The 237347-nt window shown below is 33.3% G+C and overlaps 3 protein-coding genes across 5 annotated transcripts; 1 reads left to right on the forward strand and 2 right to left on the reverse strand.

The window, feature by feature from the left end:
- Positions 1 to 77993: 77993 nt before the first annotated feature.
- Positions 77994 to 79984, reverse strand: LOC143251460 (uncharacterized). The gene is made up of 2 exons (XM_076502755.1): positions 79720 to 79984; positions 77994 to 78306 (listed from the first exon to the last, which is right to left on the reverse strand). The coding sequence occupies exons 1-2, from the start codon at positions 79864 to 79866 to the stop codon at positions 78073 to 78075; spliced, it is 381 nt and encodes a 126-aa protein (XP_076358870.1). The 5' UTR covers positions 79867 to 79984; the 3' UTR covers positions 77994 to 78072.
- A 554-nt stretch (positions 79985 to 80538) lies between these two features.
- LOC143251461 (uncharacterized) lies at positions 80539 to 87439 on the reverse strand. The gene is made up of 4 exons (XM_076502756.1): positions 87182 to 87439; positions 83157 to 83219; positions 82811 to 82972; positions 80539 to 80697 (listed from the first exon to the last, which is right to left on the reverse strand). Exons 1-4 carry the CDS (start codon positions 87288 to 87290, stop codon positions 80585 to 80587), a joined length of 447 nt encoding a protein of 148 aa, XP_076358871.1. The 5' UTR covers positions 87291 to 87439; the 3' UTR covers positions 80539 to 80584.
- Positions 87440 to 98423: 10984 nt separating this feature from the next.
- Positions 98424 to 217675, forward strand: LOC143253666 (ionotropic receptor 25a-like). 3 transcript variants are annotated; one of them, XM_076507869.1, is made up of 19 exons: positions 98424 to 98442; positions 113054 to 113138; positions 145512 to 145614; positions 153298 to 153438; positions 162536 to 162835; positions 165101 to 165279; positions 168398 to 168451; positions 169921 to 170037; positions 173194 to 173367; positions 175664 to 175789; positions 184213 to 184326; positions 189508 to 189714; positions 201833 to 202032; positions 205179 to 205318; positions 206859 to 207108; positions 208748 to 208959; positions 209613 to 209745; positions 211709 to 211836; positions 215240 to 217675. In XM_076507869.1, exons 3-19 carry the CDS (start codon positions 145515 to 145517, stop codon positions 215359 to 215361), a joined length of 2697 nt encoding a protein of 898 aa, XP_076363984.1. In that variant the 5' UTR covers positions 98424 to 98442; positions 113054 to 113138; positions 145512 to 145514; the 3' UTR covers positions 215362 to 217675. The 3 variants fall into 3 exon arrangements, with proteins under 3 accessions (XP_076363984.1, XP_076363983.1, XP_076363985.1); XM_076507868.1 differs by lacking the exon at positions 98424 to 98442 and having other exon boundaries at positions 112948 to 113138; XM_076507870.1 differs by lacking the exons at positions 98424 to 98442; positions 113054 to 113138 and adding an exon at positions 126963 to 127311.
- Positions 217676 to 237347: the final 19672 nt, after the last annotated feature.

Raw genomic sequence — 237347 nt, forward strand, 5'->3', positions numbered from 1 at the left:
AGTACAAAAAGGATGATGTATCAACACTATCAGTTTCTTTAAAAATCTTATCCTCCTTCCCAGTTCTCATTTTTTCATGAGAAAATTTCATAAATATTAAAATGTCCTTATATGACAGCCTTTACATCCCATGTATCATCCAAGTGGTCCTCCTCTGAGCCTTTTCAAAGATTTCAATGTCCTTCCCTCAGGTAAGAACTCCAAGGCTAAACATAATACTCCAAAAATGGTCTATCCAATGACCTCTACAATAAAGCTAAAACTTCATTAGACTTATATTCAATTTTTGTAGATAAAACCTAGAATTAATATTATCCTTACCAAAAATTATTGCACGTTCTTAGGTGAATAGAATGGTATATTGCTCAACAAACCATAATCAAATGGATGGACAGTTAAGAATAAGTGTGTATGCACAGACAGTACTATAAGTCAGACCATTCTATATTGGAATACTACTTACACAAGATCCACATCATAAAAATCCAGTACAAAAAGTAGCATCCCAGACTTATGGAAACAGACCCACCAGGAATGTACATCCTGAGAATGGTAGAAAGAAGGAATACTATGGTATCAAAATAGAATTGGTCAAATATATAGACAGGAATATAGCATGGTGCTACAGCCAAAACCAGGAGGTGTTTGGAATGGTACATCAAGTCCACAGTAGGAAATAATATAAGCCAGTGACACTCGCAGAATGTCACTGCCCTACTCTCAAGCTTAGTGATATGATTTATCATTCAGCAGGACAGGATTCCCTTATCCACCACCCCACTGGCTAGGAACTGGTAAGTGGTAAGGAATTCTATATTCCACAAGAAGAAATGGGATGAAAAATACATTGGAAAATCCAGAAGACAACATCACTTGAGACATTATAACAAGTGACCACAATGCCTTGTTTCAAAAAACACAGCTAACTTTTCAATAGAATTGATCAACAAAAACCAGAAATCACTTGGAATTGCACATCAGATTCATGGTAAGAAGTCTCAACACCACAGAGAAGCAGAGATGGGCAGTAATCTCTGTGTGCATTACTCACGTGCATTAATGACACAAGGAAAAGGCCATCAAAGAGATCTACAAGCAGTCACATGGAACATCTCATCTCTAGAATGTGTATAACCCAAAACTGCAACATCATTTTGTTTAGGCAAATAAAACAGACACAACAGACACATGGCAACATCTGAAATCAACATCAAGTCCACAGTAGGAAGGGCTACAATGTACTTGACATTGAAGATGGTTACAGGATGGATAGCGCTGTTTAAAAAACATATACTTAGTAAGTTAACACTTGTCACAGAGTGGTATCCACAATACAATAGCTAAAAGACCCCAAGACAGATGTGAAAAGAAAAAAAAATATTTTCACAGCACCAAAATATGAACATTTAAATAAAAAGTAAAGAAAAACTAAAACATACTGCAATGGAAAACATCAACAAATTCATGAGCAAAAGTCAGCATGCCTGTACAATACTACTGCCAATTGAAAAGTGATTAATGAAAGCAGATGTGAAGTGGGCTCTGGTCATGATAAAAGCAATATCACACTCCTACTGGTAAAGAGCTGCTGCATGATCATTTATACATGGATATGCAGACCTAGGAGATAGAAGGCTAGTGGAATACATTGAAAATTTTTTGCCAGTAGAGAGCAGAGCTAGATGAGAAAAGTTATTTTGTGGGAAAAGGTAAGATATTGTATCAAACATCATACCAAAGAAATACAAGCAGTGAAGAATAAAAGTTAGACAACCTGATCCACAATCAGAATAGAGAAAGTGAGATACTGTGAAAAGAAGGTTAGGGATTCTGAAAGGTTGAAATGAAAATACTCATTCCTCTAAACAAGGGTGAGGAACTCCATGGCCACATGTTGCCAGTGGATAGGACAATTGTGGCCAGCTCGAGTTTAGGAATAAACTTTTACCATCATTTATTTTTTATCACAAATTTGGTAATCAGCAACTGCACTGCCTCATGTCATTGCTAATGTCACACACTTCATCATTGCCACAGACTCTGCCCATTTTGTAACAACAGTCTGGTTTAGATGTTTGTTATCGAGTGTATGTTGTTTTGCATATGCTTGCAAACATTTTATTGTACAACTTTCAACTGTTTAAATATATTTTGTTTGTAATCCCATAATATGGATAAGTGGATAATTCGAAAACAAAAGAATCCAGATGATGGTGAACACGCAGAAAATAAAGACAACTTAATTGATTCTGGCATTACTGCCAAGAATTTAATGAAAGTTAGGAGTTGAAATTTGCAGCAATTAAAGCAAATAATAAGCCAGTGTGTCTTTTGTGTAACAAAGGTTTTATGAATAATAAACTATACAACCTTAAGCAACAGTTTAACAATGTTCACAACAAATTTGATGTAAAATTTCCAGTTGATAGCAAAAATTGTATGAATAAAATTAAATGTCTGAAAGCACAACTTCATGAACAAAAGGGAGGCCTAAAAAGATTTTTATCATCGATAGAACTAGTTACATTAGCTAGTTATAAAGTAGCTTGAATTCTAGCTCAAAAATCATTTTTTCATGCTGAACTAGTAAAAGAAATATTGATTATAGTCATTGAAACTCTGTTGGAGAATTATGATTCAAAAATAAAAGACGATATTCTTTAAAAGATAAATAATTTGCAATTAAGTCGAAGAACAATTGTCTGCAAAATGCTAGAGTTAGCAAAATACATGGAAAATCAATTGCTTGAACAACTAAAAGACAGTTTGTATTTTCCTTTAGCACTAGGCGAGTCAACAGATGTTAGTGACACTGCACAGTTGATATTTTGGGTTTGATATGTAACTTCAGATCTCCAAGTGAGGGAAGAAATGTTTGGCCTTTATGGATTACGAGATCAAACACGGAAGAAACGTCTTTAAACAATTTCTTGAAGTGTCAAAAAACTTCAATTTGGATTTCAAAAAATTGGTTTCTGTCACAACAGATGGTGATCACACCATGACTGGAGTAAAATTAGGGTTTCTCTTTTGAAGCAGCATTTAACTGAAAATAATGTGAAGTCCATGATGCTATCTTTCCATTGCATTTTGCATCAAAAACATTTATGAGCTCAGAAGTCTAAATGTTATGAATTGAAAAATTTGATGGACATAGTTGTACAAATTGTGAATTATATTAGAAGTGGAAGCTCTCTTATCCATTGACAGTTTTTTGGGTCTTTAAAGAAAAGTAGAGACTGTACTTTTGATGATACTGATTTTGCATATGTAAGATAGTTAAGTAGAGAAAAAGTCTTGAAATGATTTACTTTCTTATTTCCTCAAATAAAAGAGTATTTTGTTGAAAAATATAAGATTGAAAATTTCCCTGAAATTAAAACTTTGTCATGGCAGTGTGATTTGCACTTTTTGTGCAACATTACAGCTCACTTGAATAATTTGAATGCAAAGCTTCAGGGAAGAGGTAAAATAATAAACAAGCAATCACAGCCTATTCATGAATTTCAATTAAACCTAAACCTCCTGGCAGAATAATTACAAAAGAATGATTTAACACATTTTGCAAAGTTGAATAGTTTTTTAGAAAATAATGACTGATTTCTCTAATGCTAAAGATGATCTCTATGTAAAGTAGATCAAAAATCTAACTCAAAAACTTGAATCACATTTCTCCAAATTTAAAAATATGAAATTGATATTTGAATTTTTACATTATTCATTTCAATTTGACTTTGAAAATTTCAGTAAGGAAATTACATCTTTTTGTCTTTGGATAAGTGAGAATTTAAAGATGAGATACTTACCTTGCAAAGTGTAGAACACATAAAAGGTAAACAAAAATGTTCTGTCAGAGAGATGTGGCTCACTCTTCTGATAAATAAGTCTTCCAAATTTAAAAATAGCAATTTCAAAATTATTTTCCAGGTTTAGATCCACATGGGTGTGCGAGTTAACAGTTTTTATGCTAGATTTTCTCAAGTCTAAATATATATCTAGCCTTATTGACATAAATTTAAAGGCAGAGCTAAGATGCTCATTGAACACAGATATTAAGCCAAATTTCATGAAACTTGTTGGTGAGAACTCCCATCAATTTTGCATTGAAGATTAGTTGAAATGCAATTATTTTGATTAATCTAACATCTTTCTTTCTTTTTTTTTTTGAATAGTGTGGCCAATGTTGTTTTCATTAGCCACAGTTGTGGCCATTGTGAAGAATAAGTTGCTCACCCCTGCTATAAACACTCTAGCAGAAAAAGCTACAAGAGTAGAGCATAAACCTTCAAATGAAGAGACTGCCAGAACAAGAAAATAATGTGAGATAAAGGTATTGGAGGGAGGTCCACATACCAGTCTGAATACTGTGCACAGTGACCTCCACTGAGCAAATTGACAGGTCTGTCAAGGACATAGAAAAGTGACAAACTCACAGAAAATATCTCACTTTCAAAGAGTACCTCAAATAAAGTGTTGTCTAGTGTCTCTCAGAGGTATAAATGCAAAAACAAAACCTTCAAGACCCTCACACAACAAGACCAAGATTGAAATTTCATTGGACCATGACAGAGAAAGAATGAGCAGGTGAAATGGACAAAAGAACCGAATCTCACATTGTTGAAAGAATGGAAGGTAAAAGTATTGGAAGAAGACCACATTCCACAGGATGCCCTCAAGCATGTAATTCAAACATGTAGTGAAAGACTTAGAAATGTTATTAATCTGATGAGATGCAACTCTCAAAAGTTACCAAAAACAAAATTGCACTCAAAACCAATTCCCAATTAGATGCAACTAATGGTAAAGAAAAATAACTTGCAAACTAAATAACATTAGTAATGAATAAAAGTAAAAATTGTAAAATATTGAGGAATAAGCAAATCCCAAATGCAATTTTAAAGTAACCTAGATGGTAAAATAAGTATAAAAATGTAACTTACAATGAGTAAAAAAAGACATGAATAACAATTTATCTAGTGCAGAAATTAGATTTATCCACACAAGCTCACACAAGTTCATTGAACATGAGTAAAACCTACAGGAAGTGAGAAATACACACTAAAAAAACGTACATTTCCTAATAAAAAAAATAATACCAAATGCAGCAGATTACAAGGAGGCATGGTAGCAGGTAGAAAGTGCCATACAAAAACAAATTGCAGAGTAGTTCCATCACTATGCACAAAAACTGTACCTCAGGAGGAAAAAAATTGTTGGTCAAATGTAAGAACTAAAATTGTGCTTCCCCAACAGATATCATTGACCCTGAGATTTGAGAACTAGTGTTGGAATTATTGTCTACTTATGGCAGAAATTTTATCATTTGTTACACTAAATCTCAAATTCATAAGAACAAAGAAGATAGTGCAGCTTCTCCAGTTGCAGCCTTTATTGCTTGAGAAAAAAGTTCGCTTCAAATAGTAAGCTATAAGCGTCGCAATGACGCCTTGATCCACTGGTTGCAGTGGAGATGTTGTATTTGGTTTAAGAAAGTGAATTTTGGCATTTTCGTTAAAGTTACGAAGTCCCGTTGGATGGCTTTAAAGTCCAAGTTGTTTTCTTTTGCAATAATGTCCAATTGCACGACAAAAATAACTTTTTAACCTGTCTTCAAACAAAGGTTTCATAACCCATGTTTTTTATTTGATCGCCAAACAACTGGAAAAAGTCTTCTTTGCACAGATGATAAGTGTTCGGGTGGTTTCCGCACAATACACAAGCACAGCTTTTAATTTGAAATCGCCAGATCCATTTCCGCCTAACATGTGTCAAACTATCTTTTGCCGCCTTGTAAAGTGACTGAGTTTTTTCATTTTCTTATGGAAAAGTTCAAGAAGGCATTTTTTCCAAAATAAACCCGTTTCATCAACATTAAAAATTAGATTATATTTGTACCGACCTTTTTTAATAATTTCTATAGATTGGGAAAATTTTCAGCAGCATCTTTGTCTACACTTGAACTTTCGCTTGCAATACGAACATTATGAACACCAGAGTATTTTTTAAAACGAAAGAACCAATCACGGCTTGCCGAAAATGTTTCATTAGTTCCCCCATTCTTCATCGTTTTCTTTTAAGGCGTTTAAAAGACTCGTAGCTTTCGTTTAAATTTCCATTTGATTTAAAGGAATTCGCTTCTGATTGCAATCTTCTAATCATATTGATAGCAGACGTTACATATTCACCATTAGAGAGCTCCTTCTCTTTACGATTGTTTTCGAAGCAAAACAGGTGGTAGCTATTCAATACTGTTTGTACTGGTTCTTTTATTTTAGTCTTACAGACTGCGGGTTACGTTTCTTTGGCTCGGTATCATCACACATTCTTTTCTCACGCATATTAAAGGGATCTCTGTAAAAGGATACACCCATTCTTAAGAATAAAAAGCTGAAGTTAAACTGCCGGTAGAAGTAATTGATGCTCAGATTTATACTGTACAGTATATAAATGCGCATGCGCATTGTATAGGCTTGCAGAAAGATCTAGAAAAAACGAGTGACATAAATTTGCAGATATCTTTCCATAAGCGGCCCCGCTAGTACAGCGGTATGTCTTCTTATTTATAATGCCAAAATCAGATGTTCGATTCCCCTCAGTGGGCTCAGCAGATAGCCCGTTGTCGTTTTGTCATAAGAAAACACACACACACACACTCTTTCTAGAAATATTTATTAAAATGTCAGCCATAATAAAAAGAACCCAAGGACTTATACGTATATAAATATAGTCCCACTATAATGAATCCCGTACTGATTAAACTGCACTGTGCGAGGTATTGCCATATATTAAATTAAATAAATTTGAAAATGTAAAATAATGTAGGGGGTAGTAGGGACAAACAGAACACAACAAGTATATCCTTAAGGATGTTATGATGTGACAGCCATTCCTACTATTTGTTGGCTAAGAGTAGCTGGTGTGTAAAGTTTCCCAGTTGAATTTCATCATATTCTATCACTTCACTTACGCAGGCAGCTTTCATGTAACTTTTCGTGAAATTCAACAAACAAACTTTATTTGAACCTCCTTTAATATCCAAGAACACTTCAAAGACGAAAAGAAATACGTAAGAAGATTTGTTTTGGAATTTCGCACAAAGCTACTCGAGGGCTATCTGTGCTAGCCGTCCCTAATTTAGCAGTGTAAGACTAGAGGGAAGGCAGCTAGTCATCACCCCCCACCGCCAACTCTTAGGCTACTCTTTTACCAACGAATAGTGGGATTGACCGTCACATTATAACGCCCCCACGGCTGGGAGAGCGAGCATGTTTGGCGCGACGCGGGCGCGAACCCGCGAATTACGAATGGCACGCCTTACGCGCTTGGCCATGCCAGGCCACGTAAGAAGATATCTATGAAATTGAACATTTAAAGAAACATAAATTTACGTTTCAAAAACCGAAGTGTTACAGTAACAAAAATTACATTTAACAAAGGATTTCATTAATGTACTACCTTGATTTATACGTTAGTTTTGGATGCTATTCTTTTCAGTTTATAGAACTTTAACTGAGAAATGAACAATTTAAAAAGCTAGAATCAAACGTATCTTAACATCAAATTAAGAGATAAGTTTGTTTTTGAATCTCGCGCAAAGCTACACGAGAGCTACCTACGCTAGCTGTCCCTAATTTAACAGTGTAAGACTAACGGAAACAACTATTCATCACCACCTACCGCCAACTCTTAGGTTACTCTTTTACCAATGAATAGTGGAATTGACCGTCACATTATAACGGGGATTTGAAACCGCGACTTTCCGATGATGAGTCGAGTGCCTTAACCACCTGGCCATGCCAGGCCTGAGGGGAAAGTGGCATTTGCAATTTACATAATATTTATTATAAATGTTAGGCCTATTTGTTTCAGGGTATTAATTTTATTGTAACATTATAGCAAAACTATGATAGTATTTTACCTGGCAACTATGAATAGCGTAATGAACCAAATACCGTTATTAGTACGAAAGATCTTTTGAAATCTTATTAGTTTTGAACAAAATGTTTGATACAGGTAATTGTAGTCATTAATATCTATATGCCACCATGGAATGCAGTATTTGTCACATAAGTTATATATTTGAATAATCTTTAACTGATGCGCCCCCGTGGCTCAGCAGTATGTCTGCGCATTGTTTAACAAATTCATTAACTAATTTTATCACACAGTTATATAAGGGGATTTTTACTACTGATTATATGGAAAATATTCAATAAACTTAGTTTAATATATAAGCTTTCCCCTTAGAACGGTTTGAATGTGACTGGATGAATAATAAAATTACAAACTACTCTTGATGAAGACTTCTAATGATGTTGTTGTTAATATTACATGTTTTTATTTGTAATATGACGAGCCAACCTTAACAACAACGTTATTCTAAAGAAAAAGGTTTTAAGCCTAAGATGGTTTTTGTCGATTCCGATCAGAAAACGGTTTGTTTTGAATTTCGCGAAAAGCTACACGAGGGTTATCTGCGCTACAGTCCTTAATTTAGCAGTGTAAGACCAGAGGGAGGGCAACTAGTCATCACCACCCATAGACAATGCTTGGGCTTTTATCAACGAATAGTGGGATTAACTGTAACGTTATAACGCACCCACGGCTTGTTTGGTGTGACAAGAATGCGAGTCCGCGACCCTCGTATTACGAGTCCAGTACCTTAACCACCCTTCCATGCCTAGCCCCTATCAGAAAACGATGCGTTATTTTTCATATAATTTAGTTCTAGTAACATGAACTATCACATCTTGATTTGATAGTTTTTAACAACTTTAGTACAATTTCCTATTAATACTTTCTGCATTTCTCTTACTACTCTCAAGATATTTATTCTCTGATTCGTTAAAGTTACTTTTACCTGATTTCAACATCCTTCAGTGGTCTTTTTTATAAAAATGATTGTTTGAATGTTATTAACTAATCTCAAAACCGAATTAACAATATGAAATATTGAAGAAATGAAATATCGTCAGGAATTATTATTTATCGCCTGATTAAAGGAAATTTCCGTCTTCAATAAACACAGATCTACCTTATTGTCTTCATGTCCAGCCAAAACTGTTATTATCAGCATGAAAGGATCCTGACATACCTAAAATTATGTCTAGTACTAACTTCTAATATTCAAATTATGTAATGTATTGAGGTCTCCCGCTTGTACAGTTGTAAGTTTACCGAATTACCCACACATATATACAGTATTGCGTAAAAGTGTCCGATTTCCTTGTTTAGAATAAAGCAAAAAGACACACTATGAGATATCTGTGTTCTGTCCACAACGAGAATCGAAACCAGATTAATCATTTTCATCTCATAAAATCTCATAAATTAAGTATTATCTTCAAGTTGTAGTACGCAAAACAGTATGTAGTGAAATTTATTAGAGGTACAAAAGAATTTACCTTGGTATTGGTTTAACGTAGTTTTGTATTAGGTTTATTGCCTAATGATGTTGGATTCCCTTTTTGGAGCGTAAATGTTTCCTATGATATACTTATTTGAGGTGTAGTTTCTAAAAACGTGAGGATTTATTTTTTGTATTACACGAATATTGTTTTAGGTTTTGAGATTGCTTCTCCGACTTAAAATACAAGGGTTACCACAATGTATTTTATATATGATATTAGTATTGTGTTTACTTTTTTTTCACCAGAATTATAGTAATTTATTGTTGACTGTTTGTTGAATCTGATGTTATTGGGCGCGGTATGACCAGGTGGGTTAAGGAGTTGGACTCGTAATCTTAGGGTCGCAGGTTCGAATTCCCGTCGCACCAAACATGCTCGCCCTTTCAGCAGTGTGGGCGTTATAATGTGACGCACAATCCCACTATTCGTTGGAAAAAAAGTAGACCAAGTATTGGTGGTGGATAGGGATGACTAGCTGCCTTCCCTCTATTCTTAAACTGCTAAATTAGGAATGGCTAGCGCAGATAACCCTCGTGTAGCTTTGCGCGAGATTAAAAAAAACAAATAAACTGTGATTATTGCCTGGATGAGGATGGCGTTGTTGATTGAGGTATCTCTATTTATTCGTCAACTCAAATTTTGATTAGTAGAGTGACGTCCTAACAACGTTAGTTTGTTTGTTGAATTTAGCAAAAATCTACTTGAGACTTCTCTGTGTAAGTGAAGTGATAGTGTAAGAAAAAATACAACAAGTAAACTCTACACGTCAGCAAGAATTAGCCAACAAATAGTGGAAATGTCTGTAAGATTATAACGCCCGTAAAACAATACTTATTGACATGAGTGTATGTTTTTTTTGCAGCAAGAGCCACATCGGGCTACCTGCTGAGTCCACCCAGAGGAATCGAACTACTAATTTTAGCGTTAGAAATCCTTAGACTTACCGCTGTACCAGCAAGGGACAATGCATTTTTATTCCTTCTATTTGAATTTAGTTGTTCAGCGCCTTATGTATTGTTTTACTTTAATTATCTGTTTGATGAAAGTAGCATCATTTCGAATGCGAGTTTGGTTGTTAAATATCCAGCTTCTCTAATCGCTTCAAACTTCATAGAGTAAAAATTTGACCAAGCTACTATTACTGCCATCAGACTGTTATATAAAGTTAAAGTTTCTTCTTTGGCGTCTTCAACAGAATGTACTTCATGATCACGAGAAACCTACTTGAAGTAACACTGTATTTCATTACGGCTAGTATGGGTATTAAAAGTTTTATTAAAATCAACGTTTCAAACTTCTAAGGTCACCTTTAGGTAAACAAAGAGAGTTTGCACACTTGTGCACTTTCTTTAGATGACACTTTACAACTCTGTTTTTGAAGGCGACTTAATATCTTTTTGTGTCCCCTTCTTTATACACATACATTTCATAATAATATTTCACCACAAGAAACAAAATAATAAAGCTGCACAAGTTGCTAGTTCTATCACCTTCTATAAATACATGATATTTAGACATCACCAAGGACATTCCCTGTTTTCAGACTTCTTTTTGTACTTTTCTGTTTGTCGAACCTGTCGATTCTTTCATTCAACAAAAAACATCACTCTGATAAGTTGTACCTGAGAATTTGAGACTGGACTTTAAACAGCTGTAAATTTCGTCATAACAATGAAGCTGAGTGTATATACTTTTAATTATTGAATTCATATTGTTATTTGAGGATACACGACTTTCGAATCATTCAATTCACTCAAACACCTAAGATTTTGTGGGATTGGAAATTCGCGCAAAGATAGTCCAGAGCTATCTGTCCCAGATATATAATATAATACTAATATAATAGTGACACATCACTGGAAAGCAACTAGTCAACATCATCCACTGACAAATTTTGGGGTTTATCGTTTACAAAAGAACTGTTGGATTGGCCGTTAATTTTCAAGCTTCCATGGCTAAAAGGGTAATCATGTTCGGTGATGTGGATCCAAATCCACTATTCACAGATTACGAGTCAAATGTACTGATTCCCAGGCTATGCAAGGCCCTAAAAACGCAATAATTAATATCACAGTCTATTGTCAGTAACGACGGTACGGTCAAGTTGTTGCTCTTGTGAAGTTTGTAGCGGTTAGAGGAGTTGATTGTTTAACTCAATTAAAAATTGTCATATATAGTAGGAATGAAATGATTATTAAAACAATACACGTTTTATAAGTTTTTTTTGTACAATTAAGTGACATATTATGCGCATAATGCGATAAGTTGCCATGTCGGAGATACCTAGTGATTCAGGCTTAACAGACCGTAATTTTGAACCCAAAACCATTGGAAAAATAATCAGTCCATACCATTTACCGTCTGAAGAGTTTTCTTAAAGAAAAAGTGGGATTGGCTGTTACTATTATGACGCACACACAGCTGAAAGAACGAAGCATTGTTAGGAGTACCACTTCTCAAACTCAAGTCCCAAACAGAATAAGAACATGGTCATAAGGATGTAAGAATCTAACATTTTGTTCGTTACGAATAGTCCAAATGTTGGCGGTGTTTGGTGTTGATTGATTGTTTTCCCTCTACTCTATTACTTCAAAGTCAGGGACTGCTGGCACAGATAGTCGTCACAAAATTAAAAAGAACCAATCAATCTCTCAATCTTTTCCACGTCATAGCTCTTCAATTGGCCAGTGATGCCATCCTGGTGGGCCTCTTCAAAGAACCAACCTCTGTGTCATCCATACAAAAAGAGTGAGAATCATGACGAAAAACAACTAGCTTACCCCACGAATCCGAGGAAGACGGCCCTAAACAACGAAAGCATTTGCGGCCTATTGCTCACTTCTAGCGAACTTCTACTTTTACGGCCACAAAAGAGGAAGAAAATAACCGTTACAAAACTATGGGACTGAGGGTCCTTGCCTAAATCCAGTTATTACTGAACGAAATAATGCCCTGCACGTTGGTGTTGTGATGGCATGCTATAAGAGTGACAGTCAAACAATAGTAGTTCAAGAGTCAAACATATATATCAATGATGATTAGATTGCAGGAATTCATGCTTAATTTACGTTACCTTAAAATTGAAAATTCCCACGAGGGAAGGCAGACAGTCGGTATATAGCTTCCTCCACTATCAATTCGGTTATCCCAAGTGGTCCTGGTCTGGCTAGGTGGTTAATGCGATCGACTCGTAATCTAAGTATCGCGGGTTTGAATCCCCGTCCCACCAAACATACCTGCCCTTTCAGCCTTGGGGGCGTTATAATGTGTAGCCAATCCCACTATTTGTTGTCGGTGGGAGGTGATGAGTAACCGCCTTCCATGCAGTCTTATACAGCTAAATTAGGGACAGCTAGAGCAGATAGCCCCCATGTACTTTTGCGCGAAATTAAAAAAAAGAAAAAAAAATCACGACTATAATACACTCGTAGCTCTTTAATGCGATGTGTAATAAGTTGTTTGTTTGTCATCAGATGCCAACATCGACCCTCTAATCCAAAATATAACATGCTAATCATTAAATCACACCGAACCCAACATTGCACTTCATTTTCCTCATTACTGTTGAGATTTTTGCGTAGTTTTAAACGTAAACATAAAAATGTGCACTAAAAACTGTTCGATGAAGTTGGGTTTTCAATCATAGACCACAATAAAAGAAGAAACTCATTTTAAGAACTTATAAGGTTTGTCAAGGAAAACTGGACATTCAAGTGTACACTTTGAATCTTTATTGTTTTTATCTGATCCTAAATTCAACCAATGATTGTTGTCCCTTTCTAAAGGTTCAAAGTCCAATCACTAGCTTCAGTCAATGATGTCTAATTTTAATATTCACTGACATAATAAAGTAATGAAACAGTACTTGTAATATATATGTCCTCATAAACAAACTTATAACAAATGAAAGTTTAATATTAAGAGCACAATTTTGATATTAATGGATACATACCTATCCTGAAAAATACTTAGTACTAAAAAAAAAGAACAGGTTTATACGTTCACGAACAATTATCCATGAATCAGATTTTAATGTCCCTTGAGGTTTGTCATCACTCGCAATTATCGCAACACATTTTTTTATATATATTTTCACCATAAGGAGAAGCAATCTTGCTAATGTTTCCCGTCTTTCTTGCCTTCTTTACTTCTCGGTTGTTTTCACTTATCGTCGACAGATTGGTAAGTTCTGTCTGTTTTTCCTTTAACAGGATATAAGTTTCTCTGTTATTTCTATGTCGAGGCCTTTCTCTCACATTATTACATAAGCAAGGGATAATGGGTTGCGCCTTTATTTATTTAAACTGAATCTAGCTACAGATATAATTTTAACAGTACTCTCATGCTTAAGCAATAAATAATTGCCTCGATTCCTTAGCCAAGTGTATTCAGTTATAATATTTCATTATTTCACACCATCAAATATTGTATCTCACATGAAGGCGGATGTATCAACATAGTACCTCATATAAAGTCGGAGGTCTTAAATTAATACCTATCCTGAAATCAGATGTATCAATATTATATCTCGTATGAAAGAAGATACATGAATATAGTATCTCACATGAAGGAAGATATTTCTAACAGCAGTTTGGACACACAAACCAAATTTTACTGAAGCATTTAGGTAAGTAATATAAATAACACTGCTGTTCAACAAAATGAGAAACAAAAAAGTGTTTTTCCTTTTCGTTTATTATATATTAAATCTAAAACAATGTATTATGTATCATTTTATTTACTTACGAGAAATACTTGAAAAATCATTACACAAAAATTCAGTAAACAATAGAAACAATGAGGAAAAACATGTTTAATTATTATGTAGAATTTCGGTAAGTAGTGCTAGCTATAACTGAAAACTTTTTTTTTTGTTTTATTCGTAAGGTTAATTAAACGTACCGACTTTTTAACTTTTAAAAGGAGCATTGAACACACTTGGCATTTTGAAATGTGGGAGAGATATAATTGAACACCTAACCCTACTATTCAATTAAAAGAGTCGGTATTGAGGTCAGATACTCTCCCACAACTGTATGATAAAATGATTAATTCTTGTGTTCCACATACTTTAAATATCAAGAACTTGAACATGACATGTATCTTTCCACAAAGCAATAAAACATCGAAACAAGAGCTAGCTTGTCCACCAAGGATACCTTACTGCTTCAGGCAGGCCCAGCATGGCCAAGCGCGTAAGGCGTGCGACTCGTAATCCGAGGGTCGCGAGTTTGTGCCCGCGTCGCGCCAAACATGCTCACCCTCCCAGCTGTGGGGGCGTTATAATGTTACGGTCAATCCCACTATTCGTTGGTAAAAGAGTAGCCCAAGAGTTGGCGGTGGGTGGTGATGACTAGCTGCCTTCCCTCTAGTCTTACACTGCTAAATTAGGGACGGCTAGCACAGATAGCCCTCGAGTAACTTTGTGCGAAATTCAAAAACAAACAAACAAGCTTCAGGCTTTGAAGCCCAGAGGAATGGTGCTTAAAAACAATTTCAGTTGAATCTTAAGAGAGAGATTTGTATTTAAAACCGATTTACGTACTGTATCGATTACGTGAAGCCAAGAAAAAACTGAAAATGTAAGTTATTAATAACAAAAAAATGTGTAATTCTTTACGCCTAACTATATCTTGATTTAATATCTTAAAATTTTTAATTAAATAAGTACGATATTTCTTGCATTTATAATACATTTTCATATTAGACATTAACAATAAAGTATAAAATCTGACTTATTCCACTTAAGGAAATTAAATTATTTTATTTAGTCCGAAAGTTACTTACTTTAAATGATTGTTACTCACTTTTTTAAACTACAAAACAAGAATCAAACTAGTTAATTCAACCTATACAAATCTTTATAAACTATACAGAAGTAAACCAGCTGGTATTTTTAACTCCTATTTACTCGCTTTAACAACACACTTTACTAATTAAATTAATCACCTAGACACAGTTAGTTTCATAAGGTATATCTCAGTTATATAACATAAGTATTTTGTTTTGTAATAACTATAGCTATATAGTATGCAAGAGGGTTTCAGCTAGGTTTTCCTAAGGATACACCTCACGAGACTACATAACAAGAATATAACTGGTTTTATTATTCGAAGGTAGTTTTCACAATTAAAATTGCTTTCGTCACCGCTATTGCAGAAGATCAAAACAGTATTTCAATTTAGTATTTACTTTTAATATTGCAGACTAAGGGAAAATGTGGGTTGTTATAAATACATATTGCCACGCATATATTACTTAGTAATTTATAAATTTACATGTTTAATAATTTAAAATATTGTTTTAAAAAATTGAAATTCAAAGAAACACATGACTTAAAGAACTAATGTGCAGTTGACAACATGCCACTGCACTATGGTTTTGAATATTTTTTAAAGTTTAACTTAAGTTGAAGATGAAATAAATAAGCGATACAAATTGGGTAGCTCGAGCAGACCCCTCTGTGACACAGCGGTATGCATTCGGGATTTACAACTCTAGTGAGCGGGGTTTAATATCCATGGTGGGCTGAGAACAAATACCGAATTTTGTAGCTTTGCGATTAATTAAAAACACAATATATAGATCAGAAAACTTCTCCAAACAATATAAAAACAACAACACAAACTCTACAAAATTCTTCACAGTCAATAAATTCCTCGTCTAAATTGGTTTCATCATTTTTTTAAATATCTCAGATTTGACATAATAAAAACAGTAAATATGATATAAATTAGCAGGTATTATTAATAAACTTTTTATTCTCGCTCTAAGACGAATTCCTTATTTCTACTTGTATCAGATAACACTTCAATCATAGTTATGTGTTTTCATGAACATCTGTTGATTGTTCTTAATTAAATTAATTAACAAAGCTATCAGTCACCATCGTTTTACTGACAAATGAATGTACATGATTTGTAATCTTGTCTTTCACAAAATACAGATTATATCTTTTTCCAACTTCTCGGTTAATTTAAAGATAATCCAAACAGTTTTATCATGATAATAACTAAATTATGTTTTCCTTATTTGTAGATATTATTGGGAGATCAGCTTCACATGAAACTTGTTCTACTGTATTTCTTATACTTATTTTAGCCTACACAAAAATCAACCAAGGGTATTTAAGTTAAGAGTGTTTTGGTTTGTGAAACAAGGAATCCCACTGTACTTACATGCAACAATCCTTGACAGACTCAAAATTATCTTAAATAGAGCATAATATATACAGAGCTATTCAGTGTTTAATTCTGCACGCGTGTGAATAACTTATTTAGAAAATAAAATTACTTTGATTCTCTACGTTCTCAGATTCTAAATATACTGCAGTATTCAGCATGCGAGAAGAAGATGGAGTATGACAGACATCAGAATTTTTAACGTTTCATCTAAAGTTGTCATAGCAACTGTGTAACACAAAACAAACCGAAACTTCATCTGTTTCCGGCGATGTCGATTATATAAAAATTAAAATAATCCACTTAACAAAGAAAACACACAGTAATAACTACAACGTTAAAAAACCATAGTAAGGCAAATTCGAAGGTCATCACAACCTAAACGGGTAAAATTCAACACAAACAAAGCTCAGCCTTAGTATGTAACTACTGGCATGTGCCTTCTTTGAGACAGTTAAAATATGAAAAACAAAATGTGCAGATAAAAAATACAGTTGCCTTTTATGCTAAAATTCGAATCAAACTATATACTACGTTATTCCCCCCACCAGCACTACTGATACTGAATGGTATTCTCGAAACGGTAACTTTTAAAATGTGAACTTCAGATATCGTATTGAATCAGAATATGTTTCCCATACAGTTGCAACAGTCTGCAGTAATATGCAAATAGGTTGAGCTTAATTCATACTCGTAAGATAACTTATGATATGTATAAAATTAATACATTTAGTCTCACTTCCTATAGTTTGTTTAGAACATTCGAGCAAAGCTACAAAGTGCTATTTTCGCTAGACGTTCTTAATTTTTAACACATATATTAGAATTGAATAACATTCGCCGATTAATCTTGGGCTATTCTGATTGAATATTTTGATGTGACCATCAAAATTTGATCGGCTCTAAGGTTTGAAGCACGATTTTTGCGGCAACCGAACACAAGCCAAGAACTTTCATGTCAGCAGGTGGAAAGCTAATCACGAAGACAGTAGTGGTGAACTTCTTTATATCGTGGATTTGTTTCTTACCCAGACTGTGGTCTGGGGTCCGAAATTATATGGCCGTTTAACATACTTTCAGAATGCTAGACAAATTGAAATTTTCAGTTATAGACTATTAACTGATGATATGGTTTCAAATAAAGAACTGAATTAGCATTTTAAGACAATTCTTAAAAATATCACAGAATTGGTTTGTTCGATCACGTTTTCGTTTTGCCAATTTGAAATTCCCACCTGTGAAATCTTTAGGCCCTCCACGACTCAACCACAATCGGAAACTTGATTTTATTTTAAGTGTGCTATTTCCCCGAAAAGAAACCGAAGGCAATCTGGAGGACTCATGTATTTTAACCACTCAATCAACGGTACAGTAGAGTTGACTGGCAGGTAATCATTAGACACTAAAATAACGTCACATAAGAGAAGCTTTCACGTTGCAATTTGTACTGTCATGACGTCATTAAAACTTACGAGAAGTACTATACACTCTTCGCTTCAACACAGAGTGACATATGGATTTCAAGAAATAAAGATATTTCATACCCTTAATTTTGGTTATATTTACTCATGAAGAACACTTTCGGGGACCTCACAGAAGTACGTGTAGTAATTTTGAATGTTATTTTAATTACGGAAAGCAAAATATTGTTCTTTAAAGGTCTTCATAGTCCTTTGGATCATTATCACCATCTTCTGCTTAAATTAGATTTTTCATAAAAACATAGACTGAAATGTAGCAGTTAATTAACTGAGAAACCCATCACGGAATACCCCCGAGGGGTTTCATAAAGAACCCACTTTTTAGAAAATATAAGTTTATTATAAAGTTTTGTCATTTCCTAGTAAAGTCGTCGGAAATATTTCACTGTCTTGAGACATTTGCAATAATTTCATAAATATTTTACGAAACAAATTAAATTGTCAATGTGTTGTTAATAATGTGTACAGTAAGATATGTGACGCTACACAATTAACGGCCTTTAGAAACAACTACACTTGATTTTGAAAATCATTGTTATTTAAATTATCATTATTTTTACCATCAGACACATAAGTCGGATTAGAAGTAAGAAACAGTAAACTAATTAATAAAGAAGTGAGTATATCCAATATTTTTCCCTCAATACAGACAATACATGTACTTTGATAAACTGTACAGATGTTAGTACTTCTTGGTGAAAGGAAAAAAGTGCATTCGAGTCCTTGCCAGTGAAATGATAGAGACAAAATCCGAATGTACACTACAGCAAGAAGAGATATAATTATAGAAACTTATACTTTGGTGATTGAAGTTATAAAAATAAAGAGTACAAGTCAATTAAAGTTAGTAAAGATAAAACTGATTTACATTTAATTAGAGGATATGTAAGAGAAAACTTAATCACACTATTAAATAAAATAAAAGAAAACCCTGTAAAAGGCTGAAAACACAAATGAACGTGAAAGCTTCACGATATTTTTAAAGTAGTTATTCGTTTTACAATAGAAAAGGTCCGGCATGGCCAGGTGGGTTAAGGAGTTCGACTCGTAACCTAAAGTTCGAATCCTGGTCGCACCAAACATGCTCAACCTTTCAGCTGTGGGAGCGTTATAATGTGACGGTCAATCTCACTATTCGTTGGTAAAAGAGTAGCCCAAGAGTTGGCGGTGAGCGGTGATGACTAGCTGCTTTCCTTTTTGTCTTACACTGCTAAAATAGGGACGTTTAGCGCAGATACCAATCGAGTAGTTTGAGGGAAATTAAAAAAAAAATTCAATAGAAAACAAAGTGCATTACAAAACCCACGCTACTGTTTTCTTCCAGAAATCTCTAGGTGTCTGCCAGATCGTATCTGTTTTAAAAAGATGTATAAATACTTTATCTGTCGATTTTATGTTTACCACAATTATAAGAGCCATATAAATATATACATGACTCTAGCATACGAATCTGAACACCTGCGGAAACAGTAATATTATTTAAGACACCCACAGGTCTTACATCTCTTGCTTCACATAGCTTTGTAGGATATCAGCTCTTTCGAAAGGTAAATCCATAAGATGCCAAAAGATATCTGCCCTGTTCACCTGTGTGAATGCGTTATATTGCAAACAGACACCATCAATGTCAACTCTTTGACAAAATTGTCTATTTTATTAATCCATTACTCTGTATTTTTCCTGCCAGGTGATTTAGGCTGCCGTGGTTATAACAAGGCAACAGTTTTTTTTTCTATTAAGATGGATACAACTTTTTTAGTATGAAAGATCTAAAAATATTTGTTGCTAACAGGTGTTTTTAAAGTCGTAAATGTTGTTAATTTTCGAAGTCACACAAACAGTCCACCTACAGAAAGCGATTATCATAATGGAAAACTTTACCAATCCCTTTTTTCGTATCTTAATCACAAATATGAGGTTAAGAAACTGCTGTACAAACATATAAAACACATTGAACACACAAATATCTGTGTAATGGATGATAAGATCAGTTTTGTTTTTAAAAATCACCAAATAATTGGTACTATAATTTTTAAGAATCACAGATGAAATGATTAACAAAAGAAGGCCTGAAGAAATGTGAAATGGTAATGGAATTCTAACAGTACGCCCACACTTCACTTATAGCTGAAAATCGACTTTGCATTAAATAGAAGAAAAAAAAACACATAAAATTATATGTTCATGAAATTGTGTCAGTGGAGTCATTCTTAAAAATATCTATGATCTTATTTATTTTGGTCGTAATGGTAGCAAAAGTAGAAACTTCGTCTCTATTTTGAAACTATTTTAACATGACCAATCATAAAATAGTGAGAACTATGAAATTTTAAAAGCAAAACTACTTTAATTTGATTGGTATTTGCTATTTTTCTCATCCAGTCTTTTCTCGAAATTTGTAGAAGTTTCTTGAGAGTAGTACACAACAATATTTCTTTTACGAAAACGCATTAGAACATTCTTGAAACTTCGAACGACGCGCTTGATTCATATAAAAACCGAGAGACAGTGATACAAGTAGAATATTATTAGTCACCTACAGTCAGAATGCTATGTTACAACTGTGATTAACTGTAACTAATCGGAAAATTACACAATTTGACTAGCAACATTTATAGATTTTTATCATTACAAACCGTTCAACTTCAGTTAAACAACTTTTACGTTATTATTACTTTGAAAATATTAAATATATTCGGCGGAAAAATTCGGCTTGTAAGGATGTACAGCCTATCAAACTAGCTAGCTTAAACAAAGAGGGGCAGTGTTAACGTCTGTAAGTTTATAAAACTGTTGTATATAATCCATCATTTGTAATAACTGTAAGTGGTAACGGTTTTCATACATTTTAATCTTTGTATTAAAATATATTTGTGTTAAAAAATATTGTTTATTTCAATCTTGTTGCAAAATATCATAAATTTAATACTATTAACATTTATTTAGCTTTTATTTTCAAGTTCATATTTCTACTGATTTGAATCAGTGATGCGTAAAGAAAGTAACATAATAAAGAGGAGATTCGTCAAGAATAAAGAATAATACGTAACAAGTTGAATTTTATACACGCCATGTTCCAGAGATCTGATAGAAAAACGTATATATTTAAAAACTGCTTGTATGTGTTAAGAAAAAAATTTTTATGAAGTGGAGCGAACAACGTTTCGACCTTCTTCGGTCATCGTCTGGTTCACAAAGAAAGAAAGAAGTAAGTGATTGATAGCTGACCACATGTTTGAAGAGGGTTGTGTAATTGAGTGTAGGAATGTAGAGGGCGTGCTTAAATGTTTGATATTTATTTTGGGTTTGAGTTGTTGTACAAGTAAGGCTTCTTTAATTTTGAGTTTGTTTATATTGGTTTCTTTATTTAATAATTGATTGTTTTTTATAGTTATGTTGTTTTTATTTGATTTGCAGAGTTCGAAAACGTGTGAAGGTGACTTTTGTGTTTTTTTAAATACACTGCTGGCCAAAATCTTATGGCCAATGAATATAAAAAAAATATGCATTTTGCGTTGTTAGGCTCAACCACTTATTTGAAAAGAGCTTCAAAAGATGAAAATAAGAAGAGGGAAAATAAAAATAAAAAACCTTTTAGCATTTAATAGGAAAATTGTGAACACTATGAAATTTCCTTAAATACTAGCTGCTCAAAAGTTTAAGACCATACTGTAACGAAGCGTTAATCGGTAAACACGTAATGATATTTAGTCATTTGTGTTCAAGCATTAGCGTTGTCAACATCTCCTACTGACATCTCCTGTGTTACATTGGGTAAAAACATGGCAAAAGCTGAGAAATTGACACAGTTTGAAAGTGGCAGAATTGTCGAGCTGCAAAAGCAAGGTCTCTCTCAACGTGCCATTGCTGGTGAGATTGAGCGTAGTAAAACTGCTGTTGCAAATTTCTTAAAGGACCTTGAGGGATACGGAACGAGAATTTCAAGCGGTCGGCCAAAGAAAATTTTGCCAACGTTGAGCAGGAGGATTCGACGGGTTGTCCGGCAAGACACCAGCCGATTGTTGAACTAGATTAAGGCCCTCACGGACGCAGAATGCAGCTCAAAAACAATAAGACGGCGTTTACGAGAGAAACGCTTTAAAAACCGTAAACGTTTTTAAAGGCCACACCACAAAACAGCTCGGTTAAATTTTGCTGAGAAGCACCAAACATGGAACGAAGAAGGTTTCGTTCTCTGATGAGAAAAAAATTTAACCTGGATGGTCCAGATGGCTTCCAACGTTACTAGCACGATGAGGATATCCCGCCGGAGACATTTTCTACACGACACAGTGGAGGAGGTTCCATCATGATCTGGAGTGCTTTCTCCTTCCATGGAACAATAGAGCTTCAGGTTATACAGGGGCGTCAAATAGCAGCTGGCCACATTTGCTTGTTGGAAAGAGCATCCTTATTAACTGAAGGCCCTCTCTTGTGTGGAAATGACTGGATCTTTCAGCATGACAACGTTAAAATCCACGATACCCGCAGGACAAAGAACTTTTTCATGGCGAATAACGCGATTCTTTTGGACCATCCAGCGTGTTCGCCTGACTGAACCTCATTGAAAATGTCTGGGAGTAGATGGCAAGGAAAGTTTATAGAAATAGACGTCAATTTGAAACAGTGCATGATTTTCGTAAAGTCATCTTCACCGCTTGGAATAACATTCCAGTCAGCCTTTTGCAAATGCTTCTATCGATCATGCCAAAGCGAATGTTTGAAGTTATTCGCAATGACGTATCGTGCAACTCACCACTGAGACCTCTTTTGGGCATTTCCTACCCTATTTAGGACTTATTTTAAGTGTGATCTTAAACATTTGACCAGCTAGTATTTAGGCTAATTTCATAGTGTTCACATTTTCCCTATTAAATGTCCGGCATGGCCAAGCTTGTTAAGGCGTACGACTCGTAATCTGAGGGTCGCGGGTTCGCATCCCCGTCGAGCCAAACATGCTCGCATTTTCAGCCGTAGGGGTGTTATAATGTGACCGTCAATCCCACTATTCGTTGGTAAAAGAGTAGCCCAACATTTACCGGTGGGTGGTGATGACTATCTGCCTTCCCTCTAGTCTTACACTTGTAAATTAGGGACAGCTAGCACAGATAGCCCTCGAGTAGCTTTGTGCGAAATTCAAAAACAAACAAACCCTATTAAACGCTAAAAATGTTTTTCTTCCTTTTCTTATTTTCATCTTTCGAAGCTCTACACAAATAAGTGGTTGAGTCTAACAACGCAAAATGCATATTTTTTCTTTATGTTCATTGGTCTTAAGATTTTGGCCAGCAGTGTATATATATATATGTTTCTCTACAAGTGGGTTTTCTCGTCATTAAGAAGATAGAAAAACGATTGACTTTGGTTACACATTGTACAAAATAAAGGTGGTGAAGAAGTTAAGGAAAATAGATACTTATTGTTATTTACGTTTATGAGTATATTAATTACAGTTAGATTAGAGCTTAATGTGCAGAATCGATTGTTAGACACAGTTTTTTACATGGATTATCATGTTTATAAGACCCCAAAAACACTTCTTAATTATAACACCGTCATAATTTAGTTTATGAAAACCGTGCTTAATGAAAAGAGAAGCTCTCTTATAAATGAAGTGAAATAACCTCGAATGTTTCCTTTTGTAAAGCCAAGGTTACAATGAAGTGGTTCATAAAACATAAAATACGAAGGTGTCATCACGAAAAGTGTAATAAATAATCTTGGTGTGTGTTTGAAGGCTCATAAAAACGTAGTAAAGGTATTTTTGTTTGTTTCGTAATTTTAACATCAAGCTAAGCAAGGACTTTGTGAGCTCAGCAGTCTTTTATTTCGAACTAGAGAAAAGACAGCAAGAAAAAGGTATTCTTTGCCAACTGTTTGACAAATACTGGAATTTTTCTGTTCCTCTTGTAGCGGATCCATTTTCCTAAAATGTGATAGAAATTTTTTGACCACGGGACGCGAATAATGAACTCTCCAGGTACGATAACACCAGGACGTGCTCTCTCAGTAAAGAAAAAAACGATAACTTAAATAATCGAACTCCGGTTTTTTATTAGTCAGCTGAAAGAATGCACTTTACGAAAGCTCGAGAACATTCTGTTAGCCTTGATTTTTTGTCTACTGTGAATTATACATTTGTGGTGAAATTTTGAAAAGCATCTAAAGTAAAGAAAAATAAAATGGAAAAAAATTCATTTCTAGGTTCTTGTTGTTTGATTAGTTTTCACTCTAAAAAACGATTTTTTTCTACAATATGTTGTATAATTTACATAAATACCTAGGTACATTTATAGCATGTACAAAAATTCAATATATAAAATACAATTCACATTTTGAAGCATAATAGGAAGATAATTTTGTTCAAGAAAAGTGGAATACGTCATTATTTGAATATGATTATGTTTTGACTGAAGATAAGGGAGCAACCTAATTATTTAAGTATAAATGATAAACGTTTCTAGGAAAGTGGATTACATGATTTTTTCTTGTAAATACAATAATATATTTTGTATTATCAAATTGGACGATATTTTTCAAAATTTTCATTAATTCATTAATTGGCTATGTAGTTAGAATGCTCGTCCCATATTCTGAGGGTCGCATGGTCGAATCAACGTCACACATACTCGCCCTTTCGTCGGTAGGGGGTGTTATAAAGTCGTGGTAAATCCCACTATTTATTCTTAAAATAGTAACCCTACAATCATCGGTGAGTCTTTAACTACTATATTAAGGATGGTTAGCGGAAATAGCCCTCGTAAAGCTTAGCGCGAAATTCAAACAAAATATTATTTATCAACTGATATTTTCTGATCAGGCAGTTGATCAATAAAATAGAAGCTTCCTTTTTTACAGTTATTAGATTTGTCCAATATTCCTAACAATTTTCTTAAAAATAGTGAACTTAATAATTACTCAAATATAAAAATTATTAGAAATAACCACTTTATAATGAAGCATCTGATTTTCTGAATCTATCCTCCCCTGTTTTATAGCACGATGGCAATCTTTGGTAGTTAAAATATTTGAATTATTCTGCACTATGTATCAGTACTGCTGTGAGTTGAAAATTGTTTTTCTGAAAAATGTAGTTCATGAGAGAGAAAAAATCTGAAGTTTTCCTGATTGGGGATCTTCTGCATCGGATTTAAAAGGACGGTTTAGTTTTAACATTTCTTTCTTAAACTAATAAAATATTCGTTTTATCGTGTGATGAATTGTATTAAGTTCTTGGCCTACATTTTCTGTCAGAACGAATGAATTAAAAACAAACAACCACGAAAAAGAGAATATCTTCGACTCCAGCCACTAGAACAACAACCACGTTACAGACAGAGCACGTGTATTGAATATGATGATAGTAAAACTGTTGATAAGAAAGGTCTAGTTGATTATTAACTTACACTCCAAGAATTTTGCCCAGTCGTAAAATGCTGCATTAAGTTGTATGTAGTCCGACAAGAACAGATTTAAAGCATAGTTGCCTGTTTGCACTTTGATCGACTTTCTAGATGCGCCCAAGCTACAATAATCTAACGGAAACTCTTAATTTTGAAAACACGAACTCCCAATAGAAGACTGGCGTCCTTTTCTAGAAAACAAAACATGCCTCCATGTTATCAGATGATGGAAAGAGTCTTGTTCTTCATGCAAAGGATACGCTATACGTGTACGTGAACTATTTAACCATGGTTGATAGTAAGTTTAGCTATCTTTATTCAAAGTTCTAGCACATCTGATGGATACAAAGTAATAAGTGTATTTCAACTTTTAGTTTATTGAACTCAGGCATAAACTGTAACAATCAGTGTGACACAACCTCTAATAGCTACACGTCACTATGAAAGATGACACATGTCAATAATACTTTAATAACCGAAAATGGGGCATGTAAATTATATCTTAACAGTGATACACGTTAATCACAGAGTACCATTTGAAAACAATAAAAAGAAACTGTAGGCATATCACAACAATCCTACTGATAATGTTATATAATTAATACGTAATCCAACATGTAGACAAAGCACAAGGAAACTATAAATGTCACAAGCTGATAACAATGTAATAATTGAAGAACCAATACGTGACTTAAGCGTAGTAATAAACGATGTGAAACACATTAAACGTAGGAATTGAAGAAGCTCATGTTGATTCTGCGTTTCAGTAAAAAATGTCGCATGTAAATCTTAGTGTAACAACTGTGAATTGTTGGACGTATATTGTGACAGTTAATATACTTATAGCTATATTACAAACAATATAAACAAACACACAATTATTACTGAAATGTGAATTTGATGTATAATAGCTGTTACATTTAAATTGGCAAAAAATATGTAAACAAACATTTCATTACTTTTGATTTAATATTTTACACAAGTTTTAACATTATATGTCGTAATAAGTAAATACTGCAAAAAAGGAAATCATAAAAACAAGAAAAAACGCTTGTGAATTGTTGAACTAAAGCCACAGTCTCTTAAATTTAAATAATAGTTATGAATGTTCCGATAAAATGTTAAAACTTTAAGTTTCAAAGTTTATATTTAATTTGCTTGTACATAAACATAAATAGTTAAATTACTATGTAAGTTTCTGCGAACCCAATAATATCAATGATAGTGAATTTAAATATTTTGTGCAATTTTGTAAGTATCAATCCCATTCTTGTAACTGTAGAGTGTGGAGATAAAATCCATCTTGATTTCTCTTTACTCTGGAGAGAACATATTAACAATGGCGGTTTTTAAATTCGTTTATTAATTCTATTTCGCTGTTTTGAAGAAACATCGGGTTGGTTTCCGAGCTTTTCCAATGATAAACGTATCTTGGCTGTCAGAATTTTCAATAAGAATAACAACGTTTTCCTTGTGATGTCCTTGTTTACTGTTTGGTTTAATGATAATAAGTTCATCATAATTTTTCACATGTCCATCAGACAGAGGTCGCTGTATATATTCTTCAATAGCTTTTGTTTGTTTCGATCCTGGTGTTCCTCTCTGAAGATGAAGAAAATTGTTATGTTTAGTAGCGCAACACTCAAAATTTGAATAATAATTTTACTATAACATGCATAAAAACAAATAAATGTTTCTATGAAACCCATAAATTATGAAATTGGTTTCAGTTATCTCATAAATGTTTTCTGGAATCTGGGAAAACTATCTCAAACATTGTTTCATGTAGTAAATAAAGAATGATATACAACAGACAAATACACGTTCACAAAGGATAACTAGATTGTTTATATTGTTGCCTAGAAAAGATGAAAGTACAGTTATAATTAAATGTTAAGTGTTCTACTCAATTTATTGTAATATAACAAGACAAGATGAAAGTACGGTTATAACTAAATGTCAAGTGTTCTACTCAATTTATTGTAATATAACAAGACAAGATGAAAGTACGGTTATAATTAAATGTCAAGTGTTCTACTCAATTTATTGTAATATAACAAGACAAGACGAAAGTACGGTTATAATTAAATGTCAATTGTTCCACTCAATTCATTGTTATATAAATTACACATGAAAAGTTATGTTATCTGAATTACTAATGACTTGTTATTTACTTTATGTTACAAAGAGAAATAGTATTCAAACTGTCTTATTTTTTTTTTGGCAACTTTGGAGTAAATCACGCACCTAATGGTGCTTTAAAATATTCAATAATTCATTATCAGTAGTGGTAGTATGTATATGAATGAAAAATTACGAAAGGACATTCTGATCTTTATGTTTTCCAGATGTTATTAATGCTATGAACATAAGTAAAGGTAATCAGACCTCAATGGTATCGAACACGTGTAGGTCTACTTTGGAAAAAAAATCGCATGCATTTAAACGACTCTAAACATTAAAAATTCTCTGAACGCACCTTTCTCAGTAGTTGTGGATAACCCAAGGTATTAACAACATTGATTTTAAACATGCAACATCTGTTTGATATTGTACACGTAGTTTGACGTAGTATACATTATATTAAAATGGAATGTTTTTAACTGTAAAATTTAAATTTACTTGTATCAAATATTAATTATAACGTAAGATGAATAAGAACTTAATTGAATTTCGAACCAAAGTATTCCTTTCTTCCAGGTCGTTTTCATATATCGTCTCCAGGGTTGTTCGTTTGGCCACTTTTTGCTTTCTTAATATATTAGATTTTGTCTTCTTAACATTCTTTGTAGGGACCTTCTTCCCACTTTCAGTGATCAGTGGCATAGCCTCCAATATATCCAATTCATAAGTGGATATCTTTTCATCACCAAGCTGTTTGTGTTCGACACGGTTTTTTAAAACATTCCGTTCTTTCCGAGTTTTTTCTTTCCAGTTGTAGAAACAACAAAGAACGCTGCACGATCATTACAGAAAGTAAATAAATAAGAATCACGTGTTTCAAGACCATTAAAATACATATTATTATTAAATAAGCTGTGGATAATAGGTTACAGTTATAACTATAAATGTGTTTCATGCTTAACCAACAAATAATTGAAATGGATTCTTTATGTATTCAGTTATAATGTTTCGAACCATGGAACATAGTACTTCACATGAAGCCACATGAACCAACATGATACGTCATATAAAGGTGGAGATCTCAACGTATGGAACGTAGTACTTCACATGAAGCCACATGAACCAACATGATACGTCATATAAAGGTGGAGATCTCAACGTATGGAACGTAGTACTTCACATGAAGCCACATGTACCAACATGATACGTCATATAAAGGTGGAGATCTCAACGTATGGAACGTAGTACTTCACATGAAGCCACATGTACCAACATAATACGTCATATAAAGGTGGAGGTCTCAACGTATGGAACGTAGTACTTCACATGAAGCCACATGAACCAACATGATACGTCATATAAAGGTGGAGATCTCAACGTATGGAACGTAGTACTTCACATGAAGCCACATGAACCAACATGATACGTCATATAAAGGTGGAGATCTCAACGTATGGAACGTAGTACTTCACATGAAGCCACATGTACCAACATAATACGTCATATAAAGGTGGAGGTCTCAACGTATGGAACGTAGTACTTCACATGAAGCCACATGAACCAACATAATACGTCATATAAAGGTGGAGATCTCAACTTAATACCTTGCTTGAAATCAGATCTATCAACATAGTGTCTCGTAAGAAGGCAGATACATGAATATAGTACCTCACGTGAAAGCAGATGTTTCTAATAGCAGTGTGAGTACAGAAACCAATATCTTCAAATGATTACTTCCTGTGTTCCATATACTTTAATTATAAAGAAATTGAAGATAACATGTAACTTACCACAAAGCAATAAGACATATCAAAATGAGTGCTGTCCACCAAGCGTATCTTGTAACTGTAGATTTTAAAACTGAGGGAAGCGTAGCTTTCGGAACCACTTCAGTTGGATCTTAAGACAGAGAGTCGTATTTAAAATCAGTTTACTTACTTTACCGATTTCATAAAACAGAGAAAAAAGCTTCAAATGTAAGTTAACAATAATAGTAATGTGTATAATTCTTTAAGCACAACAATAATCTTAATTTAACATATTTAAAATTTTAATTCAATAAATACAATATTTCTTCACGACGAGAAATTCACTTGAAATAAAAATGTATCTCAGAATGGCTGGTATGGGTATTAACACTTTTATTGATAACCACAGAATAACGTTTCAAAACGTTACGGTATGGCCAAATCCTATCATAATGGTCATAACGCACATACGTTTGCTATGAACGAAGTGGCCCGGCATGGCCAAGCGTGTTAAGGCGTGCGACTCGAAATCTGAAGGTTGCGGGTTCGCATCCCCATCACGCTATACATGCTCGCCCTTTCAGCCGTGGGGGCGTTATAAAGTTACGGTCAATCCCAATATTCGTTGGTAAAAGAGTAGCCCAAGAGTTGGCGGTGGGTGGTGATGATTAGCTGCCTTCCCTCTAGTCTTACACTGCTAAATTAGGTACGGCTAGCACAGATAGTCCTCGAGTAGTTTTGTGCGGTGGCCCGGCATGGCCTAGCGCGTAAGGCGGGCGACTCGTAATCCGAGGGTCGCGGGTTCGCGCCCCCGTCGCGCTAAACATGCTCGCCCTCCCAGCCGTGGGGGTGTATAATGTGACGGTCAATCCCACTATTCGTTGGTAAAAGAGTAGCCCAAGAGTTGGCGGTGGGTGGTGATGACTAGCTGCCTTCCCTCTAGTCTTACACTGCTAAATTAGGGACGGCTAGCACAGATAGCCCTCGAGTAGCTTTGTGCGAAATTCCAAAACAAACAAACAAACAGTTTTGTGCGAAATTTCAAAAACAAACAAACATTAAAACGTTAATACACGTACAAGTCGTTATGAGATACAAATACGATATTTCTTGCAGTTATAATGCATTTTCATATTACACAGCGCCCGGAATGGCCAGGAAGGTTAATATATTCGACTCGTAATGTGAGGGTCGCGGGTTCGTATCTCCGTCGCACCAAACATGCTCGCTCTTTCAACTGAGGGGGCGTTATTATTTGACGGTCAAATCCAGTATTCGTTGGTAAAAGAGTAGCCCAAGAGTTGGCGATGGATGGTGATAACTAGCTACCTTCTCTCTAGTCTTACACTGCTAAATTAGAGACAGCTAGTGAAGATAGCCTCGTGTAGCTGTACTCGCGGAAAGCTGTTTTCATAGACAGAGCGTTTTAATTAAAGATCTTTAGATCTTCTTAGTAATGACGTGAAGCACACGGGTGTGTGGTAGAGATACCAGTATGTTTGTTTGTTATTTAATTTCGCGGAAAGCTACGAGATGGCTTCCAGCGCTTGCTGTTCCTAATTTTGAAATCATATACTTCAGGAAACACAGTTATTCAGTTCTATTTGTCTGAATGTTTTAGCCCATCTTAAACCCGTGTAAGGGGTTGACCGTTATATCAAAATCTCTAACTTGTACCACTATTTTTCTTCTTACGAGAAACCCATAATACACTACTAGTAACGTTTGTTTGTTTCTTTGTGTTTTAATTTAAAGGAAAACTACATGAGGACTATATGCGCTCGTCATCCCTAATTTAGCAGTTTAAGACCAGAGAGAAGGCAACTAGTTATGACCGCCAAAGGCCAACATTTGGGCTACTCTTTTACAAAGAAATAGAGGGATTGACTGTCACTTTATAACGCTATCACTGAAAGAGCGATCATGTTTGGTGTAACGGGGTTCGATCCCGTGACCTATGATGGATTAGGAGTCGAGCGACTTACCAGTAAAGAAAGATTTGTATAGAATTATTATAACTCTCATTATAAGATAATGTTAAATAAACTACTGATTAATACCTCATTATGTACTAAAATCATCAAGCAGACACTTTAAGATATATTTGAAATTTCAATGGTATCTTAATATGAAAATAGTGTTGCCAAGTAACATTGAGTCATATAACTTAATGCAATTATGTAAACATAGAATTTCTGAGTAAACGTTTTCTTCATAGTGTTTGTTTGTTTGTTTTGGAATTTCGCACAAAGCTACTCGAGGGCTATCTGTGCTAGCCGTTCCTAATTTAGCAGTGTAAGACTAGAGGGAAGGCAGCTAATCATCACCACCCACCGCCAACTCTTGGGCTACTCTTTTACCAACGAATAGTGGGATTGACCGTCACATTATAACGCCCCCACGGCTAGGAGGGCGAGCATGTTTGGCGCGACTCGGGCGCGAACCCGCGACCCTCAGATTACGAAGCGCACGCCTTAACGCGCTAGGCCATGCCAGGCCCTCTTCATAGTGTTAGGAGTCTTTCTCTTGAAACCAAACTTTGGAAAATCTCTGTTTAGAGGCCCAGCATGGCCAGGTGGGTTAAGGCGTTTGACTTGCAATCCGAAGATCGCGGGTTCGAATCTCTCGCACCAAACATGCTCGTCCTTTCAGCCTTAGAGGCGTTATAATGTGACAGTCAATCCCTCTATTCGTTGGTAAAAGAGTAGCCCAAAAGTTTGCGGTAGGTCTCTTATCTCTAAACTTACACTGCTAAATTATGTATGGCTAGCGCAGATAGCCCTCGTGTAGCTTTGCGCAAAATTCAAAAACAAACAAGCTCTATTTATATATGTTTCAATAGGAACTTTTACTTTAGTTATAATATTAGGTACATAGAATGACTACGTGATGTTATCATTCAAAGAAGAGGGAAAAACACGTAATAGTAAATATATATATATATATGTAATTGTTAAGTATTTTACCAAAACAATACCACTCTGTCATATATGTGTTTTCATATAAATATAAGATTTTGACAAAGAAATATTAACATACTAAATCGTCACAACAATTGTTCCCACTTCCTGGAAAAGCTTTTCCGAAAAATGCAAAGCTGTTTAATACACTAAAAAACATGGAAGTTATGAAGTGTCTTATTATAACAATGTGTTTTAACAAAAATAAACATTTTTTAACTTTTAGAGAAACAATAAAAGAAAACCATTACTTCTACAAAGATCTTTATTATCAGCTCCTTCTTCATTAGTAATTTTATCTTCAGGACAAGGCATACAGGCGTCTGCAGCATAAGATGTCATGTAAGTCCCTCCTGGACACGGTAGGCAGTGAGTTTGTAATCCATTGTCATAGTGACCAGGAGGACATGGATCTAAAACCGTTAAAAGTACATAGCTAAGCATTTATTTACTCAGTGTTAATTTTTATAGTCATTTCAATAAGTTTATTATCAAAAAACAAATTTATTGTATCAAAACTACATGATATTAAAAGTTTTTCATCTTTTTGTGTTTACTGGAAACTATTAACGTTATTATGTGTAATATATACTTACAACACCTGTCAGCATCTCTTCGGTATCCTCGAGTACAAGTGAGGTTTTCTGCTGGAACATAAACTGAGGAAAACAAGAGAAAGTTAAATCTTTTTTAGCTCATTTACTGTCACCGATAGGAATATAAAGTTTTACACAGTGCGAGATTCGTGAGAAAAATAAACGCGTTCTTGAAAACGGTTTCTTAACAGCAAACTTTTATTTCTTTATATAATTAATAACTGAATCAACTCATTAAACTGATCACAGAAACTTGGAATTTAATGAAAGCGCACAGAATTTGTCTCTTTATCAATTATGTTATACCTTGAGGTACGCTTCATTTACTTCGGAATTTCCCTTGCAAAATTTGTATTTGGCAAAGTTTAATGTAAAACTGGTATCACTGTTTATTTTAATGTCATTTATGAAAATACAGGTTATTTTGGGAATATTACGCTGGTAAAATGTGTCAGTATATGATTTGAAGGTGTCTTGCAAACAAGAGTTGAAAGTCGGTGGTGATGACTAGCTGCCTTCTCTCTATTCTTACGCTGCTAAATTAGGGACGGCTAGCCATCGTGTAGCTTTGCGCGAAATTCAAAAACAAACAAACAGGTGTACCAGGATCCGTTAAAACTGAATATAATAATTTTACTAGGACATGAAGACATCAAGGTAGAACTGGTGTTTATTGAAGACGTAAATTTATTTTATCATGTGATAAATACAGTTGTCGAGAATATTCCATTTCTTGAATATTTCATATTGTAAATTCTAATTTTAGGTGAATTAATAACTTTCGAATAATCATTTACTAAAACAGATCAGTGAAAATTCTAAAACCAGATAAAAGTGATGGAATAATAACCTTAACGAATCAGAGAATTAAAGTACTAAGAAATAGACAGATAGAAGTAATAAGAAATTTTATTAAAGTTGTTAAACCCTATCATATCAAAATGTGATAGTTCATATTTTATTAGAATTACATGATATATAACAAAACGTATCATTTTCTGATAGGTATCAACATTACCGTTCAAGCCATAAAAACTATTTTCTTTTTTCTTTAGAATGACGTTTTTAATTTCTGTGAGATGAAAGAAACGATTACTGAAATACTTTATACTGTCTGTAAATTCCTAATAAAGTGTATTACTTCAACACTTTTTATCCAAATTTGGAAGTCTTGAAATTTTTATATTTTGAAATTAATTCATATACTTTGCACTTATTGAAAAACATTGAACTTATATTACATACATTTGTCTGTTGAATTTCGCGGAAAGTTACACAAGGGCTATCTGCGCTAACTCTCATTAATTTAGCAGTGTAAGACTAAAGAAAGGCAGCTGGTTATCACCACCCACCGCCAAATCTTTAGCTATTCACGAATACTGGGATTATCTGTCACTTTACAACGTCCCAACGACTGAATGGGCGAACATGTTTGTGTGATGGGGATTCGAAGTCTTTCTTTGGATTATAACGAATTATGGTAATTCTTACCAAATCAGTCTTGTCTTAATAATACCAGTAAAAAATAACATGATTTACCATAAACTACAGTCATCAATGAATCGCTTTAAAAAATGTATCTTTCACTTGTTATTGAATATTCTATTAAATGATATTTACGTTACTAAATCGCTCAGGAAAAAATGTTAGAAACAAAATGTTAAGCAGATTATTATTTAATTCTTCTGGTGTTTGTGGCAGTTAAATGTACACAATATTCTCCAGTCTGAACTAAAGCAAATTTAACTTTTAAGAAAGTTTTGAAGGATTTGTACGAAAAGAAAATAGAGAAAACCACAAATTATTATTTACAATGTACGAGTGAGGGTTTGAGAACTGTATTTGAAATATAAAAGTTTAAGCGTGCCAATAATAAATGAATTGAAATACCATTCATGAACAGATGTAGTAAATAACCAGCTTATTTGTTTATAGAGGGTTTTTACTTCATGTAAATGTAATGTAAAATGAATGAAAGGGGATGTTGTGACCAGAGTCGTATTCATATTCAATAACGCAAGGTTGATGATTGTGCTCGTTTATGTGGGTGCTTTTCTTCCTGTTTCTCTAACGTAGCTTTATGTACTGTTGTTTGTTTTTACACAGCTACTCGAAGGCTATCTGCGCTAGCCGTCCCTAATTTTGCAGTGTAAGACAAGAGGTAAGGCAGCTAGTCATCACCACCCACCGCCAACTCTTGGGCTACTCTTTTGCCAACGAATAGTGAGATTGACCGTCACATTATAACGCTCCCATGCCTAAAAGGGGCGAGCATGTTTAGCGCGACGGGGATGCGAACCCGCGAACCTCAGATTACCTCAGAGTCCCACGCCTTAACCCACCTGGTCATGCCGGACCTTAAAATGTAAACGTAGAGGTGTCGGGGATCGAATCCGGGACCTTCCACGTGCAACGCTTTACCACTAAGTTACACCCACTCACTGTTATTTATATTCATAAATAACATTAGGAATCTTGTTGTCTTTACGATGTCTAGTGATAACAAGAGGCCTCATCAGTAATATGGTCGATATTGTGTTGTTTTTACAAATGAAATTACAATTAAAAGTTTTAATTAAACTCCCTATAAATTAATGTTTTTTGTGGTATTTAGTCCAATTCATACACTTCTAACATTGTTAACTGCTAAAACAGAAGAATCACATTTTGCATAACTCTAACCAACGCATTCAAATGAGCTTAAACAAAAATATCGCAAACATATGGTTACATTAATAATCAATATTGTCTGTTAAACTATAATTCAAATGCTTTCCGAACAGTAAATATGGAGGGAATTCATTTTTAATCAATACACGTGGTAGGTGAAATCTCAAATTCAAAGGTAATGGCTGAAGTACATTCAAAAGCGAGAAAATCGGGTGTTTTCGATTTAGATGTTATTTCTGTTAAATTAATATGATTTAATAACGAAAATAAGACCTAAAATAATAAAAAAAACTTTTAATTTACCAATGACATTATGCTTGTAATCGCTTTCACCATTTCCACATGTGTAAACTCCCGCGTCTTCAAACTGTACATCAGTCAACAATAATTCGCCGCCATCTTTCCTTTGCATTCTCTCCCTTCTTGTCACTACTTCATTCAGAGGTGTGTACCAATTTATTAATTTTCTTTCTTTATTATGAATATCTTTCGAACAGATTATTGTAACAGTAGAACCATGTATAACTTCGTGGTCTACTGTAGAACATGAAGCAAGCAGTAAACTAATGTAAATATACATTAATTCACTTAAAATAGCCATGGATAATTATTCTTGTTTTCACTGTACGCCTTATATTTAACTTTCTTTACTGTTTCTAAGTGAAGTATCGCTGTTACTATGCGTATAAAATATTCTTGTTTGAATGACGTCATGAACTGATGCAACATTGTTAAGTGAAAAGCTTGATTAACAATAGTCGCAAAGGTATTGTTTGTTGGTTTTATTAATTTAATGCAAAGCTACACGAGAGGTATCTATGCTAGCCGAACCTAATTTAGCAGTGTAAAGGGGAGGCAGCTAGTCATCACCACCCGCCGCCAACTGTTGGGCTATAATTTACTAAAGAATAGTGGGATTGACCATCTCATTATAACGCTCCCAAGGGCGAAAAGGTGAGCATGTTTTGAAGGACGGGGAGTCGATCCCATGACCCTCCGATTACAAGTCGAACGTATTAACTCTCTGACCATGCCGCACCTGAAAAAAGTATTGTTGTCTCAATCAGTCTGAAGCAGCTTACTTTGTTGTTTTGATAAAAATCACGTAAACTACATATAGTATCAGGCTGGACATAGAAATGGCGTTTTGGGAAATATTTTGTCTATCATTATTATTGGTATATAACAGTTGATGTACTTCGTTAACATGAAAAAGTTCTTATTGCTGTTAATCACACCAGTGTTTTAATTTTACTAATACTACTTATTGTTAATACGTTTTAGACGTACTCTTTAGACTATGTAATAATAGCTGGATTTCATTACCAAAAGAGCTGTTCTCAATTGTATTCTCGCCGAGGTCAAAGCGCAGATAGCCTACTGTATATAATTGTACTTAATTCAGAAATCTACACTACAAAATAAAAATAATTGTGAAAAATTAATTAATTACCAGAGTTATTCAAGTTTTTAAATACTTATTACAAAAAATCCAAATCTGTTTCTAAAAAAAACGTATAGTTATTTTAGTTTCTTAATTCTTTTTGTCCGGTCATACGTTATATTGTTACATTTCTAGCATTTACTCTGTAGTTTTTACATGTCTGTGGACCTCAACATCAATACAGAACATAAAAAAAAATATCCAAGACTTTAGCATTTCATTCTTTGAGGGCTAGGCTACTCATACCATCAGCATAAAGAATTATATAAAAAAGTACTGTTACATTGGATAAGTATATTGTGATATGTTTGTTTTGTTTTCAGTTTTTTCGTAAAGTTACACAAGGGCTACTTGTGATAGCCGTCCCTTCTTCAACAATATAAGAGTGGAGGGAGGGTAGTTAGGCATCACCTCCCAGTGCCAACTTGCACTTTTAACGTTCTTTTATATTTCTATAAATGTTTAATTTAATAAACATCATCATAGACAGTTCTCTTCGTCTTTGGAGCTTGTTATGGGTTAGTAGAGTGAAGTCCAAATAACTTGAGAGCTTTATGCATAAGTGAAGTTACAGAGTAAGAGGAAATACAACTAGTAAAATTTACACACTAGCAACTATTAGCCAATAAATAGTGGAAATGTCTGTCAGATTATAACGTAAAACAATAGTTATTGAGATGAGTATGTTTTCTTATAGCAAGAGCCACATCGGGCTACCTGCTGAGTCCACCGAGGGGAATCGAACCACTGATTTTAGCGTTACAAATCCTTAGACTTATCGCTGTATCAGCAAGGGACAATACATTTTTATTTCTTCTATTTAAATTTAGTTGTTCAGCGCCTTACGTATTGTTTTACTTTAATTATCTGTTTGATGAAAAAGCACCATTTTGAATGAGAGTTTAGTTGTTAGATATCCAGCTTCTCTAATCGCTTCTAACTTCATAGAGCACCAATTTGGCCAAGCTACTACTACTGCCATCAGACTGTTATATAAATTTAAGGTTTTTTTTACACGAATATTGTTTTAGGTTTTGAGATTGCTTCTCCGACTTAAAATACAAGGGTTAGCACAATGTATTTTATATATGATATTAGTATTGTGTTTACTTTTTTTTTTCACCAGAATTATAGTAATTTATTGTTGACTGTTTGTTGAATCTGATGTTATTGGGCGCGGTATGACCAGGTGGGTTAAGGAGTTGGACTCGTAATCTTAGGGTCGCAGGTTCGAATTCCCGTCGCACCAAACATGTTCGCCCTTTCAGCAGTGTGGGAGTTATAATGTGACGCACATTCCTACTATTCGTTGGAAAAACGTAGACCAAGTATTGGTGGTGGATAGTGATGACTAGCTGCCTTCCCTCTATTCTTAAACTGCTAAATTAGGAATGGCTAGCGCAGATAACCCTCGTGTAGCTTTGCGCGAGAGTAAAAAAACAAATAAACTGTGGTTATTGCCTGGACGAGGATGGCGTTGTTGATTGAGGTATCTCTATTTATTCGTCAACTCAAATCTTGATTAGTAGAGTGACGTCCTAACAACGTTACTTTGTTTGTTGAATTTAGCGAAAATCTACTTGAGACTTCTCTGTGTAAGTGAAGTGATAGTGTAAGAAAAAATACAACAAGTAAACTCTACACGTCAGCAAGTATTAGCCAACAAATAGTGGAAATGTCTGTAAGATTATAACGCCCGTAAAACAATACTTATTGACGTGAGTGTATGTTTTTTTGCAGCAAGAGCCACATCAGGCTACCTGCTGAGTCCACCCAGAGGAATCGAACTACTAATTTTAGCGTTACAAATCCTTAGACTTATCGCTGTACCAGCAAGGGACAATGCATTTTTATTTCTTCTATTTAGATTTAGTTGTTCAGCGCCTTATGTATTGTTTTACTTTAATTATCTGTTTGATGAAAGAAGCATCATTTCGAATGCGAGTTTGGTTGTTAAATATCCAGCTTCTCTAATCGCTTCAAACTTCATAGAGTAAAAATTTGACCAAGCTACTATTACTGCCATCAGACTGTTATATAAAGTTAAGGTTTCTTCTTTGGCGTCTTCAACAGAATGTACTTTATGATCACGAGAAACCTACTTGAAGTAACACTGTATTTCATTACGGCTAGTATGGGTATTAAAAGTTTTATTAAAATCAACGTTTCAAACTTCTAAGGTCACCTTTAGGTAAACAAAGAGAGTTTGCACACTTGTGCACTTTCTTTAGATGACACTTTACAACTCTGTTTTTGAAGGCGACTTAATATCTTTTTGTGTCCCCTTCTTTATACACATACATTTCATAATAATATTTCACCACAAGAAACAAAATAATAAAGCTGCACAAGTTGCTAGTTCTATCACCTTCTATAAATACATGATATTTAGACATCACCAAGGTTTTGACATTCCCTGTTTTCAGACTTCTTTTTGTACTTTTCTGTTTGTCGAACCTGTCGATTGTTTCATTCAACAAAAAACATCACTCTGATAAATTGTACCTGAGAATTTGAGACTGGACTTTAAATTGGTGTAAATTTTGTCATAACAATGAAGCTGAGTGTATATACTTTTGATTATTGAATTCATATTGTTATTTGAGCATACACGACTTTAGAATCATGCCCTGAGTCCACAGATTACAAGTTCAATGTACTAATTCCCTGGCAATGTAAGGCCTTAAAAATGCAATAATTAACATCACAGTCTGTTGGTAGTAACGACAGTAGGTCAAGTTGTTGTTCATGTGATATTTGTAGCGGTTAGAGAAGTCGACTGTTTAACTCAATTAAAGATTTTCATATACAGTAACAATGAAATTATTATTAAAATAATAAACGTTTCATCAGTTTCTTTGTACAATTGAGCGATACATTATGTTCGTAATGTGATAGGTTGCCATGTCGGAGATACCTACTGATTCAGGTTAAAGAGACGATAAATTTCAATCAGAAACTAATAGAAAGGCAATCAGTTCATACCACTTACCGTGTGAAGAGTGTTCTTAAAGAAAAAGTGGGATTGACTGTTACTGTTATAACATACACATAGCTGAAAGAACGAAGCATGGTTTGTAGCACCGCTTCTCAAACACAAGATCCAAACTAAATAAGAACATGGTGGCCATTTCGGTCATAAATGCGTTATAATCTAACTTTCAGTTCGTTACGAATAGCCCAAACGTTGGTTGTGATTATTGTTAACTAGTTGTTTTCCCTCTAATATATCACTTCAAAATCAGGGTCTCCTGACACAGAGTCATCACAGAATTAAAAACAACCAAATAATCTCACAGGTCTTAGTACCAGGTATGGATTATGTCGCTTCCTTATAGACCCTTCATATCGAAAACGTAATCCTCTAGAAAACAAAATGCAAGAAAACCCAGGGGGTAAATTACCCATGATAAAACTAGCTATTTAATATGCTCCAAAAAGTGCTCCAGTTGGTGAAAAGAAACCTCTTCCATATGATCTGCCTTTACCAGAAGTCAGTTGAGCAGCTCTTCCGCAAACTACCTTTCAACAGGCTGATAATAAGAATAGCTCAGGACTTCAAGACTGACCTGCGATTCCAAAACTCCACCGTCACAGTTCTTCAAGTGGCCAGTGTAGCCAACTTGGTAGGCCTCTTCGAAGACACCAACCAATGTGTTGTCCATACCAAAATCGTGAGAATCATGCTTTGCGCGAAATTCAAAACAAACTTCTACAAAACATCTCTACCTTTCATATTTCATCTCGTACCCTAAACTGTCCTAAAGTGAAAGATATCAGTGTTCAATTGTTTTTGTTTAAAGTAGACCAAGTTTTACTGTATCGCCATCTTGTGGTTTAGATAGGCAAGAGATTATTTAAATTCTACACAATTTGGTGAAAGGACTGTTTTGTTTTGGGATTTCGCACAAAGCTACTCGAGGGCTATCTGTGCTAGCCGTCCCTAATTTAGCAGTGTAAGACTAGAGGGAAGGCAGCTAGTCATCACCACCCACCGCCAACTCTTCGGCAACTCTTTTACCAACGAATAGTGGGATTGACCGTCACATTATACGCCCCCACGGCTGGGAGGGCGAGCATGTTTCAGCGCGACGCGGGCGCGAACCCGCGACCCTCGGATTACGAGTCGCACGCCTTACGCGCTTGGCCATGCCAGGCCGGTGAACAGACGATCACAGATATAAGACGAATATAGATTTTTGAGCAAATTAAGCGTCTTTCTTTGAAGTTCGGTGTATGGAACAACCGCTATGTCAAGCAAGTCTAGGATGTGACGTTTGTAAAGAAATTATTTGAAGATATGTTTGACTGTCCAATCTGCGCTTGGGAAAATGAATGCAACCACAAGTGTGAGTTTTATGCTCTTCAAACGCTACAGACGACTCAATGCGGCATAACTTAAGACACAAACATGTAATAAAGAACATTACAAAGTTTTAATTACAGTATAACTTATATTACAAAAATACTAAGTTTTAAGATATAGTGCTCTATTTTAGAAACATAGTTACAAAACAAGTGTACCTTAGAGACACTAATTTGTTTTATATAATATTAGCAATATTTTAATATGACGGATGAGATCAATACATTTCAAGTTTAAAGTATCTCGATTAGTTGTAACAAGCATATGAGATTAACTTCTAGTTATGAAGATTCGAGACAAATGATAAATTACAAATAAGTTATTGAAACGCAGTAGTGGCACTATGTCAACGCAAAAAGTAAGAAAAACAATATAGTTTTGGTTATATATGTTGGTAACCGGATAGATAACAACGTTTTGTTGCTCAAAATATTTATTTATACAGTATGGTAACCTCTGTTTGAGGGTCATATTTGTCTATAGCGTCGTTAGGCTCATAATAGGTATTTAATCCTACAAAATATTTCATTAAGCTTACATTACCCTTTAAAAACAGACAAATGACATGTATATGCTCTTCCCCGTAAAGAAGAAAGTTACGGTTAGCAATTTGTGTGAGAGAGAAATTCTGTTATCGCACGAGCGATTTTCTAAATTTCGAGTAGCTTCATGAAGTATGCGGTTAAAGAATAATAAAACTACAAATGCAAATAGTACTTAAAAATACTGTTTACTTTTTTAAGCAGGATAAAAAGCAAATACGTTTAAGACACATGTTGAGACGATGGTCTTATATTTTGCCTTGATCAAACAAGTTAAATTGTTTTAGCTATATCACACGAAAATATTTCAAACTCACCTAGAATGGCGGATGTAATGACGTACAGAGGTTTGAGTTCCCATCACCTTTTGGTAAACGTTTAAAACTTTCAGGCTCAATCCTGGTTCGAGATTTTCAGCTTACTGCAAAGCTTCTATGAGCAATTATCATGTGATATGAAAGGATAAAAGTATATGAAGGTAAACACTCATACAAATTATCTTTAAATTTCTTGTTAACTTAAAAGTAGTTTCCCAGCTTTAGAGAATATGTAAACTGTGTCAAACTTAAAATTTCAACGGTAGTGCTGAAAGAAAACTATCATTTAAACTTTTATTAACAGAATATTATTATTTTTCGTCTTACCTTTCGCCATTGGTTCTCCTTCCATGAACATTTAGTTCATTATTAAATACGAAGCTTTCAATTTTACGATTTCCAGTTCACTGTGCGACTGATTAGTCCACGCCACATGAACGAGCGACATTCATAACAACATATTTATCATCCACTAAAGATCAAAACTCGTGTATTTTACAGATTCTGGTAATGGAGCGTGTTGGTTGAGTTGAACGTAAGCATATTTTCCTTTCAAAATAAAAAGAACAAGTAAAATTTTTGATAAAAATTGTGATAAATCCTAAGAGCTTCTTTTTAGTTAATGAATATATTGGTAATCTCAATTAAGAAGTTAACTGTCTCAATCTATATACGAACATGTTACGGTATGTACGGCGGAGTTGTAGAGGTGGCGTATAAGCTTCGGACTGGGGAAAGTCCTGGTGCAGAACTGAAGTCCCTGATAATGAACAGGGCACAGCATCTTTAATGCCGAGGTCCTGGCAGAGTCATAGATTAGAGACATAAAGTCTAGATTCGATCGAATAAGAGCACGATATATCTTTAGCGTAGTATATCTATCTGCTCCCCAAATGGAGGAAGAGAGGATACAGAGGACGTTCGGTGCTTTTGTACATTTAACTCGTAGCTACTTGATATGTAGTATAAAGGTCAGTTTACGGTCAAAGATGAGCCCCAAAAACTTTGTCTTAAGAACCACGGGAAGCACAACTTCACCAACACGGAGTTCAGGATCGGGGTGAGTACCCCGTTGGCGGCAAAAGTACATGAATATCGTTTGAAAAAGAGAGAGAAATTAAACTGTTTGCTGTGTTCCACTTCAGTAAACTATTGAGGGAAATCTGTAGTTGCCACTCAATAAACGTCATGTTCGACGACTGACATGAGATGTGAAAGTCGTCGACATAGAGCCCGTTTGTAACAATAAAAGGGAGTTGTTCAGTGGTGGCATTAATCTTTATACTGAAAAGTGTGACACTCAAAACACAAATCTGAGGGACTCCAAGTTCCTTTAAAAAAGAACGGGAAAGTGTCGAACCCACACATTCTTGGAATCGCCGACCCATAATGTTTTTAATAAAAATGGACAAATTGTTACATAATACATATACGTAGAGGTCTCGCAAAATGCTATACCTCCACGTTGCATCATAAGCCTTCTCAAGGTCTAAGAATATTGATACAAGATGTTTTCATTTGAAAAAAGCTTCTTTGATCGACGTTGCTGAAGCGATGTCGTCAGAACTCACGCTGAGTGGGAGAGATCAAGATTTTTTATTAGAGGAACCAAACACGATGAGTATCAATCATTCTCTCTATGGTCTTACAGAGACAGTTCGTCAAAGCAATTAGATTGGAGTTTTAAGTGATCTTAGGTTGGACAATAGCCTGGCACCATGCACCAGGAAAAACATTCTACTGCCATATCCGGTGAAAAACAACCAGAAAAATAGGAAAAGAAGCAGGATATATACGGCGAAGCATCTCGTAGAGTATATCATCAGATCGGACCTATGTACTGCCAGACCAAATAAGAGCCAATGTAAGTTCCACCAGTGTAATAGGACGATTATGGTCACAGAGACGATTAGCCCAAAAGGAAAGAAGTGATCACTCAGCCTAACTCTTGATGGCTAAGAAGGTGGAGGATGAAGCAGAAGTCCTAGATACCTGGCAAAAGCTCTCACCGGAAGTATCAGTGATGCTCTGGGCATCAGCTGTTTCCTAGCCATCACAGAGCAATATCGAAAGAAAGACAGCATTATACTGCTCACTGACCTTTCAACTCTTGTCCCTTATGAGACATCTTACCTGCCGAGCATGTGCACGGGTCCGCTTGAAACGATGTGGTTCGAAAATGTGCAGTACCTACAAAAGTTATTCCAAGCCACATTTTTGAGCTTTCGTACTATATGACACTCAGAATTCCATTATGAACAAAGATATTGTGGGAAACGTGTCAAGGATTTGGGAATACAGTCAGACACTGCTGTCACGCAGTCGTCTATCGATGGCAGGATCAAATTCCACGAGAGCAGTGAAAGAGGTCCAGCTGGCTTGATCCAGCTTTTATTGGGGAACGCAGAACGGGGGATATCGACCACGGCCAGTCTCTCTCAAAATGATAGGAAAATTATCAATGCATCTTGAGTTACTCTCAAACTGAGAGATCAATAATAGTAAAAGACTGAGTGGGTGCATGAAAATATTTATAAAAAACCAGTATACGAGCAAAATAAATATAAGACCCCTTCCATCAATATCGGTTTATCTCCAGAAAGAATTATGGTTAATTAAAGTCTCCCAGGATTTAATAGGGAGACGGCAACTGTTAAAAGAGAGCATCAAGGTCTGACTGATTATATATTTCTTCAAGAGAACAAACAGTGATGGTAATCCAAGAAAACACAGATGGCTACGACTTTCAAGAGTGTGTCGAGTGGCAACATGCTGAACGACCAACACTGCTACTCCTCCATGCACTCGTACGTCACGCAACCTGTCATTTCTGTATAAAGAAAACTGCCTAAAGGAGACTGTATCGGCAGGTTTCAGATCTGTTTCCTGTAAGAAAAGACATACAGAATTGTAAGAAGCATCAGTGCTTTGATGTCATCCAGATTAGAACGAAAACTCGATAGTTCCACTGTGGCAGTGGTCATTCTTATTTATGTGTAGGCGCATTGGGTGGAGAGCTCTTTTGTTTTCGATAAGGTTTTTTTTTTCTTTTTATTCGAGGAAAATCTATCGGCCTCCATGGATCCTGTTCTGGATCGATTAGGAGGACGTAGTAGAGCCAGTAAGTCCTTCTAGTTCCTTCTGAATAAACTGGGAGACATTTGTCCTAAATGTTTGTCTGAACGAGAATGTAATATAACAAAATGAGGTACAGGTTTACAGAGTTTGAATATTGCTGCACAGAATCTTCAAGACGTGGTCCTTTACCTGTAGACTGTTTCTTTTACTATTTTATTTAAATTTTTATTTGTGAGATCCATAATAAAGAAAGAATATTTTGGTGCCTACTGACCCTACCCACCATGAAGCTCTACGAGAGAACGCCTTACAGTGCCAAACAAGGACACTGTAGTAATGCCAGGGTTTCGTGACCACAATACCTGAACACCAGCATCAGGTACAATGTCCACAACACTTTTTGAGAACATCCAACACTGGTACCTGGATAACACTAGCCAAAGTAAACTATCCGATTGACCCTGCGGGGCTACCCACAGGCTTCCCGTCTGCAGTAATACAAGCCCACAGGCTTCCCGTCTACAGGAATACAAGACCAAAGTGGTGTGCTAGGGTTGGAGACGCCTTAACCACCAACAGCTTCTCTTCCTCTTCACAGATTGTCACGCACGGCAAACACGTGAGTGGATGTTTAGATTCCAGAGTAGGTAAACTGAAAGAATGGAACCTTCTCTGGAAGGTCCCTTCACCACGTACAGGAATCCACACCGAGGGTACTTAATCTTTATTTATATATAAATTTCTGTGCAGGGTTTCCGCATTTAGTTCGTTAAAGTGCTTGCAAACAGAATGTGGAATGTATTACATTACATTTTAGATACTACAGAGTCACTTATACTCACGTGACTTGTAAGGATTCAAATTGTCCTTACGTTGAGTGTTAGTAAAGATGTTTACAAGATAGAATATTTTGGAGGTTTCTCTTCCTCAAAATGGCATAAAAAATTGTCGTTTTCATACGTAAATCTCTAATCATGGGATACCGCACCAAATACGGTCTGACTTAGCAATACTTATGATAAGCTTAATGTCTGCCTTTGTGATATCAAGACATGATTCCTACCTGCTCTGGCAGGTAGAAAGTTTAATAAAAACACGGTCATACATAGTGTGAATAAATATCGTGCTTAAAATTGTTTACTGGGTTTGCTTCTGTTTTTCTTGTGTCAGTTCCTTTTACATTCTTGTAAAACATTTTATCACGCTAATTTACAGCTTATTGAGGTTGCTTATAAAATAATTATAGAAACCCACAGTAACAGAAAACAAATCATGTACATGTATGACTTACTTTGGACCTTAGTCCCACTGACGAGTATAATTCGTATATGTAAGATCTCACAGTCAAAATTCCTTATCGTTATTTTTGTTGATTCTGTGTTTCTGTAATACGTTTATTATAAAATATGTAAATAATTTTGCTAGCATTTAAAGGAGAGATGTGGGTACTTTTGATAATAGCCAAGTATACTCTAACGGTCAATTAAAAACTAAATAACAATATAACAAAGCTCCAAATTTTTATTTGCAACTGATCAAGACAGATACTTTTAGAATTCAGGCATATTTTCTGTAATTTTAAATTACTAACTAGATCCGTCCCTGACTGTGAAAAGTGTGCGAACTTTACGTAACTGGACAATAATCATAGAAAACAATAGAAAGAGTATATTGCATTTCGACTAATTAGAATACTACAATCCCTGGCTGTTCATACATCCGTAAGTGATGACAGGATAAACCTCTGTCGATCCTGAGAAGGCCTATATCTGCTCACAGTTACCGCCCAACGTGTACAAAAGGTTAGTTTTGAAACTTAAAGTCGCTGATTGTGTAACTTCACACACAACAACTAGCTTACTTTCTACACTGCTGTGAAACAACTGAATTTACTGCGAAACTGATAAGGTGTCAGTCACTAATAGTTTTAGATATGTCGTATCGAACGATGTCTGCAGTATGACATACCTTAGGTACACCGTTTTACTCTTCTGAAACTGACCACTTGCAAAGCCGATTCAGCTCGAGAACTGGACTGACGATGAATCGAAGTTGTGTTCATCCAGTTAGACAGCCAGAACCTCATATTTAGCTAGTGTTGGAGATTCCCATAGTAGTGTATTCTGTAACCGAAAAGCTAGAATGTTCTTGTGAACGTTGCAGTACTCTTTAAAGAATCTGATTACAGGTGTACAGACACTTCTGATGAACACTGGTCAAACACTAACTGAAACACATGATAGATGATGCTTTAAGTTTTTAATTATAAGAATCAAAGTTAATAACGTTGAAGTTTATTAACTTTGCTCAAAAATACTTTTCAACATTTACATCTTTCTATAACTGAATAGATCACTTAGGACTCTGAATCCACTTCTAACTATATAATAAAACACAAAAGCTTCTTCAGTATAACTCCTATTTATCCGTAATTGAATCATAAGGTTATAACTTCTTCAACATACCATACATTTTCTATACAATATATAAAAAAATTGTTTAAAACATAAAGTAGGTTTATTCTTTAGTTATTAAAATTAACTCATACACTTAATTTATATACAATTAGCATAAAACATCTACGGAGTTTCAAGGACCCCTCATGATTCATAGTTGACCCAATTTATTACTTAAACTCCATCATTACATCAAATCACTTTTATATCTACCATTAAGAGAGATACAGTACATAAGAAAACAAAACCGTTTGGACAGCCATCTGTGTTATCTGTGCATGTAAGTCAAGTTTGGTCTCGCTAACTTCTGAGTGGGTGTATAAGCACTCAGGATCCAGGAAGGACAAATAAACAGATACATGCCAGATCTGGGTAGAGTGACCCTCGAAACCTACTCTTAAATCTATTCAGTTGGTGTTGTATCCCTCTCACTCCCCTAAGTATTAATATATGTTTGGTAACTATTTTATAGTTAATTTGCCAAGAGAAAAATCCATACGTGATCATATAAAACATATCGTTGGAAACAGTTAGAGACTTTAGTTTGTAATTAAGATGACAAAACAATGACATTTTACATGTTTTGTTTCTCTTTTGTTTGTAGTAAGTAAAAATCTACTCAACAGCTAAAAGTGCTGTGCCCACAACATATGTCGAAAACCGGATTTTCAGCGTTTTAATGTTTCAGATTTATCGCTGAGCCACTAGAAGGGCATAAAATATATTAGTTGTGGTTAGCCAAGCATACCTTGAACATGTTGCTGAAACTAAAGTTTGAAAACCTTTTTTTGGTTAAAGAATAACCCGATGTAGATCTGTAGTTTCCGACACTATGTAACAGGTTTCAAGTTTTTACCTTCAACCAGTCAAGAAAGAATGCCAAATCACGTGACAGAAGCATTCTTCTTGTTACAATATGGCCAACACAAGTAGTAAAACATTTCATTAGTAAACATTAAGAATATTTCATTATTAACAAACAATTAAGCTTTATTTTGCAATAAAAATAAATCAAACTTTAGCTGGCAGGTTTAACTGTCAATTTATTTTTCGTCTAAGACGTTATCTTACGGATGTTAAAGAAGACTCTACTAATAAGATGAATAATGTTAAATAGGCAAAACAGATGATTGATCACTTAATATGTTATTGTGAATTAAAACCTTTATTAAACTATAATATAGATTTTATAGGTAGACCCACTGAACGTGGTGGTGAAATTGTTGTATATACAAGCTCTGACTTAAAGTATAAATATAATTTTAATTCTATTATTATCACTTATCACATTCAATTATGTAGATTTACTATAGAATGATTTCATACTGTTTACATTTATTATCCATCTTCTGATAAATAAAATGATTTTGTCGTTGCTTTGAAATCACTTGTTGATAAATCAATTATGATAACTGAATTCTGTTTAGGTGATTAAAGTGTGATTTTTCAGTTTACTCAATCCCTTACTAATCATAGCTTGAAACTGACAGTTTCATATCTGTCATTTATTTACATTCTTGTATTCACCAATCCACTGGGTAAGTAGGGGCTGCTGTATCAACACTTGATAATGCTTTTACAAATTGGTGAGATTTTTCAGATAATTATGTGTTAATACTGTCATTTTCTCTATAATTAATTCCATCAACATTTATAACAAGACAACTAAATATTTGTTAATGGTAAAAGTGAAAAATTTTAACCTTGCTTTAAGTTACGCTAATTATAAGTGGAGAACCAATTGTTGATTCAGATTTTTCCTTTTTGTAGAGCGTCATGGTGAACTTCGTAATACGTTTTACACTTGTTGAAACTATTAAATTGGATGAACCTAACTTTATTACTTATGATTAGAAGTAAGCAAAGACCGTCATCCCTTTGAAATATACAGGTAGTCTTTAGAGATACAATTAATAGTTAGAACTAAGGTGCGTCTTCAGAATCAAGTACTTACTTGAACAGACACTTTCAGGATAATAACTTCTGAGATGTGAGAAACCATAAATAAAAAAACACTTGTAAATAAACACGGTAATGTTGAGATAATACGTATTTATAAAACAGCCTCTTGTATTACTGATCCTGTTGGTGTTGTTAATATTTTAATGATTGTTTTACCAGGCAGGGTGTTACTTCTACTAAACAAATTTAAGGAATACGGACCTTTAACTATTTATCAGGCCTATGTTCACCAATTCATTTGTATCACAAGAGATATTATAAGACTTAACATTGAAATAAATATGTTAATCTCTTCTAAGGATAGATCATATTGGTTTCGTTTTAGAACACCATAGGTTACTGAAGGTTCAACGACGTGCGTGAATTTACTCCAAAGTAGAAAATATAACGACTTATCTGAACTGATTATGAAATTTATAAATAAGGATATTGTAGAGATATATAATGTGCAACGTGTAAAATTATCTTATAAAAATAAGAGTTTAACTACTCAGTCTTTGTCTTTGTTTGTTGTGAAACACATAACTAGAGAATTTTAGTGACACCTTCCGCTGAGCCAGTAGGAAGCACATTTGTCATTAAAGCTATACATTTACATTTCCTGGTACATATTGAAGGATTGAAGGTAAAATAAACATATGACAAACTGTAAAAACTTGTGTTACTAACAAAACTTGACGGTGTATAAAACCTTTGCAAGTTTTTGTTCTTTAGGTTCTAGAAGAATTAAGAACAAAGACACTCAAGCGATGATTAATGTTTATAATAACGACAGGTTATGTAAGTCTGTACTCTTTTAGACTTACACTATTATTATAATAGTAAATAACATCACAGTTGTGTCTTATAATATTTAATTTATCAGTTTGCAGCCATAACATCTACCTATACAAATACATTTAAAAAGTTTTAAGTTGCTTTGACTTAATTAATCGTTTTGTTTACCGAAAAGCTACAGAAAGGTCTATCCGGCGTTGTATCCGCCAAAGTACTGCACCTATGTTGAAAACATATGGACGAGTATACGGAGATACGGTGCTTTGATTTGTTTATTTTGAATTTCGTGGAAAGCTACATGAGGACTATCTGTGCTAGCCGTTCTTAATTTAGCATTGTAAGACCAGAGGGAAGGTAACTAGGCATCACCACCTACCGCTAACTCTCTGACTACTCTTTTACCAATAGGATTGCTTGTTACATTATAATATCTCACGGCTGAGAGAGCGAGAATGTTTGGTGTAACGGGGATTCGAACCTCCGACTCTCACATTACGTGTCAAGTGACCTAACCACTGGTCTATGCCGGGGCTACCCTGGTTTGACGGTGTGAAAAGCAATATTGAACTAGCAAAGTTTTAAATACGGAAAATCAATATATGCATTAATTATGTCGTATATAATTTTATTTAGGTAACTCAAGAAACTGTTATGAACTGTAATCAAATTTCTGTAGTAAGTGCAAAGCCCAGACGTTTATGCATTTGTTAGAAGTGATAGCTAATGTTCACTGCCGTGGTCATGGTCGGAGTTATGGTAAAGCTTGGTCTGCCCCTACCGTTCACAATTCAATAGGTGGGGGGAGGGCTCTACCGATATGTGAGCAAGTTTATCCTACTAAATTCTTTGACATCTAGTTTGAGGTTATTCGATGTGTTTACTTGCCCAACGGTGTAAGGTGCTCTACATCTATTTATAACAAAAGTAAATCGATATGGCTGTACTAAGTGTCGACTATCCTATTTATAACTTAAATTATCTTGTTTTAGATGTGTTTAGTTGATTTAATTTACATTGTGTTCACTTTGTCGTGTGTCACTTTCCAATACCTGAAAAAAGTGTGTTCGTACATCACTCACAAGTGTTTAGTATTTCTATATCAATATAATTAATACCTGGTGGGTGGCAATACATTATCTGGTAAACAAATGCTTACCACAATGTATGTTTGATCTAACTCACCAGTTCACGAACAAAAGAAACGATTACTGCTCTAATCCTTGAAAAAAGAATATAAGTACCGACCCCACAGTTCAAATATCAGTGGAGAACACTACTCTTCAATAAACAAAACTGATATCAGTGGCTATGAACATTTTCACTATCACAGCTAGTGAAATATATGGCGCCACCGTATCTGTACAGAAAAAAATTAAAAACGAGAAAATAGACATAAATAATAAGATAGCCATTGAACTACACTGGTAAGTTAAATACATATACGACACCTTAAAACTTCCCTTGCATAATGAAGTTTGTGGCTGTTACAAAGTTACTACAGGAAGGTAAATTAAATACACATTAATATGTGACTAAATGCTTATTTTTAAATTAACACTCGTTTGAAATGCTTGTTGTTGCTTTAGTTTGTTACACGCAACATGTAGTTGAAAACATTAAAACTCTGGTAACAATAATAATTTATGATTTTCATAAAAACAAATGATTTTCAACAAATTTTACACAAACGTTCCTGAACAACAATTACCAGAACACAGGAAGCACAAGTAACAACGAAAGATACAATAAATATCGAAGATCAAGTCGCAGTATAGAAAGGATATTAAGAAACAAGATATCAAAAAATATGTACATAAGTAGTAAAAATATTTTGTTAATAAAACAATTATTACACTTCCTTTAGTTATCACCGAAGATCGTGTAAAACATGTTTGCGTGTTATTTGATGACGTATAAACACCGGTTCTCAATTTATGTTTTTTTTTTTGGTGGGAGTTAGTTACACTCTTTATCCAAAATATACACATACGTACAAAAAGATATTTACTGATTTGACATATAATTAATGTATTTTTTAAAATTTCTCCAACCAATTTTGTATGTTAAATAAACGTACAAAATTGAGCTGACAAGTGTATTTTAAGCAAAGCAACATTGGAATATCTGCTCTGTCTACCGTGGGATTCTAACTCCCAATTTTAGTTTTGTAAATGAATAGATTTACAGATGTCCCACCAGCCGTAGGAGCGTTATAATGTATCGATGAATCACACTATTCGTTGGTCAAAGGAGTAGTCTATTAGTTGACAGTGAGTGGTGAAGACTAGTTGCCTTCCGTCTGGTGTTACACTGCTAAATTAAGGATGGCTAGTGCAGATAACCCTAGCTTTGCACGAAATTGAAAAAAAAAACACACACACAGAGTAGAAGACACTGAATTCAGGGAAGAATTAATATTTAAGACAAAGAGAGCCTAAATTCTGACAATAAATATTTACAATACCTCTCTCATTTGTTAGATTTATAAGGTGTTAAAATTATTTTTAGATACAATAAAAACAAACATCTAGAATATTAGATATATTACTTACTGCAGAAACATAATCCGGAAATAAAAATGAAAAAAACTCTTCCTAGAAAAACAAACACCCGCGTTTAACATGCCGGTTACAACCATCGCTGAACAAAACCAAGTGATGTAAAAAAAATGACAACTTCGTAACAGCTGCGCCAGGAAACTCAGCCCACAAAAAATTGTTGCTGTCAGTAGATTCATTAGAATATTCATAAAGAATAGAAATTCTAGTTAACTGTGTAAGATAAGGTCACCTCAAACATCACGGAACAGCAATGTGGACTTGAACTCATGCTGTTGAAATAATCCTATGATCACGATGCAGGACGTTGAACTATGTGAATGTTTCGTGTATTATCCTACATCTGTATTTTTTATTTTATCCAGCTTGTTTAAGAGCTAGAAAACACTCCACTAACAATCGAGAGAAAACGCTTGTAATGGAATTCATGGTATATGATACAGTTGATAAAAATTGATTATGATGCATCTTAAAGAGAGATGAGAACAATTCCATTCTTTAAGGTCAGTTGTATTATTTATTTATTTATGTCATACAATTCATAACAAATCCCCATAGATCAATGACATTGTAGTTTCACTGCTAAAGTTTTCTTTAAGGATTGAACATCCGAAGACTCATTGACACGCCCTGTGACTGGATGAAGTTAACATAACATCACACGAAAAATACATCAGCTGATAACTGTCCACAATATTATATTTATAGTGAACTGTGCTTTATCTTATATTCACCATCCAATAATAATATTGCTTACATAGGCTTTCCAACATTTTCCTCTCACCTCAATCCTGCTGTTCATTAGTTACGAGCATATTAAGATACACGTCTAGGATCATATCCTTTCATCCGTTGCTTTCCTTAGAAATATAACTGAAACAGAAATTTGAGTGCTTCCTGGACAGATATTTCGTGCTGTAACATCAAATCTTGTTGTCGTGACGAGCATGGACAGTGAAAACAATGATGAGAACATTGAATGGTTGATTCAATGGCGGCTCTAACATATTTTTCATAAACTAGTACAGAGGTATCCAAACCTTTTTGGACAAGAGCAGGGAGATAGATCTCATTAGGCTTCGCGGACCGGAGGTGTCGTGTTAAAATTAAGTAAGGATGTAAACACGACCAGAATACACCATCACTAGTTTATTTCTCACAAGAGCACATATTGGAAATACTTACGATGTGTAATCGTTTTTCTTTATCTTTGGTAATAAGTATGAAACTACTGTTTTCCTGACAAACTTACACTTAACTGAGGTTAAAAATTAGTGTTCCCTATCATCAAGAGTGACTACAAACGCTCGTCAGACAAGGTTCATCTGTAACTAGATTTCACGTAATTCATCTTTGACAATGTATTATCACAAAAATAGGTTGTGTCAAAAACTGAAATGAATCCAACAGCAAAGATTTTAAGTGAACATTGATCACTTGGAAAGCATTTATAGAACTCTGTCAGTTTCTCTTCTTTGTATTTGTCCTTCATCATGTCGTTAGATTGTTGATCAGTCACTTCCATTTGAACTACAGGTGGCAGGTCAGAAAAACGCTCCTTGAACTGTAGTTTCAGGTTACAAAGGATATCTGGGGCAAACTTGCATGGGAATGGGGATCCTGCTTCTTGTTTGGACTTTTACAACATAGCAATTCCTCATCAACCTGGACTCAACAATAATTAGTTTTTGTCGAAATGCTTTCATCTGGGTGTATATACCACAGACAAGCGCGGTTTCGCCTTGTAATTTAGGATGGAATTCATTCAGATACATGGTCAAGCCTTCAGAGAAAGCTGATTTACAAAGCCATTTATAGTTTGTGAGTAACGACTGAGTGCTGTTCTTTTCAATTAAGAAAATTTCAATCTCATTTCTCAGCTAAAAAATCACAACATAACTTTCCAACAGCTAAGTGTGGTGGGGCAATCGGGATAAGGTGTTTCTATTTCCACCAGAAATTCACGGAATTGACTAAAGTTGAGTCCATGAAAGAGAATGAAGTTCACCGTTGAAACTACTTGTTCCATGACACGTAACAGATTCAAATGTTTTACATACAGTGTCTGCTGATGAATAGTGCAGTAAAGTACTATGGACTTGGAACAATCCACACTTTCAACAGTGTCGGACACATCTGTTGACTTTTCTGGGCATATTTCTTCAACTATTTCAGTCATACATAATTTAGTTAGCTACCCATCGGTAAATGGTTTTCCTTGCTTTATTCTCGGCTTTCTTCCTCTTAATTAAAATTTAATGATAAGTTGTGATGATAAGTTACGTTTAAAGGTTTCGAATTTGTCTGAATGTAGCTTTTCCGTGAAGTGAAAATAGTTTGATGAGTGCTTGGTTTTGTAACGTCCATGAATGTTTTATTATTTTATCACTGTGATAATATCGTTGCATATAACGCACGGTCCGGCATGGCCAGGTATATTAAGGCGTTCGACTAGTAATTTGATGGTTGTGAATTCGAATCCTTGTAACACCAAACATACGCGCCCTTTCAGTTGTGGGGGTATTATAATGTAACGGTCAATCCCACTATTCGTTGATAAAAAAGTAGCCCAAGAATCGGCGGTGGATGGTGATGACTAGTTGCCTTCCCTCTAGTCTTACACTGTTAAATTAGGGGCGGCTAGTGCAGATAGCCGTTGTGTAGATTTGCGCAAATTTCAAACCAAACCCAATCAAAAAGACTAGGGTGACCTAATTAAATATCTTACTAAACTCGATTGAAAGTAAAATGTAATTACACAGTAACTGTATAAGTTGCTGGGGGGGATTATATCATTATGTAGCATATACGTACTATTATTTATGTTTGCACAAGTACAAATTTTATGACGTGTAATTTTCGTGCTCAGTTTTATTGACGTAGCAATAGTGTGTGTGTTTTTTATAACAAAACCACATCGGGTTATCTGCTGAGTCCACCACGTAGTAATGGTGACTTTTATAATATTCCAATAATATAATTTCTGTTCATGCAGAAAAACTGTAAGTGAAATAATTAATGGTGCATCCCTTTGTCGACAGCAAAGTCTCGTAGAACCATTCATTGTTTACCTGGCACCATTTTAACATAAAAATGAATATAATTACACATATAATCATGGACAGTAAGATGTATTTCTACCCATTAGATTCTAGCTATGTTCAGGTAAACTGTACAAACTAATTATATTATTATAAAAACTTTCGAAATACCAAATGTGTGGAAGATCTTTTCTCAAAAATAATCCTCTTTTAAAATGTCGGAATATTAAAGTATTCTAAAGATGACTGGTATGGGTATTAAAGCTTCAATTAAAATAAAGTACACAACAACATTTCCACATTCTAAGGTTATCAGAAAGTCGAAAAGTTGTTCTGTACTTTATTTTAATTAAACTTCTGATGCCCATACCAGTCATCTGTAGAGAACATTTTTACTTCAAGTGAGTTTCTTGTCATCATAAATGACAGAATATAAGTTTCGTCTGAGTATTTGTTGTTAAGCGCATGTTTTATCTGTGATTTGTCTACAACACATATGTAAACCATGTTTCTCGCGTTATGTTTGAGACTCTTCGATGTGACACAAGGGTAGAAAGAGAATTAGACCTAAATTAATGTTGAAGATAATTTAGATTTTGAAAAACTCGTATGCTCAAAGTTAACGGAACATTTGTTTGTTGGGTTTTTAAAACACCATAATATTTACAGCTTATTGTAAAGTATGCTTGGAAATTTCATAGAAAACTAATATTTGAAAAGAAAAAAGCGGTTTCTTTAACCCCTTTAAAAACCGGTTTCTATTTTGATTCTGGCACTGGCCGAATTCGTGCTTGGTTGTATCAAACAGTATGGAGACATTCTTCCACTAGGTAACTGGTGTGGTTTGGCATACCAGTCGTCAGTATCGGGTGCCAGAAATGGTAAGGCCAAAATCTTCCATGCCGTGAGTGTTCCTCGGTTTTGTGAACTAGTAATATTATTATATAAGTAACACTAAAGACGTCCTAAATTACCTATGACCTCAGTGATTTCCATGTTTTATTTCGTTTGTTGTTTCTTGATAAATTTCTTTCTTCTTCAAACACACTATACGCTTTCGATTTTGATTGGACACAATTGGTTAAATAAATATCCCGCAATTTGACGAATAATATTTAAGAAAAAATTTAAAAAACGGAATAGTCAGTTAAGAAACAGTTTTTAAATAATTTGATATTTAATAAAAGAAACTTTTACAAAATTTAGTAACAAAACATAAATCAGATCTTAACTTATTTTTATATTTTACAGCTACAAACATTTAGAACAAGCTTTATCTCCATTTGTAAATCTATTGAGATTTTATAAAGAAATTTACACAATGGCATGTAGCAATTAAATAGTGTTAATAAATTTTGGACACTGCTCTATGTAAAACTGCAGAGTAAAGAATGTCCGGTGTTATATTTAGTTATATAAATTGGTAACATCAAACGCATTTTTCACTGTTGTATAAACAACAGACAGACATAATTAATACTACATTGCACATTGTATTTTACTGTAATCATGTCATTGTAAACTGATGCAGCTCAGAAACTGCATATCTACTTTTCTTCTGAATAGAAGGATTTGCTGCCAATATTATAGCTCAGCTACAGCTCAAAATACAAAATGGTATCACAACATTAATTTTCAGACTTCCCATCCGTAATTCTGTATACTTATGATTGTTCTCCTCCGGCCCAACTCAGTCTGTAGTTATTTCGTTGTCCTGGTGTTAATTTGATTTTCTAATTTGTGTTACTATTTTTTTCTTATCCTTAGCCAGCCTCACTGATGGAAATTCTATGTTTCTTCAACTCTCCCACGGACCGATCTCGTAACCATTTAGTGCTTGGTATAGATTTGTAGATAATTAGTAATCATTACAAAGATATCGTATGCAAATTGTCATATTTTTTAATTTGAGTTTTATAATGTTTTTTTAATGATTTGCTCATTCACTTTTTTCTCTTTGCGTCTTGACAATACATTGTGTAAAGTAATTGTCATTTTAAGATAAAAAGTAATTTTATACATCAGAAAATTGTAAAATTTAACAAGCAAAATATTTATAACTTCCAAATAATTATCAGAAAGTTTTTAGAGAAAACTATTTTATCTGAGACTGACATTTTCACTACCTCTGTACGGGTTTGTTCGATTTGATTGACTTCGTAATCACTATAATTAGTTTGGAAATATATGCAAGCTAAGCTTTTTTCTTTCTAAAATTACTATAAATTACAAAACAAAATTCAAACTTTAGCCTGATCCGCTTAAATCTCATCACATTAAACATATATATGTATATTATTTTATTTATCTTTCATCTGTACTCGACTATAATAACAAAGCTACAAAAATTGCAATTAGTTGACGCACGTGAACTCTTGTTACTGTACCCAAGAATATAAATATGTCTTTGCAAAGTGACCTGTCTTGTTTTTTTTTCTAAAATACAGTAAAATTTCGGTTACAACAGTGTTTACAAATGAGTTCTTCAGATTCAATCATTTTTCTTAAAACAAAGAACAGTAAATAAAGAAAGACAGAAAGCAATTACCTTTTTTAATTACAAACTGTGTACAAGTTTGCTCATTGCCTTAACTTGCTAAGCCTTACCAGATTTCGAATATGGAGGACGTAATATTAAATAACGTTTAAGATTTTATATCTGCATTTTGAAATAACAAAAAAAATCACAGATTAGTTTATCATTACCATGGAATTCCACTATTATTTATCAAGCTCAGTAACTAAGCTGCACTTTGTGATAAAGAAATACGACTTTTCACGCTCACAAATATTTTACATCACAGCTTAGAACCTACCATGAAAAGGAATATTTCTCAGAGGTTGTGAAAGCCGGTATGGGATATTCTGAGCATTCGATTGGTTATACATATGTCACTGAGTGAAGTAGGTGTAATAAGAAAGTTCTTTAAAAAAAAGAAGTGGACGGGAATACTTGTTAATTCACAGATAATAAAAGGAAAGAAGGTTCTTATCTTATATTCTATCTTTTCAATATCGGTGCATTAAGTTTATAAACTATAGATTTGTATTTGAACATCAGAAACATCTAATTTGAATCAATACAGCACTCAACATACTACCTAACACATTCCTTTTTTAACGTTTAATTTCAAATTAATGTATAATACTAAAATTGGGCATAAAATCTACAATATGATAACAAGTAGTTTATTGTGTTACTTTCATAAAACAGTAATTAAATAAGATTTTGAATGTGAGTCTACAACCACAATGACGTGGCCTTTGATCCGTGACTACAGGAAGACCTGTAGTAATAAGAATAACAGATCTGTTAACTGTTACACTTTTTCTTATTAATACCAGAAGTAAACATGAAATAAGTTGTAGTAAAATATGAGAAACCTTAATTTAAAATAAAGAATTATATAGTCCATTTGCTCAAGACCCTGGAATTTCTTTGCCCCACCCCTACCCTTTTGGGCGGTTTGCTATCAGCACCTGCAGTGTTCTCTAAATAAAGCATAATTTTGTAATTAAATTATGAAACGCTTAATTCTAACAACTGATATGAGTTATCAACAAGAGATAGGTTAATACTTTTTGTAACAATAGAACTTTAAAGAACTTACGAAGGGGCCTGCAAATGAATGAATGGGAAAAACAATTTAATTTGCAAGTTAGGTGATACTTTAAAATTAATCTAAGTCCTACATTTTAGTTCAACAACCAAATCAACAAAAGACATACGTGTATTAAATAATTAACGATAACTAACCTTAATAATCAGTATCAGATCACTAGTTTACTGCACAGATGATATAGGGATGACTCTGGTTGTTTATCGAAATGGAATTTTAAGTATCTCTTTAACAGGTCATCAATACTATAATTAGCAACCTATGTGTGAATAAAGTCTTTTTTTGTACGTTGGCACGGAATTCTAAAAACAAGTAATTATTAGTGTAAGGAAATGCTATCGCCCATTTGATGAATCATAAACAATAAAAGTAAAGTACAGACCAGCTACACACAAAGAAAAACGTTCATCACATTAATGATTTTGTTAAAGGTCAAGTTTCGACAAATACGACACATAACACGCGCTGTTTAATTCGTTACATGTTGTTTTCCTTGAATATTACGACCCCCAGTAATATAGCGGTATGCCTGCAGTCTCATAACGCTAGAAACCGGGTTCTCATACTTCTGATGGGCAGAGCACAGATAGCCCAATGTATAGCTTTGTGCTTAACTACAAACAAACAAATACTTGAATATTCCACAACATTCCTATTTTACGGTGACTTTGCATCCTCAACACTGAAGAACCTACAAGGCTTGTGGAGAGATATGGAGACCCTGACACAGTGATTGACCTTCCTCTGATAAATGAAGATGCCAGGGATTTGGCTATTTAGATAAAGAACTAATGAGTTGGGAGTGATCACTTCCTGTGTGAGGTAAGCTTCTTTTACCAGCTCCATCATGTCACTCCTTCAATGAAGAAGGCGTTATACAATCAGAGGGACAAAATCGGGGTTTGGGCTACTATCAAGAAGAGGATCAGGAAAGAGAAACCTCCAAGGATCATAATCACATGAAAGAATGCTCAAAACTGGTAGAATCCTGACATGGATGCATCCTAGAAAGAAAAGAACAGAAAAGAGTTTGAGCAGTGCAGGGCCACCGCTAACTTGGAGGTTCTCACAAAGCTAAGAGTTGAACGTAACCATGCCACCTCAGGGTTCAAGAGAACTGCAACTGGAGCCATCAGAGCACAATGGAATAGGTTATGTGATAAGTTCAACCTCAATACCAGGAAGTTTTGGAAGTTCCATAACAAGGTGAAAGCTCGGAGGTCTTCTGGAAGAACCACTTTGTACAGCGACGTTGGACAAGTACTACTCCCCGATGAGGACCAAGGTAAAGCCATTTTTGCTAGATTCATTAGTCACAATAATCAGGATCACCGGACAGTGGTCAGGCATGAAGTTGACGAGATGGTTAAGGTGAGTAAGCCCATGCAGTGGTTCAACACGGAAAGTGTGATGGATGCCATCAGAACCATCAAAGAAGGAGCACCCGGAACAGATGGTATCACTGTCAAGAATGTAAAAACCTGCCAAAAGAGGTAATCCAGAGCTTAGCAAAGGCTTATGAACAGAGCTGAAACTTCAGGAGTCGTCTGAAGAGTCTGGACAGATGCTTTCATAAATGATGTGTCAAAAGCTTCAAGGGATATCGTATCATTGTGGTACAGAATTTTATTGGAAAGATCCCCAAAAGAGTTGTTGCTCGCTACATCCCCAAACAGGTTTGAGAACCTGCTTCCTGATTTTTTGTAAAATACAGGCATCAACATGAAACTTGAATCAATTGCCGCTAGCCTCACAGCAGAAACGTGGTTTGGTTTTGAATAGAAGGAGAACAATCTATCAGTTGCCCTTGATCTGAAGATTCCTACAATAGAGTGCGACTTCCTCTCCTCGCTGACAAGATTTATCGCTTGGGACTCTCAACTTTGTGTATCAGATGGGTGACAGCCAGAACAAAGGCCCAGATAGATGTCACCGGAATCAGTTGATCACCGGCAACATTAGCAGAAGTGCACTCGACCTCCTGTTAACCGGAAGAGTCAAGGAGAAGATTTGGGATCCGCTGGACACACCCTCTTGGAAGCCCACTGGCCAACCCAAGTAATTAAAGTAACAGTCACTTTCATATAGTAATCGTATTAAATTGGTTATACCGTTTTGTTCATGCTCTTAATTTAGTCAGCTGCAGTTTTATAAAATACGCTATTTTTAAAATTATTTTCATATATTATATTACTGTCCGTCAAAGAGCAAGACCAAACAGCACTTACAGTTTTATTCTATGATGTTAAACACGTGCTGAGATCCCGTTTTAAGGTTGTATAAAATGAATAATTTGTGTTATGATTAGAACAGGAAAAAAATCCCACATTTATTACTAAGGTAAGAAGTGAATAACAGTAATGTTTTAAAAGAAAGTTAAAAAGTTTGACTATAATATTTCATACAGTAAAATGTGTAGACCTTTCAGGAAATTACAAATATCACTAATTCGGCAATCGCTTATTAAATGGCTCTGGCTTTTTGTTTTTTATAAGTACAAACTTTTAGCTCAATTTGAGATCTAATAACTGTTTTAGACACAGAAGGCTTTACCTTTTAGATTGGTATTTTTTACTGAGCTTAATATCTCAAGATCAATTTACTCTAATCCTGCCTAAAATAACTTCAATTTGTGGTAGAGATCCTAATGAGTAATAAAATCGAATTACCTTTACTCGATCTCTATGCTTTGTATTTCTAGCGCATAAAAATTAATGTACGTATATAATAAAGATAAGTTGGTTACGCACGTTTTCTCCGAATTTCGTGAGTTACACGAATTTAATTTCTCTTTTAATTGCCTATTATCATTTTATTTGAATTTAATTACCACGAGCGTAAATAGTTCCTATATTTCGGCACTTTCCTTACGTAAAAACCTGTGAAGGAGAGATTGGTTTGGTTTGGTTTTGAATTTCGCGCAAAGCTACACGAGAATTATCTGCGCTAGTCGTCCCTTATTTAAAAGTGTAAGACTAGAGGGAAAATAGCTAGTCATCACCACCCACAGCCAACTCTTGGACTACCAACGAATAATGGGATTGAATGTCACGTTATAACGCCTCCACGACTGAAAGGACGAGCCCGCGACCCTCAGATGAAATATGATGTTATGAGTGTGACAACACATCATTATGGCATCAAGCTACATGAGATCCGAATGAGAAAACCGAAACGAATCCCACAACAGAAAATATGGAATTGCATTCGCATCCTATCGACGCATTAGCGCAAATCTGTGCTTGGGAATTATTACTCAAAAGCCTGTTAAAACAGACTGAATATATCAATTGTATCTGTAGAATAGAGGACGGCTTCTTCTTAGAAGAAGAACAGATATGTATGTAATCACATGGTCATTATATGCTCTTCTCCTTTATCCAAAGACACCAATATGTATCATGTTAGCTCAGTTATAAGTAGTGCATTCAAGAAAAACATGTAACATGTTCTTGGAAAAGGAAATTTTATATATTTGCTATTCATTCTTCTGTGCATCGCCAGTTTGAAAGAAAATAGATTTGGTTTTCAGTGCCTTTTAAAGTTCCGCGGCTATTGAGGATTCCCTCTTGTTGTTGGTGTACAGCATTATTTAGTTTTGAAACACGTTTTATGTTCAGACCAGTGATGTAATTAAAGTAATTTAATTAAAGAACTAAACTGTAATTTGTTCTACTTATCAATAAAAGTGTTAACACCCATATCAGCCGTTCTGAAATAATTTTTTTCAAGTGGGTTTCTCGCCATCATGAACAAAAATGAAACTGTTTCTTTCGTCTCATTCTTGAATGAGGGTCTTTGTGGTTTCTCCAATAAACGCTTTTCTTCGAGTATTGTATCTTAATTAAGTTTAAAACAAATGTTCCTTAGTAATAAAGATATACAATTATGGTTTTAAGCCAGTAAAAATTGCGTTTTGATAATCGTGGCGGGCAGAGCACAGAGAGCCCATTTTGTACTCAACCAGAAACAAATCAATGTGGTAAAAGTTTCGTGTATATATATAAATAAATTTTACGTTGTGATATATTTTCCTGGTTTAAGTTAAAATTAAACAATATTACAATCTAATTTTTAAAAAATCCCTTTTACGATTTTGATGAAAGAATGAATTAATTTATAAATATTTCAAGATTCCAGAACACACTGTCTGTGGGTAACGCAAACTACGTGTTTCATTTTTGGATCAATTTATTACACTGAAGTTCACAAAGAGGGATTTTATAAATGCGATGATTGATAAAATATATGTTAAGGTTGGGTCGTTACCAGCACATTGATAAAAAAACAATTTTTATTTAAGACTTTAATAAGTGATGGGTGCAAGTCATACATCAAAGTTTAGAACGACAAACACTTTTAATTTATAATTATAATTTAGAATTAGTCTTCACAATCACACGGTTCATCGTGTTATACGTAATATAAAAGAACAAATTAAACACATCAAGCTTAAGATGTAGCCATGACTAACTTTAGCTGTTTAATATAGAAAGGGCAACCAATAAGTAGCACCCAACGCTCACAAAAGTTTAAATATGTATAGGGGTTGATTATCACTGTGATAAAGCCTTCCAGGTGCAAATGCTGGTTGGCGAAAATCAAACCTTAGACTTTCTGATCCAGACGTAAATAAGAAAAACAACCAAAGGATAAACTTATAAACATCAAATGAACAAATATATAAATAACAAGAACGTTTTTTTTTTAACCTAATCTAATTCAGAACTAACATATTTTATACAATCAGGTTATGTTTTAGCATTGTATATATGAACTGTTTTTCTCTTGCTGTACAGCTAACGTTCATTGTAAAATATATTTCGAATGGTGTACGAATGGGTTAGTCAGACATTTGTTAAGCTGAAAATGAATATAAGAGTATTTGGTAAGTTATTTGTTCCAATACAAACTTAAATAGGCTAGCGTCATAAAATTTCAGTCATTCTAGGCCTCCTTCCGGCGTAAACCAGAAGTCTTTGGTTTAATACACGAGGACCATCTGCGCTAGCATACCGTAATTTAGCAGCAATATACGTGCTATACAACTTATTTTAGTTTTATATTCTTCGAGTTTCACCCTAGCAAATACAGAGACAGAAGACCTTACTACGTTAAGAAGTAGCCCGAGACCGAAAGTTTCACTCAGTTAAACAGCGAGGCGTCATGCCGGCCGGGGAGTCGGAGCGGTCAGACACCGTGGAAAACGCTATAGCGTCTGATATAGAGGGAACAAGTACGTGTACAACAGGGACCAAAAGTAAGTCTAGTGACGGTGGCCATATAGTAGACGATAATGTAAAATTAAAATCACTAATGTTTATAGCCGAAAAAGAACTAAAAGCCAAATTAACTCTGGCTAAAGATACTAATGTAAGAACTAGAAAAAAAAGAAAACTTGTTAAGGATATTGTACTTAAAACTTCTGATGATAGTGTAGCTAATAAGCCTACAGTATTAGATAACGACAATCCAACAACTAGTAGTTCAAGTATCTCAAACCCCACCCTGGATATTCCACAACATACAAATTCAGAACAAGAAGAAGTTCTTTCTGACGACGAAGGCTTTACGCTTGTGCAGACTCGTAGTCAGAAAAAACAACTTAAACAAAAGACAACCAATCCCGACACACGTACAACTCGCACCGAAATTACCGAAACACGCCATTATAATCCAAGGAGTCCCTGGTAGTTTCAACCAACCACAACAGGCAAAAGGAATATACAGGTGCAAACCTACGACAACGATTATTAACATTAAGCGTCTGCCTAGTGGCGGTGTTCTGGTTCAAGGAAAGGAACCCGCTGACTTGAACAGTTTATTGAAAGCTTGGCCTTCAGACGCATTTAAAACAGGACATATTACAATCCACTTACCTGGAGCTAAGCTAACACCTAAATCATTTGTGATACGGGGTGTGCATTATTCAATAGACACAGAAGACATAAAGGATGCGTTAAGTACACTAAACATCAAACATATTTCAGTGGACAGAATAATCTCAAATATCACTAAAAAACCCACTAACTTAATCAAAGTAGTCACAGATAATAGCCAGGACATAACACAGTTCATTAATAATGGCATCACTATGTGGTACCAAAGGTACACGGTTGAACAAACAAAAACACCAGCAGTGGTTGTCACACAGTGTTACCAATGCCAAAGGTTTGGACATGTAGCAGCAGCATGTCAAGCACTAAACAAAACCCCAAACCCAAATGCTGCAATTGTGGGGAGGAACATACGGCTAACTATAAAGGATGCCAAAAATATAAATCCATTAAAACACACTTGTATGAAATTAAAAATCCCAACACGAACAAGCCGCCACCACCACGAACAATTAACAAACCCATACCTACCACTCCAGCACCACAAAACACAACTACACAAACAAACACTTATGCTGCAGTGGTCAAAACTTCATCATTCCGACAGGAAAAACCATCGCCATGTGAAGACGAATTACCCAAACCACCTCAAGACACACAACCAACCACGCCAACAACAATTGAAACCACACTGACATCTGCCATAACTTCCACCTTCTCGGAAATAATGGCAGAATATACAAACCCTACAAACACCAACAGTCTTACAGACATTATAGTTAAAATCATTTTGAAAAACATACATAAATTCCTGCCGCAAATTTTAACCTCCATCATAAACTCCACTAAACATGGATAACTTTACAGTACTACACATCAATATCTAGGGTGCTCTTGCTTCCAAGAAACATGAGATTAAAGATACAACAAACTCCATAAAACCAGATGTTATTATAATTAGTGAAATTCTCCTCTACAACTACCATCGGTTCAAATTAAACGGCTACTACATTATTAGACATGACAGGAAGGATAACAGAGATCCAAACAGAGGTATTTTATTACTGTACAGGACTGAACTTATAGTTCAGGAACTTAGCATTCCTTCCCGTAACGAATCAATAGTCATCAATATAAAAACGCATAATCATACTGACGTTACTGTGGCGGGCATCTACTGTTCGCCTGGTACAGTGTTAGATGCAAATCTTTTGCATTCATTGTATAACAACAATCCTAACCTAATTATTACAGGCGATCCAAATAGTGAACATTTAGCATTCAACTGCCGAAGTACAAACGCAAACGGCAATATACTTTTTCAATTTCTGGATGAATCTAACATGATTTTATTTAATGATGCAACACTGACACATATCTCGTACGCACACGGCACCAGTGAAATACTGGTGTTTCTGTGTTCTATGCCTGTGTTCGTCTAATATGAGTCGCAAATTTGTTAACTTTCATGTTGGTCACGATTTGGACAGTGACCACCTCCCAGTTTGGTGTATCTTCAATCTCACCCCCCACTTAAATAAAATTAAAGTTAAAGATCAACTGAATTACAACAAAGCTAATTGGCCATTTTTTCAAACTATCTTAAATCAAACCTTACCTCCCGAAGTACTACATATTGCCGCGGACGCGTCAGATATAGATGCGTATTGTCATATCATCTCTGAGTGTCTAAAACATGCAGCCAACAGCTGTATACCGAAACAAAAACACTTCACAACAATTCACTCATGGCAACCACATAAAAACATAATACACTTAATAAAAGACAGACGTATACTCCGCAGACAGTACATACAAAATCGCAACCCCACACTTAAAACACAGATCAATACTATAAGGAATAAGATACAACATTTAATCCGACAACAAAACAAGAAAACTGGGACACCTTCTGTTCCGAACTAAATCACAAAACTGATCCAAAACAATTCTGGACACACTTAAAACGATTTACGAATACAGAAACAACAAACACAGTATATCCACCACTGGAACTGGATGGAGAACCAGCATACACCAACATAGAAAAAGCTAAGATATTTAAAAAACACCTAGAAAACACGTTCAAGACACATCATGAACCAGACATGAACAGATACTTCTATAATACAGTTAATAACTTTATTGATCACAACAGAAGCATTAACACACCTATATTTCCAGTCAACACTATTATACACCAAGAGAAAACAAAAGACTGGAGCACTCATCAACTGATTAAAGATATCACTGTAACGGAAGTCGTAACTGCTACTAACAACACAAAAAACAAAGCTCCTGGAGAAGATGGTATTCAAGCTATCCTCCTAGAACACAGCACTCAGAGAGTATATGAACACCTAACAGCTTTATTTAATCTATCATTATCAGCAGGATATATCCCCGTTTCTTGGAAGGAAGCAATAATATTAATGTTTCAGAAAGAAGGAAAGCCAGCGAATAAACCAAACAACTACCGCCCAATTAGCTTAACCAGTTGTATTGGCAAAGTATTAGAGAGGATAATTAGTAATCGTCTCTCAGCATACTTAAAAGAAAATTCAAAATTACCAGAAATTTAAAATTATCAGAAATTCAAAACGGATTTCGAAAATACCGCCAAACCTCAGACCACCTGATTCGACTTACAGAATCAATTACCGACAGCTTCAACAAAAAACGAATGCACTGTAGCTTGCTTTCTCGATTTTGAGAAAGCTTTTGACACAGTGTGGCATAATGGTTTGCGTCACAGGTTACATGAAATGGCCTTACCCCAGGAAACTATTCGCTGGCTGTCCAACTTCCTGGAAAACCGAAAGTGCAACGTAAATGTGAACGGGGCCCACTCAGGGTCCTTTTCACCCGAAGCAGGAGTCCCGCAGGGAGGGGTTGTTAGCGCTATATTATTTATCATGTATGTGAGTAATATGCCTCTGTCGGACCTAAATTTAGGTTATGCATCACAGTTTGTTGACGATGTAGCAGTCTGGAAAAGTGCCCCCACTCCTTCAATTGCAGCAACGAACCTACAACCAGTTCTAAATAACATCGAAGAATACTGCCAGAAATACAGAATTAAAATCAATATTCCGAAAACCCAAGTGATATTATTCAGCAGACTAAATAAGCTGAAAAAAATCCACCAAAGCTCTATATGAATGGATCACTTTTACTGACTGCTACTTCTGCTGAATTTCTAGGTCTAACCTATGATTCAAAATTAACGTGGTTACCGCATATTAAAAATACACTGAAACGAATCTGGAAAAGAGCAAACTATGCAAGAAGTCTTTCAGGTAAAAACCAAGGTACATCACCAGACAATATACTTAAAATCTACAAAACGTACATTAGACCCATAATAGAATATGCATCACCTGCCTGGATTAACATAGCACCCACACATTTACAGAAACTTCAACGAATACAAAATTCAGTTCTAACTTCGGCATATAAAGTACCACGTAGCACCTCAACCACATTCATGCACAAGTATGCAAACATAGACACATTATCTGAAAGACTTTTGCATATATCTCTAAAATATTTCAATAAGAATTTGCATAAGAATGACTTAATGTGTGATCTCGACAGATACCACGTACATGATGTAAATAGTCCTAAATATCTCTCCCCTTTTAACATGTATTTAAGGAATGTTGCACAAGCTGGCCACCTTGCACTAGACACTTAATCCTTGTTTTACTTTCAATGATCCTAAATTTTCTCATTATTATTATTATTATTCTTTATTGTATTGTATTTTATTTTATTATTTTATTTTATGGTTACTACTAGTAGTAGTAGCATTTTCTCCATGGAGAAAAGCAACAAAAGAAGGAAAAGGAGAAAAATATATATATATATATATATATATAAAATGAAAATAAAAGAAAAAGAAAAGAAATATATATATATGAAAAATACAAAAAAATCAAACTGAAAATCAAAAAGAAGAAAAAAATACATAAAATGTATTAAAATAAAAAAAAGAAGGAAGAAATAACTAAAGGAAAAAAAAACTTTTCTTGTGCGTCCATGCATGGACTGTGCCCTGAAATGGGCCTGAATATAGTGTTATACTTTTACTCTGGCCCAAAGCTATTATAAAACAAATCCCTGAAAGACAGACGCTATCAACGTTCGGGAGGGAGGAAGAGGTCTAATGTACCTGACCCTCCTGGGTAGTTAACATCAATACCCAAATACCTACTTAGCGAGACTCGAACACTAGGTCCTCTACCACAATCGGAAACTTGATTTTATTTGAAGTATGCTATTTCCCCGAAAAGAAACCGAAGGCAATCTGGAGGACTCTTGTATTTTAACCACTCGCACCACGATACAGTAAAGTTGTCTAGCAGGTAATCATTAGACACTAAAATAACGTCACATAAGAGAAGCTTTCACGTTGCAATTTGTACTGTCGTGACGTCATTAAAACTTACGAGAAGTACTATACACTCTCTACACTTCAACCCAGAGTGACATGGATTTCAAGAAATAAAGATATTTCATACCCTTAATTTTGGTTATATTTACTCATGAAGAATACTTTTGGGGACCTCACAGAAGTACGTGTAGTAATTTTGAATGCTATTTTAATTACGGAAAGCAAAATATTCTTCTTTTAAGGTCTTCATAGTCCTTTGGATCATTATCACCATCTTCTGCTTAAATTAGATTTTTCATAAAAACATAGACTGAAATGTAGCAGTTAATTAACTGACAAACCCATCACGGAATACCCCCGAGGGGTTTCATAAAGAACCCACTTTTTAAAAAATATAAGTTTATTATAAAGTTTTGTCATTTCCTAGTAAAGTCGTCGGAAATATTTCACTGTCTTGAGACATTTGCAATAATTTTATAAATATTTTACGAAACAAATTAAATTGTCAATGTGTTGTTAATAACGTGTACAGTAAGATATGTGACGCTACACAATCAACGGCCTTTAGAAACAACTACACTTGATTTTGAAAATCATTGTTATTTAAATTATCTTTATTTTTACCATCAGACACATAAGTCGGATTAGAAGTAAGAAACAGTAAACTAATCAATAAATAAGTGAGTATGTCCAATATTTTTACCCTCAATACAGACAAAACATGTACTTTGATAAACTGTACAGATGTTAGTACTTCTTGGTGAAAGGATAAAAGTTAATTCGAGTCCTTGCCAGTGAGATGATAGAGACAAAATTCGAATGTACACAACAGCAAGAAGAGATATAATTATAGAAACTTATACTTTGGTGATTGAAGTTATAAAAATAAAGAGTACAAGTCAATTAAAGTTAGTAAAGATAAAACTGATTTACATTTAATTAGAGGATATGTAAGAGAAAACTTAATCACACTATTAAAGAAAATAAAAGAAAACCCTGTAAAAGGTTTAAAACACAAATGAACGTGAAAGCTTCACGATATTTTTAAAGTAGTTATTCGTTTTACAACAGAAAAGGTGCGGCATGGCCAGGTGGGTTAAGGAGTTCGACTCGTAATCTAAGGTTCGAATCCTGGTCACACCAAACATGCTCAACCTTTCAGCTGTGGGAGCGTTATAATGTGACGGTCAATCTCACTATTCGTTGGTAAAAGAGTAGCCCAAGAGTTGGCGGTGAGCGGTGATGACTAGCTGCTTTCCTTTTTGTCTTACACTGCTAAAATAGGGACGTTTAGCGCAGATACCAATCGAGTAGTTTGAGCGAAATAAATAAAAATATTCAATAGAAAACAAAGTGCATTACAAAACCCACGCTACTGTTTTCTTCCAGAAATCTCTAGGTGTCTGCCAGATCGTATCTGTTTTAAAAAGATGTATAAATACTTTATCTGTGGATATAAAGTTTACCACAATTATAAGAGCCATATAAATATATACATGACTCTAGCATACGAATCTGAACATCTGCGGAAACAGTAATATTATTTAAGACACCCACAGGTCTTACATCTCTTGCTTCACATAGCTTTGTAGGATATAAGCTCTTTCGAAAATAGTAAAGGTAAATCCATAAGATGCCAAAGGATATTTGCCCTGTTCACCTGTGTGAATGCGTTATATTGCAAACAGACACCATCAATGTCAACTCTTTGACAAAATTGTCTGTTTTATTAGTCCATTACTCTGTATTTTTTCTGCCAGGTGACTTAGGCTGCCGTGGTTATAACAAGGCAAGAAAACTGTTTTTTTTTTATTAAGATGGATACAACTTTTTTTTAGTATGGAAGATCTAAAAATATTTGTTGCTAACAGGTGTTTTTAAACTCGTAAATGTTGTTAATTTTAGAAGTCACACAAACAGTCCACCTACAGAAAGCGATTATCATTATGGAAAACTATACCAATCCTTTTTTTCGTATCTTAATCACAAATATGAAGTTAAGAAACTGCTGTACAAACATATAAAACACATTGAACACACAAATATCTGTGTAATGGATGATAAGATCAGTTTTGTTTTTAAAAAGCACCAAATAATTGGTACTATAGTTTTTAAGAATCACAGATGAAATGATTAACAAAAGAAGGCCTGAAGGAATGTGAAATGGTAATGGAATTCTAACAGTACGCCCACATTTCACTTATAGCTGAAAATCGACTTTGCATTAAATAGAAGAAAAAAAAACACATAAAATTATATGTTCATGAAATTGTGTCAGTGGAGTCATTCTTAAAAATATCTATGATCTTATTTATTTTGGTCGTAGTGGTAGCAAAAGTAGAAACTTCGTGTCTATTTTGATACTATTTTAACATGACCAATCATAAAATAGTGAGAACTATGAAATTTTAAAAGCAAAACTACTTTAATTTGATAGGTATTTGCATTTTTTTCTGGTCCAGCCTTTTCTCGAAATTTCTTAAGAGTGGTACACAACAATATTTCTTCTACGAAAACGCATTAGAACATTCTTGAAACTTCGAACGACGCGCTTGATTCATATAAAAACCGAGAGACAATAATACATGAAGAATATTGTTTGTCACCTACAATCAGAATGCTATGTTACAACTGTGATTAGCTCAAACTAATCGGAAAATTACACAATTTGACTAGCAACATTTATAGATTTTTAACATTACAAACCTTTCAACTTCAGTTAAACAACTTTTACGTTATTACTACTCCGAAAATATTAAATATATTCGGCGGAAAAATTCAGCTCGAAGGATGTGCAGCCTATCAAACTAGCTAGCTAACACGAGGAGGGGCAATACAAACGTATGTAAGTTTATAAAACTGTTGTATATAATCCATCATTTGTAATAACTGTCAGTGGTAACGGTTTTCATAAATTGTAATCTTTGTATTAAAATATATTTGTGTTAAAAAAATATTGTTTATTTCAATCTTGTTGCAAAATATCATAAATTTAATACGTATTAACATTTATTTAGCTTTTATTTTCAAGTTCATATTTCTACTGATTTGAATCAGTGATGCGTAAAGTAAGTGACGTAATAAAGAGAAGACTCGTCAAGGATAAAGAATAATACGTAACAAGTTGAATTTTATACACGTCATGTTCTAGAGATCTGATAGAAAAACGTATATATTTAAAAACTGCTTGTATGTGTTGGTCAAAAATTTAAGACCATACTGTAATGAAGCGTTAATCGGTAAACACGTAATGATATTTAGTCATTTGTGTTCAAGTATTAGCGTTGTCAACATCTCCCACTGATATCTCCTGTGTTACATTGGGTAAAAACATGACAAAAGCTGAGAAATTGACACAGTTTGAAAGTGGCATAATTGTCGAGCTGCAAAAGCAAGATCTCTCTCAAAGTGCTATCGCTGGTGAGATTGAGCGTAGTAAAATTGCTGTTGCAAATTTCTTAAAGGACCTTGAGGGATACGGAACGAGAATTTCAAGCGGTCGGCCAAAGAAAATTTCGCCAACGTTGAGCAGGAGGATTCGACGGGTTGTCCGGCAAGACACCAGCCGATTGTTGAACTAGATTAAGGCCCTCACGGACGCAGAATAAGACGGCATTTACGAGAGAAAGGCTTTAAAAACCGTAAACGTCTTCAAAGGCCACACCACAAAACAGCTCGGTTAAATTTTGCTGAGAAGTACTAAACATGGGTCATAGAAAAGTGGACAAAGGTTTTGTTCTCTGATGAGAAAAGAAATTTAACCTGGATGGTTCAGATGGCTTCAAACGTTACTGGCACGATGAGGATATCCCGCCGAAGACATTTTCTACACGACACAGTGGAGGAGGTTCCATCATGATCTGCAGTGCTTTCTCCTTCCATGGAACAACAAAGCTTCAGGTTGTACAGGGGCGTCAAACAGCAGCTAACCACATGTTAGAGAGAACATCCTTATTGACTGAAGACCCTCGCTTGTGTGGAAATGACTGGATCTTTCAGCATGACAACGTTAAAATCCACAATACCCGCAGGACAAAGGACTTTTTCATGGCGAATAACGCGATTCTTTTGGACCATCCAGCGTGTTCGCCCGACTGAACCCAATTGAAATGTCTGTGGGTAGATGGCAAGGGAAGTCTATAGAAATGGACGTCAATTTGAAACAGTACATGATCTTTGTGAAGCCATCTTCATCGCTTGGAATAACATTCCAGTCAGCCTTCTGCAAATGCTTCTATCGATCATGCCAAATAGATTGTTTGAAGTTATTCGCAATGACGTTTGTGCAACTCACTACTGAGACCTCTTTTGGGCATTTCCTACCCTGTTTAGGACTTATTTTAAGTGTGATCTTAAACATTTGACCAGCTAGTATTTAGGCTAATTTCATAGTGTTCACATTTTCCCTATTAAATGCCCGACATGGCCAAGCTTGTTAAGGCGTACGACTCGTAATCTGAGGGTCGCGGGTTCGCATTCTCGTCAAGCCAAACATGCTCGCCCTTTCAGCCGTGGGGGCGTTATAAAGTGACGGTCAATCCTACTATTCGTTGGTAAAAGAGTAGCCCAAGAGTTAGCGGTGGGTGGTGATGACTAGCTGCCTTCCCTCTAGTCTTTCACTTCAAAATTAGGGACGGCTAGCACAGATAGCCCTCGAATAGCTTTGTGCGAAATTCAAAAACCCTATTAAATGCTAAAAATGTTGTTTTTTTCCTTTTCTTATTTCTATCTTTCGAAGCTCTACTCAAATAAGTGGTTGAGTCTAACAACACAAAATGCATATTTTTTCTTTATGTTCACTGGCCTTAAAATTTTGGCCAGCAGTGTATATATATATGTTTCTCTACAAATGGGTTTTCTCGTCATTAAGAAGATAGAAAAATGATTGACTTTGGTTACACGTTGTACAAAATAAAGGTGGTGAAGAAGTTAAGGAAAATAGATACTTATTGTTATTTACGTTTATGAGTATATTAATTACAGTTAGATTAGAGCTTAATGTGCAGAATCGATTGTTAGACACAGTTTTTAACATGGATTATCATGTTTATAAGACCTCAAAGACACTTCTTAGTTACAACACCGTCATAATTTGGTTTATGAAAACCGTGCTTAATGAAAAGAGAAGCTCTCTTATAAATAAGGTGAAATAACCTCGAATGTTTCCTTTTGTAAAGCCAAGGTTACAATGAAGTGGTTCATAAAACATAAAATACAAAGGTGTCATCACGAAAAGTGTAATAAATAATCTTGGTGTGTGTTTGAAGGCTCATAAAAACGTAGTAAAGGTATTTTTGTTTGTTTCGTAATTTTAACGTCAAGCTAAGCAAGGACTTTGTGAGCTCAGCAGTCTTTCATTTCGAACTAGAGAAAAGACAGCAAGAAAAAGGTATTCTTTGCCAACTGTTTGACAAATACTGGAATTTTACAGTTCCTCTTGTAGCGGATCCATTTTCCTAAAATGTGATAGAAATTTTTTGACAGCGGGACGCGAATAATTAACTCTCCAGGTACGATAACACCAGGACGTGCTCTCTCAGTGAAGAAAGAAACGATAAATTAAATAAACGAACTCCGGTTTTTTATTAGTCAGCTGAAAGTATGCACTTTACGGAAGCTCGAGAACATTCTGTTAGCCTTGATTTTTTGTCTACTGTGAATTATACATTTGTGGTGAAATTTTGAAAAGCATCTAAAGTAAAGAAAAATAAAATGGAAAAAAATTCATTTCTAGGTTCTTGTTGTTTGATTAGTTTTTCACCCTGAAAAACGATTTTTTTCTACAATATGTTGTATAATTTACATAAATACCTAGATACATTTATAGCATGTACAAAAATTCAATATATAAAATACAATTCAAATTTTGAAGCATAATAGGAAGATAATTTTGTTCAAGAAAAGTGGAATACGTCATTATTTGAATATGATTATGTTTTGACTGAAGGTAAGGGAGCAACCTAATTATTTAAGTATAAGTGATAAACGATTCTTAGAAAGTGGATCACATGATTTTTTTGTTGTAAATACAATAATATATTTCTGTATTATCAAATTGGACGATATTTTTAAAAAATTTTTGCATTCATTAATTGGCCAGGTGGTTAGGACGCTGGTCCCATAATCTGAGGGTCGCATGGTCGAATCAACGTCACACATACTCGCCCTTTCGTCGGTAGGGGGTGTTATAAAGTCATGGTAAATCCCACTATTTATTCTTAAAATGGTAGCCAAACAATCATCGGTGGGTCTTTAACTGCTATATGAAGCACGGTTTATTTTGTTTTTTGGAATTTCGCACAAAGCTACTCGAGGGCTATTTGTGCTAGCCGTCCCTAATTTAGCAGTGTAAGACTCGAGGGAAGGCAGTGAGTCATCACCTCCCACCGCCAACTCTTTGGCTACTCCTTTACCAACGAATAGTGGGATTGAACGTCACTTTATAACGTCCTCACGGCTGAAAGGGCGAGCATGTTTGGCCCGACAGGGATGCGAACCCGCGACTCTCAGATTACGAGTCGCACGCCTGAACACGCTTGGCCATGCCGGGCCTCATATTAAGGACGGCTAGCGAAAATAGCCCTCGTATAGCTTAGCGCGAAATTCAAACAAAAAAAAATATCAACTGACATTAGAAGCTTTCTCTTTTACAGTTAGTAGATCTGTTTAATATTTCTAAGAATTATCTTAAAAATAGCGAAATCAATATTTAATCAAATATAAAAATTATTAGAAATATCCACTTTATAATGAAGCATCTGATTTTCTGAATCTATCCTCCCCTGTTTTATTGCACGATGGCAGTCTTTGGTAGTTATAATATTTGAATTATTCTGCACTATGCATCAGTACTACTATAAGTTGAAAATTGTTTTTTCGAAAAATGTAGTTCATGAGAGAGAAAAAATCTAAATTTTTCGTGATTGTGGATATTCTGCATGGGATTTAAAAGGACGGTTTAGTTTTAACAATTATTTCTTAAACTAACAAAATATTCTTTTTATCGTGTACTGAATTGTATTAAGTTCTTCGCCTACATTTTCTGTCAGAACGAATTAATTAAAAACAAACAACCACGAAAAAGAGAATATCTTCGACTCCAGCCACTAGAACAACAACCACGTTACAGACAGAGTACGTATATTGAATATGATGATAGCAAAACTGTTGATAAGAAAGGTCTAGTTGATTATTAACTTAATAACTTTAATAACTGAAAATGGTGCATGTAAATTATATCTTAACAGTGATACACGTTAATCACTGAGTACCATTTGAAAACAATAAAAATAAACTGTAGGCATATCACAACAATTCTACTAATAATGTTATATAATTAATATGTAGTTCAACATGTAGACAAAGCACAAGAAAACTATAAATGTCACAAGCTGATAACAATGTAATAATTGAAGAACCAATACGTGACTTAAGTGTAGTAATAAACGATGTCAAACACATTAAACGTAGGAATTGAAGAAGCTCATGTTGATCCTGCGTTTCAGTAAAAAATGTCGCATGTAAATCTTAGTGTAACAACTGTGAATTGTTGGACGTATATTGTGACAGTTAATACACTTACAGCTATATTACAAACAATATAAACAAACACACAATTATTACTGAAATGTGAATTTGATGTATAATAGCTGTTACATTTAAATGGACGAAATATATGTAAACAAACATTTCATTACTTTTAGTTTAATATTTTATTCAAGTTTTAACATTATATGTCGTAATAAGTAAATACTGCAAAAAAGGAAATCATAAAAACATGAAAAAAACGCTTGTGAATTGTTGAACTAAAACCTCAGTTTCTTAAATTTCAATAATAGTTATGAATGTTCCGATATGTTAAAACTTTAAGTTTCAAAGTTTATATTTAATTTGCTTGTACATAAACATAAATAGTTAAATTACTATGTAAGTTTCTGCTAACCCAATAATATCAATGATAGTGAATTTAAATATTTTGTGCAATTTTGTAAGTATAAATCACATTCATGTAATTGTACAGTGTGGAGATAAAATCCATCTTTATTTCTCTTAACTCTAGAGAGAACATATTATCAATGGCGGTTTTATAAATTCGTTTATTAATCCTATTTCGCTGTTTTGAAGAAACATCGGGTTGGTTTCCGAGCTTTTCCAATGATAAACGTATCTTGGTTGTCAGAATTTTCAATAAGAATAACAACGTTTTCCTTGTGATGTCTTTGTTTACTGTTAGGTTTAATGATAATAAGTTCATCATAATTTTTCACATGTCCATCAGACAGAGGTCGCTGTATATATTCTTCAATAGCTTTTGTTTGTTTCGATCCTGGTGTTCCTCTCTGAAGATGTAGAATATAGTTATGTTTAGTAGCGCAACACTAAAAATTTTAGTGATAATTTTACTATAACAAGCATAAAAACAAATAAATGTTTCTATGAAAACTATAAATTATGAAATTGGATTCAGTTATCTCATAAATGTTTTCTGGAAACTAGGAAAACTATCTCAAACATTGTTTAATGTAGTTAATAAAGAATGATATACAGCAGACAATAGCTTAAATACCGTTTTCCATTTATATTTTACACGTTCACAAAGGATAACTAGATATTATTATATTATTACCTGGACAAGATGAACGTACGGTTATAATTAAATGTTAAGTGTTCCACTCAATTTATTGTTTTATAACAAGACAAGATGAAAGTACGATTATAATTAAATGTCAAGTGTTCTACTCAATTTATTGTTACCGTGTTTCTCCGATAATAAGACCTACCCATAAAATAAGACCTAGTGTGATTTTTGGGGATAGTTTTAATATAAGCCCTACCCTTAAAATAAGCCCTAGTTAAGAGTGGCAGGAAGAGGAAAGAAATTAAAAAAAATAATTTATTAATTAGTTTAATAGTTAGTTAATTAGTTTGTTTAAGTATTAATCAGTTAGTTTAATAGTTTAATAATAGTTTATTTTAAATGGTTAGTTTAATAGTTTTCCTTTGTAACTTCATTTTTTTAATATATCAAAATAAGACATCCCCCGAAAATAAGCCCTAGTGTCACATTTTGGAGTGAAAATTAATATAAGCCCTGTCTTATTTTCGGAGAAACACGGAATATAACTAGACAAGATGAAAGTACGTTTATAATTAAATTTAAGTGTTCTACTCAATTTGTTGTTATATAAATTACACATGAAAAGTTATGTTATCTGAACTACAAATGACTTGTTATTTACTTTATGTTACAAATAGAAATAGTTTTCAAACTGTCTTTTTTTTTTTTGGCAACTTTGGAGTAAATCACGCACCTTATGGTGCTTTAAAATATTCAATAATTCATTATCAGTAGTGGTAGTATGTATGTGAATGAAAAATTACGAAAGAACATTCTGATCTTTATGTTTTCCAGATGTTATTAATGCTATGAACATTAGTAAAGGTAATCAGACTTATCAGACCTCAATGGTATCGAACACGTGTAGGTCTACTTTGGAAAAAAAATCGCAAGCATTCACACAACTCCAACATTAAAAATTCTCTGAACGCATCTTTCTCAGTAGTTGTGGATAACCCAAGGTATTAACAACACTGATTTTAAACATGCAACATCTGTTTGATATTGCACACGTAGTTTGACGTGGTGTACATTATATTAAAATGGAATGTTTTTAACTGTAAAAATGTAAATTTACTTGTACCAAATATTAATTATAACGTAAGATGAATAAGAACTTAATTGAATTTCGAACCAAAGTATTCCTTTCTTCTAGGTCGTTTTCATATATCGTCTCCAGGGTTGTTCGTTTGGCCACTTTTTGTTTTCTTAATATATTAGTTCTTGTCTTCTTAACATTCTTTGTAGGGACCTTCTTCCCACTTTCAGTGATCAGTGGCATAGCCTCCAATATATCCAATTCATAAGTGGATATCTTTTCATCACCAAGCTGTTTGTGTTCGACACGGTTTTTTGAAACATTCCGTTCTTTCCGAGTTTTTTCTTTCCAGTTGTAGAAACAACAAAGAACGCTGCACGATCATTACAGAAAGTAAATAAATAAGAATCACGTGTTTCAAGACCATTAAAATACATATTATTATTAAATAAGCTATGGATAATAGGTTACAGTTATAACTATAAATGTGTTTCATGCTTAACCAAGAAATAGTTGTATGGATTCTTTATGTATTCAGTTATAATGTTTCAAACCATGGAACGTAGTACTTCACATGAAGCCACATGTACCAACATAATACGTCATATAAAGGTGGAGGTCTCAACGTATGGAACGTAGTACTTCACATGAAGCCACATGTACCAACATAATACGTCATATAAAGGTGGAGGTCTCAACGTATGGAACGTAGTACTTCACATGAAGCCACATGTAACAACATAATACGTCATATAAAGGTGGAGGTCTGATATTAATACCTTGCTTGAAATCAGATCTATCAACATAGTGTCTCGTAAGAAGACAGATACATCAATATAGTACCTCACGTGAAAACAGATGTTTCTAACAGCAGTGTGAGTACAGAAACCAATATCTTCAAATGATTACTTCCTGTGTTCCACATACTTTAATTATAAAGAAATTGAAGATAACATGTAACTTACCACAAAGCAATAAGACATATCAAAATGAGTGCTGTCCACCAAGCGTATCTTGTAACTGTAGATTTTAAAACTGATGGGAGCGTAGCGTTCGGAACCACTTCAGTTGGATCTTAAGACAAGAGTCGTATTTAAAATCAGTTTACTTACTTTATCGATTTCGTAAAACAGAGAAAAAAAACTTCAAATGTAAGTTAACAATAATAGTAATGTGTATAATTCTTTAAGCCCAACAATAATCTTCATTTAACATATTTAAAATTTTAATTCAATAAATACGATTATCTTCACGATGAGAAATCCACTGGAAATAAAAATATATCTCAGAATGGCTGGTATGGGTATTAACACTTTTATTGATAAGCAGAGAATAATGTTTTAAAACGTTATTACACGTATGAGTCGTTGTGAGATACAAATACGATATTTCTTGCATGTATAATGCATTTAACATTAAACAGCGCTCGGAATGGCCAGGAAGGTTAATGCATTCGACTCGTAATGTGAGAGTCGCGGGTTCGTATCCCCGTCGCACCAAACATGCTCGCTCTTTCACTGAGTGGGCGTTATTATTTGACAGTCAAACCAAGTTTTCGTTCGTAAAAGAGTAGCCCAAGAGTTGGCAATGGATGGTGATGACTAGCTACCTTCCCTCTAGTCTTACACTGCTAAATCAGGGACAGCTAGTGCAGATAGCCCTCGTGTAGCTGTACTCGCGGAAAGCTGTTTTCACAGACAGAGCGTTTTAATTAAAGATCTTTAGATCATCTTAGTAATGACGTGAAGCATACAGGTGTGTGGTAGAGATACCAGTATGTTTCTTTATTATTTAATTTCGCGGAAAGCTAAGAGATAGCTTCAAGCGCTTGCTGTTTCTAATTTTGAAATCGTATACTTGAGGAAACACAATTGTTCAATACTATTTGTCTGAATGTTTTAGCCCATCATAAAACCGTGTAAGGGGATTGACCGTTATATTAAAATCCCTAACTTGTACCACTATTTTTCTTCTTACGAGAAACCCATAATACACTACTAGTAACGTTTGTTTGTTTTTCAATTTAAAGGAAAGCTACACGAGGACTATATGCGCTCACCATCTCTACTTTAGCAGTTTAAGACCAGAGAGAAGGCAACTTGTTATGACCCCCAAGCCCAACATTTGGGCTACTCTATTAAAAAGGAATAGAGGGATTGACTGTTACTTTATAACGCTATCACTGAAAGATCGAGCATGTTTGGTGTGACGGGGTTCGATCCCGTGACCTACAGATTAGGAGTCGAGCGTCCTACCAGTAAAGAAAGATTTGTATAAAATTATTATAACTCTCATTATAAGATAATGTTAAACAAACTACTGATTTATACCTCACTGTGTACTAGAATCACCAAGTAGACATTTTAAAATATATTTGAAATTTCAATGGTATCTTAATATGAAAATAGTGGCGCCAAGTAACATTGAGTCGTATAACTTAATACAATTATGTAAACATAGAATTTCTGAGTAAACGTTTTCTTCATAGTGTTAGGAGTTTTTCTCTTGAAACCAAACTTTGGAAAATCTCTGTTAAGAGGGCTGGCATGGCCAGGTGGGTTAAGGCGTTTGACTCGTAATCCGAGGATCGCGGGTTCGAATCTCTGTCGCCCTTTCAACCGTGAGGGCGTTAATGATGTGACGGTCAATCCCACTATTCGTTGGTAAAAGAGTAGCCCAAGAGTTGGCGGTAGGTGTCTTACCTCTAATCTTACACTGCTAAATTATGTATGGCTAGCGCAGATAGCCGTCGCGTAACTTTGCGCAAAATTCAAAAACAAACAAGCTCTATTTACATATGTTTCAATAAGAACTTTTACTTTAGTTATAATATTAGGTACATAGAATGTCTACGTGATGTTATCATTCAAAGAAGAGGGAAAAACACGTAATACTAAATATATATATATATATATATATATGTAATTGTTAAGTATTTTACCAAAACAATACCACTCTGTCATATATGTGTTTTTATATAAATATAAGATGTTGACAAAGAAATATTAATATACTAAGTCGTTACAACAATTGTTCCCACTTCCTGGAAAAGCTTTTCCGAAAAATGCAAAGCTGTTTAATACACTAAAAAACATGGAAGTTATGAAGTGTCTTATTATAACAATGTGTTTTAACAAAAATAAACATTGTTTTAACTTTTAAAGAAACAATAAAAGAAAACCACTACTTCTACAAAGATCTTTATTATCAGCTCCTTCTTCATTAGTAATTTTATCTCCAGGACAAGGCATACAGGCGTCAGCAGCATAAGATGTCATATAAGTCCCTCCTGGGCACGGTAGGCAGTGAGTTTGTAATCCATTGTCATAGTGACCAGGAGGACATGGATCTAAAACCGTTAAAAGTACATAGTTAAGCATTTATTTACTCAGTGTTAATTTTTTATAGTCTTAACAACGAGTTTATTATCAAAAAACAAATTTATTGTATCAAAACTATATGATATTAAAAGTTTTTCATCTTTTTGTGTTTACTGGAAACTATTAACATTATTGTGTGTAATATATACTTACAACACTTGTCAGCATCTCTTCGGTATCCTCGAGTACAAGTGAGGTTTTCTGCTGGAACATACACTGAAGAAAAGAAGAGAGAGTTAAATCTTTTTCAGCTCATAGGATAGGAATAGAAAGTTTTACACAGTGCGAGATTCGTGAGAAAAATAAACGCGTTCTTCAAAACGGTTTTTTAACAGCAAACTTTTATTTCTTTATATAATTAATAACTGAATCAACTCATTAAACTGATCACAAAAACTTGGAATTTTATGAAAGCGCACAGAATTTGTCTTTTTATCAATTATGTTATACCTTGAGGTACGTTTCATTTACTTTGGTATTTCCCTTACAAAATTTGTATTTGGCAAAGTTTAATGTAAAACTGGTTTCACTATTTATTCTAAAGTCAGTTATGCAAATATAAGCTGTTTTGGGAATATTATGATGGTAAAATGTGTCAGTATATGATTTTAAGATGTCTTGCAAACAAGAGTTGGAGGTTGGTGGTAATGACTAGCTGCCTTCTCTCTATTCTTACACTGCTGAATTGGTAAGGACGGCGAGCCATCGTGCAGCTTTGCGCGAAATTCAAAAACAAACAAACAGGTGTACCAGATACATCCCAGTTTCTTGAAAGCTTGCTAATATATTTATGTTCCATAGAGGAAAGAAAGCCAGCAAATAAACCTAATAGCTACCGACCAATCAGCCTGATCAGCCGTTTAGCAAAATTCTCGGAATAATAATCAGTAATAGACTCTCCACATTCTTGGAGATAACATCAAAATTACTAAAAGAACAAAATGAATTCAGGACATTTAGACAAACGATAGACCACCTAATCAGATTAACCGAAACCATAATAGATAGCTTCAATAAAAAAGAATGTACAGTCGCTTGCTTCCTTGATATCGAGAAAGCATTCGACACTGTATTGCACGATGGTCTAATGTTCCGAATGAATGAAATGGAACTACCGCGAGGAATTATTCGCTGGCTATCTAACTTTTTGGAAAATAGAAAATGTAGAGTAAATGTTGAAGGAACATTTTCTGAGTACTTTACTCCAGAAGCTGGTGTCCCTCAGGGAGGGGTGGTTAGCCCTATACTCTTCATCATGTATGTAAACAATATACCACTGAGGATCCGAATCATGGATGTTCTTCACAGTTCGCAGATGATGTGGCAGTCTGGAAAAGTGCCGCAACACCCACAATAGCAGCCACTAACATACAACCGCAACTAAATAGAATAAGTGAATACTGTCAAAAATATAGAATAAAAATAAACACAGCAAAAACACAACTCGTAGTCTTTACGAAATTGACAAAACACAAAAAAACAACAGCCAGAAATATATATGAATGGCGCACTACTTCATACTGCCCCATCGGCAAAATTTTTGGATCAATCATGTTAACGAAATTAAAAATAAAGCCTGGCGAAGAACTAACTATGCTAGGACTCTAACTAGTAAAAACAGTGGAGCATCTACAGATAACATACTAAAAATCTACAAAACATATATTAGACCTGTAATAGATTATGCAGCTCCAGCATGGGTGACTGAAAGCAATAAAATAATTAAAACCAAACTACAAACAATCCAAAACACACTCCTCACAACTGCATACAGAGTTCCAAGAACTATATCATCTCAATTCATTCACAAATATTCGAACATACCAACAGTACCAGATAGATTCCTACATATTACAATAATGTACTTTAATAAGAATTGGATGAAAAACGAATTACTATGCGAACTAGACAGGTACTTCATACATGATGAAGCTAGTCCTAAATATCTCTCCCGATTTAATTTATATTTTAAACATAAGAATAAATAAATACATAAAAATTAATTAATTAATTAATAATAAAATAATAATAATAAATAATATATATATATGTATTAAATAATAATAATAAAAATGCCACCAACAAACTTGACATTTTGCTGATAGAATAAAATAATCACTATATACGAGCCACAATACATGGACATTGCCCTGAAAAGGATCAAAATAATATTCAGTTCTACAATTACAAATACCAATCCGGCAAGAACATAAGTACGGGGAGGAGGAAGAGGTCATAGAGAACCTGACCCTCCAGGGTATGAAATTTCTTACCCAAACACCGAGAGAGATAAAAGAATCCGTTAAAACAGAATATAATAATTTTGCTAGGACGTGAAGACAACAAAGTAGAACTGGTGTTTATTGTAGACGGAAATTTATTTTCTTGATATTCCATTTCTTGAACATTTCATATTGTAAATTCTATTTTTATTTTATTTTATTTTCTTTTTATTTTATTTCTTTATATACTTAGTAACTGTTAGAAAGTTAAATCTTTTTTAGCTCATTTACTGTCACCGATAGGAATAGAAAGTTTTACACAGTGCAAGATTCCTGAGAAAAATAAACGCGTTCTTCAAAACGGTTTCTTAACAGCAAATTTTATTTCTTTATATACTTAGTAACTGAATCAACTCATTCAACTAATCACGGACACTTGGAATTTTTTGAAAGCGCACAGAATTTGTCTCTTTATCAATTATGTTATACCTTGAGGTACGTTTTATTTACTTTGGTATTTCCCTTCCAAAATTTGTACTTGGCAAAGTTTAATGTAAAACTAGTTTCACTGTTTATTTTAATGTCAGTTATGAAAATATAGGCTCTTTTGGGAATATTACGCTGGTAAAATGTGTCAGTATATGATTTGAAGGTGTCTTGCAAACAAGAGTTGAAAGTCGGTGGTAATGACTAGCTGCCTTCTCTCTATTCTTACACTGCTAAATTAGGGACGACTAGCCATCGTGTAGCTTTGCGCGAAATTCAAAAACAAACAAACAGGTGTACCAGGATCCGTTAAAACTGAATATAATAATTTTGCTTGGACATAAAGACAACAAGGTAGAACTGGTGTTTATTGAAGACGTAAATTTATTTTATCATGTGATAAATACAGTTGTCGAGAATATTCCATTTCTTGAATATTTCATATTGTAAATTCTATTTTTAGGTGAATTAATAACTTTCGAATAATCATTTACTAAAACAGATCAGTGAAAATTCTAAAACCAGATAAAAGTGATGGAATAATAACCTTAACGAATCAGAGAATTAAAGTACTAAGAGATAGACAGATAGAAGTAATAAGAAATTTTATTAAAGTTGTTAAACCCTATCATATCAAAATGTGGTAGTTCATATCTTACTAGAATTACATGATATAAAACAAAACGTATCGTTTCCTGATAGGTTTCTCTTTTGCCAACGAATAGTGAGATTGACCGTCACATTATAACGCTCCCACGCCTAAAAGGGGCGAGCATGTTTAGCGCGACGGGGATGCGAACCCGCGAACCTCAGATTACGAGTCCCATGCCTTAACCCACCTGGTCATGCCGGGCCTTAAAATGTAAACGTAGAGGTGTCGGGGATCGAATCCGGGACCTTTCACGTGCAACGCTTTACCACTAAGTTACACCCACTCACTGTTATTTATATTCATAAATAACATTAGGAATCTTGTTGTCTTTACGATGTCTAGTGATAACAAGAGGCCTCATCAGTAATATGGTCGATATTGTGTTGTTTTTACAAATGAAATTACAATTAAAAGTTTTAATTAAACTCCCTATAAACTAATGTTTTTTGTTGTATTTAGTCCAATTCAGACACTTCTAACATTGTTAACTGCTAAAACAGAAGAATCACATTTTGCATAACTCTAACCAACGCATTCCAATGAGCTTAAACAAAAATATCGCAAACATATGGTTACATTAATAATCAATATTGCCAGTTAAACTATAATTCAAATGCTTTCCGAACAGTAAATATGGAGGGAATTCATTTTTAATCAATACACGTGGTAGGTGAAATCTCAAATTCAAAGGTAATGGCTGAAGTCCATTCAAAAGCGAGAAAATCGGGTGTTTTCGATTTAGATGTTATTTCTGTTAAATTAATATGATTTAATAACGAAAATAAGACCTAAAATAATAAAAAAAACTTTTAATTTACCAATGACATTATGCTTGTAATCGCTTTCACCATTTTCACATGTGTAAACTCCCGCGTCTTCAAATTGCACATCAGTCAACAATAATTCGCCGCCATCTTTCCTTTGCATTCTCTCCCTTCTTGTCACTACTTCATTCAGAGGTGTGTACCAATTTATTAATTTTCTTTCTTTATTATGAATATCTTTCGAACAGATTATTGTAACAGTAGAACCATGTATAATTTCGTGGTCTACTGTAGAACATGAAGCAAGCAGTAAACTAATGTAAATATACATTAATTCACTTAAAATAGCCATGGATAATTATTCTTGTTTTCACTGTACGCCTTATATTTAACTTTCTTTTCCGTTTCTAAGTGAAGTATCGCTGTTACTATGCGCATAAAATATTCTTGTTTGAATGACGTCATGAAATGATGCAACATTGTTAAGTGAAAAGCTTGATTAATAATAGTGACAAAGGTATTGTATGTTGGTTTTATTAATTTAATGCAAAGCTACACGAGAGGTATCTATTCTAGCCGAACCTAATTTAGCAGTGTAAGAGTAGAGGGGAGGCAGCTAGTCATCACCACCCGCCGCCAACTGTTGGGCTATAATTTTACCAAAGAATAGTGGGATTCACGGTTTCATTATAACGCTCCCAAGGGCGAAAAGGCGAGCATGTTTGGAGGGACGGAGATTCGATCCCATGACCCTCCGATTACGATTCGAACGTCTTAACTAGCTGGCCATGCCGGACCTGAAAAAAATATTGTTGTCTCAATCAGTCTGAAGCAATTTACTTTGTTGTTTTGATAAAAATCACGTAAACTACATATAGTATCAGACATACAAATGGCGTTTTGGGAAATATTTTGTCTCTCATTATTATTGGTATATAGCAGTTGATGCGATTCGTTAACATGAAAAAGTTCTTATTGCTGTTAATCACACCAGTGTTTTAATTTTACTAATACTACTTATTGTTAAAACGTTTTAGACGTACTCTTTAGACTATGTAATAATAGCTGGATTTCATTACCAAAAGAGCTGTTCTCAACTGTATTCTCGCCGACGGCAAAGCACAGACAGCCCACTGTATAAAATTGTACTTAATTCAGAAATCTACACTACAAAATAAAATATAATTGTGAAAAATTAATTAATTACCATAGATATTTAAGTTTTTAAATACTTATTACAAAAATTCCAAATCGGTTTAAAAAAACGTGTAGTTATTTTAGTTTCTTAATTCTTTTTGTCCAGTCATACGCTATATTGTTATATTTCTAGCATTTACTCTGTAGTTACTACATGTGTGTGGATCTTAACATCAATACAGAATATATATATATATATATATAAATTATCCAATACTTTAGAATCTCATACTTTGAGGGCTATGCTACTCATACCATCAGCATAATTAAACAATTATATAAAAAAGTACTGTTACACTGGATAAGTATATCGTGATATATTTGTTTTGTTTTCAGTTTTTCGTAAAGTTACACAAGGCCTACTTGCGATAGCCGTCCCTTCTTCAACAATATAAGAGTGGAGGGAGGGTAGTTAGTCATCACTTCCCAGTGCCAACTTGCTAACGAATAGTGGTATTGCACGCCACAATTTAATTCCATCATCTCTGAAAGGGCTAGCATGTTTGGTGTGATGGATATTCGAACCCAAACCGACTACGTGTTCCGACTTTACGCTTGTCTATCTCTTTATTTGTTGTTAAGGTACTTTTGCACCCAGCATCTTAACATGTCCATTTATTAGTTAAACTACCAATAAACCGAGAAGAATAGCATCCAAAACTTAAGCATAAATCGTTTGACAAACTAGTAATACAAGTAATGTAAGCTTTCATTAATGTATTTTTTGTTACTGTGACATTTCAGTTTTTGAAACGTTCTTTTATATTTCTATAAATGTTTAATTTAATAAATATGATCATAGATACTTCTCTTCGTCTTTGAAATGTGTTCTTGGTTCGTAGAGTGACGTCCTCGTAACTTATGTATTGTTTTACTTTAATTATCGATTTGATGAAAGAAGCATCATTTCGAATGAGAGTTTGGTTGTTAGATATCCAGCTCCTCTAATTGCTACAAACTTCATAGAGCAACAATTTGGCCAAGCTACTACTACTGCCATATAAAGTTACAATTTTTCTTTGGAGTCTTCAACAGAATGTACTTCATGATCACGAGAAATTTACTTAAAGTAACAATGTATTTCAATACGGCTAGTATTGGTATTAAAACTTTTATTAAAAGGTTTCAAACTTCTTAGGTTAACTTTCAGGTTAACAAAGAGAATTTGCATATTTCTGTATTTTCTTTAGATGACACTTTATAACTATGTTTTTGAAGGCGACTTAATTTCTTTGTGTGTCTCCTTCTTTATACACATACATTTCATAATAATATTTCACCATAAAAAACAAAATATCTTTCTCTCTTTGAAGTTTGATATTTCTGATGACCATCAGAGAAATAAATATTTAATCTTCTGTTTTATGTATAATGCCATTTCATTCACAGGATGGCTTTTAAGTTTTTCGGAACATAGATTCAAATCTGCTATTACTATGTTTAGTTTAACCAGCTAAGGAAAGTGTTTTGATGCACAATGTTTGGTTAGAAAACCAGTTAAATTGTAATAATTATAAGACATTGAATGCTTTGTGTTTATTATTGTTTGTGCTCTAAATTGTGTTAGTTATCACCATTAGATTCCATCAAGTTATTTTATGTGGCATTATAATTGAAATTGATAGTTGTATATTATGATTGATTTAAATGTTCAGCTGTACTGTGTTTATTCTATAAACTTAAAACAAAACTGCATTTTTTTATTTTTTTCTACAGTAAGGACATTTGTGAAGACTACAATGACACCATTTTATGTCCTCAGTGTGACGTAGAAGGATGCAAATGTGGAAGATTAGGCCAGACATGTACTTTTGCAAGAATAACATCTTTTGACAATGGTGCTGCTGTATTTTTTGCTGTTTTTATGTCACTCTGGGGTAAGTATTATATAGATTTACATGTTAAAGCTGAATAGGAATAAATAACATTTTCTTCTTCAGACTCTGTTAGAGCTTTCATACACAAAATATCAAAATTTTTGTTACTTAGTTTTAATCCTTTTTTAAGTAATGCTTTTCTTGTGCCTGTTTTCTTTTTGCATGTTGACTATCCAGCATGCATAGTAATTTTGATTTTAAGATTAAAAATACTTGTATGCATCAGAAAATGTTCAAATTTTACATACAAATATTTTATAACCTCCAGATAATTATCAAACATTTTTGTACAGTAAACAAACTTAATGTTTTGTCTGTTATTTTTGCTAATGAAACTCTGTATGGGCTTGATAGATTTAACCACTATAAACAATTAGGAAATTAATATAAATAATGCTTTTTTTCATCCTGGAATAACTACAAACTATAACTCATATAAAATAGCTTAAATTTGATAACATTATACATTTATATACAAGGGGAGGACAAAAAGTTGCCCCTCCCTTGAAAATGTTGTTAATTTATTTGATATCATATATAACAAATTAACAGAATTTTCAAGGGGGTGACTTTTCTTGTCCACCCCCTGTATATATATATATATATAACAGTATAGAAGTTACAATGACATGGTGCATGTATGCTCATGCTACCATATACAGTAATATAAAACTCACCTTCATAAAGGACCTGAATTTTGGAAAGTAACTCACTAAGAAATTCCTCATGAGATGTGTAGTGATGGATGCCCATAGCAAAAGGGTTACTTCAACATAAAAATGTTCAACATTGTATATCTGCAATACTTGAAATGGTCTTAATTTCAAACCAACATAAAGCACATCAAATTTGCTACACATCCAAGACTTCAAACTTCTATAACTGAAATCTCGCATCAAACACTTTAACTAATTTCAAAAGCATGTTATTACTTTGAGATTTCTTTGTCTGTAATTTGGGACTTTTCAAGGAAAAAAGAACACACTTTACAAAGTATTTTTTATTACTAACACTTTGGTGAACAAAAATAGTTGAATTAATTATCAAAAGTCATATCAGTTTAAAGAGTGATTTGTATTCTGTTGCAAATTCTGTCTTTAGTGATGATAAACTTTATCACTTTGTTTTTATTTACTTTCAGCTGTAATATTTCTTGAATTGTGGAAAAGGTATTCAGAAAAAATTACCCACCTCTGGAATATGACTAGTTTTGCCACCTTAGAGGTAATGTGTGCTTTTATTTCAGTTATTAATTTATCACAATGGACTTGTGTATTTGACATGAACTTTTAATCATGGTAGTATACCTACTGTGATTCTGAAGGTACTAGTTGTGTCATCACAACCTTTGACATTAATCATAAAAATATTTTAATTGTATGTTGTCAGAGTGTTGACTGTTCTGATTGCAAAGTGATTTTTCATGTTAAAATTAAAAATACTTTTTATTTGAAAATTTTCAAGTTTCACTTATGTTGCTCTTTAAACCTCCTTAATAAATATCAGATGTTGTTTGCTCTCAGTAAAAAGTTTATTTTATCTGTTATATTACAAACTATAACTCTTTGAATGATCAGCCAATTTAAACACCCTCATAACCACCATAAAAATAATGAAATAATTGTAACTTACTTTTTTATTGTGCTGGAATAACAGCAAATTGTGACCCTAAACTGTGATAGTTTATCCTAAATAACTAAAAACTTGTGACAATATGCATCTGTTTATTCTTAATCTTATAGTTTTATCAACTTTTGAACCACGTGTAACTATTAATCCTTCCTCAAGTTTTAAATCACTTGGTGAATATTCAACTCATATTACCCTGTTGAATTACATTAAAAAATATGAAGAATATTTACTATTGCTATTCTTTATTTTAGCTAATCTAACTTAACAACTTTCTTGTTTTTTTCATTTTAGTTACTTTTATAGTAATAAATAAAGATTACTCATGAAAAACAAAAAATATGTACTATTTACCATTATTTGTTTTTGTTCTTTACTAATGGCACTACCACACTATATGCCCCCTGCTAGTACAGCGGTAAGTCTATGGATATACAACATCAGAGAGAACTATTGGTAACTTGTAAAAGAGAAGCTGTGTACATGCCAAATGACTCTAATTTCCTAGTGTATGACATCACAAATGAATAAAATAGAAAGCTGTAAAATTTTTGCCTTGCATGAGTAATAACTATTGTAGTTATTATAATAATTACAGTGGAACCCCTCTAAGCAGCCATCCCCCGATTCGGTCACCCCTTGAAAGCAGTCATTCAATCACAGTCCCTTTTTTGTTTACATAATCCCTAATTATGTACAGTGGAACCCCTCTAATCAGGCCAGTTTGTCTCAGTCCCAAAGGTAGCTGCTTTAGAGGAGTTCCACTGTAATTTACATAAAATTATTCAATTCTTGGAGGGGTGATAAGTAAATTATAGAAGAAGGAAGAATCTAGGAACTTAAATACTATTAAAATTTGATTCAGTAATTACATTGTGATACAAAGTTTACTTATATTCATTGATAATAAACTAGTGTAATTAAATTTTGAATTTAACCCTGCAAAAGGTTGTGACATTCACAGTTTGACCTACTTGATATGAAAGGGTTAAAGTTATGTGAACATTTAAGATTTCAGATTTAAAGAAGAACCAATTTTGAGAACAATGAAGTTTAGAAACAGATTCAATAGGTAATGAAGACTTTATTTAATACAGTAACAGTGTTTGGTTTTCAGTGGGAATGATAAATTTATCTATATACAGGAATATGTATGTATGTGTATGTGTACCTCATTATTAAAAATTATTAATTTGAGAAGGGATGTAGGGATCATCAGAAAAGTTGAATCAAAATATAAAAATTGTATTTTCAAGCTGACATCTCGGGACTCTTAAAAAGTAAACAAATATTTTGATAAGTACTGTAGGCATGGAGTTAAAAGAGGGATTCATAGCTTAAGAAAATAATACAGACATAACTTGCAGCTGTATTTATTTACTTTTTTAGAGTCTTTAGCTGTAGGCTTGACAATACAGCCTGAATTTTGATTCATGTTGTTTCTTTATTTTTCTGACAGTCTAGAATGAGTTTTAATTATATTGTTACTTAAGTTGTTGTTTTTTATATTCATTTATAGAGAATACATTCTGAACTTCACAAGTGCATGTGAAATTAGTTGAATGATACATATTTTTTAACAGTTTACTGTTGCTTCTGTTGTATGTTCCACTCATCCACCACATATTAAAAATAAATAACAAATGTGCAAGAGAGAATAAACATATTTACTGGTATACACCTGTAACAAACAAACTGTAAAGTTGTTCTCAAAGGACCATTGTGAAGGCAAAGATTGTATGATCACAAATTTAATGAGTAGCTTCCATTAGCTTGTACTATTATATAACAAAAGATGAACAGTAACAAAGGAATCTCATCAGAATGGGATAATGTTTCTTTTAATATTATACAACAAAGGTTAGTGCAACATAAACAGACACAGTCACATGTTTACTTTGATAGGTTTGCATAACAAATATGTTTGTTTTTTAACAGCCTGCTGTGTACGAGTGTTTGTTAGAATAAGTCAACACAAATAATTCATTCAGTGGCACACTTTGCTTAATTGCCAGTTATCAACAACATTTACTACCACTACCTATTTAAAATTGCAATAGCAATATGAAAGAGTGATATATGCAGTGGTAATAACTACTGAATATGTACTTGTGACTTCTGCTAAGTACAAAAAACAGTAGAAAGAATCACCATTGTGATATTGAATAGTGACATCTGTTATGGTAATCATACAGTGTCAAAAACCTGTTGAAATATTGTCAGGGAAATAAACTTGAGTAATGATGAACAACAGTGGCTTGAATAACAATATGCAACATCAGAATCCCCTAATTTTGTTGTGTCTGTTTCCAATAAAAATACTAGAAAATGCACAAGCTGTAGTTTCCAACAAATGCACATACTAGTAAAACACTGGATTTTTTGATGGCTAAAAATGAAAGACTCAGAAAATTTCACAGCATGACATAATTAAGGATAGGGAAGTAAGTTTAAAAGTACTGTCAGTTTCTTGCAGAAATCTCAGTGGAGTCCTGTAATGCAATAAATATCATTTTAAATAATTTTATAGTGGAATCAAAATCGTGATTTGTTGTGTGATTAAGCTGTCAGCAACAGATCTACAGTTTTGTTTGCTTACATTTTTTTGTGATCTCTATTTGTGGATTTTAAATATCTAGTTTTTAATTATCTGCTATGCTGACTTTTTTAATGCACAGCAATGAAAAAATATGTGTCTAGAGTGAAACACGACCCCCACTAGGCATGTATAAAATTATTCCAGTAGAAAAACAGCCCTTTCAAATAAAGCAAGTGTGTTTAAAACATCTCTTTAAATAAATATTTGTGTCTTTTGAAGTAATTATTTATCAAGGTTTTGTGTAAACATGTTTAACGTGAGTCCAATATAAAAGCAGCCATTTGGAACAATGTTGCATCTGTTATGTACTTATAACCACATAAAGCATCTTTCACTGAAAAATAATTAAGTTTTAAGTAAGTCATGGACATTTACAGCATTCCATATAGCATATCTGTCTATGTTGTGGTTCAAAATGCTCAGTCGATTTTGCTGTAGTTTTGTGTAACAATAACATGAATAAAAATAATACAATTAAGTAGGCAAATTTTAATTTTGTCTCAACAATCATGAAATCATGTATTTTGCTTATTATTAATCTTTTGGTGATCCAATCTATTTACAAGAAAGGTTTTCAGTGGTGTTTCAAGAATGAGTCTACTTTTAAAGGTTTTTTTTTGCCCAAATGATTAGAGATTACTCAAAGGCTTAATAGAGATATCCTAGTACCACAGGTGGTACTGTTTTAGAGTAAGTCTGCATTCTTAAATTAAGATAGCTTTTATAACTTCATGGTCATTGATTTTTGGTTCTATGTTTAAAGTAAAATTGTTTTTAAAAGATGCACTTAGTAACTTGGGAGGATGTTTTATTATTTTCAGTTAATCCAGTTTCCAATTTTCTGCAGTATAGCATTCGAGACAGTTATTTCTCATAATTATGTCTCCACAGAGAGGTGTACTGTATTTCAAGATGCCTGGTATGGGTATTAAATCTTTTATTAAAATAAATTAGAGAACAATGTTTCAACCTTCTTAAGTCTTCAGGTTAACAAAAAGAGTTTTAATACCCATACCAGCCATCTTGAGATACATTTTTACTTCATGTGGGTTCCTCATCATCATGAGAGAGATATAGTTTTTCTGTTGTTTCATTTTCTTCCAAACCCTTTTCAGTCGACTGCCACATCTACATATCTTGGCAGATTATCTTGAAACTTGGTAGGGTCATACTTTGATCCAATATGTCCAGTCAGTATTTTCATTTTTTTTATTTAGGCTTTTTTAAGGGGTCAGATGCCAAACAACCCAAAAGTATATATTTTGGGCTTTTGTGTGGTTATATTTACAGCAGTCTAGAAGACAACTGGCACAAATGTAAATATTCATGAGCTCAATACAATGACAAACAAAAATAGCTAGATTTGCCCATTTTGAATCGTTTTTTTTTACTTTTTTTTGGGGGGGGGCGGGAAGAGATCTGAAAAAAGCATAATTTAGAGGTATTTGTTGATCATTTACTCAGCCATGTTTTGACCATCTTACATGGTGTCTGGTACAAAGATATTTTTGTTCAGGTTCCAAACATGGAGAAACAAAAAATTGTCAAATTGCCCATGTTTAGTAATTATAAAATGGGTTAAGATGCCACAAAAAAGCATAACTTTAGAGTTGTTTGATCAGTTACAAGTTTCATGGTTTTTGTTTTATCATATCCCACAAAACAATTTGCTGCCTAGAAAATCTAGGTAAAGACTTAGTGAACCACTCCGTAAAAGGACAAACAACTTCCAACTGTGTGAAGAAATCTGGACTTTAACTGCCAGACTCCAGTTATAGTTTGCTACAGCAAAGTGTGTTTTTTTTTTAAGTTCCCTAAAACTATTTTAAATTTGTGTATATATTCTCTGTTACAGTAGTTCTTGATGCAGTGATTCTTTATAGACTTAAAGGATAATGTTTTTATTCTTCATCTTACAGTAGCTCTTTCTGTATAGATTTAACACACAGTTTTTATTCTTCAGGTTACAGTAGCTCTTTCTTTACAGACCTAATATGTGATTTTATTCTTTAGGTTACAGTAGCTCTTTCTGTACAGACCTAACATATGTTTTTATTCTTTAGGTTACAGTAGCTCTTTCTGTATAGATTTAGCAGACAGTTTTTATTCTTCAGGTTACAGTAGCTCTTTCTTTACAGACCTAATATGTGATTTTATTCTTTAGGTTACAGCAGCTCTTTCTGTACAGACCTGACATATGTTTTTATTCTTTAGGTTACAGTAGCTCTTTCTGTATAGATTTAACAGTCAGTTTTTATTCTTCAGGTTACAGTAGCTCTTTCTTTACAGACCTAATATGTGATTTTATTCTTTAGGTTACAGCAGCTCTTTCTGTACAGACCTAACATATATTTTTATTCTTTAGGGTACAGTAGCTCTTTCTGTATAGACCTGACATATGTTTTTATTCTTTAGGTTACAGTAGCTCTGTCTGTATAAACTTAACAGACTTTTTTATTCTTCAGGTTACAGTAGCTATTTCTTTACAGGCTGAACAAATTATGTTTTGTTCTTTAGGTTACAGTAGCTCTTGTTGCTGTGGTTGGTGTGATTGTTTACAGAATATCCATTCAAACTGTTCTGTACTTCACATTGATTGGAAATCAGACACTTACCAGCATGGTATTTCTCACTATCTCAGTCACAGCTGCACTGTTGAATCTTGTGTGCATCATGACCTTAAACCTGGTAGGTCACTTAAGTAAGAAAAATTAGGGATATGAAATTAACCTATTTCTAGTTGTGTAAAATGTACTTTTTATGGCTTTATTCAAGATGATATGGATCAAATATCTGCTTATAGTGGAATGTGTATATAAGCATGTGTGTATGTATATATCAAGTACCTGTTTATAGTGTATATAAGTGTATGTATGTGTGTGTGTGTATATATATATATATATTTATAGTTGTAGGTAAGCATATTAGATTTGTTGTTTATTTATTTATTTTTTACTTTGATTTCCTAATGACAAAGGAAATGTTATATGTAATTACTTGTAATTTTTTAAGGTTGTTTCTTGTTTTCTGTTCATCTATAAATAATGTAATGGTTTTTTTCATATTTGTATTTTCAAGAATGAAATTAATATACCTTGGAATTTTTTCATGAATGCACCAAAATAATCATAAGAAAATTTTTATACTTTGCATGCCAGAGAAATTATTAAAATAATGACAAAACCTCAGTATTTAAGTTCAGATGCAAGTAACACTACTATATATTTGTTTTGTAAGACCTTCAGTAGTACTTTTCAGTTTTGGCCATTTCAGCCATGGAGGCATTATAATATGACAGTCAATCCCCACTATTCATTGGTAAAAGAGTAACCTCAGGTGTGGCTGTGGGTGGTGGTGACTAACTGCCTTCCCTCTAGTCATACACTACTAAATTAAGGACTTCTAGTGCAGATAGCTTTTGTGTAGCTTTGTGCAAACTTCAAAACAAACCAAACCAAATAATTTTCAATTTTTTTATAAACACACCCATCATCTTTGAATAATCAAATACTAGGCACAGGAATTAGTGTATGCTAATTATGTATTTGTTCTTTTACCTTTGGGCTGGGCATGTATGTAAATTTGGATTAGAAACTCTTGATTTAAACACCAAAAATTACAAGCCAGAGTAAAAAATCAAAAGAGAATGAACACTGAACCAGGGATAAAATTACCATATTCATATCACACTGATATCTGACACATTTTGGTATTGTTTCATTATTTGTATGTTTGGCCTAGTGGTCAGTGTGCTGAACTCTGAACCTGGGGGTTTTAATCCTGTTGCAGCAAAAATGTCCTTTAACCTTGGGATTATGGGAATGTTGTAAAAGTGATTGTCAAATCCTGCTATTTGGTTAGAGTAACCCAAGAATTGGTAATAGGTGCCATTTCATAGTCTTATCAGTTTAAAGCTAGGGATGGCTAGTGTAGATGTTCTTTCTGAAACAACTGACTAACTATTAACCTTTTCTAGATTTATAGAAGAATAGCCACCTTCCTTACTGAATTGGGTAAGTTTTACCTGTTTCTAATTTTGGCAATTCCAAATGAACATAGGTTATTTTATATGTTTGTTTATCATTTTGAATAACAAAATTTAACCAGAATCTGACTGCAAAAGTCCTTATCCATATTTATTTTAGTGCCAGATAAATACTGTTAGTCATACAAAGTTTATTAGAATAATTTATACATCTTGAAAAAACATATACATTTTACTGGTGAGTGAATCCAAATTATGCACACTTTTCAAAACATAACTTATTTCTTTAAAAAATTAATTTATGCCACATTATGAATGTTATCTAAATTTTTAATTAACTTTTCTGTTTGTACAGAATGTAATAAAATAACATTAGAAAGTAACTGTATATAAGTATATTGAACATCACTAACAGCACACTTTCTGATCACTTTACCAGTCTTAGTTTTATTATTGATCAAGTCTGAGTGTTTTGTTACATAAACTAGTAGATCAGTGTGAAACCCAGTAAAGTATATTTAGTTGTAATACCATATAGTCTTATGATCGATGTAGTGAAAACTGTTCACATTTCTAACAGATATATACAGAAATACATGAAAAATTGTATAGTATTTAAATAAATATACTTATAATAGTTTTAAGGTTAGATGGTTATTTGTAACTTTTAATTTGGTATTATGTATTTGATTTAGTGACAGTTCATAGTGATAAGAGTAAATATCATTTACAGTGTACAGGGATATTGAAAAGGAAAACTTGTAAATATGCATTTCAGAGACTCTAAAGGCAATGCAAGCACAATATGCAAACAGTACCGTGGATATAGTATTTTTAGTCTTTATATAAACATTAACATGTTAATATGTAACTCAGATTGCCATCCTCAATTTTACCACCTTTCTTGATTAGAAATACTTTTCCAGTATATTTGGTATTTAGCATACAACAGACTTGTACATTCTACTAACAGCTTGGAACATCTTGTGTAGATATGCATAATAAACTCAGAAATATAGTGAACATTCAATCTGTAATATGGCATTCGTCCAATAAACCGACCCCATGCATTTTATGTTAAGGATATATGTGTGTTTCAAAATAATTTTTTATAACTTCAAGACTTGTGTATGAAGGCTACTCATGAAATAAATTTTAAAATATGGAATTCCATTTTGAAATAAAAATATGAGATAAGATAAAATCATGTTAAAATTAATAATAAAACAGCTTTTATTAATGCAGCCAGTTTTTGTAAAAGTATTACAAAAATTGGCTTCAGTACTGCATGTTATATATTTTAAAATTGTCAAAGATTACTAAAAATGTGTATAAAAACTACCATAAAAAGATATTTCCACTGTAAAACTAGAATGTAAAGCTCTTTTTTTATGTCGCAATATGGAATGAAGTTAATCATTTTGATTTAAAATTAACTTGTGTTTCCTAATGATTTGGCTTGAGAAGTACTTAGTGTTTGCTAATTTCATGGAAACTAGTGTATCTAGACCACAAGTGTCTTGATCAACAGTCATTGTTATCCTACTTCTGACAACAACAACAAAAAAATGGTGGAAGCTAAGATAAAGCTTAACATTTATTTAGATCATGGACAAATTAAGAAGAATATGAAAAATTTGTCTTCAATTCCTATGAATTGTATTTTATTATGACTTCCTCTCCCTCAATACAAAAATATTTGGCCATAGTATTTCTAATTGTGCAAAACTACATTGCGGAAATATCTCTGCTCAGTGTGACAGCAGCAGAGTCACCTAAAAGCTGGACCTGAACCAGACTTAGAAAGTTTGATATTTATAACTAGGGAAAATAATGAATTTTGTAAATAAGAAATAATACACTTTCAGACAGCAAGATATTTATACTCTAAAGATTTGATTTGTAGAATAGAACTTAATGTTTCACCTAAGAGCTCTAAAAACCTCTGACATGATGGATGTTAAATGACAAGTTTAATAGTATTATCAATTGGTTGTCATTAGTGTTAAGGTAGTTTATCAAACATTTTTTATTTATGTCAACCTTTTTCTGTATGTTAATATTCTTTTTGTAAAATAGTTAATACTATTCTGAAATATTGTATATAGAAATACATTGCACTCAGACTGAATATGAAAATAGTTTGATTTTGAAGATGTACCTCATGAACAAAGGAAGGTGAATAATTTGTTATCTTCTGTTACAATATGAAATGAAGTAGTTTACAAAGTAAAAAAGATCCATAGTGAAAAGTACTCAAAATAAATGGTACAAAAGGACAGCTAATGATACATAGTTATAAAAACTAATATTTCAAGTTGTTTTGTAGACTAACTTATCACTGTTGATAGAAGTGCTTAAAAATCACGTGTAACATGATTTTTGAAACATTTTAATATCTGTATGTTTAGGTTGAAGTAGATTTTTCAAGTTGTTGAAGCAATGTGCTAAACTTGTATTTACCTTTATGTGTTCATTTTTTTCTGCTTTTGTTGGTTTTTAGTTTTTAATACAAAGATATTATTACAATTCATATGTAAGAAAAATATGTCTTAAGCAATAAAAAAACAAACTTGTAACAGCATAAAAAAGGGTATTCCCTTTCAAATTCAGATTCTAGATAAATAATCAAATATTGAAGCACATTATATTTTGTTCATTTATATATAAACTTAGCATTATGAGGGTTCTTTATTTATAAATATTGCAGATAATATTAATGTCATAGCTGAATATAATGACTTATTGATGTACCAGTTTTAATATAACAAGTTTTCACTTTAAATAAAAAAATAGAGTCTGTACAGGTTCTGTATGTGTCATGAAATTTGTGTAAAGTCAAGAAAAAATGTTTTATAGAACTTGAAAAATCAGAGAATTTTCATGAATTTTAGTTATGGTCATGGAAATTCAAATAGCAGACAAGCTTCTTTCAGAAAGTGCATGTAGTATAATTATAGAATATGATCGTGTAACATTTTCTCCCCCCATTTTCGTGTTTTGTGACATTTTCTTAAGTCTGAATGTTATTCTTAACACCCAGTGTTTTGCAGTTATGTAGTAGTGGGTAGTTCAGACAGTGGTAGTGTGGAAATTAGTTTCTTATAGATGTTTTTTGTTATTGTTGTTGTTATTCTTTTAATCATAATTGCAAAATAGAATGTGAAATGATTTTGTGTTGTTTTCCAAGTTATTTAATCAGCTGATCAAAACAGGCTACTTTTATACAGTTGAAATATTGTGTAACAAGGCTTATTTTACAAATTATAATTATCCAACCACTTCACAGTTTTGGTCGAAGGTAGTCCCAGCATTTAGATGGTAATCAGTTGTTTTGATGAAACATTTTCATAAATGGCACATATTTACTTGGTGAACTGTGCTGATTGGTACTTAAAGTCTGGTGCAGCATAACAGAAGATGCTGGAAATGAATTTTGAGGTGACTCCTTAAATTCTAATATATTGGTTAGCACATAATATGTAGGTGAGAAAAAACAAACTTGCATGTTATTTTGACAAAGCTAAAATGTTTTTTCCATTGATTGTGTTTACGGTGAATTAAATTGTCATGGAAATTTTAATAATAACTTTTTGAAATGCCACAGAATTCTTTATTGTTTCAAAATGTTCTAAACTTGTACTTCTTCCCCCAATGACATAACAATATGTCTGCAAATTTACACTGCTAGAAACTAGGTTTTGATACTGGTGGTGGGCAGAGCACAGATAACCCATTGTGTAGCTTTATGCTCAATTATCCACAAACTTGTGATTTTACCTTTGAGATTTTGGGAGACTTAAAAATGAAAAAGGACAATCAAGTAAGTGTCAATAGTTCATCAATACAGAATTGACTTTTTTAGATTTTATTTTTATCTTTAAGTTACATGTGAAGACAGTTGTTTATGTTAAAATTTATCTTTTGATGCAACAGGTTTGTTGGGTATCTAGGACATTGCAATTCATTGTTTGGATATCGACAAGAGGAAGTATGTATAACATTGTCAGTTTTTTGTTATATAAAAGTTCAGTTGTTAAACTGTTTAAAAAATTTTTTTTTACACAGTTTATTCATAGTACTGTATAATAATTCCAAAACATACTTAACATCTGTTGACACTGTAGCTATTTCTCAATCTCCAGTGTCATTAGCTGCCCAGTTCAGTGGTTCTTTTTAAACATTGTGTCGGCTGGCATGTGGAATACTTTTATTACTCTCCTATCTTGTTGCTTACATAATCTGACCGATTCATCTTCTGATGGTTTTCCACTACTTCCTCTAGACTTTTACCACATCTGCTAGGCTTTTACCAGAAATGAGTATTTTCCTCAGTCATATACTTTTTTATTTCCAGGGTTCTTCTATTTTTAATGGTATCCCATTCTGGGGTGAGTGCTTCTGAGGCAGGTATGCTTTCTTTTTTCAACTTCATAGTAGCAACTACTTTTATTATAATTACTACCACCAGTATGCAACAGGTTCTGTCAAAATGAGGTGCCCTGTAAGATCATTTAGGGACCTACCAAATAATATTATCTTGTTATGAATTTCCACTCATGGACATTCATGAATACAGCTAAAGAGAATCTTGCTAATCATCATGTTGAATAAATTGTGATCGGTTTGCTTTGAAAAACTGTAGGGAACTTGATTCACCTATTGCACAGTTTCCAGAGTTCTGTTTTGCAGGACTCCCCAGTGCATTTTAGCACCTGGGCTGTATTAGTGGAGCTTGAGAATCTGTGGCAAACAAGAAGCTCTTCCACCAAATTTTTTGAGTGTGTTCAACCACTCTTGGAGAAAAGGGCAAAGTCAGGGGTCCTCCTACTATGGTTCCTGGATGTTTTTTTCATATTTCAGTAAGAGTGGCTCCGGCCTTCCTTGGAACCTAGTCATAATTTGGGTTCATATTTTGCATACAATAATCTAGTTGGGGAGTGCAAAACCCTTCTCTTTGATCAGTTCCAGTTTCAGTTATCATTCATGGAAGTTGGTTCACTATATCGTAATTCTGAAACCAAAGCAGTTCCATACTAAGTCCTTGGTTGAGTGCAGGTTCCACATAATTCCAGGATAAAGTAGAATACACCTTACCCACTTGGTTAGGGACTGAGAATGAATGTTCATAATTCCAAACCAGATGAGTTCTGTTCCTTTGTTGAGTATGGCATACGGGATCCTATCATTCCGAGCCTCAGGTGTTACCTTTTGGACTCGTTCATGTGGAGAAGAAAATCTGTCCACTTAAGTGTTGCTTACTTTCTTGTCGTTATTCTGATGGTGCCAAATGAAATATTCTGTGGTTACAGTATATATATATACATATAACATTGTGGTCTAATAGCCATAGCCAGGAACATGGGATATAGGTACTACAACCCCTTAATTCCAACCCTGAGTCATAGAATCTTGGCTATCTGGTCAGGAGTGGCCTACCTGATGATTACTCATATTCTGTTCTGCCTTTGATGTAGGAACTAAGCTCCAAGTGAAGAGCATATCTGTTCTGGAGGTAGGGTGTAATTTCCACACTCTTGTACCATTTTTTCTCTTGGAACATTTTTGTTCTATACAAATGCTTTGTTCTTTATAATGTGACGGTCAATCCAACTATTCTTTGGTAAAAGAGATGGCAGTGGATGGTGATGACTAGCTGTCTTCCCTCTAGTCTTGCACTGCTAAATTAGGGACAGCTAGTGCAGATAACCGTTATGTAGCTTTGTACAAAATTAAAAAAAAAACAAAAAACACACAAACAAAGAAAAAACTAATAATGAAATATTTTAAAAAATGTTCATGAGTGGCTCATGCATAAAGAAATTCAAAAGCATAACGTGAGCTGCATATTTGTCAATTGATTTAAAACTTATTAAGGCATGAATAGTAATTAGTCAGGGGTTATAAAAGCAATAAAACAATAAAATTTAACAATGTATATACATACACACACTATTATGATCATAAAACTATTTAGTATAAACATAAGTAGTTTAATAACAAAATTTAAAGTCATTCCAGACAGTCATTCTTCACTGCTTCATGGGTTACATCAGTAACAAGGCTTTAGGTTTAGATATTACAGAAAAAAAAGTTTGAAATTTTTGAGACTAAGAAAAGTAATTTTAATCTAAACATGGAAATCAACACTCAGACTAGTTTTCAGAAATTTCCTATTTATATATCTATATATATGTAAGTATTCACAGGTATATTTTTAGTAAAAATACTCCATTAAAAAATATAATCTTTGGTGTGCATAAAACTTTTTATGTTTACTTAAAGCCTGCCAAATGATGTGAATACATTGTAATACTATAACAAGCACAGAATAATTATTAGGTCAGTTCCTGGGATTAAACCTGTCATGAGAAAGTTAAACAAGTTATTTTTTCAGACCATTTGGTCCTGGGCAAGTTATTAGTGCTGTCGCTCACTAACTTATAGCTTATTGTACTTTTCAGTCTTGTGTCCTTTCTGAAATATTTTTTTAAAGTGGTATTGCCACAGTAATTTTGAAACTGTTTTTCTACATTTCCTTCTAATGTGGAACAGGAGGATGTTTGTTTGAACTCTCTTTGCAGTTAGCTATAATTGTGGTATGGAAGCAGTTTGTTAATGCCGTGGTGAAAATGGGTATTCCTTAAGTTTTTTAGTTAAACTAGATATTTATTGTAATAATTTCATGTAAGAACATTTTCTGTGACAGTTGGCTTATTTTCAGACTTAAGAACTGTGTTGTAGTTTTTTTTCCAAAAGTGATTTTGTTGTTTTCAAGATTCGTAGTTTATTAATGTTCAGTCAAACGTGTAGTAAGTCAGATTGTATGTAAAATTAAACTATTTATACATTCATGTCAGCAACAAAAACTATTTTTATTTTAAAACTAGGTAAAAATATTTTCGTATTCATCTAGATGGCTGTTACGGGTTTACAAGAAGTGGTCAGTGCATTAAAAGGGTGAGTGTGCTCATGAAAACCATGCACCCACTCAGTGGTGCAGTTTACTTAGTTGTTTGGATAAATATCATCTAAACAGCATATATTCTCCTTTGTCTTCCTTTTTCAAAACTTGTCTCTTTCAAATACAGATGCCCGGCATGTCCAAGCGTGTTAAGGCGTGCGACTCATAATCTGAGAGTCGCAGGTTCGCATCCCCGTCGCGCTAAACATGCTCGCCCTCCCAGCCGTGGGGGTGTATAATGTGACGGTCAATCCCACTATTCGTTGGTAAAAGAGTAGCCCAAGAGTTGGCGGTGGGTGGTGATGACTAGCTGCCTTTCCTCTAGTCTTACACTGCTAAATTAGGGACGACTAGCCCAGATAGCCCTCGAGTAGCTTTGTGCGAAAGATAAAGACGTCAAATACAAAATCAGAGGTGTGTAAAAATAACATTTCAGCTGTACGTTTTGCTTCACAAGAGACCTTATTCAATACCTGTTGATATCTAATGCTCTTCAGCCTTTGGCATTTCAGTCTAACTTTTAAACTATTATACTGGACACATAAATGGCGTTTCGGAAAATCTTTTGCCTTTCATCATAATTGGAATATAACGGCTGATGCGTTTCGTTAACAAAAAATTCTTATTTATATACTCTTCAAAAAAAGAAACGCAAAAGGCAAAATTTGAGACATATTGTTAACAAGTTTATTCCGGGTAGTTCTGTATGACATGTGTGAAACTTTTCACATTCACTGCTGAACATCCAAAGTCTGCAAAGGCGAAGTCCACGCTCACTAGGTGAAGTTAACGTCACTCAACGTCAATAATGACTATGCCCCCCGTGAGCATCAATAACTGCTTGGCATCTCCTGCCCATGGAAGCGATGAGATGACAAATCACATCCTGTGGAATGGCTGTCCACTCAGCCTGCAAAGCTGCTGCAAGCTGAGGTAGAGTCTGCGGTTGAGGTTGTCGCCGTCGCAGACGTCAGTCCAACTCGTCCCAAAGATGTTCGATGGGGTTTAAATCTGGTGATTTGGAGGGCCAGGGAAGAACGTTGATGTTATGGTGTCTGAAGAAGACAGTGGTGAGTCGGGCTGTGTGAGGGCGGGCGTTGTCATGTTGAAAAACGTCGTTGACGTTCACCGTGATGGGTTGCACATGGGACCTAAGAATCTCGTCGACGGTTGCGTACGGTCCGATCGGAAATCCTACGTAGCCCTGGTATGGTTGAGGCAGTAGACGTCACAGTGGTAGTCCTGTCCCATAGGTGACGTAACTGGATGTAACTATTTTGTGCGGGCGTGGTCACACGAGGTCTGCCAGATCGTGGACGGTCATGAGTTGATTCATGATGTTGGTGACGATTCCATAGCCTTGTGATGGTGCTTGGGTGGACATTCACAGCTATGGCAACATCTGATCGAGATTCGCCTGCTTCCAAGCGACCAATGGCGTTGTTGCGTTGTGCTTCAGTCAATCTTAGCGTAACTGTATTGCGTGTCGGTGGCTTAACACTGAGCTATGGAAACCGAGAACCCGTCACTTTTATAGGGATTTTGCACATGTTGCACTTGCAGAACATGCAGATCTCTCAAACAAATTAATTGGACACGAATGCGTTTTGGCGAAAAATCCGTTGTTTTCCTCCGTTTTCAAAGTGCACAACTTTTATTGTCATTTTGGTCTGACAATCAGTGTCTTAACACGTGTAACATCACATACTCTGAGCTTGTAACGTTATTACATATATTTCTCTTTAAAATAACAAAAATATCCCTTTTGCGTTTCTTTTTTGAAAAGTATATTAATCACACTTGTGTTTTAATTTTCTAACACTACGTTTTAAACGTACTCTTAGAGTATGTAATAACTGGTGGATTTCTTTACAAAACGAGATATTCTGGGCTCTGTTCTCCACTGTGGGTAAAGCGAAAAGAGCCCACTGTATAACTTTATGCTTGAACTGACAAATCTACACGACAAAATAAAAAGCCCGTCATGGCCTGGTGGGTTGAAGCGTTCGACTGCTAATCTGAGGGTCGCGGGTTCGAATCCCCGTCACACCAAACATGCTCAATCTTTCAGCCGTGGGAGCGTTACAATGTTGCTGTCAATCTTACTATTCGTTGGTAAAAGAGTAGCCCAAGAGTTGGCGGTGGATGGTGATGACTAGTTCCCTTCCCTCTAGTTTTTCACTACTAAATTAGGGACGGTTAGCACAGATAGCCCTTGAGTAGCTTTGCGCGAAATTCAAAAACAAACAAACATATGATAAACAGGGAGAAAACTCAGTACCCACATGAACGAGCACAATCATCTTGCGTTGTTGAATATGTATACAACTCTGGTCACAACATCCCCTTTCATTCATTTTATATCACACTTACAAGAAGTAAAGACACTCTGTCAACAAATAAACTGGTTCTTTACTACATCTGTTCATGAATGGTATTTTAGCTCATTTATTATTGGCACGCTTAGAATTTTATATTTCAAATGCAGTTCTCAAACCCTCACTCGTACATTGTAAATAATAATTTGTGGTTTTCTCTATTTTCTTTTCGTACAAATCTTTCGAAACTTTTAAGAAAGTTTTAATTTGCTTTGGTTCAGACTGGATAATATTACGTACATTTAAACAAAACAAACATCAGAAGGTCTGGACATTATAATGTGTTGGTCGGTCCTACTATCTCTTTGTGAGGAGGTGGGTGGTAAGGCTGCCTTCCATTTGCTCTTACGCTGTTGTAGTAGGGACGATTATAGTAGTTAGCTCTCGTGTGGCTTTGCGTAAAATTGAAGAAAAAACATACCTAACTTAGCACGATGTATTTCTCAAGTATAAAACTACTTTTTATGTAATTGTTTAATTCAGCTTGTTATAGGCACAAACACAATGTATTTACATGCATTTAATAGGAGGTGAAATATTATTGTAACAATCCACATTATACATTTCTAGATCACGTGATGTTCGGGAAGAGCGACATAGAGATCACCCATTTTGGAAGTAAAGCCATACAATGTTTTGTGACTACAGTAACACTAAAACTGAGTGAATATGCTCTAAATCTTGAAAACAATGAAAAAAATAGCTTATGAAAATAAACAAAGATACATTTGTATGGATAACTCTGTTTCTTACCCACATATAATTCCACGAATTGTTTGAACAGTTATTTATGCCAGTGATATATCTGATCATAATAAAAAATCAAAACATAATAAGCTCTCACATATTGTGTTATTCATGTGTATTTTGTTGATTCTATCAGTAACCTAACCCACAAAGTTTGAGTTATTACAGTTTAGGGTAAAATGTTTGTTTAATATTCAATATTTATGCTGTTGTCTACATGCATGGACTAACTATTTAGCAGATACCCGAGCTTTAACAGAGAAGGTAACGTATGACCGGACAAACAAATTAAATGTTCTTATAAAACAATTTTGTATTTTTCGTAATAAGTATTTAAAAATTTGAAAACTATGGTAATTAAACTATTTGACGCTATTAATTTTTATTTTGTTTGTTTTTTAGTTTCGCACAAAGTTATGTGAGGGCTATCTCTGCTAGCCGTCCCTAGTTTAGCTGTGTAAGACTAGAGGGAAGACAGCTAGTCATCACCACCCACCGCCAACTCTTGGGCTACTCTTTATCAACGAATAATGGGAGTGACTGTCGCATTAAAACGCTCCCACAGATGAAAGGGTGGACATGTTTGGGACGACGGGGAATTGAACCCGCGACCCTTGGATTACGAGTTGAGTGCCGTTAGGCAGAATAAAATATTAACCTGCTCAATATGCGATAAACGTGTTATATTAATTATTTATTTTACCTTTTTGTACAGCATATTTTGACTCATTTTTTTATAGTTTTAGGGAAAAAAATATTAAAATTCTAAAATTTCCTCGCGGACCCCAAGGGCTCCACGGAGAATAGTTTGTAAAACCATGCTCTTGTCCAAACAAAAAAAAATATTCAAAGTACAAACAACTGTCAACATTACGGACACGTCGCTACTGTTTGTGAACGTTGTGTAGGCTGCAGTGGAAATCATCACCATCTCCCAATGTAAATATAAAAATTCTGTAAACAAACAAATAAATATATAACAAATTACTGAGTTTGTCCCAAATACTAGAACATCAAACAACGAACATCATAATATCAAGCCCACATAAGAAAGCATACAATTTATAAAGCAAATCAAACACAAAAGATAGAAGCGACAACTCCACACAAATATCAAAACTGACAACTTCAACTACTTAGAACACAGCTGCGCACTCATCAAACAGAAAACAAATAAAAGGAACAAGCAAGCAGGGAAAAATAAGAAAAAACGACATAACAACACTCAAATAAAAACATAAATTTAGCAAATAAACAACAATCGGCCTCTTTGATTATCTATACCTATTGATTATCTATACCTATTGATTATCTATTGTAATAAATGATAATTTACCAGTGGTCTATTTGAAGTGTCATGCAAGACTAAATGCAGCAAAGTAGTAATGAAACACTAAATGTATTATATTCATAATCGTGGTCCTGATGATAGAAATAGAAACAAGTTTAAAATCTTTCATTTCCCGTCATGTTTTTGTGACTTTTTTCCTAGTGTTTTTCAGTTTAAAATACAGTACAGGAAGAAGTAAGAGGTCCAAATCGCACCTGACCCTTCCAGACTGCAACTTAATTAATAGCACTATGGACACATCACTGCAGCCTGTAAATCTGACCCTTCCAGACTGCAACTTAATTAACAGCACTACGGACACATCACAGCAGCCCGTAAATCTCACGCACGTTGTGTGGGGGTTGTGGTAAAAACCATCATAATACCTACTATCTAAGGAAACATAAAGATTTGTATTGTTGTAATTTGAAGTAAATACATCAGGTGAACTACAAAGTATGTGGTAAATATAAGGAAATTAAAACCACAATATACAACGTACATCACAACATTACCAAAACAGCAGCAGAAATAACAGACAGAAACAAAACACAAACAATAATAAAAACACCACTACTACTGACAGCAGGTAATAGTGTTATATAATAACCAAAATTAACTATTTTATTGCAATCGGTATTCCATACCTACAGTTTGCATAGCACGGACAGACTATTGTGTATCTCCGTCTTCATAACATACAAACAAAGAAAAGTATTTGTTCCCTACTAATACGGTGATATGTCTAGGGATTTACAACGCTAAAATAAGAGGATCGATTACCCTCGGTGAGCTCAAAGGCTAAAAGTATTTAGTTATACATATATCTATGTATTTATTACGTACTGTTCAATTTTCTTTTCATATAGTTTTCAATGTCCATATTGATATTGTTTTAGTAATTTTCAACCATACGGTGTATAGTGATAAGCTTGAGGCCTAATAAAGTACACGGTTGGATTCTTACGGTCTAATAAAGTACAGTGTTGGATTCTTACGGTCTAATAAAGTACAGTGTTGGATTCTTACGGTCTAATAAAGTACAGTGTTGGATTCTTACGGTCTAATAAAGTACAGTGTTGGATTCTTACGGTCTAATAAAGTACACGGTTGGATTCTTACGGTAAGAACAGTTCAGATAACCCACTGTAAAACTTTGCGCCTGAAACAAACATATTACAATAGGATTAGGCCCTCAGTAGCTCAGCGGTACGTCTTCTGCGGACTCACAACGCTAGAAACCGGGTTTCGATACCCGTGGTGGGCAGAGCACAGATAGCCCATTGTGTAGCTTTTTGCTTAATTCAAAACAATAACAACAATAGGATTAGTTCATAAAGCTGAAAAATGCGATATTGTACTTAAAATATTAAAATGTTTCATACTTACTAATATTTTAAGTGTACTTTTATCATTTACTGACGGGCAATCCCACTATTCTTTGGTAAAAGAGTAGCCCAAGAGTTGGCGGTGGGTGGTGATGACTAGCTGCCTTCCCTCTAGTCTTACACTGCTAAATTAGGGACGGCTAACACAGATAGCCCTCGAGTAGCTTTGTGAGAAATTAAAAAACAAACAAACAAACATTTACTGACGTGGTTTCATGTGTATGATTAGGTATATATTTTCTTATTATCCTTATAGATATATTAATATTTCAAATATACAGTAAAATAGAACTGTCTCGGTGTGGGGTAACGTATGTATGTTCATTTTCAGAAAATGTATCAATTACTTTTTTATTTTGCAGTATAAATAGGTCACTGCTATTAATTTTTCAAACTCCGGAAAACAGATCCACGCATGAGTGGTGGTTTACAGACGTATCAAAATGAGCATACAACAATTTCCTTAACAAATGTATAAGGTTTCAGCAATTAGAGATATTTCCATGACAACATTTCCCCTAGGTTACCTTGGAAATTTTAACTTGGGTTTCATCTTTCTGCAGTGTTTTCATGATAACGCTATTAGGTTGTCGTGAGATATTCAATTTAGGTTTACGTTTTAGCGAAACATAAACACTACCAGCAATTTCATTGTTACATACAATGTTTTATTTCATTCAGAAAAAAAAACAATAATCAACTGATGGAATTCAGTGTTATTATACATGTAGTACAGTGAAGAAAAAGCTTACTCAAATCAATCACAAGGTAAAATATTATTATAATATTTTCCATGTGGTTTCGACGAATACTGAGATGTTTGTTTGCAAGCTGAGCTACATGCTTATTGCATTGTTTCCGACGGTAGATTGCAGCCAAATTATTTATATATGTGAGTAAAGACGAATCAGTTTGAAATCAAACGTCTCAGTATTTGTCGAAACCACATGGAAAATATTATAATAATATTTTACCTTGCGATTGATTTGAGTAAGCATTTTCTTCATTTAAATATCGTAAAATGTCTTATTTTCTTATTTTTAAGTAGTGCATTTAGAAAATGTGGCAAGTCTGTCTGTCTGTGGGATCGTAAAAATCTAAATGCCTGATCTACAGTACCAAAAGTCATAAATAAAACTTTTCGAATGTTAAAACCACAAGATGTTCTTCCTGTGGACTTTGTAATTAATTAAATAAACTAATGTTGATATAAAACCGTAAACCTAATTCTGGGTGAAATGACTTTAATAAAATTGATCAAAATATACAGTTCACAACCTTTATTTCGTATTTTAAACCTGAGCAGTAATTTATGTGATACATGGATTTAAAAACTTAGGTCAGAGATCCCACAGTTCAAGTATAACCAACCATCCTTAATCTCTAACTGCTGAACTATCTTGTGTGATATGTGGGTTTAAAAAGTCAGGTAGAAAATGACAAGGCTCTGGCATAATTATCCCTAATTTCAAACTACTAGTTACTTTTAATCGAATTGCAGGATTGCTTGTAACGGTTGTAACTTCGCCACAGGTAATAGCGCGAAAAGTGTCTTGCAGCCTATTTCTACATGAAATTTGAACTTCAGAACCACAGTATATAACACTAATCACGAGTCCACACACGGTCCTGATTCATCACTTCGTTATTTGTATATGTAGATGGGTGACCTAGGGGCGGTTCCCCAGGGTTAATCGGCTGGTCCACTTGGGCTAGGATCAACCGAGTACCAGTGTTGTCAAGTCAACATCTCCTCCGTTCTCTTAGAACTATTACTAGATCTACATATGTGTTTCTTATATCTTACTTAAAAATTACATCTTTGCTTTCAGGTATTCCTGTCAGAAGTTTGATGGTTCTTGATGACGATTCTCGACCTGTAGAGCTCAGGGTTTGCTATCCAATAGGAGAAACTAGGTGAGATGATACAGTTTACCCTTGTCTTTTTTCTGAAATTATCGAACGAACCCTTCGATCAATATTTCTTTTAATTCAAATTTAATATCCGCAGAGAGTTACCGTAAATCGATTAAGAACAGACATAGCTAATGATAACTTTCGTACAGGTACCTTAACTAATCTATTTTCATTAAATCAATCTTAAACGATAATTAGTTTTAGATTTCCTGTGTAGTGGCGTTCATAGAGTTTGCGAACGTGTTTTTTAATTTAAAAAAATCATTTTGTCGAACCAAAATGGTGGCATATCATTGCGTTTATTCATGATTGACTACAATACAAAATATTTGTTTGTTTTGAATTTCGCGCAAAACTACTTGAGGGCTATTTGCGCTAGCCGTCCCTAATTTTGCAGCGTAAGACAAGAGAGAAAACAACTAGTCATCACCACGCATCACCGAATAGTAAGATTGACCGTTACATATAACGCCCCCATGGCTGAAAGGACGAGCATGTTTGGTGAGACGGGATTTCAAACCCGCGACCCTCGAATTATGAGTCGAGTGCCTTAACAATCTGGCCATGCCGGGCCACTGTAGAAAATTGCGCACGGCTCTTAAAATTCTGTAACAGTGGAGTTAAAAAAGAATAGATGTATTTGCCAAGTTTTTCTAAATTACACTTTTTATACAGAAGTATTCGTAAAGTGTTTTGATTGCAGTATCCTTACTTTGAAACATAACTTATTTCAATTATAATTAATCAAATTAAAACGCGCATGATCATAAAATCATCTTATTTATTCCTGTGATAAGCGATTTCTTTTGAAATATAATTATTAATATGTAAGTTTTGAGAAACTTATATTATTACTTTCTATAGACAATGTATTTCGTTACGTTCGTTGTGTCGGCTCATTTTGCAGATGAGAAGAGGAGGGCTGGTTAAAATACACGATGGTTGTTTAATGACACAGGTAAATTGTCCGTGTTACTTTCTCAGCTTTGGTGCAAAGGTTATTTGAAGGTAAAACATTAAATATAGGACAAAGAAATCTAAAATGTTTTGAGTGTTTAGTAACGTTGGTAAAAGAGTAGTCCAAGAGTTAGCGGTGGGTGGTGATGACTAGTTGCCTTCCCTCTAGTCTTACACTACTACATTAGGGACGGCTAGCACAGATAGCCCTCGAGTAGCTTTGTGCGAAATTCCAAAAAAAAACCCAAACCAAACCAGTGTTTAATAAACAAAAACTGTACAATTGTTTGGTAAGAGCATTGAAACTTAAACAATGGGATCTAGAAGAAACAGTTAAAATTTGCTCATTTGGAGAACAATATAAATTCAGTCCATAAATTAGCAGCACGAAAGAACAACAATCAACGAAAGTGTTGATATAGAGTTAGAAAAATCACCATTATTGACATACCAAAGAAACTGTTTTTAAGATGTTTCTAAGCAAATATGACTTCAATATTATGACAGCTTGGGTATCAACTGTCAACTGGCAATATTCTAAAGTTTTACACAGTTCATTTGTACCTTTATTTGATTTTCTTATCATGACTTATATAGATATTTTGTGAAAATAATATCTGTAAAGTTTGTACTGTAATATTTTTGATCAATGGTTCATTAGCATATTTGAGCCATTCGTTTGTCGAGTGTCTCGAATGTTAGATTATTTCGTTATTCATATTAATTGCCAATCACAAATATTTTAGTTCCATGTGGCAAAAACAAATGATGTTAACAGTGAGTCCAATATTAACACATCTGCTTTACAAAGGTTTAACACCAAATACATACACTCGTAAATATTGATAATGAACACAGAACAATGTAATCTGTTGTATCAATACTTAACACCAGTAACATACACATACCAATTGCCAATTAGAGTTTAGTTCTTTAATTAAGCCACTGGTCAGATTAGAAAACGTCTTTCAAAACTAAATAACGATGTATACCAAAAACAAGAAGGAATCCTCAACAACTGCCAAATTTTAACTTCTTTCAGGAAAGGGTAGAGTAAATTTATCTTTGAACCTTTTTCTTTTCGTTTTTATATTATTTATACTATGCCCGGCTTAGCCAAGCGTGTTAAGGCGTGCGACTCGTAATCTGAGGGTCGCGGGTTCGCATTCCCGTCGCGCCAAACATGCTCGCCCTTTCAGCCGTGGGGGCGTTATAATGTGACATTCAATCCCACTCTTCGTTGGTAAAAGAGTATCCCACGAGATAGCGGTGGGTGGTGATGACTAGCTGCCTTCCACTACTGAATTAGGGACGGTAACGCAGCTGGCCCTCATGTAGCTTTGCGCGAAATTAAAAAACAACAACATATTATTGCCTTTAGATAAAGGATTCAAACACACGATGATATGATTACATACACATCTCTTTTTCTTCTCGAGAGAAGTCGTCCTCTTTCCTACAGATAATTGATAATTACAGTCTGTTCTAATAAAGGCTTTTTTGGTAATAATTCTCAAACACAGATTTTCCTTAATTTCTTACTTATTTTTAACATGCGTCGATAGAGTGGAAATGAAGTTAAATACTTTCTTTCATAGGAGTCTTTTGGGCTTTTCTATTCGGATCTTACGTATCTTCACGCCACACTGTTACGCTGTCACACGCATAACGCCATATTTGATCTGGCCATGGGAATACCTCCTTGACAGGCTTTTATGTAGGAGACAAAGTACCGAAATGTAGGAGATATTTACGTTCCTGTTAGTAATTAAATACAACTAAAATGGTAACAAGCAATTAAAAGAGGAATTAGACTCGTCTGACTCACGAAAGCCAGAGAAACCAAGCTAACCATCTGATCCTTGGCTTTTACATATATTCATTTTTATGCGTCAGAAATAGTAAGCATGGAACTCGCGTATACACGATTCGATTTTATTTCTTATTAGGATTTCTACCAGCCTACCTTCAAATTGAAATTATTATAGGAAGGAATAGAGTAAGTTGATATAGAAATCTTGAGTTTGGTAAAATGCATAAATTTTATAAGTTGGTCTTGATCTTCGACGAACAGTAACATAATACATGAATATGATTTTAAAAACAGCCTATTTTATAAAACTGTAGCTCACTAAATTAAAAGCATGAATAAAACGGTATGACCACTTTAACACGATTACTGTATGAAAGTGACCGTAAAATAAGGATATTGTGGAATATTCAAGTATTTGTTTGTAGTTAAGCACAAAGCTATACAGTGGGCTATCTCTTGATGACGAAAAACTCACTTGAAATAAAAATGTATCTCAGAATGGCTGGTATGGGTATTAACACTTTTATTGATAAAGAGAAAAAAACGTTTCGACCCTCCCAGGTCATCTTCAGGTTAAGCTAGAGAGAGTTTGCGCTATCTATAGTCTGCCCATCAGAGGTATGGGAACTCGGTTTCAAGCGTTATAAGACCGCAGACATACCGCTGTGCCACTTGGCGTAATACTGAAGGAAAACAACAGGTAACGAACTAAATAGCACTTATTCTGTGTCGCTTTTGTCTGTACTTGACTTTTAACAAAATCGCTAATGTGAAGAACTTTGTTTTCTTTGCCCGTAGCTTCTCTGTACTTTACTTTTATTATTTATGACTCATTGGGTGGGCGACAGCATTGCCTTTGTAGGGATCGTTCGGGTTGTTAACATAAATGGTGTTTTAAATATCTCTTTAACAGGTCGTCAATACCATATAGTGTTTCCTTTTATAACAATATGTATGTACCGACTGAGTCACAAACTATGCAATGTCTGTAAATATTCTAGTAAACACTTTGTATTTCCTATTATTCTACCTTCTTCTTTTTATGACACTTCACTGAGGTTTGTTTTCAAGATTAATGATTTCCTTTATAATTACTACAAGTCAGTAATACTTATAAAAGCGGATACTCCGTTTGAAACTAGCTTAGTATGGTTTCGTGGTTAGGGCATTCGATTCACAACTTGAGGGTCGCGGGTTCGAATATCCTTCACAAACACGCTCGCCCTTTCAGCCGTGGAGGCGTAATAATGTGACTGTCACTCCCACTATTATTTGTTAGTAAAATAGTAGCCTAACACTTGGCAGTGTACAGTGATGACAAGCTGCCTTCCACTGTTAATTTAGGGACGGCTAGCACAGATAACCCACGTGTAGTTGTGCACGAAATTCAAAACAAACAAACAAATAAAAACTTATTAATTGCGTTCACCTTCTGAGGAATTTATAGTCCTTCCTTGGTGAGACAACACGTTTATCTAAAATCCAGGTTCATTTTGCTACAGTAGACAAAGTAAAATGGCCCAATGTGGTCTTTGTTCTAAAACAAACAAAACCTCTGATTTGTTTGATAACATACTCATACGTTATTAAGATTTTAATCCTAAAAAATTCAAATCCAAGTAGCAAGTTGATTTTAAACAGTTTCATCATTAAATGAGTTATTAGTAGACTTTACTTGAAAACCATTAGCTGGTTTTATCTACCTATCTATCGACGAGACTGGCTAAAGATAAGAAAAAATACATGGTGTTCGGAAAGTCACTGTGCACTTATATATTTATTAACAGACATGTTTCAATATAGAATACAGGAGGTAAGTATGAATGACAATTATAAACAATGTTGAAAGTGACCCCCGTTGGCATTAATACAGACCTGGATCCTTCTTATTTTGTTTCTAAACACCGCTATCAGTTGTTGGCTTGAAATAGACTGAATAAAATATGATTACAAAACTGCACAGTGACTTTCGGAACACCCTGTAGTACCAAAAATTAGGAAATCAAATTAACACCAGGAAAACGAAATGATTACAGATTGAGTTTGGCCGGGAGAGAACAATCGTAGATATATAGGTTGTGGATGGATACTAAACACTTACATTTTAATGCAGGCTTTGGTTTAAACAGTAATCATTTACCTATCTTGTGTGTTTTGGATCACGAACCTCTATTAGAATATAAACAACATCTGTTTAAAACTGAATTTAAAAAAGCACATTGGAAAGGAAATGCAAATATCCGAACCCTGTAAGAAATAGAACACAGAAAGACCATCGGTTATACATGAATATTTTCAAATAACTTCTGTCTTACCAAATCTGCAGACTAAACCAAAACACAATTAATATATAAGTCGCAATATATGGCAAAACAATGGACAAATAATAAATATTATGAAAGAACGATGACAACCAAAAGGAATGTACATGAATAACTATTATAGTTTAAAAGAGATACATAATAGACCTAATAGTGGATAGAAAATACTACGAACTAGCTTATGATAAGTATAGCATGATGTATTAGCTATAATAATATAGCTAAAAGGCCTAAAAGAGTCAGGTGAAAACACATAACTTTACCAAAGTCTTCTTTTGATCTTTATGTAACTGTTCACCTTGTCGTCTTTTCTTATTCCTGTTGTTTGTTTCTAATAGAGATTTAATATAATTCTCATTTAATGATTCCATCTAGCTTTAATTATTTGAGTATATGCAGCTATTCTTCATGCTTTGTTTTCTTGACTGCTTTTGTGTAATTTATGAAACATAGGTCACAATCATTCTGTACCTCAACGGTTCATTCAGAAAACATTCTCAGGATGAAAATTGCATTTCATGTTTCAGTATACTCTACAAATCCACACTTTTCTTTGCCAGTTTCAGGTTTTAAACTTCTTCAGTCTCTTAACAATCAGCATAATGGCTTTTATTATGTGATTCCTCTTCAGTTGCTCCAGCTGTCTGCATGAACACAATAAAAATTGATCTCCTTATATATTATGGATGCCAAACTCATTTTATGCTTGTATTATTTCTATTGCAATACTATTTGGTCTTTTTACCAGGTCCGGCATGGCCAAGCGTGTTAAGGCGTGCGACTCGTAATCTGAGGGTCGCGGGTTCGCGCCCGCGTCGCGCTAAAACATGCTCACCCTCCCAGCCGTGGGGGTATATAATGTGACGGTCAATCCCACTATTCGTTGGTAAAAGAGTAGCCCAAGAGTTGGCGGTGGGTGGTGATGACTAGCTGCCTTTCCTCTAGTCTTACACTGCTAAATTAGAGACGGCAAGGGCAGATAGCCCTCGAGTAGCTATGCGCGAAATTCAAAACAAACAAACAAACAGACACATACCAAAGCCATAAATACTTAACAACGAAGATTACTTAAGAAGGTCGAAACGTTGTTCTGTAATTTATTTTAATTGAAGTTTTAACACTTATACCAGTCGTCTTCAGTTTACATAAATCTTATAGAATTATCAGTGCTATTAATGTAATTAGCGAAATTAACTATTTCATCCATACCATGCCACCTAACCAGAAACGTGTCATCCACATACAGTAACCATATTTCAACTTTTTTATCTGCTTTTTCTCGCGCTTACTTTCAAAACTGTTCATATATAAATTACATAATAACGGAGATAATGGAAACCCCATAGCTAAAGCTTCATTTTGTTTATAAACTTTGTTATTAATTCGAAAAAAAAGTTTTCAACACATACTTCTACCAAGCTAATCATATCGATCATTTCTAAAACGGGGTTATTATTTTATTTCACTTGAGGCTGTGTGGGGTAAATAATTTTTCTGTCATTTAGGTCATCTAATGTTAAGGATTCGTCTGTCCATAACACCCTTTTCCAATCATCAGCAGTCCAGGAATTTTACTTTTTATAATATTTCAGTCTCTCAACAATCTTTGGAGATCGAATTAAATATTTTTTTTACTGTTACACGACCAAATATTCCATTCTTGTTGATTCTTCTTCATACTGTAAGTCTGGACAATTTTCTGTCATTTGTCGTTTATCTCATGCTTGAGATCAGTAGCAGTCTTCCTTCCGTCCTGAAGTCTGCATAAACGAAGATATTTAACATCAGTGTCATTGAGTTTAGGTGTTCTGTCTCTTCCTTTTATGTTTTCAAATATACCTGTCGTGGCCTCACGATCTAGGGCGTACTTGGCAGTGTTTGGGGAGCGCTTCAAGTCTGCAACAATTTCATAATGACGAGAAACCCACTTAAAGTAAAAATATATTCTAAAGACAGCTGGTATGGGTATTAAAAGTTTGATTAAAATAAAGTACCGAACAACGTTTCTACCTTCTTAGGTCATAAAATTAAGATGACCTAAGTAGGACGAAACGTTGTTCTGTACTTTATTTTAATTAATCTTTTAACACCCATACCTGCAGCCATTTGTTGCATAGTCTAACCAGCATCACGTAAAGTTTCATGTGACTCTCTGCTCTTCTTAAAATTCTCTATGCTTTTCGGGCCGTGGTATGACAACAAAACTCAATATAGTGTTAAATACTTTTTATCAAGTGTTATTTGTGGAGTGCTATTAAATTGATTTTTTTACGTATTACTATTTATTTTGAACGAGTCTTTGGTTTATTATGTTACATATTGCTATTCAAATAGCATGAAATCGACTTAAATTTTAATATAAATATAGAAGTTAAGTAAATGTACAGATATAAACTAATAGTGTACCAACAAGATTGATGTACAGATTTTCTTCCTTAATATAAATATATTTTAATACACAAACAATGATACAATTTACAATAATGGTTATTACAGAGAATGATTTATATACAAAAATAATATAATCTTACAAACAATAGTGATACTCTATCCGATCTATAACCAATCACGACGAGCGAACTAATTCCGAGTTTGTACAGGTAAAATTCACTTAAAGGGGAGCTAGTTAGCTTTTCACTTATCACACTTCCGAAGGTAATCCATTGAAGTCAAATAGTTTGTAATATTCAAAATCTCTGAACGTTTCTGGCCAAATATTTGTAGTTTCCTGATTAATAAGCGTCAATCACAGTTATAACTTCCGAGGTTTATAGTATACTAAATGCAGCAAACCAACAATATAAAACTGTTTCTTCGCGTTGACTACCTTTCATAAGCTCGAGAGGAGAGTTTCTAGAAATTTCAGCTAAGGCAACAATACTGGCAATTACTATCATTTACACACAGAATACATTACTGATTCTTACACTCGAGAATCTTCTACATTTTAGTAAATATATGGAATTTTTCAATACAGATATAACAATATAAGTTTCATGTTTCTAAATGTATATTTAACTGACACAAGCATGGATATAAAAATAAATACGTAATAGTAAATCCCTCATAATTTATTTTAACCTATAGTGGTACCATATGCTAGTTTCTTTCTATTTTGTTAAGACACTGCATGGGGGTACCATGAAAGTTATTTCGTACCATAAATTTGATCAGTATGTTCATTCAAGCAGAACCCTTATGACATACCCTTGGTACAAGTATACTGTAATTCTAAAGAATGATAAGTATTCTTACCATGGCTTATTCAGTTGTAAACAGATGAAGTATTGCCATGGTGTTGCAATTTACATTCTTTAATGACATGGAAGAATTAGCCCCATCAAATGGAAAAAAAATGACAAAATATTCTTTTGTACAGTTTTGTATGGCGCAAATAGTTTTTCCATATGTCACCTGTAGGAGGCACCAATATTGAACAGTATAAAAAGATATGTTGGCCAAAACTGTACTATAAGCTCTCCTCAGTGGCTCAGCGATATGTCTAAAGGTTTATAACACTAAAAACTGGGTTTTGATATTCCAGATGAGCATAAAACAGACAGTTCATTGTGTAGATATGTGTTTAACAACAAAACAAAAGATCAAACACAGTATGTATTTCAAAGGATGTTTAGCTGTTTCTTTGGAAAATGTTTTAGCATGTGCTAGAATGACAGATGGGCTGATTTTGACCTTTCTAGCAGAGTTTAGAATATATAATTGTGTTGGATTTAAATATTCATCCTTCGAACCCGATATAGAAAATCAGATGGATCACTTGTCAGTCACTGAATCTAAAGGATAATATTTGGTTCACTGATCCTTCTAGATTATGGTCTTCTTGGAGGGAGAAGAAAAAGTGGCATAGCTTAGAATTTGTTTACTGACGGGTCCTTTCCTGTGGAAGGATGGTCTTTATTACTTGCTGAAAAAATCTGAAATCGAAGTTCTTTGTCTCTTTGTTTTAGGTATACCAAACACTGGACCATTAGGTCACTTCGTCCTATTTGGTGGAAAGGTTTATTTGACAAACAGATTTGCCTTCTGATCCAAGTTCATTGTTCATTATTTTCCAGTCTCGATAAAAGATCTTCCTTGTATGATACGTAATGCTAAGTTTGTATCAGATCAAAGAGGTTGATTTTTACTGCTAAAGTTCTTGTTTTTTTCAAAATGGGATAGCTAAACGAAACAAATTACTTTATACATCCCTCAGTCTATGATTTCATTGCCATTAACCTTCAGCATAATATGGTAAACCATATCCCATTTGATAATCGTAACGTGTGTCATGGATGGATGGATCAAGATAATAAGACGCTCTCGTGATGTTACAGATACTGATGACGACCTAATGATAGGTTCTTTTTAGGTCTTAGGGAGTGATGCTTTTACGCGATTTAATATTATAATAAAACCACCAGGTTCATTGCAATGACCTGGTCTAATAAAATTGATCAAATCGGTAAACTAAAGGCTAAAAAGTAGGAAATCCATCTTATACAATCAAGTATTTTATGTCAACTATGAAAATACTGCATTTCTACCAGAGCCACGTCCCATAAACCTTTAAAATTAATAAATCTAGCTTGATAAGTGACATAATTCGTTAGTGTTGGTGTTGAATTATGTTGAATAATAAATACCAGAATGATACTTAACATTTCCAGGCGGCAGGCGATTTAGATCTGCTTCAAGGATTTAACTGTTAAATTTGTCAGAATTTTGTTTCATTGTGTGAAATACTGTTTGTTTTTACCATTTCTTTATTTTCATAATATTTCTTTGATGGCGTAGATGCTATTGGGAGACTTGGTTACTTGTTGTACTTCAAGTTTATAAAATGTTCCACTTTATTTATTCTAAAATAGTGTCACAGTTTGCACACTGGAGGAGTTTTCTCCAATCTCTAGTTACAGTCTTTCACAAAGTGGAAAAGTATGAAAGTAACTGAATGTGTAGACAAAACTCGAAATATTCTACACAATTGTTCAACTTAATTCTGTAATAGATTACAATGAAAACGAAGAAACGTGTAGGATATCGGGTATTTATACTTGTCGTTGTTGTATAGAAACTTGTACTGGTATTCTACCAACAATATACCTTACAGTATTACTTGTCATTGCCAAATAAAGATGACGAACGATTTGTTCTGAAGATTTTACAGAGCGATTGATTTGATAAAAATAAACAAAGAAAAACAAATATAATTATATGGGAAGACTGGTGTTTAGTTTGTAGAGTTACAGACGCTCTGGCGATTGTGTTTTCAAAGAGGATTCTATTATATTCATTTTAAAATTTTCTAAATCTCTGTCTATACAAGAACTGTGTAATTATGTTTCATCCATTGTCAACGACAAGAGAAAGGAGGAATTGATCTGAAAATCCATAAAAGTCCCGTTTTCAGGCATGATTACCAGTTTAGTTGGGTGTAACATGAGAACTAGAACACGTGGAGAAGCTGATAATGAACGGTGTTTACGATACCGAGTCTATTATTCTAAAGAATGTATGCTACTTAATATTGTCTTCAATGATTTTCTCTGATGTAATTTTAACAACAAAATGCAAAAATCTATGCCAGAATAAAAAAATATTGAAAATTAAAGAACATTTTCCTGCAAAAAAAAAAAAAAAGATGTTATCTTGTAGTGATATATGAGAAATATTTTATAAAGATAAAAAAATATAACACATAAAAATAGGTAACTTAAACGTTTTTTTTAGCTTCATTATTTGTTAACTACATAATTTCATAAGGTAAAACATAACAATACGGAGTGACTCATTCTATCCTTAAAGGATTAAATATGAAGTTAGACGAACTCAGATATATTTTGTAACCATAACCTTTACATGAATCTTTACATTGCTTTTTTTACAGTCCTTTGAACAACTGGCAACTGCTTGCAATACTTGTTGTACCAGAGACCTCATTTCTCTGTCGAATGTTCTGAAGTTTATTTTAATATCATTTCGAAGTGTTTCGACATTGCGAATTATCTCTTTACAGACCTTTATGTATAATGTAATGAAATCTTTATTTATTTCGTTTTCCCTTCTTTTTGTACATTTTTGAGCCTAAAACATTAATGAAAACAAATCTTATGACTCACTTTCTGCAGTTTAATTTCAAATTTGTGTTTGAAACTCAAGATGTAATATATAAAAACTTTAACAAAATAAATGCAACATAAGATCCGCATATAATGGGTTTTATATTTTCTTGACGTTAATTTTCAGGTTTGTTTTTGTTGGTTTTTGTGAAAATTATTTCCAAATATGTCCATACATCATAATAAAGCAGTTATTATAGTACTGTACAAAAGTGTTAAATCAAAATCAAAAACTAGAGCTCAGGCTACTTTCAAACAACAAAAGAAGGTAAATCACAGTTGAAACGTCAATTTTTTTTTCATCTTCACATTTATTACAGATACTCTGTGGTAGTGCTTGATTTTAACAAATAATTAATGTTTTTGTGCCCCCTTTTGCTTTAATAACTGCAGACAGTCTTTCAGGCATTGTTGCAACATATTTAATCACATTGTCCTTTGGGATTTTACTTCAAATGTTTCTAATACACTCTCATGAAGTCCCTTTAGAACTAACTTTAAGATTTGTCAAGTTCTCGATTTATCATATCACAGATATGCTCATTTTGGATGAGACTGGTGCTTTGTGGGAGACATTGCATCATTTGAATGACTTCAGTTGCTTCTTTCTTAGTTATGTGATTTCTGCATAGGTTGGATGAGTTTTTAGGGTCATTATTTTCTTGACAGTAGAATCATTTACCAATAATACACAAACCACTGGGCATACCATGACGGATCAATATCTTATAGTACTCGTTCTGGCCCATTATTCCATCTATTTTGCAAATATCTTTTCTCACCTCAACATACAAACACTTTCATAACATAAACTTCTTCCCCCAAGCGTCATGGTAAGTGCTATGCATTGAGTTAAGTATCTTTCACCTTTCTTTAGCAGGAAATACAACCTACGCTTTGAATAAGATATTTCAAAGTTAGGATCATCTGTCCACAACACCCTTTTTCAATCATCAACAGTCCAATTTTTGTACCCTTTATCAAATTTCGTTCTCTTCCTTTCTTATTTTCAAATTTATCAGTCTCATGGATATAGAGTGTACCTGATAGTGTTTGGGGATTTTTTTATCAAATTGCATCACTTTATTGGAGAGTTCAACCAACATCACGAGAAGCTTTCATACGAACTCACTGTTCTACTGCGAATTCTCTACGATCTTTAGGCTGTGGCATGTCAACAAAACTTTATATATAGTGTTAAACCCTGTTTATATCAAAGTTTATTTGTGGAGTGCTATTAAATTAATTTCTTATAGCATATACCGGTGCCATATGCTAGCTTCTTTCTATATAGTTAAGACATTGCATGGGGTACCATGACATTTATTTCAAACTCAAATTTGATCAGTATGTTTATTCAAACAGAACCATTATGACATACCCTTGGTACAAGTATATGAGAATTGCAAAGAATAATAAGTATTCTCACCCTGGTTCATTCAGTTGTCAATAGGGATCAGTGAAACATTACAGTAGTGTAGGAATTTACATTCTTTAGCGACATGGAAGAATGATTCCCATAAAACAGAAAGAATAACAAAATATTTCTTGTTCTAATACTTTTGTGCAATACTGTATGTTCTAAAATGTGTCTAGGTATGACCAAGTGGTTAGCAAGAGATAGTGCTACCGCTCAAGTTCCACACTTTTAGATATGATCGCGTTGTAAAAGCAGGAAGATACCTCGTTATTACAAACGGTCAGACAGATTTCTTGCAACTGTCTGTCTTCCATCTGCCTCGTCAGTAGGTCAAAATCAAATATGGCTGTACCTTTAACCGTTGGAGTTTCTGGTCGTTTAACCCAGGTGCACGTGAGATTAAAAATTATCATTTCTATTTCCTTCAAAGCGACCTCGTACTCACAGCCTTGAAACTGTTGATATTATCAACACATATAAAGTAAAATAATGTTTAAGAACAACTTAGGGGAATTTTAAACGTGTATGTAAACTTTACATATAGATTATAACTTTCATAAGTGCTTTAGATTATTGTTGGGAAAAAAATCAAATTAAAGTGGAAAGAAAACAGTTTTACTTTATCTTTGTTTTATTTTTCACACGAAGTGACAAACCACGTTCAAAATTTCAACGAGTAACAGATAAAAGACACTAGGCGTACAAGATAAATGGCATAGTTAATCATTTTCTCTTAAAATTCCATATGTGAATAATCTTGGTTGTTCATTAGAAAATGTAATTCATTCAGTGCCCAGTAAATAATAGGAGAACAAATTAGGTATTGTACTTGAAAACACTGAGAAAAATACTCTATTCGTGCTTGTTTTAGGTATTTTTGTTACCAGTCTGAACTTTTATCACTTGGTATTAAATAAATAAGACTTTTTACATGCACATCGTAAGAAGTTGTTTGAATCGATTAAACAATTGAGAACATTTAGGTGGTAAATTCAAGAATTTTGCTATTAAATTCAGATGAGACAAGTGTAACATTAAATAATATTGATTTTGAATTAAGCTATGAAAACGAACTAGATGACTGAGCTTAACATGAAAAACAACAACATTTATTTCTATGTTTCGTACATGCGTCATATAATTTTGCAGAAAACACTATTCTTATGGTACATAATATCTTCTAATTTCGGTCATATCTCAGCAGTTGGCTTAAATCAATATGAAATTATCAACTGTAGTGTACATAGTTTATTTTCTCACGCTGAGATGTATGCTTAGAGTCATTGTTTGCCACTATGTAATCAAACTTTCAGTATTCAGAACTGCATTCACAGTAAGAGTAACCATTTCACGTAACTAACTAAAGCATAAGTTAGGGCAAAATTTTTCACTCTGGAGAATTCAATGTATTCAGGCTTAGTGTATACATAAAAGAAGAATTTAATACTACGTGAAACTAAACAATTCAACCCAAGAGAAGATATTTAGTTTGAATCCAGCTTTCGTGATCTACGCTGCTTAAGAAATAATTCAAATTCAGGTAATTAGCATAATTTTAGAAGGTCTTACTACTATTAAAATTCAACATCAGGAACGTGTACTACCGAAGTAACAAGAATACCTAGAACAAAATTCTCATGATGTATAAATCAATCTACCTGAATCAATGTTTATACTTCTAATATCTCGATATAATTACTGAAAACTAATGTTTCAAGCAAGATCTCTATACATATACAGATGTTATTGAAAGAAATAAAACTTTTACTTGTTAGATTTTTAGAATTATGGTTCATAACGAAAAGTCTTTTATCGTAATAAAAACCGCGGATTCTTGAAAATGTCAGGTTTAACTATAACAGGTCAATGACTAAGAGATTTAAGGCTTTTCGTGCTTCTCTGAGTTGATTATACACAAGTTTAAAAGTATACAGCTAGATCTATATATAGAGTGGTTCATCTCTCAGAGAAAAATTGATTTTATTCGCAAAGCTTCCTTTATAAGCTTACATCAGGTAGTAAATAGAATAAAAAAAAATGAACATGAACAGAAGTTTCAAATATCTTATCTACAGTAACCAGCCAGTGTTGTATTGGACCACATTTTACCATGATAATGTACTGGAAAGTGGACTAATCAGATAAGCAATTGTTTATTAAAAATAATTAGACAACGATTGTTATAAATTATGCATAATTTGTAAACACTGACTTAGTGTGTGTTTGTTTTATTGCTCGTGAAAATCCGCACACACAAACATATATCAGGCAGGCTGCCCATGTAGAGATGGCTCGGATTGCTAATCAAAAGAGTATTTTCAATATCTCCTTAACAGGTCATCTGAACTTTACAATACTATACAGTGTTTCTTTTTATAACAATATTCATGTCGTCACTGAATCACAAGTTCTGGCAATGTCTGTAAATATAATACAAAAACGTTTACAGGTCAATGACTAAGGTGACAATATAATATATATGAATAATCATATATATTATATATAGTTGGAAAAGAACGCCAATAAAAACTGAAAAACACAAAATGTAAAATCGTCAAATTTGGTGAAGATCTATCAATAAGGGGTGAAGAAGTGGCAAAAGATGAAAAAACGGCCATAAAGACCGCAAAACGCAAAATTGAAAATTTATATGTATTCCTGTATAAACATAATAAACTTCGAAACTAATTTTGGCAAAAATCAATCCGCACCCTGCGAGGTAACTACACAAACATACAACAGACAATGATATTTTGTTATATTTATACAGATAACTTAAAAACCAAAACAATGGTTCCAACAAATTTCTCTGATATGACATAGTTTAAAAAAGAGCACCTATTTTTTAAGTATTATTCAATATTAGTACTTTAAAAATCATAGTTCTAGTGTAAACGATATCATTACTTCTAAATAGTAGTTTGATTTATGTTTACAGAATTGTGGTGTTCCTTTGAATAGCTTAAGTAGAGGGTTAAACGGAAATTACCAACCAGTAACAGATAAACGATGCAAATTAGAGTTCGAACCTCGTTGTATATGGAACTTAGTTATATATAGCCTTCTTAAGTGTATTGAAACATTGCAATAAAAATCAAGTGAAGAAAACTTTTCAAAAACGAAGTAAATGTAGAGTAACATCGCCTCTATATAATAGGTTTATTTAGAATAAAACAGAAAGCTACCCAAATAACTATCTGTGCCCTGCTCACCACGGGTATCGAAACCTCATCTTTAATGGTGCAAGTCCGCATACATACCATTGTACCACTGGGGTATATGTTATAATGGGGCAAGTAAGAATTAAAACATAATAATATATATTAGTGTAAATAACTACGTTTTAATGAAGTTAAATAGTAAAATAAGTAAAATCTTAAGGAAGGACTGCATTAAAAACAGCAAATACAAACCTCTGACTAATTATATAACTTGTTATTTTAACTCAAAAACAAGCAAAATAAAAACAAATTAAACAAAAAACGCTGCATCAACTTAAAAGATTCAAGAGTACAAGCTACAATACGGGATTACAAAATGTACCATAAGTTTTGGAGGTGACTACGGAAATAGGACCTACATAGCTGTGGGGATACTCTGTCTATCAGTTTTGTCCTCCATTTGTTAGTCTCAAATAACAAATAAAGAATATCAATAGATATAGAATTAGAAATATAAATTAGTAGAGCGAGATGCGGGTGCTCAAGGCCACAACGTCTCATTTTTATCACCCTTCACTGTCTGCAGACAGTTGTGGGAAGGTGACTGCTCTCTCAAGTGAATAATTAATTGAAATAAAAAATAAAGAAATAAGGTACTACCATTTGGGGTAGATAAGATACAAACTTACCTCTTGATGTTAGCATTCCAGCCCCAAATATGGTAGAAAAGCACTAATTGACAGCACAGCAAACGAACTATACTAGCATGAAGTGTCCCATCTAGCTGTCCAAACTAGTATAGCTCCCAATCACCACCCATTCATAAAGTGTATGTAACTCTCATGCTCTAAACAAGACTTTATATGCGGCGAAGTGTACATCCACATAAAATAGTGCCAAACTGTTAAATGACCTTATTCTTAACTAAAAATAGTCATTAGAAATTGTTAGTAAAATTTTTATTTATTTATATTTATTTAATACTTTCTCGTATTTTCTAAAGAGTAATTCAATAATTTTATTTAATGTTTCTTTATTAAATCCATTAACTATTAATTTTTGTATCAGTATTTCAACATTACTGATAAAATATTGTAATTTATTGCAAATTTTACAATATCTAAATAACTGAGAAGTTATAATGCTTATAACAGAAGCATATGGTACATTACTATTAAAAGAGGGTAAACCAGAAATTGGAAAAGTAAAAATATTTCCTTTTATCAAAAATATTTATATTGATATTCTTATCAATTATTCTAATTTCTAAATGTAAATATTATACTTGTGTATTAGATAGAGAAGTATTTTCTTTTTCTAATTCTGTTGGATAAATAGTATTAATAACATTTCAGGATTATTTATACTGATTAGATAATTTATATATCTGTAACTTAAGGTAAAAATATTTGGATTTGTGTAGTTTTGAATAAATATATTTTCATAATAGTAGAAAACATAAATTAGTCATACAAGTGGAAGAGTTCGCTCCCATTGGAACTCCTATTACTTGTTTAGAAACATGTTTATTGAAAAATAAATACAGAAACTTAATATATATATTTTATATTTTTGGAACTAAATTTTCTTTTTTCAGTTTAATAAAAGCATAACAAAACTGTTCTATTAATAAATTTAAATCAAAAATTAAATCTGCTAACGAAATTATGGTGTACCATGTGATAAAATCAAATTATTTATTTGTTCAAACCTTTATAGATATTTCAAAATAGGTTTATTATTTTTTATTATCCAAAATGTATATTTTTATTATTAACACTTACATTTTTTTTTTTATCAAGTAAAATACTGAGTAATTTATTTAATAATATAGCCTGTTGTTTGATAATTATTCTTATTGAATTGTAAATAAATCTAAATTTAATAAGAGATTTATGTAGTTTGGGAATAGCATAAAGAAACGGTAGATCTAAATAAAGGCCTGGCATGGCCAAACGCGTAAGGCGTGCGACTCGTAATCCGAAGGTCGCGGGCTCGCGTCGCGCTAAAACATGCTCGCCCTCCCAGCCGTTGGGGTATATAATGTGACGGTCAATCCCACTATTCGTTGGTAAAAAAGTAGCCCAAGAATTGGCGGTGGGTGGTGACGACTAGCTGCCTTCCCTCTAGTCTTACACTGCTAATTTAGGGACGGCTAGCACAGATAGCCCTCGAGTAGCTTTGTGCGAAATTCCAAAACAAACAAAGATCCAAATAATAATTTTGTTTATGAGATTTAACGAAATTATTAATTACTATATCTTTGGATTGGGTAACAAGTGTAAATGTTTATGTACTTGATTTCTTTTATTATAATTAATGCATAAAACTTTTTTACAAATTACACCATGCTACAGGGGCCTGGCATGGCCTAGCGCGTTAAGGTGTGCGCATCGTAATCTGAGGATCGCGGGTTCGCGCCCGAGTTGCGCCAAGCATGCTCGCTCTCCCAGCTGTGGGGGTATATAATTTGACGGTCAATCCCACTATTCATTGGTAAAAGAGAAGCCCAAGAGTTGGCGGTGGGTGGTGATGACTAGCTGCCTTCCCTCTAGTCTTACACTACTAAATTAGGGACGGCTAGCACAGATAGCCCTCGAGTAGCTTTGTGCGAAATTCCAAAACAAACAAACCATGCTACAGTTAGCTTTATCAATGGAAACTATAACATATTATTGTTGCAGTTATTTAAACTTTTTTTAACTGACGAAATGATAAATATGTATGGTATTTCTTTAATTTTATATAGGATAACTTTAGTTTTATTTTTTCTGTACATATCACTTCTATTCCAGAAACCATCTCGATGGATAAGCTGCAATATAGTTAAGTTTTGAAATATATTCATTTACATTATTTTCAATAGATTTTAGAATATCATTCTTATTACATTTTGTGGTTATTCTGTATTTAGATCCTTTTTTGAGTATTTCACGTAATATTTTATCTTTTATAATATCCAACTTACCAGTAACAATATGCTCATGAAAAGTACCAATAAATAAACTATTTTTACACTAAAAATGTAAGTTATTAACTTCATCTACATTTAGATTACTTAAAAAATCTTCTATAATTATACAGTAATAGATCAATTGGAACTTCGTATTTATAACTTACGGTAGGCCTTAAGTTTTTACAAGAAATTATATTATTTTTATAGATTCATGAATAATTTTAGAAATCTGCATATCATTGAATATTTTATGTTTAAAAAATTAATTACCAAATATGAAGGCTTGAAGTGTCTTTTTTTTTTCAAATCTTAATGAATCATTGACTTTTGATCAATATTTATATATCTACAAGTAAGTGTTTTGCATGATCATTTCGAAAGTAAAATGTATTATTACATTAATTAATGCTTTTATTTTGAGAAGATTAAGTTCATAAATCTTTTTAAATATAGTTTATATACTAATACTACTATGAAAACTATTATCCAAATAATTACAAAATTCTGAAAAATTAACCTATTTTGGTTTATTTTTCCTTTACCTTTAGTTTCCTATTTTTATGAAAAGTTATCTATAAGGAAAACTTTAGCAATACAATAATTATTACTCAAATTCAAAGCAGTAGAATTATTAAAATTTTTGTTAAATCCATAAGAATATAATGTTCTTAGTTTCAAAATGTAGAAGTTTTCTCGTTGAATTCTATTGGTGTCTTCTAATATAGTTATCTTAACAGAGATAAATGGTGAATTCTGAAAAGTTTTAATTTTATAGAATTCATTAAATTGTTTTTAACTTGAGATCTATTTAAATTTATACGCATATGAAATGGATTTGAAGTTTGGCCCACAAATTCCATATTACATTTAGTACGTGTTAATAGATAAATTGTATTTTTTATTTTACAAAACGAATTTGTGAATGTAACAGGATGAAAAGTATTTAGAATAGGAGATGTGAGACATCATTTGCTATTGGCGAATAGAGGTTAAGACTGATAGATGGTGTATCCCCACCATTATGTGGGTCCTACTGCCAAAACCAAGGGTAAATTTTATAATACTGGGGTCATTTTAGTTGATGCAGCGTTTTTGTTTAATTTGTTTTTGAGTTAAAATAACAAATTATATATATATATATATATAGGTATTCCATCACAGTTGAGATTAATATATCCTTTTATATTTCTGTTAACATTCTACAACACTGTGTGCCTGTCTATTAAGTAAGAAAGATGGAAAATCCATCTCTTCTATCATTTTTGTATTGTTTTTTGAAAGACTGATATCAGCCATTCCTACATTTACATCCGTTTTTGAAAATGTTTTCTTTATTTGCGTATTATAATATGAATAAGAGATAGGATTACATTCAAACATTAAATATTGGTAAATGAGGCAAGAGCTAAATATCAACTCACCAATGTTATAATTCCAGGAGATTTGAATGCTGCAACAAAAACAGACAAAGATTTTGAACGTTTGAAACAAATTTCACATAATAAAAATTATCTTTGTTTCCTGTTAAGTATACATCTTTAGATTGGGTTATCTGTGCTCTTCCTACCGCGGGTTTCGAAATCTGATTTTTTGTGCTATAAGCCTTCAGACGTATCATTGAACTTAATTATAGATCCTTTTTATAAGATTAGAAAAATCTCAAGATGAAGTAATAAAAATGTTAGAATTCTGCTAAAACAATAATATATATATATCTTTAATGGGTAGAAGGACACAATTAAAATCAACTTATGTTTTTAAATATAAATTACTAAAGGACTGTACAATAAAGCTCATGACATTGATAAACAACCTATGTGTCGTAGAAAATAATGAATCGTCTTATTTTTCCTTATACTACGGTTTTGATTTGAATTATTAGTATAGAAAAAAAAACAGTTTAAAAACAGACTATTATAAATGAAAAGATTTTCAGCATTTGCTCCTAAAATGTAAAATAAATTATGCAGCTAATGATCAGTACATAAATCAAGTCTTATAGAAATGAAAATATAAAATTATTTTTATAAAACAAAGTAATGCACTTAAAGAAATGGTAAAAACTGTTCCAGGTGTATTTATGTGAAGGGAATAGACACTTAAAAGTGTAAAGACGAAAATCAACACAACTGGTAAGATAATAAAGAAAAGAAAAGAAACCTTAAATATATGCATAAATCAAGTGGAAAATAATTTTATTGGATCATACAGAGGATGAGAATTTGTTTTGAATAAATGTATGCAAAACAGCTGTTTGCGGAATCTCACCCAAAGCCGCATGATGGCCATCCCTAATTTGGAAGTGATAGACTAGAGGTTAGGTATCTAGTCAAAACCATCCATAAGTAATTAGTAAACTACTTTTAGTTAAACAGTGGGAGTTGTGTGTCACTTTTGTAATACATCTACAGCTTCAAAGTAGTTTTTTTTTTTTTCAATTTTGCACAAAGCTACTCAAGGGCTATCTGTGCTAGCCGTCCCTAATTTAGCAGTGTAAGACTAGAGGGAAGGGAGCTAGTCATCACCACCCACCGCCAAATCTTGGGCTACTCTTTTACCAACGAATAGTGGGATTGACAGAAACATTGTAACGCCCCCACGGCTGAAAGTTTGAGCATGTTTGTGTGACGGGGATTCGAACCCTCAACCCTCAGATTAGGAGTCGAACGCTTCAACCCACCTGGCCATGACGGGCCTTCAAAGTACAAGGCAAAAACCTCGGATCCACAGTCCAGTACACTAACCGATCGAGCCAGCACCAAGTAAACTTCAGCCTACATTGCAGATAAATTCTCCAAAATGTGTTTGTGTGTGTTGGTTGTGAAATAATCAAAATATACTGTTTTAAAATAACTCAACATAAAACCAAGATGCTCAAAAATTCTATTCTTTTGTCTCTCCTGCCACGCGCAACTTATTACCCAAATGCGCATATGCACACACTTCATTTCAACGATTTGTTTGTTTGTTTGTTTTGAATTTCGCGCAAAGCTATTCGAGGGCTATCTGTACTTGCCGTCCCTAATTTAGCAGTGTAAGACTAGAGGGAAGGCAGCTAGTCATCACTACCCACCACCAACTCTTGGGCTACTCTTTTACCGAATAGTGGGTTTGACCGTCACATTACAATGCCCCCACGGCTGAAAGGGCGAAGATGTTTGGTGCAACCGAGATCCGAACCCGCGACCCTCGGATTACGAGTCGAAAGCCTTAACACAATTGGCCATGCCGGGCCTTCATTTCAACGGATATAAATATACTGTAGCAAACATTTTATACAATAACATATTTAGAGCTTATAAAAGTTTTTAAGAAGGTCTTATGTTATGTCGAAGAATAACATTATGGCTTTAATTATTGATAGAATTAAGTAAGTCAAAGTTTAATCCTCACTAAACTAAGGCAAAAATGTACACAAGTTGCAATGTTAATTTATTTCTTCATCAAATGTGGGCCGTACTCAACAAAGACTTAGCTAATATTAGGGCTAAGGCAAGTGAGCTTACAGATTTTGATGTCTGCAAGTATATTTATTTTGTATTATTCGAGGAATCCTGTTGCAATAAAGATAATGATTTAATCGCAAATGTTTTACGGGTCTCTGATAGTGTATAAAGCACATATCAGCAGAAAAGGCTTATTCTGTGACGAAATTGCATATGAAACGTTAAAGATAGAATGTGATTTTATTTTTAAAATAGAATAAATATATCATTTAATAATGAACAGTGAACAACTACCCAGATATTTAGCGCAAAGGTTACTTGAGAAATATTTGCCTCATAGGTTCATAATTTAGAAGTGATAGACTAGAAGAAAGTCAGCTAGTTATCATTACCCAACGCCATCTCTTGGTCTACTCTTTAACAACGAAACACTAGACTGATCATACGTTGCATTGACCAAACAGCTGAAAGAACGAGCATGTTTGGCGAAGGGATTCTAGGCCGAGGCTCACAGACTACGCCCTTTTCACCAAGACATGGAAGATCTTTCCAGCCTATGGAGTGAGACAGCTGTTTGTACATTACAAAAGAAAGTTGATTTAAACAACATGTTCACCTACATTCTCGCTTCATAAGGACGAGTTGCATATGTAATTTAATGGGCGTATTGCCACAGTTACAAACCATAATGCTATGGCGATATGTTTAGTAGCTATGTAACTGGTTCGCGACGGATTTCCGATTATTCAATAGTGAAATGAAATTGTGAAATAGAAATATTTATACAGCTAGATTTTTAAATGATGTACAGTCAAATAACAAAATGATTGGGGAAATTATTCCCCAGTCTTGCATAACAATAAACTCCAGAATCACACTTAATCTAAGTTTAGAGAAACACCCTCATCTTAAAACTGGAGGTTATAGTTGAGAAAGAAAGGGAGTTTAGTTGAAGTAACCAACTATTTTCATATGGAACTACAGTAAAGTAATTTCCTTGTAACCAACTATTTTCATGTGGAACTACAGTAATCTCCTTGTAACCAACTATTTTCATGTGCAATTACAGTAAAGTAATCTCTTTGTAACCAACTATTTTCATGTGGAACTATAGTAAAGTAATCTCTTTGTAACCAACTATTTTCATGTGGAACTACAGTAAAGTAATTTCCTTGTAACCAACTATTTTCATGTGGAACTACAGTAATCTCCTTGTAACCAACTATTTTCATGTGCAATTACAGTAAAGTAATCTCTTTGTAACCAACTATTTTCATGTGGAACTATAGTAAAGTAATCTCTTTGTAACCAACTATTTTCATGTGGAACTACAGTAAAGTAATCTCCTTGTAACCAACTATTTTCATGTGGAACTACAGTAAAGTAATTTCCTTGTAACCAACTATTTTCATGTGGAACTACAGTAATCTCCTTGTTACCAACTATTTTCATGTGCAATTACAGTAAAGTAATCTCTTTGTAACCAACTATTTTCATGTGGAACTACAGTAAAGTAATCTCTTTGTAACCAACTATTTTCATGTGGAACTACAGTAAAGTAATCTCCTTGTAACCAACTATTTTCATGTGGAACTACAGTAAAGTGATATCCTTGTAACCAACTATTTTCATGAAGAACTACAGTAAAGTAATCTCCTTCCACAATATACCTGTAAAATTTGCTGGTGTTCAAGCAATCTCATACCACAATATAAATCTATGCGCCAATAGACAGTTTTATATTGTAGGTTTGCTACAGTTAGTTAGTTTGTTTTTTAATTTCGCGCAACGCTACATGAGAGCTATCTGCATTAGCCGTCCCTAATTTACCAATGTAAGATTAGAGGGAAGACGATAATGCAGTAATCCATCAAACTTGTTCTGTCCAAATTTAGTTTGAAATTCATAACAGTTATTTCAACAAACACAATGACCGATTATACAGTATGAGCTTGAAAAATGAGTCTGTCTCAGTAATACTTTGCTAACATCTTTCAACCATGTGAAGACAACACTTCTAAATGATTCAGTCACAATCGGACAAGACACCATTTATATATAACATTTTGTGGATAACAAACTGTGCTGTTTCTAAGATATTACCGTAGTGAAAGTGTTTCTGACAGTCGTTTAATTTATTTTCAATATGAGTTGAGACTGTTAGTCTATTGCATCGATAGCTTGTACAATCCATATTAAGTGTAAGTCAATTTTAACACAATTTGAATAAGTTGTATCATACAATAATCTGTATAACCAGAAATATTCAATTCATACTTTAGAAAAGGCACAAATAACTTACCAAACATTTTACAAATTAATTTATTAGATAATCCATTCATATAATACAAAGAGTTGTTTAAGGCATATGGTAACAAACCGCAAATCTAATCACCTTGATCATCACCATTCTTGTGCGCTATGAAAAAAATAGATGAAAAAATCTGGTCCTCTTGTTGCAAAATAGTTAATGTGGGGTGTCTTGAAATGTCATATGTCATTGCAATTTATTGAAGAGTTACATTATAGGACTCTGCAAAGTAACTACTTTTGTGATCCAATTCGAACGCAGCTCACCGCCTCCAAAATCCAGAGCTCAGCCGCCGGAACAGCGCCACACCTTAATTGAATAAAGGATAATTGTTGAAAACCACAAATAACCAGTATGTATTATATGACATATTGAAGTATGTTTGCATATGAGACGAAGAATATGTCTATATAATTGTCTAAAGGTCTGGAAGATTTACTATCACCCGAGAGGCTTGACAGTTATGTTGTGGAAAGGAACTGAGAAAACACAAGAAGATTTGACAGGTATGTTGTGGAAAGGAACTACTTGAGCACAATGAGACTTGATAGGTATGTTGTGGAAAGAAACTGATTGAACACGAGAAGAATTGGCAGGTATCATGTGGAAATGATCTGCTTGAACACAAGAAGACTTGATAGGTACAGTTACGACAAAAGTGTTCGTACCCCTGCGTCGTGAGTAGTTGTTTGCTCATAACTTAAAAAGTATCACGATTAGGATAAAGAAAGTAGAGCATAATATAAATATTATACTAATACATATCTACATAAATTGTTATATAAATTGAACGACAAATATACTGTTTATAAACAAATAACCAAACATAAGAGGGGCAGGAAGTGTTCGTGCATCTACTTTAATGGTCAGCTGTGTAGCCTTTCAGGTGAATTACTTGGCGCAATCTCTCCTCATAGCTTTCCATGATCATTTGACAGTACTCGACTGGTATTTTCTTCCATTCTTCTTTACAGAAGGCCTCCAACTCTTGCAAGTTTTTCGGATGATGCTGATGGACCCTGGTCTTCAACACATACCAAACGTTTTCAATTGGTTGCGATCGGGTGACTGCGATGGTCACTCCAGAACGCTTATATGGTTCCTCTTCAACCAGGATTGCACATATTTCGATGTGTGCTTAGGGTCATTGTCATGCTGGAAATCCAACGACGCCCAAGCCGCAAGTTCCGAGCATCATTCTTGATATAAGGGCCTAATATATCAACGTACTCTTCTTTCTTCATGATTCCGTTGACGCGGTGAAGGCTGCCTACACCAGAAGAGCTGAAGGAACCCCATTGCATGATCGAGCCACCTCCGTGTTTAACTGTAGGGACGGTGTTTTTGGAAGATTTCGTTCTCCTTTCTCACGGAAAATATAGCGAACATCATTATGGGCGAAAAGCTCGATTTTAGTCTCGTATGAGCAAAGAATACTCTTCCAATAGGTAAAGGGTTTATCTACATGCTTTCATGCATACCTCAATCATGCTTCTAAATAAACAGGCTTTAAATATGGAGTTTTACGAGGACGGCATGCTTTGAACCCAGAAAAGCGTAACATGTTCGTAATTGTAGAGGTGCTTACTTCAATCCCAGTTTTTCTTACCAGTTTCTGTATGTCATTACGTGTTAAACGAGGGTTCCTACTAACTTCTCTGAGAACCTTCCTCATGGTTCTCTCTGGAATTTTGGTGGGGCGTACCGAACGAGGGAGGTCAGCAGTTGATCCTGTAAGCTTAAACTTGGCAATTATGTTTTGAACAGTAGATTTCGGCACAATACCGGAAAGAGACACATGAGACTTGTATTTTACAATAATTCAGTTTTTTAAATCACTGGACAGTTGTTTCCTGTTCGCCATGATGACCAAGCAGATAATGACGGAGACGGCGCTAAAATGCCGGAAGTAAATTTTTTGTTGGCTAAATTCCAATAATTATGAACCCAGTGTCTAGTTCTGGAATAGTATAATGTAGCTTATTCACCAAGCTAAACAAACTTTTTTGGGAATATCAGTTTTTTCACACGTTCTGAAATGTACGAACACTTTCTGCTCCGCCTGTTTTTGGTTATTTGTTTATAAACAGTTTATTTGTCGTTTAATTTACATAAAAAGCTATGTAGATGTGTGTTAGTATAATATTTATAAAATGCTCTACGTCTATTAGTCTAATCTTGATATTTTTTAATTTATGAGCAAAAAATTACGCGAGACGTAGTGGTACGAATACTTTCTGTCATAACTGTAAACTTTGAGGCGAAGTTCTCGAATGTTCAATTGGCAACAATTCTGGCAGTCACTAGCATTTTACATACACACATAGCGAACTGCTGATTCTTACGCTCAATAATCTGCTACAAATTTAGTGAATAGGTGAGAATTTTGCAATTCCATATTTAACAATATAAGTTATATGTATTTCTAAATATATATTAAACTGAAACAAATGTAGATATTAAAATGAATATATAACAGTAAACTTGTTACACCTTCCTGCTTAGAAAATTAAACAATTGTTAACTAAGATATTATGTGTATATGTATATATATATGTGTGTGTGTATTCAATGACACATACTTGAGTATAAATCATTATATATATAATATATATAAACGTTGAAGTATTATATAGAATACATTATCAAAACTTATTCAACCTCAGTAATCATTTCAATTTATAATATAATGAATACATATAGCCTAATAATCATAAAATGACATAGGACGTGAAAGTGTTGAAACACAAATGTTATAGTTCTCCGCTGGTACATCGGTAAGTCTAGGGATTTATAACGCTAAAATCAGGGGTTCGATTTCCCTTGATGGACTCAGCAGATAGCCCAATGTGGCTTTGTTATAAGAAAACACACATAAATGTTATCTTTTTGGCTTAACACAATCAATGATCACACAACTGAGAGGTTTTTCCAAAGCTGGGATAGGTTTCAATGAAGAAACAGGAATTGTCTGGTTATGTTTTTAAGCAATTAACATTTATTACAAGTTTTATAAAACTGAGAAACATTTTGCCTTATGTTTGACTAAAAAATGTTATATAACTTTGTTACATGTCTTGTTGATACCTTCGTGACCTCCTATTGGAAGTTTATAGGTAACTTTCAATATTTCAGAATGATAAGCTTTGGGAAGAACGTTTGATAAACCACAGTCCAGTCCTCTGAAGCTGGGACATTTGGTGGTCTCTATTTTCTCATGAGTACACCATTTTTGAAAAAGTAACATTGGAATTTGGACAATTATTCATAAGATCCCTGTTGGATCAAAAAATGACCAAGACAAACCTATAATGCCATTTCTGAACACCTGTCTATCATTTGGTTTTGGCTTAAGTTCTTAGCCTGTGCTCGAGTCACAGCACACGAGGGAAACTCATCTGGATTTTCCTCTAAAATAACATCATCCTTATATGAAACAGTGATCGATTCACTAACCATTTTGGGTTTAGCAACAAAATTTTCTCCAGTCAAATATTTTCTCAACTATAACGATTCACACTTAATTGGTAAAGTAGGTCTTACTTTAACCACTCTTACTGTTTCACTGAGCACACGTACGTTTTTCACTGGCGAAAATATCTAATTTCTTCGCATAAATATTAACAACTGAAATTAATTATTTGAAGTTAAACAGTTAATAATGTTCGAAATTTATAAACTTTCCTGGTCAAATATCTGTATTTTCCCGATTGATAAGCGTTAATCGCAGTTATAGTTTAAATAGGTTTATAGTATACTAACATGGTCAGTCTATTTCATAAATTGCAAAGAAATAAAATATTTTAAATAAGTGCGTTTGTGGGTCGTAATAAAATAGCCAGCTAATGTATATTTGTCAAATGTAAAGCGAATGATAGTTTTGATCAATAATTAAGCCGACAATACGAAGATAAGACAATTTTTAAACAGTAAGTTTGTGTCTATAAAATTAAAAAAAATTACAGAAATTATTGGGTTGCTCTCTATCAATGGATAGTGGGAGTGACCACTATAACGCTTCCACGGCTGTAAAGGCGAACATGCTATAGAAGGTAATAACATGTCAATCACACTCCACCTGCTTTAATCAAACTGACGAGTCTTTTCGCCCGGGTTATAAAGGCATAATAGTGGTCGAAACGTTGTTTACATTGGTTTTAATTTATAAACAATTTACAATTAAATGACAACTGGGTATCTGTGATTTGTCTACAGCGGCATGTTAGATTCAGAATATTAACGTTGTAGGTCTGTAAACCTACTGGGGGATGGTCAAGATGTTGCTTATTTACTCAATTACTTGAAGAACAACTTTTTCGGTGTGATCAAAATTATGTTGTTAATTGTAATTTGATCAGTTCAAAGTATTACAAATGAGAATTAAATTTATGATTTTTTATTAAAAACAAATAATTTATTATTAATATGATTTATTTATGTATTTTTTAAAATTAAATTTCGAAGAAATACCAAACCCGTTAGCTAGGGTTATTTACTTTATTCTTATCTTAACATAAACTGGTTATCATTGATTTAACTATTCTACTTGAGTCACACTCAGAAGAACTGGCGAACTTTAAGCTAATCATTTAAATCTTGGTACCCCCCGCTAGTACAGCGGTATGTCTCCGGATTTACAACGCTAAAATCAGGGGTTCGATTCCCCTCGGTGGGCTGAGCAGATAGCCCTTTGTGGCTTTGCTACACAAAAAACACACTTAAGTCTTGGAGCAGGTCATGTGACCACAGTTTCAACGGAATAAACTATGTTAATAATTGTGAGGGCCCGGCATGGCCAAGCGTGTTAAGGCGTGCGACTCGTAATCTGAGGGTCGCGGGTTCGCATCCCCGTCGCGCCAAACATGCTCGCCCTTTCAGCCGTGGGGGCGTTATAATGTGACGGTCAATCCCACTATTCGTTGGTAAAAGAGTAGCCCAAGAGTTGGCGGTGGGTGGTGATGACTAGCTGCCTTCCCCTCTAGTCTTATACTGCTAAATTAGGAACGGCTAGTACAGATAGCCCTCGAGTAGCTTTGTGCGAAATTCAAAACAAACAAACAAAATAGTTGTGAGAAACTATGACTGAAAATAAACCAAATATTAATAATTTTTTAAAATGTGTCACAGAGTTTTATGGATCAAATCTACATGAAGGTCATATCTATATGACCAAGCTCTTAGATTTGGATGCTATCTTTAGGACTGTTTATTCCCATTCGTCAGAGCAGAATATAAACAGTAATTTAAATCCGTTACAGGTCATACAGGACAACAAAGTAATTTATCTATGCATGATCCAACAGTCTTGGTTTAAGTTCAGGTTGTTATTTTATTTCCTGAAGAATACAAAACATCAACCAACTCATGTGTCCAATGAAGTATGTAATTTGGATCACAGTCTAAGGGATCATTGGTATATACATGGACCATGGTGATCATTCACAACATAAATATAAACAATAGGATATTATTTTCATTAATATTCTAAAACTGACAGAGAAGAGTTGTACTTGTTTATTTACGTAATATGAAAACGAATAGCTAATTTTTGTGGTACAAATGACTGAAGCAAATTATAAATAAATAAGTTTATAATTCTAAATAGTGACAATTGATATTTTAGAAATATTTACGTACGGTTAGTTTATATCGAATTTACAAAGTATTTTTTTCATAATGTTTAAAAGAACAGTTGCAATACACATAAATTTAGTTCAAATGTTTAGAAAACATTAAAATGAATCCTTACCCGAATATTATATATTTGATAATCGAGCTGTACAAACTAAAATGAATTTATTCTGTTTCAATTGTTGTTCTAGATCAGTGGTTCCCAACCTTTTTTATGCTTCGCACCCCTAAAAAATTTTAATATGTTCTCGCACCCCTCACAGTAATTATTTATTTAAGAATAAAGGTGAAGGTGGCCAAAACAAATTTTTGTAATTAGTTTTTAATGATATATAAACAAAAACGAAACATTTGCAAAATAAAACATATTACAACAAACTAAAAGTTGCATAAATCCTACATGACCTACAAAAAAAATAAATTTTCATCGATGCATGAAATGAAATTTCTTTGAATTTGAAATGTTCATAAGCCAAATTAAATTTAATGACTATTTTGTTCCTGTTTATGTCTTACTAGTTTTTCAAAGCATGGCACTTTGTTGCTGTTAGCAATCCGCAAGTCTGCCTGTGCACCCAAGCGATGTCTAGATTTTGTCTTGATTGACAAAAGGGCACTAAATCCAAACTCGAATGGGATGACCACATTTAGTGCATTTTCACAAAGTCTTGGAAACATGTTCATTGCCGAACACCAATATTGTTCCAAAGTTTTGCTTCCAACCTGCATTTCAAGAACTCGATTTGTGCGCAGTTCAATAAGATCTTCCTCCAGTTCTTCATTATCTGACATATTATCGAAATTGAAGGAGTATGGATTCATAATCCATTCTTCAGAAGTTTCCAGTTCTCCTCCAAAATATCCATCAAATGACTTTGATAGTATTTCCAAATGATCAACAGTTTCTTCACACACACATGGAATTAGCGACTCATCCTCACCTACCATTTCTTCGAATGACGGAAAATTTAAAAGATTCCCTCTTTTAACTCGTCGACACCAAAGATGTAACTTTTCTTTGAAAGCATTTAACTTTTCGCAGCATTTCAATATGTTTATATTTTTCCCTTGAAGAGATACACTCAGGTCATTCATACGAGTGAAAATATCATTCAAATAGGCTAGCATTTGGTTAAATTCTTGTGATTTTATTTCTCCGGGCAGATCACAGTCACGTTCCTTCAGAAAAGTTTTGACTTTTTATCGAAGTTCAAAGAAGCGCGTTAAAGTTCTCCCATGTGACAGCCAGCGGACTTCTGTGTGGAAAAGCAAAACTGAATGCTCACTTCCAAAATCTTCACAAAGCGACTTGTAGAGGCTATGGTTCAGAGCGCGACCCCTAATCCAGTTGATGATCTTCACAGAAGTGTCAAGGACCTTTTTCAACTTTGGAGGCAATGTTTTTGATGCCAAAGCATATCGAATTGAGCAATATTAGATGAAGTATTTTAAACATTGTTTCTAATATCTAAATAAAAATGACTTATATTGTCTTAAACCTAGCAACCTTATTCCATTAGGTGCGTTTGTTTACTGATTGATGATAGACCACATCTACTCGTTTTCCCATTTTACCTATTTCGCTGTTTCATTTTAGTTCATCAAAAAGGAGCTAAAAACATTATGCACTAGACACCACAACTTCTCACTTGACACAGACTGGTTATACTTAATAAGTTCCGAAATGTTTTACATATTTTCTTATGAAGAATTAATCAAACTCTTCTCTCATTTGTAGAGTCGTGGGGTAGCGTGAGAAGAGCAGAATCTTCTCACCTGAGATATAACCTCTTAATGTTTTTACTTTCTATGTACTCTGACTCCACCTGATATGAAGGTGTTAATTTTTCCGACCCAAAACTTACTGTTTCTTATCCTAATAAAAATCAAATAAATGAAGTTCCCATTCATAAGTTTCCTCCAAAACCAAGAGGATGATGTTTCAAGGTATCTTTTCTTCAACCACACAAGACTTCTGTATTTCAGTGGAGGCTAGTCAGTGTACTATGATGTGTAAAGCACACAAAATAGTGCCTCAAGGAACCTTAGTTAAAACAACTGAGCTTAATTCTATTTTTCAAATCATGCAAGTTATTCAGTGGTCAGTGATTTTACAGCCAATAAAGAGTTGATTATTTACTACGATGGTTAAGAGCTGACAACTGAAGAATCAAGCTCCATAAACAAATGCATTTTTTTCATATTTGTTACATTTACTCTAATTTTGTTTCACAGATTATGCAGACAACTTTGGCAAGCCCAACATGCATCAGTCTACTGTTTCTAGTGGTTCTAGTAGGTGTTGCTATTACCATAACAGATGCATCAATCGACATTGGTAAGCAATAAAACTATTTTTCTTGGGATTATGTAAACAATTACAAAAGTCATGTATAATAACAAATGTATTGGCTTAGTTTATACTTAATTGCAAACGTCTCTTTATAAATTGCATAACTAAAATAAGTTTTTAAAATGTACTCTTACCACCATATAATACCTATTATTTTAGCTGAAATACAGTATTGTTTCTGATAAATATTCAAATATGCGATTATACGAAATTAAACAAACGTTATATTCAGTAGCTAGTTAATAAAGCAAAGATTTACATGTGCATTTTTTTTGTTTAAGAATGATAATATATATATATATATTTATATATGCTACAGAAAAGGAAGCAAAATCACGATAAAGGTTGTTTAAAAAATAGAAGCTTCTCAAGTTATTAAATTTAACACTGTAATAACAAATAAATAAAATATGAAAATAAGTACTGCATAAAAATGTTTTTGTATTTAATATTTACTGTTTTAACAAGTTTGTTTGTTTATCCTATATTAGTTCAAGTTGTGTGTCTGTAACATTGTTGGTCTGTGATCTCTGCCCACAACAGTGCCACACTTGTCAGGTGAACTCTACATAAACATAAGAGACGCAAACATAAAAAACTTCAGCACACTCAGAAATAAACAAGAAATTAAATCAAACAGTTAAACCAAGAGAACTGGGACTAGTTATGTACTAAAATAAATGAACAGGATGACGAAAATACTTATAGAAACATCTTAAAAGATACATCTGTCGTCATGAAATAAAAGTTTGCAAAGTTTGAAGATACAAGATGTCATTTACAAGGCCAATAAAGGTGGACAAATTGTAATTCTTAATAAAAATGATTACGTTTCTAAAGTTGAAGAAACTTTTAAAGGCATTTACAAGGCCAATAAAGGTGGACAAATTGTAATTCTTAATAAAAATGATTACGTTTCTAAAGTTGAAGAAACTTTTAAAGAAGGTCCATATGAGAATAATAAATTTAATTTCTGCAAATAAAGTTCATACTATAGTTAATGAAAAAATTAAGAGTTCTGAAACTCTAACACCTAGTGAAAAGGAAATTTTAACTCCAAGCAACTCTACTTTACCTGTATTATATATCGTATCTAAAGTTTACAGCATAGGTAACAGTTTCAGACCTATTGTATCAAATATTAAGAGTTCAATTTATAATGTAGCAAAATTTCTATCTTAAAATTATCATTTTAAAGGGATAAAATCAAATATACCATTAAGACTACATTTGAACTTTGGGAAAGAACTGAGCATATAATTTTAGATGAAATAGATATTTTGGTGTCGTTTGATGTTGTGTTAATGTTCACAAAAGTAACTGTGATAAAGCTATAGCATGTTTTGAGACAAAATTGAAAGAAAACAATAACACAGATTTAGAAATAATGGTTATGATCAGCTTGGTAGAAGCAACGTTAAAACACTTTTTTTTTCAAATTAATAAACAAAGTTTATAAACAGAATAAAGCTTTATCAATGGGGTCTCCTTTATCTCCGTTATTATATAATTTATTTTTGGACAGTTTTGAAAGTGAAGTGCTAGAAAAAGTGGATAAAACCTGAAGTGTGGCTAATGTATGTGGATGACAAATTTTTTATTTGGTGGTGAAATAGTTAGTTTTGCTAATTACCTTAATACCATTGATAATTCTACAAGATTTAATTATGAAATTCAGCAAATGGCTGTTTACCTTTCTTGGATGTCTTAGAGAGCACAATTAAGGATGAATTGGAAACTACCATTTATTGGAATTTTTTTTTTCTGTAATCATTCCATCACATCAAAAAATCTTGCCACACTAAATCTCAACAAAACTGTGGATAGGATACAAAAATTTTGCTGTAAACAAGATGATATTAACAATGAGTTATCATTAATTAAACACATATCTGTAGAAAAAGGTTTCAATCCTGATATTGTTGATAGAACTGTTAAGAAACTAAAAACAGAGATAACAATATTAATATAAAACCATTTGCTGAAAAAAGTAAAAAAAGAATATTACTATAATTTATACCAAGCTTATTCTGCAAAATAATGAAAAAAAGAAAAACAAATGAATATTTTTCCAAGATACAAACCGATAAAAAAGTTAACCAAGTTCTTGATATAGTTAAAGATAAAATTGATTTAATGGAATAATTTGCTATATATAAAATATCACGTGGATGTTAATAGCTTACATGAGACAAACTAGCAGTAGCTTAAAATTCAAAATTAATTAACATAAAAGCAACATTAAAAACACACAATTCAATGGGGGGGACAATTATTTTAGCACAACTTGGAAATTTTGTTAATAAGAGTATACGTGAATCTATTGAGATAATTAAATATAAAAAAAATAAATTCAAATTATTAAATAAGAATAATGGACCTGATGGAAATGTTGTCAGTAGATGGCATGAAATTTTTTAATATGTAAATTAGCATTGTGGTAATTGTGTAAATACAAGGTCATATTTCGCAGTCTCATCGCGGTTTTTACTGATTTTAATCTTTCATAGTAAGTTATTGGAATTTTATTGTACTTTTGAGACTGAAACTGTCTTACCTTTAGAATTGTGTATTAAATAATCGCTATTTTAAAGTAATTGTAAGTTTTTTTGTTTTTAAACATTGTATATTATAAAAGTACTAAGATATTTTAAACACAAAAAGGCCAAAACAAACATTCAGAAAGATGAAACATTTAAAGACCACTTACAATACATATTTAAAACATAAAATAATCTGACATCGACAACTATCACCTAAATTATGTTTAAATCATATAATGATCCAGTCTTCCTGATATGGATAATTACCATCTAAATTATGTTTAAAATACATAATGACCCTGATATAGACAACTATTACTTAGATTGTGTTTATTTGTAAATCACGTAAGATTTTTTCCAGTTAAGTAGATTCTGACATTTGTTTATTGAAAGAAATTTTCACATGTTGCCAATCTCAGTCACGATGAGTTGATCATAGTTTGATATTCAGTGTGGTATCCAGCTGATTGTTCAGTTTAAGTTGTATATTACAAATTAGGAGTGCTTCCTTTTTCTTAGCGTCCATTAACATTTCGCTGAGGCTATTATTTTAAAGTGTTCACTGTTTGATTTTTCCACTATAGTCTTTCCTTAGGCGGTTCTAAATTCCAGAGTTATTGAAGAGGCTGTTATGTGCGTACTTCTTGATTCTAGTAGCTAAGATTCGAGTCATTGACCCAATATAGACTTGCCTGCAATAAGGACAAATATTTGTGTACTACCAAAGATGTTTTAAAAGAAGGTATCTTGTGTTTCAACAGGAAAAAAAAGTTGTGCATTTGTTTGTTCAGTTTCAAAATTACTCTTAGGTTGATTGGATTACACTATTGGATTGATTGGATTACTCATTTCCATTCTGTTACATCTACAATTTATTTTAGTCTTTACTTATGACTTGAAACTAATCTGGAGAAAACATGTAAACAAAATTTGCAATATGGTGAGCGACGTCAGGATTCTGTCTGGAGAAAATATAGGCACGCCACCGAGAAGCATATTGAAGATCTACAAACTGTACATACAGTCTGTAATGGAACATGCCTTGCCCAGCTTGGATTAACGTTACACGAGACGTAACTAAACAAAAACTACAAAGTACACAAAATTCAATCCTCACTACAACATATAAAGCTCCACTCACAATACGTTGAGTTTTGCAACACAATTTTATGAATATTCAGCCACTGTACATACATCCAATCTAGGATAGGCTTAATAGATCTATCATCTACTTCCTGCAAAACGTAAACAAGCACAAACTACTATGTCCACGACATCCCTATACCATACACGATAGAAAAGAGACCAACTTCCCTTCTCCTATAAATATGTATTAAGTAAAGCAATTAGTTACCTACTGCTAGACCTACTTAACCACATAATTTGTGTGGTGTATTCACTGGTATATTATTAGGATATTAATGTTAAGTATGTAATGATTATATTACCGAATAAACAAGTATTGAAATATTTGGGACTATTGTTTAATGTTCTACAATCCAAATGAAGCAAACCGTGTGCCAGTCTAAATGCTCAAAGTTGAATATAAATGGATAGGAGTGTAATTATGATAGTAACTTGACATAAGTACAGAACCCTTCTTTACGTTTCGACTTAAACAGATCCCAACAATATCAGTGCTGAAGGGAGGAAGTGATCTACCACGTAACACCTGCCCCTCCCAGATCACGATCAGAATGAACCTGGCTTACCTCGGCATTTGAACTTTAAAGCGGACCGCGAGTATTTTATACTAGTATGCTTCAATGTACCAATTTTTTAACGTAAAAATATGCTTTCTCTATTACATAATAAAGAAACAAATATTTTCGCCAGTAATGTCAACTGATTTTACTTTCCTAAATTTTTTATATGATAATCTATTAATCTATATTACAAAGCTCTGAAAATATTTAAAAGTTTGACTAAGTAAATGTTTCCCAATGGCTCAGCGGTACGTCTGGGGACTTACAACGCTGAAAACCGGGTTTCGATACCCGTGGTGGGCAGAGTACAGATAGCCCATTGTGTAGCTTTGTGCTTAATTCAGAACAACGACTAAGTGAAACAATAAAGTGCCGACTAACTGACTGAAATTTTGTCATAACATCAGTTGTGCACTTAAAGACTTTTGTCTTCTTGGTTTATTTAAGTATGCATTTAAATAAAACGTATATTGCTGGTTTATTTCTCTCAATTTTGTAAACCTCTTATTTAATATTAAAGTTTTAAAAGAAATATCAGTAACACAAACACTAGCAACATCGGCTGCCTTTATAGTGTATACTTTAAATATTAATAGTGCAATACTCTTTGTTTTAGTTTTTAAGTATTTTAATCAAATTAACACAAAATCATGCGAATCTATGAGAAAAATGTACATATGGATAGAACTTCAAAAGTCAACACCTAAATGTTTTTGGTATGTGGATGTAGTGAACATACTAGTTTGTTTTTGTTAAAGTTTCAGGAAGTAGGTGATAGATCTATTGAGCCTCTCCTAAATTGGCTGTGTGTGCGTAGAGTGGCTTTATATTCACAAAAGTATATATATATTGAAGGTTAACCAACTAAATCAAAAAACTTACTTTTTTTAATCTCAGTGTTGCACCGACTTTAAAAAATAGCCCCAAACTAACTTTATAATGATTTGAATGTCTTTGGACTTATGAAGCATTTGATTAACAAATACATAATAACAAAGATGTGGAAGCACTCAAAGACAAAATGAATAAGAGATCATATCCCAATGAACTAGACCTTATGAAATATAGCTACGATAATTATTAAAATGTTAATTACTTGTAACGTTTTATTCAGTGGATATACCGTAGAAATACCCCGAAGACAAAAATTAATTATTTAAATATTTTGCTTAATATTAAACTGTGTTTCTATTTAATCTATTAATTCTGAATTAATAAAACCAAAGTTAAACTTCATACAATATTAAACACTCATTACTGTATTTATATTAACAAACATACTTCTGAGCAAATCATATAATGTACTGAACAATGTACAATACTTTATCGTTTTTTTCATTTCTTTTGTTTTATCTCATTTTTAATTTGGCCTGGCATGGCCGAGCGCGTAAGGCGTGCGACTCGTAATCCGAGGGTCGCGGGTTCGTGCCCGCGTCGCGCTAAACATGCTCGCCCACCCAGCCGTGGGGGCGTTATAATGTGACGGTCAATCCCACTATTTGTTGGTAAAAGAGTAGCCCAAGAGTTGGCAGTGGGTGGTGATGTGATGACTAGCTGCCTTCCCTCTAGTCTTACACTGCTAAATTAGGGACGGCTAGCACAGATAGCCCTCGAGTAGCTTTGTGCGAAATTCCAAAAACAAACAAAACATCATTTTTAATTTTATTGAGGAAGACTGGATCATAAAATCGTGTATTTTGTAAGTTTATTTCCAAACTCTTCAATGTTGAGGTTGTTTAATCTTTCTTCCTACAGCTTATTTACGTCAACCTACTTCCTCTAATAGTTCTTTTGTCTCCTTTTGCTACATTAGTTGTGCTATTCGTAAATCAATATTCATTATCCACTCACTAATTTTACTAGTTTCATCACAATATTTACACGTAATTAATTAAAACATTATTCACTTATTTGAGTTATATTTAATACACTAATCCTTATGGCCCAATCATTAGCCTTAACAGTTTCATCAAAGTGTTCTACATAATTCAGCATCTAGTTTAAAACATCCTCTTGTATCCACTTTTTTAATGATTCATCCAGTAAGATTATATCCTTGATTCACTATTCCCTTGAACCACTCAAAAATACCACAATCTTCTATCTACTTCTTGTGTCGAGTCATTCGCCAGTTTAACTTTCGTATTACCACCTTATTAACGACAAAAGAAATAAGTGTGATTAGCTGCAATATTAATGATATTTTTCTTTACATATTTGCGTATCATATAAGTTATTAGGGATCCTGTAACAAACGATGTAATGGACACACAGGCATTTTGATGAATAGTTTTAAAACATGCATTTGGTCATGGTGGTGGTTGTAAGCTAGAACAACTTTTAACAACAGTCAAAACACAAGTTCTCCTCTTTTCAATTATGGAGTTTTGTCGCAAATCGTTTGTCTTTAAAATTTCAGATAACTTGACAGAGTTCCTAATTTCAAGCTACCGGCCACGGAATAACAAATGAACGGTAACTATTTGTGTCGTATGCATTATTTAGTTAATTATGAAGTGATCGTAGCATCCATTGGCAAGAAGTACTTGATTTACGGCATAGTATCAGCTGTCGTTTTGCCACAATTTTTTCATAGACGCCATAGCTTTCTATAAGCCTCAAACATGGCGGCCTGATTAACAGTTAACTAGGCTTACTAATTCACTATCTGACATGTAAACTAGATATTATAGAAAACAACTATTAGTTGCTGTCTTTTCGATACTATAAAAACAGGTCAAACAAACGTGTTAATACTTTAGTTGTTATTGTTTATTTTCGAGCAAAACCACATTAGGTTATTTGTTTTGACCACAGCGGGAAATAAACATCGGATTTTAGAGTTGTAAGCCGGTATACTCTCCGCTAACCCACTTGGAGACTAATAATTTAGTATAAAATTCCTAAATCTGATTATATTGGTACATTTGTTGAGGCTTATAAACAAACAAATAATTAAGTCCAATCGTTCCGAAATGGGTTAGAAAACATTAAAAAAAAAAGAAAACAAGAGATGACCCAAATTCGCCGTTCATGTAATTCTTTATTGTGAATTCAAGGCATGACTGAAAGGCAAAAAATAATGTTTGGTAAGCAAGTATGTAAAGGAAAATTTTAATCAAAACTAACATAATTAAACAGAATATTTCAAAAATCACTGGAGTTCACAGGTAAATTTAATGTTAAACTAGTTTTCACAAGTATGGCCTATTTCCTAATCCGATCACTGATGCACTGTTTACTCTCATGTAACTTTCAGACACTCTTCATGATTCACTCAGTAAATAATTCGAATTTTGCTTTTTTATTCTCGCATCAGACACACGTTAACATCTTACAATGTATCTCTACATTCGACGTTTAAAACACATCCGAATTTATATTATGCTTTTCTTCAACTAATTATAATTTTTCTTTAGTGTTGGTGACTGAAGACACATATGATTTTCCACGACATATTATGCGAGACGCTGTAGATTATGTAAACCGAACTTTTGCCGACATCCGGGTGGATAACATCGTGGAAATCGTTGTCAACCAGTCAACCACAGAACAAGAAGGTATGGCTGATTAACTGACACAACTACTGGTCCAATAAAACAGAAGTAGGCAGATTTATCACTAAGGAAAATTACATGTCGTTATTCATTGACAAGATGAAGAGAGAGGTTTATGTTTAATGTGTTTTGTACACTAAACAAAAGCAAAACTGGCTTGCACCTTATAAAATATGCATCATCCCTCTTAATTCAGTGATGTGATAAATAAGGTTTGCAGCATTAAAGCTTCTTATCTAATTATTTAAAATATCTGTTCGATAAACAAGAGGCAAATTCGTCGTATTTTTCATTTCTGAAAAATCGGCTCAGCAACAAGTATGATAAATATGATCTAAATTTTCTGACCTCTATAACTTTGAGTTTCTTCTGTTTATAATTCCAAAGTGTATCTTCTTCAGGCTAAACAATGAATAATATTTGTTCGGTTTTCAAGTTATGCGAAAGCCAGGTAAGTTATTTCAATTGTTAATTCACTTCAAATTCAATTAAAAGGAAATTAATGTGTTCCAAAACGAAAGCACCAGTTCAAGGATCACTAGTGACACTATTTTTATGCCAATATCGAGTGCTAATCTTGTAATGTATGTAAAACAATTTAATTTATTTTCATAAATTACTATATGGTTTTTGCGCTTGGCGTCATTTGGTGGACATAGACTATTCAATAACGATGACTCTAAGCAATAACTATATACTTCACAACTATTCTATCACACACGCTCAGTTCCATGATTTACAATGAAAAATGTGAATAAATATCGGACGTATAGTTTCATGACATACAATAACAGGCAAGTCCAATATCAGACGCACAGTTATATAAAATACAATAATGGTCAAGAAAAATATCAGACGTACAGTTACATATAACATAGAATGACTGACAAAAGATTCCATATGTAATCTAAAAGATATTATACTACAGCATTACAAGTTGAAAAAGCCCTTATAGTGTTCAAAATTAAGTACTAAATGTGTCAAACATTTTTTGGCAATTTATGTATGAAAATGAAAGCACTTAAACGACTCACAACTGAGAGAGTGCAGAGTGAAAAACATTTATTGACACTTCTTAATATTGAGATTACATATATAATTGCATAAATAATCTGTATACATATATACATATTTATTTGATTTTTCTTAATTTACTCATAAGATGTTCCCTTTTTCTCAAATAAATAAACGACCATGAAGATCTGAAATGTTTTATTCATCTTTTCAACATTAACCTAGAGCTAAAAGTAATTATTTTAATAAATTTTACACCTGTATCTAGTGTTCTAAGTAACTAAATCTCAGTTTTTGAATTTCATTTAAAAGTTAAGAAAGCCAGAAATTATGAAACTTGTGAATTGGCTAATACCGAAAGGCTTGTTTCAATAAACATTTAGACTTGATAAAGGACTGGATTATGCACCAGTAATGAATTACAAAAACAAGTAGGGCCAACAGACGCAGTAACACTTTTGCAGACAAAAAAGTAGAAGGAATTTTTGGGTTTTGTATATTAACAATTCTCTACAAGTAACTCACTGTTATAACTGGAGTATAGACGCCCTGTTTTGTTTTTCCTTTTTTCCTAATATCGTGTGAACTTTAAATTTTTATTGAACGAAGCTGCATGTAAAATTGGGATGAAATATAAAAACTGGCTTACAGAGAAATTGCATGTTTCCAGGTGTTTTTCACGACAATTAGATACTTTCAATTAATAACAGAGGTATAAATTATTAAAAATGCAATGGCTACGAACAGCAGTAATCATGAATAATATCGTTAATTATGTGTAATTAATTCATGTATATAAGATTGTCATACTTAGCGAAGAAAACAATGTTGTTGAAAACAAGGAGTACAAATTTTATGTCGTAAAAATTCTTATAACAGCAGCTAGAATTAATCTTACAACGTTTCAAGCAAGCGTGTTTTCCTTGATATAATCGTACTATTTTAAAAGATGGAATGATCATAATAGTTTAAATGATTCAGGCAACCCATAACAACAAAATCCAGGGCCTGTCTACAAAGAGAGAGAAAAACTTTAAAACCAAAGAACAAAAAGTAATACCAGTAAAATTTGTGAATTGAATAATTAAATAGAATAGTTACCTTGTGAAGTAAATGCGGCTACAACTCACGATTAAGAGAGAAACAGTTCACTAAGTTAACTCAGCATCAAAAGTCAAACGTATTACAACATGACATTACCTTCCAAGTACGTGAAAGAAAACTTCTGTGCGAAAGAACTCTGGTGTGCGATCGAAATTCTATTATGTTCTTTTTCCTGGAAGAGTGTAGCATAGAACGAGTAAGGAAATGTTTCAAAAAGGTTATTATTGGTGTTATTGATATCATTGAAACTACATATCAACACAAACATGTTAAAGACTTAAAAAAAACAACTAAAAACACATGAGATAACAATACCATTTAAGTGAATGATGAACCAAAACTCTCGTTACAAAGAACGTAGTTGTGGAAAAACAAAATCGTGAGCGCTACTAATGAGAAAACCAGAAGAGTAATAGTAAGTATGAAACACAATACATTGTATAATACATATATAAAGATGAAAAACTTAATTATTGATAATTTATTCATACACAATACTCTCACGTCAACCAATACTGACGTTATTTCTGGAAACCAGTCTTGTAGTAAACATCTTGACAAACGAACATCGGCACATAGACCAAACAATAACTTAACTTACAATTCAAGGCAATAGGTGAAATAAGTTGCACGTGAAAGAGATCAAAAAGCAGCAAAGACATTAAAAAGTCCAATCTCAACATATTATAAATTCCATAACCATTGATTAGAACACTTCAAAATCCTTGCTGTCTGCAGGTTCCAACCTATAAAAATAAATATAGTTCCAATAAAATAAATTAATATTTAAACTGGACACTACTAATTACATCAATGAGGTGTGCATTTTCTTGTGATAAAACGAACCAACACATGATGACCATTTAAATTAACAGTTTCCAGTTAATATTCATATTCCACACAGTCATAAATTTTTAATTCAAAATATAATATTCCTATATAATACATCTTCCCTCGTTCCAAGAATTTCTGATTGTAAAACCATCCTCCTTTGTACCAACCATTTTGTTATGTATTGATATTAATATGTAGTTTACATATATAGTAAGATATATTTACATAGTGCAATTTATTTCTAATTTACATTACAGCTGATTGTCTCTTATAACTTTTAGTTTTTCAATCATGATTTTAAGATTTTTGTTTTATTATATGTAGTTAACTAAAGCCACTGAGTTCAGCAAATACTATTAATAATTCTCTATTTTCTGTGAGCATGTTCCGTCTTATTGAGTACAAATATTTGTACTTTTAACACGTTAGCGTAGGTGTTTACATTAAAACTCGTGTTGCTGTTAACCCATTTAAACTTCAGTGTTTAGTGACCTATCCAACATGTAACTCAGTATAAGATGTTAATTATGTATTGAAAAATTTACAGCAAAATTACTGCCTTAAAACAGGTTTTCACCTGCCTATCTTTTTCGCTTGAAACAATTTTATAATGTATCAAAACTTGAAGACGTGCAGCAAACAATTTGCACCAAAGGGTGTGGTGACCGTCCCAGCTCTATCTGGGCAGGAAGAATCCTTGTATGTGTCTGAGTTTTCTGGATGATACTGGAGTGGCAAGAACAGAGGTATACTTCGCTTTGTATTAAGCACTCGAAACAAAACTACCACTCGGGGCAGTCAACACACACTGACAAATATAAATAAACTACAGATGAGTGGAGAGGTCATACTCCGGTTGTGCTTACGGAATAACAGTAGTATTCTCTTTGAACTTGGTTTGCGTATTGGTATCATTGGATATACTACAGAGTTTATCACTCAGTTTTTCATTCGGAACCAGTGAACAATGGTCAGTGATAGAGATATCTAATGTTGTCCAGTTTAACCCCACGAAAGTAGATTGGACGAGTGTACACAACTGGTGTTCCATGTTTTGAAATGGACAAAGTCTATTGTATCATGCCATGTAATTGTGTTATAGAGTCATGCACAAAATAGTCTGTTTACTGTCCAGAAAGTAAACAATATTAGTTCAAGAAGGTAGAGGATTCCTATGTTCTTCGACAGTTATCATTAGCTACACATTAGGATGATCATGATCAGAGTAAGTGAAGTGAAAGCAACCAACGATAATGTTAATGTCAGAATTGTATCAGTTGCATCCATTCCAAAAGTAAATACACAAGTATCAATACACTATCAATACCACTATACTGGTACCGACATGTTGACGATACAAATGCTGGATTCACATCTACAGAACACACACTTAGTTTTTCAACCATGTTAACTCCATACACCCTAACATTAAGCTCATCTGTAAACGGGAAAAACAAACCAAATATCATTTCTTAACCTCAAAATCATGAAAACTGATATGTAATTCAAAACAGAAATCCACGGAAAAATCACCCATACTGGACAATTCATTCCCTAGGACTCAGCACATGAAATAAAACAAAAACTCAATATATTAAGAAACTAAATAAACACTGCCACAAAACTATGCCCTCCCGATAAAACTAACGATGAAATCAACGAAATAAAACAACACTTCATCAATATCAACGCATTTCCTCCAAAAACCGTTGAAATAATTATACACACCCAGACAAACAACAATAAATCCCAAGATACAACAAACTACAAAACCTTACACTGCTGCACACCATATATTCCCGATATCAGCGAAACAATAATCAACATTTGGAAAAAACTTATAACAAAACGCAACATTTCAGTAAACACCAAATTTATTCAAAAAACAGGTACGAAACTAAAGTCTATACTATGTAAAAACTATACTGACAAACACAACACCAACATTATTTATAAAATACAATGCAGCAACTGCCACGACTTCTATATTGGAGAAACAAGGAGAAAAATGGAAACTAGATTTAAAGAACACAAAAAACACCTTCACACATTTTTGAACATGCAAATCAAATAAACACAACATAACCAAAGAAAACACCCAAATAGTATCTAGAGAAACAAATATAAACAAACTCAAAATCAAAGAAGACCTACCTATACAACAACTCAAATCAAAATTAAATCAATATAAAGGAACACTTTATATCTATACTAATTTATAACCAAACATCTAACTACAGCGTCCCCTACAATTCCGTACCCGATTACACTCTCATTCTTAAGACATGTGACTGGCAACGGTCAGTTGTAAACTCTCTGTTAACCTGAAGATAATCTAAGAAGATCGAAACGTTGTTCTGTATTTTATTTTAATTAAAGTGTTAATTCCCATACCAGCCGTCTTGAAAATACAAAATATCAGTACATCTAAGATCAATAATTGAGGATTGTGCAGAAAATTTAGACTTAACGTAGTGGCAGAAACTTAGTGACTTGTTAGAATATGTCAGCGTGTTTATGAGACAGAAACAACACTCATGCAGCATCACATAGATACAGGTGAGATATGTCTGATTACAAAACGTCTACGCAGCAATTCCTTTACCACTTCATAAGTAACTAGTACATTGGATGTACAGCCTTTAAAGGGTGTTTGATCATTTTCAGTAGTGACTGTAGGAAAATAGAAGGTATGTCCAAGGTTTACATTGACTTTAGATGGCTGAACAAGATTAGTTGTGTTGACATCTTTTCCGTTGCTACAAATTACGGAGTGCCTAGATACACTGAAATGGACTCATTAATTCAAGGGGCCTGGCATGGCCAAGCGCGTAAGGCGTGCGACTCGTAATCCGAGGGTCGCGGGTTCGCGCCCGCGTCGCGCTAAACATGCTCGCCCTCCCAGCCGTGGGGGCGTATAATGTGACGGTCAATCCCACTATTCGTTGGTAAAAGAGTAGCCCAAGAGTGGGCGGTGGGTGATGATGACTAGCTGCCTTCCCTCTAGACTTACACTTCTAAATTAGGGACGTCTAGCACAGGTAGCCCTCGAGTAGCTTTGTGCGAAATTTCAAAACAAACAAACAAATCATTGATTCAATAAAATTGTTAAAATTGGCATCGAGATACTGGCAAGTGGATGAAGACCTAAGGCTCGTTTTCAACACGAGCGATAAAGTGTACGAGTTTTGCACCATGTGGTTAATTAAGCTTGCCTGAAGGATCTCTACTAGGAGAAATGCCTGATATGTGGATGAAATATTAGTGTATAATCGCATGTTGAAGTCTGTCTCCAAGAATTTCAAAGTTATACTCTTAAAATAGAAATGTATACGTGAAACTGAAGCCAATACAATGTGCTTTTATACACTTGGCAACTGAACTTTTTGGTTATATTATGCACATTGAAGGACTTGCTGGGTATCCTGGTGAAATAGCACCAATGTAAGATTGGCTTCAAACTCTGGTCAAATAAGAAGTCTACAGTATATCTGAGTTTGTAAAATACTAAAGAACATGAAGTGATCTTGGAGAAACCCCAGTTTTGATATATTCATAACAATATTGTGAATTCCTACCAGACACCAACACCAGTAATATTGAAATTGGAAAATTGTCATTCTAGCACAAAAATGTTGTAGAACATGTAATTGCAAATACTGTATGACAGAGAAACAAATGCTTGCAAAAGTGTTAATATTAAATCGCTTTTGACACTACTTGTATGGTAGAAAATTTACAATTTGAGTTTGTACCATATATAACAGAACTAGTTGATGGATTTTTAAAAACCCCAAATAATAGTAGCATGCTGGATAAGATCATTGCATGACCATGATTTATAAATAAATACAGGTGAAGTACTAAAATAAATGTTAAGACTGTCAGTTTATTGGATATTCTGATTTTTGACACAAGACAAAAGGAGGTTATATTAATGGGTGAGTGCTAAGATTAACGCCTCAGATGCTCTAGTAATAGCACTCTCTACTGTGCAAAAACATGAGCATATTCCGCTTAGATTAGAGAAATATCACACAGGGATGTAAGCTGTGCAAAAATGTATGATGTACCATTATTGTCAAACATCAAGTAGTAGTTCTGTTCGAGCTAGTGGTCCCCACGTGCATGCAGATAGCAGTTTTATGACACAACTTTAGAAATATTATCTACAGAAGTATACAGTTGAAGAAGGAAGTGTGTCATCAGTATGTTTGATTAAGGTTTGTTCTCTGTAGATGCATGTTTTATTAAGAAGGTTAAGTTAACTCCTGTGTGGTTTTTCAGTTTTTACTGGCTTAGTTGTTTTCTTACATATATTTAGGTTTCAGAAAAGTTTTATTGTATTCCATTGGATTAAAGAAAGATTTTTAATATTGTGGTGAATGGCATTGTATTTATCATTAACGGTTTGCTGTTATGGTATATTCATCTTTGAGAAATCGTTTGTTTTTTGTATGCCTATGTATTAGTGTGTAATATTTCAGACAGTCATCTCCTAAAGGAGTTAAGTGAGCTGTGTATTTTTACACCTTATTTTATTTTATTTATTTGTGTTTGTAAAATGTTTTGTATTTTTGTTTCTTAATGATTTTTGTGCTGTTATGTTTCGTACTTAAAGCCAAGTTCGTCTCTATAACAATACAATATGGAGAACGTTATAAAGATTCTAAACCTTTACTTTTTTTTCAAGAATAAGATTAACCTTTACTTTTAACATTAACATTAGCAATATTTTTTCGTTAAATGTTGTAGTTTGACTTACAGGAAGGAAGCACACTGGTTCAAGTCAGTGTAAATATTTCTTGACAGTTTCCTACAACTAGTTAAAGTTAGTTATTTAGTTATAAGTTGTTTCTTTTCAGTTTCCCACAACTGGTTGAATTTAGCGTGTTAGTTATTTTTTCACGACTAACTGAAGTTAGTGTATTTAATTATGAACAGTTTCCACAACAGGTTGAGATTACTATGTTTAGTTGTTGATATTTTCCACGACTAACTGAAGTTAGTGTATTTAATTATGAACTGTTTCCACAACAGGTTGAGATTACTGTGTTAAGTTATTGATATTTTTTCACGACTAACACTACACAACAAAGTTTTTGCTTCTTGAACACTGTTTGGTGTTCCTTATAGATTTTTGGCTGCTGATCACGAAAATCACATCCAAATTTGCCCATCACTTACCGTTTTATCGAAATTTTTAGTTTTGTTACAATGGAAAAACGATATCAGGGCAACTGGAATCCGTCAATGCTTGCTGACTACTGTGGACACTGCAACATGATGCACCGGACATTGAATACAAACGAAAATTAGGAGCAAAACACTTTTAATTATGTTGAACTTAATAGCGTATTAGAAACATAAACACAATTAAATGTTATTGCCGATAAGTAGTTAACTGTCTATTTCTCAGAGTTCCTACGTGATGAAGCAAAACCAAAACGATATTTGTGCATACCCACCAGGTACCTGTCACAATCAGCAAAAACTTTTCAGGAAGCAAAACTTTTCCAAAAAAATTGTTGTGCAGTATAATTGAAGTTAGTGTATTTAATTATGAACAGTTTCCACGACAGGTTGAGATTAATGTGTTTAAGTACTGACAATTTCCCATCAATGGTTGAAATTAACGTCGCTATTCATTAATAGTTTTCTACGCATACAATTGAAACTTGTTTGTTATTAAGCACAAAGCTATCCAATGACCTATCTGTGTTATGTCTACAGTAAGTATTTGTAGCGTTATAAACTTCTAGACTTATCTGTAAGACACTGGAAGACCTCGCCAATTTTAGCCTGTTTAATTATGAACATTTTTTAAAAGGTGAATGAAGTCAATGTATTTATTTATCACTTTAAAGGAATAAATTAATATCAAGAACTTAGAAATGTTTCTTTGAATTCGTTTATAAATACTGGGTTATCGTGTATATTTAGTTTTTCTGATATTATTTCAAAACAGCGCTTTCAAGTATTTAATTTATTGTATCCTATTTGTAACTATGGTTTGTAATGAAATATCTTTAACGAATTTGGAAGATATTTGTTAATTATATTTTACACAATTCCAGTTGTTAGTGCTCGTTAGCTGGAGCTCATAACTGAATATTTATTGAAATTTAATACAATTCTGATATTTCAGTGTGTGAGCAAATCATATCTGGTAAAACCAATCCGACGATACTCATGGATGCCACTTTGAATCCAGAAAACAAACCATCTTCTACAGTAAAGATCATTACAAGAAAAATGGGGATACCGACTCTCAGTGCGACTTACAGTAAAAGAAACGGATTAAACGGTTGGCAAAATCTAAATAAAGAAGAGAAAAATTTTCTAGTACATATTCCTCCACCAGGTGACATGATAACATCAGTAGTAAAAGACATTGCAAGTATCGTGAACATGAGTAGGGCAGCTGTGCTCTTCGACGAAACTGTATGTAAGTAGCATACATCAACTAATCAAAATTTCTTTATGAAATACATACGAAATTGTAAGTAGCATGCATCAACTTATCAAAATTTCTTTATGAAATACGTACGAAATTGTAAGTAGCATACATCAACTAATCAAAATTTCTTTATGAAATACGTACGAAATTGTAAGTAGCATGCATCAACTAATCAAAATTTCTTTATGAAATACGTACGAAATTGTAAGTTCAGGCGATACTGGTTTACAATAACTGAAAATGAAGTATTTTTTTCTTTACAGTTAAATAAAAGTGATTCTAAAAATTATATTTCTTTTGGTAGTATCAAATCGATATATAAGGTTTATGTTTGTCTGTTTGTTTTTGATTTTGTATTTGACGTGTTTATCTTTCGCACAAAGTTACTCGAGGGCTATCTGTGCTAGTCGTTTCTAATTTTGCAGTTTAAGACTAGAGGGAAAGCAGCTAATCATCACCACCCACCGCCAACTTTTGGGCTACTCTTTTACCAACGAATATTGGGATTGACCGTTACATTATAACGCCCCCACGGCGGAAAGGACGAGCATGTTTGGTGCGACGGGGATTCGAACCCGCAACCCTCAGATTACGAATCGAACGTCTTAACCCACCCGGCCATGCCGGGCCATCATAAGGTTTATGGACAAGTATATATGTTTTTTTATTATGTTTGAATCTGCTAGGAAAGGTTTTTGAAACCAGGGTTCAAATTAGATGCTGGAATGTTATTTCAATAAGTTAAAAAACCATTAATTGGCCGGCTAGTTCCGAAGCTGACAAGCTGACAAAAAGTTACTTGTTCGCGAAATAAAGTGTATTAGTTATCCACGAGGTAAAGTTATGTTCCATGAATCAGGTTATATGATGAAAAATACTTTTCCCATGATGCTGGTGCGGGTGCAATGTTAGTGAACTATGATGCAAGCGAATATCGTGTCTTAAATACTTATATTTCAAAGCAAATTTAGTTATTATGGTTTTAATTGGTAGCGCCTTTTCTCGACATAACATGCGAGAGTATAACGTGATAATTATAAAGCTAACAGTACTGTTTGGTTTTAAAGTAGCTGTATCATTTGAAATATGTTACATGTAATCATAGAGCCATACTCACTAATGGGATGATGAATACTTTATAGATAAATAATAAAGTCTATGTTTTACATTCGTGTATATGGTGGCCTATCCTCTAAAGATAAGAGATACTGGTCGAGAATTTCTTACAGATTTATCAAACCTGAAATTTTTGTCAGAAATCATGATATAATTTGATACAAGTTATTAATAATTTTATCCACTTTATTTCGTAGTTTCTTCATTTGATAAGTTAACACGTTCACAACGTTTGGTTCCTATACATTAAGCTTTATATTTCTTAGTTTGTTTAACTTTTGTAATTAACATAGCTCATAGAAAATTTAAAGATTTTCACTTTTGTTACGTGTTAGGATTTGAAATAATCTGAAACTGAGTTAAATGATAATTTAAATTTAGATCTTAATTAAAACTCGATATGTATCGAACTTGTGATATTTCCTAAGATTGATACAACAATTTTTCTTAATACAAATATACTTTAGCATACAAAAATGCAATTTATAGTAACGTTTATTACAAATAATGATTTATACACAACAGTTTTACAAACAATATTGGGTCTTCTATCTGGTCTTGAACCAGAATATTTTATCGAGTGTTCATAATGTTCAAACTAATTTTGAGGTGATATATGTACAATTCATTTAATGGGGAGCTAGGTATCTCTCTTGCCTCCTCACCCGAGTTTTTCACCGATGAAGTTATATAATGTTTTTGTAAAAATACTAATGTCCGATGCGAATCTACTGAAGGTAAATGGTTTGTAATATTCGAAATCTGTAAACTTTCATGGTCAATATGTCTTAAGTTCCCCATTAATAAGCGATAAGTTATTACATTCGAGGTTTATAATATAACAAACGTAGCAAACAAGTAATATATACTGTCTTTTGATGGGTCGCGTTGGTTTTATTGATATGTGTAGGAGAGTTTCTAGATTTTTCAGTCTGCACAGCAATATAGACGATACACCAGTGTTTACGTACACAAAGATATTGTTGACTTTTACACAAGAGAATTTCTATAACTTTAGTGAATAGGCTGGAATTTCGAAATACAGATTAAACAGTACAAATTATATATATTTTTAAATATAAATTTAACTTAAGCAAACATTGATATTAAAATATATTTGAATATTCTTTATTTCAGTAATGAATCACAGGTACAGCACAATTATGGAAAACATCCCTACACGTCACGTGATTCAGCAGTTGGAAGACTCAGAATCAGCAATAAAAACCCAAATATCTCAAATTCATTACGATGCTATGATCTCGAACTTCTTCGTTATTGGTAGCCTGTCAACAATTATGAAGACATTAAAAGTCGTGAGTGACATAGTATAGAATAAATATGTATAAATACAATTTTCTTGATAAATGTCTGTTTCAAAAGTGAGTACTGGTGAAGAGCCAAGCATGGCCAGATGGTTAAGGTATTCGACTTCCAATCTGAGGGGGACGGTTTCTAATCCCCGTCTCACCAAACATACTCGCCCTTTCAGCCATGGGGACGTTTTAAGTTACGATTAATCCCACTATTAGTTGAAAAAAATAAACTCAACAGTTGAGGGTGGGTGGTGATGACTAGCTGCCTCCCTCTAGTCTTAAACTGCTAAATTGGGACGACTAGTGCAGATAGCTCTCGTGTAGCTTTGGGCGAAATAAAAAAAACAGATAAACGACCTGTGGATTTTTTTTCGATTTCAATAAATGTAAAGTACATATGTGAGCTGCTAAGATTGTAAGAACAACATATAAATTGTATTTACTAGAAAATCAACTATTTTTGTCTTTTAAATTATTTAATTTTGTACGTTTTACTACGTCAGCTTTGTCAGGAGAGTATAACATTAATATTTCAAAAATTTAAGAGCAAAGAATCATGATTTTGGTTGTGTATGTAATAACTTTTAAGTGAAGAAAGCTAAGGAGATGTGGCGAAGAAATGTTAGTTTAGAAACTTCTCTAATTTAATTCTTTTTCACCAATTTTGACTTAAAACAATATTCGTAAATTTAACATATAGTGACAAAATAGTGAGTGTTCACCAAGAAACAAAACGCAGACCATTCTAAAGGTACGTGGAATTGACATCTGTCGTTCTTTGGCAAAAACAGTTCTGATAAATTTATCATATACGGACACCTTAATAATGTAATTAAGAATACCATAAACAGCTGAAGTTACATAACTGTGTTTTAAGAGGTGTAATAAATGACTTAGAGGAAGTTAAAACACTGTCGCCTAGTGAATGAGTCACGTCAACCACAAAGCTGAACACACTGGTAAACCTTTTCTTCCCATAGTTGAAAACCAACAGTGTTATTTGCACGAGGCTTTCTTTGTATTTAGCAAATACACCATTCTGTTTTGTATTATGTGTTTATGAGGCACTAGCCAATGTTTTATCGAACTACTGGATTGGTTTCTTCTGCAGAATCACACTAAAGTCAATAGAATTCCTGTGATGATGGTATAAAACCTGAAACTTACATAAGTATGTGTGCTATCACATCTTAACACAATGTTTATAGGTAAACAGTGATTCAATATTAAGAGCTTAGGATCCATGAATCTTTAATTACTGTTATAAACAGAATTACAACAAATATGTTTTAAACAATTAAAACTGAGAAGTTGCAGCCCATAGGGCATTTTAAATTAATTGTTGGGAATCATTCCAGAAATAAAATTTTTATATCACTCTTGTTGATAAGAACAATTTGTTTCTTTGGTAAATTTGGCACTCATGAGGGCTATCTGTGCTATTCATCCCTAATTTCGAAGTGTTAGACTAAAAGGAAGGCACCACTTACAACTACCTCTTGTTTGACCATCATCTTATAGCATTTTAGCTGAAAGGACAAGAATATTCGGTGATAGGACGAGCTTGCGACACAAATGCCCTAACCACTACACAACGTCAGGCTTTTGATAAAACCACCACATGGAAAATGTGAAACTTTTTGAACTACTATTGTTTCGCAAGATGTGAACACGAGCATTTCAGTTAACTAAATAATACGAGATTAATCAACACATATCAAAATTACTTTATTACTTTTTAATGTGAAATTTCAAATATTGTTATACCTCACTCCCAGTTCTTTCTCTCTAAGAAATACTATTGACACATATTTTTTCTCCAAAGTTATAAACGATGAAGTTTTTAGTTTTTCGTGTTATAACATCTTACATGCTTTCCTGTAGGTAACATTCACTTCCTATAACTTTTAAGCTTCTGATTCTGACTTTACTTTTCTCCACATTTGTGGTTTGTTTTTGAATTTCGCACAAAGCTACTCGAGGGCTATCTATACAAGCCGTCCCTAATTTAGCATTGTAAGACTAGAAAGAAGGCAGCTAGTCATCACCACCCACCTCCAACTCTTGGGCTACTCTTTTACCAACGAATAGTAGGATTGAACTCACATTATAACGCCCCCATGGATGGGCCACATTTGTGGTTTTCTATTACTTCAGAAATTGACTATAAGTTCTTAAATTGTAACTTCATATTTTTTAAAAACTAGATGTCAAAAGTACCCCTGAAAAGAAGAATTAATATCCAGTGTTTTTGTCTGTTGTACTGTTACTTAAAAAACGTCTTTCAGTTTCAAAAACTAGCAATGCATTATCGAACATACCATTTTACACTTTCGACTCTTCTTCCCCATGGCTAGTGTTCTTCTTTTTGAATCTAGCAATTCTTGAAAGTGAGGGTTAAGCAGGATTAGCAGAAGGAAGCTGTGTCAAAATATGTGGAGCAATACCATTGATGGAGTAGTCACGTGACATGTACACGTTCAAAAATGGTGTGAAAGTTGATGGGGCATATGACTGGTGCACTGAGTGTGAAGATTTTAGTAATGCTTAGAAGGTAGATAGAAGATTAAGATACATTGGGGTGAGGGAGTTAGTACATATGAGAAATACGTTTTCAGTGTGAGAAAAATGTTAACTTTTATTAGTTGGTACAGATTTTTATGCGCATTTCAAAATATTTCATGTTAATAATAATTTGTTAATCTTTGATTTAACTTCTTATATTTTTACCAATAAATTTTAGACAAAATTGAAATAAATTGTATAACTGAAGAAACACATTTGAACTTGTAATTTTTTGTGTTTAATGCTATTCCTACAATTTTTGGAGCACGAATTTTAGTTTAACTGAATGGTTGTTTACTATTTTGATCTAACTTGTTAAGTTTTGTTTATAATGCTGTGAATTTACACATATATTAGTCTTTTGATGAAATGTAACTGCTAATGGAATCTGTTTATATTTTAATCCTAAACAGAAAGTAGAATTAATAAAGCTTGAAGAACCAGTACCTCTTAGAAAACTTGATCAAGCCACAAGTATCCTTCACATGTGGTTTGTATTTTTTGAGGAACTATATTTTCAACCGCTTTTGATCACTTTTTTTTTCAATTCTAGGCTCAGAATTATAGCTTACATGACAGTGAATATGCCTGGATTTTTATCACTATGGTAAGTGACTTTTTAACATGAAAGGACAACATCAAAGCTGTGTCATTTCATGTAGAGGAAAACTCGAATCCTTTTTTTAATATCTGTATTTTCTTTCAGTTCATTTTGAATATGGATAATCTCTTAAGTAAACATATCTTTATCTTGCAGGGAAAATAGAACGTGATATCTAGGAATATAAATTTGTCTTTCTTGTCAGCAGATTGGGTAGTGAGCGATACTCAAGTTTTGCTTATTTCAGCACTCGAGTACAAATGGATAGATTTCAAGTGCAGAATACCTTTTATGTTCAAATCTTGCTTAAGCTGTTATTGTACATTTTGAATTAACAGCCAGGACCAACTTTGCTTAATAGATTTTTCCAAGCTTTATCTGATCTTTTAAACTTAAACTGAACTGTAACTTTACTTTTGACATTAATTGAACAGGGATTTGTTTTGTAAAATTTTCCATTCAACTGTTTTTTAGAGATTTTGTAAAACTTTTATGATAACATTATTTCAGTAGAGAATTTTATCTTTCTTCACAATCTAAAACATTGTTCTATTTTGAGTTTAACTTAAGTACTACATAGTTCTAGTTTGACTAACAGAAGGGATACGCGCTGAACTGGTAAGAGAAAGAAGCTCACTAAAATTTTGCTTTTCCTTTTCTCTTTCTTGACAAACCAAACCAGTTATAACATTTGTCTTTATTTTACTGTTTTGTTTTCAGTTGTTATTTGTAAATAAAGATTGTTATTATGCAACTTCAATTATTAAACTCTTCCTATCTAAGTAACATAAATAGAGATTGGAGAAAAATACATATATGTATTCTGTAATGCACTATCCTTCAAACCTCCAGTTATGACTGCTCCGAGGCTGTAAATATCACAGTGGAAAACTTCAGGTGAAGTTAGAATCACAAATAGACAAAGATGCTAAATCAAATTTTACTAGACATATTCTACAGGTACACAATGTTCAACATAAAGCAAAACATTTGCCATTTTTAATTTTGAAGAAGAACAAGAAAAATTAATATTTTATGCATAATGAGTAAACTATTTAAAAAGGAAACACTACAATATTTTATGCATAATGAGTAAACTATTTAAAAAGGAAACACTACAATAGTTTTGCTTCATCTTTTCTATTTTAGTAACAGAACTATGATTTTGTTTGATATATATTTAAAGCCATATTTTTAAGTATTAACTGTTTACACCTCTGATTTAAAATAAATAATAGATAAGTAACGAGGAATATGGAAAATAAATATGCAGTGAAACGTGTGTTTTTTGCCCCTAATATCAGGCCTGCTGAACTAAAGGCTTCTGAGTAGCTAAGGATTATTTTACAACAGTGATATTTCTTTCTCTCTCGATATGTTTTAGATCGTTACAATAGTTTTTACACTGGTCATAAGGCATTTTTAGAAATAAATTTCAATAATTAACCGAAAAATAAATTATTCTCTCATCACAGGAAAAGGAATCAGAACATCCTGTAATTTTCCACCAAGATATCAAATTTGTGATGATAAGCCCTGAATTAGCACGTACAACAAACACAAGAACTGTCTCTAAGACAATTGAAAACACGGTAAGTTTAAGGGCTGAAGGTGGTCCAAAGGTTGGCGAGCTGGACTATCAATTTGAGAGACAAATGTTCTCATTACATTACGAAAAAAGTGCTCCGCACTTCGGGGCCTTGGGCGAGTCTTAAGAATGAATGTGAACTTCCATTATTCGGTCAGACAATAGTTGAAGAAGAACTGGTGATGGAGTGCTGTTAACTAGTTACCTTCTCTCTAGTGTGTCAGCTCAAAATTAGAAACAGCTAATTTGAATAGTTTTTTCATCAGAAAATGAAACAAAAACTATTCCAGCCAGCTGTTTCTAATTTTGAGCTGACAGACTAGAGAGAAGATACCTAGTTAACAGCACTCCATCATCAAATCGTGCAACATTTTCCGTAATTTGATACGAGAAAGCTTTTTATTCTAGCATATCTCAGCTGTTGTTTTTGTTTTTAAGCTTGCTTATAGACGTAACATGGAAAAGGTGTGAAACAAGCATTTCCAAAATTAAAATACAGGATTGGAATTGTGGTTAAAACTTCATCTCCAGCTTCAACAAGTAAATATTTACTTTTTAAGATTCTCAAAGCAAATGTGTACGTATTTATTAATGTTTGAATCACATATTTATATATATATTCATATACTGTTCTTATCTATTCTTTTCGCACAGATACGTAAAAGTCTAAATTTGTAATTTATAGTAACTCAACTATTGTAAATATACGAAGTTCTTCAAGCATATATCTATGAAGAACATGAGCATTCAAAAACTGATATTTTAAATTTAAATTATTTTTAATTTTATTTGTATTTTATGTTTTTATTTTAATTTATATTTTGTGAATTATACTTCATTATATTATTTATATATTAGGTAATACAATATGTTCTAAACACGTAATAAATTTTCATTGCAATCAGACTTCTAGTATATGAAAAGGAAAGGAAAAGAGAGAACGTTTACATAAAATTATCTTCTGTAACGGGAAAATATTAATAATTACAAAAAGAAAGTAAGCACATACATATAAATACGTAACACGTTACATCGTGTCATATATTTGATACCATTAACTGAGAATAGTATCGTAATGTTTTTATACTGATCCATAAAAATAACTAAATAAATCATAAATATTGTAAATAGTTTTCGATATAATTCTTAAGACGTTTAATTATTTCATCGTTCTTATATTATTGGGTATTGTATTTCAAATGGTTACCCTTACAAAGTTATTGAACATTGACCTGTTAATGTTTTAAGAAGTGGTATGTATAACTTAGCAGTAATTCTTTTATCATCACAATGGATATTATTTATAAAAAGAGTTTGAAGACTGCGTATAATATTTTTACCATAAACCTAAGATTACCTACTAAATAATTATTTATTTCATAAATATCAAATACTGTGTATTTATTATATAACTGATGCACAGCATCCTGATAGTCTAAACCTAAAAATTACTCACAACAAAGACACACACATTATATTCTGATGAACCTCCCTAACGAGTGTTTGCATATATTTAATGTGTATAAGTGACACTATAATAGAAAATTATCAAACATCTTCTATTGACTAATCTTTCTATTTTATTTTTTATATCTTGCAGCTATTTTCCTAATATTTCTGATATGTTCAGATGTTATAATACTAAAAACAGTTGTAACAGACATCTTTAAAACAATTCTCTATTCGTATATTTAAATATAAATATACTTCCTTTTTATTTCTAATTTTATTTACATTATGAAAAAGTATAAATTTAGTCTAATCAAGATTTACAAAAAATCACTTTCATTAAGCCAGTAATTTAGCCTATGTAACGAAAAATTAAAATTTCAATTAAATACCATGAATTCTTATTACGAGCTAAAATTGTAGAATATTTTGCAAATAATCTATACTTTATTTGAGATAATCAATTAAAAATATCATTAACATTTAATAAAACAACAGTGACCCTAGAATACAGCCCTGAGGAACACCTCTTGCATTAATTGATTCACCAGAATATTTAGTATCAATATTAATTATTGAGATTCTGTTCTTTAAATAATTCTTCAAGCAATTATATATTTTATTTCGTATTTCGAAAGTTTATATTTTTAACATAACTTATGACTTACACAATCAAACACTTTATGTAAGTCGAAAATCAGTGTCAAATATGTTAAATTTTCTCCATTTTATCAATAATACTTTCACATGAAACTTGAATAGCTTCTCTTATCAACTTATCCATATGAAAGCCATATTGATATCCAGACAAATCACACTTATGAACAAGAGCTAAATCTACTGAATTGATTTTTTAATATTTTTTTGAAAATATTCTTAATATAGTTATTGATGTATAATTATTAATTTATCTTTCTTTTTAAACATTGACTTTTTTATTTTTTTAAAGAATCTGGTTATATTTCTTTTTAATACTTAAATTAAATGTTTATGGTAATGGAACAACAAAACATTTGATAATAGGTGTTGTTCAATCCAACTACTTTAAAAGTTTCAGAATCTTTTATACAGTGAATTATGTGGTCAGTGGTTGTTGGTTTAACAAATTTATTTGTCAAATAATATTTTGGGTGATCAAAGTTATATTTATTATCCTTGTGATTAATTTATTTTACAAGTTACTCCATTCTATAGACAAAGCCTAAATTGAAATTATAAGTTTTCCATTTTATAAATTCATTTATTCATTCAAACTAAATACACTTTGACACATATCAAATAATATTTCCTTTTGAAAATAGACTGCAGTTTAAGGCAACAACTACATTTTTGACTATTTCCTCTGTATTTTTACAATTATTTTGGGAATTCCCACGGTTCTAGATTTTGATTGTGGCTTTCTTGTTCTACTTTGTTGAGCTTTTATGTCAAGTACGAAATATTTGCTGTTAAAAAACGTTTTCACGTTTATGTTGCATCTTCTTTTTGTAATATCTCAATTTTTCATAACTGTTTCTACTTGACTGTTGACTTTCATCATAGTGATATTTTGATTTATTTATTTTTGAAAACTTACGAAACTTTATTCTGTAAATCCAGCAGTGTAAAAATGGAATTATCTTCAGTGTCTCACATTAAACTTAATCAAATCATTTTTGAGTTATATTTTCCTTACAATAACAAGTTAAACTAATTAATTTTGTTAAATAAGTTGGAGGCCTCTTTCTACTATGACCTTACGGAGGCAGCACTAAGAGTTGTTTCTAAGCAACAAGAAATGCTGAAATGGCCGCTTCAATTGACCTACACTGATTGTAACAATAAAATGCTGGAAGAACAAAAATCAGAGAGGAAAAATACCAAGTTGTTGGATTCCCTACAACAGGTAAGCAGTTTTTCTTAATCTACGCATATCTCTACAATGTAGATGATGTCACTATGTATGTGTACAGTGTGTGACAAAATCATATGTAATAATTTGGTTCAGGTTTAGGCCTAAAAGGTAACTAAAATACTCGTTTTTAATTTCTTTTATCTTATAAAGTAATAATAATAAGCCAATGTATGCTCACTAATATCCTGTAATCTTAAAAGGAAGGAAATGTCACAATCCCAGATTTTTTATCACATCCCTATTATATTACTCTAAACTAATTATAGCTGTTGTCTTTCTCTAGTTTTGCAGTTAATAGTTTAGAACTATAAGATAAACATTATTATCTTCCAAACTTCCAACGATTATCTGTTAAGTCTATTCAAAATTTTGGTTGGATAATACTATATAGAATAAAAGTAGGCCTAATAGTGTGATATAACATTTTTCAAAGACATCAAAATCATCAGTAGACAAGTGCTAAAAAAACTTTTGTTGTATAAAGATAATCAAAAACTTAAACTAGAAATCTTGTTCCTTAACATGTGCAGTAGAGGCTGATACTACCTTCTACCCACAAACTGAGATGTTTTTTTTTTTCCAGATTATTGTGATTTTCATTGATATCAGATTGAATGCAGAGAAACACTCAAATAACACTTTAACTTTCGGTGTTTTGGGAGCATACAAGATGTTGATTTGCTAGTTGGTAATTAATCAACTTTCTTGCAGGGAAGATAGTACGTGACGTCCAAAAGTAAACAGCTATCATTTCTGTCAGAAAATGGGATAAGAGTTATGAGCTACAGCATTCTAGAGTTAAACTGCGAGAGAATGTATTCAACTTGAGCATGTACCACAAAAAGCGATAGAATTATATGTGTTAAAGTCTACATTCGGGAATTCTTCAAATTTAAGGAATTAAAGAATATAAAAAAATACCTGTAAGCCTTGATTGAATGTATGAAGGTTATTGTTTATTCAAATCTTATTATAATGGAGCTTGCGCTGTATGCGTTTAAAACTCTTCGAAACTACCGCGACAATCATCATCAGTCATAACTGACTGATTATTTTTGATAAGTAGCCAATATTCTTATAGCTGCGAAATAAATAAAACTACCATAATTTATATATTGTTTAAGAATTAACCAATAAAAATTATAAAAAAGTGGTAAGTTTCACATATAAAACAATCAAAAACAAACTTAAAAATTATTTGTTTTTCTTTAGTGAAAATCTCATGACAGGTCCAACAGAAAAGCAAAACACTTTCTATAATAACCCTAGTTTCCAAAGAATTACTTTAATAAAATTTACTCAGTGATGTAATGCTGTTATGACAGCTTATTTTTAAACTAAAATTTCGATAAAGTCCTTTTTCTCATGAATAGTGAACATTATTAAACATCAAGTATGAGTATATTGTTGTACAACTGTCAGACAATTCTTGAAAAGGCCGCAGGCCCAGTGACCTTCCTCAGGAACTAACAGTTATACCTGCCTCGAGGACGGGTATTTCTGTTAGTATGAATAATTCGATCTTACTAGCAGCCCAAATCTAACGCAGAAGGTTACGTATGTCTTTTACAACTGTTAGCATCTTCTATTTCTGCTACTTAATGTATTTACAATGTTTTTGTTTTTTATTCTGTCTTCTCAAGTTTTGTATATGTTCTTCATTTCAAGAATAAAATAAGATTAAACTGGAACATTATAAAACAGTTAAAAAAGATTATTAGAAATAAAATAAGAGAAACTAAATAGACAAAGTTTTAAGCTTCCATCAACATTTTTATTTTCTTGAATAATTTGCCTTTATATGTAATGTTTCTATTCTTAAAGTATGTGCGTTTTTTTTTTATAATAAAGCAAAATCGGGCTATCTGCTGAGTCCACCGAGGGGAATCGAGCCTGCGATTTTAGTGTTGTAAATCCGTAGACTTACCGCTATACCAGCGGGGTACCATGCTTAAAGTATTTTATGAGAAACATTTCGCCAAAACCTAGTTTCATGTGAAGAAGCAGGTCTTGTTGAAGAATACAATATTTTGACTGTTGTGTTCAAACACAAAATATTTATTAGTTGTTTTAAAAGCTATAGAAAAATACACCATATTTTCACCTATATCAACAGCTTATTTCTGGGCTTTTTGTTTAATGTTTGAGAAAGCAATGCAAGTCGAAAGAGGAACTGAACCTTACAAATTTCAGAATCTGGTATGCCCTGTTGTTCAGATTTTCAAAGCATTGTTTGTTTTGCTTAAAATTAATGAAAAAATATTAAATTGACTATTTCTTTGTTTAGATGTTGTTTGACGGTTCGTATGGAAAATTCGTTTTTGCACAAAATGGCAAGAACTACCAAGAAATACAATTATCTGTGGAAAACAAGACAATAACTGATTTTGGAAAACATGTTCATACCAAGAAGGTAATACTGAATTTTCATTAATTTGTTTCTGTACTGGATTTTATGACAATGCACAATTAATTTTCACATTTACAACTTATGTATTTGAATATTAGAAAATATATCTCAAAGAAGAAAAATATATTTCTTAGTTATTTTAAAGACTCAAAAAAAATATATTTCTTAATTATTTTAAAGACTCGTCGTAAATATTATGTTAATTACTACAAAAAAAAGAAGAGATAGCATATTTAATTAGAGTTACATATACCAAGTATTTTTCAGAATCTAATAGTTACTTATATTTGAGATAGTTCATATCATTTCGAATTCCTGTGTTTTTATTTTGTATAATTCCTTGAGAACCACACATCAAGCTATATTTAAGAAATGTAGGAAGCAGTATGTATGTTAAACCTTATATTCGATATTACTAATAATTAAAAATCTAAAGAAATATTTGCCTTTCGTTAGTTTCTACTTTTCATGGTTGTTTGGTATATGTTTAGATTTGTTGTAAAGTCGTAACTTCATGTGTTAGGTTTTTAGATTGGTAGGCAAAAAGAGCTAATACCTGTTTGGAGAAAGATATTATTTACTTTTTTAAATACTTAACACACACTTTTAGTAGTTCAAAACGAGTAGTTTCGAAGGCTTTATTCTTTGCTTCTTTTTTCCCCAAAGAATGTAAGAAAGTAAAATAATACCTAATGTTTAAATAGAATGTAAAAATACAAGCTTTTTTTTCTTTGTCAAGAAGTTTGACATGCCACAATTTCTACAAAAATAGATCACTAAGTTCTGTGGGTTTACTCAAATTCTTTGTAATATTTTAAAATTTGAACACTTTTGGAAAAAGGGGTAATGAACTATTTCGAAGACCTTGCCAGTTTCTTGATAATAGCATAATTGTGGCATTAACACAAATTTTCAGTAGTAACTAAGTTTGCAGATCCTAACCCTACATTTGTATTAATATTTCCATTAAACTATATAACCTTATTTATTATTTTTTTATGTATCTTACACCAGTTTATCATCTACTGTGCTAAATGATATTTTGAATTTAATAATTTGATCACGGTTTTATAAATAGATAAAGTAACAACATTAGAGGCTATTGATTGTCATATTTATGTAACTAGGTGTCATCCATAACTATATTTAGCTAGATTGCTCATATAACGTGAATCCACTGCACTGCCGTACTGGAAATTGCAAACAAGAAAGAAAAAAACAAGCGTGATATAATCCTTGTGTAATGTCGAAAGTCTTTGGGATAGCAATAAGTTTAGGAACTTACCACGTTAATATCCAGCTGATTTCCCGTGGTAAACGTAAAGATAGCCCGATGTGGCTTTGCTATAAGAAAACACACACCCAAACAAATAAATTATGAAAAAAAAACTTTACGTAATAGATCTATCTAGGAAAAAACGAAGGGTCGAAAGTTAATTGGTGTAAAAAAAATTAAATGATTAGGCCTAGAATTTATTTATTCACCTATTTACTTTCTGGTTGTTTATTTATTTATTTTTCTTTTTTATTTAGTATCTAGATTTTTGTATTAGAGGTAATATTTAGAAAGAATCAAAATAAGTAAGTAAACGCATATATGTTCACCATCACAATAAGTAAAAAGCAGGATGTCTGCAGACTTATAGCACTAAAAGTTGGGTTTCGATACCCGTTGAGAGCACAATACATTTAAGCCTATTATTTAGCTTTGTACTTAACTACTAACTAACGAGTTTCCCGGCATGGGAAGTTCTCATTTTGGCCCGGCATGGCCAAGCGTGTTAAGGCGTGCGACTCATAATCTGAGGGTCGCGGGTTCGAATCCTGGTCGCACCAAACATGCTTGCCCTCTCAGCCGCGGGGGCGTTATAATGTGACGGTCAATCCCACTATTCGTTGGTAAAAGAATAGCCCAAGAGTTGGCGGTGGGTGGTGATGACTAGCTGCTTTCTCTCTAGTCTTACACTGCAAAATTAGGGACGGCTAGCACAGATAGCCCTCGAGTTGCTTTGGGCGAAATTCAAAAAACAAACAAACAAATTAACTAACGAAAATACTTCTTGTTGCGTGCTATAATTTTGGTTCAGTCACGCGATCACGTTTTTGTTATAAAGAATCAGACGTGTTAAGACTGAGTGAGTGAATGCTATCAGCACATTTTTCTGAGTAAGTCATTTAAATTTTGACTCCTTCAAATTTGATGTGATGAGACGTGAGTTAAAAACAATTTAAATATATATGATAAAAAAGATTGAGCCTTATTGTAGTCATTCATGGCTCAGCTTGGGACACCAAATTATGTTCGTACAGACTTTCTAAGCAAAAAAAAAAGCATTTTTAGAAGTTTCTACCATCTAGATCTATCTTGTGATATTTATATAACACTCATTCCTTGTGACCAAGAAAAGTCCCGAAGCCATGGTACAGATGGTCGTATTATCTACTTATTCTAAGCTTAATGTTACCCAATGTCACACTCAGAAGTTTTATGACATCTTTCGTATAGCTACCGGGAAATTTCCAATGACTTCCCGTGAATCTTCTACTCTGTAGGTGGATTGAATAGTTAAATATAGAAATCGATGGGGCATGAGTTTCTAAGATATTTTGTTTTGGGAGGAAGAGGGCAAGTGGGTTTTTTGTAAAATGCATCTCAATTCGAAAACTTGAAAACCTTTTCTTTATGAAACAAATGGAAAACGTAACACATTGTTTTAAGCAATATGTTCAATGCTGTAATTTGTTTATTTACTGGAGAAAGCTGCTAATTGTAATAATTAGCGATCAAGAGACTTTGCAAAATATTTAGAAAAAATACATTATAACTATTAGATTAAGCAAAACATTGAGTCTTTTTTTTCACTTAGTAGAATGCTAATATAATTAAAATAATTAGATCAGTATTAGTTATCGTGTATACTTATTTAGTCAATTGATTAGTTATGAAATTGTACTTGAAAATTTAGCTATATGTTAGTCATGGTTACATCAGTGAGAAAATATTTGTTGAAAGTCTAAATGTTATTGGTGAATTGAATCCTACAACTGTGTACAAGCGACAGTATGCTGTAGCAAATATTTAAAAAATAATAATTTATTATCATTATATGAACTGTACTTTGCATTATTTTCACCAAATAATTTGAAGAAATAAACCTGCCCAGCAAAAAAACACTTTACAATACTTATCTCAGAAGTGGGATTACTTTGTTGAAAACAAAATATAATTTGGCTCAATTTCAAAATAGTTATCATATGAATAAGCAAGCTATGATAGCGATAAAGAATAAATCGAGATTTTCAAGAAGAACAAAACCGAAAATTAGAGAAGCAAGACAGAAAATTAGAAGAATGTTATAGGACATTAAAATAGGAACAAAATATAAAAGACAGGAGTTTAATGGAATTAAAAGAAAAAATCATACTATTTAAATAAAAATTAAAATAAAAAATAAGTCTGATCGAAGACAAGATTGATGAAGCTATCAGAGATGCACACAGCGAGATTACGATAAGATTGAATAAGTACAAAGAAGCTATAATAGCAGAACTGAATTACAGAAAGGCTTTAGTGACAAAATTGAGGAAATATAGAAATACAATAATGAAGCAAAGAAAGCTGTCAACAAAGTAAATAATAACATCAGTAACAACATAAAACATCTGTAATTATTAAATACAAAGATTAAACATACCACACCTCTTGTCGCGGGTTCGAATCCCCGTCACACCAAACATGCTCGCCCTATCAGTCCTATCGTGGGGGCGTTATAATGTTATGGTCAATCCCACTATTCGTTGGGATATTACAAAGATAGATTGAAAGAGTAGCCCAAGAGTTGGCGGTGGGTGGTGCTGACTAGCCGCCTTCCCTCTAGTCTTACACTGCTAAATTAGGGACGGCTAGTGCAGATAGGCCTTAAGTAGCTTCACACGAAATTAAAAAAAACACCTTTTTCTGCAGTGGAAAAGAGTTCCAACCTATATCGCCATCTGTTACAAAATATGGAATAAGGTTATTTATTTGGTTTACATCTATTACCACTACTGTTATGCCATTTATTACTACCAGATATTACTGAACTACCTGAGCCACGACAATACCAAATCAAGTTCTAGTATTTAGCTCGCCAGTTGAACATTACTGAATTGTAAAACCAACAAACTATTATGGTAAGGTATCATAAGAAGCACATAATGTTTAATTCGAAATAATTACCAAGTTTAACAGGTGAAAGCGTGAACAACAACCTATCAAAACATAACAATATCATCTTTGCTAATTTGAAAAGATCTACTCTAGTGACATTAAGTAACTTTCCAGACGAGATTCATAACAACAAGCAAACAATAGTGGCTACTTCATGTGATAGGTTTTCAGTGACACACTAGAAGAAAGTATCCAGAGAAAAGTTACAGATTTAATTATGGAGGAAAGAAGAGACTGAGGACAAACTTGTGAAAGATTTGGAAATACTCGCACAATTTTCTAATCCAGATGCTCCAGAATATAGGTCGGATTTGCTGACATCAATTTATAAATATTAAAACAGACGAGGACATGAGAATTAGACTGCACCAAAGTAGTTATATAACTTCCAAGAAAGTTCTGCAGTTGCTGATGAAACAAGAATCCATTAAAATTACAGAAAAACAATCAGTAAAATCTCGAAGTTATAAGAATATTAGAACAATTTGTATCGAAACATCAGCTCCTTCTGATAATTGTCTAGAAGGACTGGGATTGGTTACAATAGATGTACTAAGTGTAAGTTGAACGAATATATTGCTATAAACTGCAGACAAAAGCGTGTAGGAAATAAGAATAACAACTATTCCCAAAGGATGGAAGTAAAAGGGAACTGTTATGAATGTGGAAAATCTGGGCATTATGGCCGAGTTGTGAAAAATTAATAGTTGTTAAGGATGAATTTTAAACCCAACCAAAGCAAAGGAAATACAAAGAGCTAGTCGGAAATTAGCTCAACGTATGTTGATATGTTCAGCTGAGAATACCCTATCTGCCCCTAATGAGTTATTAAGCTCCTTATTTAAAACAAATCTAGTCCATGAGTCCACAGGTTTGTTGATCAGAAGCCTTGCAGTATGTTAATCAATAATGATTCTTGTAGATGCAATAATTCAACTTGATTTGGTAAAGAAAGGTATGAAATTGCCTCCAACAATGATGAAAGAAGATTAACTGATGTGAACAGCAAGTGGACAAAAAGTCCCAGCAAGAAACGGTTGGAAGCTACGCTTTCTTTATGAATTTTCTGTACATCACATGATGTGTGAATAATTGACTTTAAAAGAAAAAGTGCACACTGGGACTGGCTTTATGTGGAGACAATGAAGAGAGGCAGGTGAGTCTATAATCCGGAGATAACTGTGCATTACATGACGATTACTACACCTGAGGTTGATTTCTCGTGACAAGAAGGAGAATCAAATCACCAGAAAGTGATATACTCATACTAGACTTATCAAATATAGTGACAGACACTACAGGTAGAACTCTCATGGATGTGAAGAATAATGACTTTATTATTAGAAACACGAACACAATTAAATATGACATTTGAGTAAAATCTGGACGAAGAATGCAAGATGCTAAATAAGTTATGCTGGTTATGAACAATCATTTATCAAGTTAAAAGAAAAATTACCACGATTCCTGTATGACCATACTTAACTCCTGAAGAGCCACTCATTCTAGATACAGCTGATAGTGATTTTGCAGATGGAGTAAGCACAACATGAAAAATTATATGTAATTTGTTATTGTATAAAGGCTCTGAATGTTGCAAAAAGAAGGTATTATTATACTTCTCAGAAAGAGTTACTAAGTGTTGGTTTAACCCTAAGTCATTTCTATCATTACCTATATCAACAGAGTTTTACATTAGGGCCTGATCAAGCAAAATTAAAGTGGCTGGTGATATGCTTAATCCAGAAGGCCAAATAACAAGATTTCTTCAAAACCTCCACGACAAAAACTTTAGCATCATATATTACCCTGACGGAAACCATAGAAATGCTTATGCCTTTTCCCGGAGTCAATGAATGAGGAATGTAAATACTATGGAAAAAGAAATACAAGAAATGAAAGATGATCAACCTAAAACTCATTTGATTATAATACAAGATGGAGTATCCAGAAGTGATGAATAATAATGTGGTTCAACACGCAACTGAAAACTGGTCAGCAAAATAAACCAATTTTTAAGTGGATCAAAAATAGCACAGAAAACCCTTATGACAAACACACCATATGGCTAAGGAACAAACAATGAACTAGGCATACTGGTATTCATTCTCTTTACAAGAAAATGTATGTCAGAAATAGTAAGACACAAGTGAATAAAAACAATGTACATACTGAAACACACTGTCATCTTCACAGCCTTCCACTGTGGCACTCAGGTGTTAAGAGGAAACTGAATAGAGCAAGAAAATGTTCCTCTTCGGTAGAGTGCTATGTATCTGTAGAGAACTGGTGCATGGACAGTTACAGCAGCATTGTGTTGGAACTAACTTAAGGGAACTGAAATTGATGTGCTTGGTTCTCTACCACAAGGCAACAGTGGAAATAAACGTACCATGATTGTTATGGATCATTTTTAAAAGATAAATACATATGATGTTCATAATCTTATCCAAGAAATTCATTAATGAGTTTCTTTCAAGATTTGACATGCCTCTGGAATTTCACTCGAATTATGGACAGAACTCTAAATACATCAAAGCCTTTGATCAAATAGACAATGACAATACCCCTTCCTCTGCCTTCTGATACCATGATATAAAGATACAATCAGTTAACGATTTATGTTATGCTGCTTCCGAGCTATTGAACGGCAACACATAAAGCAACACACTCATCCCTGAAGTTTGAGAGAATGCTTAACCTGAATTGATTATTCTGTACTCACATCCAGAGGATAGTCGCTCAGTAGAGCCTTAAACAGAATATGCAGACAGCTTAAGGCATATCATTGGTTTCACACATGACATTAATTTGGGAAGACTTAAATCAGTTAAGCACCTGTTGAGAAGGACAACATGTTGTTTTGAAAAACATCAGTGATGTGGTTTACAGAGTCTCCAAATACAGGTTATTCTAGCCAAACTAACTGCGTAAATCCATAAAAGATGTATTAGTGGAATGTCAATCTGCTGAGAAACCCAGGGTTCCTGTCGAACCTACTTCCATATGATCCTCAAAGATAGAGCTACAAAAAGATTTACTCGATCATGTACCCCAAGTGACAGAATACTCATTAACTCCACCTATATAGTATGTTTTGGAAGAGGAAATCGCCAAAATGACTTGGTGAATGAGCAGTTTAGGATACAGTTTTATCTGTGTTATAATTGTTCAAGGGACTTTACAATACAGATGTAATGTGTGAAGCTATATTTTCAATGCTAGCTGTTTGTTTGCTAAAGGGAGCTGTAAGTAGAACATGAAATAGAATATGTGATTGCCTATTGTAGAAAGGCTCTGAATGTTGCAGAAATAAGTCTTTATACTTTGTAATGCTTGTAAGGATATAATGATTCAAGGACATTGAAAATATCTAGAACAAGGAAAGATTATAAATACCAGACTCAGTATAACATTAAATCAGTCTTTTTTCCAGTTAGTAAAGTATCAATCAAAGTGATGTATTTATATCAGTATTCGTTGTCGTGTATGTTCAGTTGCTTAATCGATCAGTCATGATATTGTACAAGTAATTTTATTTGTATATTAACCGTGGTACATTAATGAGTGAATTTCTCTTGAAAATGAAAACGTTATTTGTGATCTTAGACCTACAACTGTGTAAAATGATAATAGACTGTAGCAAACGTTAAAAAAGGAACAAACTAATTTGTTATCATTTATTTCCTCAAACAATTTATAAGAACTTGCTCAATGAATGAATATATTATACCAATATAATACGCGACGGCTGCAAAACAATTAATTGTTTGTTTGTAGTTAAGCACAAAGCTACACCATGGGCTATATAAGTCTTGAAGTGTGTTTTCTTATAGCAACGCCACATTGGAATATCTGCTGAGCCTAGCGAGGGGAATGGAAACCCTGATTTTAGCGTTGTAAACCCGTAGACTTACCGTTGTACTAACGGAGGGCGTGAGTCTTGGAAGAGGAAATCGCCAAAATTACTTGTTGAATGAGCAGTTTAGAATATAGTTTTATCTGTGTTATAATTATTCAAGGGACTTTACAATACAGAAGCTAACAGTGTAAGCCCGCAGACATAAAGCTTTAAGATGTATTGAGTTGATGTATTTTAATTTTGGCATAAATACACCTATCCTCCATCGTTAAACGAGTGTAAAATTAATTTAATTACTTGTAATTATGAACAGTAGTTTGAAACAAAGTATAGCTAATATCTCGAACATTATAGATAGCAACATGGAAATACGGTCTTCCTGGAAAACTGATATTTCAGAGTGGAAAAAGCGTCAAGTCCTTTTCAAGGATAAAAGCACAAACAGTATACAACGTGACAGTTACAATTGTAAGTATACATTATAAACTGAGACATATTATATCAGATTTGTTTAATAATGTATTTTAGCATGAAAGATATTTATGTCGGTGACCAATTTATTTTATTAGTTGAAAATTTGTTACATGTTGGTCATGATTCGTATATGTGTGTGTGTGTGTTGGCGTATAGAGGATTTCAGGTAGCTACAAAGTTTACATTGATTACAACAAAATGATAGAAATACACCTATTGAATTCAATTCTTTCTTTCTCAAGTCTTACATGTGAAACTAAATAAGAACTAAAACAGTATTTAACCTTCCACACTGCAAACCTACCATTCACTACCAACACCCATTTAGGAAATTGTGAAAAATAATGTATCTTTAATAAATTAGAAGAACAAAGAAAACTGAAAAAACATAAAATGAGTTGCAAAAAATTGAATACTGAAAATTATAAACAAAGCTTATCTCCTGAAACTTGCATTGAAGTTACCAATTAATGGTCGTATTGTCTTGTGAAATGTATAATAACTCCTAAGATACCTAGGTCAGTATATATTAACATTATTAAAATTAAAATAACAGACCATAAACCCTTTCTCTTCTCATAATTTTGTAGGTCCTACACTTCAGATACCTCTACCCTGTATTCACTTGCATCATTTTACGTGCGACACTTTGGTTTTCAAATATATTAGGTTCTCTACATTCTCTTAGTGACAAAGGAACTTTTAACTTTTTTTCGTTGGGTTATTTTTTATATAATCTTGGCAAAAACATAATATCTAGAAAACCATTGAAGTTGCATTTGTGCATTTTTTCTCTATAGCAGATACTATCTACACTGCCCCAAGAGATATGACAGCATACTTTGTTTAAGTGTTACAAGAGTCAAAGACAGCAGCATCTTCTGCTGGCTGAGTGGCTGATATCTGTATTTTACAGTGGGCAAATGCAGTAATGATTATTTACGTGGTGAAGTCCACGTAAGGGAAGTGTTTCTTTGTTTTTCATTTTATAAAAACATACTCAAAGTATGCAAGTTGTGCCTAATTTAGAAGTGGTTGTCTAGATATCTGTACAAATACATACACAGTGCTTTAATCTATGTTTGGAGATAAATAAATACTATGTTCATTTTTTTAAGAAGCTTGCTTAATCCTCTTATTATCACAAAGTACATTAAGTTTCAATTAAGTTTTCAGACACAATTTACTTCTTAGCTTTCCTTTCGATCCTGCTGTGCCGAAATAAGTTTTATCTGAAAATATCAAAACACATTTTCTTTTGGCCTAGTTATCTGGAATGTTTTTAAAACATCAACCAGAGTTAGAGAAGCTGTTGTGTTATTCTTTCTTTCCTCTAGGTTTCAAGATTAACATACTTGCTTTGTTATCTTTTAAAATCGTTTGAACGTCTGTGATAGGGTGTTGATTTTATATAACCTCATTATTGTGGTTTTAGATTTCTGGTCCAAGCTGTATAAATATATAACTAATACAATATATTGGTTTTAAAGTGTTATATTGCACCAAAAATTATTTAACTTAGGCATCTAATGATAATTAGTTTGTTAAAAAATAAAATATTCTCTATTAGGAAATATGTTTCATACGTTCAGCTTCAAATTCCGAAAATCCTATTACATTTTATTACTTTTTTCTATGTTAGAAATGTCATTTGTTTTTCAAACTATAAATATTAGGTTTTCAAAGTTGGGAACTTATAATTGTTTAATATTTAAGAATTAAGTTATATGGTAAGAATAATTGTATTAAACAAATGTGGCTGTTATGCTAGTTTCAGGAGATATGCTTGGTCTGTTAGTAGTAATCTGTTTTATCTCCACTGCTGTGTGGATGCTACTTCAAGTCCAGGAATAATCAGTTAAAGTTGAAACCAGAGGTGGCTGACCAGAATCAAGATGTCATCAAGGTGACAGAGGTTAAAAGACGAAAGAGAGAAAAGATTATATGTCTGTTATCAAAATGGGCACATTGCGAATAAGTGTAAGTCTGTTATTAACAAATAACAGTAGAAGTCTCAACATAATGCAGCTGGAGCTATCTACAAAGTTGGCATTGGATAGAAACAAGAAAAGAGTAACTGTCACCATGAGGTAAACAAAATCAAGACAAATTGTCAGATTCATCACAAGAAGGAAGTGCTATCATCATGGCTATACAATTGATGTCCAGCTCAAGTTAGGAAATGGCTTAACAATGCCTGTGATGATTAGAACACGTAATAAACAAACTACATTGTGCTAGTAGGTGAAGGGACAAGAAAATGAACGTTCTATGGGACGCTGGATACAGAACGTTATTATCTGAAGACAAAATGATAGACAAGGTACTGATTGATGGATCAGTGAGAAATTTTACAATTCTAAGAATAAAAGCGAGCACTCCATACTACATTAGAGACCTTGAGGCCATGTTTGAAAAGGCACCCATTTACAACTTAGTGATTGGCAATATACCTGGTAGTAAAAGTTTGAAGAAACCAGACATAAAGGAGACTGATGAACTACCTGCAATTACTATAAGCATTCAAGAAAAGAAAAGCAAACAAGACATCAATCTCCTGCAAGTTTTGGAAAAGTAACACCCTGAAGTAGGTCTATGGGAATTGAAGAAATCATAGGAGAAGGGACCTTCACTACAGGAACTTTTGGACAGTGCCCAGGAGAAAGTAAGGAACAAGAAAAGGAAAAAGAACGTATGAATAGAGGACTGTAAGACAGCGGTGTATCAAATTTATCTAGACAGAATTACTTGGAAAGTTAAGCAGATTATAGTACCAACAGAATATCGGGCTCATTTGATGTAGTTGACTCATGAGTTCATTGAGAGAGGACACTAGGACTGAAGAAGATGGCAGATAAAATCACCCTACTATTGGTAGGGGACGTCGCATTTGTGACCAGATTCTGCAGGTATTGTGACACCTATTAAGGGACAGCACCTAGAGAAAACACTGCCAAGGTGCCACTGTGTGAGATGCCTCTGATAGAAGAGCCTTAGCAGCGTAGATGTGGATTTGATCAGACTGTTAGCACCTGTACCTAAGAAGGGCAATGGATATAAGCTGATAGTAGTTGATTATGTGACACATTACTAAGAAACCATAACATTACTAAAGATAAAGACTGAAAGAGTAGCAGAAGCTCTCCTGGAAGTGTTTTACAGAGTAGTCTTTCTAAAAGAAGTCTTGAGTGACAGAGGGACTCAGTGCATCTCAGAACTGATACAAGAGGTGTGAAGACTCATCACTACTAGACAGCTCTTTAGCACTCATACAATCTCAGATGCAATGGAATTTGTAAAAGAGTCAATGGAGTCTTGAAGAACATAATAAAGATGCGTCAAGAGAGACCATGTGAATGGGGCAGGTACCTGCAGGCAGTATTATTTGCTTATCGTAAAGTCCCACAAGCAAGTACAGGACTTTCGCCCTTTGAAATAGTACAAGGTCCAATGCAAATATTGAAAGAACTGTAGACAGGAAAAGAAAAGTCAGAAATATACCAATACATGTTAAACTATAAAACTGGAAATCGATTCTAAGAGACAAGTCAACTTGCCCAGGAAAGTTTGTATGCAGATCAATGTTTCAAAGTTGGACAGGAGTTCTTGGTTTGGCTCCCCACAGAAAACAACGAACTTACTTTTCAGGTGAAGGTGCTTTTTTCAAGTACAGGAAATTGTCAACAGAATGAACTTTTAGGTGAAAGTGAACTGGAAGACCAAGATATACAACACCAACCTGTTGAGTTGATACTTTGAAAGAGAAGGAGACCTAACAGGTACAGCTATTAAAGCACAGTTGTAGCTTGTAGGTGTGGTAGTCATAGATGAAGAACCAGAAAATTCTACATAGATTTCTGAGTCTCATAAAAAAATTCGACTCTGAACCTATAGATAACCCAGAAGCTATCATAGCAAAAGTAGACGAGGACAAATTCTTTTCCAAGATCGACTTCAGTAAAGGTCATTGGCAGATCCTGACAGAGACATCCTCTGTGACACCAAATGAATGATACCAGTTTAAGAGGGTATCATTTGGGTTAATCGACTCAGCAGCAATAATCATCCACATTCAACGTTCGATTTTTACGTCACGAAGCATCTTACAATAATGGAGAACTGGCGCAGCCATCTGTACATCTACGCATGTGACCGAAATAATAAATAGAATGTTACCGTGTGTTGTACTGAAATACAGGATATCAATGCCAGAAGTGATGATTAAGTCTAGCGTCATCCATTGAGTGACGTCACAAATCCATAAAAATCCACACTTTGATATTCAAGATTCAGACAATTAGAAAAATATCTCTGGTATGTGCAGCAACTATTTCTTTATAATCGAACACAATTTTAAATAAAAATAATATCTTCACCACAAAAACACGATTTTCAGTGGAACTGTTCGTGAGGGTTTGATTATATCTTTGTTGATGTAATTTGTAAATGTAGTGCTAAAAAACTAGAGTTCTTATAAAAAAAACATTATATTTTCAATAAAGGGTACCAGTTTTAATATATAAATATATTACAGTATATATCAGTAAAATTCATGTAAATTTTTATCTACGTACTTTGAATCATTTTGATTAAATGAGTTGAATATGACTAAAGAACACAATCCGAACATTTTTCCTGTTTGATGTTTGCAAGAAAAAGACTTTTGAGAAAATTACACTTTTTAAATATTTTTACAATGGCGAGTGAATATTACGATCAGTAATTATCAGCACAAACACCCGCCCATAGGGAGGAATTTTTTCTAATTTATTTAAAGTAAATCTAGGTTGGCTTGAAAGTGAGTTAGAACATAGATTAGAACCCATGTCAGATGTTTAATTTTTCTGCACGTTTAGTTTATCATCTGATAAATAAAATGTACAAATCTTTTTACGGATGTTGTTTTACTTTTAAAATATTATGTTCTTGTCACGACATGTACTTTGTCCAGTTTTATCAATACCTAGCTGTTTTAAAACTGACAGCTGCATTTCCAACAGGATTGAAGCGACATTTTATTCTATTTTATATAAACAGCATTAATTAATTAATCAATATCAAGGCGATATGTAATTCTTCTTTGTTTTTTGAACCGTAATGATGTGGAGCAGAAAACAATTTGTATTTTTATTCTACATACAAATTCAAAGAACATTTATTTTTCTTTCTATCAAGCAACCTCCTTTTGTGATGAAACAAAAATTTAAGAATGGAACTACAAAATTTTATGGATATGCAATCGACCTTCTAAAGTTGATTCAAAAAGAATTACATTTCGAATACAATATCAAAGAATGTGTTGATTGTGACTTTGGAAGAAAATCACAAGATGCAGGGCTTAATGGAAATTGGAGTGGACTTATAGGAGAACTTGAAAACGATGTGAGTATAACGTGTTTTATGCTTATTTTTATATTTTGACATTTGAAATATACAATTCATTATACCAGTAACCCAATTTAATCACAATATACAATTCATTATACCAGTAACCCAATTTAATCACAATATACAATTCATTATACCAGTAACCCAATTTAATCACAATATACAATTCATTATACCAGTAACCCAATTTAATCACAATATACAATTCATTATACCAGTAACCCAATTTAAACACAATATACAATTCATTATACCAGTAACCCAATTTAAACACAATATACAATTCATTATACCAGTAACCCAATTTAATCACAATATACAATTCATTATACCAGTAACCCAATTTAATCACAATATACAATTCATTATACCAGTAACCCAATTTAATCACAATATACAATTCATTATACCAGTAACCCAATTTAATCACAATATACAATTCATTATACCAGTAACCCAATTTAATCACAATATACAATTCATTATACCAGTAACCCAATTTAATCACAATATACAATTCATTATACCAGTAACCCAATTTAATCACAATATACAATTCATTATACCAGTAACCCAATTTAATCACAATATACATTCATTATACCAGTAACCCAATTTAATCACAATATACAATTCATTATACCAGTAACCCAATTTAATCACAATATACAATTCATTATACCAGTAACCCAATTTAATCACAATATACAATTCATTATACCAGTAACCCATTTAATCACAATATACAATTCATTATACCAGTAACCCAATTTAATCACAATATACAATTCATTATACCAGTAACCCAATTTAATCACAATATACAATTCATTATACCAGTAACCCAATTTAATCACAATATACAATTCATTATACCAGTAACCCAATTTAATCACAATATACAATTCATTATACCAGTAACCCAATTTAATCACAATATACAATTCATTATACCAGTAACCCAATTTAATCACAATATACAATTCATTATACCAGTAACCCAATTTAATCACAATATACAATTCATTATACCAGTAACCCAATTTAATCACAATATACAATTCATTATACCAGTAACCCAATTTAATCACAATATACAATTCATTATACCAGTAACCCAATTTAATCACAATATACAATTCATTATACCAGTAACCCAATTTAATCACAATATACAATTCATTATACCAGTAACCCAATTTAATCACAATATACAATTCATTATATCAGTAACCCAATTTAATCACAATATACAATTCATTATACCAGTAACCCAATTTAATCACATAGTTAATGTGAATAGTTTCTATTTATAGGAAACACAGAAGAAAATTTTAATGCATATGAATATATAGTTAAACATATAGTTTGACAAAAAAATACGACTTTTCATTAAAACAACCGCTGTAAATAAATGTAAATTGATTCCAATCAGCGGATTATTTTCAAGTGCGAGTGTAGGAAGGACTTTCTTACTGTAAAAATAATGCATTATCTACTTCTTAATGTTATCTTAAAATAATTATGAATAGCAACATGTGATAGAAATTTATATATTTGGTAAACGAAGCTTGTTTGTTAACTCTAATTAATTAACTCCTTACCTACCCTAAATAATTCTAAAATTCCGCGCTTGGTATTATAAACGTGTTGCAAAGACTAAAATCACAACTTGTAAATATTTTTGGAAATAAATAGTACAGGTTTTATAAATAAATAGTATAAAAGTCTGTGAAAAATGACGGGAAATCAAAGCCTAAATTTGAACTCTCCGATATGCATTTGTAACTTTACCTCTAGAAAACAGACATAATAAGGAAAAAAGAAAAACGTCTTCTAGCTTCAGGAAACTAAACCCAATCATGAGCAATATCTCCTTTACCTAAAGAGTGTCTCTTTCCAATGGTCCCAGTAGCACAGCGGCATATCTGCGGGCTTGTACCACTAGAAACCAGGTTTCGATAGTCCTTGTAGCATTAACTGACCTCAGTTCTTATCTTATAATATCAACTGCGTTATTGCAGTAATTCTATTAAGACCGCATTTATTGTGAATTACCAATCATTATTCAAAACTTCTCTTCATAACAAACAATAAATTATTCGTGATGATCAGAAACCCACTTGAAGTAAAAATGTATATAAAATGAATTCATTTCACTCGGTGCAAAATATATCCTCGGTATAAAAGCTCCAGCAGGGAAAAAACACCCGTGAAATTTAGGAGCTATTTACTCCTATGTTAGCGATTGAATTTAACTAAAACGGAAACTCTCAATGAAAACAGGAAATATTATAGGGGAGAAGTGGAATTAAACTCGTATTTCACGAAATCCGCAAAAAATTAAGCGAAACCGATTGACTGACTGACCGACACTTGACTTTCATAATTATGATAAATGTAATAAAGTAACAGTACATACGTCTTTCAATTATAGTAGGAACTGTAAAGAACGTCTTGAAGGTAATGAAAGATGTTCTACAGAAGGTAAATACGCTTCATAAGAAAACTTACTGGCGTGATACCATGAACAATATTCTTAGCATCTGTATATTTCGATTTCTGACCGTCTAACAATGCAGTCCCGCTGTGATTAGATTTATGTTTGGAGGAATATGTCTATGAGATCACAGTGTCAAGTAGCCACAATGTTATGTTTTCTTTATTTATTTTCCTCGAAAATTTGAAAATATTAGCCTTTTAATTTGTTTGTTTTGAATTTCGCGCAAAACTACACGAGGGCTATCTGCGCTAGTCGTCCCTAATTTAGCAGTGTAAGACTAGAGGGAAAGCAGCTTGTCATCACCACCCAACGCCAACTCTTCGGTTACTCTTTTATCAACGAATAGTGGGATTGACCGTTAACGCGCCCACGCCTGAAAGGGTGAGCATGTTTGGTGCGACCGGGATTCGAACCCGCGACCATCACATTACGAGCCTCAACCCACATGGCCATGCTGGACCGAAATTAAGACACAGCGGCTGAATGGTTTTGATATTCCCAAACAATATTTCATCATTTCTCTCTTGTGTTTGTCTCCCGGTGGGTCAGCGGTAACTTTACGGACGCTAAAATCCGGGATACATTTTACTCGCAATGGGCGCAGCAGATAATTCAGCGTAGCTTTGCTTTCAAACAACCAAACGATCGTTTTTGTATAGGACAGATGGCGCTGCTATTAGATAATCCGACAGCCCGACCTTACCTCGTGTCTTTCTCTATCACTATGAACGATAGTGACTTGACCGCTTTATATTTAGACTGATCTACTATAGCATGTATGTCAATGATACTTTTGAATTTCGTTCTGAGGACATTCACTTGAAGTTCTAGAATATTTTAGCTCTTAACACTTCAACATCAATTCTTCTTTTGAGACCTAGAACAACCGTAGTTTGTTTTTCTCAGGTATCCCCGTCAGTCGTGAGGGTAACGTTTTTTCTACATTCGCATATATACTGCAAAAATCAACAAAAAAGAAACTTTAATTGGCAGTTGAATGCGCTTCAACAGGTTTTCTTCCACTAACTACATATGTAACCATATTACTTGTTTACATCCTAGAGCTAACGACATTTGTTTTCATTTCTTTCTCTACACAACCAAATAAAATAAAATTTATTTAAAAAATCCTTCACCTCTTCTTGACATCGTGATTTTTAATGAAATACTGAGTCCCATTTGAGATACAAAAACGATCACTCTATCTAAATGTGCAGGAAATTTATGACGTAACTCTTAAAAATTGGTTCTCAAATATATAAATACTATATGAAGATTCTACTTAGAATTGTATTTAAATAATCCTATCAATAAAGCATTTTCCTACACAGGATTAAGGCACTCGACTCGTAATCTGAGGGTCGTGGGTTCGAATCCCCGTCGCACTAAACATGCTCGCCCTCTTAGCCATGATGACGTTATAATGAGACGGTCAGTCCCACTTTTCGTTGGTAAGAGAGTAGCCCAAGAGTTGGCGGTGGGTGATGGTGACTAGCTACCTTCTCTCTAATCATACACTGCTAAATTAGGGACGGCTAGCGCAGATAGCCCTCATGTAGCTTTGCGCGAAATTAAAAAAAAAATCCTATACACGTATGGTAGCTGCAAATTTACTAGATAGGCAAAACTAAAAGCCATAAGCAAGTGTGAGTTTTCTACAGAACTGGTCACTATTTTACACTCCATAATACGCACAATCAAAGTATTGGGTGCTAAACCTCATTACCAGGCACGAAAGTTTTGGTCATAGCCAGCACAGAGTTGTAACTTCTCATTAAAGAATCTTTTTTTATTAAACAAACTCTCCCTAGCTTAAATAATAACTCAACAGTTAAACTTGTTTTATTTTTATCATATTACATATATAGATACATTTACTGTAACGGATTTACCGTTAAACGTTTATTTCATTACGTGAGTGAGTTTCAATTTGATGCTTGTGACATATATTGTTGGATGTGAATTGTGAAAATCCCACCTGCTCTTTAAATTTGTAGAAGATTCTTGAGAGTAAGAATCAACAACATTTGTTTTACGAAAACGCTATGGCGTTGGAATATTGTTGAACGTTCTAGAATCTCACCTGATTGGTATATAAAACCGACGCGCTATGACATAGTTATGTGTTATTAGTCAGCTAAGGTCAGTGTGCTATAAGCCTCAGAAACTATAACTGTGATTAACGCTTATTAATCACAAAACTACAGAATTGGACCAGGAAGATTTATAGATTTCGAATATTACAATCAATTCAACTTCAGTGAATCAATTTTGGACATTGGTGTTTTTACAAGAACATTAAATATCTCCTTTGGTAAAAGTCAGCTTATAAGCAGTGTCAGGACAACCAAACTAGCTAGCATAAGCGAGGTGTGACAATATCAACTCGGAATTCACTTGCTCGTCGTGGATCTGGATATAAGAATCAGTATTGTCAGAAAGTTTGTAAAACTATTGTATACAAATCATTATTTGCAATAACTATTTGTAACAACCATTGTTATAAATTGTATTGTTGTTTGTATATTAAAATATATTTGTATTAAGAAAGAAGCTGTGTGTATCGATCTTGTTGGCAAATATGATAAATTTAATATATATTAACATTTAATAAATTATAATACCTGACATAATAAATTGGGGGCTCGTGTCCGGGATCTGAACCAGAGATAAAACTCATTCTAAATTAAAGGTCAAATCTTAATTCAGTTTATATTTCTCAGTGCTAACAAGATTTGCTCATATCTGATTATCAAGGTTTTTTACCTCTCTCCCTCGAACAACTAGAAAAAAAACTGAATTGCTTTAACTTGCCAAAATCTTAGAATTAGAGGTTAAAAAATCAATGGGAAAAATTAACTAAAAAACGTGTACTGTTGGAATATTAGTCGATGATGATATGTTGTCTGAGGAAGCATTAGAGGAATACTCTAGTGTCTCCACTAGCAAGAGTTGAGTGACAAAGATAGGTTTGCAATTCAATTAAATCTCAAACAAATGAAGTTGGAACAAGTCTGCACTGAAGCATAGAAAGAGAAAACCCATATAGAAGCAGAAAAAGAAAGTAAACGTCTCTTGGCCGAACAAACTTGTATTGAAGCCAAAAAGGAAATTAGGCTGAAGGAAATGGAAATTGAACTCAACTTTGACCAACGAAGACAAAACTAAAACTTTGAACTCAATAGATATAGCTCCACCATTTAATGGGAATGAAGTTGATAAATATTTTTAACATTTTGATAAAGTTACCCAAACTATAGAATGGTCCGTTGAAAATGGTCATTATTATTACGAAGTGTTATAACTTGTAAAGTCCAGAATACGTATGTTGCTCTCTCTCTAAAATATTGCACGAGTTATGAAAAGTTAAAGCAGTTATTCTCAAATCATACGAATTAGTACGAAAGACATAGCCAAACGTCTCAACCTTATAAGGAATTCGTCCACGAAAAAAGAGGTTTCTTTTGATCAATGGTGTAATTCTATGCATATTGGCAATAGTTCTGACAAATTAGGACGATTACGTCTAATTGAAAAATTTAAATGTTGTACAAGTGACGGCTTAAAAAACGTATTAAGAATAAGAGAAAGTTGAAGCAGCTGCCCTTTCCGAGATTACACTTGAACACACAAAACCACTTTTCATAAAAGAAAAATTCCTGTCATCTCAACAAAAACTGTACCTGTTCACTTCACTAAAGTTGAGGATCTTCTAAAAAATCGAGCTTTTCTAGTTCGAAATCTTCAAACAGTCAAGATAAAACTTAATCAAAATCATCAAGGCCTGTCTGCCATTTCTGTAAAACATCTGGTTATATTATGTCCGATTATTGGAGTTTGAAGATGAAAAAAGAAGAGGAAGCAACACCCAGTGTATTCATGTGGACGTAGTTTAACCAGATCACCCAATGTTGTTGATTTAGCCGCTGGTAAAAAGGCTGATGTAGGTATGGAGAAATTTAGATCTATTGGGTCTGTTTGTTCTGTGTATTTTACGTGAGACTTGGGCGACTCAGTCATTGGTGTTCGAAGATATATTGCCTTTAAAATCAAGCTCTGCCACTGGCAGGCCCGTTTTTGCTCGGGGTACTGAGGGTGACTTTTTTATGTTCCTTTTCATAAGATTTATTTAGTATTAGACCTAGTTTCGAGACCAGTTGTGGTTAGAGTAAGACCTACTCTGTCAGTTCAGGATGTATCATTCATGTTGGGAAATGATTTGGCTGGGGAAGAGTTTTTGCCACATCCAAGATAATTAGTCAGCTGATAACTGCTTCACCTAAGAATGACGTTTTTTAAGGAGAATCCAGAAGTGTTCTGTGACCTGAGCTCAGGCTAAGAAATTAAGTCAAAAAGAAATGATAGACACGTGTTCAGAGGATGACATTATAGATTTGTTACAGACATTTATTTAATCTTGTGAATAATTTTCCTATGACAAATCACCACCCAACGCCAACTCTTGAGCTACTCTTTTACCAACGAATAGTGAGATTGACCGTCACATTATAACGTCCCCACGACTTAAATTGTGAGATGTTTTGTGTGACGTAGATTTGAACCCGCTACCCTCAGATTACGATTCGAGTGCCTTAAGCACCTGGCCATGCTAGGCCCAGCAAGGAAATGATTCACAGATCTCTTTACTATTTAAACATGTACTCCAAAAACATGAACAGGGAAAAGTTCAAAATCGTTACTTTTTCAAAAATGGTGTGATAATGAGAAAGTGAAGACTACCAAATTCACCAGCTTCAGGAGACTGGGCTGTAATTTATCAAATTGATGTTCGAAATGCATATCATTCTGATATATTGAAAGTGGCCCATGAATACCTCATGGGAAGTAATTTAGTACTCAAAAAGACGTGTGACAAAGTTATGAGACATTTATTTTGGCCAACAATTTGATAACATGTTCCCGGTTTTGTAAAACTTGTTATACCTGTCAGTTGGTCGATAAACCTAGCCAAAAAGGTTTTGGTACTCCTTTGAAACCTATCCCAGCTTTCAAAGAACCCTTCAGTCGTGTGATTATTGACTATATTGGGCCTTTACAAAAATCTCGATCAAGGAACCAGTATTTGTTGATTACTATGCTTGTATTCTCTCGAATACCTGAGGCATTCCCTTAAAAAACAATTCAGCCAAAAAATATCTAAGGCTTTGATTAATGTATTTAGGTTTGCCTAAAGAAATTAAGTCTGATCAGTGATCAGATTTTATGTCTGGGTTATTTCAACAGGTTGTTTACCAGCTTGATGCTAAACAGATTAAATCTAGTGCATACCATCCAGAATCGCAAGGTGCTCTTGAGAGACTATTCTACCTTGAGAAACATGATTCGGATTTACTATCTCGATAATGAGAAAGTTTGGGATGAAGGAAGTAATTTATTATTTGCTGTTCGTGAGCTCAGAACTCGTTAGGGTTTAGCTTGTTTGAGTTGGTGTGTGGTTATTCAGTACATGGCCCTTTGAAGTTGCTGAAGGAACAATGGTTGGAGGATGACCAGAAAATAATTCATTTACTGGATTACTTTTCCATATTTTGGTCCAGACTGTTAGGTGCTTATAAATGGGCTCGAGAAAATCTGAAGTCATCCCAAGCTAGAATGAAAAACATTTATGACCGTAAGGTTGAAGAGCGTAAGTTCCGTTTTGATGACATGGCCTTGGTGGTTACATATTATAATTTATCTCGGACGAGTCTCCGATTTATTATATTATGTATACTAGGTATTAAAATTTAAAATAGCCGGAAATTTGAATTTGAGTTTAGAAGCTAATTAAATGTTAATATGTATCGAATTTATGATATTTGCCAACAAGACTGATACAAAAGTTTTCTTTTTAATGCAAATATATTTTACTGTACAAAAAACAATACAATTTATAATAACGGTTATTACTAATAGTCATTACACATGATGGTTTATATACAAGAGTTTTACAAACTTTCAAACATTATTGGTTCTTATATGTGGTCTAGAACTCAATATTTTATCAACGATCCAGGTCCACAATTAGCAAATTAGTTTTGAGTTGATATTGTCACATCTCACTTAAGACAGCTAGCTTGGTTGGCTCATACCAGTTACAAGCTCACTTCTTATCAAGAAAGAGGTTTAGTGTCCTTGTAGAAATAATAATGCTCGAAGTAATTCACTGAAGATGAACGGTTTGTAATGTTTGAAATCTATGTTTCCTGGTCATATTTTGTATTTTTCCAATTAATAGTTGTTAATCACAATAATAATTTTCGAGGCCTACAACATAATGAGTTTAGCTGACTAATAATATTCTTCATTTACTGTCTCTTGGCGAGCTGCTTTTATACGAATCACGCGAGTATCTCGAAGTTTCAACAAACATTGTTGATTCTTACTCTAAAGAATCTCCTACAACTTTAAAGAACAGGCGGGACTTGCACAATGCAGTCAACAATATGCGTCACATGAAAAAGAAAACTATACTGAAACAAGTCTAGGTTTTAAAATGAACATATAACGGTAAATGTAACTATGTAACATCCACTCAGAAACTCTATGAGACAGACTATGTTGTATAAACACGTGCTCATCGAAAGGCTACCCAGGTGTGTAATATCAATATGTTGAAGCCTTATCACATCTGAGATTCATCTGAAAACGGTTTAGCTGTTGAGTGTTCTCCTGATATTGAAAACAGTCTCTTTGACTCAGACACCCGTAAATTGGAAAACATTGGAGATAAGTGCGACATCAAACTGTGTAATTCCAACATACTGGCCAATCTTGATGCAAAACTCAATCAAAAATAAACTTGCTCGTTTATTGATTGAATATGAGTGTATATTTCCGGACGTTCCTAATCAAACCAACATTGCTGTTTATGATTTGATTTAGGTGATGCTTTTCCTTTGAAACAGCAACCCTATCATGTGAATTCGATCAAAGTTGATAAAATACGCAAATAAATATCTTATATGCTGTAGAATGGTATTATAGAACCCAGTAAAACAGATTGGGCTTCACCTTGTGTACTGGTCTCTAGGTATGAAGGTTCGGTTAGATTCTGTACAAACTTTTGCAAAGTGAATGCATTGACAAAGATATATTCTTATCCCACTGTAAGAATGGAGCATTGTATTGATAAAATTACAAAAGCCAGATATATAGCAAAATGACCTACTGAAAGAATACTAGTCTGTTTCTCTAACTAACAGGACAAAGTAAATTTCTACCATTGTTAAACCTGATGGATCATACGAGTACAATGCAATACCATATGAGATGAAAACTTCTCAGGAAACCTTTCAACAATCTGTTGTAATTTATGTTGATGATATTGTTATTTGTTACAGAAGTTATTTGTTGATATGAGACTAGGCTGTGCTGGTGAGCTTCAAGATTAAATGAACAGTGTACACAAACTGTTCATCCAATATTTTCCCTTCCAATGATTTCATTATACTGATATGATCGTGATAAAATTAGATTACTACCTACTTCAAACAAGTTGTATTTATTTTATTTGAGGTAGGTTTCCTCATTTTAATATTACCAAATCTGAATGCAAAGTTTGTATTTTAAAGTTCATCTGTTAGTTTGAAGATTTTTTCTCGGTTTTATGTAGTTTAAAATTGAAAACAGCCAGATTTAATTTTATTCAGATATCTACTTGTGCTTCGAGACTTTCTTGTAACAAGCTTGGTAGTTTTGAGTATATGTCATTAATTAGAAAATCTATAACTTCATGAATTACAATGAATTTTCTTTATACGAACTTCGTGTTGATCATTTTGAAATAATTTGATGTATCTGAATGATTTTTTGATATTATAAATATTTTAGTTGCCTTTTGAGTACTTATACAATCATATTTTCTTAGAAGTATTCTACTTTAAACAACAACAAAATGGGATTAATTAATTTTATTTATTCATAATCATCCATAATTTGTGAGTCTACGTTAAAATTTTAAATCGTGTTTATTTGGCATTTAGATTTATAGCATAACGGATACCAAATTCAGTTTGGACTCGTTTAACGTTTTCAGTGTTTAGATTCATGATGAAAATTAGATTGTTTTCCTTAATAAACGGAAGATGTTGGGTTACTGTGAAAGGAAACAAGAGGCACATGAAATTCTTTTATACAGTATTACAGTAATTAATCTATTAACATTTGTTTGTTTTTTATTAGCTATATTTTTGTGCGCTAGCAATACCAAACGTGGGTCGCGCGAATAACCAATTCAGTTTTATTATTCATGAGGATCTCTAACAGCCTTCCTTCAAATTGAAATTCTTTTAGGCAGAATTAGAATAAATTAATCTATGGGACCTTGAATGCTGTAAAATACATCAGTCGAAAGGGATTTACCTCATGAGTAGAAAACTATAATTAGATCTCAAATCGGTCAAGAGATGACGGAACTGTGAGCTAGTTTGTATTTAAAAACACAAACAAATTCAGAGCCGGTATATGAGCCGAGATGTCGCAACTAAAATTATACTTTTGAAGATGTGCCAGATCTTTGGTTATTCTTTTTTCAAACTAAATGTGTGGAGTTCATCCCAAAACATAAGTTTGTTGTTCAGAACAAGGTAACTTGTACGCACCGTACTCGATTCCGAGGAGAACTCTTAATAATGTGTTTACCGATAATTTCAAGTGTGGAGAATATGTTATAAACTATAATACGTCCCACCCCCCAGTTGCACAGCGGCATGTCTGGGGGCGTATAAGGCCAGAAACCAGGTTTCGATACCGTGGTAAGAAGAGCACAGATTGTGTAACTTTGTGCTTAACTTCAAACACACAGTAATTTGTCCTTCCCTCCTAGTTTGAACATCAGTGAAATCGTAATGACGAGAATCCCACTTGAGGTAAAAAATGAGGCCTGGCATGGCCAAGCACGTAAGGCGTGCGACTCGTAATCCGAGGGTCGCGAGTTCGCGCCCGCGTCGCGCTAAACATGCTCGCCCTCCCAGCCGTGGGGGTGTATAATGTGACGGTCAATCCCACTATTCGTTGGTAAAAGAGTAGCCCAAGAGTTGGCGGTGGGTGGTGATGACTAGCTGCCCTCCCTCTAGTCTTACACTGCTAAATTAGGGACGGCTAGCACAGATAGCCCTCGAGTAGCTTTGTGCGAAATTCCAAAACACATGAGGTAAAAAATGTATCTCAAGACGAAGATGACCTAAGAAGGCGCCCGGCATGGCCAGGTTGGTTAATGCGTTCGACTCGTAATCTGAGAGTCGCGAGTTCAAATCCCCGTCGTACCATAAATGCTCGCCCTTTCACCCGTGGGGCGTTATAATGTGCGATTAATCCTGCTATTCTTTGGTAAAGGAGTATCCCAAGAGTTGGCGGTGGGTGGTGATGACTAGTTTCCTTCCCTCTAGTCTTACACTGGTAAACTAGGGACGGCTAGCGCAGCTAGAAGGTCGAAACGTTGTTCTCTATTTTAATAAAAGTTGTAATACCTATACCGGCCGTCTTGAGATACATTAGTGAGATCATTAGGATTATTCTTGTAACTGTGTAATAGTTATTATAATAAAATGTTAACTAATTATTTCGGTTTTGATTTTTTAAAAAACGTTTTCTCCGTCACTGTTCTAGAGAGCACATATCGCCGCAGGAGCAATCCCAGTAACAAGAGAACGACTGGAAGCGGTTGATTTTACAGTGCCTATCTATGACATGGTTGGTTATCAAATACTCATGAAACTACCGAAAGTTCCAAATTCTATGTTTAAATTTTTGTCTGTTCTGGAGCTAAATGTATGGATTCTTATTATCTGTTGTTATGTATTCTCTTGGTGAGTTGCATTATTTAAGTATTATTATGTTATTTATAGTCTGCCTATTCTTTCTCATTTTCCAACTTTAACTTGAAATTGTGTAAAACTATCAAGAGATAATTTGAGTAATGTTTTTCTTTCTTATGCCTCAACTATTTTTTGTAAGAGCGTTATTTGTAATATTTAACTTTAACGTGATTCCACATCAATTTTCTTTTCAGTTTGGTATCATTTTAACACATTTCTTAAATGGGTCCCATGTGACTTCCATTTTGCAAGTACAAATAGCCATCTAACGTAATAAATGGAAACTTGAATATTAAATAATCACTGAGGATCTTCATGAATAAAAAAAGAACGTGATGTGTTGTTTGACACTTTACGTAGCCCCTAATGACACACCAACATGCCTGTGGACTCACACCGCTAAAAATCGAGGTTTCGACACATGTGGTGGGCAGAGCACAGATAGCCCGTTGTGTAGCTTTGTGCTCAATTCTAAACAAACAATGCCCCCCGATAGTACAGCGGTATGTATCCGGATTTACAACGCTACAATCAGGGGTTCGATTCCCCTCGGTGAGCTCAGCAGATAGCTCAATGTGGCTTTCCTATAAGAAAACACACACTAAACAAACAAACACTTTACGTGCGCGCATACATGCATCGACACGAGAAATAATATTTGTAACTACAGTTTGACAACATTAAATTACCCAGTTACCCGTATTTCCTAACTACAGTTTGACAACATTAAATTACCCAGTTACCCGTACTTTCTAACTACAGTTTGACAACATTGAATTACCCAGTTACCCGTATTTCCTAACTACAGTTTGACAACATTGAATTACCCAGTTACCCGTACTTTCTAACTACAGTTTGACAACATTAAATTACCCAGTTACCCGTACTTCCTAACTACAGTTTGACAACATTAAATTACCCAGTTACCCGTATTTCCTAACTACAGTTTGACAACATTAAATTACCCAGTTACCCGTACTTTCTAACTGCAGTTTGACAATATTAAATTACCCAGTTACCCGTACTTTCTAACTGCAGTTTGACAACATTAAATTACCCAGTTACCCGTACTTTCTAACTACAGTTTGACAACATTAAATTACCCAGTTACCCGTACTTTCTAACTACAGTTTGACAACATTGAATTACCCAGTTACCCGTATTTCCTAACTACAGTTTGACAACATTGAATTACCCAGTTACCCGTACTTTCTAACTACAGTTTGACAACATTAAATTACCCAGTTACCCGTACTTCCTAACTACAGTTTGACAACATTAAATTACCCAGTTACCCGTACTTTCTAACTACAGTTTGACAACATTGAATTACCCAGTTACCCGTATTTCCTAACTACAGTTTGACAACATTGAATTACCCAGTTACCCGTACTTTCTAACTACAGTTTGACAACATTAAATTACCCAGTTACCCGTACTTCCTAACTACAGTTTGACAACATTAAATTACCCAGTTACCCGTATTTCCTAACTACAGTTTGACAACATTAAATTACCCAGTTACCCGTACTGCAGTTTCCTAACTAACTGCAGTTTGACAACATTAAATTACCCAGTTACCCGTACTTTCTAACTGTACTTTCAGTTTGACAACATTAAATTACCCAGTTACCCGTACTTTCTAACTGCAGTTTGACAACATTAAATTACCCAGTTACCCGTACTTTCTAACTACAGTTTGACAACATTAAATTACCCAGTTACCCGTACTTTCTAACTGCAGTTTGACAACATTAAATTACCCAGTTACCCGTACTTCCTAACTACAGTTTGACAACATTAAATTACCCAGTTACCCGTACTTTCTAACTGCAGTTTGACAACATTAAATTACCCAGTTACCCGTACTTTCTAACTGCAGTTTGACAACATTAAATTACCCAGTTACCCGTACAGTTTGACAACATTTTACCCAGTTACCCGTACTTTCTAACTACAGTTTGACAACATTAAATTACCCAGTTACCCGTACTTTCTAACTGCAGTTTGACAACATTAAATTACCCAGTTACCCGTACTTTCTAACTACAGTTTGACAACATTAAATTACCCAGTTACCCGTACTTTCTAACTGCAGTTTGACAACATTAAATTACCCAGTTACCCGTACTTCCTAACTACAGTTTGACAACATTAAATTACCCAGTTACCCGTATTTCCTAACTACAGTTTGACAACATTAAATTACCCAGTTACCCGTACTTCCTAACTACAGTTTGACAGCATTGAATTACCCAGTTACCCGTACTTCCTCATCACAAGTTGAATTCTTTATTTGCCTCTTTAAGATTGAAGACTATTTTTGTGTCATGCTGAAGCGTATTCTAAGCTATGGCAAAATATTATAAAACAAATAATCAAAACCTCTGTTCATCATACAAATTTGAAAAATTGTATACCAAATATTAATACCCCTATTCTTCTGGTTTTTTTTTCTTTCATAAGTTATTCGATATTTGTTTTTTCTATTCAGAAATATTATAAAGCTTTACACTTGTTTTGAACTTTAATTAATGTGAAATTTTTACTTTGTTAAATACACCTTATTTAAATAAACATCATTATGTCATTATTTTTCCATATTTCTTGATCAATGAACACCAAACTTGATACAGGATGTACCCCCATCTTACTTCATATTAATAAAATTCTTGAAAACAGTATGTCGTGTCTTTATGTAAATTTATCTCACTTTTAATATTTATAATGCTCAGAAGAAGATAGAAGCACAATTTCCTATCGTTTGTTACAAACAAGTTTTTATTTCACCGGTCCAGTGAACTGGTGGTACTTGAGCTAATATACAATAAAAACAAAGGATAGCTAAAAAAATTAAATAATTTCTCAATGTAGGTTTTGCATCAGACACAGAAAAGATTGAAACATAGATTATTTTAATATAGAACCAAAAATACATGATTTAAAATATATATTTACTGTAGAACAATATAAGCCAATAAATGTTTATATAATACAAACAGTATGGAAGAAACTGTGTATATATATATATATATATATATTCATGTGTTTCCTATGTAATGAAAACTCTGTAGTATTGATAATACATTACCATTACTATCAAATACTTTTAAATCCTTAAAAAACAACTTTTTCAGTCTACTCCTGTTTGTGTATCATCTGATCAGTCCGTTTAGCTATCGGAATAACAAGCAAAAGTATGGAACAGACAGAGAGAGGAGAGATTTCAGCATGGACGAATGTATGTGGTTTTGCATGATCTCACTCACCCCCCAAGGTAAACTGTGGGTGACTTTACACCCTTTTTTGTTTTTCCAGTTCATTTGTAGGCGTGAATTAATCACCACAGCTCACTGAATTGTTTGTCAATTGAAATTTATAATGTATAGCAAGTAATAGCAGTACGCCTACAAGTGTGTATATGCTTCATATAACTTTTGACCACTTTCTTTTGTTTTCTATTTCTATTATAATTCATGTCAGTATTCTTAGTTTTATATTGTCTATACGACCTCGGTTTCTCGATTTAGTTAAAATATGGATAATGTAACAAGTTTCATCCTCCTGTGGTTTTTCGAACAACTATAACTGATGTACCATTTCTGCGCTAACAGTTAAAAACATTATTTACGTACAGCCATTCAAAAGTTATTTTATATAACATTTTAGATACTCGATGTTTTATGGTGAGACAGATAAATTATTTAATTTTCCTTTTTTAAGTAGAAGCTATCAAAATATTTTAGTCGTGGATGGTAGAATAGACCCGAGTTTTTCAAGTACACACTTTTAGGTGAGCGTGTTTTCTTATAGCAAAGCCACAACGGGCTATCTGCTGAGCCCACCGAAGGGAATCGAACCCCTGATTTTAGTGTTGTAAATCTGTAGACTTAGCGGGGGGGGGCACACTTTTAGGTCACACCCCCGACATCTCTTGACCGATTTGAGATCTAATTACAGTTTTGGATTTATGAGGTCAAACCCTTTCAACTGATGTATTTTACCACGTCCAAGGTCTTATAGATTATTTACTCTAAATCTGCGTTAAATAATTTCAATTTGAGGGTAGGTTGGTAAAGGCTTATAAGTAATAAAATAAAATCGGGTATATGTTCACCTCACGCTAAATATTTGTGCCCATAAATGTACCTAATAAAACGAAGAGGAAAAGAAGGTCTCAGAGGTTAATTTATTCTAATATTGTTTAAAATAATTTAAAATACCGCGGCTGTTGAGGATTCCTCTTGTTTTTGTTTATATGTTTTTATATTTTACAAATGTTTCTTCAGGTCAACTCTTTAATTATTTTTCGATTTCACTTTATCTAAAATATATTTAACAATGCTGATTGAAAATCCGTTGCTTTTACTGGGTTTGTTTCAATTCCTTAGATTAAAAATAATAATTTGAAACAGGTAATTAATTTAAGTGGTTTTATTTTTCGCAATATATTGTAACAATAGGTTGTTATATAAAAGTGTGAGAGCTAATGTTAAAGAAACGTAACTCGCAATCTGTGGGACGCGGGTTTGTCACCGAACATGCTTACTCTTTCAGCCGTGGGGGCGTTATAAGTTAAAGGTCAAATTCCCAAATTCATTGTTTAAAGAGTAGCCCATGAATTGGCGGTAGGTGATGTTAACTAGATTCCTTCCCCCTACTAAATTTAGGAATGGTTACAGCAGATAGCCCTCGAGCACCTTTGCGCGGAAATGAAATCACACGTAGAAGTACCAATATAAGTTACTCGTAGGGTAATTTTTTATTCGTAAATATTTTTTCAATATGATATTCAAACTTGTTATGATATGTTCTAGGAGGTGGAGAAGCTCCACGTAACATTTCTGGAAAACTTGTGGCCGCCACCTGGTGGGCGTTTGGTTTCATTGCTATCGTGTCTTTCACTGCCAATCTCGCTGCCTCATTGACAGTTTCTCGAATGGAGAGTACCATTTCCTCTCTCGAGGATTTGGTGAATCAGCACAAGGTGAAATACGCACCGGAAGCAAACAGTGATGCTATGATTTATTTTGAACGTATGGCCTACATTGAAGAGATATTTTATCAGTACGTTACTATATATTATTGATGTTTCCTTAAACAACTAGAAACCAGTATTCAACTTGCTACACCATTTCTATCAAACTTTTCATTATCAGGGTATTTAGTAAAAACTGCTTTGATTGGCGTTCATTCGAACAGCTTTATCTGAGAATGTGGTATTTAACACATAAACAGTTAATGCTTGAATGAATACCCTACTTCTGCTGTAATAAAACGATACAAAGGAAATATTTCACATTAAAATGTAAAACAACATAATATGATGTTTTAATTTAATTGTACTTTTTTTGTTGTTGGATACGTTTTTATCTTCTTTTTTATAAATGTTTTGACAATTGTTGATTTCCATTGAAGACATAGTGGCGAACCGCAGAGAGAGTTTACAACTTCTTACATGTACAATTATTGTTTAAATGACTTCCACGAACAAACATATATATTTAAATACACAGCTTCTCTACAGCTGTTATAATTACACGTTTTACTAAAAGTATTATAATGTTCCGTTCTTCTTCTTCAGAGATAGAGATTATTTCATCAATGATTTTGTTTGTTTGTTTTGGAATTTCGCACAAAGCTACTCGAGGGCTATCTGTGCTAGCAGTCCCTAATTTAGTAGTGTAAGACTAGAGGGAAGGCAGCTAGTCATCACCACCTACCGCCAACTCTTGGGCTACTCTTTTACCAACGAATAGTGGGATTGACCGTCACATTATAACGCCCCCACGGCTGGGAGGGCGATCATGTTTGGCGCGACTCGGGCGCGAACCCGCGACCCTCAGATTACGAAGCGCACGCCTTAACGCGCTAGGCCATGCCAGGCCCTTCATCAATGAAGACAAGAATATTTAACAAAGACTGTTTGTTTGTTTGTTTTTGAATTTCCGCAAAACTACACGAAGGTTATCTGCGCTATCCGTCCCTAATTGAGTAATGTAAGACTAGAGAGAAGGCTGCCAGACATCACCACCCACCGCCAACTGTTGGGTTACTCTTCTACTGACGAATAGTCGGATTAACCATTACATTATAACGCCCTCACGGCTGAAGGGGCGAATATGTTTGGTGTAACGGGGGATTCGAACTCGCGACCCTTAACCACCTGACCATGCCGGGATTGTTGATTTTGTATGTGATCCTGTATTATAATTTATCTCGGATGAATTTCCGATGTATTATGTTACGTACGTTATGTAATCCGATCTCAAATCCGTTACACCTCCCTTCTTAAAGAATTAAAATTTAACTTCAAACAATTTTAACTAAGATATTACATATATCTGTATATACGTTGATAACAATACATTGTCAAAGAATTGTACAACTTTAATGATCATGACAGCACATAACACAATCAATACAAATAACCTTATACTCATAAAATTACACAGCACGTGAAAGTGCTTAAACACAAATGTTATATTTTTGGTTTAACACAATCATTAATCACACAAGTGAAGGGGTTTTCGAAAGCTGAAATAGGTTTCAAACCTCAGACAATTCAAAATCTAAAAACGTATATAATAAATAACAATACAATTAAATATACAAGTACTGAATATTTTGGATATTTGAACCAAAAACATTTGTTATTTTTTACAGTATGTTTAGTTTTGTACAAACATTCATTTTTTTTACGTAGGAAGTGGAAAAATATGACTATCGAACCTACAAAGTTCGGAAATAAAGTCAAAACGAAGACTAAACTGTCGGTGTTCGATTATCCGTTAGGGAATAAGTACACGAAACTTCTGGCGAACATATACAAAACAACAATTCCATATTCTTTTGAAGACGGTGTAAAAAGTGTTTTGAATCTGGATAATTCTCATCCTAATGGGTTTGCCTTCATAGGTAAGTCACTACAAACCGAAATGCATACTTTCTTATAGTATTCAACCAAGTGATGTGGGATATGGACACCGATTATTTAATTTACAGTCGTATTTAAACTGGTTTAACACTATATATACTGATAATTATTTCAGTAATTTTTTTTGTCCATTAAGTAGAAGTTACAGTTTCTCCTGGCAGTCATTCTATATGGTAGTAGTGGTTTGTTTGTTTGCCTGTAGCACAAAGCTACACAAAGGGCTATCTAAGTGACTTCTCTCTTGTCTGAGTTCGAAATTATGGATTGTCCTTGTGTAGTTCTGTGCGAAATTTTGTAATTAATACACCTGTTGATAGAAAAGGATTGTTTATTTTAAATTGTTCATAAACAAATCGTTTAAGTAATTTTAAAGTAACTTTCTTATTTAAACTTTTGTGTATTTTATTTTTACATTTATCGTATTAGACAATTGCTTCTTAAAATCTGCTATAACTGTATCATTTAATATTAACTTTATTAATATTAAATATTTAATATTAACCTGCATCATTTAATATTAAGAAAAACTGTGTAGCATTGAAAATTATGTGCACAAGCAAATATAAATTATAGAAAGATAAAAAAACAATAACCTGAAATTAGCATAACTGATTCTCGTTTGTCCTTTTTCCAGCTGACGCCATTCAGGTTAAATATGCCACTCTGAAAGACTGCGACTTAATTGCTGTGGGAAATGAGTTCAGTCGGAAACCTGTAGCTTTTGCTGTTCAGAAAGGTTCATATCTTAAAGACCAACTGTCGACTGCGTAAGAATGATGCAGTTTTATCAATCTTACAACATAAATAACAGAACATTTATTTATATTCGATTAGTTTCTCAAGCAGTTATGACTCTTTGATGGTAACTTATAGTGCACAGAATAATTTAGAAGAACTGGGATTTATAATAATGTAATAAAAATAAAATAGTAATATTAGAAAATTAAAATGTATTTTAAATAAAAAAATCAATAATAATGTGTTATTAATCCTTACCCTAAACATCTGATTTATAAATGACTTAAATATTAGAAATAAATAAATCACCTATTTAACCTTGTTCACACCATAACGATTGTTCTTCAAAATTGATGATATAAATAAAACATAGACCAATCCCATAGGTCCGGCATGGCCAAACGCGTAAGGCGTGCGACTCGTAATCCGAGGGTCGCGGTTTCGCGCCCGAGTCGCGCTAAACATCCTCGCCCTCCCAGCCGTGGGGGCGTATAATATGACGGTCAATCCCACTATTTGTTGGTAAAAGAGTAGCCCAAGAGTTGGCGGTGGGTGGTGATGATTAGCTGCATTTCCTCTAGTCTTACACTGCAAAATTAGGGACGGCTAGCACAGATAGCCCTCGAGTAGCTTTGTGCGAAATTCCAAAACAAACAAACAAAACCAATACTATACCTGTAGTATCCCAACCAGCCTCTTTAGCCATGTCCTACTATTGGGTAAAAATAGATATTTTACTTTAGTTACATTTACAAGTCTTTAGAATTAGTTAAGATAAGACAAAACAGTTATTGTTAAATCATAATATCCCTCACCTCTTTAGCTAATTTCTAACCATCGTTGTTGTGTTCTTAAAATTACAATGTTGATATAGTACTAAAAATTCTCAGATATTCGTTTTAAAGGGCAGGTTTGAGACTGTAATGTGTCTTACTGTGTAACATACTAATTAGCCTTCTGAAACTTATTCTTTATTATATGTACGTTCTCGCTGTGACTGAAATATACCATACTGGGTGTATGATATAAAGACTGGCTTCGCAAAGTCTATTCCATACTGTGTGTACAGCCTTGCTGTGACTAGAATACATCTTTTTTATTGTATGGCACGAAAATCAAGCTTACGAAGAGTGTATTTACAACATTGATCTAAGTACAATACATCTCATTAAAGTGTCTAGCGACATTATGAACCTTTTTCTCACTTTGTATAGTCTGATATTTTGATGTGAATATCTTAGTGTTTAGGAAGACGTCCTTTACTGGTCAAGCGTTCGAGCATTTTATCCGATGGTTTGTGATTGATTTCACTTCCTGCTAAAGATATTTTTGAGAGCTGTAGCGTATTTGCAATAGATTGCTACGATTTACCGGTTTTCGACCTAAATAAAATATCTAGACATCTGTTTTTGATGTTTAACTATGGTTTGTGAAAAATACAAAGCACAGTGATTCACTTCAAGTGTAACAGTTAAATCAAGATTACGTGAGACTGCTATACATGTGTGTGATTATTCGTCATAGCCAGAAATACCAATTATTTGAATTTTGGATAAAATGTCTGTGCTTTATGGCTATGTTCTGAAGGTAGATAAAGATTATTTTATAATGGTAGTTTTACTTTGTCACTGTTATAATTTTACAAATTTCGATTATTCTGTAATTGCTTTGTCTCGGTTTTTTTAATTACTATAACTTAATAATGTGCAGATCAGTTTAATCACAAAGCTTAAGGAATAAAAGAGGAAAAATAAACTTTCAGTGTATACATTTTATTTTGAGTTTCGTCTTAAAATGTAACTTATTGGCTAGATTTAGTAGGCATTTTTTACTTCTTCAATTGTTACATTTTCTAACCCACCTTTGGTCATACAAATTTCCGTATTATGTCTAAAATATATAATAAAACTCGGTAATCTACGCAACACATATTTATAAGTATTCAAAATACCAAACCTTTTCATAATTACAATTGGTTTGTTGTTGGTGAAGGCTCTTGAAGCTTCTTAATGAACGTTCACTGGAAAGACTCAATGAAATCTGGTGGGATAAAAACCCTGAAAAAGTGAGGTGTAGTAGTAGCGAAGCACAAGTTGATGGTATTGATATAAGCAACGTTGGTGAGTTTATTCACTCTACAAAAGATATGAATTTAAATGATATAATTTATATAAAATGACAGAAATAGCATATTGTACAACATTTGTTTTCATATATTTTATGATAAAGTATGAATTATCGAAATGAAATCTTTAAATTATTTGGGAATAATGAAGTTTACTCGTGTTCCTCATTAACTGTAAGTTATACAGTAGCTTACTGGTTTTATCTGACAGACAAGTATAACTTGAAGAATAAGTCTGTTACTAAATGACAAATCAAAATAATGAAGTTTACTCGTGTTCCTTATTAACTGTAAGTTATACAGTAGCTTACTGGTTTTATCTGACAGACAAGTACAAGTTGAAGAATAAGTCTGTTACTAAATGACAAATCAAAATAATGAAGTTTACTCGTGTTCCTTATTAACTGTAAGTTATACAGTAGCTTACTGGTTTTATCTGACAGACAAGTACAACTTGAAGAATAAGTCTGTTACTAAATGACAAATCAAAATAATGAAGTTTACTCGTGTTCCTTATTAACTGTAAGTTATACAGTAGCTTACTGGTTTTATCTGACAGACAAGTACAACTTGAAGAATAAGTCTGTTACTAAATGACAAATCAAAATAATGAAGTTTACTCGTGTTCCTTATTAACTGTAAGTTATACAGTAGTTTACTGGTTTTATCTGACAGACAAGTACAACTTGAAGAATAAGTCTGTTACTAAATGACAAATCAAAATAATGAAGTTTACTCGTGTTCCTTATTAACTGTAAGTTATACAGTAGTTTACTGGTTTTATCTGACAGACAAGTACAACTTGAAGAATAAGTCTGTTACTAAATGACAAATCAAAATAATGAAGTTTACTCGTGTTCCTTATTAACTGTAAGTTATACAGTAGTTTACTGGTTTTATCTGACAGACAAGTACAACTTGAAGAATAAGTCTGTTACTAAATGACAAATCAAAAAATGTTAAAACCTATTCCTTTAAAAAGTCGCAAATTTACCAACATAGAAAATATATTACTCATATCAAAGACTGGTGAAACTTTGTCAATGTAACAAGATACTTACAAAAACACACATTTAACTGGAAAGGAACACTAAATTTTAACCATGGATATAATATCCTCGCACACATCTATCCCATGCGATGAAGGTTTAACTGCGCAAAAACATTTTTAGACCAAAGGCCTATACTTCACTCTCCAACACACACACACTTCTACTTTTAATATTAATTATCATTAACAGATCTTCACTGTTAATGGTAGCTATCATAAACAGATCTATGTGATAGCTACTGATTCAAATAACATCTCTACTTTTTGTGGTATCTGCTATAAACAGACCTGTGGGACTGCTGCGAGTACAAAAATTGGCACCACTTTTGCAAGCATCTTTGTTGGATACACTCAAATCGAACAGTGGATCAATACATACGATGCATAGTCGTTACATTAACAAACTACTATGGAGTACATCCATGCTACAATCAGATTTAGAATAGGCTAAAACTAGCTATTTCCACTTCATCCTTTTTAAGAACTCACAAGGGAAATATCGGACACAACACTTCATGATATTAGCGAGCATACATTATAAAGAACTGTTTGTTTAGAATTAAACACAAAGTTACAGAATGGACTATCTGTTTCTAGCGGTATGAGTCCACAGGCATACTGTTGTGCCACTGGGAGGGGGACGGCTACATCATAAAGAAACAAATTCACACACACATTTCGAAACTTTCAGTAACAAAAAATCAATACCACACTCACACTACTCACAATTTGCACGATTAAGTAAACTGCGTAATAACGATAAATTAATACAAATCAAATACAAAATTCATGAACACTTTTTCTGTAAAAGACGCTATACTGTGTCTGAAATCCGTAATACAGCCATCAGAATCACGCCTATTATTGCCTACATGCAAGACTCAAACCTAAAATAAATCTTGGTGTGCGGTAACCTTAAACAAAACCATGATACTTTAGAGACTAAAAGATGTGCCCCCCGCTAGTACAGTTGTAAGTCTATGGAATTACAACACTAAAATCAGGGGTTCGATTCCTCTCGGTGGGCTTAGCAGATAGCCCGATGTGGTTTTGCTATAAGAAAATACAGATACACACTAAAAGATATAAAGGAAACAGATGTGTCACATGTCCACATGTACAAAAAAAAAAAAAAAAAAAACACAGCTTCCAACATAAGACAGTCTTATACATGCGATACCAAATGCGTAATTTATTGCACAGTTTCAAAATGTACAGTAGTTTATACATTGTACAAAAATGTCGTCAACCCTGTAATCAAGCACGAGAATATCTAAACATAACCAAGACATGACTGCAGGTAAACATTTCACCAAGAACAGCCATGAAATCGGGGACCTTTTGATTCGTGAGCTTATACGTGTTCCAACAACATTTTACACAGAAAAGAACAACTAAGAAAGAAAATAACCAACGATTTGGGTAATCTACAGCCATCTTTAAATAAACGTTTTTCTTTCTTATCGAATTTCATGTTTCCACAATATTAATATTAATCTATATTCCTTAATTTCTGACTTACGTATTATTTAACTAGAAATTGTATAAAACGTGAATATTTTCTAACTTGTTATTTAAAAGTTGATAGCGTATAACACACAACCTTCTTGCAACAAATATGCTCACCCTTTTAGCCGTGGGGGCGTTATAATTCTCGGTCAATCCCACTATTCGTTGGTAAAAGAGTAGCCCAAGAGTTGGCGGTGGGTGGTGATGACTAGCTACCTTCTCTCTAGTCTTACACTGCTAAAGTAGGTATGACTAGCGCAGATAACCCTCATGTAGCTTTGCGCGAAATTAAAAACAAACAAACAACTACTTTATTACACCTACCACTTAGTTTGTACCACTCATACAGGCCAGTCAGTTTAACACATTGTTTTAAGCTAGTGACATACGTTTTTGGAATTTTAATCAACCTTACGTTAGTTGGAATGAGTGAAGGGAAATTTCATACATTTCAATTATCAAACTTGAGTATAGTTAGAAGAGACGTTTTTGCATTTGATTAATATATGTACTTTCTGTAAAGTTACAATGTGACTTTTGTTTCACATTTCAGTTTTTTAACATTAAGGTTTTCACATGGTTTTAATTTACACATTAAATGAAGTGATCTCACAATAATATCATATCTTTTAATACTGTACTACAAAGCAGCCTGCTAAACTTATACAGCAAGGCTTATACAATTTATTTTCCAATATTTGTCTCTAGCATTAGATATTTTAAAGATATTTTGATTTATTTTTCAAAATTTAGATACATTCTGTACAGAAAGTTTCTATTTATTTTATAAAATATTACGTTTTAAAGATTCGTTGTTTATTAATTTATTTATTTACAGGTGGTGTTTTCATTATTATTGGAACAGGAGTGGCTATTGCTATTATCATAGTCACAGTGCAATTCTGTTACTATAATAATTACAAACCTAGAAAGGACACTAAGAAGAAGTTAGGCCAGTGATCTTAATTTCAACATCATGGACGGTGATTTAAATCCTGACGAAATATGATAGTTTCAAAAGTTTTAATACGCTTGATTGATTCGCTTCTTTAATGTTCTTAAGATTTTTATATTTTTTTATAGATTTATTTTTTACAAGTATCCGAAACCCCATTTCTTTACATAACAAAATAACCATTAAATAAAAGTCAGTAAACACTGTATGTGATAATCTATGGATTGAATAACAAAATAACCATTAAATAAAAGTCAGTAAACACTGTATGTGATAATCTATGGATTGAATAACAAAATAACCATTAAATAAAAGTCAGTAAACACTGTATGTGATAATCTATGGATTGAATAACAAAATAACTATTAAAATTATTAAATAAAAGTAATAAAATACTGCACATTAGAATCAATGACTTACATACAAAATAACCGTTAAATCAAAGTTAGAAACCATTGCACATTAAAATCTATAGATTAAATAAAAAAATCATTAAATAGTTTGAATTAACATCTCTGAACACTGTACATTAAAATCAGGGGATTTCATAATACAGTAACTGCTAAATAACTTGAGTGAGAGCCAGTAAATACTATGCCTTAAAATCAAGAAACTACATGACAAAACAACCCTTAAATAGCTTGAATAAAAGTCAGTAAACACCGTAATCTCAAATCAAGGGTTTCTACTAGGAGCTGTTGAGTTTAACTTGGAATGACATAAAAATGACAAATAATATAAATATTTTCTTTGTCATATTCACAAGTTAATTCAAGAAATACTAGATTATATTCTTATTGACTGCTACTGTTAATAAAATTGAAATAACAATATTTAGCATGCTCATATTAAGTTATTAGCATACAGGATTAAATGTTACACTATATACACTTTATATTTTGTTATACGAACCAATGGTTCTTTCAGGTTTTTTATTTTGTATGTTCCATAAAGAAATATTTATGAAGTTGAATATTAAGGAGAAAAGATTATTTAAAACACTTATATTGAAAATAAAAATAATAACATTTATATTGTACATGAGCAGTAATTTGATGGATTATTCTTTTTATTCCTGAATTTAGATTTTTGTGTTATCAGTTTTGCTTCAGTTGATATTTATAGTTTAAGGAAATTAAAACGTTATCTTTTTGTTCAAATACTGCCAATTACGTATGCTAGATCTTATTTACTCAGTTATGGTGTAGGAAATGTGCACGTTTGAAAACTATGATTTCGTTAATCTAACAAACTTTCTTATTTGTATATTCACTCCAAGTATTTTTAATAGCACTGCTAGGTGTTTTGTATACAATTATTCTTATTGCACCTGTCTTTTTTAACTTAAAGTGATTATTCTTTTAAATAAGTTGTTTAGGCTTACCTGTATGTCATTTGGAATTCTCTGTTAATTTAAAAACGAGTTTGTGACAAAACCAACACTTAATATTCAAGTTTTGTTAAAGGCAAGGCTAAATAAAATCCTTAAATTTTTACCCGATAATTGTTCTTTTATAGACTTTATCCAATGTTTAAATATATTGTTTTTTAACATTCTGGTGGCCCAGACAAGAGTGGGCGGTGTTAACTATCTACCTTCCTTCTTGTCTTATGTGGCTGAATTAGGTATGACTATCACAGATAGCCCTCGAGTAGGTCAGCGCAAAATTCAAAGACAAACAAACACATGAAAAGGTTCTGGTTTATACAGAAAAACAGAGGTAACGTTTCTACAGCAATGGCAACACATGCTAAAGCAGACAGCGGTGCACCTTATAAGTAGATATTTCTTAATAATATTGTTTCAAAAAATACATTACTATTTAATTCCTTTTCTGGATTTGTAATCAAACGCACAAACTTACCTTGAGATTTTATCAAGAAATCAGTCACCAAAGCTAACTTTTTGGGCTTTTGTAAGTACTCAAAGCACAAAAATAAGAAACGTATGTAGATGTACTTGTACTAAAATCATGTAATCAACTTGTGATGTTTGTTTTGAAATTTGAATAAACCATCTGGCATTCAATCAAGGCATTAACAAAACACACACGAATAATCAACAGTATTGAATATTTTAAGAAGAATTTATTGTTAGAAAATATTTAAATACGTAGCTAAATAAATTAATTGAATTAATAAAAGATGTTTGATTAGTAAAGAGAAATATATATATATATATCAGAGAATTTAACCCTCTAAAATCTGCACCTTTTCCTTGATATCAACCTTTGACTTAGAATAAACTTGAATTAGCTTGTTTTTCTCTTATGTCTAGTTTAAATGTTGTGTAACCTACAAAATAAAACCAACTTGTCAGTGAACCGAACTTTTGTTTGATTTATTCTTCTTTAACTAATCACTCAGTTAGTGTGTTAAACACTGGATAAAAGTTAAATACCTTAAATGTTTTACATAAACGTTTGGACAATATATATTTTTTGTTTGTATATGAAAAATTCAAGTGTAAATATTTAACAATTTTAATTAACAATCTGACCCATATTATCAAAGTTGGATAAAAATTAAATCTAAAGCGATAGAAAGAGTAAAAATAAATACTGGTAATATTTGAAAAAAAAACAACTGAAGTGGTTTTTAAGTGCTTACTTGCTAAATTGTTTTCATGTAATTTCAGGCCTGCACATTAGTGAATCTGAGAACAAGTTGGTCTTATGGTAGAGCTCTAGATTTAAAAGATGGTAAACCAATTTCGAATCTATGCAATGCCACAGAATTCTCACCGAAATTTAAGCTATAGTGTGTTATAAGAGCAACAATTAGTTCCTTAATGTGGATGTTGTGGACTGCCTGCCTTATCTTCGGTCAGTAATTCAAAATGAGGAAATGTGGCAGATAACCCTAATAACTTTGCCATAAATACAAATACAGTGTAGTCTACTGTATGATAAGGTCCTTCCACTTCATCTGTGGTACAGATCAACAACGTTCTTATCATTGATATAATTCAATTCAATTACTAGAAATACGGTTTATTGTATGTCTTCATTCGTTGCTAACTCTTCACTCATACAAACAGTTTAAGAAATCGAAGTAAAAGCAACACTTTCTGAGAGCTTTAAAACAGTTTAATTCAGCTAAAAATAAAGAAGCATCAGAGTTTTAGAACTTACCACAGTTTGCTAAGATGACACATTGAAAAACACTTAAAACGCATTTGAAAGCACATTTATTGAAACACCACAGAACTTGAGAATCGTAAAGACCGTCCAAATAACAGCTCCAATATTTTGAACAATGTAGAGAAGACAGTTAAATTATACGGTGTTAAAGAACACAAAGGTAATTTATTAAGAGCATATTAAATTTCGTTCATAATACATCCTTAGAAGCCTCCAAACTTGGCTACAACTAGAGAAGTTTAATTTCATGGCATGCAATAAATCACAGTCACCAACATTAAACTATAGCAAGAGAATTAACAAATATAGAAGTTTAAAAAGGAATTTCACACAGTTTGAAATTATATTTTATTTTTTCACAACAACATCAACCTGCTTAGCTAAATAATTGTTACCTGGGTACTTTCTTCGATGCCCGGCATGGCCAAGTGTGTTAAGATATTCGACTCGTAATCCGAGGAGCGCGAGTTCGAATACCGGTCGCACCAAACATGCTCGCCCTCCCAGCCGTTGGGGCGTTATAATATGACGGTCAATCCAACTATTCGTTGGTAAAAGAGTTGGCGGTGGGTGGTGATGACTAGCTACCTTCTCTCTAGTCTTACACTGCTAAATTATGGACGGTTAGCGCTAGCGCAAATAGCCCTCGAGTAGCTTTGCGCAAAATTAAAAAATCAATACTTTATTCGATAATATTAATCATAATAAATAAAAATATTCACTATCATATTATAATGGAATTCTTGCTTATATGATATTGGGAAAACATTCTTATTACTTATACGATGTGCAACCCCCAAATTCGCGAAATTTTTATCCTGTGTGCATGTAGATTTGCAATAGAAGTCACGATTTTCTTGTTTCGTCTCCGCTTCCGTCTCGTGAAACTATTTTTCTCCATTATTAGGGTGAACATATGAAGTCATAAAACGTCACACGCTAATCTAAAGCACTGGCGCTATCTATATAAATATAATAATACTGTCTGTTATATGTCCATGTAAATACTTTGCAGGGTGTTGATGGATCTTCACAAAAATTGATGTGGAGGTTCATTAGGTCCATGAGGAAATAGAAACAAATTTTCGCTTTTGTATTTTACAGTTTTTATTAGTATGCTACGGATATTTTTACCACTACTTCGCCCTTGTTGATGGATTTTCGCCAAATTTGGCATGAAGGTTTGTTGGGTTCTTGAGGAGACACATGCAAATTTACGGTTTCAGATTTTGCTGTTTTTATGGTCGTTTTGAGTGTTTTTTTTAATTATATATAAAAAAAACAATTTTTGATGTCCTAAGATAATATTTCATTAATTATAAATGTACATTACTTCTATTCAGGGTACGGGTACCTCAGCAGTGGTAAAATTAATAATTTTTTTTCAGTAAATAAGATAGCAAATTGACCAGGGAAACAAATAAGATGACTGAAGTCTGTTAATCATGTTAAGCATAACTTTTTGCTTGTTTTTTTTTTAATTTCGCGCAAAGCTGCTCGAGAACTCTCTACGCTAGCTGTCCCTAATTTAGCTAATCATCACCATCCACTCGTGGGCTACTCTTTTACCACCGCATAGTGGGATTGACAGTCACTTTACAAGTGAATTTCTGAACTCTGTGAAGGAGTTAAAGTTTGTTACAGATTATTATTAATTTAGAGAAGACTCTCTTACCTCTTTCAAGCTGTCATGGATGCCACTGATTTCTTTCTTCTGATTTTTATCATTTGTCAGCAGTAAGTCAAGCACTTTTGCATCCAAAGGATGCCACCTTAGTGGGGAGTTGGGGAGGGGGATGACATTAAATATTAAGACGTCATAGTTTCAAAAGCTAACATCAGAAGGCACGTTGTTAGGGAAGCATTGCTAGGCTGCCTGTCAGGAATGATTACAAAATCGTGCCACAAGGTAGCGAAGTATTTCTATGATGTCATACCTCCAAAATGTAACACGAGGAGCAAATTGTTATTCCACCATATCGAACGATTATGTAATACTACTATGATGAAGAGTTCAATGCAGGTCTCAACAATAATTTAATAATTGATTCATTCTAAAAAAGAATGCTTAATGCTAATTAATTAAATAATTTATAATTAAATCATCATAAAAATATACTTAAGCCCAATATAATTGTAATTAAATCATCCTATGATGGATGATAAAATAATAAAATTAATTGTTGAACAATTTTAGTACTAATTCATTGATATATTTATAATTATTTAATCTTAAAAAGGATGATGAAATAATTAACAAACTTAATAAATAAAGTATATTCAATAACATAAAATATTATTTATTGTTACAACATAACACAAACGATGGGCCCGGCATGGCCAAGCGTGTTAAGGCGTGCGACTCGTAATCTGAGGGTCGCGGCTTCACATCCCCGTCGCGCCAAAAATGCTCGCCCTTTCAGCCGTGGGGGGCGTTATAATGTTCAGTCAATCCCACTATTCGTTGGTAAAAGAGTAGCCCAAGAGTTGGCGGTAGGTGGTGATGACTAGTTGCCTTCCCTTTAGTCTTACACTGCTAAATTAGGGACGGCTAGCACAGATAGCCCTCGAGTAGCTTTGTGCGAAATTCAAAAAACAAAACAAACAAACACAAACGATGCATGTATAAGCTTAGGTCGTTTTAAAGGGGGCGATATTATACAATAAGTAATACTTATACTTCATACAAAAATCATTCAAAACGTTATTGTGTGATAATTAATACTTTTATTAGTTTGTGATAAAATATTTTGCATATGTTACGCGAGATTTCGGCATGCAAAAAACCATTATTTTAACAACTGTCTATAGAATTGTACACAAGTCATAAACGTTTAGATTAAATTATGTTAAACCATTATCTGTAGTAAAAATATAATTGAGTGCCTTATTACTTATCCATCCAAAATTTAATGTACTCAAATTTTGTCAAAGTATAGAATACTTAATTTCTTTTAATGATCTGTAGGACAGTGTTTCATAAAAATCATAAATACAAATAATCGCCATAAAACTAAATATAATAAATGAACGACTCTCTGATGGCTATTATTTAATACACCTGAACTTTTATACTGCCTAACATTAAGACACTGACAGGATATTACACACATATAATCTAGATACATACTTTCAAGGATTACAAAGGTCAGACACAAGACCAATAAATTTCTCTGTTTAATATTACTTCACATCCAAGAAGAAAGGACTGATACCACAAATCCTTAATAAAACAAATTATCAAGCATGATTACTTCAAGATAAAGAATGATAAAAGGGCAACTGTGCTGCAGTGTAATATCCTGTAAAGTAAAGCATTATATACGAGGTCAGTGACAGAGAAAATCATATGTGTAGAATGAACAAATATATTTTGCAATACTACATAGTTAGTCCATAAAGTAATTGATTAAAGGTTTGACAAAAATTCAGTGTTTGTATACAACACTTTTGGAAATTAAATCTAAAACTGACTTTCCATATAAAAATTAAGAGTTGTAAAATGTCACAGATACTCAAATGTTAGAGAATATTTAAATGTTTACATACATGTCGGTGTAAATATAAACAACTATTAGACATAAATAAAAAGGAAATGTGCCACAAACAAAAGGTATTTTGATCATTTGTACAAAATGGTCAATAAATCTAAAAATTATGTTTCAATATCTTTCAGGCTTCTTATGATAAAAGATAATACATACCTTTTCTTTTAAGTTATATAAATCCGTCAGAAGATATCATTGGCTGCAAATCTGCTGTAAAAGTGTCTCTCTTCTCCACTAGTTATGTTTTATTCTTTAATATACAACCTAGACAACTGTAACTTTAGGAGAACCGTGTGATATGATTTATTCCTGTTACTACAACGAACTTTACTAAATATCGTAAAGAACAGAAGTACGAAGAGGATTATACAATAACTTGTATGAAAGCTAATTTAAGATTGGTAATCCATTCATATTGTGTTATTTGTAAATATCAGATAATATTATACCGCCAGAGGAATTTGCCCCACACATAAATATTGTAAGATGGACCGTACTGATATTTCTTTACGTGTATAAAGGTTTATACTTTTTAAAAAGTTATACTAGGTATATAACTTTGTGTGTTATATTTAAATGGCAACTATGTGGTTTATAGATCAGAAACATAAAGCAGTAACCTAAAAGTAAAAATAATTTCCTATTAAATAAATAGATATTGTGAATATGCATTTGGCTTTCTGTAATGATGTGTAAAGTGTAAGAATATACAAGTTTGCTTTGATACAAAACCATTGTTAGAGTTAATAGTGGACATACAGTTTGTTTTAGTTGTAAAGTGTATTTTGTAATGATAAACAGTAAATCTACGTATGTGTGACACTTTACAAATCTTTACTTATATATACTGACGGTATGTAAAAGTCAGCACGACAGAGGACAGTTAGTTTAGTTTTCAAACGTATGACTTGGTTCACATAGTTTCTAAAGTAAAGAAACTGATCACTTCTCTCTTATGTTTCATTTATGTTAACTTATTGCTTATTTAAACAAGTATATAAGGCAGGTATTATTACACTGAGGTGTATGTCAATATTTAATAAACTTAGATTTTGAAATATCAGTGTATCTTCAAGATTTGTTCACAAATGTTTCTTGTTTGTTTGTTTCTAATTAAGCACAAAGCTACACAATGGGCAATTTGTACTCTGTCCAAATAGACCGGTTTCTAGCAGCGTGAATCTGCAGACATGCCACTGTGCCACCAGTTGGCACAAATGTTTCACTAAGTTTGTTAAATATGTGATTTTTACACACATATCATTATTTTCCATCGAGTTATGACAAAACATAAGGTTCCTCTGTCAAATATATGTTTGTTCAGAAACTAATATCGATGGTGTGAATTTACCATAAAAAACAAAACTTGACGTTTATTTATAAATTAAGAAATTTTCGTAAATAGTATCCTAGTGTACTTTGTAATCAAATATTTCAATATGTGTGATACCTAAAAAGTAAAGTGTATGGCTGATGTAGCTTTCAAATGTTATGTATGTTTCTAAAATAAATTAAAGTTTGATTACTTGTGTAAAGTGAATATTAATTAGAGTTTTTTATTATATTAACTGTTTTTATTTGTTACAAGCATTGAACTGTTATTAAAACTTTAATCACTTAGTTTATGGACTAATTATGTAGTATTGCAAAATGTGTTTGCTCATTCTAAACGTATAAGTTTCTTACTGACCTTGTATAGTTTACAGTATATTGCAATATATTGTGAAACACATGGTCAAGCCAGAAGTGCCGTTTTATCATTCTTTATCTTGAAAGAGTCATTACTAGTAATATGACTCCTTAAGGGTTGATAATATTATCAAAGTGCTGTGACAATTCTTTATTCTTACGTATGAAGTAATGTTAAAAAACCATCATTTACTTAGTCTTGTGTTTGATCTTCATAATTCTTAAAATCTCTATCCAGATAATATGTATGCAATATCTTATCAGTGCCTTGATGTTAGATAGTCTGAAAGTTCTGGTGTATTAAATAATAGTAATCAATAAGTTGTTCATTTATTATATTTATTTTTAAGGCAGTTATTGGTAATATACGATTTGGGAAACATTGTCCTGCAGAACACTAAAAGATATTATGTGTTCCATACTTTTACAAGATTTACTGGTATTTAGAGGTAATCAATGGTTATATAGAAAATGAACGAATAAGTAGTAAGGCATTCATTTATATTTTTGTCACAGGTAATGAATTTTAACATAATTGAATCTAGACGTTTATGATTTGTGTACAATTGTATGGACAGTCGTTAAAATAATGCTTTTGACATGTGGAAATCTCGAGTAACATGCGTAAAATATTTTGTCACCATCTAAAAAAGTTTTAATTATTACCTAGTAAATGTTTTATAAAGAGTTTTGTAGCATAAAGTATAAGCATTATTTGTTGCATAATATCATTCTTTTAGGTCGACTTAAACCTAAACATGTATCGTTTGTGTGGTAAAAATGTATGTAGTGATCATGTGACAATAAATAATATTTCATGTCATTGAAAATTCTTTATTTATTAAGTTTTAATTATTTTAGCATCCGTTTTAGGATGAATTAATTATAATTGTATTAGTGTTAAGTGTCCTTTTTATGATGATTTAATTATGAAAAATTTAATTAATTTTTTTAAGCATCAGTTTTAGAATTGTAAGAAATTTACTGTTGCACTTTTATTTTAATACCTACATTTGTTTCAGTATAGTTTTCTTTTTGCATGTGACGTACATTATTGGCTGTGTATTGTCTGTTTTCTAAATTTATATAAGATTCTTGAGAGTAAGAATCAACAATATTAGTTTTACAAAAATGTGCTAAAGCACTGTTGAAACTTCGAGAAGCTTAGCAGCTAGCTTAGAAACAGAAGAAGAAAATATTATCTGTCTACAGCCAGTGTATTATAGGTCTGGAAGCTATAATTGTGATTAACACCTATTAATAAGAAAACTACAGAATTAGACCAGAAACTTTTATCGCTTTCATACATTGCAAACCGTTCAATTTCAGTAAATTACTTTGGACGTTATTATTTCTTCAAGAATACTGTCGCCAGTGAAAGTTATGGATGTCTCAAGCTTAGCCAGCCGATAAAAGAAGTGTATAGGTGTATAATTCAATTTCAATTTTCAATTCGCGGGATTTGAACCTGCGACCCTCAGATTACGGGTCGAACGACTTAATACACCTTGTTATGCCGGCCACAGATGTATAAATAAAGAATTAATTTATATATATGCAAAAAAATATCATAAATTTGGTAGATATTAACTTTTAATTGACTACTAAGTTCAAATTCAGATTCAAATTTTCGGTTAATTGAAATAGTAACATGTTAACTTACGTAACATAATAAATTAGAGACTCGTCCGAAAGAAGTTATAAAATGTAGCAGATTAATTAATTTATTTATTCATGACCTGACATGTTTTGACCTCTACATCGTGGTACTATTACATAATCAATGAATATAGCAGCCTAACAATATGCCATGGTAATATATTTTGGAACTACTACATCATGTATAAACACGTTCTCTACTTTGTGATACTATTATGTGATCATCCATCATAGCTGCCTGTAATGTCGGCCAAGCAACGCGCCTTTAACGACAACGTGGCAACGTTTAGAACTATGACGTCTTCATCTTTGATTACATCATCCACCTAGTCCCCATTCTCTACCCATATTTTGTCGACATCTTTTGGACAATAAAAGGCTTGGCTTACTGCTTTCATTCCTTTCTTACATTTTGATTTCTGTTATTTGTTGTGCTTATCACTGTTCGTGGCCCGGCATAGCCAAGTGTGTTAAGGCGTTTGACTCGTAATCTGAGGGTCGCGGGTTAGAATCCCGATCGCACCAAACATGCTCGCCCTTTCAGTTGTGGGAGCGTTATAAAGTTACAGTCATTCCCACTATTCGTTAATCAAAGAGTAGACCAAGAGTTGGCGGTGGGTGGTGATGACTAGCTGCCTTCTCTCTGGTCTTACACTGCTAAATTAAGGACGGCTAGCACAGATAGCCCTCGAGTAGCTTTGTGAGAAATTCAAAAACAAAAAAAACAAACAAACATCACTGTTCGTCAATTAAACACTCCTTGGAATCATTGCCATCTCTTGAGATGAATATAAATTATTTTATAACTTTAGCTAACTATTCATAGGACAACTTCTAGAAAATATTTACTTCTGTTGGGAAACGAGTCTTCCATGTCCACCATGTACAAATACTTTCATGCTTCTTTTGATATGAATAGTTGAGTCGTGGTTGTCAGACTGCATAACCATTTTTGTATCATAAAAAAAACAGTAAATACAGAGCTACTCGATTGACATGACAGGAAAGAATGTCTGATGTCTTATCCAGATGGTCCAATAAGAACGTTTCAGAATAAGAATACATTTGTATATTAACTTTGTAAATAAGGAAACTCGGATGTTTTAATCATATTCACAAGGAAGACTGGTGATGGTTTAGTGAAAAGAAGTACCTGAGAAAAGATTAAACTTTCTTTCTTTCACTTATTCAAACAGTAACATACTCAATCTTTTACTTATTCAAACAGTAACATACTCAATGTTTTATTTATTCAAACAGTAACATACTCAATGTTTTATTTATTCAAACAGTAACATACTCAATCTTTTATTTATTCAAACAGTAACATACTCAATCTTTTACTTATTCAAACAGTAACATACTCAATCTTTTATTTATTCAAACAGTAACATACTCAATCTTTTACTTATTCAAACAGTAACATACTCAATCTTTTATTTATTCAAACAGTAACATACTCAATCTTTTACTTATTCAAACAGTAACATACTCAATGTTTTATTTATTCAAACAGTCAAACAGTAACATACTCAATGTTTTACTTATTCAAACAGTAACATACTCAATGTTTTATTTATTCAAACAGTAACATACTCAATCTTTTACTTATTCAAACAGTAACATACTCAATGTTTTATTTATTCAAACAGTAACACACTCAATGTTTTATTTTTTCAAACAGTAACATACTCAATCTTTTACTTATTCAAACAGTAACATACTCAATCTTTTACTTATTCAAACAGTAACATACTCAATCTTTTATTTATTCAAACAGTAACATACTCAATCTTTTACTTATTCAAACAGTAACAGTACTACTCAATCTTTTACTTATTCAAACAGTAACATACTCAATCTTTTACTTATTCAAACAGTAACATACTCAATCTTTTACTTATTCAAACAGTAACATACTCAATCTTTTATTTATTCAAACAGTAACATACTCAATCTTTTATTTATTCAAACAGTAACATACTCAATCTTTTACTTATTCAAACAGTAACATACTCATTTAAATAGAGTTATTATTTTTTACTTTTCAGTAACATACTCATTTAAATAGAGTTATTATTTCCTTTCTTTTTGCAGAAAAATTTCGTGTTTTATTGCTTTTATTGTTATATATCTTGGGGTTTGATCTGTGATACATCTGGCTTTTATTTTATAACTTGCATTAAGGTATTAATTGTTAAAAACCCGGTGGGTTAAGGCGTTCGACTTGTAATTTGAGGGTCGCGGATTCGAATCCTCCTCGCACCAAACATGCTCGCCTTTTCAACCGTAGGTGGCATCCTCTGAATGCAAAGATGCTTGACTTACTGCTGACAAATGGTAAAAACCAGAAGAAAGAAATCAGTGGCATCCATGACAGCTTGAAAGAGGTAAGAGAGTCTTCTCTAAATTAATAATAATTTGTAACTCCTTCACAGAGTTCAGAAATTCAATTATTAGTTCCAAACCAGCTTAACTGTTCCAAAGAAACTTACTAGAGAATGTGTAAAGTAAATCCAGGTTTAGAGTGATAACACAATTACGACAGAAAGTGTTCGTACCCCTGCATTGTGAGTAGTTTTTTGCTTATAACTTAAAAAGTATCACGATTAGAATAATAAAAGTAGAGTATATTATAAATATTATTTTAACACACATCTACACATATTTTTATGTAAATTTAACGACAAATAAACTGTTTATAAACAAATAACCAAAATTAGGAGGTGCAGAAAGTATTCGTGCATCTACTTTAATGGTCAGTTGTGTAGCCTTTCAGATGAATTACTTGGCGCAATCTCACCTCATAGCCTTCCATGATCGTTTAACAGTACTCTACTGATATTGTTTTCTATTCTTCTTTACAGAAGACCTCCAACTCTTGCAAGTTTTTCGGATGACGCTGATGAACCCTAGTCTTCAACTCATGCCAAACGTTTTCAATTGGGTTGAAAACGGGTGACTGTGATGGCCACTCCAGAACGCTTATATGGTTCCTCTTCAACCAAGATTGCACATATTTCGATGTATACTTAGGGTCATTGTCGTGCTGGAAATCTAACGACGGCCAAGCCGCAGGTTCCGAGCATCATTCTTGATATAAGTGCCTAATATATCAACGTATTCTTCTTTTTTCATGATTTCGTTGACGCGGTGAAGGTTGCCTATACCAGAAGAGCTGAAGAAACCCCATAGCATGATCGAGCTATCTCCGTGTTTAACTGTAAGGACGGTGTTCTTTAGAAGATTTCGAAAATATAGCGAACATCATTGTGGCCGAAAAGCTCAATTTTAGTCTCGTCTGACCAAAGAATACTCTTCCTATAGGTAAAGGGTTTATCTACATGCTTTCTTGCATACCTCAATCGTGCTTCTAAATGAACAGGCTTTAAATATGGAATTCTACGAAAACGGCATGCTTTGAACCCAGAAGAGCGTAACATGTTCGTAACTGTAGAGGTGTTTACTTCAACCCCAGTTTCTGTATGTCATTATGTGTTAAACGAAGGTTCCTACTAACTTCTCTGAGAACCTTTCTCTTGGTTCTCTCTGGAATTTTGGTGGGGCGACCGGAACGAGGGAGGTTAGCAGATGATCCTGTAAGCTTAAACTTGGCAATTATGCTTTGAACAATAGATTTCAGCACATTAAATTGTGTAGCAATATCGGTAAGAGACACATGAGACTTGTATTTTACAATAATTCAGTTTTTTAAATCACTGGACAGTTGTTTCCTGTTCGCCATGATGATCAATCAGATTATGATGGAGACGGCGCTAAATTGCCGGAAGTACATTCTTTGCTGGCTAAGTTCCAATAATTATGAACCCAGTGTCTAGTTCTGGAATGGTATAATGTAGTTTATTCGCCAAATTAAACAAAATTTTTACGGGAATATCAGTTTTTTCATACGTTCTGAAATGTACGAACACTTTCTGCTTATCCTATTTTTGGTTGTTTGTTCATAAGCAGTTTATTTGTCGTTTAATTTTCATAAAAATTTATGTAAATGTGTGTTAGTATAATAGTTATAATATATTATACTTCTATTAGCCTAATCGTGATAGTTTTAAGTTATAAGCAGAAAACCACTCGGGACGCAGGGGTACGAACACTTTCTGTCGTAACTGTGGAAATTAATGTTGTTAACACATGATACAGAACATAATTTAATTGTGCAAAAACAATTTAAAGTATAGATGACGTGCCACAGTTGCTGAACTTTTTAACGTTTCAGAAATGGAATTTCTGTACTGATGATTTTATTTACCACGAACTATACATTTAATATTCCTTACCAGTAACATGGAGAGTTTTGAAAACCAAATAATGATACAGTAATGAAACATTCCAGAAGAACGTAAATATATTTTGAAATGGTGATCAGAACCACTTTTAAGAACGTGGCATGAAAGTGTTATGACTATAACCATTCAATAACTTGGGAAATTGATACATCTTGATTTATATATTTTTGAAACATTATTTACTGTTTATCTGAGCTTACTTACAAGTTACATGTCAAATGAATTTATACAGCTGCCTTTAGGCAGCCATCATGGTCAGTTATCTTATGTTCATTATTAAGCACCAAGCAATACAATGGGTTATCTGTGTTTTGCAGTTCACGAGTATCATAATCTTGTTTTAAGCATAATAAACTTTCAGACTTACAGCTAAGTCACTGAGAAGGAGAGCTTCATGGTCACAGATGTTTGTTTCTGTTTATTAAATTGATTATTAAATGATTTTTCATGAGATCTAATAAACCATGTACAGATATAGAAATACAAAAAATTCTGCCTATTTACTATAAATTAGATTATTTAGCAGTGACATATTATTCTGAGAGACCCTGGTTTGCTTTGTTCTAAATTTCGAGCGAAGGGCTATCTGCCCTAACCATCCCTAATTTAGCAGTGTAAGACTAGAAGGAAGGCAGCTAGTCATCACCACCCATCACCACATCTTGGACTACTCTTTTACCAACAAATAGTGCGATTGATCGAACATTATAACGCCCCCACGGCTGAAAGGGCGAGAAATGCTTGGTGCGACGGAGATTAAACTTGTGACAGACAAATGGCTGTAGGATGCATCAAAAAAGCTGATAATTTCAACAGCAATCGGTAATAATTATTAGAATGTGTTCCCCTTCATTAAATAAAATTTATTTTTGTTTGTAAGTGAAACAACTCGGTTGATTTTTTATTTCTTCTTAATTAAATTGGTTCATTCAAATGCTATATATGTTTCCTAAACGTCTTTGGAAATTTGTTACTTATTTTCAGTTTTAGTTTTTCTCAATAATACGTTATCAATTTACACTTTAGGTCTTATGACAAAATATTTCTTTCTTGAAATAAGCCTGACTTAACCTCTATTTTTGCTAATACTGCTGTATCATCAAATCTGTAATTCGTTGAGATGGAAGATTCAATTTCAAACTCTCAAAGAAAATATAGTGAAAGGAAGAAAACAGTAACTGAGATTAGATAGACCAATATTTGAAAATATATTTTTGGCCATATACATGTTATCAATCTGGCCTTGGGATAAGAGTTTAGAGAATTAGCCAAGGTTTTCATAAATTACAAAACTTGCTCTACCTTCCATAATTATCTTCAAAGTGTAAGAAAAAATAGTTAACTGATTTATTCACCATGGGGATAAGAAGTTTGATAATCCTGAATCCCACTTGCCTATATGACTCATAATGGCCATTGCCTAGCACTGTTTGACTTCATTATCGGTTGGAGTCACGTTTATAGTTAGCATTTAAGATGCCCACACTATTTCTTGGAAGTGCTGGACTCTGGCACTGGTGGTTTACTGCCTAAAGCTGAGTTCAAATGGTCCACTGACAATGGTGACAATATATGAAATAATTTTGGATGTGTACTGGTGGTACACATGCACGAGTTACAAACAATAATTGCGCAAAAATTATTAGCTCATTATTACTGGAGTATACGATAGTATAGTACAGAAAAAACAAATAACAAGCAATAAAGTTGTGAGTCATTGATTTTTTTAAAATCTTAAACAGATCAGTACTTCTACAAGTTCATCAATGTACGGTTCCTGATATTGTTTATAGGTTCATCAATGTACGGTTCCTGATATTGTTTTATATCACCTCATCTCGGTTATTTGGTTGCTATTTTAGCTTTATCAGTTTCAGTATGAAACTCCCTAAATTATATTCATATTGGGACGTTACAAGACCTTTAGTAGCGTTCTGACGACATTAGAGACACTTCTTTTCGTACTAGCCTGGAAGCTATAGAGATAACCAAATTTTATGTATGGTGCAAAGAAAATGAAGGCTTTTACCTATTTGTTTAATAGAATATCAACAGATCTGCGGCGAAGTTGATACTTAGGTGATATTTATAAGATAGTTAATAATTTTATACATACCCAGTAAAATGTAGTTTCCAAGCATTTCCTGATTGGTTTGGGTATATCAATAATTTAAATTTGTTATTTCAGCACTGATATTGTTAAAATTAAGATATGTATATATATATATATATATATATAATGTGACTTCCTTTCGTACTTAAACGACAGAAAATCTGCCTTTCATTATTTATTTTTAATAGATGCATTGCAAAATTGTTGTGGAATTTCTAATAGAAAACTAGAAGGAAGATATTTAAAACAGGAAAAGCACAGAGCATTGAGATTTTGTTAAGTAGGAACAGTTGTAATATGTTGAATATACAAGATTGTTCAGTGTAACGTAATATTAAGTTCATTTTTGATCTAATATTAAACGCTTATTCAGTTTGTATAACAAGAGTGTTACTTATTTTAAGGCGATTGTTATAATAAATTTCGTTACGTAACTCGGTAAGAGTTCTACTTTATGTGTGTGTAGTTCAACTGCTGTAGTATTATTGGCGTCATCTTCCTCAAAAGTTCTAACGTTTTCTCGCTATCTGAGTATTGTTACATTATGCGTCTCATACTATGTAGAGAGTTCGGGGCCTCAGTTAAGACGTGGATCACAAGTCAACTGAAGTTCAAATAGAAAAAGTGAATTAGAGGTATAAAACGTAAAGTTAGCTAGCGTATGAGTGATTATCCTTAACGAGTGATTTCCAGAGCATGTTTCACAATTGTATTGAAACAACAGAAGAAGGAAAATAATTTATATGTCAACTGGATTCTAAAGTAATTGAACCGACTTGTGTGGACCTTTGATGAAAAGAAAGAAAATTATTTAAAGCTCTGGATACAAGTGTGGTGAGCAACAAGTTAAATGAAGTAAGTAAACGTTAGTGAAAGTGAAGTTAGACTATCTTATTATTAATGGAGCAATGACGGATGACATCTGAAAAAGAGTTCCCCGATTTACAGAGAGAAGGAATGTTTGTCTTGTCAAAGGGTGTTCTAAAGTAATCCAACCTGCCTGTGTGGACTTCAACGAAAAGAAGATAATCAATTAGAGTTGAGAATACAACTGTGGTAACCCACGGGGTAAAGTAAGTTAAGTATACACTGATATTATTGTGACAAAAATAGAGAAAAATCATTCTCTTGTTAGTTGGATTCTAAAGTAATTGAATCAGCCTGTGTGGTCTTTGACAAGAAAAGAGAATTATCTGGACCTTTAGATAAAACTGTGATTTCCCACAGTGTAAAGAATTTTTGTGCATATGTTTTACTTGTTTCAAATATATATATATATACACTGCTGGCTAAAATCTTAAGGCCAAGGAACACAAAGAAAAAATATGCATTTTGCATTCTGTGACTCAACCAGTTATTTGAGTAGAGCTTCGAAAGATGAAAATAAGAAAAGGGAAAATAAAAATAAAAAACTTTTAGCATTTAATAGGAAAATGTGAGCACGATGAAATTAGCTAAAATACCAGCTGGTCAAAAGTTTAAGACCATACCAAAAATTAGTCCTAAACAGGGTAGTAAATGCCCAACAAGAAGTCTCAGTAGTGAATTGCACGGCTGTCATTGCGAATAGCTGCAAACATTCGCTTTGGCATGGTCGATATAACCGTTTGCAGAAGGTTGGCTGGAATGTTATTCCAAGTGGTGAAGATGGCTTTACAAAGATCATGCACAGTTTGGAACTAACGTCCATTTCTAGAGACTTCCCTTGCCATCCATCCCCAAACATTTCCAATGGGATTCAGTTCCATCAAACACGCTGGATGGTCCAAAATAATCACGTTATTCGCCATGAAAAAGTCCTTTGTCCTGCAGGCATTGTGGATTGCGGCGTTCTCCTGCTGAAAGATCCAGTCATTTCCACACAAGCGAGGGCTTTCAGTCAATAAGAATGCTCTCTTCAACATGCCAATGTAGCCAGCTGCTGTTTGACGCCCCTGTTTCACCTGAAACTCCATTGTTACATGGAAGGAGAAAGCATTTTAGATCATGATGGAACCTCCTCCACTGTGTCATGTAGAAAATGTCTCCGGAGGTATATCCTTATACGGCCAATGACGTTGGAAGCCGTCTGGACCATCCAGATTAATATTTTTCTCATCAGAGAACAAAACCGTCTTCCACTTTTCTACGTCCCATGTTTGGTGCTTCTCAGCAAAGTTTAAGCAAGCTGTTTCGTGGTGTGGAAGAAGGCGTGGCTTTTTAAGGCTTTTATGGTTTTTAAAGCCTTTCTCTCGTAATGCCGTCTTATTGTTTTTGAGCTGCATTCTGCGTCTGTAAGGGCCTTAATCTGGTTCAACGATCGGCTGATGTCTTGCCGGACAACCCGTCGAATCCTCCTGCTCAACACTGGCAAAATTTTCTTGGTTCGACCACTTGAAATTCTCGTTCCGTATCCCTCAAGGTCTTTTAAGAAATTTGCAACAGCAGTTTTACTACACCCAATCTCACCAGCAATGGCACGTTGAGAGAGACCTTGCTTTTGCAGCTCGATAGTTCTGTCATGTTCAAACTCTGTCAACTTTTTAGCCTTTGCCATGTTTTTACCCAATGTAACACAGGAGATGTCAGTGGGAGATGTTGACAACGCTAATGCTTGAACACAAATGACTAAATTTTGTTACATGTTTACCGATTAACGCTTCGTTTTAGTGTGGTTTTAAACTTTTGACCAGCTAGTATTTAGGCTAATATCATAGTGTTCTCATTTTCCCAATTAAATGCTAAAAATGTTTTTTTTTTTTTATTTTTCTTATTTTAATTTTTCGAAGCTCTACTCAAATAAGTGGTTGAGTCTGACAACGCAAAATGCATAATTTTTTCTTTGTGTTCATTAGCCTTAAGAATTTGGCCAGCAGTGTATTATTTTAAAACGAGTGGATTATGTGCTGTTTATTGTTCAAATGTATCACCAACAAACCGCAAAAACCTACTATAGGAGAATCCCAGACCATTGTAATTTAAAGTCCTGCCACATATTATGGATTAGAACAACATTATCAGCCAGATAAACACAAATAAGAAAATTTCTGTAAGTTTTGGCTATCTGCAGTAACTATAAAAACTGGTCTCCTAGTGGTTTATATATCATTAGTATATCGTCGAATTTACGATGCTAATATCAGGGGTTCGATTCCCTTCGGTGGACACAGCAGGTAGTCCTGTGTGACTGTGTTACAAGACATATACACACAGTACTGTTCAGCTGGTGGAAAATACTTAAAACAAGTTCACAGCTGGTAACTAGAAGTATACTAAAAATAATATTTATCGTTAAATATACCAATATCGTGGTTTTACTATTGCTCTATTCAAATTCCGTGTCTTGTTTTAAATTTTTAATGAGAAAAATTATAAACTTTGAAAATTTATAGTAATTAAAAAAATTGAATTGTATATAAATTGAATGAATATATTCAATCTAAAAAAATAAACATGGGAGAAGTTCCCCTCTATAGGTTACTTCATGACATAATGATAACTCAAAAACGTTTTCATTTAAATTCTTAAGCCTGTTAGAACTAATCATGTTTCTTTCATACTTCTTAGGTGGCTTTCCTTTATCAGGTTTGATATCCTTTACAGTTAGAGTGAGATTTTTACTGGGACTTTTGAATTTCAGGCCATATATTCCCATCTTATTTCTGATATTCTGAGCCCATTCTGATGATATTTTAATGTGGGATATATTGATCTTGATTTCATGCTCCGATACAGCTTTATCTCAATCTAGCTCATTCCGAATTAACCTTTCTAAAGCTTTATAGATAGGTAAAACTCGCAGTCGAATATACATCTGTTGGGCTGTTTTATTCACTAACCAGACAAATTTTGAGGCTTTGACTAACGTAGCTTCTTTACGAGGATCCGATAAAGGTCAAGGTGATGAGGTTGCGATGTTGATAATACGTCACCAACAGTTACCCAGGTAGACAGAGAGCGTGAAGTACAATCCAATCCAAGATTCTAAAATCCGTAATGTCTCCAGTCACAAGTGGCAGCTCCAGAAGAATAAGGCCGAAGTGAATCTTCCTCCATGTTGATGTCACTTGTGCTAAAGCTTTTCATCAACCTTAACACACACGAAAGAGACCCACAATCAAGAATTACTTCTGATTTTATATGAATACTATATGAAGATATACTGGTCAAGTCGCCTATGGATTTTTGTGCAACTAAACTATTGAATAGAGCACTAGGAAATCATCGAATTCTTGCACTAGGTGACTTAAGTAAATCGATGTGGTTGTGTTTTAGATACGACAGTTTACAGTGGAAACTACTCTGCAAGGCTATTTTCAAGATTCACGATCGTTAGATAGCAATATGGGCTGTAACGACGTGAAAAACTCCAAAATAGTTTGAATGCAACATTTTAAATCTCTGGCAATATTATCACTTTTATTTTTTGTCAATTTAGCACGTTAAACTTGTAGGGACATTTGCTTAACTTTAAAGACGAATTTTTTTCAAACTTCCTGTTAAGAACTGAAATTGGTTTGTTTTTGAATTTCGCGTAAAGCAACACGAGGACTATCTGCGCTAGCCGTCCCTAATTTAGCAGTGTAAGACTAGAGGGAAGACAGCTAGTGATCAACAGTCACCGCCAACTCTTGGGCTACTCTTTTATCAAACGTTGGACGTCTAATTATTCGTTCCCACGGCTGATAGGACGAACATATTTGGTGCGACGAGGATTCTAACCCGCGACCCTCAGATTACGAGTCGAACGCCTTAACCCACCTGGCCATGCCGAGCCACTGAAATTGATTTAAAAGTGAAAGTCTTATTGTGAAACGATTCATATTACCTATCTAACATTTCAAAACAATTGCTAAAAAATCAATCAAGCATGAGATGACCTCTGGTAGACATATATTTCATCATAAATAATACATTATCATCTGAGACTAAATTTTTATTCAGAAATGGTCGTGAATACAATGCCATCAGATAAGTAAAGAATTCGGCACAGTTATTTGGCAAGCTACTTTGTATTTTTCACTGAGTTATCCATATATATATATGTAGCAAAGTGTTTGTACGTCGTTCCCAATCTACACTGTCGTCATGCTGTTTGTTATCACACTTAATGAGTTTTTCAACGCAGAGAGAAGTATTGAATCATTTTACCTGCTCTGCACACAAGACTGACTTCTATTTCTTTACTGGCAAGAAATGACGTCTTGAAAAAAAAGGTGAAAATTTAATACCAGTGGACAAACACTTCACGAAAAACTGTTAATCAATACTTGCATTCTATTTTGTAATCTTTATATTGTCTGTTATAGCACTATATATACTAAGTTTCTTCCAGTTTGGTACTTATATTAACATAGAATATTCATACAATTGTATGATCTACTGTAATATTTTGTAGATTTGTCAAATTCATAAAATATATTTCATGAAACTAACATTTCTATAACAGGTTTTAGGATTTTTCTATTTTTGGCGTTTTGTAACAAAAAAATTAACCAACTTTACGCGAAAGCGAAAGTTTCCTGTTTCATAAAATCCTCTTACATCATTCAT

The sequence above is a fragment of the Tachypleus tridentatus genome, chromosome 6 (genome assembly GCF_004210375.1).
Source record: "Tachypleus tridentatus isolate NWPU-2018 chromosome 6, ASM421037v1, whole genome shotgun sequence".
Taxonomy (NCBI): Eukaryota; Metazoa; Arthropoda; class Merostomata; order Xiphosura; family Limulidae; genus Tachypleus; species Tachypleus tridentatus.

Excerpts from the sequence above, each read along its gene's own strand:
- LOC143253666 (XM_076507869.1), top strand. The coding sequence starts at position 145,515 with ATGCAGACAACTTTGGCAAGCCCAACATGCATCAGTCTACTGTTTCTA. Across the intron at positions 173,368-175,663 it reads TGTTGGATTCCCTACAACAG|ATGTTGTTTGACGGTTCGTA; the intron begins GTAAGCAGTTTT and ends TTCTTTGTTTAG. Across the intron at positions 208,960-209,612 it reads TAATGGGTTTGCCTTCATAG|CTGACGCCATTCAGGTTAAA; the intron begins GTAAGTCACTAC and ends TCCTTTTTCCAG.
- LOC143251460 (XM_076502755.1), bottom strand. The coding sequence starts at position 79,866 with ATGCCACTGATCACTGAAAGTGGGAAGAAGGTCCCTACAAAGAATGTT. Across the intron at positions 78,307-79,719 it reads TAGAAGAAAGGAATACTTTG|AGAGGAACACCAGGATCGAA; the intron begins GTTCGAAATTCA and ends CTACATCTTCAG.
- LOC143251461 (XM_076502756.1), bottom strand. The coding sequence starts at position 87,290 with ATGCAAAGGAAAGATGGCGGCGAATTATTGTTGACTGATGTGCAATTT. Across the intron at positions 83,220-87,181 it reads TTACAAGCATAATGTCATTG|TGTATGTTCCAGCAGAAAAC; the intron begins GTAAATTAAAAG and ends TCTTTTCTTCAG. Across the intron at positions 80,698-82,810 it reads TAATAAAGATCTTTGTAGAA|ATCCAACTGAAGTGGTTCCG; the intron begins GTAGTGGTTTTC and ends TCTTGTCTTAAG.